At 33.8% G+C, this 276982-nt stretch overlaps 2 protein-coding genes and 2 long non-coding RNA genes across 6 annotated transcripts; 2 read left to right on the forward strand and 2 right to left on the reverse strand.

Moving 5' to 3' along the window:
- Positions 1 to 50228: 50228 nt before the first annotated feature.
- LOC145269079 (uncharacterized) lies at positions 50229 to 67183 on the reverse strand. The gene is made up of 2 exons (XR_013864944.1): positions 66801 to 67183; positions 50229 to 52882 (listed from the first exon to the last, which is right to left on the reverse strand). It is a non-coding gene; the product is annotated as an uncharacterized LOC145269079 (long non-coding RNA).
- Positions 67184 to 86303: 19120 nt separating this feature from the next.
- Positions 86304 to 137539, forward strand: LOC145269399 (uncharacterized). 2 transcript variants are annotated; one of them, XM_080125086.1, is made up of 2 exons: positions 86304 to 86398; positions 132280 to 137539. In XM_080125086.1, the coding sequence occupies exon 2, from the start codon at positions 132732 to 132734 to the stop codon at positions 133587 to 133589; it is 858 nt and encodes a 285-aa protein (XP_079981212.1). In that variant the 5' UTR covers positions 86304 to 86398; positions 132280 to 132731; the 3' UTR covers positions 133590 to 137539. The 2 variants fall into 2 exon arrangements, with proteins under 2 accessions (XP_079981212.1, XP_079981211.1); XM_080125085.1 differs by lacking the exon at positions 86304 to 86398 and adding an exon at positions 123716 to 123931.
- Positions 137540 to 145556: 8017 nt separating this feature from the next.
- LOC145269400 (uncharacterized) lies at positions 145557 to 167634 on the reverse strand. The gene is made up of 3 exons (XR_013865028.1): positions 167524 to 167634; positions 152811 to 153082; positions 145557 to 148777 (listed from the first exon to the last, which is right to left on the reverse strand). It is a non-coding gene; the product is annotated as an uncharacterized LOC145269400 (long non-coding RNA).
- Positions 167635 to 187583: 19949 nt separating this feature from the next.
- Positions 187584 to 210534, forward strand: LOC145269398 (uncharacterized). 2 transcript variants are annotated; one of them, XM_080125083.1, is made up of 3 exons: positions 187584 to 187677; positions 196661 to 196691; positions 204868 to 210534. In XM_080125083.1, the coding sequence occupies exon 3, from the start codon at positions 206169 to 206171 to the stop codon at positions 207450 to 207452; it is 1284 nt and encodes a 427-aa protein (XP_079981209.1). In that variant the 5' UTR covers positions 187584 to 187677; positions 196661 to 196691; positions 204868 to 206168; the 3' UTR covers positions 207453 to 210534. The 2 variants fall into 2 exon arrangements, with proteins under 2 accessions (XP_079981209.1, XP_079981208.1); XM_080125082.1 differs by lacking the exon at positions 187584 to 187677 and adding an exon at positions 190147 to 190309.
- Positions 210535 to 276982: the final 66448 nt, after the last annotated feature.

Genomic DNA, 276982 nt, shown 5'->3' on the forward strand with positions numbered 1-276982 from the left:
TATAATCCATAAAGAAAATAAATAACCCATTTTTAAAAGAGAAATTACGAGTTTTTTTATATTTTATTTGCAGTTTCGTGTTAGGGGTGTCAAAAATTCCTACAAAAAACTTCTGTGTTGTTCAACTTCGTTTAATGTTCTTGTGCCTTCATTTTTGTTTATGCACATTTTTGCCACATGTTTCTTCTTCCAATAAACTAAACATGTGGTGCCTCAGGCTCCGCATTTTTTTTATGTGTGTTTCCACATCGTTTACACTTTGTTCATATTTCCCGACGATCACTTCCTTTAATCTCGGCCATTTGTCTCATGGGATAACCTTTACGGAGATGGACCCAACGTGGCCAACGTCCGCTCCGTTCTGAGTTCGGGGAGAGGCCGTCTGACGTAGGCGGTGTCGAGGCAGAAAATTACCCATTCAATAAAGTGCCCAGTTGTTAACTTAAGAAGAAAAAAAAAACCGTTCCAATAATTAGAATTTTTAATTTTTTTTATTTTAAACAGTTCAAATAATTAGAATTTAAAAAAATAAACAGTCCAAATAATTAGAATTTTACAAAATAAACAGTTCAAATAATTAGAATTTAAAAAAATAAACAGTTCAAATAATTAGAATTTTTATTTTTTTTTATTTTAAACAGTTCAAATAATTAGAATTTAAAAAAATAAACAGTCCAAATAATTAGAATTTTACAAAATAAACAGTTCAAATAATTAGAATTTAAAAAAAATAAACAGTTCAAATAATTAGAATTAAAAAAAAAACCGTTCCAATAATTAGAATTTTTATTTTTTTTATTTTAAACAGTTCAAATAATTAGAATTTAAAAAAATAAACAGTTCAAATAATTAGAATTTTTGATAATTCAACAGTTCAAATAATTAGAATATAAAAAAATAAACAGTTCAAATAATTATAATTTTACAAAATAAACAGTTCAAATAATTAGAATTCTTGATAATTCAACAGTTCAAATAATTAGAATTAAAAAAAATAAACAGTTCAAATAATTAGAATATAAAAAAAAATAAACAGTTCAAATAATTATAATTTTACAAAATAAACAGTCCAAATAATTAGAATTTTACAAAATAAACAGTTCAAATAATTAGAATTCTTGATAATTCAACAGTTCAAATAATTAGAATATAAAAAAAAAAAACAGTTCAAATAATTAGAATATAAAAAAAAAATAAACAGTTGAAATAATTAGAATTCTTGATAATTCACCAGTTCAAATAATTGGAATTTTACAAAATAAACAGTTCAAATAATTAGAATTTAAAAAAAAAAAAAAAAAAAAAAAAAAAACAGTCCACATGATTAGAATAGTTCCACGTGGTTAGTTAACTCTGTAAAATTCTGCGATTTGTTTCACAATATTTGTAAAAGCATTTGTCTGGGACATATCGCATATTTTATGGTTAGGGTAATTTTCTGCCTCGACACCGCCTACGTCAGACGGCCGCTCCCCGAACTCAGAACGAGGCGAACGTCGGGACCATCACCGTAAAGAATAACCGTAAAGACGCTTCGTGCGTTCCCCGACTATTAAGAGCTCCTCAAAGCGTCAGCTGTATACCTTTAGATAGCAGCAGTTTCTGTAATTCCGGGTGTCTTATTCCGGAAATTATTTTCTCTATGACATGTTGTTCGGTTTCCTGATTGTCTCTGAACCAGCATTTTTTTTTTTTTTTTTTTTTTTAATTTTTATTTGCTTCTAACCTGCATTTGCCACGAAATCGTCGATGATTCCGTATCTTCTGTTTGTACTGACAAAGATAGAATCGTGCAATAACGAAAATTAACTTTAGGTTCCAGTCGCTCCTTAAATTTCTGCCAATAATCTCTTGGTCTGTTCGGTCGGCATCGTTTTCGAACATCCGGGCATTGTATCTCCTAAGTCCTTCTTCATCAGATAACAGTAGTAAAATAATGGTCTACCTGTTTTTCGACAGAGATATTTTTTCACAGAGAAATATAGCGAACAGAGCAGCAGCAGCGCTGTTTGAAAAATCTGAACGCATCGACCAGATTTTCCGAGTCCCAATACATGAATGGTTGTTCGCATGCATTTGTATGTTTTATTTCTTTTTTTTCTTTCTTTTTCTTTATATATATAGCAAACGAAATAAAATAAAATGTCGGACAACGATATCAATAAATTAAAATCGATATCAATAAATTAAAATCGATATCAATAAATTAAAATTGATATCAATAAATTAAAATCGATATCAATAAATTAAAATCGATATCAATAAATTAAAATCGATATCAATAAATTAAAATTGATATCAATAAATTTAAAATGATATCAATAAATTAAAATTGATATCAATAAATTTAAAATGATATCAATAAATTAAAATTGATATCAATAAATAAAAAATGATATCAATAAATTAAAATTGATATCAATAAATTAAAATCGATATCAATAAATTAAAATTGATATCAATAAATTAAAAAAAAATAAATTAATAAATTAAAATCGATATCAATAAATTAAAATCGATATCAATAAATTAAAATCGATATCAATAAATTAAAATTGATATCAATAAATTAAAATTGATATCAATAAATTAAAATCGATATCAATAAATTAAAATCGATATCAATAAATTAAAATTGATATCAATGTGCGTTTGTGACGATTTCTTGTGTGCATTTTTTTCTTTATTTTTACATGGCGCTTGCTGTTCCTATTTACAATGTCTCACCACGGGACAGAGTTAGGCACCAGGGTCGTTTTTTTAACGTGGAGAAAAGGAACAAAAATAAAAATCGTCTCTCGTTTCTCCTCCACAAATTGAAATGCAGCATCTGAAGAACAGATACTACACTTTGATCTTTTTTATATATTTTATTGCTTTTAAAAAATTTGAAAATACAATTAAGTAAAAAAAACAAAAGATTTTAACACAACAAAATTAGGCACAAGGCCCTACAAAAATTGGGGAGGGGAAGGGTTCAGGGTCTTTGTGACTAAAGTGATTAAAAGTAATAAATGTAGACTTTGGAGTCTTACTCTTGACTGGCAACATTTACCAAAATACCTCATTCACTCTATAGATCTTAATCTAACTAATAAATCCCCAGCGTTTAAGAATCAAAACCATATTTACAATTTATAAACAGTTGTCTGTGTGTTTGTGTATGCATCTTTTTTTTTTTTTTTCTTTTTTTTTTATAAAATTTTGTAAAGTTCAATTTCATTAGAAAAATAAAAAGTTTTTGAATTAAGAGAAAGATTGCTCGTGGAGAGGGGAAAACTAATTAAAAGTGTTCATATCAAAAACAAAAAATAAATCCTACTGGGTTGTTAGTGAGACCCCCCTGTACAAATCTAGGTGACTAGACCTCCCACTGTTTTCCGGGGAACCGAAAACAAGCAGGGCGATCCCTAATGGGGATTGGGGAGAATATCTTCATGGAAGTGGAAAAAAACAAAGCAACGGGTGGAGGGGGGTTGGAAGGTGATTTCTGCGTAGGGGAGTGACCGGGGATGTTGAAAAAGCAAGGATGTGGCACAAAGGGGATGGGTAGACTCAGAGGTTCTCTAGTACCAAAAAATAAAATCAGGAACAGGATCTCATTTGTACCACCAGTCAAGAGTCTTCTTAAAATGACTTCGCTAGAACCTAAACGGGATGGGTTCCGAAGGACCCAGCACCGCCCGTGCCATGCTTAAGGAGGGAACATGTATTGAAACTTGGCTCCTCGACGGATGCACAAACTAGTGCTGTGCACCCACCTCTTGTCAAATTCCACTCTAGGCAACCTCCTCCAATCGCATCTGATCTTTACTTTAAGCAAACAGATGTCCCTTCGCGGACCAACTTGAGGCGCGTGATCCAAATCACCATGCGCGCTACTGCCAGGATCGCCAGGACAACCATTCTTTCCTCCCTGGGGAACTGCGGCTCCATGTTGTACACAAAATAACCTTCGTCGAGATCGAGCGGACATTCGGCATTGATGCGAGCCTTTACCCCCTCGACGTACTCGAATAAGGGCTGGATCCGGCTGCAACTAAAAAACGCGAGCCCGAAACAATCGGGCACGCGTTTTCGGGCTTGTGTTCGTCACAGCGCGGACAGAAGTCCCTCGTATGTTCTTTATAGCGGCAGAGTTCGTCGAGAAGGGGCAGCGTGTTACGGACCAGTCACCAGGTGAGGGAAAATTCTGAGTTGTTCAGAATCTCCCGTCCTGGCGCCCAACTCCAATGAGAACGGACAACCTCCATCGACCATCCCATCCGCCTACAAAGTGGATCCTTCGCGGTACCCTCCTCTAGCTCCCGAGATAGTTTCTTTCTTGGCTGATTGAGGACACTGGTCCCCGGCAAAGCTCTAAGAGCGGTCCGGCATTCGGAGAAGAACTTAGACTCCCCCCTCGGTCTACGATGACCTTCTACCGAGAGGTTGGGTTTGAGATTGGGAAACGAGTTCTCAACCACAGGGACCCAAGGAGCGTCTTCTTCAAGCGAACGACCCAGGAAAGCAAATCTCTCGGCATTTCTATGACACAAGAGACTGGGCTGACCCAGGCCTCCCTCGCTCGGACTCTGGACACAGACCTCTCTGCAGACATAATGCTTACCATCGTTCCACAATAGTGAATCGAGGCGCCCTTGCAAGCGGGTTAGTCGTTCTGCAGGGAGAGGAAGTACAGACAATCGGTAAAGGATGAGCGGAAAGACATATGTAGCACACGCCTCCGCCCGACCCTTCAAGGACAATTTCCTTCCAATCCAAGTCTTCACCGACGATTTGACCTTGCCATATACTTCCGACCAATTCTTTTCCAGCTGAAGTCCCGGTCCAAACCAGACACCGAGAATACGGACCGGTCCATCGGTCCAGCTGAAAATACCTGGAAGCGAATTTACCCCGGTCCAGGCCCCCAACCGCAGGCCGACAGACTTGCTGCGGTTGAAGATGGCCCCTGTGACTTCTTCGTATCGAGCGAGCGCCTCGACCACCGCTTGAACATTCATGTGGCAAGACACAAACACGGTGACATCATCAGTGAACGCGGAAACCCTGGCTTGTGTGCCTCCAGGGAGGGCTATTGCACGCAGGACTGGTGTAGCCGCCTCGTCCCTTAACTTGCGAAGGAGGGGTTCCAACGCCAGGACGTACAACAGAGGCGACAGCGGACAACCCTGACACACCGACCGAGAGACAGCGAATGACTCCGACAGCTTATTGTTGATCTGCACTGCTACCGTCGGCCTATCATACAGGACAAAGATCCACTTGCGGAAGTCCGGATTAAATCCGGCGGCCTCTGGCACAGCTCCTAGGAACCGATGGTCGACCCTATCGAATGCCTTGGACTGATCTAAACTGATCAGCGCGGCTTCGGCGTCGTCTTCTGTCCCCTCTATGATCGAGCGTATCAAATGCAAATTGTCTTGAATCGATCTCCCCTTCACAGCATAAGTCTGGTCCGGTTCGATCAAGTCAGTGATGACAACCTGCAAACGATTCGTAAGAATCTTTGCCAAAATCTTTAACTCTGTGTTTAGCAGAGTCAAGGGCCTAAAATCGTCGAAATTTTCCACCCCACCATGCCGTTGACCTTTCCTCAGCAATGTGATCACTCCCTTGGTCACCTGTCCAGGGATGGAACCCTGAGCAAACCAATGGTTGAACATATCCTTCAGAATAGGGACAAACATGGGCGACAGCCTCAAGTAGAGCTCGTAGGGTAAACCATCAAGCCCCGGGGATTTGTTGTAGCCGACCTGCTTCAACGCAGTAATGACCTCATGTTCAGTAACTAGACCATCACAGCTAGCCGCCCGAGCCGCCGTGAGGCAGGGCAAGTCAGCCAAATAGCTGCCAAACTCCTCGACCCTGAGTCCGGGTAGTTGGGTGAAGCGCTCCGATAGATGCTCCCGAAACCCCTCGCAGATCTCCCAAGTTGAAACTAGGGCGTGTCCTTCCAGGTTATGTACTTTACGAATGTACCCGTCCGAACCGCGCCTTAAAGCAGCCTTACGCTCAACAGCGTCAACAGTCACAGCCTCGTTGGAAACTTTCATTAATCTAGCCCTAACTACTTGACCTTCATACCGCTCGCTAGCCAAGCGGCTCTAGGGGGTCCCCCCCCTCCATCGCTCGGGTCAGCTTATCCTCTAAGCGCTTCTTTGCCTTAGCCTTATCTAACGCGAGGCATTGGCTGTATTGGACTGAGAAGCGCCTAATTTTGGCCTTAAGACTACCCACCACTTACTCCCTGTAACCGCCCCCACTAAAGCCCGCTGAATTAATTCTGTAACCTTCAACCAGTAGTCCTCCAACTCCAACAAGGTGCTGTTGAACTTCCAGTATCCGGCTAGTTTAGGCCTAGCACTTAAGTTCAAACGGGCCATAACGAGTTTATGGTTCGAGTGTTCTTACAAGTGGAACGTGGGGCACGATAGAAAGTCTACGTCGCCTCTTCTAACTAACATCCGATCCAAGTAAGTACTCGGATGGGAAGGCGTTCCAGGATGCCACGTCCACATCTCCCGCCCCGGATGATCCAGACGGAATCTGTCGATGAGATCGCACGAGGCCATCAGGTCAAACAGAGTGCCGTCACACCGCACCGACCCACTAGTCCCCCCCGACCTTACCTATATTGGGATCAAGGATTGCATTCCAATCACCCATTAGAACTACCCGTTCCAGATCCACTAAGAAGCCCTCCAACCGGCGAAAAAAGGATACCCTCTCTACAGCAGAATTGGGAGCATAAACAGCGACAATCCGAAAAACACTACTATTAACGGCAACATCAACAACAACTAGCCGCCTGTCCTCGCCTGCGTGAACAACATTCACCGACGCTGACAGGGTGCGACTCACTAGCAAGGAGATTCCACGACTAAAAGTGTTGCCATATGCTGAGTAAACATCGTAATCGTTCACCAGCACCTAACAATCCTCGTCACAAATAAAGTGGGTCTCCTGGATAGCGGCAATATCTACCTTAAGGGACACCAAGTCTCTCACAATGCACGAGGCCTTGCTTCGACACCTGATGCTCCTCACATTCAATGTAACCAAGTCCAAAGCCTACTACTACTTACCTTATTCAGTGTCACAGACGGCTCTGAAATCCTGTAGAAAGAGGGGTGGATATACACGGGGACTCTGCCCTCACATTTGTAGAAAAAATTGTTCAATGAAGGATGGTCCTTGTCCACAAGCTGCTGGCCCAGGATCGCATCCTTCGCTGCATCTATCATATCCTAGAGGGCTTGAGTCCTTGCGTCCTTGTTGACTCTAACAAAAGTGGTCAACAAGGGAGTGTCTTTAAATTTCGTGGGGTTTGCGACGCTGTCCGCGCCGACATAGGCGAGACTCCTCAGCTTGTTATACCGGACCTTTTGTTGTCCTTTAAGGTCCGGTATTGTTTGGTGTGGGTCTAGTTTGCAGATCCTACCTCCTGGCAGGAACGGGAGTTTTTTCGTTCGCTCATTGCAATCCGCAGTTGTTGGGGGAGGGGGCTCTTTAGGTTGAGGGAGGGAGGAGGAGGGTGGGGTCGGGGTAGCTTTCACAGTCTCTTGACGGGGTGATTTATCACAGGATGAGGGGCATATAGTGTTTTGGGGGGCCTTGGGGAAGGAGTGGGAGAGTTGTTCGGGCTGCTGGGGTGGTGGGATGACGGCGGGATCAGCCTGTGTTTTGTTGGAAGTGTCTTCCTCAGTAGGGGTAGGGGTGTCAGCTCGCATCTTCTGGCTTTTCCTCCTCCTGGCCCTCCTGATCTCTGACGCACTCAGTGTTGCTGTTGATTCCTCCTCTTCCTCTGATGCAACCTCCTCCTCAGACTCTTGTAACTTCCTCTTGTTTAAGGAGGAGGGTGCCTGCGTGTCCATATTTTCCGTGCCTTCTTGCTTGTTTTCTGACTGGTCTCTGGTCACTGTTGGAGGGGTTGGTTTTTTAGCTGTCTTCCCTTTTTTAGTGACCATCGACCAACCTTCCTGTGCTTCTGGGAGGCTTGTGGCTGGCGCGGGCGTGGAGACTTGTTGTGTATTTTTGACTGGCCCTGCAACTTTGCTTTGTGTTTTTGTTGGGTTCTTGTTCCCACTCTTTTTTGGGCAGTCCTTGGCCATGTGGCCTTGTAGCTGGCAATGCCAGCAATGGGGCTTCCTCCCCTCCACGATTAGGAGAGCGTCAACTCCCCGAATTTCAAAGTGGTTGGAATGCCATAGAATCCCGCTTTGTCCAAGACCATCTGGATGTTATAGTCCCCAGTCATGATGTTTCTTAGACCGCGGACTGGCGTGACTTCCTCCACGTCCCCGTATTGACTGAGGATGGCCCCCAGTTGTTGGGCTTCCATATAGCAGGGGACGTTCAGAGCAGAAACATTAGCCCTCCTCCTGTTCATGTAAATGGGCTGTAGCTTTATGTTTCTGCTCTGGTGACTGGTCCTGGACAGCTTGATCGCATGTTCGGGGGTGGGAAGCAGAACATCCCACTGCGCGTAGCTTCTTCTGCAGATGTAGTTGGCTGGGATGTTCTGCTCCAGCAGCACGTTTACCATCGTGTCTTTGTTGACACCCGTGAGGCTCCTCGTCTTGACATCGGATGTAATCAGTGACAGGACCCTCTTTTGTAAGCCCTCGACCTGTCCTGGAAGGGGTTGTATGTCATTCCCCTTGGTGTACTCCTTGTACGTGGAGTCGAACAGCTTCCGATAGTCCTCGGGTGTCAACTTGCTCTGCTGCTCTTTGGGGCCCCATGCTGATCCACCGTCCTGTTGGGAGTCTGCTGGTCCAGGGACGGGGGGGGGCGTAGCTGGTACCTCTCTGCTAACTGCCGTTGTGGGAGTTGCTGGCTCGGGGGTCTGACCTTTACCAGTCAGAGTTGGCCAATCCGCGTTGGATATTGCGTGCTGGCTTTCTCTGCTTTCTGGGTCATTCCCTTTTCTCTTTTTCTTCCTTAGCTGCTGGGTGGCCGTCTCTTGGGGAGTAGGTGGTGTCTCCCCTCCTGGGGTTATATTCCCAGCTGCTGGTGTTGGCATAGCAGGTGCTGTGGTCCGGGGAGCCGTTCCCACCAGTGTGGTTTGGTTGCTACTGGTTGGCTTCTTGTCCCCTTCCCGGGCTTCCTTTTTCTCGTTCTTGCCCTCTTGGGGAGTACAGGAGGGCAGAACGCTGGTCTCTTCATCAAAAAGTGATTGCAGAGAGGCTAGTGTGGCATTAAATAGCTCCTCGGTTTTGTCGTCGGAGCCTTTTTCCATATCCTCTGCTGCAACTGGGGTGTTGCTCTTTTGGGGGAGCGAGGGATTGATTTCCCGCCTTACTTCCCGTGGGATTGGTGTCCAGGAGTGCAGCTGGTGTAGCTCCTTCTGCATACTCCTCGACTGCAGTTCTTGCGTCTGCATTTTCCGCCGGGTCGCCCTCGTGGGGAGTAGTTGCAGGTGGTATTCTGGGGGTCGCCGCGGGCTGCGGCCCTACCCCTTCATCTGTTTTCAAGGTCGCCGCACGCTGGGGCCCTACCTTGTCTTCTGGCGCCGTCTTGCCGGGAGATGCATTGGCTCCCTCACATGGGGAGTCGTCTGCGGGGGTGATGTTGCGCATTTGGGGTGACGTACCCCTCCTGCCTGGCATCGTGGTGGTAGCACTGGCCGCTGACGCGGACCAAAGTGTAGCGGGGAGAAAAGAAAACCCAGGGGAATGGAGGGGGTGGAGGGGGAGGAGCGGGCTCAGAAGAGATTAGTGTTTTTGACCTCCCCTCAAGGGGATGTCGGGTTAGCAGCTCAAATCCCCCCGCGAGGGGGGAGAGCAGAGAAGAAAGACGCAGTGGGTGAGTGCCGCGTCGCAATTAAGAGAGAGAGGGGATAGACATTTCTGCCCACAGAGGGGAGCAAAAACGAAACACCCGCCCTACCCCACGTCACCCTACTCACTAACTACCCCAACGGAAGCGAGAAAGAGAACCCTGTCTGCTCGATCCACTGGGAGAGCAGCGAAAATAGACAAAGTTTTGGCCTGGCAGGTCAGAGTGCTGCTCAGGCAATTAAGTGTGGAGAAAGTAGACCATCCCAGTCTCGAGAAGTAGAGACCGAAACGAAGAAAAAACGCATGCAAAAACGAAAAAAGAAGGTCTCAACTACCAGCTAGTGGTGTTGGTCCCGAGATTCCAGTCTCCCAAAAGAGGGGATCGGTTTTCGGGTCCAAGCTCCCACAAATGTGGAGTCGCTCCTGTAGGTCCTGACTCCCCAAAGGAGGGGGTCGGTCCTTGCTAACAAAAGTTAGTATGAAAAAGCACCTTAACCTAGCCCGAAAGCCTGGTGGTGGATCAAGTTTCGTAACTGAGAGAACAGATACTACACTTTGATCTTGTTTATATATTTTATTGAGAAAGAAAAAATTGAACATAAAAAACGTACAAAAAATTCAATACAACAAAATTAGGCACAAGGCCCTACAAGAAATTGGGAGGGGGAGGGTACAGGGTCTTTTTGACTATGTAACAGATGAGACTTTGAAGTCTTACTCTTGACTGGCAACATTTACCAAAATACCTCAAACACTCTGTGGATCCTAATCTAACTAATAACCCCAGCGTTCAATGTAAAATTTAACTATGTACAATTTGTATATTCATTTCTGTATGTTGTGTGTGCATTTTTTTTTTTTTTTTTTTTTTTGTGTGTGTGTGTGTATGTGTGAGAAAATAAAGTTCGATTTCATTAGAAAGAGTTCTTGAATTAATTGGCATAAAATGTTCGTGGAGTGGGAAAAAACTAATGAAAATGTTCATTTCAAAAATAAGGAAAAAACTACTAATGTGTTGTTAGTAAGACCCCCCATGTACTATTCTATGTGGCTAGATCCCCCACTGTTTTCCAGGGAACCGAAAACAAGCAGAGCATCCCTAATGGGGTTTGGGGAAGTCGCCTTAATGGAGGTGGGAGAAAATAAAGCAACGGATGGAGGGGGTAGGAAGGTGACCTCTGAGTAGGGGGATGACCGGGGGCATCAGAAAATAAAGATGAGGAGCAGGGGGGTTGGGCAGACTCAGAGGTTCTCTAATACCAAAAAATAAAATCAGGAACAGGATCTCATTTGTACCACCAGTCAAGAGTTACTTTACTGAACTTATAATGCTAACCTAGGCGGGATGGGTTCCGTAGGACCCAGCACCGCCCATGCCATGCCTAAGGAGGGAACACGTATTGAAACTTGGCTCCTCGACGGATGCACAAACTAGTGCTGTGCACCCACCTCTTGTCAAATTCCACTCTAGGCAACCTCTTCCAATCGCATCTGATCTTTACTTTAAGCAAATGTTTAAAGTAAACGATCAGATCCCGATCAGGAACAGATGTCCCTTCGTGGACCAACTTGAGGCGCGCGATCCAAATGGTCATGCGCGCTACTGCTAGGATCGCCAGGAAAACCAAACTTTCCTCCCTGGGGAACGGCGGCTCCATGTTGTACACAAAAGTTCCTACGTCGAGATCGAGCAGACACTCGGCATTGATGCGAGCTGTTACCCCCTCGACGTACTTTAATAGGGGCTGTATCCGGCTGCAACTAAAAAACGCGTGCTCGATTGTTTCGGGCTCGCGTTCGTCACAGCACAGACAGAAGCGACTGGTATGTTCTTTATACCGGAAAAGTACGTCGAAGAGGGGCAGCGCATTTCGGACCAGTCACCAAGTCAGGGAGAATTCCGAGTTATTCAGAACCTCCCGTCCCGGCGCCCAACACCATTGAGAACGGACAACCTCCATCGACCATCCCATCCGCCTACAAAGTGGATCCTTCGCGGTCCCCTCCATTAAATCCTGATACAGTTTCTTCCTTGGCTGATCGAGGACATTGGTCCCCGGCAAAGCTCTAAGAGCGGTTCGGCATTCGGAGAAGAACTTGGACTCCCCCTTCGGTCTACGACGACCTTCTACCGAAGGGTTGGGTTTGAGATTGGGAAACGAGTTCTCAACCACAGGGACCCAAGGAGCGTCTCCTTCAAGCGAACGACCCAGGAAAGCCAATCTCTCGGCGTTTCTATGACACAAGAGACTGGGCTGACCCAGGCCTCCCTCGCTCGGACTTTGAACACAGACCTCTCTGCAGACATAATGCTTACCCTCGTTCCACAAAAGTGAATCGAGGCACCCTTGTAAGTGGGTTAGTCGTTCTGCAGGGAGAGGAAGTACAGACAAACGGTAAAGGATGAGCGGAAAGACGTATGTAGCACACGCCTCCGCCCGACCCTTCAAGGACAATTTCCTTCCAATCCAAGTCTTTACTGACGATTTGACCTTAGACTGTACTTCCGACCAATTCTTTTCCAGCTGAAGTCCCAGTCCAAACCAGACACCGAGAATGCGGACCGGTCCATCGGTCCAGCTGAAAATACCTGGAAGCGAGTTTACCCCGGTCCAGGCCCCCAACCGCAGGCCAACAGACTTGCTACGGTTGAAGATGGCCCCTGTTACTTCTTCGTATCGAGCGAGCGCCTCGACCACCGCTTGAACGTCCGTGAGGCAAGACACGAACACGGTGACGTCATCGGCGAACGCGGAAACCCTGGCTCGTGTGCCTCCAGGGAGAGCTATTCCGCGCAGGACTGGTGTAGCCGCCTCGTCCCTTAACTTGCGAAGGAGGGGTTCCAACGCCAGGACATACAACAGAGGCGACAGCGGACAACCCTGTCGCACCGACCGAGAGACAGCGAATGACTCCGACAGCTTACCGTTGATCTGCACCGCTACCGTCGGCCTGTCATACAGAACAAAGATCCACTTGCGGAAGTCCGGATTAAATCCGGCGGCCTCTAGCACAGATCCTAGGAACCGATGGTCGACCCTATCGAATGCCTTGGACTGATCCAAACTGATCAGCGCGGCTTCGGCGTCGTCTTCTGTCCCCTGTATGATCGAGCGTATCAAGTGCAAATTGTCTTGAATCGATCTCCCCTTCACAGCATAAGTCTGGTCCAGTTCGATCAAGTCAGTGATGACAACCTGCAAGCGATTCGCAAGAATCTTTGCCAAAATCTTTAATTCTGTGTTTAGCAGAGTCAAGGGCCTAAAATCATCAAAGTTTTCCCTCCCACCATGCCGTTGACCTTTCCTCAGCAATGTGATCACACCCTTGGTCACCTGTCCAGGGATGGAACCCTGGGCAAACCAATGGTTGAACATATCCTTCAGAATAGGGACCAACATGGGCGACAGCCTCAAGTAAAACTCGTAGGGTAAACCATCAAGCCCCGGGGATTTGTTATAGCCGACCTGCTTCAACGCAGTAATGACCTCATGTTCAGTAATAAGACCATCACAGCTAGCCGCCCGAGCCGCCGTGAGGCGGGGCGAGTCAGCCAAATAGCTGCCAAACTCATCAACCCTGAGTCCGGGTAGTTGGGTGAAGCGCACCGATAGATGCTCCCGAAACCCCTCGCAGATCTCCCGAGTCGATACTAAGGGGTGTCCTTCCAGGTTATGTACTTTACGAATGTACCCATCTGAACCGCGCCTTAAAGCAGCCTTACGCTCAACAGCGTCAACATTCACAGCCTCGTTAGAAACTTTGTTTAACCTAGCCCTAACTACTTGACCTTCATACCGCTCGCTAGCCAAGCGGTTGAGATCTTGTTTAGCTAGTGCTAACTCTAGGGGGTCCCCCCCTCCACCGCCCGGGTCAGCTTATCCTCTAAACGCTTCTTTGCCTTAGCCTTATCTATCACGAGGCGTTGGCTATACTGGACAGAGAAGCGCCTAATTTTGGCCTTGAGACTAACCCACCACTTACTCCCTGTAACCGCCCCCACTAAAGCCCGCTGAATTAGCTCAGTGACCTTCAACCGGTAGTCCTCCAGCTCCAACAAGGTGCTGTTGAACTTCCAGTATCCGGCCAGTTTAGGCCTAGCACTTAAGCTCAAACGGGCCATAACAAGTTTATGGTCCGAGTGTCCTAGCAAGTGGAACGTGGGGCAAGATAGGAAGTCTACATCGCCTCTTCTAACTAACATCCGATCCAAGTAAGTGCTTGGATGGGAAGGCACTACAGGATGCCACGTCCACATCTCCCGCCCCGGATGATCCAGACGAAATCTGTCGACGAGATCGCACGAGGCCATCAGGTCAGACAGACTGCTGTCACACCACGCCGACCCGCTAGTCCCCCCGACCTTATCTATTTTGGGATCAAGGATTGCATTTCAATCCCCCATTAAAACTAACCGTTCCGGATCCACTAAGAAGCCCTCCAACCGTCGAAAAAAGGTTGCCCTCTCTACAGCAGCATTGGGAGCATAAACAGCAACAATCCGAAAAACACTACAATTAACAGCAACATCAACAACAAGCGCCCGCCCGTCCTCGCCTGCGTGAACAACATTCACCGACGCTGACAGGGTGCGACTCACTAGCAAGGAGATTCCACGACTATAGGTATTGCCATATGCTGAGTAGACATCGTAATCGTTTACCAGCACCTGACAATCCCCGTCACAAACAAAGTGGGTCTCCTGGATAGTGGCAATATCTACCTTGAGGGACACCAAGTCTCTCACAACGCGCGAGGCCTTGCTTCGACACCTGATGCCCCTCACATTCAATGTAGCCAAGTTCAAAGACATGATCACTTACCTCAAGCACTGTCACAGACGGGTCTGAAATCCTGGGCAGTGAGGACATGGCAGGCCTGGCCAAGGCTGCCGGTAAGTAAATCCGATGAAGGTGATCCATCCTTGGCCACGCCCCCCACGTCCAGGGGGAAGGTTAGTTTGAGTGCCCTGTATAGCGATGGGTGTACATACATGGGGATTCTACCCTCACATTTAAAGAAAATGTTGGTCAGCGAAGGATGGTCCCTATCCACCAGCTGCTGGCCTGGGATCGCATTCTTCGCTGCCTTAATCATTGCCTACATTCCTCCAGTCCTAGCGTCCTTGTTGACCCTAACGAAAGTGGTCAACAAGGGAGCGTCCTTGAATTTAGTTGGGTCTGTTACTAGGTCTCCACCGACTGTTTCAAAGTTTTTAAGTTTATTGTACCGGACCTTCTCTTGTCCTTTAAGGTCCGGAGCCGGTTGGAGAGGGTCTGTTTCACAAATCCTGCTTCCTGGCAGGAAGGGAAGCTTTTTGGTCCGTTCAGTGCGGACTTTGGGAGTGGGGGAGGGGACCTCTTTTGGTTGATGGGGAGGCTGAGCGCTTGGGGAGGGGGTAGCCTGCTCGTTTTCTTCTATTTGGCTTCTGTCACGGGATGAGGGGCGGGAAGAGTTTCTTGGGGCCTTTATAGGAGAGGGGGAAGGTTGTTCGGGTTGCTGGGGTGTTGGGATCACAGGGGGCTCATCCTGTGTTGTTGTTGCGAGGGAGTCCTTCTCAGTCTCAGTGGGGGTAGGAGGGTTTGCACGTGTCTTGCGGCTTTTCCTCCTCCTGGCCCTCCTGATCTCTGTTGCGCTCAGGGCCATAGAGACTGTTGTTGTCTCTTCCTCTGCCTCTGACGCGGCCTCCTCCTCAGATTCTGGTAGTTTCCTCTTGTTTGAGGAGGAGGGTGTCTGTGTGTCCATTTTCTCCGTCTCGCTCTTCGGTTGTTCTTGGTCTTGGGTGACTGTCTGCAAGGATGGCTGTTTGTTGATCTTGCCTTTCTTTACGACCGTCACCCAGCCTGTCGGTGCCTCTGGAGGATTTGCGGCCGGCGCGGGAGCAGCGGCTTGATTTGTTGTCACGCTTGTTCCCGCCGCTTTTGTGGGCTTCTTCCCTCCATTCCTCTTTGGACAGTCCTTCGCCATATGCCCTTGTTGTGTGCACAGCCAGCAATGAGGCCTCATCCCTTCCACTATAAGGGAGAGTGTCCACTCTCTGAACTTGAGTGTGGCTGGGATGGCGTAGAATCCAGCCTTGTCCAGGACCATCTGTACTTTGTAGTCCCCGGTCATGATGTTTCTTAATCCGCGGACCGGGGTGACTTCCTCTACGTCCCCATACTGGCTTAGGATAGCCCCCAGTTGTTTGGCCTCCATATAGCAGGGGACGTTTAGAGCAGAAACATTTGCTCTCCTCTTGTTCATATAGATGGGTTGGAGCTTTATGTTCCTGCTCTGATGGCAGGTCCTGAACAGCCTGACTGCGTCTTCGGAGGTGGGGAGCAGAACATCCCACTGTGCGTAACTCCTTCTACAGATGTAGTTGGCGGGAATGTTCTGCTCCAGCAACACGTTCATCATGGTGTCCTTGTTGACGCCCGTCAGACTTCTTGTCTTGGTGTCTGAAGTTATCAGCGAGAGCACTCTTTTCTCCAGAACTTCCACTTGACCCGGGAGGGGTTGGATGTTGTTCCCCTGGGTATACTCCTTGTAAGTGGAGTCGAAGAGTGCTCTGTAGTCTTCGGGCGTCAACTTCCCTTGCTGCTCTTTGGGGCCCCATGCCGGTCCTCCATCCTGGTGGGTGTCAGCTGGACTCGGGTTGGGGGGCGTAGCTGGTGTTGTGGGGCTCTCTCTTGTTATGGGCATTTTTGGTTTCGGAACTGGGCCGTTACCAGGCAAAGTAGGCCATTGTGTCTTTGGCGTTGTTTCGTCCTGGCTTGGTTTGCTCTCCGGGTCGCTCCCCTTTCTTATTTTCTTCCTTTGCTGGGTGGCTGTCCCCTTGGGGGATGGAGGTGTCTGCCCTTCTGGTGCCGTGTTCCCAGCTGGAGCCTTGGTGGGTACTGTCAAGGGTGTCTCTCCTTCCAGCTTGCTTTTGTTACCACTGGCCGGAGAGTCACCCCTTTTCCATATTTGGTCCTCTTGGGGAGTGTTGGGGGGCCAATCACTGTCTTCCTCGCCGAATAGTGAGCAGATGGAGGCTATTACGTCTTCATCCAGCGCCTCGGTTTGGTCCGCGGTGCTGATTTCCTCCTTTTCTGTTGGGGAGTCGCCCTTTGGGGGAGCGGGGGATGGGTTCCCCGGTCTTCCTCCCTTGGTTCTGCCGTCCTGGGGTGCAGCTGGTTGGCTGGGTTCTGCACTATCCCCAGCTAGTGACTTAACGGCAGCTTTTTCCGCTGGGTTGCCCTCGTGGGGAGCGGTTGCAGGTGCTTTTTGGGGGGTCGCCGCGGGCTGCGGCCCTACCCTCCCGCTTTCTTCCAAGGTCGCCGCGCGCCGGGGCCCTACCTTGTTTCCTGGCGCCGTCTCGCTGGGAGATGCATCAGCTCCCTCACATAGGGAGTCGTTCGCAGTTGAGATGCTGCGCATTTGGGGTGATGTACCCCTCCTGCCTGGTATCGTGGCAGTTGCACTGGCCGCTGGCGCGGACCAAAGTGTAGTGGGGGAAAAGAAAACCCAGGGGAATGGAGGGGGAGGAGGGGGAGGAGCGGACTTTGAAGAAATTAGAGTTTTTGACTTCCCCTCACGGGGATGTCGGGTTAGCAGCTCAGATCCCCCCACGAGGGGGGAGAGCAGAGAAGAAAGACGCAGTGGGTGCTAGCGGGTCAGAGTGCCGCGTCGCAATTAAGAGAGAAAGGGGATAGGCATCCCTGCCCACAGAGGGGAGCAGAAACGAAGCACCCGCCCTACCCCACGTCACCCTACCCACTAACTTACCCCAACGGAAGCGATCCACTGGGAGAGCAGCGAAGATAGACAAAGTTTGGGCCTGGCATGTCAGAGTGCTGCTCAGGCAATTAAGTGTTGAGAAATTAGACCATCCCAGTCTCGAGAAGTGAGACCGAAACGAAGAAAAAACAACATGCAAAAACAACAAATGAAAAAAGAAGGTCTCAACTACCAGCGATAGTGGTGTTGGTCCCGAGATTCCAGTCTCCCAAAAGAGGGGATCGGTTTCCGGGTCCAAGCTCCCACAAATGTGGAGTCGGTCCTCTAGGTCCTGACTCCCCAAAGGAGGGGGTCGGTCCTTGCTAACAAAGGTTAGTACGAAAAAACACCTTAACCTAGCCCGAAAGCCCGGTGGTGGGTCAAGTTTAGTAACTGAGAGAACAGATACTACACTTTGATCTTGTCCCGAAAGCCAAGTACGAAGAAACACGAACACTGACCGATATGAATGCGTTTGCTTTTAATATTTTTTAAAATTTTGTCTCTGCATTCATTGTGTTGTAGATTTTGTTTCTTTTTTAAATCTCGTTCGCTGCGACCATGCAATGGTATTAAGTTATCTTTGAATGATAACAGATATACATTAATAATAGAGACATAAGTCGGGATAGGTTTTTAATATAACTTTTGTTCACGGAAGTGGTGGGGGGAACGGAAGTACCTATATATGTACCAACCACTTTAGTCAAGAGGGAGCATCTAAGGGGAATAACTTATACTCTGACACATAGTTAACCTCTCAAGTCGTAGTGTAAGCACAGCCGTGCAATCATATTTCTTATGTGTTAATTCATAGAAAAGTCTACTTTAAAAACTAATTGTAAACATTCATAGGAATTATGAACATCTGAACCAATCAAACATCAGGTTAAAAAGCGCGTAGTAACAAAGTCGTGCTTAATTGATTCCTTATTTATGGCAAAGCAATTAGATCTACTTTTCAATCCTGGTGCATAGAATTTCGACTCGTAAACATCACAAATGCTCTGCAATCTAATTAATACCTCATCATTAGTGAAATATTTTAAGTACAAATTAAACATAAGGACACTTATGAGGGGACATTTCAATTTAATGCAAGCTTCTCACGAATCGTCAAGCAATGGCTGTGAGCGCCTTTAATTACTAAATTACTAATTAAATGCAGATGGAGACCTGGATCAAATAACACTTACAAGTGTCTTACAAGAAGTATTTGTCGTTAAATTAATTAAGCTTTTTGTCAGATGGTTTAAAATCTGTTGCAGGCCCGAATGTCGGTGACAATCGACCCTACAACTAAAAGATGACACAGGCAAGAAAAAGACGAAAAACAACAATGGCAAAGAAGAGATGACAAACACAGTAAGTACCGTTGTGAACAAATATAAATCAGTTCAGGTATATTTTTTGTAAAGAAACGGGATGGTGGTAGATCTCAGACTGAGGGTTTGAATCCAGCTGGTGTTTGAACTGGCACGGCTACGAGATCGTTGCTAGTAGCTACGGGAAACACATGCTAGCTTGAGAAGCTGGAGCGCGTTGATGGCGGATGGTCGCTGCTGCTACTGGGTCAGGCCGTTGTCGAGGAGGTAGTCTGTGTAGACATGACTGCTGCTGCTGCTCAGTTGGGTAGTGCCGCTGGTGGGGGGATCCTTGCTGCATGACGAGCCAGGCTGGTGTGCCTTTGGTTTAAATAACTCACTGTATTTATATTCATCCGGCGGACGTAGTTGTAGACAACATGGTTTGCAGTGCTAGTCATCGTTTTCATTCTTGATTTGTGTTTGTTTTCGTGTCTTTAAAGTTCTGTAGAGAGCTGTCTGTTTGAAGTTTATATCCATGTGTCATATCAATCTGAAGCTGGGAAAGTTGTAAATATTATTCTAGCGGGTATTTTACTATTCGATAATTATTCATGTCGAAGTACTTGTGGAAGTGTCGTCGGCTGTGATTTTTATGTTTTGAATGTGAATCTATTTTTGATGAGCAGTTTTTTTTTTTGGTTAAAACTGCGACAAATCCTTCAGCTGTGGCCGTTTTCGCTTTAACACCTGTTTAGATAAAGAGTATTGAGAGATACACAGGCTTTTGTGTCAATGAATTTGAGACAATTAATGCTTCCTCTTACCCTATCACAATCTTCGCACTTATCGTTGCAAGCAGTAATTATCTGTTAGACGAATTTAGTTTGTAACGCAAGGGTCCCAAACAAGCGTATAAGCCATACTTAAAAGAAAATGGCTGTTGAAAATACGAAATCCATTGTAAAATAATAAGTGTTTTAATATCAGTATAAACAATAATATCAGTATTTCACACACATTACAAACAAGTCAGCAGAAAAGATTTATCTACTCTACCAGGATTAAAGGCAACAAATATGCTTTTCGCTTTATAAACCCTTCACTAGCACCCGCTTTGTCTACCTCAGGATGAGAACGTTAAATTAGTGTCTAATTGCACCATTATAAGACTTGAATATTTTGAAAGGATTCATAATACCAGCCTTCGTAGTAATCTTTAATCAATAATCTATCGTTTCCGTCATTGCTTTTATAAGCGAAAATCAAGATAATACATGTTAGATGGATAGAATTAATATATAACGAACACTTCAAGAACTTAAGCAGAATACTTGCTTATTTAGATTTAATGAATACAGGTAATAAATTATTCTTTCACAATATAATTACCTAAACCGAAAATTGTATATATACATCATCTTTCCTTTAAAACAAACTTTATGTTTTATTTTACATGTGTTAGAAAAGAACGCACGTGTATAAATAACAGAAATACAGTTCCTCATTAATTTGCGCGAGCCTTTTCTAGTCTCACCCAAAAACACGCGTTCACATCTCAAGCCATATTTCTTGTCATATACTTATGCGCACACAAACATACGCACACACGTAGATATATTCGTGTTCACGTACATACACTCACATTCACGTGCATACACACACACGCTAACATACACACATGTACGCACACATACGCGCACATGTACGCACACATGGGCAACGTCACTTCCCCTTTGAAGGAAATCCACACATGCGCAAAAGACCACCGGAAACAACTATAAAAGCAAAAGACCTGACCTGGTTTCTTTATTTTCAAACCAGTTTCCGACCTGAACGGTCGACGGACCAACTGCGCGCGCTGCACGTCACATCGCCTGCTACTGTATGTGGGGCAAGAGCTAACAGACAGTACATACACTTTATACACTTTCTCTCTCCATGAACTGGATTGACTTTCTCACTCTTTCTTCCCTTTTGCTTTGGTCCATCAACCAGACAAAATCGCGTCTACAACTTGTGCCTGAGAACACCTCCGCATAGCTGACTGCTAACATGGCACGCAGCTTTACTGATATCAACCCTCTATCTTTTTCTTTGTCTACACGCTGGACTGTCATTCCCATTTCCACTACATTACTCACTCCTCTTTCCACGCGCGGACATGAACATGTGTTTTACCTAAAACATTCATTTTTCAACAGAAAATAAACGACATGTTTATTTTATCCAGCAATTGAGTTTTGTTTCCTTCATTCCATTCGTTTCATTATTTTCGTTTGTAGCGAGCTAGGATATTTATATCCGGGTTTGCAACAAATTACTGTAGCCTCAATATGAGGTCGTCTGGACATGTTTTTACGAGTCTGTTGTTCATATTGTAAATTCCTCCGTTATTTCCCTCTCAGTGAATGTATTTTCAAACAATGTTACAGGACTTTCCACATATATTTCCTTCTGGATAGCAGCAGAAAGTCTATATTTTTTACGTTGTAGGAATATATTTTGACTTTGGTTGTTGACGCATAAATCTATATTTCCCTTATTTTCTAATACAAGCTAATCGATTTTCTAATGAGCACTTTTAATCATGTCGCCTAAATAACTGGACACATAGCATAGACTAGGTACGGGCAAAAATGGGCGGGCAAAAATAGGGTGACCTAGTTTTAAAGCCGATTTATCATAATTTTCCGACTACTTTTTGATTGTATTTGAAAGATTAAAAACTAAAGTTAATTTCATAAAGGAAAAAAATATTTGTACACATGAAAAAAAAAATGTCATGAAAATGTTTTTACGGCGAGCTAACCAATTCAGCTAAATTTTGGAAGTTAAATAAATTCATTGTAAAAATCATTTAAAAGATAAATATTAGTTTTCTGGATCTATTTCAAAGATAATTAATAAAGTAAATTCCTAAGATATTGGATCAAATTAAAAAAAAAAACACCTTGTTTATACAAAATACCGTTTAATTAGCCCTCCAAAAGCAAGTAATTATGCCGTTCGGCAAAACGCAGCCGATAACAGTTTGTAAACATGATTATACGGAAGCCCACAATTTCAGCCAATCAAAACGCTGTTTCAAAATGAAGTCATGATAGTAAAAGGAGGTAGGGGTGTCAGATTCCCCCCCCCTCCAGATGTGCATCCATACATTCCTATTTTGAACGTTTGTATCAATTTTTATTATTTTTTAATTTAATTATTTTTTATGTTCCTGTTTTTAAATTTTTTTTTTTTTAATTATTGTTCGAGATCATATAAAAATGATGTTACGCCGAAAGTTTCACATTTTTGCGAGCAAGGAAATTATTAAACTCTTGCATATAAAAATTATGCGAAATCTGTAATTTAAAAAGAAAGTAGAAATATTTTTGCTATTATAAATTTTTTGTGTGTGAAAATATTAAATAGACAATGCTTAATTCAATGGTAATATTGGTAGTTCGAGAAATTAATTTTTCTTTCTTGAGTTATATCGAATTCATTAATACAGACTTTAGGGCTTGTTTTCGTAATGTTCCTGTAAAAATTATTTTTTTATTGTTACAAATTACGATGCTTTATTTATATAAAAAAAGCAAAAATAAATTCTTGCGTTTTTTATTTACTACTGAAAACCATAACTTTAGTAAAGGTATTTTTTGTTTAAACAAAATAATACATTTCCACTAAGATTTCAATAAAAATAATTAGTTCATTATATTCTACGATCATTAGTTGATAAAAACTGAAAATTTCATTAAAATTGGTTAATTCCCTGATTTTTGGTGAATTTTTAAGTAAAGGTCAAAATATTTATACATTTTGAGCATCGGTATTCATTTTGCCCGTACCTAGCATACACCGACGAATTTCATTTTTTTTTTTTTCATGTGTCATAACGTGTTATTAAAACATGTGAGACCATTACCATTACCATGGCTGATTGTTTCAAGAGAATCTGTTACATTTCCATGTCGATAATCTCGTTACAAGCACCACCAGGTCGTCTGCTCTAACATGGCGAAATATACTGTAGAATTCATTCTTTAGAAGGCCCAAGTTATCCCGAGACTTTGAGGTAACGGTCTCAACATATAAAGGATAGGTGGGATATATCTGGCGAATTAGTCTTTGATCATTAAAATAGACTTGATATCATATAAAAAGTCTGGTCTTTTTCAAACCCTCATACTCTCTTCCTCTTAAGCTATCCATTTCACCAATTATATCGCTCGCCACAAAACGATGAATCGAACTGAACTATGGACGAACCGATCCCTCCTATGAACGGCTATTGAAAATGCGAACAAAAAACCTTTAATGCATATTGGGATTTAGCCCCGAGACATCCATCCAGCAACCTGACAATTTGGAAGTTGCTCTATATAGCAATCAGCGTTTTAGATTGTACAATAAACTTTTAAAACTAAACTTAATTATACAACAATGATCCTGAGTCTTGATCCGTCTTTACTATTGTTATAGTATTAATACTATCCAACCTTAGTCTCCGATCTAATCCAGTGTCACTATTCAGTTCCCTCTAGGGGGAACTGGTCCACCTCCCCTTCACTCTCTTCGTTAAAAAAACGGCCTTGTGCTTAATTTGCTCAGTGGGGAAGCAAATAAATACAAAACATTAATCCCAAGCTTATCTCATTTAATCGCAACTATCGTCTCAGCAGATTTCGCTTTTATGAAACTGCTGTTCGTCATAAGGCCTGCTAGATAGTCAATATCGGTGGACTCATTCAACTGTCCTTGGTCCATCATCATGAGGTTAAAGATGTGAAATGTCTGAAAAATTTCACAATCATTTCAATATTCTGAACAAAAATGGAAAATTGCTGATGGAACTGCATGAAGCTCTCTTTGGTATTCTCAGTGTACACACATATTCGATTAAACAATATACAAATGACAACCAAGTAACAGAAATAAATGCATCGCTATACTGAAAATTATGTTAAAAAATATTCTATTAATACAAAATTTGCATAAATACTCACAACATTCATGGCGACATAATCGCTACTGAAAAAATACCCAAATCTTCTGGGAGATGAAGACAGTATTCCATCACTTTTGTTTCACAATATTTTTATTACTATAGATTGTCTAATCGCCCTTTAAATAAACTAATTTCATTATCACAGTTAACTTCCCATTCAAAATAAATTTTTCACTCCTCCCATGCTTTACCTTCACCATCTCAGCATAAACGAAGGGTAATGACATTTTCCCGAAAACAATTTTGCAGTTTTATTTTGTTAAAAAGTATTTCACAAGAACGCAATACATATTTTACACATAGAAAAGCAAAGACATTTTAACACCTATATGAAAACGTAAATTAAAACGCAGATGACTATCATATATTTTACAAAATCGAACTCATACAAAAAGAAAGTCAACAGGCTGAAATAACTGCATTTTAGAGAAAATAATTTCACAAAAAATTATAATAAGAAAATAGTTTCAACGATCAGTGATATATTTATAAAGAACTATTAAAATCTGAAACTAATATTCATACATGAATGACGGACAAGCCCTAGATTTTGAACCGCAATTGTACTGGGAGGAACGCGTTATGCATATAAGAGTCTTTTTTAAATCAATTGCGTCTCAGAAAAAAAACAAACATTATGGCACATACATCTCGGTAAAATTCATTGAGTGCGTACGGTGGTTATATGAGAAAATAAAGCTGTGTACGCATTATAAATGTTTCTTTTCTGTGTCTTATGTTATACATTAATATATAAGGGGTCATTTCGAGTTAAAAGTTTATTTACTGCACCCATCTGGTTGCTTAAAATGTGTATGTCTCGTCTAAATAACGATGAATATGTAATATGGCCGACCAGACGAGTGATCAAAAAGTCAGACCGAGCGTATCGGAAACCGAAATGAAATTGACAACTTCTAAACAAAAATGAGTACCTTTTATTTTCTGGAATAAAAAAAAAAATTAATCGACGAGAACACGACTGTTTTTGCTTTAATAATTATTTTTTATTCAAACGTAACAAATAAAAATTTCAATTTGGCTTGAACTTTGCGGTTTTCGGATTATTTTTTTTTATTATTGTTTTTAGTCGGATTTAACTAACAAACAAAACAAAAACAATTTTGGTGCTTATGCACTTATGTTACCGTTATTTTTTATGGTTGTTATGCCTTCGCAAATGTTTGAAGTGTTTCTAGTGTTTTTACCTGTAACTATAATCTCTGGCAAAAAAAAAAATAATAAAACTCCTCTCCACCCCACACCCCACCAAAAAACCGGCCCAAACAATATCTACAAAGAAAATAAAACATAAAATAATCCGAAAAGCGCAAAGTTCAAGCAAAAAACAAAAAAAAAAAAAGGCCAGTTGTCAATTTGGTCTCATTTCGTTTTCCGGTACGCTTGATCTGACTTTTTGATCACCCGTCTTGTCGGCCATATTAGATATTCATCGTTAGTTATTTAGACGAGACATACACATTTAAATAGGCACCGCCAAAACTGGGGGGGGGGGGCAGGTCAGTACTTTTTGACGGACCGTCTTTTTAAAAATCTACCAAAAATCAGGTAATTATCCGATCAATACGAAATTTTCAGCGATTATTAGGAGAAGAATGAACTTTATAACAGTGTACTTATTTTTCATAAACGATATTTATATATATATTTTTTTTTGCTTACAAAACCCCCCCTTGTTTTGAAGTGGGAACAAATATGCTTAAAATAATCATCTGAAACTGAAATCAACATATTGTGTTGTTGTAAGGGACAGAATTATAGATTCAAAAAAAAAAAAAAAAAATTGTTTGCATACCTTATTTTGACGTCTGAATATCAGCACTTCGATTGTGTTTAATTATCCCGCTTTTGAGTTTTGAAGTGTGAAATTCGGTGAATATGTTAAGTAAAATAATTAATTTAAGTTAAGCAAAAAAAAAAAAAAAAATTTTTTAATATTTATACGAAAAAAGCTATTTTAAAATTTTTGATAAATAAATTAACAATTTTTTTTTAGCGAGCCGAATAATGCATGACCATTATTAAACAGGGCATGCTTTGAATAATCGATACAAAAAAAAAATAATTCGATAAATATTGTGCCCTTTGTGTTAAAAATAGCATCATTTTTTTCGATCCCGTTTGAAAACGTTTGCCGCCTTTCGACTACGGTGGACCAAACGCGCTGAAATAATTTTTTTTTATTCTGCTTTAAATTGCCCCCCCCCCATTTTGGGGAGCCTGGCCCCCACACACATACAAATTAAAAACCAAACGCATACAAATGGTCACCCATCTGGTACTGGCCAGCCTCAGCTTAATAATACATTGAAATTTTCGTCACTGAAAAATAAGTTTTTTTTGGCCTGTTTGGTCTTCCATAGTTTAAACGAAAACGTAAACAGAGTCGATCTGAACTCTACGTCAACGCGAAATATCTGGTTACCTATATGAATAAGTGGAATTATTTGAAATTCAGGCACTTATATTATAATATTTTTGCATATTCTCTTAGAAAATCATCCTAAATCTTAGTTAGACAATAAATAAATTAATTAATTATTTCAAAAACCCTTTTTTTTTAAATATTTAAGTACGTTTTTTGTGCAAGACAAAAAATGTCAATTGTTAATTTTTTGGGAAAATTTAACATTTAAAATTGAATTAAAAATAGTAGAAAAAGTTTTACATTATTCTGTTTTCTATATGATAAAATTCAGGGTTTTATCTTTCTGGAAAAAAAAAGTTACTCAGAAATAATGGATTTTAATAAATGTAATTTCGTTTTAAAAAACAACAACAACTTGATTTTGCGGCCATTTTTGGCGGTGCGTACATTTAAATCATGATTTTCTCTAGTCCAGATGGGTGCAGTAAATAAACTTTTAACTCGAAATGACCCCTAACGTACTAATGTATAACATAAGGCCCAGAAAAGAAACATTTATAATGCGTACACAGCTTTATTTTCTCATATAACCACCGTACGCACTCAATGGATTTTACCTACATCTCCTACCAACGATGAATTAGTCTGATCCAGATCTGAGTGAAGCCATGGCATTTTTCAAACCAAAAATGACTTTATATATAGAAAATGAAGACAGTGTTATCGAATTCGGGAATCTTGATGAAATTTCGAACGGAACACTTTATTTGCTTCATAAGAATAACATGCTCTCGTTCCGTCGGTGATGACTGGAAATAAGGTTTTAATTCGTAATTGTAATGTTCGATTGCCCAAACTCAGAATTGAACCTTTAACCTTCAGGAGAATATCATTTTCAAAATTGAGTTTTTTTACCTCAAAATACTCTGCGGACCCATGACACAGTAGTCAAATAAATATTTTCGTCAACTCAAAACAATCAAACGAAATAAAACGGGATAAAAATATTCTTCATCCACAAGCCATAATTGGCTTGAAACAAATAATTTTTCAAGTGTTTTGTGCAAAAAAAAAAAAAAATGTTACTTTAAAATATTGCGTTACATTTTGATAATAGTAAAAACGTATAAAAGAAATTAAAAACATTATTTACAATTACAACAAGAAAAAAACTGCACATGCTTTTTACGTTTCGAGAGATTATTGTATTTTTGTATAAAAGTATAAAAAGTAAAATATAAGAAATATGATATTTGAACTCATCTCTTTCTCTTATTAAAATTCATTTGTAGGGATATATCCAGAAAATTAATAAAAGTCATATAGATACCTCCACGGCAATGTGTAAAATGTCAGTATTACACACATAAATAGTGACGTTATCATTTCGTGTGTTTGTGTCAATTTCTATGGATAAGCGTTCGCGTTATAATTGTTAATGGAAGTAACGTTTTTTTTTTTTTGCTATGGATAAAAATAATATAAAACCTTTTGTAAAACAAATACATTTTTATTAACGAACTACACAGACTAGAGTTAATAAAATAAAATTAATTTTAACGTCTTCTGTTGATACATGTATTTAAAGATAATTTTCCTTACAAACCTCCGTATATTTTTGAAAAAAAAAACGCAAGACATAAGGACCATCCCTATCAATTTAAATAATAAAATCAAAACAAATTTTTTAAAAGCCGATTTTGGATTTACAATTTTTATTATCTCAATAGTGTTATATTGTCTTATATGAATATATTTTTTTATTATTGGAAACCTGTTCTTAAAAAAAATTCACTTAAACTTCATATTGTGTAATATTTGAATTTAATATAATTTAAAGCTTTTTAAAAATAATTATTTTTTAGAATTGTTTTTTATTTTTTGTAATTCGAACAATTACCAAAATAAATTATCAAGAAAAATTGTTGTTTCTTTTTACATAATAATATTGAATTTATGTTCAATTTTTTTAAACTTTGAGGTAAGTGAACAGGACATTATATATATATATATATATACCTATAAAAATTACTATTTTTTAATTATTTTATCTTTTCAGCTTAAAAAAAAATGTTGAAATTTTTATCAACCCACATTTATATTGTTTAGTTTTCGGACCACGAAATATAGGGGGAAGAACACCTAAAAATATATATATATTTCCTCTTATATATTTAACGAAACCTACTTTTATTATGTAAGTTTATTTAATAATGAATAAATATGAAAAAATAATAAAAATATGACTATTATTTGAATTTTACTAGATCTTTAAAACAGGGGTGTGAACGGCTTAAAAAACCTCACTACATAGGAACGTTGTTTTAAAGCGTCGATAATGTTAACACGATATTTGTCTCGCATTTTCATTATTTGTGTATGTTGTACTTTTTTTTTTGATATTAGCAGTTTATTTGAAGCTTTTTCTTTTATATGTTAAAAAAGTTAAAAGACGATAATATTAAATTAAATTACAATTACAATCGTGTTACCTATAGCCAAAATCATGGCTCCATGTAAGAGCGTAAAAAAGGCCGAAATTGGCCTCAAAAGGCCAATATGGCAAACTTAAGAAAGGCCAAATTTTCAAAACAGGATGGCAGCCTCGATTGTCGTATATTTAGTCTAATAAAAAAATGTGGAAAAAATAATAAGAATTAATTTTTTTCGGGTTTTATTTCAGCTTTAGGATCTATTAATGTGTTTTTTATAGAAATAAATAATTTTTATAAATTTTTGTCTGCCAAATAATTTATGCTGCTAAAATACACATTTACCATCAAATCCATGAATTCGGTAATCTATAATTTCTATAATTTATCTCCTTTACGTGTTTGCATGTTTTATGTTTGTTTCGATGTAAAAGATTAGACACTAAATCGACAAATTTTATTGCAAAAAATAACTTCACGATATTTTGTTTTCTATGTTTTATGTTTTTGTATGCCGTTCAATTTCTATGTAAATAATTTTGCAACTGGAATCTTAGTCTCATTCTAATGTAACTCATCCCATTTCTTTGAAACATATTTTACAAGAATATAATCTCTCACATTTGTTTGAATGTGATAAAAATCAGTTATCTATATAAAAAAAACTCATATTTTACAGCAATATAGTTTCAATTAAGTATGTGTATGTATATGTTGCACGACATGTGACTTCTGTTTAAGACTGCAAAATGATATTGTTTAATAAAAGTCATATTATTTACCTGCTATAAAATAAAAAAGAATTTGCTAAAATATTGCCCACATTTTTATTTATCTAAAATATATTTGGAGAGTTGTATCGATTTTAATATTATCAAACCTATGTATTAATATTGTCAAACCTATGCATTGATATTAATATTGTCTAACCTATGCATTGATTTTATATTGTCAAACCTATGCATTTATTCAATATTGTCAAAGCGATGCATTTATTTAATATTGTCAACCCTATGCATTGATTATATACTGTCAAACCTATGCATTCATTTAATATTGTCAAACCTATGCATTGATTTAATATTGTCAAACATATGCATTTATTTAATACTGTCAAACCTATGCATTCATTTAATATTGTCAAACCTATGCATTGATTTAATATTGTAAAACCTACGCATTTATTTAATATTCTCAAACCTATGCATTGATTTAATATTGTTAAACCTATACATTTATTTATTATTGTCAAACCTATGCATTGAATTAATATTGTCAAACCTATGCATTAATATTATATTGTAAAACCTATGCATTGATTAACTATTGTCAAACCTATACATTTATTTAATATTGTCAAACCTATGCATTTATTTAATATTGTCAAATCTATGCATTTATTTAATATTTTCAAACCTATGCATTCATTTAATATTGTCAAACCTATGCATTTATTTAATATTGTAAAACCTATGCATTTATTTAATATTGTCAAACCAATGTAGTTATTTAATATTGTCAAATCTATGCATTGATTTAATATTGTCAACCCTATGCATTTATTTAATATTGTCAAACCTATGCATTTATTTGATATTGTAAAACCTATGCATTTATTTAATATTGTCAAATCTATGCATTATTTAATATTGTAAAACCTATGCATTGATTTAATATTCTCAAACCTATGCATTGATTTAATATTGTCTAACCTATGCATTTAATATTGTAAAACATATGCATTGATTTAATATAGTCAAACCTATGCATTGATTTAATATTGTCAAACCTATGCATTGATTTAATATTGTCAAACCTATGCATTTATTTAATACTGTCAAACCTATGCATTCATTTAATATTGTCAAACCTATGCATTGATTTAATATTGTCAAACCTACGCATTTATTTAATATTCTCAAACCTATGCATTGATTTAATATTGTTAAACCAATACATTTATTTATTATTGTCAAACCTATGCATTGAATTAATATTGTCAAACCTATGCATTAATATTATATTGTCAAACCTATGCATTGATTAACTATTGTAAAACCTATACATTTATTTAATATTGTACAAACCTATGCATTTATTTAATATTGTCAAAGCGATGCATTTATTTAATACTGTCAAATCTATGCATTTATTTAATATTGTCAAGCCTATACACTGATTTAATATTGTCAAATCTATGCATTTATTTAATATTTTCAAACCTATGCATTCATTTAATATTGTCAAACCTATGCATTTATTTAATATTGTAAAACCTATGCATTTATTTAATATTGTCAAACATATGTAGTTATTTAATATTGTCAAATCTATGCATTGATTTAATATTGTCAACCCTATGCATTTATTTAATATTGTCAAACCTATGCATTTATTTGATATTGTAAAACCTATGCATTTATTTAATATTGTCAAATCTATGCATTATTTAATATTGTAAAACCTATGCATTGATTTAATATTCTCAAACCTATGCATTGATTTAATATTGTCTCACCTATGCATTTAATATTGTAAAACATATGCATTGATTTAATATAGTCAAACCTATGCATTGATTTAATATTGTCAAACCTATGCATTGATTTAATATTGTAAAACCTGTGCATTAATTTTATATTGTCAAACCTATGCATTGATTTAATATTGTCAAACCTATGCATTGATTCAATATTGTCAAACCTATGCATTTAATATTGTAAAACATATGCATTGATTTAATATAGTCAAACCTATGCATTCATTTAATATTGTCAAACCTATGCATTAATTTTATATTGTCAAACCCACGCATTGATTTAATATTGTCAAACCTATGCATTGATTTAATATTGTCAAACCTATGCATTTATTTAATATAGTCAAACCTATGTATTTATTTAATATAGTGAAACCTATGCATTTATTTAATATAGTCAAACCTATGCATTTATTTAATATAGTCAAACCTATGCATTTATTTAATATAGTCAAACCTATGCATTGATTTAATATTGTCAAATCTATTCATTGATTTAATATTGTCAAACCTATGCATTGATTTAATATTGTTAAACCTATGCATTGATTTAATATTGTCAAACCTATGCATTGATTTAATATTGTCAAACCTATGCATTGATTTAATATTGTCAAACCTATGCATTCATTTTATATTGTCAAACCTATGCATTCATTTAATATTGTCAAACCTATGCATTGATTTAATATTGTCAAACCTATGCATTAATTTTATATTGTCAAACCTATGCATTAATTTTATATTGTCAAACCTATGCATTGATTTAATATTGTAAAATCAATGCATTGATTTAATATTGTCAAACCTATGCATTGATTTAATATTGTCAAACCTATGCATTAATTTTATATTGTCAAACCTATGCATTAATTTTATATTGTCAAACCTATGCATTGATTTAATATTGTCAAACCTATGCATTAATTTTATATTGTCAAACCTATGCATTAATTTTATATTGTCAAACCTATGCATTGATTTAATATTGTCAAATCTATGCATTTATTTAATATTGTCAAACCTATGCATTGATTTAATATTGTCAAACCTATGCATCTATTTAATATTGTCAAACCTATGCATTGATTTAACATTGTCAAACCTATGCATTTAATATTGTAAAACATATGCATTGATTTAATATAGTCAAACCTATGCATTAATTTTATATTGTCAAACCTATGCATTGATTTAATATTGTCAAACCTATGCATTGATTTAATATTGTCAAACCTATGCATTTATTTAATATAGTCAAACCTATGCATTTATTTAATATAGTCAAACCTATGCATTTATTTAATATAGTAAAACCTATGCATTTATTAAATATAGTCAAACCTATGCATTGATTTAATATTGTCAAACCTATTCATTGATTTAATATAGTCAAACCTATGCATTGATTTAATATTGTTAAACCTATGCATTGATTTAATATTGTCAAACCTATGCATTGATTTAATATTGTCAAACCTATGCATCTATTTAATATTGTCAAACCGATGCATTCATTTAATATTGTCAAACCTATGCATTGATTTAATATTGTCAAACCTATGCATTGATTTAATATTGTCAAACCTATGCATTAATTTTATATTGTCAAACCTATGCATTAATTTTATATTGTCAAACCTATGCATTGATTTAATATTGTCAAATCTATGCATTGATTTAATATTGTCAAACCGATGCATTGATTTAATATTGTCAAACCTATGCATCTATTTAATATTGTAAAATCTATGCATTGATTTAATATTGTCAAATCTATGTTTTGATTTAATATTGTCAAACCTATACATTGATTTATTATTGTCAACCCTATGCATTTATTTAATATTGTCAAACCTATGCATTTATTTAATATTGTAAAACCTATGCATTTATTTAATATTGTCAAATCTATGCATTATTTAATATTGTAAAACCTATGCATTGATTTAATATTCTCAAACCTATGCATTGATTTAATATTGTCTAACCTATGCATTTAATATTGTAAAACATATGCATTGATTTAATATAGTCAAACCTATGCATTGATTTAATATTGTCAAACCTATGCATTGATTTAATATGGTAAAACCTGTGCATTAATTTTATATTGTCAAACCTATGCATTGATTTAATATTGTCAAACCTATGCATTGATTTAATATTGTACCACCTATGCATTAATTTTATATTGTCAAACCTATGCATTAATTTTATATTGTCAAACCTATGAATTTATTTAATATTGTAAATCTATGCATTGATTTAATATTGTCAAACCTATGCATTGATTTTATATTGTCAAAGCGATGTGTTTATTTAATATTGTCAAACCTATGCATCTATTTAATATTGTCAAACCTATGCATCTATTTAATATTGTCAAATCTATGCATTGATTTAATATTGTCGAATCTATGTTTTGATTTAATATTGTCAAACCTATACATTGATTTAATATTGTCTAACCTATGCATTTAATATTGTAAAACATATGCATTGATTTAATATAGTCAAACCTAGTAATTGATTTAATATTGTCAAACCTATGCATTGATTTAATATTGTCAAACCTATGCATTTAATATTGTAAAACATATGCATTGATTTAATATAGTCAAACCTATGCATTAATTTTATATTGTCAAACCTATGCATTGATTTAATATTGTCAAACCTATGCATTGATTTAATATTGTCAAACCTATGCATTTATTTAATATAGTCAAACCTATGCATTTATTTAATATAGTCAAACCTATGCATTTATTTAATATAGTAAAACCTATGCATTTATTAAATATAGTCAAACCTATGCATTGATTTAATATTGTCAAACCTATTCATTGATTTAATATTGTCAAACCTATGCATTGATTTAATATTGTTAAACCTATGCATTGATTTAATATTGTCAAACCTATGCATTAATTTTATATTGTCAAACCTATGCATTAATTTTATATTGTCAAACGTATGCATTGATTTAATATTGTCAAATCTATGCATTTATTTAATATTGTCAAACCTATGCATTGATTTAATATTGTCAAACCTATGCATCTATTTAATATTGTCAAACCTATGCATTGATTTAATATTGTTAAACCTATGCATTGATTTAATATTGTCAAACCTATGCATTGATTTAATATTGTCAAACCTATGCATTTAATATTGTAAAACATATGCATTGATTTAATATAGTCAAACCTATGCATTAATTTTATATTGTCAAACCTATGCATTGATTTAATATTGTCAAACCTATGCATTGATTTAATATTGTCACACCTATGCATTTATTTAATATAGTCAAACCTATGCATTTATTTAATATAGTCAAACCTATGCATTTATTTAATATAGTCAAACCTATGCATTTATTTAATATAGTCAAACCTATGCATTTATTTAATATAGTCAAACCTATGCATTGATTTAATATTGTCAAACCTATTCATTGATTTAATATAGTCAAACCTATGCATTGATTTAATATTGTTAAACCTATGCATTGATTTAATATTGTCAAACCTATGCATTGATTTAATATTGTCAAACCTATGCATCTATTTAATATTGTCAAACCTATGCATTCATTTTATATTGTCAAACCTATGCATTGATTTAATATTGTCAAACCTATGCATTGATTTAATATTGTCAAACCTATGCATTAATTTTATATTGTCAAACCTATGCATTAATTTTATATTGTCAAACCTATGCATTGATTTAATATTGTCAAATCTATGCATTGATTTAATATTGTCAAACCTATGCATTGATTTTATATTGTCAAAGCGATGTGTTTATTTAATATTGTCAAACCTATGCATTGATTTAATATTGTCAAACCTATGCATCTATTTAATATTGTAAAATCTATGCATTGATTTAATATTGTCAAATCTATGTTTTGATTTAATATTGTCAAACCTATACATTGATTTATTATTGTCAACCCTATGCATTTATTTAATATTGTCACACCTATGCATTTATTTAATATTGTAAAACCTATGCATTTTTTTAATATTGTCAAATCTATGCATTATTTAATATTGTCAAACCTATGCATTGATTTAATATTCTCAAACCTATGCATTGATTTAATATTGTCTAACCTATGCATTTAATATTGTAAAACATATGCATTGATTTAATATAGTCAAACCTATGCATTGATTTAATATTGTCAAACCTATGCATTGATATAATATGGTAAAACATGTGCATTAATTTTATATTGTCAAACCTATGCATTGATTTAATATTGTCAAACCTATGCATTGATTTAATATTGTCAAACCTATGCATTTAATATTGTAAAACATATGCATTGATTTAATATAGTCAAACCTATGAATCATTTTATATTGTCAAACCTATGCATTGATTTAATATTGTCAAACCTATGCATTGATTTAATATTGTCACACCTATGCATTGATTTAATATAGTCAAACCTATGCATTTATTTAATATAGTCAAACCTATGCATTTATTTAATATAGTCAAACCTATGAATTTATTTAATATAGTCAAACCTATGCATTGATTTAATATTGTCAAACCTATTCATTGATTTAATATTGTCAAACCTATGCATTGATTTAATATTGTTAAACCTATGCATTGATTTAATATTGTCAAACCTATGCATTGATTTAATATTGTCAAACCTATGCATGTATTTAATATTGTCAAACCTATGCATTCATTTAATATTGTCAAACCTATGCATTGATTTAATATTGTCAAACCTATGCATTGATTTAATATTGTACCACCTATGCATTAATTTTATATTGTCAAACCTATGCATTAATTTTATATTGTCAAACCTATGCATTGATTTAATATTGTCAAATCTATGCATTGATTTAATATTGTCAAACCTATGCATTGATTTTATATTGTCAAAGCGATGTGTTTATTTAATATTGTCAAACCTATGCATCTATTTAATATTGTCAAACCTATGCATCTATTAAATATTGTCAAATCTATGCATTGATTTAATATTGTCAAATCTATGTTTTGATTTAATATTGTCAAACCTATACATTGATTTTATATTGTCTAACCTATGCATTTAATATTGTAAAACATATGCATTGATTTAATATAGTCAAACCTATGAATTGATTTAATATTGTCAAACCTATGCATTGATTTAATATTGTAAAACCTGTGCATTAATTTTATATAGTCAAACCTATGCATTGAATTAATATTGTCAAACCTATGCATTGATTTAATATTGTCAAACCTATGCATTTAATATTGTAAAACATATGCATTGATTTAATATAGTCAAACCTATGCATTAATTTTATATTGTCAAACCTATGCATTGATTTAATATTGTCAAACCTATGCATTGATTAAATATTGTCAAACCTATGCATTTATTTAATATAGTCAAACCTATGCATTTATTTAATATAGTCAAACCTATGCATTTATTTAATATAGTCAAACCTATGCATTTATTTAATATAGTCAAACCTATGCATTTATTTAATATAGTCAAACCTATGCATTGATTTAATATTGTCAAACCTATTCATTGATTTAATATAGTCAAACCTATGCATTGATTTAATATTGTTAAACCTATGCATTGATTTAATATTGTCAAACCTATGCATCTATTTAATAATGTCAAACCTATGCATCTATTTAATATTGTCAAAGCGATGTGTTTATTTAATATTGTCAAACCTATGCATTGATTTAATATTGTCAAACCTATGCATCTATTTAATATTGTCAAACCTATGCATTGATTTAATATTGTAAAATGTATGTTTTTATTTAATATTGTCAAACCTATACATTCATTTATTATTGTCAACCCTATGCATTTATTTAATATTGTCAAACCTATGCATTTATTTAATATTGTAAAACCTATGCATTTATTTAATATTGTCAAATCTATGCATTATTTAATATTGTCACACCTATGCATTGATTTAATATTCTCAAACCTATGCATTGATTTAATATTGTCTAACCTATGCATTTAATATTTAAAACATATGCATTTATTTTATATAGTCAAACCTATGAATTGATTTAATATTGTCAAACCTATGCATTGATTTAATATTGTAAAACCTGTGCATTAATTTTATATTGTCAAACCTATGCATTGATTTAATATTGTCAAACCTATGCATTGATTTAATATTGTCAAACCTATGCATTGATTTAATATAGTCAAACCTATGCATTAATTTTATATTGTCAAACCTATGCATTGATTTAATATTGTCAAACCTATGCATTGATTTAATATTGTCAAACCTATGCATTGATTTAATATAGTCAAACCTATGCATTTATTTAATATAGTCAAACCTATGCATTTATTTAATATAGTCAAACCTATGCATTTATTTAATATAGTCAAACCTATGCATTGATTTAATATTGTCAAACCTATTCATTGATTTAATATTGTCAAACCTATGCATTGATTTAATATTGTCAAACCTATGCATTGATTTAATATTGTCAAACCTATGCCTCTATTTAATATTGTCAAACCTATCCATTCATTTAATATTGTCAAACCTATGCATTGATTTAATATTGTCAAACCTATGCATTGATTTAATATTGTCAAACCTATGCATTAATTTTATATTGTCAAACCTATGCATTAATTTTATATTGTCAAACCTATGCATTGATTTAATATTGTCAAATCTATGCATTGATTTAATATTGTCAAACCTATGCATTGATTTTATATTGTCAAAGCGATGTGTTTATTTAATATTGTCAAACCTATGCATCTATTTAATATTGTCAAACCTATGCATCTATTTAATATTGTCAAATCTATGCATTGATTTAATATTGTCAAATCTATGTTTTGATTTAATATTGTCAAACCTATACATTGATTTAATATTGTCTAACCTATGCATTTAATATTGTAAAACATATGCATTGATTTAATATAGTCAAACCTATGAATTGATTTAATATTGTCAAACCTATGCATTGATTTAATATTGTAAAACCTGTGCATTAATTTTATATTGTCAAACCTATGCATTGAATTAATATTGTCAAACCTATGCATTGATTTAATATTGTCAAACCTATGCATTTAATATTGTAAAACATATGCATTGATTTAATATAGTCAAACCTATGCATTGATTAAATATTGTCAAACCTATGCATTGATTAAATATTGTCAAACCTATGCATTTATTTAATATAGTCAAACCTATGCATTTATTTAATATAGTCAAACCTATGCATTTATTTAATATAGTCAAACCTATGCATTTATTTAATATAGTCAAACCTATGCATTTATTTAATATAGTCAAACCTATGCATTGATTTAATATTGTCAAACCTATTCATTGATTTAATATAGTCAAACCTATGCATTGATTTAATATTGTTAAACCTATGCATTGATTTAATATTGTCAAACCTATGCATCTATTTAATAATGTCAAACCTATGCATCTATTTAATATTGTCAAAGCGATGTGTTTATTTAATATTGTCAAACCTATGCATTGATTTAATATTGTCAAACCTATGCATCTATTTAATATTGTCAAACCTATGCATTGATTTAATATTGTCAAATGTATGTTTTTATTTAATATTGTCAAACCTATACATTCATTTATTATTGTCAACCCTATGCATTTATTTAATATTGTCAAACCTATGCATTTATTTAATATTGTAAAACCTATGCATTTATTTAATATTGTCAAATCTATGCATTATTTAATATTGTCAAACCTATGCATTGATTTAATATTCTCAAACCTATGCATTGATTTAATATTGTCTAACCTATGCATTTAATATTTAAAACATATGCGTTTATTTAATATAGTCAAACCTATGCATTGATTTAATATTGTCAAACCTATGCATTGATTTAATATTGTAAAACCTGTGCATTAATTTTATATTGTCAAACCTATGCATTGATTTAATATTGTCAAACCTATGCATTGATTTAATATTGTCAAACCTATGCATTGATTTAATATAGTCAAACCTATGCATTAATTTTATATTGTCAAACCTATGCATTGATTTAATATTGTCAAACCTATGCATTGATTTAATATTGTCAAACCTATGCATTGATTTAATATAGTCAAACCTATGCATTTATTTAATATAGTCAAACCTATGCATTTATTTAATATAGTCAAACCTATGCATTTATTTAATATAGTCAAACCTATGCATTGATTTAATATTGTCAAACCTATTCATTGATTTAATATTGTCAAACCTATGCATTGATTAATATTGTCAAACCTATGCATTGATTTAATATTGTCAAACCTATGCCTCTATTTAATATTGTCAAACCTATCCATTCATTTAATATTGTCAAACCTATGCATTGATTTAATATTGTCAAACCTATGCATTGATTTAATATTGTCAAACCTATGCATTAATTTTATATTGTCAAACCTATGCATTAATTTTATATTGTCAAATCTATGCATTGATTTAATATTGTCAAATCTATGCATTGATTTAATATTGTCAAACCTATGCATTGATTTTATGTTGTCAAAGCGATGTGTTTATTTAATATTGTCAAACCTATGCATCTATTTAATATTGTCAAACCTATGCATCTATTTAATATTGTCAAATCTATGCATTGATTTAATATTGTCAAATCTATGTTTTGATTTAATATTGTCAAACCTATACATTGATTTAATATTGTCTAACCTATGCATTTAATATTGTAAAACATATGCATTGATTTAATATAGTCAAACCTATGAATTGATTTAATATTGTCAAACCTATGCATTGATTTAATATTGTAAAACCTGTGCTTTAATTTTATATTGTCAAACCTATGCATTGAATTAATATTGTCAAACCTATGCATTGATTTAATATTGTCAAACCTATGCATTTAATATTGTAAAACATATGCATTGATTTAATATAGTCAAACCTATGAATTAATTTTATATTGTCAAACCTATGCATTGATTAAATATTGTCAAACCTATGCATTGATTAAATATTGTCAAATCTATGCATTTATTTAATATAGTCAAACCCATGCATTTATTTAATATAGTCAAACCTATGCATTTATTTAATATAGTCAAACCTATGCATTTATTTAATATAGTCAAACCTATGCATTTATTTAATATAGTCAAACCTATGCATTGATTTAATATTGTCAAACCTATTCATTGATTTAATATAGTCAAACCTATGCATTGATTTAATATTGTTAAACCTATGCATTGATTTAATATTGTCAAACCTATGCATTGATTTAATATTGTCAAACCTATGCATCTATTTAATATTGTCAAACCTATGCATTCATTTAATATTGTCAAACCTATGCGTTTATTTAATATAGTCAAACCTATGCATTGATTTAATATTGTCAAACCTATGCATTGATTTAATATTGTAAAACCTGTGCATTAATTTTATATTGTCAAACCTATGCATTGATTTAATATTGTCAAACCTATGCATTGATTTAATATTGTCAAACCTATGCATTGATTTAATATAGTCAAACCTATGCATTAATTTTATATTGTCAAACCTATGCATTGATTTAATATTGTCAAACCTATGCATTGATTTAATATTGTCAAACCTATGCATTGATTTAATATAGTCAAACCTATGCATTTATTTAATATAGTCAAACCTATGCATTTATTTAATATAGTCAAACCTATGCATTTATTTAATATAGTCAAACCTATGCATTGATTTAATATTGTCAAACCTATTCATTGATTTAATATTGTCAAACCTATGCATTGATTAATATTGTCAAACCTATGCATTGATTTAATATTGTCAAACCTATGCCTCTATTTAATATTGTCAAACCTATCCATTCATTTAATATTGTCAAACCTATGCATTGATTTAATATTGTCAAACCTATGCATTGATTTAATATTGTCAAACCTATGCATTAATTTTATATTGTCAAACCTATGCATTAATTTTATATTGTCAAATCTATGCATTGATTTAATATTGTCAAATCTATGCATTGATTTAATATTGTCAAACCTATGCATTGATTTTATGTTGTCAAAGCGATGTGTTTATTTAATATTGTCAAACCTATGCATCTATTTAATATTGTCAAACCTATGCATCTATTTAATATTGTCAAATCTATGCATTGATTTAATATTGTCAAATCTATGTTTTGATTTAATATTGTCAAACCTATACATTGATTTAATATTGTCTAACCTATGCATTTAATATTGTAAAACATATGCATTGATTTAATATAGTCAAACCTATGAATTGATTTAATATTGTCAAACCTATGCATTGATTTAATATTGTAAAACCTGTGCTTTAATTTTATATTGTCAAACCTATGCATTGAATTAATATTGTCAAACCTATGCATTGATTTAATATTGTCAAACCTATGCATTTAATATTGTAAAACATATGCATTGATTTAATATAGTCAAACCTATGAATTAATTTTATATTGTCAAACCTATGCATTGATTAAATATTGTCAAACCTATGCATTGATTAAATATTGTCAAATCTATGCATTTATTTAATATAGTCAAACCCATGCATTTATTTAATATAGTCAAACCTATGCATTTATTTAATATAGTCAAACCTATGCATTTATTTAATATAGTCAAACCTATGCATTGATTTTATATTGTCAAAGCGATGTGTTTATTTAATATTGTCAAACCTATGCATTGATTTAATATTGTCAAACCTATGCATCTATTTAATATTGTAAAATCTATGCATTGATTTAATATTGTCAAATCTATGTTTTGATTTAATATTGTCAAACCTATACATTGATTTATTATTGTCAACCCTATGCATTTATTTAATATTGTCAAACCTATGCATTTATTTAATATTGTAAAACCTATGCATTTATTTAATATGGTCAAATCTATGCATTATTTAGTATTGTCAAACCTATTCATTGATTAATATTCTCAAACCTATGCATTGATTTAATATTGTCTTACCTATGCATTTAATATTGTAAAAAATATGCATTGATTTAATATAGTCAAACCTATGCATTGATTTAATATTGTCAAACCTATGCATTGATTTAATATGGTAAAACCTGTGCATTAATTTTATATTGTCAAACCTATGCATTGATTTAATATTGTCAAACCTATGCATTGATTTAATATTGTCAAACCTAAGCATTTAATATTGTAAAACATATGCATTGATTTAATATAGTCAAACCTATGAATTAATTTTATATTGTCAAACCTATGCATTTATTTAATATTGTCAAACCTATGCATTGATTTAATATAGTCAAACGTATGCATTTATTTAATATAGTCAAACCTATGCATTTATTTAATATAGTCAAACCTATGCATTTATTTAATATAGTCAAACCTATGCACTGATTTAATATTGTCAAACCTATGCATCTATTTAATATTGTCAAACCTATGCATCTATTTAATATTGTCAAACCTATGCATTCATTTAATATTGTCAAACCTATGCATTGATTTAATATTGTCAAACCTATGCATTGATTTAATATGGTAAAACCTGTGCATTAATTTTATATTGTCAAACCTATGCATTGATTTAATATTGTCAAACCTATGCATTGATTTAATATTCTCAAACCTAAGCATTTAATATTGTAAAACATATGCATTGATTTAATATTGTCAAACCTATGAATTAATTTTATATTGTCAAACCTATGCATTGATTTAATATTGTCAAACCTATGCATTGATTTAATATTGTCAAACCTATGCATTGATTTAATATAGTCAAACCTATGCATTTATTTAATATAGTCAAACCTATGCATTTATTTAATATAGTCAAACCTATGCATTTATTTAATATAGTCAAACCTATGCATTGATTTAATATTGTCAAACCTATGCATCTATTTAATATTGTCAAACCTATGCATTCATTTAATATTGTCAAACCTATGCATTGATTTAATATTGTCAAACCTATGCATTGATTTAATATTGTACCACCTATGCATTAATTTTATATTGTCAAACCTATGCATTAATTTTATATTGTCAAACCTATGCATTGATTTAATATTGTAAAATCTATGCATTGATTTAATATTGTCAAACCTGTGCATTGATTTTATATTGTCAAAGCGATGTGTTTATTTAATATTGTCAAACCTATGCATCTATTTAATATTGTCAAACCTACGCATCTATTTAATATTGTCAAATCTATGCATTGATTTAATATTGTCAAATCTATGTTTTGATTTAATATTGTCAAACCTATACATTGATTTAATATTGTCTAACCTATGCATTTAATATTGTAAAACATATGCATTGATTTAATATAGTCAAACCTATGAATTGATTTAATATTGTCAAACCTATGCATTGATTTAATATTGTAAAACCTGTGCATTAATTTTATATTGTCAAACCTATGCATTGAATTAATATTGTCAAACCTATACATTGATTTATTATTGTCAACCCTATGCATTTATTTAATATTGTCAAACCTATGCATTGATTTAATATTGTAAAACCTATGCATTATTTAATATTGTCAAACCTATGCATTGATTTAATATTCTCAAACCTATGCATTGATTTAATATTGTCTAACCTATGCATTTAATATTGTAAAACATATGCATTGATTTAATATAGTCAAACCTATGAATTGATTTAATATTGTTAAACCTATGCATTGATTTAATATTGTAAAAGCTGTGCATTAATTTTATATTGTCAAACCTATGCATTGAGTAAATATTGTCAAACCTATGCATTGATTTAATATTGTCAAACCTATGCATTAATTTTATATTGTCAAACCTATGCATTAATTTTATATTGTCAAACCTATGCATTGATTTAATATTGTCAAATCTATGCATTTATTTAATATTGTCAAACCTATGCATTGATTTAATATTGTCAAACCTATGCATTGATTTAATATTGTCAAACCTATGCATTGATTTAATATTGTTAAACCTATGCATTGATTTAATATTGTCAAACCTATGCATTGATTTAATATAGTCAAACCTATGCATTAATTTTATATTGTAAAACTTATGCATTGATTTAATATTGTCAAACCTATGCATTGATTTAATATTGTCAAACCTATGCATTTATTTAATATAGTCAAACCTATGCATTTATTTAATATAGTCAAACCTATGCATTTATTTAATATAGTCAAACCTATGCATTTATTTAATATAGTCAAACCTATGCATTGATTTAATATTGTCAAACCTATTCATTGATTTAATATTGTCAACCCTATGCATTGATTTAATATTGTTAAACCTATGCATTGATTTAATATTGTCAAACCTATGCATTGATTTAATATTGTCAAACCTATGCATCTATTTAATATTGTCAAACCTATGCATTGATTTTATATTGTCAAAGCGATGTGTTTATTTAATATTGTCAAACCTATGCATTGATTTAATATTGTCAAACCTATGCATCTATTTAATATTGTCAAACCTATGCATTGATTTAATATTGTCAAATCTATGTTTTGATTTAATATTGTCAAACCTATACATTGATTTATTATTGTCAACCCTATGCATTTATTTAATATTGTCAAACCTATGCATTTATTTAATATTGTAAAACCTATGCATTTATTTAATATTGTCAAATCTATGCATTATTTAATATTGTCAAACCTATGCATTGATTTAATATTCTCAAACCTATGCATTGATTTAATATTGTCTAACCTATGCATTTAATATTTAAAACATATGCATTTATTAAATATAGTCAAACCTATGCATTGATTTAATATTGTCAAACCTATGCATTGATTTAATATTGTAAAACCTGTGCATTAATTTTATATTGTCAAACCTATGCATTGATTTAATATTGTAAAACCTATGCATTGATTTAATATTGTCAAACCTATGCATTTAATATTGTAAAACATATGCATTGATTTAATATAGTCAAACCTATGCATTAATTTTATATTGTCAAACCTATGCATTGATTTAATATTGTCAAACCTATGCATTGATTTAATATTGTCAAACCTATGCATTGATTTAATATAGTCAAACCTATGCATTTATTTAATATAGTCAAACCTATGCATTTATTTAATATAGTCAAACCTATGCATTGATTTAATATTGTCAAACCTATTCATTGATTTAATATTGTCAAACCTATGCATTGATTTAATATTGTTAAACCTATGCATTGATTTAATATTGTCAAACCTATGCATTGATTTAATATTGTAACACCTATGCATCTATTTAATATTGTCAAACCTATGCATTCATTTAATATTGTCAAACCTATGCATTGATTTAATATTGTCAAACCTATGCATTGATTTAATATTGTCAAACCTATGCATTAATTTTATATTGTCAAACCTATGCATTAATTTTATATTGTCAAACCTATGCATTGATTTAATATTGTCAAATCTATGCATTAATTTAATATTGTCAAACCTATGCATTGATTTTATATTGTCAAAGCGATGTGTTTATTTAATATTGTCAAACCTATGCATCTATTTAATATTGTCAAACCTATGCATCTATTTAATATTGTCAAATCTATGCATTCATTTAATATTGTCAAATCTATGTTTTGATTTAATATTGTCAAACCTATACATTGATTTAATATTGTCTAACCTATGCATTTAATATTGTAAAACATATGCATTGATTTAATATATTCAAACCTATGAATTGATTTAATATTGTCAAACCTATGCATTGATTTAATATTGTAAAACCTGTGCATTAATTTTATATTGTCAAACCTATGCATTGAATTAATATTGTCAAACCTATGCATTGATTTAATATTGTCAAACCTATGCATTTAATATTGTAAAACATATGCATTGATTTAATATAGTCAAACCTATGCATTAATTTTATATTGTCAAACCTATGCATTGATTTAATATTGTCAAACCTATGCATTGATTTAATATTGTCAAACCTATGCATTTATTTAATATAGTCAAACCTATGCATTTATTTAATATAGTCAAACCTATGCATTTATTTAATATAGTCAAACCTATGCATTTATTTAATATAGTCAAACCTATGCATTGATTTAATATTGTCAAACTTATTCATTGATTTAATATTGTCAAACCTATGCATTGATTTAATATTGTTAAACCTATGCCTTGATTTAATATTGTCAAACCTATGCATTGATTTAATATTGTCAAACCTATGCATCTATTTAATATTGTCAAACCTATGCATTCATTTAATATTGTCAAACCTATGCATTGATTTAATATTGTCAAACCTATGCATTGATTTAATATTGTCAAACCTATGCATTAATTTTATATTGTCAAACCTATGCATTGATTTAATATTGTCAAATCTATGCATTGATTTAATATTGTCACACCTATGCATTGATTTTATATTGTCAAAGCGATGTGTTTATTTAATATTGTCAAACCTATGCATTGATTTAATATTATCAAACCTATGCATCTATTTAATATTGTCAAATCTATGCATTGATTTATTATTGTCAAACCTATACATTGATTTATTATTGTCAACCCTATGCATTTATTTAATATTGTCAAACCTATGCATTTATTTAATATTGTAAAACCTATGCATTATTTAATATTGTCAAACCTATGCATTGATTTAATATTCTCAAACCTATGCATTGATTTAATATTGTCTAACCTATGCATTTAATATTGTAAAACATATGCATTGATTTAATATAGTCAAACCTATGAATTGATTTAATATTGTTAAACCTATGCATTGATTTAATATTGTAAAACCTGTGCATTAATTTTATATTGTCAAACCTATGCATTGAGTTAATATTGTCAAACCTATGCATTGATTTAATATTGTCAAATCTATGCATTTATTTAATATTGTCAAACCTATGCATTGATTTAATATTGTCAAACCTATGCATCTATTTAATATTGTCAAACCTATGCATTGATGTAATATTGTTAAACCTATGCATTGATTTAATATTGTCAAACCTATGCATTGATTTAATATAGTCAAACCTATGCATTAATTTTATATTGTAAAACCTATGCATTGATTTAATATTGTCAAACCTATGCATTGATTTAATATTGTCAAACCTATGCATTTATTTAATATAGTCAAACCTATGCATTTATTTAATATAGTCAAACCTATGCATTTATTTAATATAGTCAAACCTATGCATTTATTTAATATAGTCAAACCTATGCATTGATTTAATATTGTCAAACCTATTCATTGATTTAATATTGTCAAACCTATGCATTGATTTAATATTGTTAAACCTATGCATTGATTTAATATTGTCAAACCTATGCATTGATTTAATATTGTCAAACCTATGCATCTATTTAATATTGTCAAACCTATGCATTGATTTTATATTGTCAAAGCGATGTGTTTATTTAATATTGTCAAACCTATGCATTGATTTAATATTGTCAAACCTATGCATCTATTTAATATTGTCAAACCTGTGCATTGATTTAATATTGTCAAATCTATGTTTTGATTTAATATTGTCAAACCTATACATTGATTTATTATTGTCAACCCTATGCATTTATTTAATATTGTCAAACCTATGCATTTATTTAATATTGTAAAACCTATGCATTTATTTAATATTGTCAAATCTATGCATTATTTAATATTGTCAAACCTATGCATTGATTTAATATTCTCAAACCTATGCATTGATTTAATATTGTCAAACCTATGCATTGATTTAATATTGTCAAACCTATGCATTAATTTTATATTGTCAAACCTATGCATTGATTTAATATTGTCAAATCTATGCATTGATTTAATATTGTCAAACCTATGCATTGATTTTATATTGTCAAAGCGATGTGTTTATTTAATATTGTCAAACCTATGCATTGATTTAATATTATCAAACCTATGCATCTATTTAATATTGTCAAATCTATGCATTGATTTAATATTGTCAAATCTATGTTTTGATTTAATATTGTCAAACCTATACATTGATTTATTATTGTCAACCCTATGCATTTATTTAATATTGTCAAACCTATGCATTTATTTAATATTGTAAAACCTATGCATTATTTAATATTGTCAAACCTATGCATTGATTTAATATTCTCAAAACTATGCATTGATTTAATATTGTCTAACCTATGCATTTAATATTGTAAAAAATATGCATTGATTTAATATAGTCAAACCTATGAATTGATTTAATATTGTTAAACCTATGCATTGATTTAATATTGTAAAACCTGTGCATTAATTTTGAATTGTCAAACCTATGCATTGAGTTAATATTGTCAAACCTATGCATTGATTTAATATTGTCAAACCTATGCATTAATTTTATATTTTCAAACCTATGCATTAATTTTATATTGTCAAACCTATGCATTGATTTAATATTGTCAAATCTATGCATTTATTTAATATTGTCAAACCTATGCATTGATTTAATATTGTCAAACCTATGCATTAATTTTATATTGTCAAACCTATGCATTGATTTAATATTGTCAAATCTATGCATTGATTTAATATTGTCAAACCTATGCATTGATTTTATATTGTCAAAGCGATGTGTTTATTTAATATTGTCAAACCTATGCATTGATTTAATATTATCAAACCTATGCATCTATTTAATATTGTCAAATCTATGCATTGATTTAATATTGTCAAATCTATGTTTTGATTTAATATTGTCAAACCTATACATTGATTTATTATTGTCAACCCTATGCATTTATTTAATATTGTCAAACCTATGCATTTATTTAATATTGTAAAACCTATGCATGTTTTAATATTGTCAAACCTATGCATTGATTTAATATTCTCAAACCTATGCATTGATTTAATATTGTCTAACATATGCATTTAATATTGTAAAACATATGCATTGATTTAATATAGTCAAACCTATGAATTGATTTAATATTGTAAAACCTGTGCATTAATTTTATATTGTCAAACCTATGCATTAATTTAATATTGTCAAACCTATGCATTGATTTAATATTGTCAAATCTATGCATTTATTTAATATTGTCAAACCTATGCATTGATTTAATATTGTCAAACCTATGCATCTATTTAATATTGTCAAACCTATGCATTGATTTAATATTGTTAAACCTATGCATTGATTTAATATTGTCAAACCTATGCATTGATTTAATATTGTCAAACCTATGCATTGATTTAATATTGTCAAACCTATGCATTGATTTAATATTGTCAAACCTATGCATTGATTTTATATTGTCAAACCGATGTGTTTATTTAATATTGTCAAACCTATGCATTGATTTAATATTGTCAAACCCATGCATTGATTTAATATTGTCAAATCTATGCATTGATTTAATATTGTCAAATCTATGTTTTGATTTAATATTGTCAAACCTATACATTGATTTATTATTGTCAAACCTATGCATTGATTTAATATTGTCAAACCCATGCATTCATTTAATATTGTCAAACCTATGCATTGATTTAATATTGTCAAACCTATGCATTTATTTAATATTGTCAAACCTATGCATTTATTTAATATTGTCAAATCTATGCATTAATTTAATATTGTCAAACCTATGCATTGATTTAATATTGTCAAACCTCTGCATTAATTTTATATTGTCAGACACATGATTGGGCTTTTATAGTGTTTATCATGATTCATGTGTTTTTATATTTATACATCAACATTTTCTATACATAGATACAAATATTAAATCTATATATTAACACGATAGCGTATGTCTAACTTTATGTGTCATACTTATATCTTTTTTCCTTTGAGTGGCTGTCGTTTAATAATTGTTGTGTCCTTCCATTTCTTGTAATAAATAATTTTGCCAAAAATTCTTCATAAGTTTTGGTTTCGTTTTCGAGTATAGATTATGGCACTGAACCCATCTATTTTTTTTTTTTTAAATCACTACTTTATATTGTTTTTTTTAACGATCCAGCTTACATTATTAAGTAGGTAAAAATAAATAACTCACCTCTTTTTCATCGTTCTACACGCTACTGTCTTAATATTTAGACTTGCTTAGATAAATATTTTTACTGTTTAAACAAAAGGGCTAGAATAATATGATGGTGTCTTCATTCATGCTAAACGTCCACAGAATAGCCAGCAGCAATATATTACATATGAAAGATGCCGCTGTGGAATTTCCACAGGTCCCTAGTTCAAATATTAAAACAGGAAAGATGAATTGAGGATTCAAAATGTATAACAGATCATAAAAAACAATGTAGAATGCAGCAGCATATAAAAATAACGGGTCATTTGCTATAAGTCTCTTTTTTTTCATTTTTCTTAAACTTTTTCTTCTAGGGGATGGGACATCCAACCAGATGTCTGACATTTACCCCTATTGTAGTGAGTCCAACCAAGAGATCTTTTCAGGATTCTAGACGTCCCTTTTAGTGCAATCGTTTGTATTTTACTTGCACTTGGTTCAGCAGGTATGCTTGCTATGTACTTTTTAAAGTTCTTTTTCACAAGCCCAGTTGCTCCTATAATGACTGGTATAATTGAAACGTCTTTTAATTTCCAATTTCGTTTCGTATCATATATAAGTCCCTGATACTTTGTTATCTTTTCCCTCTCAGCTCTGTTAAGCCCTATATCATTGGGTACACTGACTTCTATTATGGTCGCTTTTTTGTTTGCTATGTCCCAAATCACTATATCTGGTTTAACAGCTGCATTTTCTAGATATGTAGCAGTAGGGATTATGTATTTATAATGAATGGTGTAGTTGTCATTCCCAACTGTTCGTTCGGCTATATGTTCCCAGGATTTTTTACTACACTGAATGTTGAGTTTCTTACATATCTTCCAGTGAAGGTATTTGCAAACTCCGTTATGGCGATCTGTATAATAACCATCTCCAAGTAGGACTTTGCAACTAGAAATCAGGTGGCCCACACTCTCAACCTCAGTGATACAGAACCTGCATTTATTATTGTTGCTTAGACCACTCATCTTTTTGAAGGTGTTTGTCATGAGGCCCTGGTCTTGTGCAGCCAATATCCACCTCTCTTGGTCGTAATGGAGGGGTCCTCTTTTGAGCTAGTCCAGGGAACCATCCCTATCAATATATTCTTGGGATAGTTCAGTCGGTAGGTATTTTGCCCGTTTATGGTTGGTCCATTCTTCTGTTTTAACACTATGGAACTGGCTAGTGTATTTTTTCCGACTTTTCTGGACTATGTCAGTGGCAGGCTTGTTTGGGTTCTCAGTATCATTTGTAAGGCAATCCTTTCCAAAATGAGTGGCAAGTTGTGTTATAGATGTTGTACTACTTGCTCGGTTCTGATAATGGTCTTTAATTTTCATCAGCTTGGGGTTACAGGAACTTATTATGTACTGACCTATGCTGACGATTGTGGCTCTGTGTTGATGATTGACTTCTGAGAGTCCCATACCTCCTTCTCGCCTGGGTAGGTACAAACGAGGCATGCACTGATTTCGATAAATAACTCAGTACAAGGTTAACATTTATAAGTCTCCAGTATGCGTTCGCATGTGTTGCAATAAAGTATCTTTCCGTGCAAAAGAAGAATCACATACTTTACAAGAATATGGTTTCTCCCCAGTATGCGTCCGCATATGTTGCAACATATGCTGTTTCTTTGTAAATAAAAAGCTACATATTTCACAAGAATACGGTTTCTCTCCAGTATGTGTTCGCATATGTTGCACCATAGTATCTTTCCGTGCAAAAGAAGATCCACATACGTCACAAGAATATGGTTTCTCTCCAGTATGTGTTCGCATATGTTTCAGCATATTTTGTTTCTGTGTAAATGAAAAACCACATATTTCACAATAATATGGTTTATCTCCAGTATGCGTTCGCAAATGTTGCAACATATGTTGTTTCATTGTAAAAGAAGAGCCACATATTTCACAAGAATATGGTTTCTCTCCAGTATGGATTCGAACATGTTTCAACATATTTTGTTTCATTGTGAAAGAAGAGCCACATATTTCACAAGAATATGGTTTCTCTCCAGTATGTGTTCGCATATGAATAACCACATAATGTTTATTTGTAAAGCAAGACCCACACACTTTACAAGAATATGAATTCCTTCCCATATTAGATTTACAGCTCATTTTTGAATGCGGGATTTTGCAGATTTTATAGTACAAATTCTGTCAAGCATGTGAGAAACTGAATTAATTTGGAATCATTCACTTTCTCAATTTTTCATGGATTAGAAATGTATTTATATGTATTTCTGAGTTGATTAGTCATACGGAATACTGTAAATGTAAATGCTCACCTAAATAAAGTAAGAGTAAAAATATGTGACAAAAAAAACGTTTTGTCTAATATCTCATAAGTTTTGGTTCAACGAGATAAAAACATTTGTATTGTTCACAGCGGTAGGCAATTTACATAAACATGTAAAATTGATTTAAAAAAATATTTTTTTGTAAAACATTTTTATCTTTCCAGTGAATGTAGATCACTGCAGTTCCAATGATACTTGTTTTTCTCATCAATCCCTGATTCTCTGCAAAATTAAAAAAACAATTAAAACATTAATTTCAAAGAAAAATTATTAAATTCATATATATTCTTTAAAATTAAAAAAAAAATATAATTAAAATATGAATTTCAAGAAAATATATTAATTTTAGAGATATTCTGTAAAATTAAAACAATTAAAAATATCTTGGAATGCAACGATATATTTTATAGATAAATCTTTGTGTTTTGAATTTTAATATCATAATATTTTTAATTTAATTACCGTATCTATTTAATACTGATTAAATGATTACATGAAAAGAAATATTCAGTAATTTATTGGAGCTTGTTTTCTTTAGTATAAAACAGATCATACATTCATGCTCTATCAGAATTAAGTGAGGAAAATTGAATGTTGTGTCTATATAAAAATTGTTTATTAACAACATTTACATGGTCAATTCGCTGGAATGACAAGCCATTCTTGTACATGTATGCATTTGCTAAGTAAAAAAGTTGGAAGCAAATTTTGGAAAAGTTGAAACAAATTAATTCTGAGTAAGAGAACCTGCTGGACAGTATTATATTCTATGTATTGTGGGCGAGAAATGCGTATGGTTGTATAAACAAGAATACAATAACTGAGTAAGTTGAACATATATTTATTTACCACAAATAAGATGAGGTATTGTTTGAATTCTTTCCCGGCATCTATAATAGCCACAATAAAGTCTTGTTAAGTGGTAAAGGTCGTCTAGAGGCGAGAGCAGGGTTTAGAGACGGCTCGTCTGTTAAGACGTGGTTGTTTCGTGACCCGGGGTAAAGGCATGGCTTGTCTGATCGTGACGTTGTGGAGATGACGCGTGATATGGCAACTATCGAATAAACAAAAAAGCACACAATAAAATACCCTTCACTTGTGAATAGAAGATCCCGTAGCGGCTGCGATTTTCCGGTCGGCCACGTGTTGCCTTTTTTTTTTTTTCCCTTCCCGGAAGTTCCGCCCGGACTACCCCGCATATGTTCAAAATCCTCTTTTCTCTGTGCTCAAGATGACAAAAACTTCCGTTTCTCGCATCAGGGCAAGCTCTCATCTTGTAACAGCCCCCTTAGATCTTATCATGATACGAGACTGTTGCCATGTGGTTGTGACCCGCCTGCATGTGCATATTTTTTACTTTGTCTGGTGGCACATAACAAAGTCTTGGAAGCGTGCTGGGAGTCGTCTGCGTGTTGATCGCTTCGTTAGATTTTGACTTTCCACACAACCTCTGGAACTGCAGTCATTTGTGCTGTGATGCCCCCCCCCTGACGAAAGTGTGGGCAGTCGAGTCAATGGGTGATCGGGAATTGGGCTAGGTGTTGATGGAGGCAGAGGTGGTAGATCCCTATGTTGTAGGTTATTTGGTCGTGGTGAAACCAATCTGTTTCACCGTTTTCATTTTTTACTTGGATCACCAAACCGTTCGTTTTGGTGACTACAAAATCACCTATCCAAGGCAGGTGTGACGAGTGTGCTATTGTGGATTTCAGTCAATGGAGTAGTACTCTGTTGCCAACCCGTATAGGGTCTTTGAAGGTGCCTTGGTTTAGTTTGGCTTCCATTTTTTGGTCAGCCTCATTGTTCGCCAGGGCAACCCGTTGGTGTACCTGTCGAAGTAAAGTGTTTATCTGCATAACATAAGCACCTGGATAGTTATTAACAATGTCTTGGCGGGGGATCTTCATTGGACCAATGTGTGGTTGGCGGCCGGTGATAACGTAGTGCGGGGATGTGCCAGTGGCAGTGTTGGCTGTGGCATTCATCGAGGATACTACGGATTTGAGGACGCCCGTCCGTTCACAATTTCTATCTTCACAGATCATGTAGAGAGCATTCTTTAAAGTCTGGTGTTGCCTCTCGATGTTTCCTGAACTTTGCGGTTGCCATGGGCAGTGAAGATCCCGGTGATTGAGGTTAGTTCGCAGAAATCCTTGTAGACCTCGCCAGTGAAATGGGTTCCTCTGTTGGAGGAGACAATGCGGAGAATCTTGCGGTGATGAAGAAAGAACTGATAGAGCCCACGAGCTGCATTGATTGCATGGCCTCTGGTGCATGGTATGGCGATGAGGTGATGGCTGAAGCTGTCTAGAATAGTTACTATGTACTGTTTACCCTTTGAGAGGGTCATTGAGACAAAGTCTATGTACACAACTTCGAATGGCTTTTCTCCTCTCCTGCAATGGTCCGTGAGCCAGTTTTGGTGCATGCCATAGTTTCCCTTACGTTTAGCACAGGGTTGGCATGACTGGACATATGCCTTGATGTCGCGATCTTTAAATTCCCACCAGTAGCTGGCTAGGTGTTCCTGCATGCAGGTAATCTCAGAGTTGTTGATACAGTCATGGGCCTGGTGGAGATATTTTGCGCGGAGATTGTAGGGTACTACCAATTTTGGTGTGCTTGTAGCGTCCCTGATCATCAGTACCGAGATACCAGGTTCCAAGTAGAATTGGTGCATGTGCTTGTTGTACAGTACAGTGCGATGGTATTTGGGGTCGAGTAGGGTAGCGTCCAGTTTTAAGGTTGCCAACTGAAGGGCTTTGATGATTTTTGAAAGTGTGTCATGAGAGATTTGTTCTGCTGCAATACCCATGTGTTCAGCTATCTCTACAACCGGGATGGTTGATGTCGTATGAAAAGCGAGGAATGTATCAACTTATGATGCTTGATGTTCCTAGGTGTATGTGTCCTAGGGAATAGTTGGGAGCTCTTGCTTTCGCCAAGGCACCAGGATGGGACGTAGATGTTTAGACTGAAGCCTTGGAGCAAGTGTTGGGTCTGCCGGTAATTTATGCTTTTTGTGGCCATATCTCCAACTGAGCATGTCGACCAAGACGTTCGCCTCACCTTTCACATACTCCAAGACGAACTTGTAGCACAAGATTTCCTCCTGTGATCTGTGAGGACAACGAATGGACGACTACGCAGAAAGTAATCGAATTTGGTGATGGCCCACTTTATAGCATAAGCCTCGTGTTTGGTTGTTGACCAGTTGCGTTCTGTCGTGTTAAATGTGTGTGAGGCCACTGCTATGATTTTCTTCCGGCTATGTTCATCCTCTTGCATGAGTATAGCACCGCATGCGATTTCGCTGGCGTCAGTGGTGAGGGTAAAGAGTCGAGAGAAGTTGGGGAATGAGATGATTGGGGGTGAAGCAAGGCATTTCTTAATTTTCTCAAAGGCTTTGTTGGCACTTTCGGTCCAGACAAATGTCCGTCCAGGCTTGTTTAGTTCATTTATGGGGGCCATCTGATTGGAGAACATATCCGTTTGGATGCTCTTATATAAGCATGTTTCGATAAATTGTCGAATCCATACGAGGCATCCAATGAGACTTTGTAACTCCTTTTCTTTTTGTTGGGGGTTTCCTGTCGATGATCGCACATACATATTCGGGGTTAGCATGTTTGATTTTGCTTAACTTCTGTGATCCAGCAGGAATCGGTCTCAACGTTTTTATGCTGTACATGTGCATACATATCCGTATATATATCCTTTATTCTCTTTCGTTGCTAACACAACATTTAATTCAATTTTTTTAAAAAATTTTGGTGGAGTATTTAACAATATTCGAAGATGTTATCGCTGTCCTAAATATACAAAATCTAAGTACAACGCCATGTAATGTTGGAAATTTACCATTATTATATTTGGTTTAGCATCTGTTTTTAATACTGTCATGTCTTAGATTGCTAATAATAAAATATGCATATAAAGAAGATTCGGAGATAAAAAATATGATGTTGACAGGAAATTTGTGTCTAAAATTTTTAAATGCAAAATTTATTAAGCAACAATTTTAATCACAATATGTGTACTAATCATTTTACATTTTACCGCAAAATCTTTATTAGAATCGGATGCAAAAATGGTTACTAACGATGCAGACTTATGTTGTCTGCGTTCATCTGTCTAATTAGAAGATTTTACTACTTTTGCTGTTTTTCTGATGATATTTCAGGATGTTTTCATACAGAATATTGACATTATTCTAGAGCTGAGTGATGATGTCTTTTTTGGAAAAACTCAAGAAGAGCATGACAATCACCTGCGAAAAAAGACTTTGTTTCAATCGTGAAAAAATGTGCAGCTAATGAGAATCACATTCACTTTCTGATCTCTGCAAGATAAAAGAAATAAAAATGTTACCCAGTCTATTGAATACCATCGGCCTACAAGGTGCTGGCCATCATTAGATACATGACATCTTTCATCCCAAATATGGCAGATTTCACAATACTATTGAGAGACCTTATAAAAAAGAAGTGACATATCAGTAAACAGAGATCAATCCAGCAAATGAAAGTTTTGATTTGCAAACAAATGTTGCTGTCATACTTTGACCCTGCAAAATAAGGAGTCATTCATGTCGATACATTAAGTAAATGATTTGCGACTTTTCTTCTCAAAGAAGAAAAACAGTTGTGGCTTTGGAGAAGGTCACTACGAAAAACACGAACACAGAGATGTTTGAAAAAATAAAATATATTGAAACAAAAGTACGGAAAGATTTTGGGCCACGAAAGTACACTAAACCCTCACAGTTAATTTATACGGAAGAGTTCATATCTTTTACATGAGGAAGTCTCAACAACAAAAACATACAGCGATTGCATTGAAATTTTCAACAGAGATTGAACAATATTATCCAACATAAAGCGAGAGTTTCTTGCAGTTTTCTTTTTTCTTTTTGATGTGAACAGTTAAGTATTTAAAAATATTGAAGCGTATTCCAGCTGGGGATTGATTATTGGCCTTCAGCAATGATCAACATAAAAATTTGGTTTCAACTATACCTCACGCCAAACACATTGTTACCAAAGTAAAGGTGATTTTATGTGGTGATTTTATATCGTTCTGGAAAATATATGGCATTAATGTGTGGATTCTCAACTCCATCCAAGAAGAAGGTTAAAAAAGCCATCGACTTGAATCTTGGAATGAATTTTATCTTATTTTATACAAAGCAAAAACTTGTTCAGTAATACCCAGCAAGAAAAGATAATCCTACATTAGAAAAACTGGGTAAACAAAAATAGGATGCCATGTTAGCATTATCGGGACGATTAATCAATTGAAAATTGAATTTTATTGAAATCAAACAAAATAATAATACCCAAATCCATGCAAAATGAGGTATTACAAAAATACATTTTGTACATAAATAGATAGAGAAATGTAAGGACCGAGCAAAAAGTTGTGTCTTTCTGTTCAACATTAATAAATAAATTCTCTATCTATATAAAAGCTAAGTACGTTCAAGGCTAGAGTACTGTTATCACATCTGGGCAAGAGCTGCTAAAAACAGCCTATCCTGCCTTGACAGAGTACAAAATAGACTTTGTGGTTTAGTGGGGATGCCCTTTTCTCTGCCCTGCAGCCTCTCTCCCACAGAAGAGACGTTGCGAGCCTGTCTTTGTTTTATCGTTATTTCCACGGCAAGTGCTCGTCTGAGCTCCAATCTCTCGTCCCCCACCTCGCCAATCTTTCACGAGAAACACCCATCTGGCTGAAACTATTGTCAATAATTTTCTCCACTCTTTATCTGTGCCTAAATCCAAACATAGATTCCATGAGCAGAGCTTCTTTCTCAGAAGTGCACGACTGTGGAACTCTCTTCTGTTTGCCTGTTTCCCACCTGACTGCAACTTGGATGTCTTAAAAACCAACATAAACAAATTCCTGACAAACCACCCCCTTAAGTAAGACACTCTATCAAATCTCCAATACTAATGATTACTACAATACTATCTCATTGATTACTGTACACGCAATAACCCTTATCTCTGAGTGGCCTCCGGGCCTTGATAAGTGGTGACCCCCATGTAAAAAAAAAAGACATAGACAACATGGTACAACAATGAGCCCAATGTAAACAGAACTAAAAAGCGCAGAGTGCAAAACCCCTGCTGATATGTGAGATTCCAGTGAGTTCACATCAGAGTGTCAACTGGCCCATTTTAGAGTGAGGGTCTCAACTTTATGCCATTTGTGGACTACTGATCAAGTTCCTTTTTATGAGATTGGTAAAGAAGTTCTGGGTTTGTATTACTGTACACATAGATTCGAAAAAGTTGTCAAAAAACAAATATATAACAAATAAATGTTAGAAAAAGCAAGATAAGTTACTTTTCTACCAAACTGGATATATTTTTTGTGTTTTTATTCAATGTAACATGTTTATTCAGCTCGAAAAACATACATTGTTTACCAATGTATTGGAAAATTGAAAATGGCGCCCGATTCTCTCTTTAACGCGGTAAGTTCTGGAAAAGGTGTTATAAATAATAAACTAGACAAAATACTATTAAAAAACCACCGAATATATGTCACGGTAATATATATTGAGCGAGTTTCTAACAGAATTTTGTCTAGTTTTATATTTATAGCACCTTTTCCCAAACTTACCGTGTTAAAGAGAGAGTCGGGCGCCATTTTGAATTTTCCAATACATCGGTAAACACAGTATGGTGTTCGAGCTGAATAAACATGTTACATTAAATAAAAACACTGAAAACATATCCAGTTAGGTAGAAAAGTAACTTATCTTGCTTTTGATAACATTTATTTGTTATATATTTGTTTTTTGACAACTTTTTCGAATCTATGTGTACAGTAATACAAACCCGAAGTTCTCCATTCAAAAAGTGATCAAACTGACACGACAGCTATTTAGAGAAGCGATTCCAGTGATAAGTGCCAATGATCCACTCTTCAGTAAATTTCTAGTAATCTGCAAGAATGGGCATTAAACATCACATGCCCCCAGAGATGTTTGATGATAAACTTACAAAAGATCTGCTTAAACTGCATGCTTTTAAATAAAGAGGCAAGCGAGTGGGCTTGTGCATATGTCTTAGCACTAAGGTCGAATATAGTGCAGACTTCTTCCAGAAAACTCTCTGACGGAATCGATGATAAGTACCATATTGGATATTATTTAAGACAAACAGAATTAACTACTGCTATCACAGATGGAGCAAATGTAATATCACAATAATTTTTTTTTTAAATTACGTCTGAAATAAAAAAAAAAATAATAATTGGATCAAACGGCTGATGCTCGAAAACAAAACTCTGAATATTTTTTTCTCATGCACAATAAGATAGATTTATATGAATTATCGAATAGGGGTCAAAATGTTGAACATAAAAATGCATTTTCAAGAAGCACTGTTTAGAGTGCAATCAACCAACTTACATTTGCTTTTATTTTTTAGACTTTATAATGCAGATTCAGCGAATATAACGGATTAAAAAAAAATGTGTTTCTAAGTTGTGTGCAGTTAAACGTAATAATTACTTCAGTTATATATTCTCAGAATAATCCCACATCCGCCTTTTTGTCTTGCTCTTGAGCACGGACTGGATAGAGAAATTCTAATAATGACATATATGGAACAAGAGGGAAAAATAACCCCAAACTGATGTGAGCTGACAAAATAATTCAAAAAAATTTTTAATGGCATCCATTTCACTTTTTGAATAAGTACAAATCCGCTAAAGCAAATTTTTTTAATGGCAGGAATATCATTGTTTTAAAAAAAAGGTAAAACTGTCCGTTCAAATCCACAATGTCCTTTTTGGGGAGAATTAAGGTTCCTAAATTAAGGACAAATGACGGGGAAAAATAGTTTTATTATTTACAGAACATTTTGGGGGGAACACGATTTTCCCTACATTAAAAATTATGTAATATTTGATTATTTAGGATGCTGATTTTTCATGCCAGTTGTCAGTGAACAAGAAATCCTTCTATGATAATATCACATCAGCAATCAACAATTATAAACAAGCAAAATTTGAAAATTACATAATTTTAATTACAAATAATTTATCACTTTTTTTTAGAAGAAATAGTTGCTATTTGCTAGGGAGCAAAACATATTTAAAGAAAATACATTTTAAAATATGGATGTTGTGCAGAGTGTATCACACAATTTGAAAGATGTATTATCTGAATGCCTTTCAAGCCACAGGAGTTCTATCAGATAGGAATATAAGTGAGATTTACAAATACGCATTGATTTAATAAACTGCTTTTGGGAATTCCAATAACTTTCTCTTGGACTTGGTTGTTTGTATTTAAAATATAATGTGAATGGTTTACAACATAATAGAAATGCTTCTTTCATCGCTATAAATAGTTGTTCCCAGTAAAAATGTTTATTTATTATTATTGGTCATAATATTTCATTTTTTCCTTTTTTAACTGTTTCTATATAGTCGTGTACATGTCGTGTAAAAATTTACATACACACCCGTGGCGCTTTCAGAGACGCAGATCATCAATATCAGCTCAAACAATTCACCTCACTCTTTTGTTCAAGTGATTCATCGTAGGGTTGTTTTTAATACAATACTGGGCCTGGTATATCCCAGACTCAAAGCTACTGTGAAGTTGATTTCTGCTCGAGTTTTATGGCCAAATATGACACATAACATCAGTGCATGGACAAGTATCTTGCCAAAAATCAAAGGTGTACAAATATATCCCTGAACATCTTGGTACATGCAACACTCAGTCCAGTCATATTTATATTGATCTGATTCAACTATGGCTAATTCGCAAGGGATGCACTTATCTATTAACATGTATAATAACATGTATATATGACTAATTTGTAACTATCTATTAACATGTATAATATGTATATATAGCTAATTCGTAAGGGATGCACTTATTAACATGTATAAACTCTACTATTATATGTGGCCATAGTGAGCAGTTTGAATCCGAGCTCTTTCAGAAACTTTAAGAGGTCTTAGAGATTAAATATTGTTATACGAATAGCTATAATCTGGCTTCGAATGGAAAGCAATAACGTTTCCCTCACAACTTGAAAACTGTGATGTGTTCTCATCCCAACCAATAGCGATGGAGAAAGTATATGTTCTATTTGTTTTCCATGCCATTATCAAAGAAGATATTGATTACTGTCCAACTGGACTAGCCGTAGGTAAAAATAGATCATTAAATCTGAGATCCAAAAAGACATTTCCTCATGGACTTATGTTCTTCTTAGAAAGAATGTCCTGAAAGTTCCTCTCATTCAACCTTACACTGGTCGTTATTGCAAGCTTTCTACGCAATGACAAATTAATAACTCTAGGCATTGATGGCAAAGGGGAAACTGTATCCATAGACAGGATAAAAAAAGCATTTCTAGACACAAGAGCTCATATTTCTTCTGTATATACATCGCATCTTACACTAATTAAAGTGCATACATTTCCAAAACACAATTGTTCCACCATTACACATATGCAATGGTGAATACTTTGGCCCACAAAATTGTGTAAGACTCTCTTATATATAGGATAAGTATTTTTTGAGTCTTTTAAATCTATTGAACAAGTTCTGCTTTTACACCACCAAAACATTTTCCCTAAAATACTTTTGGCATACATAAACATTTTTTCAGTTGAAAAATATTTTTCACTTAAAAACGAACAAATACATTTCCTCTCTTCTCTTTTTCTTTCTATCTTTTCCCTAAAATACTGTTCGCAGTATTTATACACACAAAATTAACACAAAAAATCTCTAAACTTTTTTTTAATCTTATATTTTTGTTCTTAACAATTGCTATATTTACCAAAAGTCTACCTTTTTTCTTTGTTGGCTTTCCGTATAAGCACCTATGTAATAGATATAATATAAGACGTATATTTTTTTTTTGAGAAATGTTGCTGCTGGAGTATTTGGTTGTATACTGACCAATCAGCTTACAGCTAATATTGAGCTCATTTGTTTCTTGGATAAATGATAGGCCCTGAACTGTCATCTAGGCTTCAGCCTCTGTTCCATCAACAAAATGTTGCATCCCTCTGCCTATTCTAAAAATAATTTAATGCTGGATACTCTGACGAACTACAAGCACTTGTACTTCCTCGACGTAACTACCCCCGACAAACCCGATAAGCAACTAAATCCCATCCCTTTACAGTAGAGATCCCTAGGTGTAAGAAAGCCTTTTACTCCAATAGTTTCTTCCCCAGAACGGCAAATCTTTGGAACTCCCTTCCGGGATTCTGCTTTCCCAACTGTACTGATATGCAGAAGTTCAAGTGTAATGTGAACAAACATTTTGCTACTCAACTCCCTTCATAATGCCCCTGCAAATTATCTCCCTGATAGTAGCCCCTTACTTCAAAGTGGCACTGTGCCTTGTTTGGGGTAAAAATTGATTTAAAAAAAAAAACTACTTCAATCCCTTTGGTAATCACTGTCAGTCAAAAGAGAAATTCCTGAAAGTGTTACACAGGAGTAATATTTTTAGAAGTACCAAATACAGCACCAAATATTCGTATATGTTAGGTGGTGGGTATTTGTTCGTTTTAGGAAAGTCTTAGTGAGATAGAGACAGTCTTAGGATGTTCATGTTTGTCTTAGTAGTGTCTTAGAGGTTCATGTTGTGTGATAGCATATTGGAGGCATAAACAGGTATATATAAAGAGAGAGACAGTTCTGTATGAACGGGAGTGTTTCTATAAATATTGATACATATATTTCTTACCTATTTTTGAGATGATAATTTTCACAAAGTTCTAATAATATAAATGGACAATACCTTTTCTGTTGAATAACAACACGGAGACGCAGATACAAAAACACATGTTGACGTCCTTTATTTCATCTTTGACTGGTCGGACATGATTTTATCTCAGGGATTCAAAGTTGTTGCATGGTTATTTCTAAAACCCTCTCACTTCTAGAGGGTGCCTTGATTCTAACGGAGAATCGGTCTGAACCTCTCTGCTTCTCTCCGACTCTCCTTCCCTTCTCTCCGACTGCATCTAAAAACTCTACCTATATTGAGAACTTGTCACATCATCGCATGATTAAACATGTGCTCATAAAGCACGTTGGATGACATGCGTCACGTTGCCAAACTTGACATGACCCCGAGTTCAGTAACCTATTTTTCAAATAACCTCTTTACAAAATATGTTTACAATTTCAACTGACGTTTAAATTCCTTATTTTAATTTTCACAGAAACAAATTTCATTATTACATTCCTTTTCCATATACAGATATGCAAGCTAAACAATTGCAATTCCTTATTTCAATAACATTCTGTATTTATTTTAACTTATGATTGGAATTTTCAATTCCAAATCTAGCTTCGCAAGTTCGAATCCTTGACTATCCTATTTCATATTTACATTTAACTAATTCCCTATTTTTTTACTTACATGAAAAGGGGACAGCCCTTATCATGTAACAAAATAATGGAGAAATGCTCTCCCTTCTATCATTCCTGTTCTTTCCCACTGGATGATCAATCAGCACAGTGTTTTCCTGAAAATAACTGTTTACAGACTTTCAATAGCCAAAGTACTTTATAACTTTACCTTATTAAAACACTTGCAAACTTTGTTTGCCTTATACCAAACGATATTGTTAACTGAATATACACTTTTACAAAAAAAAAAGGTTTTGTCTTTCCTTTCATGTGTTCCTTGATCATAACACCAACTGATAGGAATCATCATCTTTATACAAGTATGCCGGACGGTATATGCGCTTTTGATGATTAGTAAATACAAGACAATTTTTAGAAATGATTTTAATCAATTTTTTTTTTTCCGTATTAACTTTGTTATTATGAAATTATTAGAGATCAACTAAAAAACAAAAACAAAAAAGTATTCATTGATGGATAATTGGCATTCACTTATTTAAAAATAACATTTACATACAGAAATAATTTTTGATGTTTATTTAAAATTAAAAGGGGAGATAATTACATATTTCACCGTTGTCGCAAGTTGACTGAAAACACTTTATAACTAGAATATTCGGTATTTAATAAAAAATTTTTTTTTTTCTAAATGTGATTTTATTATTATTTAGTACTTATGCAGAGAAGATGGCGTGTTGAAATAAAAACGTTATTATTTATAAACCCATTCTTAACATGAGAGGGGAGGGTGTATTGTAACTATTCTGTGCTTTCATGTAACAAGTTTTTAAAAAAAACTGAATTTAACGCAAAACTTGAATTTTACTGTAAAATACTAGAAAAGATAGCTTCTCGGTGTAAGCACATCATCATCATCATCATTATTATTATTATTAGTAGTAGTAGTTATTATTTATATACTATGCCATAGTATATAAATAACTAAAAGAAAAATAGTATATAAATTACTACTACTACTACTACTAATGATGATGATGATGATGTGCTTACACCGAGAAGGTACTGTGCTATCTTTTATAGTATTTTACAATAAAATTCAAGTTTTATGTTAAATTCAGTTTTATATAGGCACCGCCAAAACTGGGGGGGGGGGCAGGTCAGTACTTTTTGACGGACCGTCTTTTTAAAAATCTACCAAAAATCAGGTAATTATCCGATCAATACGAAATTATTAAGAGAAGAATGAACTTTATAACGGTATACTTATTTTTCATAAACGATATTTATATATATATATTTTTTTGCTTACAAAACCCCCCCTTGTTTTGAAGTGGAAACAAATATGCTAAAAATAATCATCTGAAACTGAACACAACATATTGTGTTGTTGTAAGGGACAGAATTATAGACTAAAAAAAAAAAAACTTGTTTGCATACCTTATTTTGATGTCTGAATATCAGAACTTCGATTGTGTTTAATTATCCCGCTTTTGAGTTTTGAAGTGTGAAATTCGGTGAATATGTTAAGTAAAATAATTAATTTAAGTTAAGCAAAACAAAAAAATTTTTTTTTTAATATTTATACGAAAAAAGCCATTTTAAAATCTTTGATAAATAAATTAACAATTTTTTTTTTAGCGAGCCGAGTAATGCATGACCATTATTAAACAGGGCATGCTTTGAAGAATCGATACCAACAAAAAAATTCGATAAATATTGTGCCCTTTGTGTCAAAAATAGCATCATTTTTTTTATCCCGTTTGAAAACGTTTGCCGCCTTTCGACTACGGTGGACCAAACGCGCTGAAATAATTTTTTTTTATTCTGCTTTAAATTGCCCCCCCCCATTTTGGGGAGTCTGGCCCCCACACACATACACATTAAAAATCAAACTCATACAAATGGTCACCCATCTGGTACTGGCCAGCCTCAGTTTAATACATTGAAATTTTCGTCACTGAAAAATAAGTTTTTTTGGCCTGTTTGATCTTCCATAGTTTGCTTCTTATCAAACACAAACGTAAACAGTGTCGATTTAGACTCTAGATCGACGCGAAATATCTGGTTACATATATGAATAAGTGGAATTATTTGAAATCTAGGTACTTATATTATAATATTTTTGCATATTCTCATAGAAAATCATCCTAAATCTTAGTTAGACAACAAATAAATAAATTAATTATTTCAAAAACCTTTTTTTTTTTAAATATTTAAATACGTTTTTTGCGCAAGACAAAAAATGTCAATTGTTAACTTTTTGGGAAAATTTAACATTTAAAATTTAATTAAAAATAGTAGAAAAAGTTTTACATTATTCTGTTTTCTATATGATAAAATTCAGGGTTTTATCTTTCTGAAAAAAAAAAGTTACTCAGAAATAATGGATTTTAATTAATGTAATTTCGTTTTAAAAAACAACAACAACTTGATTTTGCGGCCATTTTTGGCGGTGCCTAGTTTTATAGTAACTATGGCAAATTGAATTATCTCGACGAAATATGCAATTATCCTTTTTTTTAACGTTGTAGTTTAATTGTAAACAACCACCTATTTTTTCGTTACAATTTACTTAATTCGACTAAAATCTTCAATGAGATTAAATTCAATTTTAATTATATTTTTTAAATAATTAAATTTGATCTAATTCCAATTACCGACATTTTCCTTCAAAAACAGCTTTCGATTTTCACGTGAGATTTTTTAAAATTAATAATGGTAATATATTTACACAAACTGAAATAATTAAAATAATATTATACTTACATTTATTGGATCTTCTCTCGCTTGACTTGTTTGATTGAAACATTCGTTGATGTTTTAAAGGTTACGTGTGTGTGGGGGTGGGGGGTCCTTCTTTTTAAGAGAATCTCGTCAAGGTCAAATAGCGCATTATTGCGTTATCAACAAAACAGGTTTTCTACTGTGTTTCTCTCCCTTCCCTCTTTCTGACAAGTTTGTTTTTATTAATTTGTTGTAAATACAATTGTTACATTTTATTTTTATTCATTATGCTGTTGAATAATATTGTTACCGTTGTTAAATATAGGTAAGTTTAGCTTTATGAGCAACTTACTGAGCGAGACAAAGGCTTTGTTGTCAACAGGAATAGGATTGGAATAGTTGGCGCATGCGCTATCAACCCAGACGAGCTTTTCTTAAACCCCCTCTCCCTGTGTCTCTCTCTCTCATTCTCTCTTCTAAGTTGTTATTGCTGCTGCTGCTGCTATTATTATTATTATTATTATTATTATTATTGTTATTATTATTATTATTATTATTATTATTATTAGATTAATAATAATAATAATAATAATAATAATAATAATAATAATAATAATAATAATGAATAAAATAAAAAATAAAAATAAAAAATATAAAAAGGGGGAAGAAGATTGGGAGTAAAAATCAAGGATCATACTAGGTATGATTTATTTTATAAATATATTTTTAATCCATTTTTAAATTAATTTGTTTGTATTACTATACACATAGATTCAAAAAAGTGGTAAAAAATCAAATATATACCAAATAAATGTTATCAAAGGTAAGATAAGTTACCCTTCTACCTATCTGGAAAGGTTTTTAGTGATTTTACTCACTTTAAAACGTGTAATCGCTTCGAAAATCATACAATGTTAATCGATATATTTCAAAAAGAAAAATGACGGCATGCTTAGGTGTATCAGAATTTTTGTAGGAATTTTTAACACCCCTAATACGAAACTGCGAATAAAATATAAAAAAAACTCGTAATTTCTCTTTTAAAAGTGGGTTGTTTATTTTCTTTATGTATTATACTTCCAAAATAAACTATTAAAGTTGTTTTAAAAGTAATAGAAATATATTTTTTTATTTTAAACAGTAATGAATTTTACGAATTCAATATTTTTCAATTTTTAAACTTTAAAAATCTATCAAAATTTTTATATTGATTCTATTTTTACGATATTTTCAGGGTCAATGTGAAATTTTATGTTCTTTCCAATAAACCGAATATAATATTTTAGACAAACGTTTTTTTTTTTAATTCACGCCCCCCCCCCCATTTTCAAGTGTGTGCCAGTTGGCACAGTTTAATATTCAAATTAAAAATCATTAAATACAATTTAGGCGTGCAGTGCAATTGACTGTTTTCGGCGCGTTAAAAAAATGAAAAATGACACCCACGCAAATTCCGGCGTGACCTTTATATACCAAAGGTGCGTACGTAGTTGAAAGCACCCCATGTGATATCTTTCGTCCAATGGAATTCCTCCTAGGACACATTTTAAAACTGATTTTCTAGAGCTCGTTTGGAGCCGATCAAATCAAATATAAACATGCACAAACACAAAATCTATCTCTTTAGTCTCTTAGCCTTTCGAGCATTCTTTCGTCTCTTTAAACTCTTCCGACTCATTCAACGCTTTCTCATATGGACTTACCACGCGTGCAAACATCAATTATTTCATTTCCACTGCTCCGCGCATTAATACTCTCTTTTAATAGACGAACATTAATATTGTCTATGTTACATATTTGAACATGCAAAGAACACAAAAAAGAGACTCTCCATCTTTCATATGAACTCAAAAAAAGAACTCGGAAATATTGAGAACTATGTTTTAACTTGTTATTGTTTGTTATTTCTATTCCAGAAATAAACCTCCGTTTGTGTTGCACATAAGATTTATTATTTTTATTTTTATTATTTGTGGAGGAAGTCAGTTCCCAAAAAAAGGCCAGGCGACCCCCATAAGTGTCTATTAAAAAGTAAATAATTAATTTACTCACCAAAGTGTTATATATCACAAATTGAAGATAAAAGATCAATAAATAATATATTCAAATTTAAAACAAAAAAGTAGTGTTTTTTAGAAATTTACCTGTAAAGTTCGAAGTTTAAAACCTTTTTTTTTAACCACGTTGTTTGTTTTTTCTTTTGTTTTTTTTTTTTTAATGAAACCTTGGTCTTTGCTCCTTTAATTGAAAGAAAAATTAAGGCTTGAATTGCATTTTTCGAGTAGTTATATGCTTGGAAAGACAGGGGGCCGAATAATTCACGCCTCACATTTTAAAATGTCTATTAAAAAGTAAATAATTAAGTTACACACCAAAGTTTTATATATCACAAATTGAAGAGAAAAGGTCAATAAATAATATATTCAAATTTAAAACAAAAAAGTAGTGCTTTTTTAGAAATTTACCTGTAAAGTCCGAAGTTTAAAACCTTTTAAAAAAAAAAACACGCTGTTTTTTTTTGTTTTTTTTTTTAATGAAACCTTGGTCATTGCTCCTAAATTGAAAATAAATTATGGCTTGAATTACATTTTTCTAAGAGTTATAAGCTTGGAAAGATGGGGTGGAATTATTCACTATTTTTCACGAAATTTCTGACACACCTAGAGATGCTTCTGGTTGGAGATAAAAGAGGGTTGATTTTTTAGAGGGACGTTCATTTTGAAGTTGGATTTCGAAGAAATGAGTTGAATTAGCAGAAGTTCGTTGGGAGTTGAGAGAAGGTGCGTTACATATACAGAGGTTTGGAAGTTGGAAGTTTGGACAAAAGTGTTAACCTTACCCAGAAAATTATTGGTGTGACGGAAGAAATAACGCTCAAGTTATTGAATTATAAGCTATTTCGACTCTCGGTGTGCTGTGACTCGAAAGGCAGAAAATGGACAGATTCGACTTTCGCTTGCTACCTGAGTTTGATGGATCTACCACTGGACCGTCTGTCGTCGAATGGGTGGAAAAGGCTGAGAAGATCTGTACACTGTGCAGAATTAAAGAACCAGCCACATTCATTCCTTTGAGGTTAACCAGAGGGGCCTATGCAGTCTACCAACAACTCGGGGATGAACCAGACTGGGATACAATCAAACACAGCCTGTATACAGCGTTTGGTACAGATCCGTTTGTTGCATGGTAACAGTTCACGAGCCGGCGACTTCCCCCCAAGGAAACACTTGATGTGTACCTAGCCGACCTACGAAAGTTGTCGGTACCATTTGGTGGGGTTAACGATAAGATATTAAGATGTGCCTTTTTAGTAGGCTTACCTGAGGAGGTCAGCAAACTGTTGCGGGCATCGTCACGAAGTGATGAATTGACAACAGACGAGTTATTAGCCTGAGCTCGAAACATCTGTAAGGAACAGGAGCCAATTGCAGTAGCAACTAGTATTCAACATGCAGCAGTCGAACCGCATGGAAGCAATGTAGATTCTCTCCCAGGTAGTAATAAGCATGTAGGCCCAGTGTGCTATAAATGTGGGGCGGCCAATCATTTTGCTAAGGATTGCCAGAGTGATAGGGGGTGTGCATATCCATGAATACAGAGAACAGTACAATGCTATCGCCGCAATAAGTATGGGCACATATCTCGCAACTGTTCGGGAAACGACATTGGAGGCAAGGTATTATCGCCACCCTTGCCCCTTGCCAACCAATAAACACAGGATTACTGGTCATTGGTGTTAAAATTGATGATGTGCAGTGTTCAGCACTCATAGATATGAGGTGCTCCCGCTCTATAGTTAGTGCACATTACTGTCAGATGTGGCGGGAGACACCAGTCGGTATTATGACAATCAATGGTTTATCGCGAGCATGTTGTGGTGAAGGGACAGTCACGATCTGTACTGAGAAGGGTGACACAGCCAAAGTTGATGTTCAGGTGATGCAAGAAAAACCCCTTGGCTATGACATGTTGATTGGAATTGATGCAATACAAGCACTAGGAGGCGTCATAATCACAGCGACTGGAGGTTTAATGCTTGGAGAAGGAAAAGAAGTCTGTGCAGCCATGTCTATTGACAACAATGAAAAGGCGTGGACTGCAAAGTGGAAATGGACTATGAGCCAGGCACCAGATTGGATGTGCAACACCATTCCAGAATATGCAGTTTCCACAAAGAATAGGGCCGCATATGAAGAAGAACTTCAGATGTGGATTGATAACGGATGCTTAATACCCAAAGGAACGTCTGGGACCACCCAAAGGATTAATTCCGCTCATGGCTGTTGAACAATCTACTAAAGACAAAATTCGGCCGGTAATGGATTACCGAGAATTGAATCAACATGTTGATGCTTTCACTGGAAACGCAGACGTGTGCGCTGCTAAACTAAGAGAGTGGCATCAGAAAGGGAGTAATGTAGCGCTGCTGGATTTGAAGAGAGCCTACCTGCAGATACGTGTCCATAAGTCATTATGGCCATTTCAGACAGTGATAATCAAGGGAAAGGATATTGTTTGACACGTTTAGGTTTTGGCCTAAACATAGCACCCTTAATAATGACAACTATTATTAAAACTGTTTTGATGCAGGATGAGACCACGGCAAAAGCTGCTTCAGCTTACATTGAGAACATCTACGTTAATGAGGATATAATGTCTGCAGATGTGGTTCGAGCAAAACTGGAACCGTTTGGGTTAATAAGCAAAGACCCTAAGCACCTAAAGGACGGGGTTCCCATGTTAGGCCTAGAGGTCTATGAGAAGGACAATACTTTACGATGGAAGCGAGGGAGCACAATTCCAGAGTTACCCAGTGTATTGACAAGACGCATTGTGTTTTCTATTTGCGGTAAATTAGTAGGACATCTAACTGTCTGTGGATGGCTCCGATCGGCAACAGGAGTGTTAAAAAGACGAGTAACTGCAGTAACCAAAGTATGGGATGACATGGTGGATGATGATTCTCTCCAGCAAATGATGGCTGAAATGTTGTCCAGAGTATATAGAAACGGCCCTGCCCAGGGTGAGTGGCAAGTATCTGGAAACGAACTGAATGCATGGGTTGACGCAAGTGCACTGGCTACAGGTGTCATGTTGGAACAGTTGGGTGCTGTTGTGCTGGCTTCGTCCGAAAAATGATGCCCAGCATATAAATTTGGCAGAACTTGATGCCACGTTAAAAGGGCTTAATCTTGCATTGCAATGGCAGGGTAAGGTTGTGCATCTCCACACTGACTCGTTGTGTGTTTACCACTGGTTGACCGACACCTTGACTGGAAAGGCTTGAGTTAAGACTAGAGCTGCAAGTGAGATGTTAGTACGAATTTGCACATCTCCAGGAGAAACCATCCTTTACACGCGATCTTTTTTCAAGCAAACATTTGTGTTTACAATCGTTGCACCTCATTTTTGGGGACAGCAATTTTTTTTCTAACATGCATAGATTTATTGCCTTGCTTCTCAAATTCCTGTTTGGCGAGTTTGAAAATATATTTGTTTTCAGCTTTTGGAGAGGATAGTCACTTTCTTCCAATTTAAGTGTCGTCTGCTTCCATTTAGATAGCGCTTTTTCATTGGTTAATCAACTCCCAGAAATTGAATTACAAAAAAAAAAAAAAAAAAATCTAAATAAGCAACTAATCCGAAAATAAAAAGTCACCCCTTAATATCGCTTTAAAAATTACTAAAATCATAACAGAAAAAAAAAATTAAATAAATAAAATAAAAAGTCACCCCTTAATATCACTTTAAAAATTACTAAAATCATAACAGAAAAAAAAATTAAATAAATAAAATAAAAAGTCACCCCTTAATATCGCTTTAAAAATTACTAAAATCATAACAGAAAAAATAAATAAATAAATAAAATAAAAAGTCACCCCTTAATATCGCTTTAAAAATTACTAAAATCATAACAGAAAAAAAAAATTAAATAAAATAAAATAAAAAGTCACCCCTTAATATCGCCTTAAAAATTACTAAAATCATAACAGAAAAAAAAATTAAATAAATAAAATAAAAAGTCACCCCTTAATATCGCCTTAAAAATTACTAAAATCATAACAGAAAAAAAATTAAATAAATAAAATAAAAAGTCACCCCTTAATATCGCTTTAAAAATTACTAAAATCATAACAGAAAAAAAATTTAAATAAATAAAATAAAAAGTCAGCCCTTAATCTCGCCTTAAAAATTACTAAAATCATAACAGAAAAAAAAATTAAGTAAATAAAATAAAAAGTCGCCCCTTAATATCGCTTTAAAAATTACTAAAATCATAACAGAAAAAAAAATTAAATAAATAAAATAAAAAGTCACCCCTTAATATCGCTTTAAAAATTACTAAAATCATAACAGAAAAAAAAAATTAAGTAAATAAAATAAAAAGTCACCCCTTAATATCGCCTTAAAAATTACTAAAATCATAACAGAAAAAAAAATTAAATAAATAAAATAAAAAGTCGCCCCTTAATATCGCTTTAAAAATTACTAAAATCATAACAGAAAAAAAAATTAAATAAATAAAATAAAAAGTCACCCCTTAATATCGCTTTAAAAATTACTAAAATCATAACAGAAAAAAAAATTAAATAAATAAAATAAAAAGTCACCCCTTAATATCGCCTTAAAAATTACTAAAATCATAACAGAAAAAAAATTTAAATAAATAAAATAAAAAGTCGCCCCTTAATATCGCTTTAAAAATTACTAAAATCATAACAGAAAAAAAAATTAAATAAATAAAATAAAAAGTCACCCCTTAATATCGCCTTAAAAATTACTAAAATCATAACAGAAAAAAAATTGAATAAATAAAATAAAAAGTCACCCCTTAATATCGCTTTAAAAATTACTAAAATCATAACAGAAAAAAAAATTAAATAAATAAAATAAAAAGTCACCCCTTAATATCGCTTTAAAAATTACTAAAATCATAACAGAAAAAAATTTAAATAAATAAAATAAAAAGTCACCCCTTAATATCGCCTTAAAAATTACTAAAATCATAACAGAAAAAAAAATTAAATAAATAAAATAAAAAGTCACCCCTTAATATCGCTTTAAAAATTACTAAAATCATAACAGAAAAAAAAATTAAATAAATAAAATAAAAAGTCACCCCTTAATATCGCCTTAAAAATTACTAAAATCATAACAGAAAAAAAAATTAAATAAATAAAATAAAAAGTCGCCCCTTAATATCGCTTTAAAAATTACTAAAATCATAACAGAAAAAAAAATTAAATAAATAAAATAAAAAGTCACCCCTTAATATCGCTTTAAAAATTACTAAAATCATAACAGAAAAAAAAATTAAATAAATAAAATAAAAAGTCACCCCTTAATATCGCCTTAAAAATTACTAAAATCATAACAGAAAAAAAATTTAAATAAATAAAATAAAAAGTCGCCCCTTAATATCGCTTTAAAAATTACTAAAATCATAACAGAAAAAAAAATTAAATAAATAAAATAAAAAGTCACCCCTTAATATCGCCTTAAAAATTACTAAAATCATAACAGAAAAAAAATTTAAATAAATAAAATAAAAAGTCGCCCCTTAATATCGCTTTAAAAATTACTAAAATCATAACAGAAAAAAAAATTTAAATAAATAAAATAAAAAGTCGCCCCTTAATATCGCCTTAAAAATTACTAAAATCATAACAGAAAAAAAATTTAAATAAATAAAATAAAAAGTCGAGTTGGCGTTTCAACATTTGAACAAATGCTCGGCTGGACGCCTGACACCGATGATTGCCGTTCTCGCCTGATCCATGCTTGACGGGAATTCACGAGAATTCGGGTCAAATTATGCAAGAGTAGTAAAAAATATAATTAAAAATAAATTTAATCTCTTTAAAAATTTTATGTGAATTTTGTTGATTATAGCGAAAAATTAGTTGTTTGCTTACAATTAGACTAGGTTAGAACAATAAACAAGGGAGATGATTGTATATTGTGCCGTTATTGGAAGATGCCCAACATAACTGAATTTACCGCAGTAAATAAATATATAAGTAAATAAATAAATAAGTAAATAAATATATAAGTAAATAAATAAATAAGTAAATAAATATATAAGTAAATAAATATATAAGTAAATAAATAAATATGCAAATGAATAAATAATACTAATACTAATATTACTACTAATATTGCTACATAATAATAATAACAACAACAATAATAATAGGTAATATCTTAAATTAGCGTCGCTAAGAATTTTTCAATTTTACGAAGGACAGGCACAGAAAAGGTACCGTGCCATTTTTTTGTAGTATTTTCCGTAAAACTCAAGTTTTACTGTATGTTTTTGGCCTTTTCCAAAGTTTCTTACATTTGTTTATTATTTATTAATTAATTTTACTATTATTGTGGGGAAAAGAAGTAAAGAGAGCAAGACAGAGAGTCGAATTTACGATGTTCTTTCGTAGAAAATATATCAACAAAACAAATACAGTTAACTCTCAATTTATAAAAAAAGATTTATTACTTTTTAGGAAATATTTCAATGAAAATAATAGTTCATTTATGAGTGAACAAAAGGGGGAAATTAGTTGAGATTAAGGAAGTTTGGGTTGATAATTCAAGAGCCGTGATTAGTTCACGGGTCTGTAAATCATAAGGAAAACTTCCTCACTCAACTATATAAAATAATTTTCACTGAAAGTTTTTGAGTAGAGTTATTTAATCACACTGGAAGGTTCATTAAAAAAAATGTTAGAAGTTTTAAAATAATTATTTACATAAAATTAATTTAAAATGAGCATGCTATAATAAAGGGGGGAATACAAAAGTTAGTTACTGTGTCTGTGTGTTCGCCCACATTGTTTTATCAGCCGACTCGCCTGCTACGTTCACAGTGTTGTCGCGTTAGTTTTGAGCTGCAGACAGTAGTGATATATATATCTTCCAACACTATCTCTGAATTTTGTTAACTGCGCTTTTTTTGGAAAATACAGAGGTTTTTAAAGATTTTCACCGGCTCCCAGACACATAATTTCCGACAGCCCGGAAAACTCTCTGATTGGTCAAAAAAAAATCAAAACATTGAACCTCCAGAGCAATTCAGTAAAAAGAAAAAGGGCGCCTCTAGCCGCTTGCGCAGAAAACGTCTCGGGGCACTTGAATTTCCGGCAGCGAAAGAGTGAACATCGTAGCTCACCATATAACTTTCCGCCCAGTAAACGGAGTTTAAAGGTTCATCGTTCATGATAAATAGCTTTGGGGTTTTTTTTGTGAAGGAAAGTTTGGTAGTATATTTACATGTAAATGTAGGTTGGAAAAAAAAAAAAAATTTTTTTTGTTTAGAAAATTTTTACATCATTTTTATTTTTAATAATAAAAATATGTGTTGTCCTTTTTCCACCTGATGGTTCTCCCGGACTTTGATTTAGTTTGTTTCTTTTCAACCTCTGTATCAGAGGAAGATACAAAAGTGTCAGATACTGGAAGGGGTGGAACAAAATCTTTTGACGTTGTTGAAGAATATGCAGGCTTCAATCTATCTATGGAAACGTTACTGTGTACATCATCACACATTTTAATAGTAAAATATTTGCCATGACGATGTACTACTTGGAATGGACCTGTATATGGAGCTTCCATAGATTTTCGAATCCTGTCTGTTCTCAACCAGACGCTGTCACAAATTTGAAGATCCTTAGGAATGTACACAGTAGGTAAAGAATGGAGGTGTCCACTGGATAATCCGTCTGTGTCAAATTTTCGCATCTCCTCAGCTAGAGCTTTTATGTGAGCATCTGTTATATCAATGTTTGCATCCTCGTACGCATCGATTAACAATCTAGGTATCTGTGCATTAGCACCCGTAACTGCAGTAAATGGTGAATAATTGGATTCGTTGGGTGTAATCCTGATACCCAGAAGAACTATAGGAAGAGCAGATAACCAAGATTCTCTTCTGGCAATAATTGCTGTCTTTAATGTTCTGTGTGCTCGCTCGATCATTCCGTTTGCTTGGGGATGGTACGAAGTCGTTCTCAGCCTGTGGAACCCTATAATTTTTGACAGTTCTGAGAACAGCTCAGACTCGAATTGGCTACCTCTGTCTGTAACGACATGGAGGGGCACACCAAATCGCGATATCCACAGATCAACAAAAGCAGTTGATACTGACGCTGCAGTTATTTCGGTCAATGGACAAGCCTCTACCCATCTCGTATTTCTATCGATGCATGTTAATAAATAACGATAGGGAGAGAAATACGGGTCTGTTTTGCTCTTGACTGGTGGTAGAGGGCCAACAATGTCAATGTGTACAGTTTGAAATCTGCTGGATGGCAATTCAAATGGATGCACGTCACTTTTTGTGTGTTTGTTTATCTTTGCTTGTTGGCAATGCTGACATTCCTTGCACCATTCCTTTATTGACTTGGCCATTTTGGGCCAAAAATATCTGGAAGTTATCATTTTAGTTGAAGCAGCAATTCCAGGGTGTGACAAGTTGTGTAAACTGTCAAAAACAGATTTCCGGAGCTTTTGTGTGACAAAAAGTCGTGGAAAAGGTAAAGACACGTCACATAGGATTGTATTATGTTCATTAATCTGAGACGGCTTCAGTTGATCACATAGAGTTTTTGTTTCTTCATCAGTGGTTTGGTGATTGGCCATCTCCTGTAAGTCACAAATATCAATTGTGATTGCATACGCTGGTCGCGATAAGCAATCAGCTACAATGTTCTGTGAACCTTTTATGTGTGAAATATCAGTCACATATTCACTCAAGAAACAAAGGTGACGCTGTTGTCTATCGGATTTTAAAGGTGTTTGGCTTTTAAAGGCGCTGCAGAGCGGTTTATGATCTGTTAATAACAACAAGTTTCTGCCTTCCACCTGATGTTTAAAATACAAGACTGCTAAATAAGCAGCTAGCAATTCTCCGTCAAAGGTAGAATATTTTTGTTGAGTTTGTGATAACTTTTTTGAAAAGAATCCAATAGGAATTGGTTGATTGTCAATCATTTGATGAAGTGCTGCTCCAACAGCGTAACTGGAACTGTCCGTAACAAGCTGATAATTAGTAGCTTTTGAATCGGGATAAGGTAGAGCGGTTACACCTGATAAACTTGTTTTTATCCTTTCAAAGGATTCAACTTCCTCCTTTGTAAAATCTATTTTCTTAGATTTTTGATTCAACCGAATACACTCGGTGAGTGGTAAACTGATTTCACTGAAATTTGGAACTAATTTTCTGTAAAAATTTGCCATGCCAAGGAATCGACGCAGTGATTTTGAATCGTTTGGTTGAGGAAATTCATTTAATTCGCGGATTTTCTTGTCACTTGGCTTAAGACCATCAACAGATATGTGAAATCCCAAAAATTCAAGTTGAAAAACATTGAAAATACATTTAGAAAGGGAAATTTTAAGGTCGTACTCACTGAGTTTCTGTAAAACAGTATCGAGGTGTTTGGAATGCTCTTCTTCACTATTTGAGAAAATAAGAATATCATCGATGTATATAAAAATACAATCGATGTCGCGGAAAATATTGTCCATCATCCTTTGGAAAGTACTAGATGCGTTCCGCAAACCGAAAGGCATGTAATTGTACTCATATAAACCGAAGGGTGTTGTGATGGCTGTTTTGCATACATCATCCGGATGGACTGGTACTTGGTGATAAGCAGAAGATAAATCAATTTTTGAAAAAACTTTCTTACCGTGCAGTTTTGATGACAAGGAATTTATGTTTGGCACTTGGTATCGATCGGGTTTTGTTATAGTGTTTAGTAACCTGTAGTCACCTACAGGTCTATAAGTCCCATCAGATTTATTCACCATGTGCAAGGCCGAACTCCACTCTGATTTAGAGGGGGATATAATTCCGGCATTCTGGAGTTTCCTGAATTCCTCTTTTGCTATGTTGTATTTCTGGGCTGATAACTGCCTCGTTTTAGAGAAAGATGGAGGGTTACTGCCAGTTTCAATTCTATGAAACACTTTAGGTTTTGTTGCATTGGAATCGCGATGTGGAGAAATTAAGTTGGGATATTTTTGCGAAATTGTGTGAACTGTTGTGTCGGCAACGTTATCTGAGCATAAAGCAATGTTCATAAGTATTGGTGATGGCTGTGCGTTTGAATATCTTTTGGTTGTTTGATCAATCAATTTGTTATTTGTGCAATCAACTATTAATCCAAAATGATTCAGAAAATCATAACCTAGGAGAGGTCTGGTAGTTTCTGCAATGAGAAAGGTCCAAGTGAAATCACGCCTCAAGTTATGAAGTGCCAGGTTTAATACTGCTTGACCGGAACATTCAATGTTCTGACCGTTAGCTGACACAATTGAGATGTTTGTTGGGTATATAACTATACCGCTTATATATTTTCTTGGGATTGCAGATATTGCAGCTCCCGTATCCACAACAAAATTCAATTTTATAGCTCCTAACCGTGCGGCTACTTCAAGAAGCGGCGAAGATGTGGAAGCTATCACGCTTCGCCGGGTTAGTTTTCCGATGTTTTACTAAAAGCAGGGGAGGCAGGACGAGAACTGAGTTGCATTTGTACATTCCGTTTGTCTGGCCATTTACACCATGGTTTGCAATATTTTGCACGTTCGGCAAAATATAGATGTGAACGGCAGATTTTGGGTCTCTGATCCTTGTTAAAAGGACGAACTCCATTTGGACAATTATATGATTTTTGTGACGGATTACTTTTTCTTTGAGATCCGTCATCACTCTGGTTACGATGGTTTTGGTTCCATGATATCTGTTGTATTTGCGCGGCTTCCTGTCTATTAAAATATAACAACAGGTCATCGGACATTTTTCAAGTCTTTCCAGATCGAGATCAATTTGTGCTGCTACCACGGGTTTGATCGAATGAGGTAGGGCTTGGATGAACTTATGTCGGACAATGTCTTCTCCAACACCAATTCTACCTGCTAACAACATGAGTTCGTTCAAATAAATCGAAGGACGTCCTGTCATGATTGAAGATGACATTAGTTTGTCCAGCATTTCAGGCTTTGATTTTTCATACTGATTAATCACAGCATCTTTTAATTTATCAAAGTCTTTTGATTCCAGTATGCTGTTTTGTAATTTTCCAACTATATCCGTTGGTAGTGACGCGAGAATATGATAAAATTTTTGTCTTGGTTGCTTAATGTTCATAATACTGAACTGGGCTTCCATTATTGAAAACCAAGCTAGTACATTTGAATCAATAAATGCCGGAGTTTTCATCGCAATTGACTGCACTGGTTTATCTTGTTCTGCTGCCATGTCGACTTCGTTTTCTGCCATTTTAGTTTTCCCTTTTGTTATTCACACTTTTGCTGTATGTTGTCTTTTATAATTTTGTTATGAAGATAGGTTTTTATGTTAAAATTTTTTTTTTTTTTTTTTTTTTTGAAAAGTAGATTTTTATATTCAGAAGGATTTGTTTTATCGTTTTCATACAAATTTTTTTTTATTTTTGTTGAATTTCTATAGTTTTTCGCGACCTTGGTGAAATTGTTTCTTGAGTTTTTTTATTTACTTTTGTTGAAATTTACATCAAAAGTTGGTTATTTGAAGTATTAGAAGGCAGTTTTTTTTTGTTTGTTTGTTGGTCCATGGTGAATTTGTAGTGAAATTATTTCTTGGGTTTTCATTTTGTTTAGTTTCATTGAAATTCACATAAAAAGATTGGTTACTTGAAGCATCAGAAGATAGCCTTTTTTTTTTTATATATAGAAATGTTTGCGTGTTCAAAATAATCACGTCGGTGGGTCGCCAGTTTTGGCCTTTTCCAAAGTTTCTTACATTTGTTTATTATTTATTAATTAATTTTACTATTATTGTGGGGAAAAGAAGTAAAGAGAGCAAGACAGAGAGTCGAATTTACGATGTTCTTTCGTAGAAAATATATCAACAAAACAAATACAGTTAACTCTCAATTTATAAAAAAAGATTTATTACTTTTTAGGAAATATTTCAATGAAAATAATAGTTCATTTATGAGTGAACAAAAGGGGGAAATTAGTTGAGATTAAGGAAGTTTGAGTTGATAATTCAAGAGCCGTGATTAGTTCACGGGTCTGTAAATCATAAGGAAAACTTCCTCACTCAACTATATAAAATAATTTTCACTGAAAGTTTTTGAGTAGAGTTATTTAATCACACTGGAAGGTTCATTAAAAAAAATGTTAGAAGTTTTAAAATAATTATTTACATAAAATTAATTTAAAATGAGCATGCTATAATAAAAGGGGGAATATAAAAGTTAGTTACTGTGTCTGTGTGTTCGCCCACATTGTTTTATCAGCCGACTCGCCTGCTACGTTCACAGTGTTGTCGCGTTAGTTTTGAGCTGCAGACAGTAGTGATATATATATCTTCCAACACTATCTCTGAATTTTGTTAACTGCGCTTTTTTTGGAAAATACAGAGGTTTTTAAAGATTTTCACCGGCTCCCAGACACATAATTTCCGACAGCCCGGAAAACTCTCTGATTGGTCAAAAAAAAATCAAAACATTGAACCTCCAGAGCAATTCAGTAAAAAGAAAAAGGGCGCCTCTAGCCGCTTGCGCAGAAAACGTCTCGGGGCACTTGAATTTCCGGCAGCGAAAGAGTGAACATCGTAGCTCACCATATGTTCCGTTTACTACATTTTTAGGTAAAATTACATGATAATTGCAAAACGCCCTCCCCTCCCCTCCCCATGTTAAGAATGGGTTTCTAAATAATAACATTATTATTTCAACACACTATCTTCTCTGCAAAAGTACTAAAAATAAGGTACTTATATGTTTAATGAAGACATTAAACAAATGAAAATATTGTAACACATACATACATTTGAGTCGATTTGCAACCAGATATTTTAAGTTGATCATTACTAGATTTTTTAAGTTGATCATTACTGTTTTATTTAAAACTTTTATTGAAAAAATCAGGTAACTTTTTTATGTAATAGAGCTGACATCAATTCAATGTAGCTGCCTTCAGCATTAATGACTGCCTTGATATTTTTTCGTCGATCATTGCTAGAGGCCAATAATAAATTTCCATCTAAATACACTTCAATATTTGTAACTCTTTAACCGTTCACATCCGCAAAACAACTGCAAGAAACTTCCACTCTATGTTGGCATAATATTGTTTAGTCGCTAGCGAAGATTTCAATGCAACCGTTGTATATTTTTGTTGTAAGGACTTCCCTGTACAAGATATCAACTCTTCCAAACCGTATAAATTAACTGTGATTTGTCACTCTGTGACGAATCAACATACTTTCGTAGTCCACCATCTTGGTAGTACTTACTTTTGTTTCAATATGCAGTGTCGAAGGATAAGTGTCGCCCTAAAGAAAACAACACTAAAGCTTTATTGTAAAACTTTTATTGAAGAAATCACTTCAGGTAACTTTATTATGTAGTAAAGCTGTCATCTATTCAATGTAGCCGCCTTCAGCTTCAATCACTGCCTCGATATGGGTCCAGAACTGGGGGCATTTCTTTTCCATATGCACCGGTGGGAGCTCAACTAATACTCGGTAATGTTTTGGGAGGTTATGTTGGTGATGTTCTTGACATTTGACTAAAAGAAATAGTCCATCGGGTTTCAGATCTTGGAGGAGGGGAGTCAGTGAGAGAAAGGTACAAAGTCGTAGCAATCAATCTGAAGGCAAGCCTAGGTCTTTTGGGATTTGCAGGGTGGTGCCGAGTCCTGCTACCACACCCAGTGTCTAGCAGCAACCATGTAATTGCACCAGGGGATCACCACAGTTTTCAGTACTTTCAGGTACACTTTGGTGTTGACTTTCAGGTCAACTTTGATGACGTGACGTGGCATGATGTGGCCCTCACCTGAAACCACAAAAAAGACCACAATCGTTGGTCATTTGATGCATTGAGCTGAACCTACTAGCATCATTTTGAGAGTGCTAGAATTGGTCCTATTTCATAACTTGAATCTGTAGAGTGCATGAGTTGTACAGAGGTGCACCCCCGATCTCACTTGTTGAACATTGTGTCACTTTCAAACATGATAGAAGGCTTCTATCACTCTTAGGATTTGTACACAACTGGTCAATTAGTAGATGGTCTGCATTAAAAGAATGATAACCGGTTTTAATCAAATGGAACTGGAATCATGTTGTGTTAAGTTTTGAGACATTATGTTGAACAAAGATGGCGGCGTAGTTCAGATCAGTAACCAAGATGGCGATCAAGAATCAAATGCGATCCGTCGCATAGTTAACCTCTTAAGTTCTGAGATATTATGTTGAACAAAGATGGCAGCATAGTTCAGATCAGTAACCAAGATGACGGCGAAGAATTAAATGTGGTCCGTAACGTAGCAAATGGCAAACTGATTGAATCCAAAATTCGACAGTTTTTATAATAATTTTGCGACGTTTTGATTGGTTGTTTAGCACAGCCGTTGGTTATAAAAATGATTGGCGAATTCATTCGTCTCATACCCCCATCAAAAACATTTTACATGTTGTCTTTTCTATGTGTAGAGATGAACGTGAGACTAACCTTAACTCTGGACATAAGAGGGGTTGTTTGTGCAGGGCAGAACTTGATCTGAAGGAAGAAACACCACCATTACGCTGAGTCAGTCTTATCGGAAACGTGATCTTGTAGCGGCAAGAATTGGCGAGATGTGAGCTTGGCTGTATGCAAATTGTTTGTTGTTCGCTGACATAATACTGATGGCTGGAGACCACTTGTCACATGGTGTGTAGTGCAATACAAGGTGGTGTTATTGCTTGTGAAGATCAGTGGAGTTTGGAGGCGATTGTTTCTGTGATGATTTGTGAGGCGTGGCTCAACCTTGGTATTTGACTATATGGAAAATGTGGGAGTGCATTATCTGCATAAAAAGCATTGAACACGTGATTCCTCTGCATCTGTCCGGCGAGGATTTTGCAGTGTATCCACAGCTCAATGCTCAGGAAAAACAGGACTATAAGAGAATAAAGGCAGTACTATACAAGCATCGCCTTGTTCTCCCTTAATAACTTTGGTAGACCGGGCCAGGACCATGAAAAGAGAACTTGTAGTTGCCACTGCAAAGTCCATACTGAGCGATGATAAACATCTCAGGGATCCAGCCCACGTTGTGGTGTCGTGTGTTACAGGTGCGATGGCCAGGGCCACATTGCAAGGTACTGCTGGCGGTGACTGACAGCTCTTCGCTGCTACAAGTGTAATGAGACTCGTCATATGGCTCAGGATTGTGCGGGAAGTGAGATCAGGGACAAGGTTAAAGTGTCAACCTCTTCCCTAAACAGAAATTAGATGAGGCTCTTCCGATCATTAAGGTCTATATTAAGGAGACATTGTGCTCAGCACTGTTTGATTCTGGGTTCTCGCGCACCATAGTGTGCACAGACCTCTGCCGCACTTGGACGAAGACTATCAGTGGAGAAACGCAAACATGTTGTGGGCTGGGTGCAGTGAACATTCGTTCAATAACTGGAAACTTGGCCAACGTCAAGGCACTGGTAGCACTCGAAAAACCGCTGAGCTTTGATCTGCTTCTGGGTCATGATGCTATCAGAGCCTTAGGTGGTGTTCACATAATGCAGACGGGGGCGGGGCTGTACAGTTTCAGGAGAGGGTCCCAGTGTGCAGCGCTGAGGATCGACCAACCAAACTTTAGTGTCAAATGTGATCAGTAGCAGAAAGCTTGAACCGCCTCATGGAAGTCGTTGGAAATCCAGGAACCAGCCGAACTGCAGAATGGAGTAGCTGACGACCATGTGCCTGACCAAATGAGGCCTGCACATAAATATGAACTCTGTGAATGGATCATGGTTGTCTGGTTGATTCCCTACCCCTATTAGAAATTTGGGCTAATCCTGTATTTGATGAAGACAGTATCACGTAAAGTCAGTTACTCTAGAATGGTTAAAGTCAATATAATGTCGAGGTCAGCTGATGGAGCAAGTAATATTTATTAACAGCCATGTTTGGTAAAAGCTAATCTGTAACAAGCGTCCTGTTGCCAGGCAAGAAATTGGTTTCTGATTAATTATAGTGTAGCAGCCGCTACAAATAGGCAGAAACCACTTCTCACAACTTCGAGAGCTCTCAATCACGGGACCGAGTATATAAAAGGCAAAATCACAAACCTTTCTTTCTCTTTCCGCCTGACTTCAGCTGGCAGCACACATTAGCTTGCGGCTTTCGACCGAGGCCGAAGAGAGTTGAAAACAAGTTTCTCTTCAAACTCCTACTTGATTCCATATGCTGTATCCAAACGAAACTTCTTGTTGTGTGTTTACATTAAATTTAAACTTGATAAGCACAAACAGGCGGGTAGTTGAAAAGAGGAGAAGGAGGGTGGGCAAAACAGACTGGTTTTCTTTTCAAGTCTGTGCATCCATACTTACCGACACGGAACATTTGTATAATTTTTGCCATTTTTTAATTAAATTATTTTTCTATGTTCCTGTTTTTCAATTTATTTATTTTTTACTTTATTTTCCAAGATTATATGAACATTATTTTACGTTGATGATTATACGTTCATACAACGTGCAACGTGCACTGGGTATATTAGAATCTTACATGTAAAGATTACATAAAAAATGTAAGCGTAGAAAAAAAATTAGAAATAATTTTTGCAATTATAATTTTTTGGGTGAAAATAATTCAATGATAATATTTGTAGTTCGAGAAATTAATTTTTCTTCGAGTTTTATCGATTTCGGTAATACGTACTTTAAGGGCTTTTTTCGTAATATTACTGTAAAAAATATTTTTTTTAATACATTATTACAAATTACGATGCTTTATTTATATGAAAAAAAGCAAAAATAAATTCTTGCGTTTTTTTATTTACTACTGAAACCCATAACTTTAGTAAAGGTATTTTTTTTTAAACAAAATAATACATTTTCACTAAGATTTAAATAAAAAATTATTATTAATTATATTCCGCGCTCATTATTTGATAAATACTTAAAAGTTTATTAAAATTAGTTAATTTCCTGATTTTTCGTGAATTTTTAAGTAAAGGGAGGGGTCAAAATATTTATGCATTTTGAGCATCGGCATGCATTTTGCCCGTACCTAATGTTCGCTTTTTCATTAAAGTTTAGATAAATTTTCATGTTTTTACAATTATTACAAAGTTCTTACAAATACAAAATTTAAATATAAATAAAGCAATTAATTGTGTATTTGTAATAACTGAAATAACTGTAAAAACATGAAAATATATAGAACCTTTAATGAAAAAGCGAACACGTTCTTTGACGGTGTAACAGTCTGTAACACTGATTATGAACCGTCAAGAGTTATCGAACCTACCCGGCCATAAGTGCAATAAAGCCCCCCCTCTTTCTCTCTCTCTCTCTCTCTCTCTCTCTCTCTCTCTCTCTCTCTCTCTCTCTATATATATATATATATATATATATATATATATATATATATATATATATATATATATATATATATATTATTTTACAAAACAAAAACTAAACATTATAGGTTCCAATAAATAAATACATAAATGAATAAATAATTATTTTAATTTTCTGCGAACTTGCTTTTCCGGTCACCATCCTAAAATATTGACTTCCACCGTGACCATTCGTCTCGTTTAAATTAACTCATCGTATAATTCTTTGTTAAAAATTGATTGCCAAACAAAATGTAAGTATTATTTAAAGTTTTTAGATGTTCTTTTGAATTGGGGGGGGGGGGGCGTCCAAACCAATAATACTGTGTTTGTTTTTTGTTTTTTTTAAATTAATTTTTTATTTAATTTTTTTACTACAGGGTGCGTATAAGGAATGGTTGTTAGGCTTTGATTGTATGTACATAAAGAATTTTAAAAATCTCCCCAGTCGAATGTTTTTTTTTTAGTTTAATTTTTATTATTATTATTATTATTATTATTATTATTATTATTATTTGCGAGTTCCTTGTACAGTATTTTCATATTGTAAACGTCGCAAGTACATTGTTTGGTAATTACGTACTATAACATAATCTATTAAATAGATAACAAAAAAATAAGTGCTAATGCAGAGAGTGATCCGCGCTATTTTTTAAATCATATATTTTTTTTTTACACAGGCATCACCACATTATCAAGGCCAAGAGGCCACTCAAGGATAAAGGTTAAAGGGTGTACAGTAGAAATTGGAAAATATAGTAATCATTAGTAATGAAAATTTGTTAACTTATATGGAACGGCTCATTAAGAACTTGTTTACGTTAGACTTGAAGACAACCATATTGTAGTCAGCTGGAAAGCAGGAAAACGGAAGACAATTCCACAGGCGTGCAGTTCTAAAGAAAGAAGCTTTGTTTATGGAATCTACGTTTAGGTTTAGGCACAGATAAAGAGTGGGGGGAATTATTGATAGTGTTTTCAGCTAGACGGGTGTTGCTTGTGAAAGTTTGGCGAGGGGAGACCATAGACTGAAGCTCAGTCGAACACTTTCCATGAAAATAACAATACATCAGAAACAAGCTTGCAACATCTCTTCTGTGAGATAGAGGTTGCAGGGAAGAGAAAAGGGCATCTCCTACGAGACTACGAAGTCTATTTTGAACTCTATCAAGGCAGGACAAGTTCTTTCTAGCTGTTCCTGCCCAGATGTGGCAACAGTATTCCATCCTTGGACGTACCTGGCTCTTATATAGATAGAGAATTGCATCAGCAGTGAAATATCTACTGGATCGATAGAAAGATTCCACCATTTTTCCAGCGGCCCTGGCAACAGATTTGATGTACGTATTCCATTTAAGATCAGGAGTAATGGTCAAGCCCAGATGCCTGTCAAAACTTGAGGCCATCTGAAGACGAGAGCCATTCATTTCAATTGATGCCAGATGTGGATCAGAATGTTGATGATGTAAAGAGAGAAGCTTGGTTTTAGATGCATTAAAAGTAACCAGCCACTCCTTTCCCCATTGTACCACGTGCTCAAGATCAGAGGAGAGAGAACTTAGTCATTTACTGTCTTAGATGTATTACCATAAATGGTAGTGTCATCAGCATAAATATCTACAAATGATGTAAGGATGTGATTTGGAAGATCATCAATGTAGATCAGGAAAAGAGTTGGGCCCAGGATGTCCCTCATACACCGGCATTAATACTGTGAGCTTCTGATTTTTGCCCCTCAACTACTACTCTTATGAACCTATCAGAAAGAAATGATTTAATAATTGAGAAAACATTTCCAGCTATACCATAGCTAAAGATCTTGTGAAGTAAACCTTTATACCATACCCTATCAAAGGCCTTAGATATGTCAAGAGCAATTGCCCTAGAAAGGTTGCTTCCGTCGAGAGATTTGCATGTTTAATTAAAGTTTTCTGATATGTATTTTTTATTCAATTGTAAGGTTAAAGTACAGAATAGGTACAAATCCACCTCCCCTCTCCATGTTAAGAATGGCTTTTTAAATAATAAGGTTATTATTTCAGCACAGTTCACTCTCTGCATGAGTACCCTCCCCCCAAAAAAAACGGGAAAAAGTGTAGTTTTTAGCCATAAATTATTTGACAAAAAAAATTATAAAAACTATTTTTATATAAAACATTATTAGACACAAAAGATGAAATAAAACCAGAAAAAATTTTATTTTTATTATTTTTTCATCATTTTTTTAGACTAAATGTACGACATTCAAAAATTTGGCCTTTCTAAGTTTTGACAGATTAGCTTTGTTAAGGCCAAATTTGGCCTTTTTACGCTCTTTCATTACAAAAAAATATGACAGCCAAAAAGATCGTCCCATTAAAGAGCGCAAAAACGGCCAAATTTGACCTTAAAAAGACCAATCTGTTAAATCTTAGAAAGGCCAAAATTTTAAACCAATATGGCGACGTTGAATAGTGGACATTTAGTATTATAAAAATGATGTAAAAATTATAAAAATGCAATTAAATAAAAAATTAAATGATACAAATGATACAAACATTCAGGATAGGAATGTATGAATGCACGTCTAGGAAAAAATAAAGAAACCGGGCAAGCTACCTCCTTTTAATATCATGACCTCATTTTGAAACAGCATTTCGATTGGCTGTAATTTTGGGCTTCTGTATAATCATGTTTACAAAACTTTATTAGCTGCAATTTTGTGAACCGCAGAATTACTTGCTTATTGGAGGTTAATTAAGCAATTTTTTTGTACAAACAAGGTGTTTTTTTTAATTTAATTCAATATCTTATGACTTTATATTACTAATTATCTTTCAAATAGATCCAGAAAACTAATATTAATCTTTTAAAGGATTTTTACAACAAATTTATTTAACTTCCAAATTTTAGCTTAATTGGTTAGCTCACCATGAAAACAGTTTTCATAACTTTTTTTTTTTTTTTCACGTGTACAAATATATTTTCCTTTTGGAAATAAATAGTCTTTCAAATACAACAAAAAAGTAGTCAGAAACCTACAAAAAATTATGACAAATCGGCTTTCAAAACTAGGTCCGCCTATCTTTACTCGTCTTAACAATATGAAAGACGTTGTTCTACAGTTCATTGCTAAAATCCACTTAAAACAAAAACTATATGTTCTGATATGGTTTTCATAAAAATAAAACATAGGCGATGTTAGCAATTAATTTATTTAAAAAAGTATTTCCTATAAATTTCACAAAAGACACTAAAGTCGTGTAAATATGAAGACGTTTTATAATTCATTGATAAGATACACTCCAAACGTTAATGGCTTCTTTTATATGTTCTTATAGTCTTGAGGGGCAGATAACTCAGTGGTACCTCCTGTACGATGGGCAGATAACTCCTGGGCACTTTTTGATGGAAATATTCTTAACAAGACTTTTTAGGGTAATGTGCATAAATGACTTTATGCAAATTAATCACTCTTACTTGAGGAGAGGCTATATATATATATATATATATATATATATATATATATATATATATATATATATATATAATATTCATTTATGTATTTATTTTACAAAACAAAAACTAAAAATAACATTATAGGTTCCAATAAATAAATACATAAATGAATGAATAAATAAATAATTATTTTAATTTTCTGCGAACTTGCTTTTCCGGTCACCATCCTAAAATATTGACTTCCACCGTCTCGTTTAAATTAACTCATCTACTTGAGGAGAAGCTATATATATAAAAACACTAAGAAAGAATGTTGAACGATAAGAGTTCTGAAAGAATGTAATTGCCTTCATTCAAAAATAGGAAGGTTGTTCTTCTACAATAGATTTTTTTTTCTATGAAAAAAATGTTAGAAATAACTAACTCAAGAATATTTCTAACATATTTTCCAAAACCGTTCAACAACGAGAAAAGAGTAAAGGCACAACTTATTTTACAGCAAAAGAATTGAAACAAAACAAACAAAAAATATGGCATTGATAATTTGGTTTCGACTGCTATATAGCGAGAAACTACAAAAAGAAACCAGCCTCCCCCCCCTTCAAAAAAAAATTTAAAAACAGCTTAAAAAATCCAATAATAGACATTTTGATAAAATGAAAAAAAAAAAAAAAAAAAAAAACACAGCAAATCAATTCTCTCCTTTTTCCTGAATTCCAACCAATTTTAGACCAGACCTTTTGGTGATTGCTTCCCAAGTAACTGCAATATGAATGGAAAAAAAACCTGCAGATTGTTTTGAGCTGATTGTTCCTCCTGAATTAAGGAAGACTTTAACTTTGGAATTCTTAAAGAGCTTTTGGGAGAAAAAGAGGCCAAGGAAATGACTACTGGCTAAATACGAAACAAATTACTCTCTTTAAAGTGTAATAGAACATGTAAGAACACTTGAAAATCTTTAACAAGAAACCTTTATTAAAGATTTCAAATTCCTTTCACTTTAGGCTAGCATTACTGCACTTTAAAAGGTTATGGAAAAAAGCTACATTCCAATCATTTAATTCAGAAATTTACATTTTTATAAAATAACACATTTTACACTTTACCATTATTATATTTTTTTTGGTATAAATTCTACAAAATTGTATGAAAAGTGTATGAAAACATTCAACAATCAAACTTAATTATGAGTTCTACCTCCACTGCCTTTGATGACTTAAAAATTTTTTGTGGCATGCAAGAAATAAGCGTTTCGATTAAGGTGCAGAAGATCCTGCTCCAACTTCTGGAGATGGCTTCACAAAGTTCATTTTTTGTTGAATGTGTTTGCTGTTTCGATAAACATCTCTTATCATCCATTACCAAACATTTTCAAATGGGCTCACGTCGACTGAGCATGCAGGATGCTCCAAAGGATGAAACACGTTTTTTGCAGAGAGGTTAAGATCCATAGTGCAGTGTGGATTACAATATTATCCTGTTGGAATAACCATCCATTCCCACACAAACGATGAGCCTTCGTCATAAACAATGCATTTTATAGCATGCTAATCAGCCACTGTCTGACGATCCAGCACCACCTGGATCTCCATCGTCCCTCTGTAAGAAAAGGCACCTCATACCATTAGGGACTTCCAAAATTATGACATGTTCAGAAAATTTCAGAAGGAATGTTTCATACCAATATTGGTGCAAGCCTCAGGACCATCTAAGTTGAATCTTTTCTCATTAGAAAACTGGACTTTCTTCTACTTCTTAATGTTCTATGTTCGGTATTCACGACAAACCTTACAATATTCACTTTGTGATATGGAAACAGGCAAGAAATTTATATGGCTTTTTATTTACCATGCCTTTTTGTCGTGTCATTTTATAGTTAGTGGACTGCAAGCAGCATCTGAAACTTCCTTAAGTTAAAAGAAATTCCCCTGTCTTTCATAACAACCCGTTTTATTCCTCCACTGCATGCAGGAGAAATCTATAGGACCTACAAGTAGATTTTGCTTTTCATAACTCTCACTGTTCCTTAGAAAGTTGCAAATCACAGTTATATTGTGATCGCTCACTGTGACAAACCTTGCTTATGGACATCTAGAATTTGAGCTCAGCTTCAGTAAGTTTGCTTGCTTTATGCATGATCACACATTTACGCAGTGATTGCTAATCTGTAACTGAACAAAAAAAATAATACCGCTGGTCTTATAATTTGGATTGAGTGTAAAATGACTTATTTTATAAAAATGTAAATTTCTTAATTAATTGGTTGGAATGTAACTTTTTTCGGTTTTAGTATTGATAATTTTAAATTGGAAGAGTTTAAAATCTATTTTAAAAAAAGTTTTATTTTTAAAGATTTTTAGTGTTCTTAAATATTTGGTCGGGATTGTAGATTAACATTGTTAGAATTCTAAGTCTATTCTCTTTTCATCCAAGAAATAATTTTAAAAATGCTAAATATATGGAAATAAATTCTCTTTTCATTCAATAATTTTAAAAATGCTAAATATATGGAAATAAATTCTCTTTCAATCGAAGAAATAATTTTTAAAATGCTAAAAATATAGAAATAAATTCTATTTTCATCCAAGAAATAATTTTAAAAATGCTATAAATATGGAAATAAATTCTCTTTTCATCCAAGAAATAATTTTAAAAATGCTAAAAATATAGAAATAAATTCTATTTTCATCCAAGAAATAATTTTAAAAATGCTATAAATATGGAAATAAATTCTCTTTTCATCCAAGAAATAATTTTAAAAATGCTAAAAATATGGAAATAAATTCTCTTTTCATCCAAGAAATAATTTTAAAAATGCTAAATATATGGAAATAAATTCACTTTCCACCCAAGAAATAATTTTAAAAATGCTAAATATATGGAAATAAATTCTCTTTCCATCCAAGAAATAATTTTTAAAATGCTAAAAATATGAAAATAACTTCTCTTTCCATCCAAGAAATAATTTTAAAAATGCTAAAAATATGGAAATAAATTCTCTTTCCATCCAAGAAATAATTTTACAAATGCTAAAAATATGGAAATAAATTCTCTTTCCACCCAAGAAATAATTTTAAAGTGCTAAAAGTATGGAAATAAATTCTCTTTCCATCTAAGAAATATTTTAAAAAATGCTAAAAATATGGAAATAAATTCTCTTTTCATCCAAGAAATAATTTTAAAAATGCTAAATATATGGAAATAAATTCTCTTTTCATTCAATAATTTTAAAAATGCTAAATATATGGAAATAAATTCTATCTTCATCCAAGAAATAATTTTAAAAATGCTATAAATATGGAAATAAATTCTCTTTTCATCCAAGAAATAATTTTAAAAATGCTAAAAATATAGAAATAAATTCTCTTTTCATCCAAGAAATAATTTTAAAAATGCTATAAATATGGAAATAAATTCTCTTTTCATCCAAGAAATAATTTTAAAAATGCTAAAAATATGGAAATAAATTCTCTTTTCATCCAAGAAATAATTTTAAAAATGCTAAATATATGGAAATAAATTCACTTTCCACCCAAGAAATAATTTTAAAAATGCTAAATATATGGAAATAAATTCTCTTTTCATCCAAGAAATAATTTTTAAAATGCTAAAAATATGAAAATAACTTCTCTTTCCATCCAAGAAATAATTTTAAAAATGCTATAAATATGGAAATAAATTCTCTTTCCATCCAAGAAATAATTTTATAAATGCTAAAAATATGGAAATAAATTCTCTTTCCACCCAAGAAATAATTTTAAAAATGCTAAAAGTATGGAAATAAATTCTCTTTCCATCTAAGAAATATTTAAAAAAATGCTAAAAATATTGAAATAAATTCTCTTTTAATCCAGGAAATAATTTTAAAAATGCTAAATATATGGAAATAAATTCTCTTTTCATTCAATAATTTTAAAAATGCTAAATATATGGAAATAAATTCTCTTTCAATCGAAGAAATAATTTTTAAAATGCTAAAAATATAGAAATAAATTCTATTTTCACCCAAGAAATAATTTTAAAAATGCTATAAATATGGAAATAAATTCTCTTTTCATCCAAGAAATAATTTTAAAAATGCTAAAAATATAGAAATAAATTCTCTTTCAATCCAAGAAATAATTTTTAAAATGCTAAAAATATAGAAATAAATTCTATTTTCACCCAAGAAATAATTTTAAAAATGCTATAAATATGGAAATAAATTCTATTTTCATCCAAGAAATAATTTTAAAAATGCTATAAATATGGAAATAAATTCTCTTTTCATCCAAGAAATAATTTAAAAAATGCTAAAAATATAGAAATAAATTCTATTTTCATCCAAGAAATAATTTTACAAATGCTAAAAATATGGAAATAACTTCTCTTTCCACCCAAGAAATAATTTTAAAAATGCTAAATATATGGAAGTAAATTCTCTTTTCATCCAAGAAATAATTTTAAAAATGCTAAATATATGGAAATAAATTCACTTTCCATCCAAGAAATAATTTTAAAAATGCTAAAAATATGAAAATAACTTCTCTTTCCATCCAAGAAATAATTTTAAAAATGCTAAATATATGGAAATAAATTCTCTTTTCATCCAAGAAATAATTTTAAAAATGCTAGTAATATGGAAATAAATTCTCTTTCTAACCAAGAAATAATTTTAAAAATGCTAAAAATATGGAAATAAATTCTCTTTCCACCCAAGAAATAATTTTAAAAGTGCTAAAAGTATGGAAATAAATTCTCTTTCCATCTAAGAAATATTTTTAAAAATGCTAAAAATATGGAAATAAATTCTCTTTTAATCCAAGAAATAATTTTAAAAATGCTAAATATATGGAAATAAATTCTCTTTTCATCCAAGAAATAATTTTAAAAATGCAAAAATATGGAAATAAATTCTCTTTCCATCCAAGAAATAATTTTAAAAATGCTAAATATATGGAAATAAATTCTCTTTTCATTCAAGAAATAATTTTTAAAATGCTAAATATAATGGAAATAATGGGCAATTCAAATAATTTTAATAAGAAATTAAATCAATAAAATAAAAATATTATGACTTAAGTTTCCTAAATATTTTATTAATTACACAAAAAATAATACTCATCAAAATTATTTTAAAATTTTATTTAAATGCTATTCTTGTTTTTAGCTTGGAAATGCTGAAGCAATGTTTTAGCAACGTAGATATTTCCATTTTTCTATGAGAATTTGGTTTCATACTTTTTACTTACATTTCCAATTAACGTTATTTTTGTAATAAGGAAAAAAGTCTTATATCTCCTGACAGTAAACTTTTGAATGTCTTCATTATTCAATCAAAATGTTTTTATTTTTTTTTATTAAGGTAAAAATATTTTTCCAAGAATCCGTCTGTTTGATCAAGTTGAATATATTATGACTTATGTAACGTGAAAATATTTTTCAAAAAATAATTGTATTTAGTAAAGTTCAATATATAAATAATGACATATTTTGAATTGTACAAAGATGATTTTGATTTGATTATGATTTATGGCATATCTACCATTTGTTGGTTGGTTGGTTGTTTCTGTTTTATGGGCTATTTAATGCCAAATCCAAAGATTTTGAAGAAAAATTTTTTTAATTGAATATATTTGTTTTTATGTCGGTTTCTATTTAACCCATATTTGGGACCCTAACAGGTACTACCACTCCGGGTCAGAGTGGACCTGGGAGCAATGGTAATTAAAGGGTGGCTCCACACTCCCCAAAGCCCACAAGCTGGGGCCTCACCACTGGATATAGTTTAAGGTCATATCCAGGCCCCCCCCCATTGAGGGACTTTTACCCTCTGCAGGGGGACAGTCAGCATATTCTAATACCCCACCGACAGGGCCGGTTATATTTTATATATCCCCCAGTCATATAAAATGGGAAAAATGAATTGCATTGTGAAAGGAAAAATGAATTGCTTTGAGGAAGGAACGAACAACGCGCTTATTGAAATAAACGAACTAGAATTTATTTCATGAAGAAACAAGTGAAAGAAAAGGGTGTTTAGTGATTTTTATTTCTTAGAATCTTCAAACATTACATTATTGCACCAAAAGCATTGGAAAAGAAATACATAATTTATTGCATGCATTGAAAAATATTGCAAACAAAACGGAATTATTATGTTCTATAAAGATAATCAATGAAGTATTGATGCTTATTAAAAAATTATTTGGAAACATTTCTTTCTTTTGTAAATTATGATACTGTGTAAATTATAAAAAAATTATATAAACAAAATTGTTATATTTTTGAACTCATTAATGCAGGTTTTGAGAATATTTAATGAAAATAATCTATGAAAATGCATTTTTAATAGATATTAAACAAATATCATCATTATATTTTGAATTTAATCATTAAAATGTCCAAAATAACTACAAGTCTTCCTCTAGCTTGAAATATGGAAGAATATATCTAATTAATTTATTTAAAAAGTAACCATGCCTTAGCTTTAACATAAAAGTATTGTTTTTGCAAAGTACGTTTATATTATAAGCATTATTTCTTGAAATTTTTTTTTAATTTCTTAAGTATCTACAAATTAACATATAGAATTGTTGTTGTGGAAAAAGCGCTTACATTATAATCAGTATTTCTTCAAGTTTATTTTATTTTAATTTTTCAGAATATCCAGGAATTAATGCAATGAAATTCCATAATGTTAAAGCCGAAAAACCCGTGAAATCATATACTTGTGAACTATATGAGTTTTTGCTTTCATTAAATCCAATTTTATGATAATACATTGACAAAAAAAAATTTGCAGACAACTATATATATATATATCATCTACATTTATAATTATTCTAATGCACTCATGGGTCCTTAAAACTAGAAACGAAAGATACTGCTAATGATGAAAATTGAAATGAGACCTTTATTATAGACTGAAAATATAATCCATTTGGTAGAATTATCGATTAAAATACATAGAAAATGGGCGATATTAAACCGAATTATAAGAATCTATATATACATGGCCTTTCATGTAAGAATCAAATATGAACCCATGTGATGTATAAACATTTCCGGAATCTATCATATATGCTCTGTTATCATCAGTCTGTATTTATGTGAAGTCCATGATTCTCATAGCGAGTTGGCATACAGACACGGACACAATTCACAGATATTAATATATATAAACATATAAAACCTCTATAGATTGAAACATGAGGAATATATAAATTATGATCAGCTAAATTTTACATCCATAAAAAACGAACAGAAAATATAAATGTTTCATAATTCTGTCTAACCATTCCACAAAAGTAAGAAGAAAAATGTAGACAAACAAATTGTACTAAAAAATATGAAATATTTCGACTGTTAAAATTAACTCAAAGTCGCATAACAGAGAGAGACCATACTTTTGTTATTACACAGAAAAAAATATGTTAAGACATCTACAAACACATACTGGAGAGAAATCAAATTCTTGTCAAGTATGTGGCTCTTCCTTTACAACGAAACAAGGCTTGGTCATTCATATGCGGACGCATACTGGAGAGAAACCATATTCTTGTGAAGTATGTAGCTCTTCTTTTACGCTAAAACAAAATATGGTGCGACATATGCGAACACATACTGGAGAAAAACCATATACTTGTGAAATATGTTGCACTTCATTTACAGAGAAACATCATATGTTGAATCATATGCGAACACATACTGGCGAGAAACCATATTCTTGTGAAATATGTGGCTTTTCTTTTACACAGAAATCTGATACAGTTAAACATATGCGTATACATACAGGAGAAAAACCATATACTTGTGAAGTATGTGGCTCTTCTTTTACGCAAAAAAACAGTATGTTTAAACATATGCAAATGCATACTGAAAGAAAACCATATTCTTGTGAAGTATGTGGCTCTTCTTTTATACAAAAATACGATATGGTCAGACATATGCGAATACATACTGGAGAGAAACCATATTCTTGTGAAGTATGTGACTCTTCTTTTACAAAAAAATATGATATGGTTAAACATATGGAAATACACACTGGAGGGAAACCATATTCTTGTGAAGTATGTGGCTCGTCGTTTACAATGAAACACCATATGTCCCAACATATGCGAACTCATACTGGAGAAAAGCCATATTCTTGTGAAATATGTGGCTCTTCTTTTACACAGAAATCACAAATGTCACGACATATGAGAACACATACTGGAGAGAAACCATATTCTTGTGACATATGTGGCTCTTCTTTTACACGGAAACAAAACATGATCATGCATATGCGAAAACATATTGGACAGAAACCAGGAAATATTTGTTGATGTGGCAAAATCCAAACCCCAAAATAGTGCACTAACATAACGAGACCAGAGCCTGCAAAACAACCCACATCACAAAACTAGTCAAATATTTGGGACAAGATTGTCTTACAAATGAGACAGAGTCAGAAAACAAGTTTTTTTACAGAATAGCCTTCTAAGATAACGTCTGGATCACAAGTCTTTAGCGAAAATTGGTGGTCTCAGTAATAACTACAATATGACACAAGTCAGTGTGTAAATATCTCCACTGGACGATCTGTAAAAAGTTGAATGCAGCAGCAAGTATTGGAAACATACATAAAGAACAGTTGGAAATAAGTTATACAATGTCCAGTATGACTATGTAATTCCCACAGAAAATCGAACTATAAAACTTGATATATTGATATAGAACCAGGAGAAAACATGTTTTTTAGTATTCCTATAACAAGAACAGAGAGGGAAAAGATAACAAAATACCAAGGTCTTATGTATGACATGAAAAGAAACTGGAATTTTGGGAAGATATATATTATTTCAGTAATTATAAAAGCAACTGGACTCGTTAAAATGAATTTCCAAAAATTACTTTGCAATTATACCTGATAAACCAAATGCAAGAGATTCAAACAATTCTACTTAAAGGAGGTTAGACTCTTAAAAGGTCTCTCAGTTAGAATGTATAAAATATCGAGTGAATGTTTGGCATGTGGTAGGATGCCCCATTCCTGGCTTAAACTAAATAATAAGAAAAATAAAAAAGAGAAACTATATTCTTTAAAAGTCACGTGACTGGAATATATTGAACACTGGTGAGAAAATAAAAAGGAGAGAGACATGATATTCTTGTAAAATATGTGACTCCTTTACAAAGAAACATGATATGTTAAAACATATGCGGATGCAACTTGCATGCCTACTAGATACTGATGTTTCTCTGTACAAGGGTTTCTAAGGACAAAAGTAAATTCTGACTAAATATTCAAAACTACTTTGCAATTATACCTGATAAACCAAATGCAAGAGATGCAAACAATTCAACTTCCATGCCTCCATGAGTGTCTTATGTTTCTAAGGACTAAAAGTAAATTCTGACTAAATATTCAAAACTACTTTGTAATTATACCTGATAAACCAAATGCAAGAGATGCAAACAATTCAACTTCCATGCCTCCATGAGTATCTGATGTTTCTAAGGACAAAAGTAAATTCTGACTAAATATTCAAAACTACTTTGCAATTATACCTGATAAACCAAATGCAAGAGATGCAAACAATTCAACTTCCATGCCTCCATGAGTATCTGATGTTTCTAAGGACTAAAAGTAAATTCTGACTAAATATTCAAAACTACTTTGTAATTATACCTGATAAACCAAATGCAAGAGATGCAAACAATTCAACTTCCATGCCTCCATGAGTGTCTGATGTTTCTAAGGACTAAAAGTAAATTCTGACTAAATATTCAAAACTACTTTGTAATTATACCTGATAAACCAAATGCAAGAGATGCAAACAATTCAACTTCCATGCCTCCATGAGTGTCTGATGTTTCTAAGGACTAAAAGTAAATTCTGACTAAATATTCAAAACTACTTTGCAATTATACCTGATAAACCAAATGCAAGAGATGCAAACAATTCAACTTCCATGCCTCCATGAGTGTCTGATGTTTCTAAGGACTAAAAGTAAATTCTGACTAAATATTCAAAACTACTTTGCAATTATACCTGATAAACCAAATGCAAGAGATGCAAACAATTCAACTTCCATGCCTCCATGAGTGTCTGATGTTTCTAAGGACTAAAAGTAAATTCTGACTAAATATTCAAAACTACTTTGCAATTATACCTGATAAACCAAATGCAAGAGATGCAAACAATTCAACTTCCATGCCTCCATGAGTGTCTGATGTTTCTAAGGACTAAAAGTAAATTCTGACTAAATATTCAAAACTACTTTGTAATTATACCTGATAAACCAAATGCAAGAGATGCAAACAATTCAACTTCCATGCCTCCATGAGTATCTGATGTTTCTAAGGACAAAAGTAAATTCTGACTAAATATTCAAAACTACTTTGCAATTATACCTGATAAACCAAATGCAAGAGATGCAAACAATTCAACTTCCATGCCTCCATGAGTGTCTGATGTTTCTAAGGACAAAAGTAAATTCTGACTAAATATTCAAAACTACTTTGCAATTATACCTGATAAACCAAATGCAAGAGATGCAAACAATTCAACTTCCATGCCTCCATGAGTATCTGATGTTTCTAAGGACAAAAGTAAATTCTGACTAAATATTCAAAACTACTTTGTAATTATACCTGATAAACCAAATGCAAGAGATGCAAACAATTCAACTTCCATGCCTCCATGAGTATCTGATGTTTCTAAGGACAAAAGTAAATTCTGACTAAATATTCAAAACTACTTTGTAATTATACCTGATAAACCAAATGCAAGAGATGCAAACAATTCAACTTCCATGCCTCCATGAGTGTCTGATGTTTCTAAGGACAAAAGTAAATTCTGACTAAATATTCAAAACTACTTTGTAATTATACCTGATAAACCAAATGCAAGAGATGCAAACAATTCAACTTCCATGCCTCCATGAGTGTCTTATGTTTCTAAAGACTAAAAGTAAATTCTGACTAAATATTCAAAACTACTTTGTAATTATACCTGATAAACCAAATGCAAGAGATGCAAACAATTCAACTTCCATGCCTCCATGAGTGTCTGATGTTTCTAAGGACAAAAGTAAATTCTGACTAAATATTCAAAACTACTTTGTAATTATACCTGATAAACCAAATGCAAGAGATGCAAACAATTCAACTTCCATGCCTCCATGAGTGTCTGATGTTTCTAAGGACAAAAGTAAATTCTGACTAAATATTCAAAACTACTTTGTAATTATACCTGATAAACCAAATGCAAGAGATGCAAACAATTCAACTTCCATGCCTCCATGAGTGTCTGATGTTTCTAAGGACAAAAGTAAATTCTGACTAAATATTCAAAACTACTTTGTAATTATACCTGATAAACCAAATGCAAGAGATGCAAACAATTCAACTTCCATGCCTCCATGAGTGTCTGATGTTTCTAAGGACAAAAGTAAATTCTGACTAAATATTCAAAACTACTTTGCAATTATACCTGATAAACCAAATGCAAGAGATGCAAACAATTCAACTTCCATGCCTCCATGAGTGTCTGATGTTTCTAAAGACTAAAAGTAAATTCTGACTAAATATTCAAAACTACTTTGTAATTATACCTGATAAACCAAATGCAAGAGATGCAAACAATTCAACTTCCATGCCTCCATGAGTATCTGATGTTTCTAAGGACAAAAGTAAATTCTGACTAAATATTCAAAACTACTTTGTAATTATACCTGATAAACCAAATGCAAGAGATGCAAACAATTCAACTTCCATGCCTCCATGAGTGTCTGATGTTTCTAAGGACAAAAGTAAATTCTGACTAAATATTCAAAACTACTTTGTAATTATACCTGATAAACCAAATGCAAGAGATGCAAACAATTCAACTTCCATGCCTCCATGAGTGTCTGATGTTTCTAAGGACAAAAGTAAATTCTGACTAAATATTCAAAACTACTTTGTAATTATACCTGATAAACCAAATGCAAGAGATGCAAACAATTCAACTTCCATGCCTCCATGAGTGTCTGATGTTTCTAAGGACAAAAGTAAATTCTGACTAAATATTCAAAACTACTTTGCAATTATACCTGATAAACCAAATGCAAGAGATGCAAACAATTCAACTTCCATGCCTCCATGAGTGTCTGATGTTTCTAAGGACTAAAAGTAAATTCTGACTAAATATTCAAAACTACTTTGTAATTATACCTGATAAACCAAATGCAAGAGATGCAAACAATTCAACTTCCATGCCTCCATGAGTATCTGATGTTTCTAAGGACAAAAGTAAATTCTGACTAAATATTCAAAACTACTTTGCAATTATACCTGATAAACCAAATGCAAGAGATGCAAACAATTCAACTTCCATGCCTCCATGAGTGTCTGATGTTTCTAAGGACTAAAAGTAAATTCTGACTAAATATTCAAAACTACTTTGTAATTATACCTGATAAACCAAATGCAAGAGATGCAAACAATTCAACTTCCATGCCTCCATGAGTGTCTGATGTTTCTAAGGACTAAAAGTAAATTCTGACTAAATATTCAAAACTACTTTGTAATTATACCTGATAAACCAAATGCAAGAGATGCAAACAATTCAACTTCCATGCCTCCATGAGTATCTGATGTTTCTAAGGACAAAAGTAAATTCTGACTAAATATTCAAAACTACTTTGCAATTATACCTGATAAACCAAATGCAAGAGATGCAAACAATTCAACTTCCATGCCTCCATGAGTGTCTGATGTTTCTAAGGACTAAAAGTAAATTCTGACTAAATATTCAAAACTACTTTGCAATTATACCTGATAAACCAAATGCAAGAGATGCAAACAATTCAACTTCCATGCCTCCATGAGTGTCTGATGTTTCTAAGGACTAAAAGTAAATTCTGACTAAATATTCAAAACTACTTTGCAATTATACCTGATAAACCAAATGCAAGAGATGCAAACAATTCAACTTCCATGCCTCCATGAGTATCTGATGTTTCTAAGGACTAAAAGTAAATTCTGACTAAATATTCAAAACTACTTTGCAATTATACCTGATAAACCAAATGCAAGAGATGCAAACAATTCAACTTCCATGCCTCCATGAGTGTCTGATGTTTCTAAGGACTAAAAGTAAATTCTGACTAAATATTCAAAACTACTTTGTAATTATACCTGATAAACCAAATGCAAGAGATGCAAACAATTCAACTTCCATGCCTCCATGAGTGTCTGATGTTTCTAAGGACTAAAAGTAAATTCTGACTAAATATTCAAAACTACTTTGTAATTATACCTGATAAACCAAATGCAAGAGATGCAAACAATTCAACTTCCATGCCTCCATGAGTATCTGATGTTTCTAAGGACAAAAGTAAATTCTGACTAAATATTCAAAACTACTTTGCAATTATACCTGATAAACCAAATGCAAGAGATGCAAACAATTCAACTTCCATGCCTCCATGAGTGTCTGATGTTTCTAAGGACTAAAAGTAAATTCTGACTAAATATTCAAAACTACTTTGCAATTATACCTGATAAACCAAATGCAAGAGATGCAAACAATTCAACTTCCATGCCTCCATGAGTGTCTGATGTTTCTAAGGACTAAAAGTAAATTCTGACTAAATATTCAAAAGCACAAAGTATTTGCATCACAAATAAGATTTCCTTGTAATCACAGATCTACACTTGCTTTTATATAATGGAATGGTGCACGTTCAGCAAATAGCATTGTCTCGTATAACAGCATCGAGATGGATTTTCTACTAAACATGAGGAATCCAGTATGATCAAAAAACAAAAGAAAGCATCTACTACAGCATATATGAATCGTAAATTGAGAAAAAAATTGTTTTAACTTCTTAACAAACTCAGTATTCGAAAGATAAATAAGAACTTTACTGGAATATTTGAATATCGATCTCATATAGAGTGTTAGCATCAACATAACTCGCATGATAACACAAAAGCTAAATGTGTTCCAGAACTACAAAGATTTTGGCAAAGATTACCTACCCAATTCCTTGCTTAAACGAATAACATCATTACATGCTCATTACAACAGTTGCTTCAAACAAACTATTGCTGGTAAAGCGGCCACACCAGCATGCTTTTTCAAAGGTGATACAGCACTCATAAAAAAGGAAAAACGTCCTTGTAAGTGCAGACGCATCTGCTGTTTCACTACGACCTACAAGCTCTTCATTGGTCTGGTTGCAGACAGCATTTATCTACATCTCTCCTCTAGAATATACTTGGAAAAAGAGCAAGCAGAATGCAAGAGGAATTGTCTAAGTACCAAGGACTAGTTATTAATCAATAGGAACATGCTTGAGTACTGAAAAAAGAAACAAATAATTCTAAGTATGACGTGGATTGATTACCAAAAAGCGTATGATAGAGTTTTTCACATGTGTCAAGATTTGCATAAAATCCATCCAGCAATCAAACAGATCGTGGCTGTGAATTTAAAATATGGCAAACTACAATGACATTCATTGCATAAACCAGGGGTTCTCAACCGGGGTCCATGGAATATTTCTGGTGGTCCACAGGCAAAACATAACAAAACTCATTAACATAATTATTATAGTTGTTGTAGAATATTTTATTTGCATTAAATTAGTTTTCATTTAAAAATAAAGCTTAATTATTTCTTTGACTATTAAAATCTCAAAATTTATATGAGTGAAAAATAGACGATTGTCTTATGACCAATAGTTATAAAGGGGTCCACCAAGATAAAAAGAAGGGAAAAGGGGTCCATGAGTAAAAAAGGTTGAGAAACACTGGTTTAAACGAATAATTAAATTTGATTAATATATTACTTTACTAAATATTTATTGATTTTTATTTATCAAAAAAATAGAATAGAATATTTTTAATTGTTTTTTTATTAGAATACAAAGCTTTTCAATGATTTGCATCTGTTTTAATATTATGAACATATTACTAAATAGAATACAATGTTTTTTACTCTCTTATGTTTTTGGGGAAAATAATGTTTTCAATTGGATAAATCTTATGTTTTAGTGCCTTTGGTTTGTTTTTTTAATAGAATACAATGTTTTTCAATGGTTTGCATCTGTTTTAATATTTTGAAAATGTTACTTAGAAAATAGAATACACTGTTTTATTGTTTTTTTCATTTTTATGAAAATAGAATACAGAATGTTACAGTGGTTTAAATCTGTTATGCTTTTTGGTGTTTTGGGGTTTATTTTGAAAATAGAATACAATGTTTTTAAATGGTTTTAATCTGTTTTTTATAATGACAATATATTAGTTTTGAAATATTCTTGTATTTATTTCGGAAATTAAATAAACAAAAGTAGATTCTGAGCAGTTTGAGAAACTAGTGCGGAAAATTTTGGTTAACTGCCATAAAATGGAGGAATGACTTGGAAATGGGTGTAATGACAAGCTAACACAAGTTGTTCATCACATTAACAAAAGATTCATACGGCCGAAATCTATTCACTGCAGGAACATTTAGATTGTGTCTGTGAACACCTTCGCAAATTAGTATCATTAAAGGTAACATTGGTGTAATGCGTGTTTACATTTTTATCCCTTACTGTATGAATACAGTAAACATGTTGAAACGTTTGAGAAAGCTGGTATATAAAGATTAATGCACCAAAATTCAAAAAGTTTAGACAGCGTTTCCCAAGTCAGCAAGTTGACACCCGTGATGTCGATCACTTCTAACTTGGTCCTAAGGACGTTAAACCGAACCAAGTCCAGACGGCTTTTTCTCAAGTCCCAGCAACAATTCCATGATTTACAGACAGTGTTTCACAAACTGAATAACTGGCTCGAAATTATCACAATGCGAACTCAACTGCCAGTACAGAAGTCGGCATGGATTAAAGTGTTGGATAAAAATTGCAAATGAATGAAATATTCTATTTCTCATTAAAGAAACTAACACCAGCAAAAATGAATGAATATTCTATGCTTAGAACCTTTCTTTGTTAAATTACGCTAACTTGATACCTTCCTCATTCCTGAAGAATTTCTTCAGCCATGCATTCACAATCAAGTAAAAGAGTAATAAAGAATGCAAGAGAGTTGTATGCTCACTCCATCAAGTCCAAAATAGCCGGGCAGTGGCTTTGTTCCCATCAATTTTGGCTCTATCCCAACTATCATCAATGGACCTGAGGAAATCTCGTCAGCATCAGATAAAGCCACACTCTTTGCCAAGAACTTTGCAGCTAATTCTGCACTATGTGACCAAGGCCGCCAACCCCCAGTATTTCCTACTGTATCAAAAAACACTCTATGCAACATACAAATATCTGCTCATGATGTTACTTAGCTAATCAAAAACCTTGATTCCAGTAAAACAACTGGCCTTGACGGCATTCCTATTATGGTGCTAAAAAAAGATTCAACCAGAACTAACTCCCAGATTTACAAAGCTGAATGAATATTCTATGCTTACAAACTTTTTCTTCACAATATTTCACGTTTGTAAAGTTTACGTCATTAAATTATGCTAAATTGATACTTTTCTCAATGTTGATGAATGTCTTCACTCACTTAAAAACTATCAGTCATGCATTCACAATCAAGTAAAAGAGTAATAAAGAATGCAAGAGAGTTGTATGCTCACCTCGTCAAGTCCAAAGATGCAGATCAGTGGCTTGATTCCTTTCAGTTTTGGAAAATAGCGAACACGATCCGGAACAAAAGCGTGTGCTCTATCCCAACTATCATCATTGGACCTGAGGTAATCTTGTCATCATCAGATAAAGCTAAACTCTTTGCCAAAACTTTGCAGCTAATTCTATACTATACAACCAAGGCCGCCAGCCCCTAGTATTTCCCCCTGTATCAAAAAACACTGCGACATACAAATATCTGTGCATGATGTTGCGAAGTTAATCACAAACCTTCCACTAAAGCAACTGATCCTACTAATATTATAGTGCTAAAAAAAAGCTTCAACCAGAACTAGCTCCTATACTTACAAAACTGTTTAAGCATTGTCTTAAGGAGAATTGCTTCCCAACACTCTGAAAAACCTCGGCAGTATGCCCAATATTTAAGAATTCAGGTGATCAGTCATCTCCCTCTCAGTATAGACCTATAAGTCTACTGTGCATCATGAGTAAGTCGCTGGAATCTGTTAAATAGAGAGGTAGTAAACCATCTAAGCAAAAATAAACTTCTTAGTGACATGCAATATAGTTTCCGTTCTGCTAGATCTACAGCAGATTTGCTTATCGTTATATCTCATAGGATTAGTGAATCTCTTGACAAAGCCTTCCTTTCTAAGAAGTTGCTATTGACATATCAAAGGCCTTTGATAGAGTATGGCATAAAGATCTACTTCACAAGATCTCCAGTATCGGTATAGTTGGAAATGTTTTGATTATTAAATCATTTCTCTCTGATAGGTTCATAAGAGTAGTGGTTGATGGGCAGAAATCGGTGCTCACAATATTAATGCTAGAGTCCCTCAAGGGTCCATGCTGGGCCCAACTCTCTTCCAAATTTACACCAATGATCTTCCAAATCATATCCTTAGATCATTCGTAGATATTAATGCTGACGACACTACCATCTATGGCAGTACATCAAAGACCGTAAATGACCAAGTTCTCTCTGGTTCTCTCTCTTCCGATCTTAAGCATGTTGTACCCTGGGGAAAGAGGTGGCTGGTTACTTTTAATGCATTTAAAACCAAGCTTTTGTCTTTATATCATCAATGCTCTGATCGTCATTGGGCATCAATTGAAATGAATGGGTCTCGTCTTGGGGAGGCTTCATGTTTTGACAAGCTCCTAGGCTTGACCATTACTCCTGATATGAAATTGAACACCTAGATCAGATCTGTTGCCAAGGTCGCTGGGAAAATGGTGGGATCCTTCTATCGATCCAGTAGATATCTCACTGCTGACGCAATGCTTTACCTATATAAGAGCCAGGTACGTCCAAGGATGGAGTACTGTTTCCACATCTGGGCAGGAGCTTCTAGAATTAGCTTATCCTGACTTGATAGAGTTCAAAATAGATTATTTAGCCTAGTGGAGGATGCCCTTTTCTCTTCCCTGCAACCTCTTTCTCGCTGCTTTATTGTTATTTTCATGGCAAGTGCTCGTCTGAGCTCCAATTTATGCCCCCCTCACCAAACTTTCACGAAAAACACTCGTCTAGCTGAAAACACTATCAACAATTTCCCCCACTCTTTATCCTTGCCGAGACCTAAACTTAGATTCCATGAACAAAGCTTTTTTCTTAGAACTGCACATCTATGGCACTCATTTCCATGTGCCTGCTTTCTAGCTGACTATAATATGGGAGTCTTCAATAAACAAGTTCTTGATAAGTCGTTCCCCTTAAGTACCAAATTTCCACTACTAACAATTACTATGTCACTGTCCCATTGACCACTGTACACTTTTTAACCCTTATCCTCGAGTGGCCTCTGGGACTTGATAAGTGATTACTCCTGTGTAAAAAAAGTAATATTCTTTTCCCACTCAGATGATGTTCCTAAATATTTGCTTTATAAAACATACACATCATTGTCTAAGAAAGCAATTATTATCCTAAAAAAAAGCAATTATTATCCTAAAACAGCAATTATTGTCTAAAAAACGCAATGTCTAAAAGCATTATTATCTATAAAAGTAATTATTATCTAAAAAAGCAATTATTTCCTAATAAAGCAATTATTCTCTACAAAAAATACTTATTGCTTAAAAAACAATTATCTGAAAAAAGCAAAGTTTCTCTAAATGAACAATTATTATCTAAAAAAGCAATTATTTTCTAAAAAATCAATTATTACCTAAAAAAACAATTATTATCTAAAAAAAAAACAATTATTACCTTAAAAAAATATTATCTAAAAAAGGAAATTATTACCTAAAAAACAATTATTATCTAAAAAAAGAAATTATTACCTAAAAAACAATTATTACCTAAAAATCAATTATTATCTAAAAAAAACAATTATCTAAAAAAAAAACAATTATTATCTAATAAAAAACAATTATTATCTAAAAGAAACAATTATTACCTAAAAACAACAATTATTATCTAAAAAAAAGCAATTATTCTCTAAAAGCAAGCAATTATTATCTCAAAAAGAAATTATTATCTAAAAAAAAAAAAAGCAATTATTATCTTATCGGTATGGTCGAAATGAATGCCGATGCTCCAAATGTATAAATATTTTGACCCACTCCCTTTACTTAAAAATCCACAATAAATCAGGAAATTAACCAATTATATTGAAAATTTCAGTATTTTTTCGAATAATGATCATAGAATATAATGAACGTATTATTTTTATTTAAATCTTAATGAAAATGTATTATTTTGTTTTAAAAAAATACCTTGACTAAAATTATGGTTTTCAGTAATAAAAAATTACCGGAATTTATTTTTGCTTTTTTTATGAAAATAAATCATCCTAAATTATAACACATAAAAAAAATTATTTAACTTATACAGGAATATTATGATAAAAGCCCCTAAAGTCTGTATTAATGAATTCGATATAACTCGAATAAAACTTAATTTCTGGAACTACCGATATTATCATTGAATTAAACGTTGTTTAATATTTTCACACAAAAAATTATAATAGCAAAAAATATTTCTATTTGTTTTTAAATTACAGGTGTCGCATAATTTTTATCTATAAGATTTTAATATTTTCATTGCTTGAAAGAATGTGAAACTTTTGGCGCAACATAATTTTTATATAATATTGGCTTATAATTTAAAAATTAATAATTTAAAAATAGGAATATAGATAAAAAATTAAATTAAAAAATGGTAAAGTTTTTACAAACGTTTACAATAGAAATGTATATATACACGTCTGTGGGGGGGGGGAAGAAACCCAGCACACTTTCCTCCTTTTAAATACATGACGTCATTCTCAGGAAACTTTGTCTCAGATTTTGGGCCTTCGTATATTCCGTGTTCACAAAACCCACAGTTTCTTGTGCTTTTGTGAACGGTAAAATCACTCGATTTTGAGGCTAATTCAGCTATTATTTGTGCAAACAAGGTATTTTTTTATTTAATTCAATATCTTAGGATTTTACTTTATTAATTATCTTTGAAATAGATCCAGAAAACTAATATTTATCTTTAAAATAATTTTTACAATGAATTAATTTAACTTCAAAATTTAGCTGAATTGGTTAGCTCACCGTGAAAACATTTTTCATAACTTTTTTTTTCACGTGTACAATTTGGAAATTATTAAGTTTAGTCCTTAATCTTTCAAATATAAACCAAAAGTATTCGGAAACCTATCTATCCTTATTCGTTTATTTTTGCACGTACCTATTATCTAAAAAAAGAAGCAGTGATTAAAAAAAAAGTTTGTGCATAACATTTTTGGTACCATGCTGAACTAATAACTTTATTATTTTGATAGCCATCCTTAACGTGGACAGGGTGGGGGTGTTTTGTAATTATTCTACGCTTTTACCCAACAATTAATTAAGAAGAAAGCATATCGTGAAACTAGAAGGAACTATTTAAAAATAGCGCGGTACCAAAAATGCACAAGCAAAAAATAAATAAAAATAAAAAGTCTCGTTTCATTTCCTTAGAGAAGAATTCCGTGTTTTTGTTAAGAAAAAAAGACAAAAAAAAACGGTTATTGTGACTGAACCCTACTTATTTTTCAAACCGAATAAAAGCATTAAAATACGTTGCTATGTGAGCATGGTGTGCCTTTTTTGAAAAATAATTTGCATTACGGATGTAATTTGCTACCGGAAGTTTTTTGGTTTTTTTTTTTATTTATAAAATATTAATTTTTTTATTAATAATAAAAAAATTGTTTATGATCAAAATAATCTGCATTACGGATGTAATTTGCTACCGGGAGTTTTTTGGGGGTTTTTTTATTCATAAAATATTAATTTTTTTATTAATAATAAAAAAAATTGTTTCTGATCAAAATAATCTGCATTACGGATGTAATTTGCTACCGGAAGATTTTTGTTTTTTCATAAAATATTAATATAAAAATAATAAAAAATTTTTGTTTATGTTCAGTTGTGCAGAATGTTAAGATTTTTTAAATCTATTTTTTCATAAAACTTCTTGTTCAATTGTTACTATGTATTATGTGTAAATATAAGTTTGTTTATATTTAGGTAATTATTGAAAATGTAACCCAGTAATTAATATTCAATTAAAATTAATTACGTTGTTTAACAAATAAAAAAGAGAAATAATGCAAGATGAAGTTTTAAAATGATTAAATGTATTTTATTTTATAATTGGAAAATAAAAACATTAAACAATAAAAATAAAATGTTAGTTTCGTTCTCGAAAAGAAATAATAAAAGATGAAGTTATATATTGAAATATTGTGTGGACGCTTCATCATATGCATCCGAGACCAATATAAAATGTGAAATCAAACCAAAATCCTATTTGTCTTGTTCAATGTTTTTAATTTTAAATTATAAAATAAAACACGATTAATCATTTTAAACCTTCATTTTTTGTTTATTTTTTTATTTGTTAAACAACGTATAATTTGTATTGTTTAAGGTTTTAAATGTTTAATTATAAAATAAAAATTTTTAATTATGCAATAAAACATTTAATCCTTTTTTATTTGTTAAACAATGTGGTTAATCTAAAAGTAATTATACGTAAACAAACTTCTGGATGTATACTGAATGCGTGAAAAATATTAATTCGACCCCCTGTCTTTCCAAGCTTATAACTACTCGAAAAATGTAATTCAAACCTTAATATTTTTTCAATTAAAGGAGCAAGGACCAATTTAAAAAAAACAAACAGGTTTAATAGCAAATTATGCAATGTTTGTTTTTAAATCGGTTTTCTTTAAAGGATTTGAAGCAAATAAACGAAATTTAACTTGGGTCGATTATAAAAAATCAACATAATTCCAAAAAACACTTACCTTTAAAAATTACTAATGAATGTGTAGTTGCATTCTTTATTGTTAATAATTTATCCATATTTATATTTTAAAATCCATTTATGTTTTAAATAAAATAATTTTTTAAACGCCTATTTGAAAACCCCGCCATCATGCAAACATTTTACGTTTTTATTTAAAACCGGAAATAGTTTTTTCTTATTGTTTTGAATTACGGGTGGACAGAAGGAAGTAAAAACCACACGTTTGTGTTAGCCGTCTACCTTTGCACGTAAAGAAATTTGTGCCTCCATACCTGAAAACTAGTCACATTTGATTTATACTTTTTGCCTTAAAAAAAAGAACAGTTCAAGATTTTTTTTTTCTTTTCTCAAAAAATACACGAGTTTTGATTTAATTCCACTTTATGGGGTGAATTTTTTTTTTAATATCTAAAAATAAAACATTGAATGAAATAGAAATAATTTTCGTAATAAAACGAAACTTTCTGTGCAATATAACAAGATTATAAGGTTTCATTAAAAAAAAGCAACGTGGTTAAAAAAAAAAAGGTTTTAAACTTCGGACTTTACAGGCAAATTTATTTAAAAAAAACGCTTCTTTTTTTGTTTTAAATTTGAATATATTATTTATTCATTTTTATCTTCAATTTTTGATATATAAAATTTTGGTACATAAATTAATTATTAAAGTTTTAATAGACATTTCAAAATGGGGGTGGGTGAATTTAAAAAAAGACGTTTGTCTAAAATATTATATTCGGAAAGAACATAAAATTTCACATTGACCCTGAAAATATCGTAAAAATTGAATCAATAGGAAAAATTTTGATAGATTTTTAAAGTTTAAAAATTGAAAAATATTTAACTCGTAAAATTTAATTGATTTCATTACGTAAAAAAATGGCTGCATTGACGCTGGCCGACACTTTTAAAACACTGTTTTTTTTTTAAATAAAAAAATAATATTTCTATTACTTTTTATACATATTTAATAGTTTATTTTGGAAGTATAATCGATAAAGAAAATAAACAACCCACTTTTAAAGGAGAAATTACGAGTTATTTTTTATATTTTATTAACAGTTTCGTGTTAGGGGTGCCAAAAATTCTAATACACCTAGTATACCGGTGACGACACAACGTGTCCCTTTTTTCTTCTTTTTTTCTTTTTTTTTCTTTTTTTTTTTTGATGACAGGGTTAGGGGCTATTTGTACAACTAAACGGCATTAAAAACGAAAGAATAAATTAAAATCAACCAACGTAATTTTCGTTCATTTTCATGTTTAGGGTTAGGGCTTAGGTGGGAACTAGATCCATTTTCTTTTCGATTTTCTTTTACCACAGCTAGCTTGTTGCATGTTGCATTGACTTTTTTACAAATTTAATTTGATTTTGTTCTTTAAAAAATTCCGTTTTTTATTAATGAAAAATTACTTTGGTTAATTTATTAATTTTTTTCAATCATTTTCGATTTTCTTAGTGCGTGCGCATTAAAAATAAAAATGAAATTAAAATTTCCATTCCATTTAACCCAAAAATAAGACCATTGTCGATAAATTTTTACCATTATTTGTAATTGTAAAATTTGATCTCAAATAATTATTAAAAGAAATGTAAAAATAAACAAATAATAATAATTATTATTTAGTTGTAGGAATTATTTTAATTATAATTCTTTTTTATTTACAAATGATATGATCGAAACTTAGTACACAATTTCTGGTCAATAATTAGCTTTTTAAATAAAGATTTCCAATACAGTGTGAGATATTATCCCACCTCGGTTTTGCTTTTGACAGAATGAAAGAAAGCAACCAGAAATCACAAGAGGCTCACCTTTAAACTTCAACGCAAATTTTATTAAAATAAAAAGATAGCAAAAGATGTGGCATCTTTTGCTTTCTGCTGAACAGAGCTGGTAACATCCATAAGGGTAGTAGTTCATGGTTTATCTTTGCGTTTGCAAGATTCAAGCCTACACGCTGCTCAAATAATAGTTGCAATGAATCGGTGAGTAAAATGGTGTCTTCCAAGAATGAATGCTGTGAGTCCAGTAGTCGTCATGGAGTTCACTGTAAATAACCACCCGCATGGTGGACAAAGGGCAGGTCAAGATGTAGACCATAATTTCGTATTGGAGAGACATTATATAAGTAATGATGAAAGTCAATCATATCGTAGAGCACAACACTGTGTGATGAATATAATACCTCGACCGACATAAGGGCATTTGTGTTTGTAAATGTTACTAACATTTTGTTAGGGCATTAATACGTTTCAAAGTGACAAAAAGGTTTGAAGCTCCATGTCTCGGTTAAGGGGATGAGTTTTTATGTCCCTTTGACTTGCTATCTTTTTAAAAACGACCGCGACCTGAAACATAAAAATAATGCCAAAAATACTGCTCATCAGTTAATGACAATAATCAATCTGATAGTTCCAAACAAAATCGTGGGTGGTCAATCGTACTAATGAGGAGCCTGTTTATTTCTCCAGAATTTCTTACAATCTAACTAAAACAATGTAAGGTCAATGTTCACTGTTATGCCAACTGAAGACGCCTCAACAATTTCTTAAAAAATGACGACTTATTTAGGTTTTCAGTTATGCTGAAAACAAATATTGCAGGGAAAATTAGCGCAGAAAAAAAATTCTCGAGATATAAATAACTGTATTTTGTTACGAAATTTCTAGTAGTTTTATTTGGCCGCCATCTTCGTTGTTTCAATGAAATGGTATATTGAGCATGCACACGCACGCAGCTGTGAGCAGATGATTTGTGTAGTTAACTCAACACGATTTTGAAAGCAGTTCTTAACATGGGGAGGTGGAGGGATGTTTATTTCGAAAGAAATGACGTTGAATAAACGTTGGTGTCTCGTAGACTCAACCACACGCATGGAATGCTCACTATTCCATTTCATTGAAACAAGAAAGATGGCGGCCAATTAAAACTGTGGCACAATGGCGTAGTCCCTTTTTAGGGAGCTGGGGGCTTCTACATTAATAAACCTTGTGCCTAACTTGGCCTGCACTTATGTGGAGGCAAACACACACACACACATTTAGTGCGGACACCTTTTTCTTAAAGGTTAAAACTGTCGGCACACGAAGATTGGCAGGTGTTTATGGTTCCAGTGAACCATAAAAGTTAAACTATGTTCACATTATAAATTGAAAAACAAAACATTGCATAAAACTCTCTCTCTCTCTCTCTCTCTCTCTCTTTCTCTCTCTTTCAATGAAAAAAGAGAGAATTAAAATATAATTTCATTGTTTTAAACAGTTGTTGCTTGCATTCTTGGGTCGGTGGACACGACATAAGCATGCGCTTGGTTTACACTGGTCTTTATAAAAATATACTTCTCATTGTTAAATCTTAAATTATATATATATATATAATGCAATTTTTCGCTATTTTTGTACAAGTGTTCGATTTCAGCCTGCAGTTCCTCCAATTAATGCAACGACGGAAAGCTGCCTGTAACAATGCAATGAACACACAAGAAGCGACCCATGCCAGCCAGTTATAGCCGACGACATCTCGACCCGTTTTTGTTGATGTTTCCAACATGTGCCTATCGTTAGATATCGTTGAGTATCGTTTATTCTCCGGGGAGCTGGTTGCGGTCCAAAGACGTTCCTCAACCAAGTAACCCTCCCAGGGAAGCGATAGTACGATAAAACTACTGGAAATTATGATGCATAATACAGGTATTTATATCTCGAAAACTCTTTGTCTGTGCTAATTTCCCCTGTGATACTCGTGTTCACCATAGCCGAAAATCTGTAAAAGTTGTCGATTTATCGAAAAATATAGAGGCGTCTTCAATTGCCGTAACAGTGAAGTTTGGCCCAATGTAAAAAAAAATTAAGATATGCACAAATCTTTACAAAATTTATTGATAAAAAATTGTTGTTGAAAGAAAATTAATTGAACCAACTGAAATGTTAAACATTTCAATATTTTTCGATAAAATTACAAAACCTGAACTCCAATCGCTACCGCTGCTTGAACATAGTTAACAAGCATCTTCCCCCTGGACTACATTAACACTCAATGAAATATCGCTGAAAAATGTTATATCAAATTTTGAAGGGGGAAAACAAAACACATCCTGCTGCAAATTATTTTTTCAAAAGAGAGCAGCATTAGCAATGTCAGAAATCGCCATTAAAAACTTGAATAATTAGACTTACTATCTTTCAAATCTTATAACTACTTGAAAAATGTAATTTAAACCCTAATTTTTTTCAATATAAGGGGTAAGGGGGAAATTTAAAAATAATATCAGGTTTAATAGAAAATATGCAATATTTGTTTTTTAAATCGGGTTTCTTTAGAAAAGATTTAAAGAAAATTAACGAATTTATGCATTTTAACTTATTTCAAATATAATAAATATGTATGAATTCCAAAAAATCACTTACCTATAAAAAATACTAATTGATGGGTACTTCCATTCTTCATTGTTAAGAATTTATCAATATTCATATTTTATATTCCATGTCCTTTTTAAATAAAATAATTTTTTAAGCAAGGGTCAAAAAATACCGCGATATCAGATGGTCACAACTGGAAGAAAGGGGAGACAAATGTCTCCTTTCTTCCAGTTGAGAACTTCGGTGACCCAAAAGCGCCAGAATTCATCTCCCCTTTATTGCTGACATGTGTTTGCTGTAAACAAAAGTTAGTCAACATGGGCCACCGTATCTGAAAAATGATCACATTTCACTTCTCAGTTTTTGCCATTTAAACAAATTCCACTCGACAAATTTTCCAATTATTTTTAGAAATACATGAATTTTTGATTTAATATATTTTATTCTTTCTTTATGGAGTGATTTTTTATTAAATCTAAAAAAAAACAACAATGAATGAAGCAAAAAAAATTTGTAGGTATTCAATCTTTTCAGGACAAAATTTAAAAAATGTGAGGTTTCACTTAAAAAAAAATCAACGTGTTCTTTTTAAAAAAAGGTTTTAAACTTTTGTCTTTACAGGTAAATTTGCACAACTATTCTTTTTGTTTTGTTTTAAAATTTGATTATTTTATTTATTGATCTTTTATCTTCAATTTGTGATATATAAATCTGAGGTGAGAAAATTAATTATTTTCATTTTGATAGACATTTCAAAGGGGGGGGGTGAATTTAAACAAAAAAGCGTTTGTCTAGAATATTATATTCGGTTTATTGGAAAGAGCATAAAATTTCACATTAAACCTGTAAATATTGTAAAAATTGAACGAATAGAAAAATTTTGATAGATTTTTAAATTGAAAAAATTTAACTCGTAAAATTCAATTAATTTCATTACTTAGAACAAATGGCTGCAGAATCGTGCGCAGGCACTTTTAAAACACTGTTTTTTTAATTAAAAATAATATTTCTATTAGTTTTTAAAAACTTTAATAGTTTATTTTGGAAGTATATTCCATAAAGAAATCAAACAAACTTCTTTAAAATAAGAAATTGCGAGTTTTTTTTTATATTTTATTCACAGTTTGGTGTTAAGAGTGTCAAAAATTCCCCCCCAAAATTCTGACACACCTAGAGAAGCATGCTGCAAATAAACAATTCAATTCATTAAACACAAACTTATTCAGGTAGGTAGAAGAGTAACTTATTTGCCTTTGACACTTTTTTGTTTGTTGGCTTCTCTTAACAGAACTCCTCAAAATTGTGAATTGTTATTTTTAATTATTTTGAATGCACCTAATTTTTTTTTATTACAAAATATTTTTCTACTTTATTTTTGTTGTTATTTAAGCAGAAATTATTACCTAAAAAATCGGTGAAAAGTGAAGATACAGAATAAAATAATTAAAACAAAATATTACAGTAAAAAATTATAAGGGAAGAAGTTTCGCTTCATGTTATTAGAATAGGATTTCACGTTTTTCGTTCTTAAATCAACTTCCGCTTCTTAATACAGTTTTAATATGAACTATTTTTAGTCACAGAGGCGGGTAAAGACGCGATCAAGAACACATTGCTTTTACTTTAAATTCAATATTTCAATTTTCGAATTTGCCTCTAATAATGAAGAAGCACATTTTTTAAAATAGAAAACATGATTTAAAAAAACGGGTTTGTATTACTGTGCACATAGTTTCGAAAAAGTTGTCAAAAAACAAATGTATAACAAATAAATTTATAAAAGGCAAGATAAGTTACTTTTCTACCTTACTGGATAATTTTCTAGTGTTTTTATTTACTGGAACATGTTTATTCAGTTCGAAAAACATACAGTGTTTTTATCGATGTATTGGATAATTCAAAATGGCGCCCGACTCTCTCTTTTACACGGTAGGTTTGGGAAAAGGGGTTATGAATAATAAAAAAAATTCTAAAAAAACTAGACAAAATAATGTTAGAAACTCACTCAATATTATGGGTAATCTGGAAGAAAGAGAGAGCCTGTTTCCTCCGTTTAACTATAGGTGGCGTTATTGTCTGTCCACCAAGTTATGGAAGCACAAAATGTATATAACGGTACCCTTGAAATGAAAATAAATGTTTTTGTTATATTTTAATTTTAAACATGTTTTTTTTTTTTGCAAACATATTTAAGTTTATTTTTTCAAACATATTTACGTTTTTTTTTGTGTGTGGGGGGGGAGGCTCTTTCTTTGATCACGCGCACATATATATATATATGGTGCCCGGGAGACTCGTACCCGGAAAACTCGTACCCGGAAAAATCCCCGCCCCTTTGTGTTAGGGAGGAAAACTGGTCCCTTATTGAATAAATATCGATGGAAAACACATTTTATTACCGTTCTTGAAGGAGATATTGTTTCTAAAAGAGACTATCCCCCCCCCCGCCGCCATAATATTTAAAAAAAATATTTTTAACTCTTGCTTAAAAAAGATAAATTTTATCACGGAGACAAGATACGACAAACGAAACCAAATATTTATTTAAAAAAAAAACTCTAGTTTTAACACTTTTTCTGTCATTACGAAACAAAATAAAGAAAGAAAACACGTATTATCAAAGAAAGCAATTATTTTATTTAGAAGAATTAATTCAGTTTAAATAATTCTTGTGTTATTACAAAACAACAAAAAAGAAAACACGGTCTTATGTAATTTTGGTACCGCGCTGAAATAATAACGTCATTATTTCGAAAGCCATTCTTAACATTGGGAGGTGAGGGTATTGTTTAAAAGTCATTTCGGGGGCAATGTGCAGTAGGTGTATCAGAATTTTTGTAGGAATTTTTGACACCCCTAACACGAAACTGCGAATAAAATATAAAAATCTCGTAATTTCTCTGTTAAAAGTGGGTTGTTTATTTTCTGCATAGATTATACTTCCAAAATAAACTATTAAAGTTGTTTTAAAAGTAATAGAAATATTTTTTTTTGGTAAATATCCAGATCCGCTACTACAGAACACCAACCACTCTAATTTGTTTTTTTTTTATAGGAAATTGAGGTCGCTGACAACGAATCGGATAGTCAAACTTGGGGCAAATTTATTGTTTGCATGGTAATAACCCCCGAACCCACGAATAACTTTCCATCATTTTGCAGCTTCCGTTTACGCTACGCGCGCGCTGCAGCATGAACGACGGCTTGCTTCACCTAGCAAACTGCCTTCTCACATGGCGTACCAATCCAAAAATTACGGACTGACATTTTTTTAATGACTTACAGTTAAAGAAAAGTACAACAATTTGGGGGACTTTTTTTTTTGTCTCACGTAGTTTTTAATGTGGTTTACAAAAAACATAAGCACCAAACATCTTTACGTTTTTCATTCTTTTTTTGCGGGAGGGGGATTCAATTATAGAACTTATGTGGCTTATTAGGTGCTTTTGGAGTGTAGCGGACCAAGGTATAATACCCTCGCTCGCCACAAGAAAATAATGAAACGAATGGAACTGAAGGAAACAAAGACTCAATTGATGGATAAGATAAACGTCGTTTATTTGCTGTTGAAAGAATGAACGTTTTAGTTATAACATGTGTTCATGTCCGCGCATGTGTAACCAATGTTTGTTGCGGGACTGGTGTTGTAGCAAGAATAGGAAATGTGTGTTCATCTCAAGTTCGGGTCACTACTGTTTGTTTGCGCGTGGGAAGAGAAATGAGTGTTGTAGTGAAAAATGGGAATGATAGTCCAGCGTGTAGACAAAGAAGAGGATATGAGAGTTGACATTAGTTAGTAGTCAACTATGTGAAGGTGTTCTCAGGGACCAGTAGTAGACAGAGAGAGAAAGAGTGGGAATGTGTACATGCAGTCTGTTAGCTCGTGCCCCATACATAGTAGTAAGTGGGCGTGAGGTATGTGTGTGCCGAAACGGTGGCGGCTAGCGCGCCGACCAGCCACCTAGGAGGCTAGTCTCGAAAAGGGAGAAGCCGGTTGTTGCTGTTTGTTTTATACTTGTTTCCGATGGTCATTTGCGCATGTGTATATTTCCTTAGAAAGCGGAAGTGACGTCGTCCATGTGTGCGTTCGTGTGCGCATGTGTGAGTACATATGTGTGCATTAGCGCATGTGTATATACACATGAATGTGAGTGTATGTATGCGAACGTGAATATGTGTACATGTGTGACGTGGGCGCCTATGTTTGTGTGCGCGTATGTATATGACAGCTTGAAATGTGAATGTGTGTTTTTGTGTGAGGCTTGAAAAAGGCTCGTACAGCAGTTTAGTTAAACGTTTTTCCGTAAGTAAAGCACCGGCATTTACCAATTAGAACACCATTTAACAAAATGGTGTTCTAATTGGTAAATGTCGGTGTATTACTTTTTGAAAATTTGAAAATTCTATGTTCAAGGTAAAAAAAAAACCCAGATAAATTAACCCCCCCCCTACTCGAACTTGGAGTGCTTTCCTTTTCTTGTTTTATTTCTTTTTCAGCTAATTTTAAATTTTCCACCCAAAAAGTGCTATAATGTATTTTTGAAAATTAGAAAATTCTATGTCCTGGAAAAAAAAAATCCCCTCCCCCAACCTAGTTTGCTTGGTGAAGCCATCGTTTATGCTACAGCATGCATGTGTGTAGCGTAAACGGAAGCTGTAAAATGGTGGAAAGTAGTTCGTGGGTTCAGGGGTAAATACCATGCAAACGGTAAATTTGCCCCAAGTTTGACTATCAGATTCGTTGTCAGCGACCTCAATTATCTTTAAAAAAACAAATTAGAGTGGTCGGTGTTCTGTAGTAGCGGATCTGGATATTTACCCTTTTAAAAAAAAAAAAAAAAAAAACAGTAATGAATTTTCCGAACTCAATATTTTTCAATTTTTAAACTTTAAAAATCTATCAAAATTTTTCTATTGATTCTATTTTTACGATATTTTCAGGTCAATGTGAAATTTTATGCTCTTTCCAATAAACCTAATATAATATTTTAGACAAACGTCTTTTTTTAAATTCTCGCCCCTCTCCCATTTTCAAGTGTCTATTAAAAAGTAAATAATTAATTTACTCACCGAAAAGTAAATAATTAATTTACTTACCGAAAAGTACATAATTAATTTACTTACCGAAAAGTAAATAATTAATTTACTTACCGAAAAGTAAATAATTAATTTACTTACCGAAAAGTAAATAATTAATTTACTTACCGAAAAGTAAATAATTAATTTACTTACCGAAAAGTAAATAATTAATTTACTCACCGAAAAGTAAATAATTAATTTACTCACCGAAAAGTAAATAATTAATTTACTTACCGAAAAGTAAATAATAATTTACTCACCGAAAAGTAAATAATAATTTTACTCACAAATTGAAGAGAAAGGATCAATAAATAATATATTCAAATTTAAAACAAAAAAAAAACGTGTTTTTTAGAATTTTACCTGTAAAGTTTGAAGTTTAAAACCTTTTTTTTTAAACCACGTTATTTGTTTTTTCTTTTTTTTTAATGGAACCTTGGTCCTTGCTCCTTTAATTGAAAAAAAAATTAGAACTTGAATTACATTTTTCGAGGAGTTATAAGCTTGGAAAGACAGGGGGTAAAATAATTCACGCCTGCCATTTTGAAATGTCTATTAAAAAGTAAATAATTAATTTATGTACCAAAGTCTTATATATCACAAATTGAAGAGAAAAGGTCAATAAATAATATATTCAAATTTAAAACAAAAAAGTACTGTTTTTTAGAAATTTACCTGTAAAGTCCGAAGTTTAAAACCTTTTTTTTTTAAAAACACGTTGTTTTTTTTGTGTTTTTTTAATGAAACCTTGGTCCTTGCTCCTTAATTGAAAAAAAAAAAAATAGGGCTTGAATTACATTTTTCGAGGAGTTATAAGCTTGGAAAAAGATGGGGTGGAATTATTCACTATTTTCACGAAATTTCTGACACGCCTACTTGTGCACTGTGCAGTACTTAAAAATATACAAATTTACTTTATTTTGAAGGTGGGGTGGCTCGTTATAAAACTATATCTACCTCAGTATTTTCTTTAATTTTCGGACATTTTTTTTTTTTGTTTAAAATTATTTACTAATGTCGAGTGCGACATTACTTGTTATTTCTTTTTAACTAAATAAACTCTTTAAAATAAGTTTAAACACTAAAAACTTATAAAGCTAGGTAGAAAACGAAACCTTAGAAAAATCAATTTAATTTTTTTTTAAACGATAAACATGTAAAAATATATATTTTTTAATATTATGAGATGTGCATTATTACCTAAAAATATACAAATTTATTTTCTTTTGGAGGTGGGGCTAGTTTTAAAACTATATCTACCTTAATATTTTCTATTTTTAAGCAATTATCCTCCTAAAACATGATCCTCTTTTGTCGGACATTTTTTGTTTATCAGTAATACTCGACATTACTTCTTTTTTTTTTTTTTAACTAAATAAACTCTTTAAAATAATTTGAAAGACCCAAAACTTTCAAAGATAGGTAGAAAACGAAAAATTAATTAACTTTTTTTTTTTAAAACAAGTAAAAATATTTTTTAAAAATATTATCAGATGTGTATTCTCTTTTAAAGACAATATCTTCTTCAATAACGGCCATAAAATGTTTTCAATCGATATTTATTCAATAAGGGACCAGTTTTCCTACCTATCAAAAGAGGACGAGTTTTCCGGGGTCGAGTTTTCCGGGGACGAGTTTTCCTAAATTCATATATATATTTTCGGAAAAGCTAAAATAAGTGCAGAAAAATTTAAAAAAAAAGAGGGGGGGGGGTCCCATAAAAAAAATGAGGGGGGGGGGCTCCCATAAAAAAAGATAAAAGAAAAAAACTTGATTTTTTTTTTTTTTATTATAAGACCGTAAAACTACTCGCGGAAAAACGGCTGTACCCATAAATATGTTTAAAAGAAAAATATAGCAAAAACATTTAGTTTATGCTTGCAAAAAAAACAAAAAAAAAACGTAAAAACAAAAAAAAAAACGTAAATGTTTGAAAATAAACAAGCAACAAAACGTAAATGTTTGGAAAAATAAAACTTAAATATGTTTGCAAAAACAAAACAAAAAACGTAAATATGTCTGGAAAAAAAAACATAAATATGTTTGCAAAAAAAAACAAAAAAAACATGTTTAAAATTAAAGTATTACAAAAACATTTATTTTTATTTCAAGGGTGCCATTATATATATTTTGTGCTTCCGTAACTGGGTGGACAGAGACAGTAACGCCACCTATAGTCAAACGGAGGAAACAGGCTCTCTCTCTTTCTTCCAGATTACCCAATACATATTACCGTTACATAGGCTGACATATATTCGGTATGTTTAACAGTATTTTGCAGATTTTTTTATTTTTAACTCTTTTTCCCAAACTTACCGTGTCAAAGAGAGAGTCGGGCGTCATCTTGAATTACATCGGTAAACATTGTATGTTTTTCGAGCTGAATTAGCATGTTTGTTACAGTAAATAAAAACACTAGAAAATTATCCAGTAAGGTAGAAAAGTAACTTATCTTACCTTTGATAACAGTTATTTGTTATATATTTGCTTTTGACAACTTTTTCGAATCTATGTGTACAGTAATACAAACCACCCCAAAAAATAAAACCATGCATAATAATAAATAAAAACAATACTTAAAAAATAATTAATGAAAATTCATAAATTTAAAAATGGGTTAAAATATTTATAAAATTAATTGTATCCAGCGTGATACTGGATTTTTTTTTTTTTTAAACTCAATCTTTTTTCCCTTTTTATAATAATAATAATAATAATAGCAAAAACAACTTATACGAGAGAGAGAGAGAGAGAGAGAGAGAGAGAGAGAGAGAGAGAGAGAGAGAGAGAGGGAGAGACGTAGAAGACTCGTTTGTGTTGATAGCGCATGCGCCGACTTCTTTGTCCTGCTCTTCAAAAGCACAATGCTAGGCATATACATTTAACAACGATAACAATTTAAGATTCGCTTAATTCTGATCTTTAAAGCAAAAAAATACACGCAACCTTTAAAATATCAACAATGTTTCATCTAACAAGCCAAAGGAAAGAAGATTCAATAAATGTACGTATAATATTACTTGAATTATTTCACCTTTTTTGTAAATATGTCTTTATTAATTTTCAAAAAATATAACATCGAAGGAAGGAGAAAGCAATTTTAGAAGGAAAATGTCGGTAATTGGGATTAGATAGATTCAACTCTTTAAAGAATATAATTGAAAATAAATTTAATCTATTTAAAAATTTCATACGAATTCGGTTGATTATAGCGAAAAATTAGTTGCTTGATTACAATTCCACGTTAAAAAACGACCCTGGTGTCTAACTCTGTCTCGTGGGGAGGCATTGTAAATAGGTACAATTAGATTACGTCACATCAATAAACAAGGGAGATAATTGCATATTTCGCCGTTATTGGAAGATGGCGGAAATAATTCAATTTGTGAAAGTAAACAAATATATAAGTAAATAAATGAATAAATAATAATAACAATTTTAAATAAATAGAAAAGGGTTTTTATATTAATATCAATACACACTAGGTACGGGCAAAATGAATGCCGATGCTCAAACTGTATAAACATTTTGACCCCTCCCTTTACTTAAAAATTCACCAAAAATCAGGAAATTAACCAATTTTAATGACATTTACAATATTTATCAAATAATGATCGCGGAATATAATGAACGAATTATTTTTTATTTTAAATCTTAGTGAAAATGTATTATTTTGTTTAAACAAAAAATACCTTTACTAAAGTTATGGTTGTCAGTAAATAAAAAAACGCAAGGATTTATTTTTGCTTTTTTATATTTTATTTACATAAAAAAAGCAAAAATAAATCCTTGCGTTTTAATTTGCATCGTAATTTGTAACAATAAAATAAAATAATTTTACAGGAACAACACGAAAAAAGCCTTGAAGTCAGTATTAATGAATTCTATATAACTCAAATAAAAATTAATTTCTCGAACTACGAATACCTCCTACCCGTTTGGCGCTAATACCATTGTTTATTTAATATTTTCACTCAAAAAAATTATAATTGCAAAAATTACTTCTACTTTTTTATGCTTATATTTTTAACGTAATCTTTGCATGTAAGATTCTAATATTTCCGTTGCACACAAGAACGTATAATTATCAACGTAAAATAATGTTCATATAATCTTGGAAAATAAAGTAAAAAAAATCAAATTGACAAACAGGAACATAGAAAAATAATTTAATTAAAAAATGGCAAAAATTCTACGAACGTTCCATCTCGGTAAGTACGGATGCGCAGAGTTGAAAAGAAAACCAGTCTGTTCTGGCCACCCTCCTCCTCTTTTCAACTACATGCATCTTTGTGTTTATCAACTTTAAATTTCATGTAAACATTATGATAAATTTTGACCTAAGTCTGTATTTTTTTAGTGTGTAATTTTTTTCAATGATTATAAATTGTTTTCTTAACCAATTTTAATTCTGTATTTAATATTAATAAATAATGGTGTTAACTTTTATATTTTTCAAAGAATAAAATGTCATGAATTTAATTAACTTTTATGCATTTTTAAATGAAGGAAGGGGAGGTCTTCGACTAAAAAAAAACCGCGCTGTATGCCGGAATAAAGACATAAATTATGTCTAATTTGTCCTTCCATGCATATTTCAATTTTGCCGCCAGTGTTTAGTTTGATACGATAAACGAGTCTTGTGGCTACCAGTGATATATTTTTGGATAATTATTACTTTTTTTTGCAAAAGTTACGTACATTTATTTTATTAATTCATTATCTTAAGACTTTAACTTAATACTTAACTTGGAAATAATTCCAGAAAACTTATTTTTCTTGCGAGAAAAATGTAAACGCGATTTTTGTCATAATGAATTTTTACGTGAAATCTAGGGGTTTTCATATTTGACATATAAATATTCCATGTATATTTTTTTTATTTCGCACACTTTTTTCTTTTGAGAAATTAACTTTAAACTATAATCCTTCAAATACAATAAAAAAGTACTTGAAAATTATAAAAAAATATTATGATTAATCGGCGTTAAAAACCATACCCCCTACCGAAGCAGTCATTAATTGCCCATACCTAATACACATACACAAAAACATATAGGAGTATAGATAAACAACAAACTTCTCTCGTCGGCTAACATAAGTTGGGGTCATAATTCCCTTCTTGATCTGCATATTTAATTATTGGAATTTCTCCATGAAATCCATGTCGATGAGTAAGAGAAAATGTAGAATGTTCGATTATTTTGATATATAATTTAAGAATTTAGTATGTTAAATTGCGCATAACTTTAGCAAACACACTTTTTAAAAATCCGTTGAATTGTCCAAGTCTTTATTATGAAGAAGTTTGTAATGTATAAAATACAAAACAAATATTAATTCGTTTTCATGGTTTCAGGTTATTGATTGCACTCTAAAGAGTAGATTGTTTTGACATTGGTTTGTGAAAATGCCTTTTTATTTTAAACATTTCGATAATTCATAGAAATCTTTTTGTTCTGTCGAGGAAAAAAAAATGGGCCGAAGGGCGACACTCTAAGGTGAGCAGGCAAATGTCAGGGTTGCAAAAAAGAAATACTTCTTTAGCGATCCCCACCCAACCGGGTCTAGTACCTATTTACAATGCCTCCCCATGGGACAGAGTTAGACACCAGGGTTGTTAAGAAAAATATTTTCCAGGGTAAGTCAAATGTCTGGTCTACTCGCCATGATAACTAAAATTCGACAGACTAGAAAACGCAAAAAGAACACATGCTTTTAGGTTTTCATTACCTCCTACCATCCTCCTACCCCTTTGACGTGAATACCATTGCCATGCTTTGCTCATGTTGATTCCTTTATCCCCGACGGATGGACTCGTCCAATGTAAACAACAGCCCTTATATATATATATATATATATATATATATATATATATATATATATATATATATATATATATATAAATTAAATATGTCTTTAACTCTTTTTCAAGATGTCTTTTAACATGCTTTATTAATCATTTGTCCATATATATATATATATATATATATATATATATATATATATATATAAATTAAATATGTCTTTTAACATGTTTTATTAATCATTTGTCCATATATATATATATATATATATATATATATATAAAAATTAAATGTCTTTAACTCTTTTTCAAGATGTCTTTTAACATGCTTTATTAATCATTTGTCCATATATATATATATATATATATATATATATATATATATATATATATAAAAATTAAATATGTCTTTTAACATGTTTTATTAATCATTTGTCCATATATATATATATATATATATATATATATATATATATATATATATATATATATATATATATATATATATATATATATATATAAATATATATATATATATATATATATATTAGAGTTCTTACTGTGTATAAGAAACAATTATTCAGATTTTTTGTGCGCCGGCATCAGCCGTTTGATCCAATTATTATTTTATTTATTATTTCAGACATATTTTTTCAAATTCTTTTTCTTTTTTTACTCATGTTCACCCCTCACAAAGCAGATCGCCACTTGGACGTAAAAGGCTACTATTTGGGGCCATGTCTAGGACAGATTAACAAGATATTTGTTTATGTTACATTTAAACTTCTGCATATCAGTATAGTCAGGGAAGCAGGTAGGAGGCAGGGAATTCCAAATAGCTGTTCAAGGGAAGAAACTATTAGAATAGAAAGCTTTCTGGCATTTAGAGACTTCAACAGTGAAGATGTGGGATCCTATTGCTAAGCAAGTTTGTCGGGGATATGTACGTCAAGGGAGTACAAGTGAAACGAGTTCATCAGAACACATTCCATTAAAACATTTGTAAAACAGGCACAGTGATGCAACATTGCGGTGATGTGGCAGGGGCTGGAGCTTAGTTGATAAAGTGGGACCGATTAGATTGACAACTCTTTTTTGGAATTTATCTAAGAAGGAGAGACTAGTGGTAGATGCACCAGCCCGGATGTGGCAACAATACTCCATGCATGGGCAAATCGTGGCCTTGCATTGTGATATTATATTTGCCGCATTTGCAATCACAGTGGTTGATTCTGTTGGTGTTTAATAATATCCAGTATGGTACTTTAGAATCCCTTTATTTTTTGTCTGTAATATAAAATCTTATATCGCATGTATATCTAAATATGTACGAAAAATCTAGTCATCAAATTTTAGGTTAAAAACCTTTTTGTGTGTATTTAAGACAGTTGTAACGTTTCCACCTTGAGGATAAATGTGTAATTCTTTAGTAAATTAAGAAAATAATTAAGCTATGTGAAATATTATCTATTGTTTAGGAAAGAAGGACACAGGACACGTGATAGAGTGAAAACAGTGGGCTCACTTTATTTTTTATATTGCTGTAGCAGAATTAGCAGTAACCAAAATGAGAAATAGAGAGCTTACCTTCGGATACATCTGTTTTGGGCTGAGCGGAAGAGAGAGTTCCAAGATGGCGTCCATGGGCTTTTATTAGCGTTTACCTAATGTAATTATCGTTGAATCACGTCTGCTCTCGCGCGATTATACGATACGGCGTTCCCGGCCGCTATAAAGGCAGGACACTGGAAAGGAGAGCGAGCGTTCGGCAGATTGTGTGTAGGTGATTCTGGCGAGTAGATTGTGCTTGTTACGACCCACGTGTCTGCAAGAAGCGAGTTTTTGTTCCGTCTGTTTTTAGTTGTATTTTCTTTTTGTTTGTTTTGCCTACTATATTTTTGTTTCAATTGCTAAAGACAAGAGGTTCTTGCCGGAACTCCTTTTTTGAAGAGTTATCTAAGGGGAGATAATGGTTACATACTTTCACATCCTCCTGTGATTCAGATCTGGGTTTTTTTTCATTTGTTGTATTGTTGTATGTGTTTTTGTCTGAGAGGTGTTTGTTTAGGAGGTGACTGGTGCTTTTGTTTGATATTTGTTACAATATTGGGTGTACAGTTTTAGGTGGGTTCCTGGGGATTTTTAGTTGGGAATACCTCAGGACTTTATATCGTTCAGGATGGGTCCACCTCAAGGTGCTATCGATTTCTAGAGAGAATTTTTCTAGAAGGGGTCTGCATTATATACGATCTTGGTTTTCAGACCAGTTCACGAGACGCTTCCGTCTTTATTTAAAACATGCAAAGGTAATCTTTGTTTGGAAAGATCCTTTGTATGCTGATTATCATACATCTCTTGATTTGTTTGCTTCTAATACAATCGCACCATTATCATCTTGTTGATGTTTGGGTTGAGGCATTTGACTGGAATGTTTCTTGCTAGCTTCAATTTGTAACAAACTTCACCTGGTGATTGAATGGTATGATCTAGAGGTGTTATTCACAGACATAACAATATTATATCCAGGTTACTACCATGTGTGACAGCTTTCTTGAATGCAGAAATTGCTACTTTGGCACAATGTTCCACAAAGCTATTGTTTGTGGAAATTTGACTGATGGCATGCGATGTTTGAAGTATATATATATATATATATACTTCAAACATCGCATGTTTGAAGTATATATATATATATACTTCAAACATCACATGTTTGAAGTATATATATATATATATATATATATATATATATATACTTCAAACATCGCATGTCATCAGTCAAAATATATATATATATATATATATATATAACTACTTAATTTACTCACATAAAATGAATATACGAAAATATAGATTTATGCGTAAAGTTTAAGTATTTACTTCAAAAGTGCTCAATACGTAGGTAGAGCTAGTTAGTAATTCATAAAATATATATGGTGATTAAGCTACACTGAATATTCCGCGTTTCATCCACTCTAGGACTCTTCAGGCACATAAGAATCCATACACTAATGCCATCTATTTTTCAGGACGATATAAATCATCATATAAAACCCTTGCAATTGTAACAATTTGTAGCAATTTGAGTCAAGGTGGAATTGCAACCAGATTTTTTTAAGTCGATCATTGCTAGAGGTTTATAATCAATTCCCAGCTAGAATATGATTCAATATTTGTAAATCGTTTGAAATAGGTTAGTCGACACTATTTGATATGATCTCAATGGAATTTCATATATCAATAAGCATTTTGCGCTTTTTGGTTCTGCTGACATAAAGCTCATTGTTGTGCCATGTTATCTATGTCTTTAATAACTTTTTGCTCAGTTGTTACATTTCACCATCTCTTGGTGTCCAAAATATAATTTTGTACTGTCTCCTGTTGCATTGATTTTGGAGATTCAAGTCAATGGCTTTTTAGCTTTCTTATTTGATGGGCTTAAGAATCCATGCACTAATGTCATCTATTTTTCAGGACGATATAAAATCATCATATAAAACGCTTGCAATTGTAACAACGTGTATTTGAGTCGAGTTGCAACCAAATTTTTTTAAGTTGATTATTGTTAGAGGCGAATAATCATTTTCCAGCTAGAATGCGCTTCAATATTTGTAATTCCTTAACAGTTTACACCCAAAAACAACTGCAAGAAGCTCCCACTCTATGTTAGCATAGTATTGTGCAGTCTCTATTCCAAATTTCAATGCAATCGTTGTATGTTTTTGTTGTCAGGACTTCTCTGTGAAAAACATATCAACTTTTCCGAACTGTATAAATTAACTGTGATTTATGACTCTGTCCACCATTTTAGTAGTAGTTACTCTTGTTTCAACATGCAGCATGGAAGGATAAATAAACTGCAAGAAGCTCCCTCTTTATGTAGACATAATATTGTTTAGTCTCTGTTGAAGATTTCAATGCAATCACTGTATGTTTTTGTTGTTGAGACTTCTGCATGCACAAGATATGAAATCTTCCAAACTGTATGAATTTACTCTGATTTTCGACTTTCGTAGTCCATAATCTTGGTGCTAATTACTGTTGATTCAATATATATGGCGGAAAAATAAAAGTGTTGCTCTAACGAAAACACTACAGTTTTATTTTTAAACATTTATTGAACAAATCCATTCAGGTAACTTTATTATGTAATAGAGCTGACATTAATTCAAAGTAGCTGCTTTTAGTCTCAATGACTGCCATGATATGGGTAAAGAACTGGAAGCATGTCTTTTCCACAAATGGCAGTGGGAGCTTGGTGCATACGTGGCAAATATTTGGCGAATACCTGATGAATACTTAGCGATGTAGTTATGTTCTCGGTGTATAATTAAAGGGATCCAGCACGTTCAGGTCGGTGAAGGAAAGAGGTCACTGAGAGAAGGGTATGATGTCGTAAGACTCCTTCTGAAGTCAAAAATGGGTCTCTTACCGAGTCCTGATGCTACACCTACGATCTGCCAGCGGCCACCTGATGGCACCAGGGGATCACCACACCCTTCACACATCCAGGTACACTTTGGTGTTGACTTTCAAACCGACTTCGAAGATATGAGATGGTATGATGTTGCCCTCACTTGAATCCACACAAACGACAGTAACGATGAGTCGTCTGATGCGTTGAGCTGGGCCCTCAAGCATTGAATCGTTTAGATTTACATTTTGAGAATGCTGGCAATGGTTCTATTGTCATAACTTGAATCAGTAGAGAGTATGAGTTGTACAGAGGGGCACCTCTGATCTTTCTTATTGAACATTTTGTCACTTTCAGACATGTTGAAGGCTCCTTTCGCTTTTGGCATTTGTACAGAACTGGTCACTTAGTAGATGGTCTGCAATAATAAAAGAAAACAGATTTTCATCAAACGGAAATGGAATTATGTGGTCTTTTCTATGGTGACAATTTTACGATTCTACGCTGTGTTTTGTCTTTTCTAACTCATCTCTGTGTTTTCCTTAGTGACCCTTTCCTGGGCCACAATAGTTTTCCTTTTTGGAGTTGAACAGCCACAGGTCATTTACTTGATGCATCGATTTAAATGACCTTTCTTTTGTAAGATCAAAGTATGAGACCTTTGTCATTGAGGATGTCAATGGATTATAAAGGACTGGTCGAGCATTCAGCGGAAAAGAGACATATGAAAAAATTGAAGTGATGTAGCTAGGTCGCTCTCTGAGTTAAAGGGCGACAATTGTGTTAGCCTGTGAGTTTTCACCCCCCACAAGTTACATTACATGTCCTGATAACTATAATTGTTTACAACTCTTCCTTCAACCATAATTGCTTTTATGCCTTCTTTCAAACATAAATAAGGAAATCGGTTTCAATAAATCACTGAATTTTTCTTTACATGTAAAGTGATTTAATAAACAGAGTAAATAAATTAAAAATATTATGTCTAATAATTTTAAACCTCTACATACAATTTTATTTTTAAAATATGACGGTGAATTTAAAGATATTTTTAATTGTCTTAATTTTGCAGAATATACATAAATTAACATGTTCTTTTGAAATTTATATTTTGTTTTTTTTAATTTTACAGAGAATCCTGCATTCATGAGAAAAACAAGTATCATTGGATTTGAATCGGTGTACATTTCCTTGATTACTTAAAAAATAAAAATGGCGAACAAAAAAATATTTTTATGTAAAAAAATGTTGATATGAATTGCTTTCTACTTTGAACAATACAAAAGTTCATCTTTTGCCGAACCAAAAAATATGATTATATATTAGACACATTTTCTTGTCAATTCTATATGCATTTCTCTCATTAGTTTATTTATTTGAACGATTGTTACCAATGCATCTGTATAATGTACATAGTTTTGCATGCAACTAAAGAACTCAAAAATTCATACATATTAAATTTCTCATTCAGAAAACGCTGCAAAAATGTGAGTGATTCCAAATTCATTTTCTCACATAACTGAGAATCAGTTTATACGAAAAATTTGAAAAATTTCACCTTCAAATCTGAGATACCAATGTAATATGGAAAGGAAGTCTTATTCTTGTCAAGTGTGTGGTTCTTGCTTTACAAATAAACATCATGTAGAAATTCATATGCGAACACATACTGGAGAGAAACCATACTATTGTGAAATATGTGGATCTTCTTTTATACAGAAACAAAATATGTTGAGACATATGCGAACACATACTGGAGAGAAACCATATTCTTGTGAAATATGTGGGTCTACTTTTACAATGAAACAAAGTATGTTGAAACATGTACAAACACACACTGGTGAGAAACCATATTCTTGTGAAGTGTGTGAATCTTCTTTCATACAGAAACACCATATGTTGAATCACATGCGAACACATACTAAAGAGAAACCATATTCGTGTAAAGTATGTGGATCTTCTTTTACACAGAAAGATACTATGTTGCAACATATGCGAACACATACTGGAGAGAAACCCTATTCTTGTGAAATATGTGGCTCTTCTTTTTCACAGAAACGAAATATGGTGAAACATATGCGAACACATACTGGAGAGAAACCATACTCTTGTGAAGTATGTGGCTCTTCTTTTGCACAGAAAAATAATATCTTGACACATATGCGAACACATACTGGAGAGAAACCATATTCTTGTGAAGTATGTGGCTCTTCTTTTACACAGAAACAAAGTATGTTGGAACATATGCGAACACATACTGGTGAGAAACCATATTCTTGTGAAGTATGTGGCACTTCTTTTACACGGAGACAAAGTATGTTAAAACATATGCGAACACATACTGGTGAGAAACCATATTCTTGTGAAGTATGTGGGTCCTGTTTTACATGGAAAAAAAGTATGTTTCAACATATGCAGATACATACTAGAGAGAAACCATAAGCTTGTGAAGAATGTGGCTCCTCTTTTGCATGGAAAAAATATGTTGCAACATAAAACCATATTCTTGTGAGTCTGTGGCTCTTCTTTTACATTGAAATCAAGTATGTTGCAACATATGCAGAGGCATACTGGAGAGAAACCATATTCTTGCGAAGTATGTGGCACCTCTTTTACATGGAGAAAAAGTATGTTGCGACATATGCAAACATGATAAGAAAAATATATAAAAAATGAGACAAACTGTATTCTCGTGAAATATATATATATTTTTTTACATTTTCACCCCAAACAAGGCACATTGCCACTCAGGTGTAGGGGGCTAGTATCAGGGTCAGCAACTAGGGGGGCACTATGTGGGGATTTGGGCAGCAAGACGTCGGTTCATGTTGCACTTGAACTTCTGCATGTCAGTACAGTTAGGGAAGCATGATCCTGAAATGGAATTCCAGAGTCTAGCGGTTCTGGGGAAGAAACTACTGGAGTAGGATCTTTTGCATCTAGGGATCTCTACTGTGTAGGGGTTGGATTTAGCTGCCTGTCGGGTTTGTCGAGGGTGTCTGCGACGTGGGGGCACAAGTGTCTGCAGTTCGTCAGAGCACTCACCATTAAAATACTTGTAGAACAAGCAGAGGGATGCAACGTTTCGTCGATGGGACAGAGGCTGAAGCTTAGATGCCAGTTCAGGGCCTATCAGATTGGCGACTCTTTTTTGAACCTTGTCTAGGAGCGAGAGACTAGTAGTAGACGCACCAGCCCAGATGTGACAACAATACTCCATACATGGGCGAATGGTGGCCTTATAGAGATACAGGATACTTTCAGGTGTCAGCAGTTTTCTAGCACGGTAGAGAGCCTACCTGTTTTTTCAGCGGCCCTGGCAATGTTTTCAATATAATTTTTCCAACTCATGTTTCCTGTGAACGTTAGGCCAAGCAGTTTGAAAGATGTACTCTCAGACAGGGAGTCACTGGCCATTGCTATTGTTGGCAGAGAAGGTTTCTTGTAGTTATTGAAGGAAACCAGTTTGGTTTTGGCAGCATTGAATGTGACCATCCATTTATGTCCCCATTCCACTACAGATTGGAGGTCATCCTCTAGTGTTTTTGCCATTTCTTTAGATATTTGTTCATTTGTTTTCCTGTCATGCCTTTTATAGAGTGTAGTGTCATCAGCATATATACCCATCTCAGAGGCAGTTTTGTCGGGGAGGTCATTAATAAATATCAGGAACAATAGAGGTCCAAGAATAGACCCCTGAGGCACTCCCGCATTTATATCACACTGTTTAGATGTTCGACCGTCGAGGACAACCTGGATTTTTCTCTTCTCTATGTGATTCTTTATATGGAAAAATATGTTGCTACATACTTTTTTCTCGGGTTACAAATGCAGCAGAACACTCTACTTATAGCTTCTCTATAGCCTATTCCCTCACACACACAGTCATAGACCTTTTTTTACCACAGTAAATGAGGATGATGTAACTAATGCCCATATTCCACTCAGAAATGACAAACCCCATAGTGGTATCAAAAGACATTGCACTCACATCCCAACCTCAATGGGAGGAGTCACTTCCCAAAACGACATGGTACTACGAAAAGGCTGACTGAAAAGCCACCAGAGAACATATCAGCAATACCTCATTGACGAATATCTTCTCTCTCCCTGCTGAACGGTGTGCAAATGAGACAAGTGAATGGTGGAAATTGAAGCACATGTCTCTGCATGGAAGTATTATAGCAAGTCACACTCACACTATTGTTCACTATAGATTGTACAGCTGCCATTGAACAAAGAAAGAATGCACTCCGCCAGATCGTACATCATAAGTCAAAAGCAAATAGGCAAAAATTTATAGATGCTAGTAATCATTGAAAGAGAGTAGTGCCCACAGCGAAAAGAAAACATGCTGAAATCACCAGGGAACACAGAGTATCGCAGAATATAGGAACTAACAATTTTTGAGAAATTTATAAGAGTTAATTTATAAGAGTGAATAAAGACCAATTAGTTCATTTCCCAACTATCTAACACCCAGAAAGTTGCATGCAGACTAACTGAAAAGGCCTGCAACTCCTCTCTAGCCAACAAATCCTTCACAAATTTCTCTATGTGGACGGAAGTAACAATTGATCTGAAAATAACCCCGTCATATGTCCACGATGTCATAAAAAAACTTTGACTCCTCCAAGGCGTGGTGGCCTGATCTCATTCCTGCTATACTAATCAAGAAATGCTCAGCTAACTGAGCCCCAGTACTTTTCAAAGTCTATGACAAATGCCTTGCTGAATCCTGCTTCCCTAATAGCTGGAAGAAGGCCTCTATAATACCAGTGTACAAGAATTCTGGCGAAAGGACTAATCCTCTCAATTATCGCCCTATAAGTATCCTCCCCCTCTTTGCTAAAATATTTGAGATGCTAATCAATCAAGCACTAGTTCACCACCTTGCAAAAGCTAATCTTTCTGACAAACAGTTCAGATTAAGGAAGTATCGTTCTACTGCAGATATTTTAAGTTATTGCTGAATGCATATATCATGCATTGTATAAGGCGAGTAAAGCCAGAGCTGTAGCCCCTAATATGTCAAAGGCCTTTCACAAGGTCTGGCATTAAGGACTGCTAATGAAAATCAAATGATATGGCGTAACTGGACGATTGCTAAGTATAATTAGATCCTTCTTAGGTTGTCATTTATGGGCGTACATCTTACAGAATAACATTAATGCAGGAGTGCCTCAGGGGTTGATCCTTGAACCAATATTATTCCTGATATCCATCAATGACCTCACAAGTATTTACAAGATTACTAGTTTACATTATCCAAAACCCTAAAAACATATGTAGAATGTTGAAGTGAGAAAATGTCCACAATGACTCGAATGTTGAATGTATCATGAATTTTGCAAAGAGCCAATTGGTATTATATAAGAAAATTTAGACAGATGCATCAAAGGATTAGAGTTCGAAGAAGAAAAGGAAGTTTATGGATCCTCTAGGTGTCAATCCTTTTATATCACATATCCTTCAGATTTACATAAACAAAACACAAACTCAGCAGGAGCAGTGATAGGGATGACAATGGCGGCGCTAATACGAACCCTGGTCGTCGACACGAATGAAATGCACACAAGTGCATCTAAGGCTTTTTTCTGTCTACATCAACGGCATAATTCGCAAGTCATCCCAGCAAAAAAAAAAAAAAAAAAAAAACACCAGAGGGAACCATTCATAAAAAAAAGAATCAAATTTAAAATATGAACACCACAGCCGACGACCTTCCTGCGCATATGTCGACACAAATAATTAAACAATGGAACACTATAAGAGCATAATTCTCACTTAAATACCTCCATGACTTTATTAGCATCAATCTGATCCGCACAAGTAAACATATGTGCCAAACAGATGATTTCCTGATGCACGTTAAGACATGGAAAATAACACAAATTTAAAACAAAATTGACGCATCAACACTGGAGCCATCATGTTTTCAACTACATATGCAGGCCAAATATATATGCCTGATTTTTGACAACCAGGCAGATCAGGCTACATTGCCGAGAAGTGAGGTTAGACCCAACTGAAGCTCTAGCCACCACAGCACCAGCCACCCATTGCAACATCACCTAAGACAACACCAGCAGCAGCCAGCCATCGCTGACAATATCAACAGCAGCCCTAACTACAGCACCAGTAGCAGGAAGCCATCGCACACCTCACCTAACACCAACAGCATTTCCACCAACCGCATCAGCAGCACCAAACTCCTTGCTCAGACGATGCTCGCAGCAGTTACTAAGATTACACCTCCATCCCCACCGACTCTCAGAGCCTATCGGCTGACCACCACCCATGTCATTGCCACTGCCATCACCGACGCATCCTAACAAAATCAACAGCACTTACAGCGATCGCTGTGACCTTCAATAAAAGCTTGAACTAAACTTTGTTTGTCCTTGTTTCCATACGCTCATTTTTGTAATATAATAATTCGAAAAGGGGAAAACATTACTAAAAATTGATTTTTCTTGATAAATAAATATTAAGTTGGAATTTTATAGGATCATTACATGCCCATAGGTGAGCTCTTCATAATACTATATTAATTGAGAGCTATGGTGCTTGTTTTTTAATGGTTTGTATTTTAACTATAATTATTTTAATTATTTGACTCCATGAATTAATAAGACATTCAATTTTAAAAGTGAGAAAAACAGCTATATTTATTGATTTACTTCTTTATCGATTGGAAATATCCAATTTAAAACAGTATCTTGCAGTTGTTGCAACTTTTGCACTTTTGCGTCTGTAGAACTTTTGGTTTTTAATTTGGATACATTGAGAGTGCATAGCAGGGGCAGACAAATGCAATTTCAGGAGAAAATCTAAAATCGGAAAAAGATTTTGTAACAACGAGAATTCTGAAATTGTTGAATGCATTTTTGTAGTTTTTTTTTAAATATAAGGAACTGATAATAATGCGAAATATAGCTTTTTAAACAGAATAGAGATTTAAAATTTTAAATAAATCATTAACGAAACGTTTTCGTTACATATTTGTGAATTAAAATATAAGAAACTTAGAACAACAGAATAAAATAGTTAATAAAATAATACCTTAGCTACATATATTTATTTTAATTCCAAAAATTTACTCAGAACTTTGTAGACATTGGCAATGAAATAATGTTCCCCTAAGATTTCCAGCACTCACTACATTCTTCGATAAACATTGCACTTTGTATATTATTGCAAATGCTGTTTACCATTGATTTCTTTCTAAGAGCTAGCGTTCTTTTTTGTGTAGTTTGTAGCTAAATATGTAGGGATTATAGTTGTATCAGAAATCTTTGTCTAACGCAAAGCAACTAAACTTTTTGGCTAAAATGTCAAGCAGAGGTTTGCGAGTCCCGAGTTGAGTCGAGTAGAGTTCGTTGTTCACAACACGATGTACATGTCGATGTTCTCTATTTGCATGTCTTTAATGCTTCTCCCACCGACTCGCTTTTATAATGTTTCGGGTATGCCCAACTTGCATATACCACACAAGACTGCTCAAGATCTACGCGTGACTGGAGGCTTTAAAAGACAACAGCCGCCATCTTAGGCCTCTTTTTTTTTCTTTTTGTCTTTCAGCCTGCTGCCGAGGCAGATTCTCGCCCATGACTGAGGTACGTCTTCTCTATGTCTATCACAATAGTATACATGATTCAGGCAGTTTCACATCGTTTAGAGTCATGTGACGTTCTTTGCATGTTTTCTGTTCTATTTTTTCCAACTTTATTAGATTAATCTGCCATTCGTTGAATATTTCCTATTCTACTTCTTTCCAAAAAATATCTAGGTGATCAGTGTTTGTTACATATGTATGGAACTTTCCAAAGATTCATGTGAAGTTCTTTCTATATTTTGTGTTTTATTTTAATGAAAAAAATGTTCTTGTTGGTTGGTGTTATTTATATATGTAAGTGTGCTGCAGTGCTGCACACATGGCTTGTTTGTGTCTGTTCGCACCACATACGCACCTGCCATAATAGTTGCTATAAAGTCAATATTGATAAACCCTGATTTGTCATGTTTTTCTTTATCATCAATAAAAATAAGCAAATTGTCTTTCTGTTTTTAGTGCAGAACTAATCTTTAATAAGACTATACGTAGTTTCCTTTCTCCTTAGGTTTTTGTGTTTTAAATCTATTACTCATCTGATTTACTTATTTGAATCGACAATTCTCCTTGTCATCAATCGAAATTATCAGATAACTTTTTCCTTTTTGCACGAAAATAAAACTTTCAACAAAAAAATTGTCATAATCGCGTGGTTATTGCATCATATATTATTTATTTATTTTTTTTAGTTACATTTTCACCCCAAACAAGGCACATCGCCACTTTGGTGTAGGCGGCTAGTATCAGTGGCAACAGCTTCTGGGGTACTATGTAGGGAGTTGGACAGCAAGATGCTGGTTCATGCTACACTTGAATTTCTGCATGTCAGTACAGTTGGGGAAGCAGGGACCTGGAAGGGAATTCCACAGTCTAGCGGTTCTGGAGAAGAAACTACTGGAGTAGAAAGCTCTTTTACATCTAGGGATCTCTACTGTGTGGGAATGGGATTTAGCTGCCTGTCGGGTTTGTCGAGGGTGTTTACGTCGTGGGGGCACAAGTATTTGCAATTCGTCAGAGCATTCACCATTAAAGTACTGGTAGAACAGGCAGAGGGATGTAACATTTCATCGATGGGACAGAGGCTGAAGCTTAGATGACAGTTCAGGACCTCTCAGGTTGGTGACTCTCTTTTGAACCTTAGCTAGGAGCAAGAGACTAGTAGCAGATGCACCAGCCGAAATATGACAACAATACTCCATATATGGGCGAATGGTGGCCTTGTAGAGGTACAGGGTACTGTCAGGCATTAGTAGTTTTCTTGCACGGTAGAGAGAGCCGACCTTCTTTGCAGCAGTCCTGGCAATGCTTTCAATGTAATTGTTCCAACTCATGTTTCCTGTGAACGTTAGGCCAAGGAGTTTAATAGATGTACTTTCAAACACACAAATGTCATCCCTGATATTTATTTGTGGATGTAGAGCGCGTGAGTATTATAATTAGTTAGCCTGAAGCTTGAGGCTGAATCCCTTGAGACTAGCTACATTGAAGCACCAGGGTTCCGTCCAAGCAGCAGCGTTACAATAGCACATTTGACTGAATTATTCTATTGTATGAAAACTACTATTTAATCTGCTTCTTGCAGCTGCCTTTTATTTACAGACACACACAAATATTTATTACTCATATTCAAACAAAACATGACTGTATTAGCAGCAATAATACACAGACAGAAATTTCACATGACATTTAATTTTGTGTTCCAGTGTTACAAATCTTAAATATAATGTTAAAAATTATAGTTTCAAGCATTGCTTAACTATTCTCTTTTAATATGAACTAGCATGGGTGCCCGGCGTTGCCCGAGTATTTGGAGGTGCATGTTGAGCAAAAACAATAAAAAAGCGGTCAATTTTTTAACTTTGACCCCTATTATGACCCCTAAACATTTATTATTTTGGACCCTAATTAAGTTAGATCCATGTCCAATGAACTTATATCTAAAATTTCAAGTGTTTAGACCCAAAATTGTCGGAGGAGTTTGGTAGAGTTCTCAAAGGTCAAATCGTTGAACTTTGACCCTTTAATCACAAAATTTGTGGCCGAAAACCGATCACATAGATTTTCCCAAATCTCAGTACCCTGTATATCAAAATTTGAGTCTGTAGACATAAAATTGACAGAGTTATTGCGTAGGGAAATGTACACACAGACAGATACACGGACACGTTCACTTTTATGGATATACAAGAGAATTTCAAAATCAAGATGAATATTTTTTAAATCTGTAAATAATGTAAGCAGTCAGTAATAGAAAGTTGTAAGTAGAAAATATTTTAACATAAAAATTAACAAAAGTATGGTCAGTAATTTTTTTAAAACTGGTAATACCTTGCTTAATTTGCAAGATCGTGTTGAGTCTGTAAAATGAAAGAAAAAAAGGCAAAATTAATTTTATTTCGGGGGTTTAGGTACAATTCATGTGAACTCTAAATAATATTTGTCTGTTTTATTATTGCGACAATTGTTAAGGTTTGATAAATTTTTAGTTACAACGTCATACCAAATCGATCCCCCGTTTTGTAACCAATAAACATATTGTGGTTTTTATACAATGTTGTTTTTCTAAAAGGTGAGGTTTTTTTTGTTACTTATTAGATATAACTTTTTTTGGCGAACATATACAAAAGAGGCCCCTGCATGCCACCTGCCGGCTATCAGGTAGAATGCGCCCTGCTTATAGGGCCACATGTTGGCTAGAACTGATTTTTTTTTGTGTTTTTTTTTGTGGATAAATAATATGACAACAAAACCCAAATTAAATTTCGAATTGTTTTTAAATGTTTGGAACTTGTGGGTATTAACCCCCCCCCCGCCGCAGCTGCTTAAATTTCGGTATTAGTTTACTGTAACGCCCGTATAGAAGCGTATATATATATATATATATATATATATATATATATATATATATATATATATATATATATATATATATAGTGTTGGTGGTAGATTTACAGTTTCCGTCACGAAGAAATTGTATTCATGATATGAAGAAATCACTTTTTGAAAATTTAATTTGGTTTTGTTGTTATGTTATTTATCCAAAGGAAAAAATATATAATAACATCTAAAGCAGTCAACCGAGCAGAACAACGCAAAAAAAAAAAAAAAAAAAAAAGCACTTGCATTTGGTGTTGTCATATTGGTGATCCAGAAAAGAAATATATATATATATATAACAACGAAAGCAGCCAACCAAACAGAACAACGCAAAAAAAAAAAAAAAACATGAAAAAAGAACACCAGTTGTAGCCAAAATTTGCAGGGCGCGTTCTACATGAAATAGTTAATTAGTACCCAATCAGTGGTTATCCAGGGAATTAATAGAAATAAGAAACCGTGAAAAAAAAGTAAAGGGGAGGGGAATGATGGTTTGGCAGGATTGGCAAATCATTTTGTACTGTACAAAAATAGTGGTAATGTTTTTGTTGTAAATAGCAAGCAGTCGAAAAGTATTAAAAATTGAAAAAAAGAAGGAGTTTTCTTAGGAAAGATGATGTTATTGTTTGAAATTTAAAGATAATGTGCTAAGTGAAAAAGTAAGTTTTAAAAAAGTATAATAAAAAAAAGGTGTATATGATTGTAAAAGAACGTGTTGTTTAGTAGTGGTGTTGGATGGACAGTCGGCAATCATATGGGTGTAATTTAAGCTGGTCAAGGTTTATTATTGTGGTTTCCAGTAGGGTTTGTCTAATAGTAAGTTGTGTTATAATGTATGTATTCAGGTGTAAGATAAGAAAAATAAAATAGGTTGTTATTGACTAAACGGTAATTGTAAAGTGTTTGATTAAACGCAGGTTAAACAAAAATAATGAATGAAAGTGTTAACGGAAATAAAAATATTATCAATATGTTATAATAAAAAAAATGTGCAGACTATAAGATGTAAGTAAGTGATAGTTAAAAAATTTTTGATAGAAAGGCAGACTATAAAATGTAAGTAAGTGATAGTTAAAAAATTTTTGATGGAAAGAAAATATTGTGTAGATAATGGTAAAATAAAGTAAATGTGCAGACAATACGTTGTAAGTATGTGATATGTAAAAATAAATTGGCAGAAAGGAAATATTGTAGAAATAAAGGTGAAAATAAATTTTTATAAAGTAGGCAATAATTGATATTTTTTGTAGATTAAAATTGAATGAAATAAGTTGTATGTAGATTAGAACGAAAAACAATGAATAGGAATGACAGAAGGAAAAATGAAGAAAAATTTTGCAGACAATAATGGGTAGATGAATGATATATAAACACAAGAAAAATTAATTTATCGGAATACCGGTAGGTTTTATAACAGTCGAAAACTATACTTCACAAAGGTATTTGGGAGTCTTGTCATAAAATGTAGTACAAGAAAGTATAAGCAAATGAATGGATAAACGGGAACATACCAAAGTAATAAAATTAGAAAATGAAGAAAATCAGATTTACTGTGTGTTTATGGTGTGAAAGTCAGCGGGCTTGGTTGCCATAACAATGTGACGTACACAAGGGCGGTAGTGAACGTGTGCGTGTGTGCGCTGGGAATAGTAGCAGTACTAATAGTCTGTCCTTTGGAGGACAGCGTTTGTTTTTGTGTTGTGTGTATGTGTGTGCGGCTAGCGCCAGACGGCACTTTAGTAATGTGTGATTGTGTTTGTGGGTGTGCTGTGTGTAGTAGTAGTAGTAGTAGTAGTTATAGAGAGTCGTTTGCAGAGTCAGCGTTGGTTTGGCGTCGTTGCTAAGGAACGGTCAGGAAAAATGGCAGTTCAGTTCATGTGCATAAGTAGTAATGTGAATATTGTTTCGTATCTTAAGGAATAAGAAGGCAGGCAGTATTTAATAAAGTGTGAAATAATTAATAATAATGAGAATCTGACTAATATAAATAAGGGAAGTAAGTAATGTGAAAAACAAAGGAAGCATGTTAGTATATGGAAGTGTGTGTCATAATGTTAGACGATAACGGTAGTGAGGATGGTCTAGGTGCAATGGCGGACGTGGTGTCGGAGGTTTGATTGTGATGGCTAGTGTAAGTTTCGTAATTTTGTAATTTGTAAATGGCAAGTTAGGGGGAAAAAGACCCTCCCAAGATGGACAATAAATAAGGGCATAATATTTTATGGTAAAGTTAAGAACGTAGGAACCATAGTTTTTTTAGGAGATGTGATTATTGGATTAACCAATCAGAAACCGTCTGTGGCACACACATCTGTTTTTATAGATATATAGATATAGATATATGCATTTAATTTTTGTCCTTTAATAAAGAATTAAACAAAGTATTGTAGCGTACCAGTAGCATATTTGTATGACTTAGTGAAATGCGAATGCAGAAAATCAAGTTTAATTCCATGGCACAATGAGTTGATACTGCCCCATTTCAAATTTGTGGGGGACCCAGTGTGTAGTGTATATACCGGTTGTATAGCTGGATCCCCTCTTTCTAGGCTGCATGTATGTGAACCAGTTACATGAATAGGCTGCGTGTTTGATAAATTGGGACATTGGAGGTCATCATTCCTAGGACAGCGTAATAAAGAAAATGATCAACATAAATTTACTCATAACACATGCACGTAAGACATTAAAACAGGACCGTATATTTACATATGTACAAGGAATATTTATTTACACAGAATGTTTTTTTTTACACGATGGTCACCACTTATCAAGGCCCAGAAGCCACTCAGGGATAAGGGTTATTGCAAGTACAGTACGTTAGTGTGGAGATTTAATGAAGTGTTTACTTAAAAGGGCGGTTCATTAGGAATTTGTTGATGTTGGACTTGAAGACATTCAAGTTGTAGTCAGGTTGGAAGCAGGCAGACGGAACAGAGTTCCACAGGCGTGCAGTTCTAAGAAAGAAGCTTTGTTCATGGAATCTACATTTTGATTTAGGCACAGATAAAGAGTGGGGGAAATTTTTCACAGTGGATTCAGCTAGATGGGTGTTTTTCGTGAAGGATTGGCGAGGGAGACCAGAGATTGGAGTTCAGACAAGCACTTGCCATGGAAATAGCGATAAAACAAGGATAGGCTCGCAACGTCTCTTCTGTGGGAGAGAGGTTGCAGAGTAGAGAAAAGGGCATCCCCCACTAAGCCACAAAGTCTATTTTGTACTCTGTCAAGGCAGGATAGGCTGTTTTTAGCAGTTCCTGCCCAGATATGGCAGCAGTATTCCATCCTGGGACATACTTGGCTTTTATATAGATAGAGAATTGCATCAGTAGTGAGATATCTTCTGGAGCGGTAGAAGGATCCCACCATCTTTCCAGCGACTATGGCAACAGACTTGATGTACGTGTTCCATTTCAGATCAGGAGTAAAGGACAAACCCAGAAGCTGGTCAAAACATGGGGCTTCTCCTAGACGAGGTTACAAACGTTACAGAGTGTTTGTGTGTTTATTACTAGCATGCATGTAGATAAACGTTCATTGTGTATGTGTGCGAGTGTGAATGAGAGCAAGAGTTTGTCGAAGCATATGTTGGAAGTTCATTGTGTGTGTAAGAGTTTGTTTATACAAATTTCATACCTGTGTTGAGAAAAGATAAATGCCCTGTCAAGGCGTGGACGTAATTTGCGTGCCACTCATATTTGAGGTTTGAATTGAAGGCAAACATATGTTCTAAGAGAAAGAAGAGAGAACAGAAGAGGAAATGGAGGGCCCCACCTGCTGGGCAAAACGGAGGTTACCATAGGAGCGATAACTGATGCATTGGTTAAAAGGTGTGTGCAGTTTTCTTAAATACATGTTACATTAAAAAGGCATGCTCCTATAAATTTAAAGAAAATTAAAGAATCGAAAATACAAAGTAAATTTTTTATATAATTTTATTTGCTAACGAATGCTTTCATTTTTTTCACAGAAGCAAGAAAAACCAAAATATCAATACAATCATTGAAAATCAGATTAAGATTGATTTATGATTATCACATGATCAAAATCAAAGAATATTCTTTATTCAAAACGAATTCTTAGTGTGTTGATGTGGTTTGTGCCATATGAGTTCCAGTCACCACAAATTCCATAGAGTATGCAAAAAATGTATATTTCGTTAACATGGATTTGTAGGTAACACCTAGTATTTGTAGTTTTTGTTCCATTATTAATAATGTATTTATACTTTCTGTTTATTGGTCCTTTTCATGTGAGCTAACAGATTAGAGAACAAAAGATTCGAATTTTATTACAAACTAGCACTAAATCTTCAGTGTCATTTAAGAATTAAAAGAAAATATAATAAAGGATTTCAAAAACTCTATGATAAAATTTCTAATACAAGAAAAGTCAAGCCGAAATAAAAGGGAAAAGTTACAAAAACAATAATTTTAGAAGCCGTCAATATGTATGGCTCAATAAATTTCTTTTCTGACGAAAACAAGCATAATAATCTCTACAGAAACGGGTCTGAGTAAAAGACGAATAATAATCTGTACACAACAATGATTGTAAACCAGTGTATTTGTTTTTTTGATTAAAAGGCAAATCACAATCTGTACTCAAACATTGGTTTAAACCAGTGTGTTAGTCTCAATATTTTTTTTTCTGATTAAAAGACGACTCACAACCTGTGTGCATATATATATATATATATATATATATATATATATATATATATATATATATATATTCCCGCTGAGATCATTTCAAGATTCTGACTGTAAGTGCAATTGATTGAATCACTTTTGCAGTTGGTTCACTGGATATATTTGCAAGTTTCTGAAACTCTTTTTGAGGAGTCCAGTTGGTTCTTTAATTCTAGCATTCAAGTTTCTGTTCATGTCAAACATATGACTTTAGTATTTTCCAATTTTTTCACTCCCAACTTCATGTAACACAGCATTATTGAGGACACATACTTCTACTAAAGCTGCTTCTTTGTTCTTGTCCCATATCACTAGCTTTTGCATTTGATAGAATAGATTTTACAAACCGCCCAGAAAAAATATTTATATACTCCATTGTGTCACACCCGAGCAGAACTTTATCTTAGGCAGCATTTATAATACTCTCCTGATTATAATGAAGTGTATCATTTTAGTCAATCTATAGAACCTTCTTTATTTTTATTGTCTTGGATGAATTCGTGCAGAAAATACTTGGTATATTGATAATTGGACACACATTCTCATTTTTCAATCATGAATGTTTTCCTAAGATTCCAGTTTCTGCTCATGGCATACCTATGATATTGATTGGACAAACATTCTAATTTTTCAATGGAAGTTTCTATGCAGTGTGCATTTGCATATGGGTACTTAAGTTTCCTTTCTGACTAAAAGAAGCATCACACACTGTACAAGAAAATGGCTTTTCCCCAGTGTGTGTTCGCATATGTGCTAACAAATTTGAATTTTGATTAAAAGATGCAGTGCACACTGTACATGAATATGGTTTCACCCCAGTGTGTATTCGTATATGTTTAACTAAATTTCCTTTCTCACTAAAGGAAGCAGCACAAACATTGCACGAATATGGCTTTTCTCCACTATGTGTTCGCATATGCCTTAACAATTTTGAATTTTGAATAAAAGAAGATCCACAAACTTTACAAGAATATGGTTTTTCTCCAGTATGTATTTGTATATGTTTAACTAAATGTGATGACGTTCTAAAAGTCGAGCTACACACATGACAAGAATATGGCTTTTCATCAGTGTGTGTTCGTATATGTGTAACTAAGTTCTCTTTAAGACTAAAAGAAGAGCCACAAACTTCACAAGAATATGGTTTCTCTCCAGTGTGTATTCGCATATGCTTAACTAAACCAATTTTCTGCCTAAAAGAAGAATCACAAATTGTACAAGAATATGGCTTTTCTCCAGTGTGTATTTGCATATGTAAACCTAACGTTGATTTATGCTTAAAAGAAGAGCCACAAACTCCACAAGAATATGGTTTCTCTTCTGTGTGTATTCGCATATGATTAACTAAAACAATTTTCTGTCTGAACGAAGCAGTACAGATTGTACAAGAATATGGCTTTTCTCCAGTGTGTATTCGGATATGGGCAACTAATGTTGATTTCCGCGTAAAAGCAGATCCACAAACTTCACAAGGAAATGGCCTGTCTTTAGTGTGTTTTGGCATATTTGACTTTTTTCCCAATGTGTGTTTGCATATGTTTAACTAAATGTTATGCCAACCAAAAAGTCGAATCATACAGAGTACAAGAAAGTGGTTTGTCTTCAGCGACTAATGTATCTTTAGGTGTAATTAATAAGGGACGTTTTATATATGGACTTTTTACATATGGATGTATTTTTTAACTAAAAGACGAATCACAGACTCTCTCTGAACATGGTTTTATTTATTTACGTGTTGTCTATGTATTTACATATGCCAAAATAAAGTTGCTTTGTGACTAAATGAAAAACCACACACACCAGAAAAATATTCATGGGTGTAGTCACATATTTAAACGATGGAATCAGTTGAATCAGAAATGTCAATAATATGGATTTTCTCACCCTTTTTTCTAAGCCTACTGCAAATCTGGACTATAATTATGCCATTTTATGCCAAATCAACCCTTCTCAGATTATTTACTGACAAATGCCGTAATTCTGGAAAAATAATTATGCTTCCAGTTTGTTATATCTTGAAATGTGTGTGTGAAGTTTCAATCAATTTTCTTTCGGATTTAAGGACGAATCACAAACTCTGAACATGGTTTTATCTATGAAGTTTGATTTAGTTCATTTCTAGAGGAAAATATTTTTGTTTTTTGACTGTGCAGAACATGATTGACTTTTGTAAGAGGGAAAGAAAAAGCAGCAATATATATGCATATATAGGATTATTGTGTTTTAACTCAGCAAGCTAGAATCTTTAGATTGCCTGATTGCATCATCTGATCTTGTGAGTATAATAGTTATTAATTCATTGTTTTTAATCTTTTGTGGCGATCTTATGTTGTTGATTGCAATTATATTCAAAATATTTCCTTCATTGTAACTTTTCAGCATTTTTACCAGAAAAATGATGATCCATAAAAATTCCCTATGAACAAATATTTGTCAGGCAGGAACATCTGTAAAACAAATACAATTGCACATATAAATATTTGACTGACAAGTCTTTATGAAATTAAACAGTGTCAAAATCATTCGAAAAACGTCAGCATTGCATGTGGGTAGCTGAATTGGAAAACAACAAAACATTTGTATTTAAATTTATGTTTCGCTCTCTCTCTTGCTCTTTTTCTATTTCACTTCCTTTCTCTCTTTCAATGAAAAAAGGGAGAATTGAATATATAATTGTATCATTTTTAACCAGTTGAGCTTGGATCCTGGGCATGACAGACACAGATATAGCAGTTTTGCTGCATGCATGGTGCAACGACTGAATATGTTCCTCAATTGTTAAACATAAAATAAATGTTATATTTTTATAAAAATGATTTTGTTTGCTAATTTCGTACAAGAATTTAATTTCAGCATGCAGTCCCTGCCATTTAATGCTGACGATATAAATGCTGCCTGTAACGATGGAATGACGAATCTTTGTCTTTTTTGTTTTGTTTTTTTTACAAAGGAGTCACCACTTACTATAGCCGTGAGGCCACTCGAGGATAAGGGTTAATGAGTGTACAGTAGTCAATGGAACAATATCGTAGTAATCCTTAGTAGTGGAAATTTGGTAAATTGGATTACTTAAGGGGATGGCTCATAAGAACTTGTTTACATTGGATTTTTTTTATATGGAGGTCGCCACTTATCAAGGCCTAGAAGCCACTCGGAGATAAGGGTTATTGTGTGTCCAGTAATTAATGGGGTAATGTTGTAGCATTTGTTAGTACTGGAGATTTGATAAAGTGTCATTACTTAGGGGGGGGCGGTTCATCAGGAATTTGTTTATGTTGGACTTGAAGACATCCAAGTTGAAGTCAGAAGGGAAACAGGCAAGCAGTAAAGAGTTCCACAGGCATGCAGTTCTAAGAAAGAGGCTTTGTTCATGGAATCTATGTTTTGATTTAGGCACAGATAAAAAGTGCGGAAAATTAATGACAGTGGTTTCAGCTAGACAAGTGTTTATTGTAAAAGATTGGCAAGGGGGACCAGAGATTGGAGCTCAGACGAGCACTTGCCATGGAAATAGTGATAAAACAAAGATAGGCCCGCAACGTCTCTTCTGTGGGAGAGAAGTTGCAGGGAAGATAAAAGGGAATCACCCATTAAGCCCCAAAGTCTATTTTGTACTCTGTCAAGGCAGGATAGGCTGTTTTTAGCAGCTCCTGCCCAGATGTGGCAACAGTACTTCATCCTTGGATGTACTTGGCTTTTATATAGATAGAGAATTCCATCAGTAGTGAGATATGTTCTGGAGCGGTAGAACGATCCCACCATTTTCCCAGCGACCTTGGCAACAGACTTGATGTACATGTTCCATTTCAGATCAAGAGTAAAGGTCAAACCCAGAAACTTATCAAAACATGGGGCCTCCCCTAAGTGAGAGCCATCCATTTCCGTTGATGCCAGATGGGGATCAGAGCATTGATGATGTAAAGATACTCGAGAAGTAGCCCATGCCGGCCAGTTATAGTAATTATGGTTTAAAATATTTATGTTAGCATAGGATGATACATGTAATTAATGTTTCCATGTGCCTATCATTTGATATTGTGTCTAACAAAGGAGCTGGTCTCCTCAACCAAATAACACCCCTCGGCAAACGATAGTGTCATATATATGTTTGCAACTATTTGTACTCGTATGTATGTGTATATGTTTGTTTTTATTTGTGTGTATGATTTGTTTGAGGTAGAATTTTCAATAACAAGTTCAAACATACTCTTAATAAATTCATTCATTTATCTTTGACGTATTTTTACATTCCTTGAGGAAAACTAATTTTTGTTAGATGCTTTTAAATTCTAGACATCTTTTTTATTTTAAATTTCTATCTGTTTCTTTCATTATGGTTTTACATATTTATGAAACCAGAGGATGACACATGTAATTATGGTTTAAAACATTTATGTTAGCAGAGGACAACACATGTTATCATGGTTTAAAATATTTATGGTAGCAAAGGATGACACATGTAATCATCGTTTAAAATATTTATGTAAGCAGAGGACGACACATGTAATTACGGTTTTAAATGTTTATGTTAGCAAAGGACAACGCATGTAATTATGGTTTTAAATATTTCTTAGCAAAGGAGAACACATGTAATTATAGGTTTTAAATATTTATGGTAGCAAAGGACAACACATGTAATTATGGTTTTAAAAATTTATGGTAGTAAAGGACGACACATGTAATTATGGTTTTAAATATTTATGGTAGCAAAGGAGAACACATGTAATTATGATTTTAAATATTTATGGTAGCAAAGGACAACACATGTAATTACGATTTTAAATATTAATGGTAGCAAAGGACAACACATGCAATTATGATTTTAAATATTTCTTAGCAAAGGAGAACACATGTAATTATAGGTTTTAAATATTTATGGTAGCAAAGAACAACACATGTAATTATGATTTTAAATATTTATGTTAGCAAAGGAGAACACATGTAATTATGGTTTTAAATATTTATGTTAGCAAAGGACAACACATGTAATTATGATTTTAAATATTTATGTTAGCAAAGGACAACACATGTAATTATGATTTTAAATATTTATGTTAGCAAAGGACAACACATGTAATTATGATTTTAAATATTTATGTTAGCAAAGGACAACACATGTAATTATGATTTTAAATATATATGGTAGCAAAGGACAACACATGTAATTATGATTTTAAATATTTATGTTAGCAAAGGACAACACATGTAATTATGATTTTAAATATTTATGGTAGCAAAGGACAACACATGTAATTATGATTTTAAATATTTATGTTAGCAAAGGACAACACATGTAATTATGGTTTTAAATATTTATGGTAGCAAAGGACAACACATGTAATTATGATTTTAAATATTTATGGTAGCAAAGGACAACACATGTAATTATGATTTTAAATATTTATGGTAGCAAAGGACAACACATGTAATTATTATTTTAAATATTTATGTTAGCAAAGGAGAACACATGTAATTATGGTTTTAAATATTTATGGTAGCAAAGGAGAACACATGTAATTATGGTTTTAAATATTTATGTTAGCAAAAGACAACACATGTAATTATGGTATTAAATATTTGTTAGCAAAGGACAACACATGTAATTATAGGTGTTAAATATTTATGGTAGCAAAGGACGACACATGTAATTATGGTTATTAATATTCATGGTAGCAAAGAAGAACACATGTAATTATGGTTTTAAATATTTATGGTAGCAAAGGAGAACACATGTAATTATTGTTTTAAATATTTATGGTAGCAAGGGACAACACATGTAATTATGGTTTTTAATATTTATGGTAGCAAAGGACAACACATGTAATTATGGTTTTAAATATTTATGGTAGCAAAGGACGACACATGTAATTATGGTTTTAAATATTTATGGTAGCAAAGGACAACACATGTAATTATGGTTTTAAATATTTATGGTAGCAAAGAAGAACACATGTAATTATGGTTTTAAATATTTATGGTAGCAAGGGACAACACATGTAATTATGGTTTTTAATATTTATGTTAGCAAAGGACAACACATGTAATTATGATTTTAAATATTTGTGTTAGCAAAGGACAACACATGTAATTATGGTTTTAAATATTTATGGTAGCAAAGGACAACACATGTAATTATGGTTTTAAATATGTATGTTAGCAAAGGACAACACATGTAATTATGCTTTTAAATATTTCTTAGCAAAGGACAACACATGTAATCCTGGTTTTAAATATTAATGTTATCAAAGGACGCCGCGTGTAATTATGGTTTAAATATTTATGTTATCAAAGCACGACACCTGTAATTATGGTTATTAATATTATATATAAATATAATATACAGAATTTCACTTAATGTTTTCTTACTGGCATTCGTCATCACGTAATCAAGCATGAAGAGTCAATAGAGTATCTGAAGCCAACAAGTGGGTTTATTGTCATCATTAATAACGTATCTAAAGAAATATATGGCATACTCACGTTGGCACACTGGTTCCTGCTGGACTTCCAAAGTTAAGCAGTGTATAACCTGGTCAGTACTACAATGGGTGACCATTTTGGTCTTTCAGGTTCTGTTTCTGCTCTCTGCTTATCTCAGCATTGTTTTCCATCGTCCTTGGGTTCTACTTGCCACTGAACTCAAACAGTGCTGATTCAGGAGAGGTGTGGGTAGAGATTGTGCAACCCTGTCCTCACAAGTACACGCACTACTACTCCTACAGAGGACAGAGGGTATCCTTTCTCTTTCAAAACTGAACGGAAGCATGGAATGGAAAGAAATAAAAGGCTATTAGGAAAAAAACAACAGCTGAAATTTTCAGATTTTCAAGGGCTAAATTCTTAGTTTAAAACAGAGTAATTGAAACTTTGAAATATTGAATCTGACAAAACCATGTTGTGATCTGCTGGATTTACTAATAGAATTAAAAGTTATGTGAAACAGCAGAAGTTTGCTGATCTTCCAATTTTTTGGGTTGGTTATTTGGTTGTTTTTGTTTTACGGCATATCAACCTTTTCAGGTTATTTAATGCCGAATCTAGTTATTTTGAGGACGGATTTTTAATGGGGTATATTTTTTTAAGTCAGATTCTATTTAAGCCATAGTTGGGACCCTAACAGGTACTACCACTCCGGGTCAGAGTGGACCTGGGAGCAATGGCAATTAAAGGGTGGCTCCACACTCCCCAAGGCCCGCGAGGTGGGGCCTCACCATCGGATATAGTTTTAGGTCATATCCAGGACCGTTGTATAAAGGGTTCTTTTTAAATTTTTTGAAGATATGAGAGTATGGTGTGGGGATTGTTTTTATCAAATAATTCTTTAATACTGTTTTCTTTGTAGAATCGATTTCTTATTGTTACAAAACCAGTACATTCAATTAATATGTTTGATTGTGATTGGTGTTTTACAAGGTATACAGATGGGTTGGCTTTCTTTTTTTAGGAGTCCAAATTTTTTACTTTTAACAAAATAATTGAAGATTTAAAATGCTGTTTCGTTTTGTGATCTGTAAAGGACATGTTTAACGATGATGGTGATGATGATATTGATAATGTTGATAGTGATGACAGTGATGATGTTGATGACGATGTTGATAATATTGATGATGATGATGATGTTCATGTTGATGATGTTGATGACATTGATATGAATGATATTGTGAATGAGATTAAAAATGAAATAAATACTCTTTAAGGGTGGCAGTGTGCTTGTCATGGGAATAAAGTTATGTTAGCATTCATAGAAACAGGATAAAATTAATTTCCAAATGAATGAATTTTTCATAGCTGGTGTAGACATGTTCTTGTCAAGGGAATCAAGTTACACTAGTAGGAACAGTTGAGAAAGGATTTTAAGTAAACAAATAGTCCTTTTTTTTTACACAGGCATCACCACATTATCAAGGCCAAGAGGCCACTCAAGGATAAGGGTTAAAGAGTGTACAGTAGAAATTGGACAATATAGTAATCATTAGTAATCAAAATTCGGAAAATTTGTTAACTTAAATGGAACGGCTCATCAAGAACTTATTTACATTAGACTTGAAGACAACCATATTGTAGTCAGCCAGAAAGCAGAAAAACAGAAGACAATTCCACAGGCGTGCAGTTCTAATAAAAAAGCTTTGTTCATGGAATTTACGTTTAAGTTTAGGCACAGATAAAGAGTGGGGGAATTATTGATAGTGTTTTCAACTAGACGAGTGTTTCCTGTATAAGTTTGGCGAGGGGGGACCATAGACTGAAGCTCAGTCGAACACTTTCCATGAAAATAACAATACATCGGACAAACTCGCAACATCTCTTCTGTGAGATAGAGGTTGCAGGGAAGATAAAAGGATATCTCCTATGGGGCTACAAAGTCTATTTTGAACTCTATCAAGGCAGGACAAGTTCTTTCTAGCAGCTCGTGCCCAGATGTGGCAACAGTATTCCATCCTTGGACGTACCTGGCTCTTATATAGATAAAGAATTGCATCAGCAGTGAGATATCTACTGGATCGATAGAAAGATCCCACCATTTTGCCAGCGGCCTTGACAACAGATTTGATGTACGTGTTCCATTTAAGATCAGGAGTAATGGTCAAGCCAAGAAGCTTGTCAAGACTTGAGGCCTCCTGACGATGAGACCCATTCATTTCAATTGATGCCAGATGTGGATCAGAATGTTGATGATGTAAAGAGAGAAGCTTGGTTTTAGATGCATTAAAAGTAACCAGCCACTCTTTTCCCCATTGTACTACATGCTCAAGATCAGAGGAGAGAGAATCGGTGAGAACGTTTACTGTCTTAGATGTGCTACCATAAACGGTAGTGTCATCAGCATAAATGTCTACAAATGATGTAAGGATGTGATTTGGAATATCATTGATGATGTAGATCAGGAAAAGAGTTGGGCCAAGGATGGACTCCTGAGGGACACCAGCATTAATACTATGAGCTTCTGATTTTTGTCCCTCAACTACTACTCTTATGAACCTATCAGAAAGAAATGATTTAATAATTGAGAAAACATTTCCAGCTATACCATAGCTAGAGATCTTGTGAAGTAAACCTTTATGCCATACCCTATCAAAGGCCTTAGATATGTCAAGAGCAATTGCCCTAGAAAGGTTGACTCCGTCGAGAGATTTGCTAATCCTATGAGATATAACTGTAAGCACATCTGCTGTAGATCTAGCAGAATGGAAACCATATTGAGTGTCACTAAGAAGGTTATTTTTGTTGAGATGGTTGATTACTTCTGTATTTAACACAGATTCCAGCAACTTACTCATGACGTATAGGAGAATTATTGGCCTGTACTAAGAGCGGGATGAGCAATCACCTGAATTCTTTTATACAGGCCATACTGATGAGATTTCCAGGGTGATGGGAAGCTATTCTCCTTAAGACAACATTTAAACAGTTTTGTAAGTGTGGGCGCTAGTTCTGGTTGAAGTTTTTTGAGTACTATAATTGGAATACCGTCAGGGCCAGTTGCTTTACTGGAATCAAGGTTTTTGATTAGCTTGGCAACATCATGTACAGATATTTGTATGTCACATAGCGTGTTTTCTGATACAGGAGGAAATATTGGGGGTTGGCGGCCTTGGTCGCAAAGGGTAGAATTAGCTGCAAAGTTCTTGGCAAAGAGTTTGGCTTTGTCTGATGCTGACGAGATTACCTCAGGTCCATTGATGATAGTTGGGATAGAGCACACGCTTCTGTTCAGGATTGTGTTTGCTATTTGCCAAAACTGGTGGGAACCAAGCCGCTGTTCAGCTACTTTGGACTTGATGGATTGAGCATACAACTCTCTTGCGTTCTTTATTACTTTCTTACAATGGTTGCTGGCAGTCCTGAAAGCGCCTTTAGTTTCCATACATCTATTACGTTGGAAGCAGTGGAAAAAGTGATTTCTGTGCGCGATGGCAGCAGCACATTCTGCGGAGAACCATGGCTAGCTGTTAGGTTTTTGCTGGAACTTTTTTGAGGGTATGAAACTGTATATCCCTACAATTAACCATTCTGTCAGGTCTGATACTATAGAGGACACATACTTTTTAAACATGGAACGTAGAGGTAGATCCTATATAAATGTACGGAAGCTATCCCAGTCAGCCTTAGTGTATCGATATACTGTACGATGGAGAGGTATGTTTGGGGACTTATTACATTTCATTTTTATCTTAATTGATACAACAGAGTGGTCAGAAGATCCAAGAGGAGACAGAACAGAAACTGAACATAGTTCAGGGCAAGTTGTGAGAAAAAGGTCTAGTAGACTCGCATACTAGCCGCCATTGTCAGGCACACGGGTGAGTTCGTGAACAATCTGAGTGAGGTCATAAGCAATGGAGAAATCATGACAGAACCTATCCTCATCATCAGTCTTGTTCGAGTGGGTCAACCATTCGACATTGTGAACATTGAAGTCTTCACATACGTGAATGTTAGCTGAAGGATAAGCAGATAGGACTTGGTCAATTTTCTCAGATATGCTTTTAAAGATAGTAACTCCGCTATTGTGGGGGCGATAGAGAGTAAATATAAATGCAGTAGTGTGAGCTAATGCAACCCGGAAGCACATATAGGGTAAGTTAGGATTTCTCTGGAGATGTCCCTACCACATGGAAAGCCATCTTTAATATAGGCACATATTCCATGCCCATGGCGATCTTGGGGGTCAAATTTAGATGTTAAGTTAGAGTATCCTTTAATTGCAAACTCTTCTAGGGAAATAGCCTGCCCAATGCCAGTTTCGCTTAAAAATAAAAGGTCTGGTTTAGTCTCCTGTAATTGGGTTTCAACCTCTGGAAGGTTAAAACGTAGACCCCTGATGTTGGAGAAGGAGACATGGTATTAGGGGTCTACGTTGGAAGTTGGAGAACTGGGTGTAATCATGTATTTTTTCTTGTCATGATTGAATTTTGGAATTTGTGGACTAGGTATCAGATTTACTTAGAGCAGGACAGAGAGGGGAAACTAAGAGAGAAAAAGAAACAAAGAATTTTTTTTGTAGGACATGATAAGGTAAAGCTGTAACAATAACCCACTAATATGGCATCGAGAGGCCCCACCAGAAGCTACTGCATGGTCCAGAATCCTTTCACTAAATGGCAATACAGCAGCCCCAGTACTTTGCACCTGCTGATAGGACAGCCTCCTTAGTGGTTAATCTAAGGTTCGGGTCCCTGACTATCAGGCAGATAACGTCAGCCCAGATAAAACGTTTACCTCCAGCACCCTTACTAGTGACATGGCTACAAGGATAGACATAGAAACAGAAAATTTCCGCCATCTCTGCCAACTGTTCGTGCAAAATACTGCCAACCTAGAAAACAGCTTTTCCTTCTCCCTTTGTTAGAAAAATCACTCATTAAAAAATGAGGACTGAGGGACAAATAAGGTGAAGCGAGAGTAACGGAAACTGCCGATAACGCATCCACAATGCGTTTTTTACTCTCCATTTAAAAAAAAATATATATTAAGCATTATACTTAATAAAAGTCCAACGGACGTGTTTAAGGGAAAGCATGGTGATAGATTCCGTTCTCACAAACTAAAAATGAATACAATTACCTAATCTATTTTTGCAATCAACATAAGCTAGCATTTAATAAAACAGAAATACATAAATTAAATACTGAAATAAAATGAGTTATTAATATTTGAATCTAAAAATAAAAAGTATGATTAATATAGAAGTCACTTATCTCAAAAAAACACTTCCGTCTCCAAAATGCAAACTGTAGAAAAGAATTTAAGTTTTAATAACAACAGTGTTCAAAAGACTTTTGTTTTTTTAAATTAACCGTTAAAAGAAAAGCGTGATTTTATTCTGGACTTTTGCTAGTCACGTTTTAAGAAACTTGCGATATAAAAGAAAACAGATGAGGGGGAGGGTTCTTACGAAAGTTAGTTGGTGACGTTATAAGTAATTGCAAGATAAAATGGAAGCAGGATTAAGGGGTGGGGACTGAAAGGATAATATAATGGATTGAGTATATGCAATATTTAAGATCAACTTGGTAGATAAATAAACATTTATGGACGAGAAAAAAGCTAGCATTAAATAAAACAGAAATATATAAATTAAATACTGAAATAAAATGTAGTTATTAATATTTGAATCTAAAAATGAAAAGTACGATTAATATAGAAGTCACTTATCTAAAAAAACACTTCCGTCTCCAAAATGCAAACTAAGTTGTTGTGTACTTATTTGATAGAATTCACTTCCAATATTTGTTTTACAATTATATTATTTTTTCAATAAACAACTCAATTATTTCGAGAAATTAATTTTTCTTCTACTTATATTGATTTTATTTATACAGACTTTAGTTATTTTTCGTAATATATGAGTAAAATTTTACAAAATCAATTAATGCTTTATTTATCATTAAAAATTCATTTTTGGATTTAAAAATAAAGTATAACATGTTCAATATATTTAGTGATCGTTATTTAATAAATACAGAAAATTTGGGGAATTTTGTTGAGAAACCAACAAAAGACTAACAGAAAAAATCCCATATACAATAAATAAATGTAATCGAAGCCAACAAAGTTACTGTTGTACATACTTGGCACATTTTTGTGCATTATAAGATTTAAATGTTCTTCATTCATCTCTTAAATTCAATTTTTACAAAGTTTTGGAACAAAATGGTGGTGCAAGTATATTCTTCATAGGAATGAAGACCCATTTTAAAATTTGCAGTTTTCATGTTCCTTTAAGTTACTTATTTTTTGCACAGATTTCAGCAATTTATGTGTTTTAAAATTCCAAAACAAATCCTGTATTTACATTTTAAAGAGTTCCATCCATGTAAGGAAAGGCTTAAAATGTTTGTAACCAATATATTTTAATTTTTTTGTTGTTTCTCGGGCAGATATTTAATTTTGCCATGTGTATATTTTAACATTCAAAATAAATTCTGTTTACATTTCAAGAGAGTTCTGTCCCTGTAAAGAATATTTGTGCAAATGCGCAAGTGCAAAAATTTCTCATCAAATAATATGAACTGAACTGATTTTTTTGTTAGGGAGGCCCTAACATTTGATGTTACAAATATGGAACAAATAATACAGCAAGGAAACTGGTTGGAACTGCTGTATCGAGTATATGCCATACATTAAAGCTTTCAATATACCATAATTGATTGGTACAAATTTTGTAGGATGTATGTGTCAATTACTTCTGAGCAAAACAAGGGTAAAAAATGCTAAAGATTTAAATTATTATTAAATAAATATTACCAAAAACACAAGTTGTTTGTTAACTTACTCGGATTAGGTTTGTGTGTTTTAATTGAATTTTAAATGATTATTCAGTTTGAAATAAAAAAGTATGTTTAACCAGCAGCGTCAACAAAAAATCCCAAAACCAAAATACTCCTAATAAGTGACACTTCATTCATCTTCACGGTACTCACAAAATAGAAACTTGAAAAAAAAAAACAAAAAAAAAACGTAATTTGAGAGAATTCGGGTTTGTATTACTATACACACAGATTTGAAAACGTCAAATAACAAATATATAACAAATGTTATCAAAGGCAAGATATAGATATGGGCAAAAATATACAAAGATAGAGGGACGTAGTTTTGAAAGCCGATTCATCATAATTTATTTGTAGGTTTCTGAGTACTTTTTATTTAAAAATTTTTTTTTTTTGATTGCATTTAAAAGATTACAGACTAAAGTAAATTTCCTAAAGGAAAAAATATTTGTACATGTGAAAAAAAAAAAGTTATGAAAAATGTTTTCACGGCGAGCTAACCAATTCAGCTAAATTTTGAAGTTAAATAAATTCATTGTAAAAATCCTTTAAAAGATAAATATTAGTTTTCTAGGTCTATTTTAAATATTTCATAAAGTCCTGAGATATTGAATTTAAAAAAAAGTCACCCTTGAAAATAAGAATTTTCCAAATTTAAACTGAACTATTATCTAAACTCAGAAAAATGCGGCTTTTTTCTCTGCAGTATGCATTATTTTTCACTAGTCTAAACTTAATACGTAACCCAAACAGTATTACTCTTAATCAGATTTTTAAACAAGTTCTTCAAATCTAAATTAATACAAAATAACCCGCCTTCCCAAATTGATAGAAGTTCCATTATCATATTTTAATTATGGGGTGGAGCTGGAATGCTCGAACATGATGGCTCGAGTTAGATTAAGCCAAAAATAAAAGCATTGTTGAATTAAAAGAAATAAATAAAAATACAGAACCCACTAAGATCCCCCCCCATTCCCCAACAAATCCTTTAAGTACTGGCATAAAATCATTTAGGTCGGTTAGTCTTTCCTTCTTCTATGTTATGAACTCAGAAAGGCAAGGTCAAGCTCCTCGGACCAAAAGCTAAGTTCAGCAATTTTTCGAAATCTACTTATTCTAAAATTGCATACATTTGTGTATTGCGAACATTTTTTTAAATTTTGTTTTGTTTTCTTATTTCAGCTTTGACTTTAACTCTGAACATTTTAACTGTACTTATCTTGTAGTTTTTTTAAAATCTTTTTTGTCAAATATACTATTATTAACCAATACTGTTTTATTATATTTAAAACGAAAAAAAAAAGTCATCCATGAAAATGAAAATTTTCCAAATTAAAACTGAACTATTATCTAAACTCAGAAAAATGCGGCTTTTTTTTCTTTGCAGTATACATTACTTTTAACTAGTCTAAACTTAATACGTAACCCAAATGGTATCACTCTTAATCAGTTTTTTAAACAAGTTCTTCAAATCTAAATTAATACAAAATAACCCGACTTCCCAAATTGATTGAAGTTCTATTATCGTATTTTAATTATAAGGTAAAGCTAGAATGCTTGAACATTCTAACTCGAACATGCATCCATGCATTAATATTCTGTGTCTATGTCTACACTTTTGGCAAGGTCACTAGTAATGGTGTTGGAGGTAAACGTTTCATCTGGGCTGACGTTATCCGCCTGATAGTCAGGGACCTGAACCTTGGATTAACCACTAAGGAGGCTGTCCTATCAGCAGGTGGAAAGTACTGGGGCTGCTGTATTGCCATTTGGTGAATGGATTCTGGACCATGTAGTAGTTTCTGCTGGGGCCTCTCCATGCCATACTCGTGGGTAATTGTTACGGCTTTACCTTATCATGTGCTACAAAAAAAACAAAAATTCCTGTCTTTTCTCTCTTCCTTTCCCTCTCTGTCCTGCTCTAACCAAGTCTTTCGACCTGTTCCACAAATCCCAAAACGTCAACATGAAATATCTCCAGAAAAAAAACATGAATAAACCTAGAACCCCATCCTCCAACGTAGACCCCTAGTACCAGGTTTCCTTCTCCAACATCAGGAGTCTACATTTCAACCTTCCAGAGGTTGAAACACAATTACAAGAGATGAAACCAGACATATTCTTTCTAAGCGAAACTGGCATTGGGCCGACCACTTCCCTAGATGAGTTCATAATTAAAGGATACTCTAACTTAACATCTAAATCTGGCCCCCAAGATCGCCATGGGCATGGAATATGTGCCTACATTAAAGATAGCTTTCCGTGTGGCAGGGATATCTCCAGAGAAGACTCTAATTTACCTTATATGTACTTCCGGGTTGCACTTGCTTACACCACCACATTTATATTTGCCTTCTATCGCCCACACAACAGTGGGGTTACTATCTTTATGAGTATATCTGAGAAAACTGACCACATCCTGTCTGCTCATCCTTCGGTCAATAATCACATTTGCGGTGACTTCAATGTCCATAATATGGAATGGCTGACCCACTCAAATAAGACAGATGAGGAGGGGAGATTCTTGTCATGATTTTGCCATTGCTTATGACCTCATTCAAATTGTTTATGAACCCATCCATGTGCCCGATACTACCGGTCAGTATGCAAGCCTTCTAGACCTTATTCTCACAACTTCCCCTGAGCTATGTTCATGTTCTGTTCTATCTCCTCTGGGATCCTCTTACCACTCCGTTGTATCAGTTAAGATAAAAATGAAATGCCATAAGTTTTCAGATGAACCTCTCTACCATACTGTATATCGTTACTCTATGGCTGACTGGGATAGCTTCTGTACATTCATATCTGATATACCTCTGCATTCCATGTTTTAAAAGGATAAGTCCTCTATAGTATCAAACCTGAGCGAATGGTTAACTGTAGGCATACACCGATTCATACCATCCAAAAAATTCCAACAGAAACCTAACAGCCAGCCATGGTTCTCCTCCGAATGTGCTGCTGCCATCGCACACAGAAATCACTTTTTTCATAGCTACCAACGTAATAGATGTACTGAGACTAAAACTGCTTTCAGAACTGCCAGCAACCACGGTAAAAGTAATAAAAAATGCACAAGAGCTATTTGCTCAGTCCGTTAAATCCAAAGTAGCTGAGCAGCGGCTTGGTTCCCACAAGCTTGGCAAATAGCGAACAGGATCATGAACAGAAGTGTGTGTTCTATCCCAACCATCATCAAAGGACCTGAGATCATTCCGTCAGCATCAGACAAGCCAAACTATTTGCTAAGAACTTTGCAGCTAATTCTACTGCGACTAAGGCCATCAACTTCCTGTATTTCCTCCTATAACAGACAACACACTATGCCACATACAAATATCTGTGTGTGAGGTCGCCAAGCTAATCAAGGACCTTGATTCCAGTAAAGCGACTGGCCCTGACAACATTCCAATTATAGTGTTGAAAAAGCTTCAAACAGAACTTGCCCCCATATTTACAAAACTTTTTAAGCGTTGCCTTAAGGAGAAGTGCTTTTCAACACCCTGGAAAACCTCGTTAGTATGACTTGTATTTACGAATTCAGGGGATAAGTCATCTCCTTTTCAGTACAGACCAATAAGTCTCCTGTGTGTCATGAGTAAGTTGCTGGAATCTGTGTTAAATAATCCATATTAAATAAAGAAGCAGTCAACCACCTCAGCAGAAATAACCTTCTTAGTGACATGCAATATGGTTTCCATTCTGCTAGATCTACAGTAGATGTGCTAACAGTAATATCTCATAGGATTAGTGAATCTCTCAACAAAGGCTTCCTTTCTAGGGCAATTGCTCTTGATATATCAAAGGCCTTCGATAAGGTATGGCATAAGGGCCTACTTCACAAGATTTCCAGCTACGGTATAACTGGAAATGCTTTCTCAATTATTAAATCTCTCTGATAGGCTCATAAGAGTAGTGGTTGATAGGCAGAAATCAGAGGCCCACAGTATTAATGCTGGAGTCCCTCAGGGGGCCATCTTGGGTGCAACTCTCTTCCTCATCTACATCAATGATCTCCCAAAACATATTCTTAAATCATTCGATGCTGATGACACAGCCCTCTATGGCAACACATCAAAGGCTGTAAATGACAAAGTTCTCTCTGACTCTTTCTCCTCTGATCTTGAGCATGTGGTACAGTGTGGGAAGATGTGGCTTGTTACTTTTAATGCATCTAAAACCAAGCTCCTATCTTTACATCATTAATGCTCTGATCCCCATCTCGCATCAATTGAAATGGATGGCTCTCGTCTTGAGGAGGCTCCATGTTTTGACACGCTTCTGAGTTTGACCATTACACCTGATCTGATATGGAAATCGTATATCAAGTCTGTTGCCAAGGTCGCTGGGAAGATGGTGGGATCCTTCTACTGCTCCAGAAGATATCTCATTACAGATACAATTCTCTATCTGTATAAAAGCCAAGTACGCCCAAGGATTGAGTACTGCTGCTACATCAAGGCAGGAGTTGCTAAAAACAGCCTATCCTGCCTTGACAGAGTACAAAATAGACTTCGTGGCTTAGTGGGGAATGCTCTTTTCTCTTCCCTCCAACCTCTCTCCCACAGAAGGGACGTTATGAGCCTGTCTTTGTTTTATCATTATTTCCATGACAAGTGCTCGTCTGAGCTCCAATCTCTGGTCCCCCCTCGCCAAACTTTCACGATAAATACCCGTCTAGCTGCAACCACTGTCATGTCAATCGAAACACTGTTTCAAAATGAAGTCATGATAGTAAAGGAGGTACGGGTGTCAGATTTCTTTTTTTTTCCTCAGACATGCATCCATACATTCCTATTCTGAACGTTTCTATCAATTTTTATCATTTTTTAATTTAATTATTTTTTATGTTCCTGTTTTTAAATGAATTTTTTAAAAAATTATTGTTTGAGATTATATAAAAATTATGTTACGCCGAAAGTTTCACAATCTTGTGAGCAAGGAAATTATTAAAATCTTGCATATAAAAATTATGCGAAATTTGTAATGTTAAAAAAGAAGTAGAAATATTTTTGCTATTATAATTTTTTGTGAAAATATTAAATAAACAATGCTTAATTTAATGGTAATATTGGTAGTTTGAGAAATTCATTTTTCTTCAAGTTATATCGAATTCATTAATACAGACTTTAGGGCTTTTATCGTAATGTTCCTTTAAAAATGAATTTTTTTTTTAATTTTAATAATTTACGATGCTTTATTTTCATAAAAAGCAAAAATAAATTATTTAATTTTGTTTTTTTTACTACTGAAAAACATAACTTAAGATTTAAATAAAAATAATATGTTCCTTATATTCCATCATCATTATTTTATAAATACTGAAAATTTAATTAAAATTGGTTAATTTCCTGATTTTTGGTGAATTTTTAAGTAAAGGGAGGGGTCAAAATGTTTGTACATTTTGAGCATCGGCATTTATTTTGACTGTACCTACCAAGATAAGTTACTTTTCGACCTAACTAGATATTTTTTTAGTGTTATATTTAATGTAAAATGTTTATTAAGCTCGACAAAAATAGTGTTTACCAATGAATTTGAAAATTACAAATGGCGCCAGACTCTCTGTTGAACACGGTAAGTTTGGGAAAAGGAGTTAAAAATAATAAAAAAACTATACAAAATACTGTTAAAACCCCCACCGAATATATGTTGAGGTAACATACATTGAGAGAGTTTCTAACAGTATTTTGTATAGTTTTTTTTAATTTAGTTTTAACTCCTTTTCCCAAACTTACTGTGTTCAGCAGAGTCTGGCGCCATTTGTAATTTTCAAATACATCGATAAACACTAGACACCGTAAAAAATGGCCGAAAAATCAAGTTGTTGTTTTTTAAAACGAAATTACATTTATTAAAATCCATTATTTCTAAGGAACTTTTTTTTTCCAGAAAGATAAAACCCTGAATTTTATCATATAGAAAACAGAATAATCTAAAACTTTTTCTGCTATTTTTAATTAAATTTTAAATGTTAAATTTTCCCCAAAAGTTAACAATTGACATTTTTTTGTCTTGCACAAAAAAACGTATATAAATAGTTAAAAAAAAAAGATTTTTGAAATAATTAATTTATTTATTTGTTGTCTAACTAAGATTTAGGGTGATTTTCTATGAGAATATGCAAAAATATTATAAATACCTGGATTTCAAATAATTCCACTTATTCATATAGGCAACCAATTACTTCGCATCGATTTAGACAAAGTTTATGCTTGTACTTGATAAAAAGCAAACTATGGAAGACCAAACAGGTTAAAAAAAAAAATTATTTTTCAGTGACGAAAATTTCAATATATTATTAACGCTGAGGCTGGCCAGTACTAGATGGGTGACCATTTGTATGAGTTTGGTTTTTAATGTGTATGTGTGTGGGGGCCAGGCTCCCCAAAATGGGGGCGGGGGTTTTAAAGCAGAATAAAAAAAATTATTTTAGCGCGTTTGGTCAACCGTAGTCGAAAGGCGGCAAATGTTTTCAAACGGGATCGAAAAAATAATATTTTTAACACAAAGGGCACAATATTCATCGAATTTTTTTTTGCATCGATTCTTCAAAGCATGCCCTGTTTAATAATGGTCATGCATTATTCGGCTTGCTAAAAAAAAATTGTTAATTTATTTATCAAAAATTATAAAATGGCATTTTTCGTATAAATATTTAAAAAAAAATTTTTTGTTTTGCTTGACTTAAATTAATTATTTTACTTAACATATTCACCGAATTTCACACTTCAAAACTCAAAAGCAGGATAATTAAACACAATCGAAGTAAAAAAAAATATATATATAAATATCGTTAATGAAAAATAAGTACACTGTTATAAAGTTCATTCTTCTCTTAATAATCGCTGAAAATTTCGTATTGATTGGATAATTACCTGATTTTTGGTAGATTTTTAAAAAGACGGTCCGTCAAAAAGTACTTACCTGCCCCCCCCCCAGTTTTGGCGGTTCCTAGTAAACACTGTATGTTTTTCCAGCTGAATAAACATTTTACATTAAATAAAGACACTAAAAAATGGGTTTGTATTACTGTACACATAAGTTCGAAAAAGGTGTCAAACAACAAATATATAACAAATAAATATTATCAAAGGCAAGATAAGTTATTTTTCTACCTAACTGGATATAATTTTCGTGTTTTTATTTAATGTAACAGCTCGAAAAAACATACTGTGTTTACCGATGTATTGGAAGATTCAAAATGGCGCCCGACTTTCTCTTTAACACGGTAAGTTTGGGAAAAGAAATAATAAACTAGACAAAATACTATTAAAAAAAAACACCGAATATATGTCAACCTATGTCACGGTAAGATATATTGAGCAAGTTTCTAACAGTATTTTGTCTAGTTTTATATTTATAGCACCTTTTCCCAAACTTACAGCGTTAAAGAGAGAATCGGGTGCCATCTTGAATTTTACATCGGTAAACACTGTATGGTTTTCGAGCTTAATAAACATGTTACATTTAATAATAAGACCGAAAACATACCCAGTTAGGTAGAAAAGTAACTTATCTTGCCTTTGATAACATTTATTTGTTATATATTTGTTTTTTGACACCTTTTTCGAATCTATGTGTACAAACCCTAAAAAAATTTCCAGTAAGGTAGAAAAGTAACTAATCTTGCCTTTGATAAGATTTATTTGTTATATATATATATATATATATATATATATATATATATATATATGTATATTTATATATATATATATTTTTTTTTTTTTTTTTTTTGACAACTTTTTCGAATCTATGTGTATAGTAATACAAACCCGAAAATTACCGTTCTTCGTTTATAGGCAAACATAGAATGTCGATTCGTATCTCTATAAAAACTAAAGTGAAACAAATGGTTTGGACGCTCCCCAGTAGTAAAAAAGAACATTTAAAATCAATTAAATCCAAGTAATACTTACTTTTTGTTTGGCAATCTGTTTTTATCAAAGAAGCAATTATGAGTTAATTTAAACGAGTTTGGCGGGTGGAAGTCAACATTTTAAGATGGCGACCGGAAAAGCAAGTTCGCATAAAATCAAAATAATTATTTTCATTTATTGTAATTTCTAATTTTGTTTTTTGTTGTTGTTGTTTTTTTTTATTACATAATAAAAAAAATATTTTTTAATCGTTAAAAAATTATCAATGAATTTTAACAGCAACAAAGAAACTAATATTTTTTTAGTGTTAAAAAAAAAACACATCTAATATGAGTGAGAATAAAAAGTAAAAAAAAAAATGATGTGTGTTTAAGTGAGAAGACGATTTATCCGGAAATCAAATAAACAGGAAGAACAGGCATCGGTAAATATTGGGCAGTCTTGTAGTTAAGTCCCGGCAAATTCGACAACTCTAGAACGGTCACATAAGTTTTTTTACACCGTCAAATCACGAATATTACGAATTATTAATTAAAAAAAATTTTTTTTTAAATATGTAATTAATATAAAAAATATTTTAATATTGGATGTAAGCACTTGATTAAATAAGGTAAACGAACAAAATGTACATTTTTATATATTTATAACTATTTATTTAACAAAAAAAAAAAATGAAACAATCTTTAGAAAGTGTGTTATTGTCTTAACAGAAAAACGAACAAAATAAAATCTGAAGTAATGAACCACGTAACAAAATATAAATTTATACAAAATAAAACAACTTTGAAAATTAAACATTTTTTTAAAAAGTGCATTGTTGTCTTATGCTTTTAATAATTCGCGGAAATGTCTGTCCTTTCTTACGCCGTCTCCACAACTCTTCCATTAGATGAGAATAGAACAAATTTTCATTAGTCGCTAGCATCCTCATCTTCCTTTTCACATGTGACTAGAGTCCCTCCACAGTTTATTAAATATTAATTACATATTTTTTTCTATTTTAAAACTTTAATAATTTTTATTTTTATTTTAAAACTATTAATTCGTAATATTCGGGATTTGACGGTGTAAAATACTGATGAGTGGTGCTGACCCTTCTAGAGTTGTCGAACTTTGCCGGGACTTAACTGCAAGACTGCTTAATATTGTATCAGTTCATGTTAAATATTGTTTTTCATGTAAGAAAATAAAATCCAAAAATGCGGAAAACGACGACCAAGAAAAATAATTATTTAGGAAAAAAGGGTCAATAATGTCTAGAATCTTTCCGACTGAGAAAATAAAAAAGAAAAACCTTTACAATAACGACATATATGGGGTTTCGGGGATGCTGAAAACGAATATATACTTCAGAATTGGCACAGATAAATAGTTTACACGATATGAAGGGATTACTTTTTCAAAATGTGGGGATCACTTTTCTATATAAAATTAACGTAAAATCATCACCCACCTTCTGGCCACCTAGTGATTTTTTTTTTTAACTTTTTTTTTTTTTTTGGTTACCTGAAAGTCGTTTGCTGCTTACTTTCTACCGTAACAACTAACATTAACGTGGCAACGTTTATAGGTTTTCGGGTATGCTGAAAACGAATATCGTATTTAACCGGATATAAAGCAATGTAATTTTTTATGTTATTAGTGATGACCATTTCTGTATGCACAAGCATGCGCATATTTTTGATGCACACGCCAAATTATCCGCGTCCTTGATGTCTAAAAATGGCACCCACTGATATGATAAGGAATTACACAGAACTGTATACAGATTTTTCTTTATTTTTCTTCTTTAATGTCCTTGTGTCTTGATTAGAAAGCAGAAAAAACAAAAACAAAAAATTAGCCAAAAACAAATAAAAAAATGTGGGAGCTCATTTTATATTAAATGTCTATAGAAAAGTAATTTTTTTATATTTCTCTGCGCCACTTTAAAAGTATATATATATATATATATATATTGTCTGTATTTTTGAGATGAGGTGTTTTCATTGATTGAGATTGTCGGACTGACTTCCTCATCTTGGTTGTTATTGTCACAACGTTTCGGCCGTTTTGCCCTCCGGCCTTCGTCAGGTGTTTTGTATCGAACTGGGGAACCGTTTGTTAGGAGTCTCGAACCCAACCCTTTATTATTATTATTATAGGGGTACCGTGTTCGGACTCCAACTAGGCTTTGGGACATAGTTGCTGATTCTCTGTTTTGAATGTTACTTTTTCACTGCCTTCGTTCAGGATTGAACTCAGCACCTTTGGGTAACTGTAAACTTTGATACAATGTCTAGGACCACTCGGCCATATGTCACTGGGGCAATTCTTAGTTGGTTTTTGTTAATGTTAAACCTATGTTGTTATTCAAGGTTTCCTCTCTCTATAAGAGGTGTCTAAATTGCATTCAGCTCTATGCTTCGTTTGCTCAGTAGGTTGTTTTCCAGTGGGTCTCTCTGTTTATTATTTTTACTTCATCCCATAGGGGGCGATGGTCCCCCCTCTCCATCCAGACATGGTTGGCTATACCCAATTTTTCCGTCTCCCCTTTAGTTACCGCTTTCCGGTGTTCTTCCACCCTTACTTTAAGGGGGCGGCATGTTTCACCCTTGTAAACCTTTCTGCAACTGCATGGGATGGAGTATATGCAGTTTTTGGTCATGTTCTCCTCCATGCGGGGCTTCACTCGTACCAGGTGTCGTCTGAGTGTTGATTCGCTCTTGAATACCGTCCTGATGTTGTAGGGGGCACATATTCTCTGGATCTTTTCGGAGATGCCTCGTATGTATGGTAGGCAGACCGTTGGAGGTTTTTGGGTTTCATTCTCCTCTCTTATACTATTAACACGTCTGGTGGATAGTATGCTATCGGGGTAGTTGTTATGATGGAGGGTATTCTTCAACCTGAATAATAAAGGGTTGGGTTCGAGACTCCTAACAAACGGTTCTCCAGTTCGATACATAACACCTGACGAAGGCCGGAGGGCAAAACAGCCGAAATGTTGTAACAATAACAACCAAGATGAGGAAGTCAGTCTAACAATCTCAATATATATATATATATATATATATATATATATATATATATATATATATATATATATATATATAACACGGAAATTACATAATTGTTGATGCAATAATTTATTTCAACCTTGTGGTATTTTCAAGCATCTAAACTAGACAATTACATTTTTGATACTGAAATAAAAAAAGAAAAAGAATTGGGTCTCGACCGTCAAAAAACCAGAGAGGGTGGTAGTAGCAATCCACTTAATACATTTTATAGAGAGGATGGGAGGGATTTAAAAAACAAAACATTATGACACTTATAATTGCTGTCCGATAACTGACGTAACAACCGGCACACACAAACACACACGCAACACACACACACGCCCCTAAATATGCACGTTCTTACACGTAAATGCCTTGACACGCGTTTACTAACCTAGGAAGAAGAGGGAGAAATATACGGATATAGAGAGAAGGAAAAAAAAAAGAAAAAACAAAACAAACCGCGCGCAAGGGAAAGAGAAGAAGAAAGAAGAGAAGAGACCATCCGCTGCCTGTCGTATGGTTTCATCAGTTTAGAATCCCCTAGAAAGAGAAGGGAAAGAAAATGGAGATCATACGCGTGTCATAGAGTCAATTGAGTCGTGGAAAGCAAGTCTATTTAAAAAAAAAAAAAAAGGGTTTATATACAAAGTTTTAAAACTATCTGTATGTTATCATGTTAAAATTAGTTAGACATAAATATTATCTTATACTACATTTAAATATTGTAATATAGTACTATGAATTAAAAAAATTGGGTCTTATTTAGTTAGTATTTTATATTTTTTTATGTAATTAATTTTATTGGTGATTATAGCGGTCATTGTAATTTTTCTCACTAATATTTCACTTCCTAATTGATTAAGATGCAGAAAATTGCATTAGTCGCCCCCAATTCCATAGGACGTATATGGTTTCAGTTAATATATACTTTTATTCATTCCGTACACAAAATTACTTTCATGTACGCATAAAGAAATAAATAAAATAGTTATTATTTTAAAGTTTTGTGTTAATTTATATTAAATCTAATAATGTCTAGTGGTAGTATTTGATCTGTTTGACTTAAATCAGTTTAATAACTAATGTATTATCTGCAGAGAAAATTTATTTTCTTAAAGCTATCTCATTAATTAATAAGTAATTTGGATAAACAGGTACTTTGGAATAAGTACACCCAACTTAGATTTCGGACAACAAATATCATCAAGTCGTTATTACCGAGTATATACCGGACAGCACTATAATTGGCAGTGGGGTGGGGTGGGAGGGTTTATCGTAAATAATCTAGTGGTATTAAATTCGGTCTCTTTACCGTTATGGGATTATCTGTTCGTCGGATCTGGAGTTATTGGTTATTTAAAAAAACAAAAAGGTAAAAAAAATCCATTAGGGTAAAAAGTCCATCTCCACAAGGAGAATTAATTATCAGGCGTATGTGCGTGCGTTTAATGTCCCTGGGACTGAGATCAGCGTCGATGTCTACAGTGTTCAAACATGTTTTCCCTTACATATACACACCCACATTCATGCACACACACACACACACACACACACACACACACACACACACACACACACACACACACACACACACACAGGAGCTGTGACGTCACTTCCTTTAAAGTGAAAAGCAGACATGCACACCCAGAACACTAACTCCAATATAAAAGTCAACAAAATCTGTTAACTTCCCTTTTTCGTCCGGACCAGCGTTTGAGCTGCTTCGTCGACGAACTGACCGCGTGCTCTAACGTCACTCTATCTCCCCTTCGCCTTTGGTATATCAAAACAGTCATGTGCGCGATGCTCTACTGAGCTTAACCCTCTCTTTCTACTGGCCGGCTTGCCACTTCGCGTTTCTCGATTGCATTCCCCCTTTCCTTCCACGCGCGTAGTCGTCAATGGCTGAATGAACACGTGTACACCGAAGACTTTCACGACATGTTTATTTTATTCCAGCATTTGAGTTCTTTGTTTCCTTCATTCGATTCGTTTCATTATTTTTTCTTGTAGCGAGTTAGGGTATTTTATATCCTGGTCTGCAACATGAAATGGTGACCCCTTTATTTAAAATGAAATGAATGAGAGTGAACGAAACACGCGATGTAAGCTAAACCCTTCCACACAAAAAATAATTTTTCTCTAGCAAACAAACTTGTCGACCATGAGGAGGAACATTTTCAAACAGCGCACAAGAAATTGAAATATAAAAATTTCAACACAAAAAAAAAAAAATGGAACTTCAACAGACGGATTCCTACAATGAAACCATGGCATTAAACATTCCACCCTTCAACCCGACAAATACAAAAATATGGTTCGTCCAATTACAGGCCATATTTGACGCTAAGTGGATAACATCGCGAGCACATTAGTTATCTAGTGGAAAAACTGCCGTTGGAGGTGGTAGAGGAAGTCACTGATTTCCTCGAAAATGTACCGGAGGAAAGACCGTACGACACGCTGAAGCAAGCAATTCTGCAGCGAACCGGTGAGAAAATAGAATGCCACGGCCAAGCTAACCTCGAAATTGGGATACCAAGTTTGAGAAGATCATTTTCCTGGACATTTGTTATCACAAACGTCACCAATCCCCTCCTCGGACTTGATTTTTTAAATAAATTTGGCCTTACAGTGGACTGCAAAAATAGAACAATTTACGACCCAGTTACTACCACCAAAAAAAAGTTACTGTTAAATTCTGCAGCACCAGTAAATGTGGTCATAAATGAAATAGAACTGCCGGTATTCATAAGAAAAAGCCTGGATAAACACCCAGAAATTATTTCTCCGCACACCAACAAAAACAGTGAGTACTGTGGTGTTTATCACAGAATCGACACAGGCAGCCACTCCCCAGTCTTCGCTAAATCCAGACAACTGTCCGCTGAAAAGCTGACGGCGACGAAAGAGGAATTCAAACGTTTGACAAACGAAGGTGTAATAACCTCTTCAGACAGCGAGTGGTCAAGCCCACTACATCTGGTACCCAAACAAAGTGGAGGCTATCGTTGTTGTGGAGACTACCGCGCCTTAAACAGCATCACTAAAAGTGATAGATACCCCATCCCCAATATAAACTCCTTTACGGCTAAACTCGCTGATAAACAGCGATTTTCGAAAATTGATTTGATTTCGGCATATCATCAAATTAAGATGCACCCCGATGATATTCCAAAAACTGCCATAATCTCGCTGATGGGACTCTATCAATATGAACACATGCCGTTTGGACTAAAAAACGCAGCGGCTACATTTCAAAGATTTATGGACAAAATTTTCCGAGATATCAACTGTGTTTTCATTTATATAGACGACATATTGATCTTCAGTGAAAACGAACAATCCCACAAACAAGATATCGACACAGTTTTTCAAATCTTAGAAAACAACAGCCTAAAAATATCTCTTTCCAAATCCATCTTCAATGTGACATCTCTTGACTTCCTAGGATTTAGAATCAATTCAAAAGGAATTACACCAACTGCATATAAAATTAAAGAAATAGAATCTTTTCCGTGCCCTAAAGATGCAAAAAAGCCTACGCAGTACAGTCCTATCCAGACTTAAAGAAATTCACATTATATGGAAAAGATCAATTTGTGTTATGTGATACATCAACGTCATACCCTAGACCTTTTGTACCATATACACTACGGAAATCTATCTTCGACAGCTTACATTCAGTATCACATCCTGGAATAAAATCATCTATCAAAATGATTAAGGCTAGATTTTACTGGCCACATATGGATAAAACAATTAAAGAATTATGTGCATCATGCACATCTTGTCAACAAGCAAAAATATACAGACATACTAAATCACCAATTCAAACGTTGGAAATACCATCATCAAGATTCCAGACCGTACACATTGATATAGTTGGACAATTACCCCCAGCAAAACGTGCCAACAATCCTTATACAAGCCCATGTCGGTATGTTTTAACATGTATAGATCGAACCAGTCGATGGATAGAAGCACAACCTATAGCAGATATTACAGCACAAACTGTAGCAGAAGCTTTTGTTGACACATGGATTACTCGCTTTGGTGTTCCACTGCATGTCATAACTGACAGAGGCACACAATTTGAAAGCGAACTATTCCTTGAATTGTCAAAAATTATTGGATTCTATAGATTACGAACGACTTCTTATCATCCGCAATGCAACGGACTTATAGAAAGAGCATATAGAACTATTAAAGCAGCTATAATGGCCCGAAAAGAATCTTGGATTTCAGCTCTACCAATAGTCCTCTTAGGAATTCGAAGTATGTCCAATGACTCTAATTTTTCCCCATTTTATGCAGTCACAGGTACACAAATGTTATTACCACAACTAATGATTGGTACAGAAAATACAGAAATAATTACATAAAATTTTACAAGAGAACTACACAAAACTATGGAAAAATTTGATCTGACAGACTTTTCAAACAGAGATAAATCAACAAAGAAAACGTACGTACCAAATCAACTTCAAACCTGTGATAAAGTTTGGATTAGGATAGACCGCGTTCGAAAACCATTAGAAGCACCCTATTCAGGTCCTTACATTGTACTCGAACGAACACCGAAATATTTCCTAATAGAAACGAACCCAAACACGCATACACAAGTTTCAATAGACCGTTTGAAACCTTACATTGAAAACAAGCAAAAATGTACGCAAAATACAACTATCAACAAAAATAAAAACAACGACATTTTACTCCCCGAAAAAGTGCAGGAACATGAGATAAAAACAAGAACTTCAAGTAGGAGAGTTACATGGAAAAAAGATACTGAATACATTTATTAAAAATTTCTTTTTAAAATAAATAAATGATATATATATATATATATATATATATATATATATATATATATATATATATATATATATATGAGCACTCCGTCTACTGGCAGGGTACCTCTCTGTACTGACCAAAGATTTAGACCACAAAAGCAAAATTAATACTACCATTCCCTTTTGCATTATATTAAACCTTCCTTTCCCTACAGTGAAAAAGAGACAATTCTGATTCTTTGGCCTTCCTCTCGCCGGGTGGTCCTGCTTGCTGACTCGTCCCCCACCGCCTGCTATCGTCCAGAGAGACGAGGGTAGGTGTGGGTGTCCTTTTTAACTACTACAGTCAGAGAGTTCATGCGACTAAGTCCAGTACGCACGCGTTTATAAAAACTGCTACATAATGTATCTTACCAATGCTTCGCAGTGTTTAACTTAAAAATAAAATAATCATTCAAGTTAGTATTTGTGTTGTGTCTTATTCATATGAGATAACAGCAACTATTTACAGATTCGAAAAAGTTGTCAAAAAACAAATATATAACAAATAAATGTTATCAAAGGCAAGATAAGTTACTTTTCTACCAAATTGGGTATATTTTTCGTGTTTTTATTCAATGTAACATGTTTATTCAGCTCGAAAAGCATACAGTGTTTATCGATCTATTGGAAAATTCAAAATGGCGCCCGACTCTCTTAACAGGGTAAGTTCGGGCGTGTTAAAGAGAGAGTCGGGCGCCATTTTGAATTTTCCAATACAATAGTAAACACTGCATGTTTTTCGAGCTGAATAAACATGTTACATTGAATAAAGACACGGAAAATATATCCAGTTTGGTAATAAAGTAACTTATCTTGCCTTTGATAACATTTATTTGTTATATATTTGTTTTTTGACAACTTTTTCGAATCTATGTGTACAATAATACAAACCAACATTTTTTTTTAAGAAAATGTTACGTTAGAAAAAATCTCGTTATAAAAATCTCATTTCGGTAAACTTTGTATTTTTTTATTGTAAATTTGTTTATCATTTTATTGTTGAATAAAATTTCAAAGTGATAAATGGAGAAAAAAAAAAAACACCTCGTCTTATTTTTTATTTTTTTAAAATAACACTAATTTTAAAATTTCGATGTCCATAATATATATTTCATTATAAAAGTTCTATTTTTGTTTGATAAAAAGAATAAAACAGTGAATAAATATTAAAAAAAAAAACAGTCCATTAAGTTAAAATAAAGACTTTGAATAAAACTTCTAAAAAAAAAACAAAAAAAAAAACAAGGCTCATTCTGTTATATACTGTTGTATGAGTTTTCACCGTCTCGAGTTGCGTCCCTTACCGGTGTACGTTTTGGCAGCGGTGTGATGTAAAGCGTCCAAGTGAGATGTAGAAAAGAATAACAAGCGGAAAGTTATTCGCAGAAACAGATAAGAAACTTTATTGTTTTTGTTTCGAATAGTAATTTATACGTACGTCACGTGGACGAGGAAAAAACCAACAGACCAGTGGCTGGCATAAGGCCCCCGGCGCCCCATATGTATTGGCAGACAATTTAGCGGCGAATTGAAAGTTGTTTAAACTGAAATGGTATAACTACGCCATTATTACGTGTTTGAGAAACAGTCATTACAATATCAGAGGGCACTTTTGCTTCATTTCGTGAAAAATATTGAATAATTCCACCCCGTCTTTCTAAGCTTATAACTCCTCGAAAAATGTAATTCAAGCCCTATTTTTTTTTTCAATTAAAGGAGCAAGGGACCAAGGTTTCATTAAACAAATTAAACAACAAACAAAAAAAAAACGTGTTTAAAAAAAAAAGGGTTTTAAACTTCGGAATTACAGATAAATTTCTAAAAAACACTACTTTTTTTTTGTTCTAAATTTGAATATATTATTTATTGATCCTTTATCTTCAATTTGTGATATATAACACTTTGGTGAGTAAATTAATTATTTCAAAATGGGAGGAGTGAATTATTCGACCCCCTGTCTTTCCAAGCTTATAACTACTCGAAAAATGTAATTCAAGCCCTAATTGTTTTTTTTTTTCAATTAAAGGAGGAAGGACCAAGGTTTCATTAAAAAAACAAGAACAAAAGAAAAAACAAACAACGTGGTTTAAAAAAAAAAAGGTTTTAAACTTCGAACTTTACAGTTTCTAAAAAAACACTACTTTTTTGTTTTAAATTTGAATATATTATTTATTGACCTTTTCTCTTCAATTTGTGATATATAAAACTTTGGTTTAATTATTTACTTTTTAATAGACACTTGAAAATGGGAGGGGCGTGAATTAAAAAAAAAACGTTTGTCTAAAATATTATATTCGGTTTATTTGAAGAACATTGACCCTGGAAATATCGTAAAAATAGAATCGATAGAAAAATTTTGATAGATTTTTAAAGTTTAAAAATTGAAAAATATTGAGTTCGTAAAATTCATTACTGTTTTTTAAAAAATAAAACATATATTTCTATTACTTTTAAAACAACTTTAATAGTTTATTTTGGAAGTATAATCCATAAAGAAAATAAACAACCCACTTTTAAAAGAGAAATTACGAGTTTTTTATATTTTATTCGCAGTTTCGTGTTAGGGGGTGTCAAAAATTCCTACAAAAATTCTGATACACCTACGTTGGGAGACGATGCATTGCATTACTACAGGTTTCAATTTTCAACACCTGAAGACGAAAAATCACCCACCGAAATTATTCAGGCATTTGATAAATATGCTATAAGGGGAACGAATGAAACCTACGAGCATTACATATTTCATTCTAGAAAGCAAGGAGAATCAGAGACTGTGGAATCCTTTATTACGAACGTTGATAAAACGTTGATAAAAACGTGCAATTTTTTCGACAATTGTGTTTCATCAGTAGTCAGAGATCAGGTAATATTGAGAATGCACAACCCCCAAACACAAGCTGAGTTATTGAAAATAAGACAGACTTACAAAAATGTATCTGTAAACTGTCTGAAAATGCTACAGTCCAGTCCAGAATCCTAAGGCGTGAAGGAGTTAACATGGTTGATTTTAAACCCAGAAGAAAGATATCGGCACAATCTGACAGAGAGTGCTTGGCATGTGCATTGCGTCATGGAGTGAGCAAAGAGTTATGTCCTGCATTTGGTAAAACCTGTTATAAATGTAAAGGAAAAAAAAACACTTTGCCATGAAATGCAAAGTATCAAGGAAAAAGAAGGTGCAGACTGTCAAAACCCAACAATATGACCAGGAAAACGATAGTAGTAGTTGTTCAGACTATGGACATGTAGACAGCGTAACAATTAAGAAAAGGGTGCATGTTGTAACTGAAGAGGTGATAAAAGCGGAAATGATGGTGAAAGGAAAACAAATTGCCTTTCAGCTCGATAGTGGAGCATCCATGAACATATTGAATGAGAAACACATGATTGGAAAAACACTGGAACATTCAAATAAGACTCTTGTCATGTGGAATGGAGCAGAAGTGAAGCCATTAAGAGAGTGTCGAGTAAAAATGATAAACCCAAAAACTGGACAAAAATATGCAGTCAAGTTTGTCATTAGGAAAGAGAATTTCCACCCCTTACTTGGAGCAAATGTAATCCAGAAAATAGAACTTGTCACAATCAATAGCGACAAATTAAAAATGGTTGCCAAAGTTTCCCAAATGAATTAATCCAGCAACCAGTACCCAGACAACATTATTAATTACTTCAGAGATGTATTCAAGGAAGAATTGGGTCAATTACCAGGAGAGATACATTTGCAGGTGGATCCAGGAGTAACACAAAATGCTGCAGCAACACAGAGAATACTAGTGGCACTTAAGGACAAGCTAAAAGTCGAGTTAGAAAAACTGGTTAAGAAGAATGTTATTGAACCAATGAGTGACCCAACACTATGGGTAAGTACTTTAGCACTGATAGTTAAGAAAAATGGAAGCCTACGGATATGCATAGACCCAAGACCACTGAATAAAGCTTTGAAGAGGGACCATTTTCAGTTACCTACACTGGACGATTTACTACCAGAATTGGCTGACAGCAAGGTATTTTCTACTCTGGATGTACGAGATGGATTTTGGCATGTAAAATTAGATGAAGCCAGCAGTCGCTTAACAACATTTTCTACATCATGAGGTAGGTTCCAGTGGAAAGTTTTACCTTTCGGGATTGCTTCAGCACTGGAAATATTTCCAAAGACCTTTTTTGACAATGTGTCCGATTTAAAGGGAGTGATTAACAAAGCGGATGTTCTGGTGATTAAGAAGGGTAAAATGATGGAAGAAGCAACAATTGATCATGACTAAAAACTCAGGAAACTGTTGCAGAGATGTCATGATAGTGGGATGCGATTGAATGCTGAAAAATTGAACCTATGACAAATGTCTATATCTTTCTTGGGACACAGTGATGGTTTACGTCCTGATCCAGGAAATGTAAGAGCCATAAAAGAGATGCCGTGTCCAAGAGATGTAAAAGGAGTGCAACGATTGGTTGATTCATAAATTACCTGGCAAAATTTCTACCACACATATCTGATGTGATGGCCCCAATTAGAAATTTAGTGAAGGCAGATGTGCCATGGACATGGTCCCAAATTCATGAAGAGGCTTTTGGGAAAATTAGAGTTAGTGAGTAAGGCACCAGTATTAAGGTATTATGACCTCAACAAATCTTTGGTCATTCAATGTGATGCAAGTGTGAAGTGCATGGGGACTGCACTCCTGCAAGAGGGTCAACCCCTAGCCTATACTGTGGCGAATTCCCAGGATACGGTCCCTGAAAGATTGTTGACGACGTTGCAACAGATTCGTCTGTTGCGACCACAAGGTCACTTAATTGACAATTCATATTAGATGATCGTTACTCACAAAAAAACAGGTGCTTGTCTCTGTCACAAGTCGCCTTAAATAGAACAATGCTTTTGCACACGAAAGGAAAAATCACGTGCACGTGATATTATGCGCCCAAGCCCTCATAAAAGCGAACACAAGGAAGCAAGCAACTTTCTGCTGCCGGAGCTCCCCAGAGGTGAGTAATTATTTCCTTTAATATCAGCCGTGTACTGACCGACACAGAAACTCGGTATGCACAGATTGAGAAGGAACTACTAGCAGTAGTCTACACATGTGAACGGTTTCACCAATATACGTTTGGTCGACAGATAACAATACTAACTGATCATAGGCCACTGGAAGCGATTATGAAAAAAGAATTGATGAAATGCCCAAAACGACTGCAAAACATGCTGATGCGACTACAGGCTTATGATGCTACAGTTCTGTAGCATCCAGGTAAGAAAATGTTCCTTGCAGACATACTAACAAGAGCATACATCTATGGATTGGGCGGTGAATATATGGACGATGAAGATGATGTCAAGGAAGCAGAATATATTCCTGTAACAGAGAGAAGACTGCTTGAACTGTTCTCAGTCACGAAGAAAGACAGAAGCATGCAGCAGTTGCAGCAAGTAGTTTTGGAAGGATGGCCAGGAGACAAAATACATCTTGACCCAGAGGTGAGACCATATTTTTATATGCGGAGTGAAATGACGGTGCAAGATGGGTTAATTTTCAGAGGAAACCGGGTAGTGGTCCCACTGACACAGAGAGGAGTGTTGAAAGAAAAGCTGCATTCCACACACCTGGGACTACATTTCAAAATGCCCCACGTGTAGAAAATATGAAGTAGCTAATCCAGCAGAACTATTAAGGGTCCATGAAGTTCCTGACAGACCCTGGGCGAAAGTGGGAATAGATCTCTTAAAGTTTGCAGATAGAAACTATCTGTGCACAGTTAATTACATGAGCAGTAGCTATAAATTTTCTACCTTTGCAAAAAAGTGGTGTTTTGCACATACACCGGTCAGTCAATACAATAGCAAGGCAAATGGTAAGGTGGAATCTGCAGTAAAGAGTGCAAAAAAACTTTTTTGGAAAACAATGGAAGATAAGGTTGACCCATACCTAGCAATGTTGGATCACAGGAATACGCCATGCAGGGGTCTCTTATCACCAGCTCAGAAGCTGATGTGAAGGAGAACAAAAACACTTCTCCCAACCAGAGAGGATTTACTCAAGCCAGAATTGCCTCAAAATATAAGAAAAATGGTGAAGCAAGACCGCAGGAAGCAAAAACATTCTTTCAACCACAAAGTAAAACCACTGAAACCATTGTATCCTGGAGATGTAGTACGGATGAAACCAAACATAAATGGTCAAAAAGAGTGTAGGAAAGCAGTGGTATGGCAGAGGCTGGATGAGTGATCATACCATATAAAAGTAGATGGGTATTTATATCGACGGAATAGAGTAGATTTGAAGAAAACTGCAGAGACACCCCCACTCACACCAGTAATACACCAACCATATGAAGTGCAGAGCGAGTTACCCAAGAATGCAGGGCAGGGTACAGAAGAGATATGTACCACGGAACCACCTCACTATGAAGGAAGAATAGTAAGAGATCCTGTGAAATTCAGGGATTTCACAACATAAGTGAAAGGGCAGAATAATCCCAGTTAGGTATGAGGGTAGTCAGCCTAGTGAATGCCTAGATCACTATATTTTATAGACTCTGTTTTAATTCTTAGACTTTTTTGTTGTTGTTCTGTTTTGTCGTTGTGAAAGGGGAAGATGTTGAATGAGGGACTAACAAGAGTTTTCACCGTCTCGAGTTGCGTCCCTTATGTTTTGCTTTGTTTACAATGATAATAAAGATGCAATTACGTAAAAGCCGATCGATCGTTCTGTCATTTCTAATCCATTGACATCCTCAATAAGATAATGACACATATACATCAAGTAACACGAGTTATCTCCCCCTTGAATGGTATTACTCCCTCCATCACCATTGCCTGCAACCTCCCACCACACAATCACATGGTATACCGTAGTAGCAAAAACTGCTACTCTTTCTTAGTGTTAATAAAGTTTCTATTCTGTTCACACGTGCGACTCTCTCTCTCTTCTTTCAATGTTCTTTCTAACCCTTTACTAATAAACACCACATTATACAATAGATTCTATAAAGTTTTGGTCATCCGTAGCTAAAAATATGTCGGAAGTCACTTCCGTCAAATGGCTTTGTAAACAAAGGGAGACGAATCTTCAAGATTACCGAAAATTTCACTAAATTAACATATTTATTTGAAAATGTCATTATTTCTGTGAAAAATATTCAATATATTTTACATTTAATATTTATTATTTCTGTGAAAATGTGTTCTTTTTCTTTTATTGCAATATAGTTTTTGAATAAATAAATAACAATATTCGTAAATTGATTTATTTCATTTGAATGTTTATTTATTTTTATTATTTATTTCATATGAATGTATTTATTACAACTAATTACCTTTCACTAGGTGCGGGAAATTAATGGCTGCTTCGGTAGGGAGTATGGTTTTTAACGCCGGTTAATCATTAAATTTAAAAAAAAATTTTTAGTACTTTTTTATTGTATTTGAAAGATTATAGTTTAAAGTTAATTTCTCAAAGAAAAAAAGTGTGTGAAATAAAAATACATGGAATAATTTTATCTCAAATCTGAAAACTCCTAGATTTCACGTAAAAATTCATTATGAAAAAATCGCGTTTACATTTTTCTGGCAAGAAAAATATAAGTTTTCTGGAATTATTTCCAAGTTAAGTATTAAGTTAAAGTCTTAAGATAATGAATTAATACAATAAATGTACTTAACTTTTGCAAAATAAAAGTAATAATTATCCAAAAATGTATCACTGGTAAGAACGAGCATTTTTTATCATATCCATAAAACCTCTGGCGGCAAAATTGAAATATGTATGGAAGGACAAATTAGACATAATTTATGTCTTTATTTAACATTATTTCGGCATACAGAGCGACTTTTTTTTAGTCGCAGACCCTCTTTCCTTCATTTAAAAATGCATAAAAGTTAATTAAATTCATTAATTATACTACGGACAATTTATTCATTGAAAAAAGCACCATCATTTATTAATATTAATACAGAATTAAAATTGGTTAAGAAAACAATTTATAATCATTGAAAAAAATTACACACTGAAAAAATACAGACTTACATTAAAATTTATCATAATGTTTACGTGACATTTAAAGTTGATAAACACAAACAGGCATGTAGTTGAAAAGAGGAGGAGGGTGGTCAGAACAGACTGGTTTTCTTTTCAACTCTGCGCATCCGTACTTACCGAGATGGAACGTTCGTATAATTTTTGCCATTTTTTAATTAAATTATTTTTCCATGTTCCTGTTTTTCAATTTATTTAATTTTTTTATTTTATTTTCCAAGATTATATGCACATTATTTTACGTTGATAATTATACGTTCTTGCGTGCAATGGAAATATTAAAATCTTACATGTAAAGATTACGTTAAAAATGTAAGCGCAAAAAAAAAGTAGAAATAATTTTTGCAATTATAATTTGTTTTGTCTGAAAATATTAAATAATCAATGCTTAATTCAATGATAATATTGCTAGTTCGAGAAATAAATTTTTCTTCGAGTTATATCGAATTCATTAATACGGACTTCAGGAGATTTTTTTCGTAATGTTTCTGTAAAAAATTATTTTATTGATTCAAATTGCGATGCATTATTCATATAAAAAAGCAAAAATAAATTCTCGCGTTTTTTATTTACTACTGAAAACATTAACTTTAGTAAAGATATTTTTTTGTTTAAACAAAATAATGCATTTCTACTAAGATTTAAATAAAAATTATTAGTTCATTATATTCTGCGATTATTATTTGATAAATACGGAAAATTTCATTAAAATTATTTAATTTCCTGATTTTTGGTGAATTTTTAAGTAAAGGGCGGGGTCAAAATGTTTATACATTTTGAGCATCGGCATTCATTTTGACCGTACCTATTTTTCACAATTTCTTGTTTTGTTTCATTTAATTACGTAAAATATTTTATAAAAAATATTGCATTAAATGTAATATTTTTTGTAATAAAAAAGTGTGCGTGATTAAATGAAATAATAAAAATAAATATTCGTAAACTTTTTTTCAAATGCATATGCTTATTTACGTACTTTTAAAAATATTTTTTTATAACATATATATTAAAAATGTTTTTTTTTTTAAATATATCTGTAAAACATGCATTTGAACAAAAAAGATAGATATGTGAAAAATTCACTAAATAAACATATCTATTTGAAAATGGCATTATTTATGTGAAAAACATTCAAGATATTTTACATTTAATATTCATTATTTCTGTTAAATTTGTCTGTAAATAAACATTTAAATAATATAGGCACCGCCAAAACTGGGGGGGGGGGCAGGTCAGTACTTTTTGACGGACCGTCTTTTTAAAAATCTACCAAAAATCAGGTAATTATCCGATTAATACGAAATTTTCAGCGATTATTAGGAGAAGAATGAACTTTATAACAGTGTACTAATTTTCATAAACGATATTTATATATATATATTTTTTTTGCTTATAACCCCCCCCTTGTTTTGAAGTGGGAACAAATATGCTTAAAATAATAATCTGAAACTGAACAAAACATATTGTGTTGTTGTAAGGGACAGAATTATAGATTAAAAAAAAAAATTGTTTGCATACCTTATTTTGACGTCTGAATATCAAAACTTCGATTGTGTTTAATTATCCCGCTTTTGAGTTTTGAAGTGTGAAATTCGGTGAACATGTTGAGTAAAATAATTAATTTAAGTTAAGCAAAACAAAAAAATTTTTTTTAATATTTATACGAAAAAAGCCATTTTAAAATTTTTGATAAATAAATTAACAATTTTTTTTAGCGAGCCGAATAATGCATGACCATTATTAAACAGGGCATGCTTTGAATAATCGATACAAAAAAAAATCGATAAATGTTGTGCCCTTTGTGTTAAAAATAGCATCATTTTTTTCGATCCCGTTTGAAAACGTTTGCGGCCTTTCTACTACGGTAGACCAAACGCGCTGAAATAATTTTTTTTATTCTGCTTTAAATTGCCCCCCCCCCCATTTTGGGGAGCCTGGCCCGCACACATATACACATTAAAAACCAAACTCATACAAATGGTCACCCATCTGGTACTAGCCAGCCTCAGCTTAATAATACATTGAAATTTTCGTCACTGAAAAATAGTTTTTTTTTGGCCTGTTTGGTCTTCCATAGTTTTCTTCTTATAAAAAGCAAACGTAAACAGAGTCGATCTCGACTCTGCATCGACGCGAAATATCTGGTTACCTATATGAATAAGTGGAATTATTTGAAATTCAGGTACTTATATTATAATATGTTTGCATATTCTCTTAGAAAATCATCCTAAATCTTAGTTAGACAATAAATAAATAAATGAATTATTTCAAAAACCTTTTTTTTTTTTAATATTTAAATACGTTTTTTGTGCAAGACAAAAAATGTCAATTGTTAACTTTTTGGGAAAATTTAACATTTAAAATTTAATTAAAAATAGTAGAAAAAGTTTTACATTAACCCCTTTTTGGGTTTGTATTACTGTACACATAGATTCGAAAAAGTTGTCAAAAAACAAATATAGAACAAATAAATGTTATCAAAGGCAAGATAAGTTACTTTTCTACCTAACTGGATATATTTTTTGTGTTTTTATTCAGTGTAACATGTTTATTCAGTTCGAAAAACATGCAGTGTTTACCGATGTATTGGAAAATTCAAAATGGCAGCCGACTCTCTCTCGGAGAGGGTATGTTTGGGAAAAGGTATTATAAATAATAAACTAGACAAAATACTGTTAGAAAACAACCGAATACATGTCAACTTATGTCACGGTAACATATATTGAGCGAATTTCTAACAGTATGTTGTCTAGTTTATTATTTATAATACCTTTTCCCAAACGTACCCTCTCCGAGAGAGAGTCGGCTGCCATTTTGAATTTTGCAATACATCGGTAAACACTGCATGTTTTTCGAGCTGAATAAACATGTTACAGTACACTGAATAAAAACACAAACAATATATCCAGTTAGGTAGAAAAGTAACTTATCTTGCCTTTTATAACATTTATTTGTTCTATATTTGTTTTTTGACAACTTTTTCGAATCTATGTGTACAGTTAATATAAAAAAAGCATCGTAATTTGTAACAATAAAAGAAAAATAATTTTTACAGAAACGTTACGAAAAAAGCTCTAAAGTCTGTATTAATGAATTCGATATAATTCGAAGAAAAATGAATTTCTCGATTTACCAAGCATTGTTTTTTTTAATATTTTCAAACCAAAAAAATTATAATGACAAAAATATTTCTGGGTTTGTATTGTACACATAGATTCGAAAAAGTTGTCGAAAAACAAATATATAACAAATAAATGTTATCAAAGGCAAGATAAGTTACTTTTCTACCTAACTGGATATATTTTTTGTGTTTTTATTCAATGTAACATATTTATTCAGCTCGAAAACCATACAGTGTTTACCGATGTATTGGAAAATCCAAGATGGCGCCTGACTCTCTCTTTAACACGGTAAGTTTCGGAAAAGGTGTTATAAACAAAAAACACGACAAAATAGAGTTAAACAAACTGCCGAATATATGTCAACCTATGTCACGGTAACATTTATTGAGTGAGTTTTAACAGTATTTTATCCAATTTTTTTTTTTTTATTTATAACACCATTTCCGAAACTTACCGTGTTAAAGAGAGAGTCGGACGCCATCTTGAATTTTCCAATACATCGGTAAACTGTATGGTTTTCGAGCTGAATAAACATGTTACATTGAATAAAAACACGAAAAATATATCCAGTTTGGTAGAAAAGTAACTTATCTTGCCTTTGATTACATTTAGTTGTTATATATTTGTTTTTTGACAACTTTTTCGAATCTATGTGTACAGTAATACAAACCCCAAAATAATACATTTCAACTAAGAATTAAATAAAAATAATTAGTTAATTATATTCTACGATCATTATTTGATAAATACTGAAAATTTCATTTAAATTGGTTAATTTCCTGATTTTGGGTGAATTTTTAAGTAAAGGGAGGGGTCAAAATGTTTATACATTTTGAGCATCGCCATTCATTTTGACCGTACCTATCTATCATCGTCTATTTCATATGACGTGGCAATTGCTCGAGTAAGTTAATAAGCGTGATTGCTAATTATTTTTTAACAATGAGATAATATTTTATAATTTAACAAAACGCAATAAAAATGGGATCACAATAAAATGAAAAAAAAAAAAAAATTATTTTAATTTTCTGCGAACTAGCTTTTCCGGTCGCCATCTTAAAATATTGACTTCCACCCGTCAAACTCGTCTCGTTTAAATTAACTCATCTTATAATCGTTTCTTTGTTAAAAACAGATTGCCAAACAAAAAGTAAGTATTTATTCATTTAATTGATTTTGAAGCTCATTTTTTATTACATTATGATTGCATATTTGTTTTATTAGAGAAATGAATCAACATTCCATGATGGCATGTGAACGAAGATGTAATACTGGCTAGTCCACTTTGCAATTACTACTCGCCTTGTTATATTTTATTTTCAATATATATGTAAATAAACATTTGTATTTTTCGTTTGACTTAAAACATTACCGGTGACGACTTTTTTCGCATACACGCCATTTAGGTATGTGAAAATGCCAAGGCTTTTGCGAGGGTTAAGTGGCATTGATAACTTGAGTAAGCCGTAATTCTGTGCACTGAGGTATGTGTCATAAATTTGCCCCTACCACCTATATCTGGGGGGTTAACTACACCGCAGGGATACTGATGAGGTAGCACACATGTTTCGCTACATGCTGGTATTTGAACTATTTCCATACGTTCAGTAGAAGTGTACAAAATTTTGAAGTGAAGTTTTGTGTCATTTAAATCATCATTATTAGACCTGAAGGTAAGTTGTAATAGTTTTGAAACTATATATATTCGTTAATATAGATATTAAACCTTATTTGTGCGAAATATGAAGCCTATATGACTTTACCTTCATTGTTTTTGAGTTTACCTAAAATGTGAAGCCGTTACGAAAATTTTCAAAATTTCACTAACGCCATATCGTTAACCTACGCACTTTGTTTACAAATATTTTCCAACAACGGCAATGACGCTAAACTACGGCTGGCTAAAAAAATTCTTTTAAATTATTAAAATTTATTTCAGCATAATGAACTTTTAGGATTTAAATTATTTTACTTTCTTTAAACCAAAACATTTCTCCCCGGCAAAATATTTTATCATTTTATCGAGCTGCTTTTTTTTTCTTCCATTTTGTTACTTTGCTTTTTTTTCTATAATAAACTAATAAACAAATTTACAATTAAAAAAATACAAGAGTTATTTTTAAAATTAAAAAATAAAACTTTCATGAATATATTTTTTATTATGCACATTTTGCAAACTTTAAATTCTAAAAGTTTTAATAATTTAAAAGAAATTTTGGGTTTGTATTACTGTACACATTCGAAAAAGTTGTCAAAAAACAAATATATAACAAATAAATATTATCAAAGGCAAGATAAGTTACTTTTCTACCAAACTGGATACATTTTTTGTTTTTATTCAATGTAACATGTTTATTCAGCTCGAAAAACATGCAGTGCTTACCGTTGTATTGGAAAATTCAAAATGGCGGCCACTCTCTCTTAAACACGGTAAGTTTGGAAAAAGGTGTTATAAATAATAAACTAGACAAAATACTATAAAAAAAACACCGAATATATGCCAACTTATGTCACGGTAACATATAATGAGCGAATTTCTAACAGTATTTTGTCTAGTTTATTATTTATAACATCTTTTCTTGAACTTACCGTGTTAAAGAGAGTGTCGGGCGCCATTTTGAATTTTCCAATACATCGATAAACACTGTATTCGAGCTGAATAAAAACACGAAAAATATATCGTTAGGTAGAAAAGTAACTTATCTTGCCTTTGATAACATTTATTTGTTATATATTTGTTTTTTGGACAACTTTTTCGAATCTGTGTACAGTAGTAATACAAACCCGAAATTTTAATTTATATGAGAAATGTAAAAAAAAAAAAATATATTTATTGGTGTTTGTATGATGAGAAATAAAAAAAAAACGGTGCTTCTGCAGTTTATTTTGACATAAAAAAAATTAGAATTAGCAGCAGACTTCATATGCGGGGATGTAATATTGCCTTAGTAATTGACTGCATCTTCCGCCCCAGCATCCCCTTTCACCTCTTAATCTTGTAAATAATTCATTAATAAACTTTTAAAATATATTTTTCTTGTTCTGCATTCAATAAGCTCTCCAGTGATATTTGTCTTTTTGAAATCGGACAAGAAATAAGAAAGTTATGACAAAATAACTGTGAAAAATCTTGATATCGGTCACAACTTTGTTAAGGAAATCCATTGATTCTATTGTCAAAAATTAGCCTCAAATTTCAGCTTTAGAATTGTTGTAACTTTCTTATTATTTGTCCTACAGAGGTGGTTCAAGTATCATTAGAATGCTCTCTGCATACTCTTTCTGCTGAGCTGTTTCATTTTGAGATATGTTAACTTTGAATTTTTCTTTCACGTACCTACGCCATTTTCACAGTCTTGCAGAAACAACGGGGATGCCAAAGTAAAACAAACCCCAAAACATGGAATATATCTTATATTTCATTGTTTCTATGTCTCTGTCTGCAGATTAACATTTAAATAATATGTAATTGCTAATTGACTATCATCGTCAATTTCCTATGACGTGGAAATGCCTTGAGTAAGTTAATATGTGCCAATAATTTTTAACAATGAAAGAATGTTTGGTAATTTAACATAACGCAATCAATCTATTAAAAAAAAAAAAAAAATGAAGTCACAGCCACAAATAAAAAAAAATGAAAATAATTATTTTTATTTTCTGCGAACTTGCTTTTCCGGTCGCCATCTTAAAATATTGACTTCCACCCGTCAAACTCGTCTTGTTTAAATTAACTCATCTTATAATCGTTTCTTTGTTAAAAACAGATTGCCAAACAAAAAGTAAGTATTTATTAATTTAATTGATTTTGAAGCTCATTTTTACTACTTTATGATTCCCTTTGTTTTAATAGAGAAATGAGTCGACATTCTGTGATTCCGTATAAACGAAGAATAGTACTATAGAAATCTCGGCAAGACTGTAGTTTAGGTGGAAAAATAATTTCGAACCCTTTATCACATAAAAGGAACTAATTTCCCTAATCACCGCCGATGTCAATAATATAGGTATTTCAGAAGTTGTTTTGGAAAACAACTTAAAGAAGCCCAACTTTTTACTTGTTTATTTTAAAACGTTTCACGATCTTTTTTTCACGATATCTTTTTTCTCTCATTTTTTACTTTTTTATTTTAAACAACATTTTTTAATTTTAAACAGAACGTTCCACAATATCTTAAGCACCTTTTTTAGCACGGTAACAAAAATACATAAGTACCGAACGTTTTATGATTAATAAATTTAAATTTGAAATAGAGAAATAATAAATTGCAAGAGATTATGCATGTTTAATATTAATTTGTATCGTTTATAACTACTCACGTAATTTAATAATAATCACGCGATTCAATTTTTAATTAAAAAAAAAATTGTTTAAACTGTGGAAAAAAAAACTATTTAGAGGGTAAAGTAGATTACCCGGTGATAGCGTAACCTCCGAGGGGTTGCAAAGGATGCCCTATGCGACCCCCCCCCTACTGGGTCGAGTAACAAGTATTGTAGTACGGTGAGCAGCGAGTAACTAAGTTGTGCCAACCGTTCACCAGTAAGTCATTAACAGAACTGGTACTAGTCAGAGACACAATTCTTTTATAACAGAAGAATTGTGCCTCCCTCTACTCCTCCAAGTCTATAAGAGACTCGTCCTCTCAACCACTCAGATTAGAATTCCGCCCTCGAGGCCGGCGCCACCAAGTAAGCAATCTTCTTTTTTTATTTTTATTTTTATTTTTATTTTCTCACACACTCCCGACAAAAACGAGAAAAAAAAACAAAAGGTAGAAGAGAGAAAAGAAAAAAGTTACATAAAAATGACAGACCACCAAAATACTTAATCAAAAAACAGCTGTTAGTGCAATATAGCAGTAGTCGATCAGTCCAGATATCAATCAAGCAGGCAGCAGGCTAGGTCTACCCTGTTGTTTTTTAAGGGGCGCGCATTCTGGGCAATACCACTTTTGCCTGTTGGGAGGTTCTGAGTCGATACCTACACATCGGAAATGGTACCAATCGTCGCACGAGTCACACCCGATCATATTTTGAACACATGCTGCTCTAATGACACCATCATGGCCTGGAATCAGTTCAGTAATAGTTCCTAAGATCCAAAATGGTCTGGGTTTCAAAGGACTCTTAATCAGCACAACATCATCCTTCTGGAGGCGGGTTCTTGTACTGAGTCGGGATCGACCAGGAATCTTCCTTCCCAGCTCTAGCAGGTACTCCTCATACCATAGTTTGTGGAAATCTGTCAGACATTGGTCCCCAAGTTCCAAGGTTTGAATTAGCCTCTCCCTGCTGGGAGGCAACAAGGTTGTTCTATCCTCTCTATCCAGTCGTATCAATAGCCCGGGGCTCTGATTGGGCTTAAGGAACATATTAGGGGTAATTGGAGTAGCATTTTTGTTGGCTGTTACCTGGTAAGTAAGAGGCCGGTTATTAACAGACCTCTGAATATCCGATAACACTGTCAGAAGGGTAAAGTAATCCAATCTACCCCTGCCAAGAATCTTAAATAGGCAATTCTTCATGGTCTTGATACATCGCTCCCATGTTCCTCCATACCAAGGAGGGAATAAGGGAATGGTTTTAAGTTTTAACTTACAAGGACCGTATTTTCTTTGATAGTCCGTAAAAAGAGAGAGACGGTCGAAAATCTTTCCACTTCCTATAAACGTTTTCGCATTGTCACTATAAAGGGTTTCGGGGACGCCATATCGGTTAGTAAATCGAACCAGTGCCTGGATGTCGGGAACTACTTCAATGTGTATTGCTCTGATATTCAAGCAAGTGAACAGGAGCAAGTACATTTTCGTATCTCGTTTCCCGTCACTGACCCAAAGATGGCCAGTAAAATCAATCCCAGTGTGTTGATAGGGGACTCTGAAATCGGTACGGTGCGACGGAAGGGCAGCAGCAGCATTCGGCATCACTGGCGTTGAATTATAACGTTTACATCTGGCACAAACAGCCAGTACCTTATTCACAGCTTGTCGACCCTGCGGGACCCAATAACTGCTTCGCCTCAACTCCGCTAGAGTTGACCCAGTTCCAAGGTGGCAACACCTTTCATGACAATCTAAAATGATGAGTCTGGTAACAGGATGATGTTTCCCTATCAGAATGGGGTTTTTAACTTCATAACCAAAGTGGGAAGATTGGTTGATTCTTCCCCGAGATCGAATCAAACCGTCAGGGTCCAGAAAAAGATCCAGAGCACGAACCCTAACTGGCATGGGTTTACCACTCGGCTCCTTTAGGTACTCCACTTCCATGGGAAATTCTTGCCGTTGCACTGTATTCATAAGGTAGATCGCTGCCTTAGAGTTGTAGTCCCATTGTCGATTAAATCGGATGGCTAGGAACTTAAACACCAAGGCAGTAACAGTCAGTAAACCAGAGAATGAGGAAAACCTCTGAAAAGGTATGGCCGAAGTGTACTCTTGATCATGGATCAAAGAACAATTTGCTGAACTGCGGGTCATTCGCTGGCATATCTCACTCAAAGGCCTACTCCACAAAATCTCCAGCTATGGTGCAGATGAAAATGTCTTTTCAATTATTAAATCATTTTTTTCTGATGGGTTCATAAGAGTAGTGGTTGATGGGCATTAATCAGAAGCTCACAGTTGGAGTCCCTCAGGGATCCATCCTAGGCCCAACTCTCTTCCTGATCTACATCAATGAGCTTCCAAATCATATCCTAAGAGCCAAGTACATTCAAACAATGGGTATTGTTGCCACATCTGAGTTCAAAATAGACTTCGTAACCTAGTTTGAGATGTTCTTCTTCCCTGCAGCCTCTTTCCTACAGAAAAAAACATTGCGAGCCTATCTCTACTTTATCATTTTTTTCATGGCAAGTGCTTGTCTATGTTTCCCTCTTGCCTGACTTTCATAAAACACTTGTCAAGCTTAAACAGTCATCAATAATTTCTCCCATTCTATATCTGTGCCTAAACCTACGCATAGATTCAATGAACAAAGCTTCTGACTAAGAACAGCACACCTGTAGAACTCTGTTCCATTTTCCTGCTTTCCAACTGACTACAATATGGCCATCTTCAAGTTTATGAACAAGTTCTTGATGAACCGTCTCCTTAATTCAACGATCTTTTAATAACTTGTAAGTAATATGTTCCATAGCTGCTTCTACCTCTTTTCCTCTTTCTTAGATTCGGCTTTTTCTTTTCTGTACTCTAATAGATCACTGAAAACAACTGATTCTCTTACAAATGTCTCACTGTCTTGCTCATTTTTACAGAATGAAACGTTGCAAAAGTATTTCTCAAATTGATAGCAAAAACGTGTCACATCTTATCAAGTTCTAGTTTCCCCATCATCCAAAATACAAAGTTCATTGACGTTGATTTTGTGCCAGATGTAATTTGTCAATAGCAAATCACCATCTTCTGAATGGATCCAAGGAAATGAAGAATATCCTGGCATTGATTGGTTCCTTTGTGTAAACCTGCTGTTTTACTTCCATATGTTTAATTCTTTGAAGATGTCACCAACACAATGATGATAGCAACAAACCATCTTGCTGTAAGACAAAAATCTGAAACAGATCATCTCCTATTGTATTGCTGACGTTTTGAGATAAGGTTCATTTTATTTGTCTACTGAAGCCTATCCCAAGTCTTACATATGACATTAAACATCTTCACCTTCTTTTCTTTTATTTATTTGCACTCGGTTTGAAGCCTGTGAAAAAAAAAAAAAAATGATAATATTGACATCATTGTTAATTAGTTGTGCTATTGTGACTTTATGCTTTTGTCAAGAACACAGCTATACTCCTTAAAGAATATTCATACATTTAGAAAACTACTGCTAGCCTGTTTCTACAAGTATGTTATTCTCATCCGGAGTACACGGCTACACCTAAGGATTATTAATTCCCTTTAAAACCACTGTCACCACTCCCCTTTATGTTACAGTTTTATTAGAGTTGCACACTTAAAGTATTTTGACAATAAAACCACCGCCAAGTATTTACTTCCACAAATTTTCCCATAGGATTTACTATCACAAATTTTCCGTTAGTTGCAAATTTCCCTTTCTAAAAGTCAAAAGATTTTTTTGACATTCATTAGTAAACTTCACTTTTTTTTACTATTCATACTGCAACACAATTTACTTTCAGAGAAAAAAAAAATCAGGTAATACCCATTAATTTTGCTTAAAAATCTGCAAATTATTTGGCATAAAAATAGTTAGATATTAAAAGTTGCCCTAAACATAAATGATGACTAGAAAGAAATAGGTAAACTGGAAAAAGGGGCAATAACTCTGATTATCTTTTTAATTTCAATTTAGTTTTTAGGACTTTTTTCTTTAAATCTCTTTAATATTAACTTCTTAATCCAATCACAAAAATACATGAAACTGTAAGAATAATCTTCAACTAATACATTCCATTTCTTGTTAATTTTTTGTTTTGTTTTAAAAACATTCGTTAGTGTTATCTTCAGCTTCAAAGTTATTTACTCTTAACTTCATGATTTTTCATGTTTTAGTTTTTAGTGTTAAAAATCTATATAATTATAAAACTCAAATGACCTTATAACGGGTGTTGTAACCCAACATCCGGTTTAAGGCTTCCGGTTGTGCATGCATACATAAACATAAACCCATAACAGCATAAACAAATAAACACAAATTGCTGGACCAATTTCGTTCGAACAAATTGACATCCTTAAAAAAGTTAATCTCTTAAATTTATTGAATAAAAACCTTCAAGATATGGGAAGCAAATGCAAAACTTGATTACAAATAATACGTATAATCATCGACCTGTTTCATATATATGATATATATTATACTAAATAATCAATGTGACGATAAAACGTATTGTTTTACTGTGTATGTTTTCAGCGTTACAATTTTTTTTGTCACGTTTAAATTATCCAAATAAACAATTGTTAATACTTTTTTTTTACATTGGTCATTTCCGTATTATGTTTAAGTTATTTTAACACAATTTTCTTACAAATAAATCTAATTTAACCCGTTGACAATCATATGAGCATTTTATAATGACGATTTACCTACCACTTTCCTTTTGTTTAATTTATTCTCCATTTTTTAATACACCCTTCTTAAAAACATTCATACATTTTTTCTACACTACCAACATAAATAAATAACCTCGTTATGTCACAAAAACTATTTTCTTTATGTCACACGTGTTATGGTCATACATTAATTTCATAGCTAATATAACATACTGACCCAAGGGGTCACGGATAGTCTAGTATATTATAAAATTAGAATTCTATGAATATATATTAAGATAGTTCCTTACACATCGTATTTAATTAAAATGATTAATTTATTATTATTACAAACTTATACTAGTAAATCTGAACTGCATATACATATAGCCAAAATTCTTAAGCATATGTTTGTTACTTTTAAACAAAACAGATTGCTTAATGTTCAAATAGTTAATGGTAATTATTTTTATTTGTAAAGATACTCCATATTTCTAAAGGACTAGCATTCCAGCCCGACGTTGACCGGGTGTTTGGAGGTGTATGCTGAGCAAAACAAAAAACAAAAAAAACGGTCAATTTTTATTAATTATAACCCATTAACATTTATTGTTTTGGGCTCAAATTAAGTTATTAAGTTAGATCCATGTCCAAGAAACCTATATCTAAAATTTAAAATGTTTAGACCCAAAATTGTCGGAGGAGTTTGGTAGAGTTCTCAAAGGCCAAATCGTTGAACTTTGACCCCTTAACAGCCAAATTTCTGTCCAAAAACTGATAACATCGATTTTTCCAAATCTCAGTACCCTGTATATCAAATTTCGAGTCTGTAGACTAAAAATTGACAGAGTTATTGCGTAGGGAAATGTACACAGACACACAGATACACAGACACGTTCACTTTTATAGATATATAGATTATTTGAATTATGTGTTTATTTTATTTTTTGGGTTTGTAGATTTTTGTAAGGTCAATTACTTTGAACTCTAGAATCTTTATGAATGTTCTCATCAGTTGCAGCATCATAAATGTAAGATTTAATGTTTAAAATACATTAAAAAATAAAAATTTTATGAATAGTTTTTTAACATCTTTTATTGTATTAAACCAAAATTATTTCTTTATTGTTGTTGCAGACTTCTCCCCCAAAATCATCAAGCATAACAGGTAATTATTTCCATTTGTAAGATGTTTATTTTGTGTGAGTTTTTATTCTTTAAATGATATGCTTTTTTCAACGTCAGTTAATTTGAACACCACCCTTTATGAATATTCTTATCAGAAATTAATACTGTCTGTAATATTTTTGAAAATAAAACGATAAAAGCATGAACGTTTTAACAAGATAAAGTAAAAAAAAAATCCTGAATGAAATACATTTGTATTACAAATAGTGTTATATTTCTGAATATTTGACATAATTTCTATTTTTAGGAATACTGCTCTCATTGAGTATTATTTTCACAACGTTTGAAATATTTTATCTTCTTGTTTAATTCAGGAAACTTACTGTCAAACTCGGAAATCTGTACTGGATTTTGAATAGAAACGCTATTTAATCTCTGAAGTAGCATGCTCTAATTCTGTTAACCATTAACAGGAAAGTCTTAAATAATTTGCAATTGTATTTTTAGTATTGTCTACACCGGTGGTTCCCAACCTATTTTGGGCCATGCCCCACCTAGGCATTTCTAAAATCGTGATGCCTCCTCTTTGTGATACTACTACTACTACTTGCACACATATATATATATATATATATATATATATATATATATATATATATATATATACACACACACATGCATACAGAAGCAGCAGGAGTAGTAGTAGTAGTAATAGTAGTAGCAGAACTACTACTACTACTACTTGCATATATATATATATATATATATATATATATATCGCACACACATACACGCCCAGATGCTCCCCTTAATACAAAGATTCACTATGAAACAATTCACTGTTAATATAATAATAATAATAATAGTAGTAGTAGTAATAATAATAATAATAATAATAATAATAATGAAAAAAATAACTCATTCCCAAATTGCCCTATAGTCTTTGGTATAGTTAGCCCAAGGGTGCACGTCCTGCCCATGCCCCACCAAAATATTGCCATACCCCACCGGTGGGGCATAGAATTTTACTAAGTATCTATTATGCCATAATTCCTATAAAAACATGTTAATGTAAATAATTTGTAAAGAACATTAGTAAATAGAAAATATTGCTAAATGTTTATTGGTTTTAAAAAAACAATAGAAACTTGAAATGCAAGCAATTAATGACAAAATAATATTTCAGATGGTAATTAAAGACAAAGATAAGCTTACTTTTCTCTTGAAAGTAAAATACAAAACTAAACTATTAAAGATACAATGATTTTGTGTACTTGTAAGAAAATAAAGACATACATTGTGACATATTATTGAAATGATGCAGAAACGTTTTTAATTCAAAAATCTGTTTGACACTTAATGAGTTAAATGTTACATAGTTAATGTGTTTTAAATATATTCCTTAAAAATATAAATGCATTAAGTTTAATATGAGGGGAGTGGCTGCATTAAGAATGACAAATTGGCAAGGGCAGCAAGTCAAGTTTTTGGCAACTAAGAGAAAACGTCAAAGTACATAGTTGCTTCAAATTATGGCATCAGTGAAAATGAGGGCTGTAAACTTTTATTTAGATTACAAACTATCTTAGTGGAAAGTAAAGTTGATTCAACTAGTTGGAACAATGTTGACTGTTCAACAAAAGAAAAAGAGAATTTCACATTATTGTTAAATATGATTTCAGAGGCAGAATTAGAAAGTTGAAGCTTTCAGGTTTTAGAGATATAGTAATTATGATTTGAGAGTCAGATATTTGGATTTTATATTGTGTGCTTTAAAATCAACAAGGATAGGAAAAGGTAGTTATATTGGGCCATACATGCTTGGCTAGTTTAACTATAGCCGTGTATGAAAGACTAGTTATGTCTTGCTGTAAATGGAGGGCTTGTTATGTGTAACCATGTATGGAGTGCTGATCTGTTCAAGGGATTGTGATAGGAAGTGATTTTTAGTGATCATGCTTACATATGATGGATGTTTGTATCAATTTGGAAGAACAACAGAGTGATGCATCGTAGTATAAGGATAAAAGTTAATGCAAATTATGACAGCAGTGAAAATGAGTGCTGTAAAATTTTATTTAGATTACATAATACTAATTATATCTACGTTAACACTTGTTTCTATTTGCATTTATGTAATTCTTAGCTAGTGCAAATATTTACTGTTGCAAATCTATTAGATCTTGTATGCTATTTTAATGGCTTTGTACATATACAGGTTATTGGCAAATGTAAGAATGTTTCTAGCACAGTAAAAGAAGCCTAAGTCTCCTTTATGGCATCCTTGGAATTCTATTTCATGTTTAATTGATTCTATTTCATGTCAAATAGATTGCATTTCATGTCAAATTAATTATGTGTAATTGATACTATTTCATGTTAAATGAGATTTTAAGTAGTTTGGACTATGGACATTCAGGTATGCTTCTATTAGCAATGGTAATAGCTTCTGGAGAAATTTATAACTTTTGAAGTAGCTTTATCTTTATAGTCATAAATCTTATCCATTTATCATCTCATTCCACTAAAAACTAGAGGTTATCCCCTAAGTATTCGGTCATTATTTTGGATATGTATGCATTTATTTTTCCAATATGTGGAGAATAGAACAGGGACTTACCAGTAAATATTTATCACAAACTATATTGCACCGAGGAGTTTATTTATAAACATCTAGAAAAATAAATATCCAAAGATCAACACTTGGGGCTCACTTGCAATAATATGATGTTGTTTATATATGGTCAGCAACAACACTCTGGATTATTCTTTTGTCTAAGAATAATTTGATTATATGAAATATTTTTTGTAATACTGTAGTAATTGATTAATATAAGATCTTTATTTTATAGATTTTATGAATACATTTTTAATGTACTCGCATCTAGTATAAAAAAGTGTTAATTATTTTTACAGCTTTATTTACTAATAATATAACCCAAACCTTCATGGATGTTCTGACCAGTTGATACATCACTAGTATATGATTTATTTTTTTTGTATTAAAAGTATTTGATCTATTATTTTTACAGACTTACTAGTAAATCTTAACTGGATATATATATAACCGCCCCCCCCAAATGTTCAGGCATATTTTTGTAACTTTTAAAGAAAACAGGCTGCGTAATGTTCAAATAGTTTTTGAATAAGAGTTAATTATGTTTAGTGTTTTTTTAATTTTTTAATACTTATTTAAATTGTGTTTGTTTTATTTTTTCATCTGTAGATTTTTGTAAGATCAATTAATTTGAACACTACAATGTTTTATGAATATTCTGATCATTAATGTAAGATTTTCTTGGCATTAAAAATACAAACATTTTGTCTAACAATGGTTTGATTATATGAAATATTTTTAATAATACTGTAGTTATTAATTTGTATAATATCTTTATATTTTGTTAATACATTTTAAATACTATTCCTCACATCTTGTATTATAAGTATTTGGTTTATTATTTTTAAAGACTTATTTACTAGTAAATCTAAACTGCATATACCTATAGTCCAAATATTCAATCATATTTTTGTAAATTTTAAAGAAATAGCTTAATGTTCAAATAATTTCGGAATAAGAGTTCATTATTTCTATTTTCAAACTATTTAGTGTTTGTTTTGGTAAATTCAATTAATTTGATCAGCACAACCTTTATGAATGTTCACTTCAGTTGCAACATCACTAATGTAAGATTCATGTTTTAATGTTAAAAATACATTAAAAAATTAAAATTTTCTTAATACATTTTTATCAGTGAAAAATTGGAATGCTTAACGTCTTTTTATTGTATTAAACCAAAATAATTTGCTTTATTATTATCGATTTGGTCATTGTGTTGGATATGTATACATTTATGTTCCCCACGCATATAGAATAGATTTCATTTATAAAAATCTAGAAAAATAAATATCCAAAGATCACTGCTTGGGGCTCGCTTGTATTAATGTCATGTTGTTTATATATATGGTCAGCAACAACATCTTTGATCATTCTTTTGTTTAAGAATGATTTGATTATATTGAATATTTTATTGTATATCTTTATACAAGACATTTTATGAATACATTTTTAACATAATTACTCACATCTTCTTGTAATTAAATTACTTGATTTATTATTTTTACAGATTTATTTGCTTGTTAATCTAAACTGTGTATAAACTTCAAGCATATTTTTGTATCTTTTAAAGAAAAAAGAAGCGCTTAATGTTCAGATAATTTTGGAATAAGAATCCATTATTTCTATTTGCAAACTATTTAGTGTTTTTTTAAAAAAAATTTAATGCTTATTTTAATTGTGTGTGTTTATTTTTTTCATTTGCAGATTCTTGTAAGGTCAATTTAAACATAATAATTTTTTATAAATGTCCTGATCAGTCGCAATATAACTAATATAAGATTTATGTTGTTGCTGTTTAAAATATAATTAAAAAATTTTAAAATGCATTTTCAACAATGAGAAATTAGAATACTTTGCATCTTTTTATTGTATTAAACCAAAATTATTTGATTTATTATTCTTTGCAGACTTATGCAAAAACATCTGAACTGCCTTATCTATTATCGAAATCCCCAAGCATAGCTTTGTGACCTTTAAAGAAAACATACTGATAAATATTCCAATATTTTAATAAATAAACATTGATAAAGATTACAATATTATTTCTATTTTATTTTCATTATGGTAATTTTAATTGTGTGAGTTTCAATTTTTTGAATTGCAAATTTTTGTAAGGTGAATTAATTTGTAGATTACAAACTTTATTAATATTCTGCTCAGAAATTTATACTGTCCTTAATAATTTTGACAATAAAAAGATGGAACAATGACAGTTTTATAAAATAAAGTAAAAAATTATATTGTCATATTTCTGAATTAGTTTTTCTCTAATGTCCATAAAAAATATGGTGTTATTAGCAAATATATCAATCTCGGACACAATTTCATCAAGTTACTTATGAATATCAGGAATAATAAGTCTAAGGGTCGCACTCTGAAGCACATCTGTGTTTATATCATGTTGAGGTACTTTATATGGATTTCTATTTTTAAAAATACTGTTCTTATTTTGAGTATTTTACAATGTTTGAAAGATCTTATCTTTAATCTTTTTTAGGTGTATCTTGAACTGTGGAATCTTACTATTGAATTTGGAAATCTGTACTGAATTACATTAGATCTCATTCATCAATCTATAGAAAGAAAATCAAAGAAACCACTACTATTGTTAATAAGTGGCTTTATTGGGATAGTTTTAACTTCTACTAGGATAGCCAGTGTATTATAATATCACATCAACATGCCTTAAAATCTGTAAATTTGCAGTATTTGTTATAAACAAATAATTAAATCGTAAATATTTATTCCATAATCATGAAATCTGTAGTGTTTTCTCATGAAACGAAAACTGAAATGAACTACCTTTACCTTATATTTTTTCTCCATCATGATATTAAAAAAAATCAGTTAATGTGTTTTAAACTTTGTATTTTTTTAATTACTAAATATTTTATTCTTCTATAATTTTTGAAAGAAATATTTGTTTATCAACAAATAATGTAAGTAATAAAAATGTATTTACTAATGTACATGACAGTAAACTGACCATGTGACAATATACAACCTTTCATACAGTGCCTTACTTGTTAATAACAATTAGTTATTGATTCATTTGTGAATAATTAAACAATGCCTTCCCTGACATTTTGTATGCACACTAAAAATGCAGTCAGACGCACAAGCTCTCAGTAATATTTTTGAAGCTCCTGTTCTTTAATATTATTAATGATGTTAGAATTCTTCAGATTTATAATTGTCGTTTGTGAAGTATGCCACTAGATCCTTGGAGAATAGTGGATTATATACATTGAGTGTTCAAGAGAAAATACTCCTTCCTTCTCTGATTGTCTGGGACGTTCTATTTAAAAATGGAAAACCATCCAATCTCAAAACCTATTATTGAAGCAATAACAAGTGTTCTGAAATATTGGTTTCATATGTGACACTTATATATTGTAAACATATTATGATATTGCTTTCTTGATTTATCTTGTTTTAATCTATGCCCATAATAGTGCTCCTAATTTGCAGCATCACATTCACAGCAAATCCCACCCTAGATAAGTAATATCTAGTCATGCTAAACTATGATATGATTGGTCCAAATTTATCTTTAGCAGGCAAAGATTTTGGAGCATAATATTTGATCAACATTGGCTGCTTTTTGTTATTTTTTGGTGCTAAAATAAGTATAAGTTTAGGCATTAACAGTAAGGCTAAGTTTCTATTAATAACACAGCCAACTTTTGCTTTGTGCTGCTTGTCAACAGCCATCAAGCCATCAGCATGAGTAGATATGTATTTGCATTGTTGAACCAAAAGCATTGAAAAATTGATGGATTTATTTCATACATCGAGAAACATTAGTCAAAATCTGATTCAAATAAAGATCATAAATATTTCTCATCAATAATGACTTTTTATTACATTTTTAACCTTACATTGTTTTAAAATCGGGCGCCATTTTTAATGTCCAGCACTCAGCATTACTACCCCCTCCAAATGGTCAAACAAAGAAAATTAAAGGATGAAAATAGAAAAAGCAAAATCATGGTTGCGTTTTTTAGGTCATCAGAAATGATTTGCATTTTTTTAATTCACAATAGTTTTCTTTTAACCTATTTAAATAATTAGAAGAAAGACTTCCATGAGCAAATAATAAGTCACACAACCAATTCTGAAGTAAAGAACCTACTGCATCGTGTGGCCAGTGTTAGGAAAGAAAAAAAAAGAAAAGAAAAATGGCCGCCCCCCTGGTATTTATGGACTGATGATCACATGATGTAAGGAGAGGGGGAGGGGTATGCAAATGAGATGTGGTTGGGTCTCTATAAAAGAGCCGTCTTCTTTATTTTGGGTGTCAGGGTGGAAAGTGCAGAGAGAAGAGAACAGTTGGATTTTGGAGTTGAGTTCAAATTTAACGTCATTTTTTTTTCTAATTTTACACTAGTGCCATAAAGAATGAGTTTCATGGAAACTAGAAGGTGTTGCAAATGAAATTTCTAAAAGAATCTGAACTTATTGAAACTTAATTTAATGTTATTTTTCATACAAAAAAAATTAAATAAATTTGAGACGTTTTCCACTTAATGTTACTTTTTATGACAATAAAACTTACATAACTTTGAGACGTTTTGATTCTTGCTTCAAAAACATTCTTAGTCATTTCTGATTAAAGTGGTATTCTCAAAATGGCGGAAAATATGGTCATCTTTGAAATCCTTGAACTTTTCATAAACTGTTAATTAATCACTCTAAAAACGTTCCAGAATAGGTATGGGTATCACTAAATGTGCTCAATTTATATAATACAATTCTGGAACCTTGTATGTTTGTAGATCGATGTTTTTGATGAGGACGGAGTATCAATGGCGTAAATAAGAGGCATGTGATAAATAATTAAGTGACAGTTTGTTACATTTTTAGTCTTCCATTTATTGTTATTTTTCACCCCAAAAAATAAATAAAATTGAAACGTCTTCAGTCAAAAACATTTGCATTTATTTCTGATTAAAAGTGAATATGTTTTACCAAGAAATTTACTACAGGTAAATATATTAACTAATGACATATATGATTAAATACATGAAAAACTGGAAAAGAAAGCATGGGAAAAGTATTGCCAGATTTATTACATGCAAATTCCACTTTTTTCCCCCGAGATAAAGATTAATTATTTTTATTTTATGTGTTATGGGATTTCGACCATTTGTGAGAAATTAAAGTTAGTATATTCTTCAATTTATGTATTCAAACGTTTATTTGCATTGTTGAACCTAAAGCATTGGACAAATCTTCATTTTTTTATGAACCAAGAAACATTAGTCAAAATGTCTTGCAAAATAAAGATCATAAATAAAATATTGTTACTTCTCCATAAAGAATCATTTATTTTTTATAAACTATGTTTTAAATTAAAAAAAAACTAAATTGTCAAATTTGAAAATTTTGTTGATATTTAGATTAATATCTATAAATGATTATATTTTTACTTTAATCAAAAATAAATTGGGGGATTTTTAAAAAAATTATGCATAATTACTCACAATGCATCCGTTTAAAAATGAACCGTGTATACACTTGAACATCTTAATATTTTGCAAAGTAGATGTATGAAATTATATTATTTTGTAAAATTTGTCTTTATTTTATTTTGCAGAATATCCAGCAAATTGCACAAAGTTAAAAGCCGGAAAACAGTAGAAATCTTATCCTTCTGAACTATCTGAGTTTGTCTTTTATAAAATAGAATTATATGAAAATATATGGAAAAAAATCCCGTCAAATGTGTATGCATTTCTTCTATTCTTTGGCTTATTTAATAGAGTCCTAGTAAAAATGATTATTGCAATTGCATAGCACTAATGGATTCTTTGAACCTTTCATAAAATCTGGGAATATTAGAATAATAAAAATTATATAAGACTTTAACAATGAGCTTCATAAATGGTGGATTTATATGATCTATCCATGAAAATACAAAGAAAATCATTTATATATAACCGAATTGTGAGAATCTATATATATTATGTTAATACGTAAGGTTTATCTTATAAAACGTATAAACATTCAGCGGATCTATCATATATGTTCGGTGTTCATCAATTAATCCACATCAAATATTTATTTGATATGGATTCTTTTGATTTTATAAGGAACCGACACACAGAAGCATACATTTTGTACATTATCAGTTGCATTGAAAAACACGTTTTTATTGAAACATAATAAAATGTAGAAAGCTTTACTGAATCTATAAAATATATATTCACTATGAATAAATCTGTATCGATTTGAAGTTTTAGATATTGTTAAATGTTTTCATGTGAAATCTTTTTATGATCATATAAAAACAAACATTTTACGACAACTATTTATGTATTTCTCCTACGCTAAGGCTTAATAAGTTGAACAGTAGTTGGAATAATTGTCTCAAATGCATACGACTAATATACTTTTGGGTGCATATGACTAATACATGCATGACCGTTAACATAAATGCAGTATTAGGCATCTAAATTATTGAAAAGAAACATACTCCTGATAGAAAAAATTATGAGACCCTCATAATGGGTTACAAAAACGGTCGGTTTTGTATACTTATTAAAATACACAGAAAAATATATTTAACTGAAGTTTTAGATATCTTGACACATTGCATTAGTTATGTAAATTATAAATATCATCTTATGAGATGGATAAACAGTCACTGATTTATGATATTTCCAATGTGATAGATCTTTAGATGTGTAGTTCATAGACCTAATCATCTGTGCATATTATTCTCATTTATAAATTGTGTATTGTATTTAAAAACATATATATTTTCATTGAAACATGAAAAGATATAAATATTAAATAACTTTAATTTTAAACAGAATTATTTTTAATAGATTATTTAATAAAAAAAATTAAAGAAAATAATTCAATGAAAAAATCGTAAATATTACAGTTTTGAAAATGAAGACAAAATCAGATACCAGAGAAAAACTTCATTCTTGTGAAGCATGTGGCTCTTCTTTTAGAAGTAAGTACTATTTGTCCATACATATGCGAACACATACTAAAGAGAAACCATATACTTGTGAAGTATGTGACTCTTCTTTTACAAGTAAACAAGGTTTGGTCAGTCATATGCAAACACATAGCGAAGAAAAACCTTATTCCTGTGAAGTATGTGGTAGTTCTTTTAAAAAGAAACAAAGCTTGATCGTTCACATGCGAACACACACTGGAGAGAAACCATATTCTTGTGAAGTATGTGGCTCTGCTTTTACACGGAAAATGAACATGTTGCGACATATGCGAACACATACTGGAGAGAAACCATATTCTTGTGAAGTATGTGGCATTTCTTACACAAAGAAAGAATACTTGCCCATCCATATGCGAACACATACTGGAGAGAAGCCATATTCTTGTGAGATATGTGATTCTTCTTTTACAAGTAAACAATATTTGACCAGTCATATGCAAACACATACTGAAGAAAAGCCATATTCATGTGAAGTATGTGGTTCTTCTTTTAAAAGTAAACAATACATGATAATTCATATCCGAACACATACTGGAGAGAAACCATATTCTTGTAAAGTATGTGGCTCTTCCTTTTCAACTAAAACTGGTTTGTCTAGTCATATGCGGACACATACTAAAGCAAAACCTTACTCCTGTGAAGTATGTGGTCTTTCTCTTGCAAAGAAACTAAGTTTGATCATTCATATGCGAACACATACTGGTGAGAAACCATATGCTTGTGAAGTATGTGGCTCTACTTTTGCCCAGAAACAAGGCATGTTACGACATATGCGAACACATACTGGAGAGAAACCATATTCTTGTGAAGTATGTGGTGTTTCACTTACACAAAAAGAACATTTACCCATCCATATGCGAACACATACTGGAGAGAAACCATATTCTTGTGAAGTATGTGGCTCTTCTTTTACAAAGAAAGACACTATGTTGCTACATATGCGAACACATACTGGGGATAAACCATACTCTTGTCAACTATGTGGCTCTTCTTTTACAAGGAAAGATACCAGGTTGAGACATATGCGAACACATACTGGAGAGAAACCCTATTCTTGTGAAGTATGTGGGTCTTCATTTGCTCAGAGACACTCTATGTTGCGGCATATGCGAATACATACTGGAGAGAAACCCTATTCTTGTGAAGTATGTGGCTATTGTTTTAGCAGGAAACGAAGCTTGCATATTCATATGCGAACACATATTTGAGAGAAACCATATTCTTGTGAAGTATGTGGTACTTCTTTTACACAGAAACAACACATATTGCAACATATGCAAACACATACTGGAGAGAAACCATAATGTATGTTGCTCCTCTTTTAAACAGAAAAAGACTATGTAACATATGAGAGCAAATACTATAATAAGATAAAAATATTTTAATGGAACATTTGAATATCTATGTATCTCTCGTTGGTTTCAATTGTCAGCCCCAGGTAGTGGCACCCTTGGTTTTTGAGAACTTTGACTGAAGTAAAATAAACCAAAAGAGTGAAACTATTTTTGTGAAGTATGTGACTCTTATTTTTTTTTTACAAATAAACAATATTTGATTATTCATATGTGAACACGTACTGGAACCTGAGCCACCTGACATCCATTTGTAAAGTCCTGTTGGGGGACAGCTGTTATACAATGTGACACAATGGAGCATGTAGATATTTTCACTGGAAAATCTAAAAAAAACTTGAATATCTAATGTTGTAGCAAATCTTGGGAACATGTTTACCAGAAAGAACAATTGGAAATAAGTCATACACCATCAACTATGACTACAAAATTCCTACAGCCACATACCTAGAAAATAGGCTATTAAGCCTGACATAGTGATATGGGACAAGAGGGAAAAAATAGCAACCCTAGTTGAAGTAAGTGTCCCTAATGATGCTGGCCTTAACAGAGCAGAGAGACAGAAAATAACAAAATAGCAAGGATTATGTACGACATGAAAAGAAACTGGAATCTTAAGAAAGTATCAATCATACCAGTCATTGTAGGAGCAACCAGGCTTATGAGTTCAAGTATTAGCCCCATGTAGTGGGGCCCTTAATTTTAAAAACTCCGACTGAAGTAAACTAAAACAAAAGAAATGGAACAAGCCTTAAAGAACTGCACTAATTATTCATTTCGCCATACCTAGAATATAGATTTCAAGTGTTATCTCCATGTTGTGGGCCCATACATTTTTAAGAACTTCGACTGAAGAAAAAAAATTGGAGAAACCATCTTCTGATTAAGTATTTGGCTTTTCTATTATTATTAAACAATATTTGATCATTGATATGAAATTATACTGGAAACAGACAATATTCTTACAAATATGTAGCTATTTCTAAGAAAAGAACTTGTGTCACGACATATGCAAGTTAATAATTTTTGTCGGCTGTTTTAAGAAATCCAATATGCTGCATGCGAATACTTATTGTAAACAAAATCATATTCTTTTATAAACTTTTACCTTTTACAGACATACATTCATTATGTTGTTATTTCTATTAAATAGATATAGCATGCGACTAATGTTCACATTATTGATATTGCATAAAAACTTGGAGTTTTTTTCATTTTATTTATTAAAATATTTGATTTATTCTATTTTTAAACAAAAATGTTTTCAAAGAAAAAATCTATTGAAAAATGATGTAAATATTTGGAACAATTTGCTTAAAGATATTTTGTATGAAAAAATCAATAATAAAACAGAATAATAATTTAGAATGAAATAAAAATATGGGAGTTTTTGCAAAAAAATCGTTTGTTTAATAAAAGAAAAATACTGTAATTTTAACATTTTATGAAATTCATGGCTGATCTTTCAGATGTATCAGAAATCAATATTTGTTTAATGTTGCATAGAAAACTTGTAGTTTTAATTAGTTTTATTTTTTAATGTTAGAATTTAATCGTTGGTCTGTTGGTAAAAGAAAATGTTTTGAGACAAAGTCGATTTGAAAATAATTGATGAATATTTTACAACACATTTTTAGAAATTAAATCAACACAAATTAAATCAAAACAAATGAAAGCAATAAAAATTAAATCAATACAAATGAAATCAATACAAATGATATCAACACAAACTAAATCAACAAAAAATTAAATCAACACAAATTAAATCAATACAAATGAAAGCAACACAAATAAAATCAATACAAATTAAATGAACACAAATTAAAGCAACACAAATTAAATCAAAACAAATTAAATAAAAAAAAATTAAATCAATATAAATTAAATCAACACAAATGAAAGCAATGCAAATTAAATTAACACAAATTAAAGCAACACAAATTAAATCAATACAAATTAAATCAACACAAACTAAATCAACACAAATTAAATCAACACAAATTAAATCAACACAAATTAAATCAACACAAGTTAAATCAACACAAATTAAATGAACACAAATGAAAGCAATGCAAATTAAATGAACACAAATTAAATCAAAACAAATTAAATTAAATCAAAACAAATTAAATCAAAACAAATTAAATGAACACAAATTAAATCAATACAAATTAAATCAACACAAATTAAATCAACACAAATTAAATCAATACAAATTAAATCAACACAAATTAAATCAATACAAATTAAATCAACACAAATTAAATCAATACAAATTAAATCAACGCAAATTAAATCAACACAAATTAAATCAACGCAAATTAAATCAACACAAATAAAATCAACGCAAATTAAATCAACGCAAATTAAATCAACACAAAGCTGAATAACTTTAAATGCAATGAAAATATGGACATTTTTGCAAAACAGTTGTTTGTTTTGCAACAGAAAAATACATATAAAATTCATGACTGATCTTTCGGATTTATCAGAAATCAATTTTTATTTCATGCTATAAAATGCTTTTTAAAATGTTTCTTGTACTTTTATACTTTAACAGAAAAATAAAATATCATCCAAATTGCATAGAAAATGTCTTTATTTGTATATGACTTTGTCTATTTTCTTTCAAATATAATCTTATCAAAATGGAACGCTTGTTTAATAAAAATTCATGATTTCGAGAATATACTGTGAAATTGGATCATTAGTTGGAAGAAAATATATTCTAACACAAAAACCGATTTGAAACATTGCTGTGGTAAAACGTTCTTATAATAATTCTTGTATGAAATATTGTTTAGATTTTGCTAAGATTATGACAATGATAATCAAAACCATTTTTCTCTTATAACGGATTTTGTAAAATTAACTTTCATTTGAAACCAAACATTTTTAACACACTGACTTCCTTTTTGTATGAGGTTTTGTTAAATATAGAAAATAAATTTCATGTGTTTTTCAAAATATTATTTGACTATATAAAATCTATTTAAAATATTTGTACTTTTTGTATAAAAATTCTCTTCTATATTTTCGTGTTATTTTCTCAAATTAAATAAAACTAAAATCGTTTTAGGAAAAAATAATTACTCCAAGTTTAGTTTTCAATGATGGAAAAGTTAATGTTTGGGAAAAGAAAGTAATTTCTTTGGTGAAATGCGGTGTTTTGAATTTGTTATTGCAAAAATAAAATTTTGCAATGTCTGAGAACAAACAAGTATCATTGCAGTCAAACTGAAGATTGAAAAATAAATTGAAAGAGAAAATGATTTAACGGATCAACTGGAGTAGAAAGAGTAGAAAAAGCAAGGAACAGAAGTTATTTTTAAAACCAGGGAAATTGTTTTCGGTTTTTACATGTCAAAGGCAAAATTGTATTTGTAATATGGACAAGTTAAGCATTTACAGTTTGAAATAGACTGAGATGTTATGCACGAATGGTTGCTCGTTGTTGTTGCTGGAGTAAACTATTAAATTTAACATTATATTGCATAAATGACTATGTTTTCATTAGTTTTCTAAGTTTGAGTGGATTTTCTACGTCATTAGTTGCTTGTTCTTCCTCACTTTTTTGTATCAGTTTATGTCATTACTTACTACTTACGATATGGGCCAAAATATAATCACAGACACATGAAATCATGTGAGGTTATAAATGTGAATGAAACAACATGTAACATTTATAACATTACTTATATGGAGCGATATATGTGATTTTAATTTTTTCACTATGAGTAAAACATATAACATTAACAATAGATATTGGCTAAAGAGAAATTTCTTGATAGGATAGTTTTTTTTTAAGGAAATCTGCATATTGCAGTTTATAAATTTTCTGGATTTCCTCTAAGCTTCCAGAATGAGATGTACTGTTCGCTGTCGTTGCTGGACTGAACAATTGAATTTAACATATTGCATGAGGTACTGCGCGTTTTCATTAGTTTTCCAAGTTTGATAGAGTGGGTTTTGGCCCATATAGTAAGAAGCAAATTATGACGTTTATTGATACAAAAAGTGATGAGAAACAAGCAACTAATGACATCGGAAACAAGTTATGACGTTTATTGACTTGCTTCTTACTATATGGGTCAAAATAGTTTATTTCGTCTTCACAATAAAGAAACATAACATTAACAATAAGCTTATATAATCACGAAACCAGGAAATCATGTGAGGAAATAAATGTGAATAATGAAAAATTTATAACATCACTTACATGGGGCGATATATGTTATTTTAATTTTTTCACTATGAGTAAAACATATAACATTAACAATAAGTTTTTATAATCACAAACACCTGAAAGCATCTGAGGAAATGTGACTTTTCGTGGATACTTTTCACGACCAAAAAGATACAAAACGTCATTCGATAATGCAAAACTATAATTGAGATAATAACAGAAACTTTAAATCTTGACCCATGGCGATTTTCTGAACATCGATACCATTTATGGCAGCAATCATTTAGCTTTAACTGTTCACTTGAGCAACATAAAAAAATTAATAGAATAATTTTTTAATTGTAAAGCCATTTGTTATCATTGAAGATGATCTAGTGACCATTAGGACAAGATAATAAAAACAGGTTGAATCTAAAAACATCTCAGAAATACTATACAATATGAATAAAGCCAAGCCTGAAAATCTGAAGAAGCTTATATACTGAATTACTTTATGAAATACAAGATCAAGGATTATATAGTCGTTAACTCAGAAAATATGAAAGGCATCAACTTATTGGCAGGAGCAGAAATCTTGATAACTCATAGTAGATTTCCTAGAAAATCCTTTTGTAAAGACGCTTATCAGAACAGGTTGTTCTGAAATTTATATTTAAACAGAATATTATATCACTTTATATTGAATTAGAAAATATGCACGAATGGGTGCAGCTTATTTTTGTTTAGTAATCCCCTGCTGAAAATTAAGTCAAAAGCGTATTTTAGAGTGCTATTACGGAGTTTTCAGTTATATGTCTTAATTTATAAGTCCTTGCATTACGTTTAATTTAAAATTAAGGACTGTAATCAAACTTTCGACAAAGTTTTGACATCATGTTTTATTCGCGAGGATTGATTTCCTTAAAGTATAAAGTAAGAATATTTGCTGAATTGAAGTTTTGTGAGTTGGGTAGAATTGTTTGTAATCTCCATTTTGGATCCCTTTTTAAAGAAAGATAACTCTGCACGTTTTTTTTCTTTTTTACTTACTTTTTATCTCGCTCTTGACTTTCTCGGGTATTCTGGGGAATTCTGTTTTCAAAGTTAACGCACCGTTCCCCATATTTTTAATAATCTCAATAAGGTTAAAGTTTTTCTTTTGAATTCTGTCCTGTAGACTTCATATCGTTTAAGTCTATCAATCATCGTGCATCTGATTACAGTGATGTGTCTTTTATAGTTGTTAATGCAGAAAATACGAAAGCCATCAACATTTTGCCAGAAGCAGATATCATGATATCTTATAGTAGATTTCCTAACAAAAATCCTTTTGTAAAAGACACTTATAAAACAGGTTGTTGTGAAATTCATATTTAAACAGAATACTATATCACTTTATATCTAATTCGAAAATATGCACGAATGGTTGCAGCTTATTTTTGTTTAATAAGCCCCTGCTGAAGATTGAGTCAAAAACGTATTTTAGAGTGCTATTAGACCACTTAAGGAGTTTTCAGTTATATGCCTTAATTTACAAATCCTTGCATACCTTTAAAATGAAGGACTATAATCAAACTTTCGACAAAGTTTGGACACCATGTTATTTTATTTGGGAGGATTGATTTCTTTAAAGTATAAAGTAAGAATATTTGCTAAATTAAAGTTTTGACAGTTGGATAGAATTGTTTGTAATCTTCATTTCGGGCCATTTTTAATGAAGATTGCTTTGCGTGTTTGTCTGTTTTACTTATTTTTATCTTACTGTCAAATTTCTCAGGTAAACTCGGGAATTCTGTTTTCAAAGTTAATGTGCTGTTTCCCATACTTTTTAATAATCTCAATTAGGTTAAAGTTTTGCGTTAACACGTCGTATCATTTTAGTCTATCAATTGTAATGCATCCGCTTAGAGTGATGTTTACGTCATGTTGAGTTTTGGTTTGTCATTAAACATAGGCAAAAATAGCTAGCATAATTGTGTAATCATTTTTGTGTGATTTGCAATTCTCATAATTCATTAGATAGAAGAGGCTAGGTGAGATGGTAGCAGTGTCAGAAATCATCATTAAAAATTTGTGATAAACACTGAAATATTTAGACTTACTGTCGTTCGAAGCTTATAACTTCTTGAAAAATGTAATTCAACCCCTATTTTTTTAATTAAAGGAGCAAAGATCACAATTTAAAAAATAACAGGTTTAATAGCAAATTATGCAATATTTGTTTTTTTAAATCGGCTTTCTTTAAAAAAAGATTTAAAGAAATCAACGAAATTTTACTTCCTTCGATTTTAAAAAATATATACAAATCCCAAAAAATCACTTACCTATAAAAACTACTATTCGATGAGTAGTTCAATTGTTCATTGTTAAGAATTTATCCATATTTATACTTATATTCCATGTCCTTTGTAATTTGTGTAATTTGTAATTCTCACTCATACAAAAATAATTCATTAGATAGATTTTCTCAAAACACGCATTATTATTTTCTTGTCCTTTGCTAAAAGAGCCAGGTGAGATGGTACTTAAAGCTACCACATTGGCTTTTCACCAAATCTCTTCCCAATAAATAACTCTGTTTATATTCAAGCGTTCCCTTTGAATAAAGTTGATTTTTACTTCAGCAGTAATCTCTAGTTTTATTAATGGAAAACATTAACATAAGATGCTTAAAATAAAAATTGATGATCACAACATAAGCAAAAACATGTTTCTTGTCAACATAAAAAAACATTAATAAAAACGCCAAGACTTTTTTATCAAAACTTCTATTCCTTTATGTGCGAACTAAACCCACACACATGGCTTTTTAAAAACTGCAGCGCAATGTTAAATAGACGCTCATCATCGCTCTATTTTACACTTTAAGGAGGATAAAAGTATTAAAAAAGACTTTAAAAAAGCATTTGTGCACAACCAAATTTTGAATTTTATTGTAAAAGTGTATTCTATTGAAAGCGTAATTTATTTTGCAAAGTCAGATACTTCCATAATATTTATATAAAATATCCTTTTACTTAGAATAACGAAAAGAAGGCAATTGTGATAAGCAATTGTAGAGACATAAAGAGGCATCATAAGAAATAAAAAATAATTAAAATTATATAAATATTAAATCTAAATTATAACCTCGAAAATTAAGTACAAATACATTTTTCAGACGTTTTTAGTTTTTACTGTTCCAAATGTTATTTTAATTTTTGTTCATAATATTTTATGAGAAAATAAATAAAATTGTTAATTAAAATTAAAATGATAAGTAGAGAGAAAAGAAGAGTAAACAGGAATGCCTTTTGTAAAGGTTTTATCAACTTAAAAGTATACACATGCTTTGGAGAAACCAATATGGGGAATCCTTAATTCCGGCCAAGGGGAATAACTACGATCCTTTACTTCGGGAAGAGTCAAAGCAATTAATTCTAACAAAATGCAAAGTTTTTTGCATTTTTTTTTACTATTTATTATTTTCTTTAAAATCAATGTCACACGTAATCAGTATTAATATTGATGTTATTGGTACGTAAGAATGCTTGTGTAAAAATGATAATAATGATGATTATAATAATGATGATGATGATAATAATAATAATGGTAATAATAATGATGATAGGTAAAATCCATTGAAAGCGGTCGGTGGTTCTATGATAAAAAAAAGCTGCGTACGCATTATAAATGTTTCTTTTCTGTGTCTTACGTTATACATTAGTACATTAGGGGTCATTTCGAGTTAAAAGTTTATTTACTGCACTCATCTGGACTAAAGAAAATCATGATTTAAATGTGTGTGTCTCGTCTAAATAACTAACGATAATTCTCTGATATGGCCGACAAGACGGGTGATCAAAAAGTCAGATCGAGCGTACCGGAAAACGAAATGAGATCAAATGAGGTTTCATTTCGTTAGTCTCATTTCGTTTTTCGGTACGCGGTACGCTCGATCTGATTTTTTGATCACCCGTCTTGTCGGCCATATTAGATATTCATCGTTAGTTATTTAGACGAGACATACACATTTAAATCATGATTTTCTTTAGTCCAGATGAGTGCAGTAAATAAACTTTTAACTCGAAATGACCCCTAATGTACTAATGTATAACATAAGACACAGAAAAGAAACATTTATAATGCGTACAAAGCTTTATTTTCTCATAGAACCACCGACCGCTTTCAATGGATTTTACCTGATGATGATAATAATAATAATAATAATAATGGTAATTATAATGATAATAATAATAATAATGATGATGATAATGACCAAAGGTCGTTGCCAGCAATTATAAGTGACTGTTAGCAAAGTTTATCAGAAGTCGTAGTTTTTTTGTTTTTTTTACATGGGGATCACCACTTATCAAGGCCTGGAAGCCACTCGGGGATAAGGTTGTTTGCACGTACAGTGATCAATGGGATAGTATTGTAGTAATAATAAGTATTGGAGATTTGATAAAGTGTCTTACTTAACGGGGCGATTAATCAGGAATTTGTTTATGTTAGACTTCAAGACATCCAAGTTGTAGTCAGGTGGGAAACAGGCAAACGGAAGAGAATTCTGCAGACGTGAACTTCTAAGAAAGAAGCTTTGTTCATGGAATATACGTTTTGATTTAGGCACAGATAAAAGTGGGAAATTACTGACAGTGGTTTTAGCTAAACTGGTGTTTATCATGAAAGATTGGTGAGAGGGGACCAGAGATTGGAGCTCGGATGAGCACTTGCCATGGAAATAACGATAAAACAAAGACAGGCTTGCAACATCTCTTCTGTGGGAGAAAGGTTGCAGGGAATAGAAAAGAGCATCCCCCACTAAGCTACGAAGTCTTTTTTGAACTCTGTCAAGGCAGAATAGGCTGTCTTTAGCAGCTCCTGACCAGATGTGGCAGCAGTGCTCCATCGTTGGATGTACTTGGCTTTGGATAGAGAATTTCATCAGTAGTGAGATATCTTCTGGAACGGTAGAAAGATCCTACCATTTTCCCAGCGCCCCGGGCAACAGACTTGATTTACGTGTTCTATTTCAGATCAGTTGTGGATTTCTGGAGAGACTTGTTGTCACCTGTTTTACGTTTTTAGTATATTTGTTGGCAGCAATAGGTTATAATAAGTAGAAGAATTAATGAGACGTCATTGGACTACAAATAGATTTATTATTCTGGTTCAAAGGGACGCAACTCGGGCAGCAAAATAGCGAAACAAACAGGAAAAGATAATCAATATCATGATACACCCTTTCATTAGGGGTTTCCTTTATATTTAGGTCAATGACTTCTTTATTCCTTTCTGTAGGCAGACTATTCCCAAAGGTTCGTCATCAATGTCAACTTGAAATGAACAACCATAAATATATATTCGAAAACTTTCTCAACAAAATACAACAGTCAAAAGCTCCCACTCGATATTGGCATAGCGCTGCTCAATTTCGGTGAAGGATTTCGAAGCGAAAGCTATAAGTTTGCTTTCTTGAGTAAAGGCTGCTTCCAATGCTCCGAATGATGCTTCAACTTTTATAACGAACTTTTTGAAGGGTCACAATAGTGGAATATCCTTTTGCATATTAAGTTCTTTCTGGTTATTGCTCCATTTTTCGTCAGCATCCTTTCCAAGAGTTCTCTAAGATTTATCGTGAGATCTGAAAGCCTAGAAATAAATGGTTCCTAGAACATTTTGCAACTCGGTGATATTGCTTGGGCTTCCGAGCGATTTTATTTCCTCCAATTCTTTGGGATCTGGATGTATCCCATTCTCATCAAAGATAACGCCCCCCAAAAAACTGAATTGCATCTGTTTGATTACAAATTTGCTGTTGTTGAATGTGAGGCCACCAGTCCACGCAATCTCCATCAATTTCTGTAAATTGTGATCGTGCTTCTCTTTGTTTGTTCCATGGATTATGACGTCATCGAGTAATGGCAAAGCTTCAGGGCACGTCTCAATAATCATGTCCATTTTCTTTAAGGAACCATCCTGCGACATAACTAAGCCAAAAGGCATTCTTTGGAAACAAAGGTTGAATTCAAAAAAATGGTTAGTAACTGTGACTCTCTGTCAAGCTAAACTGACCAATAGCTACGTTTTGCAGCTTAGATTAGAGAAGAATTTTGCAGCAGACAAAGTGATTGTACCTGTTACGGTCCCAACTATGGGTTAAATAGAAACTTTTTGGAAAAAAAAAATATTCTATTAAAAACTTTTTCTTCAAAATCACTAGATTCGGCATTAAATGACCTAAACAGGGTTGATATGCCGTAACACAAAAAAAAAAAAAAAACAACCAACCAACCAACCAACCATCCTAATATTTATTACAGATACAATAGCCACAAACGAGCTTATCTCAATAGGATTTGTCTCTTACAATTATTTGCAACGAGCACTATGCCCCCATCATCAAAAGCTTGTAGCATTAAATTTATACGTTAATAATTGAAAAATCATTGTTAATGGCATTCGTTTGATTTTAAAAGCATTGACTTCATCAGTTACTAAATGATATAAGAATAACAAAAATTAAATCTGAATATTTTGTTGCACAAAATCTTATTTTCAGAAAAAAAAAGAATTTTCTCAACCAAAGTGATATTTAATATATGATAGTCAAACTTATACATGTATAAATAAAACTAATAAAGAAATTGTCATTGAAATGCATATATTATAAATTGTGTCTTTAATTAAAGTACCTCAAAATATTTCTTATCATTTATTTATATTTTTCAGTTTTTATATATTCTTCTATTTCTTAGAATATATAAACATTTCTATTTTACATTGTTGAACCAAAATCATTTGAAAAATTGCGGAAACATTAGTCAAAAAGTGCTGCAAAAAACAGGAATTGTAAGAGTTGATGCTTTTGATTTTTAGTGTGCTGGCACACAGAGGAGCGTACATTATATATATATATATATATATATATATATATATATATATATATATATATATATATATATATATATATATAAAATAAGAATTATAGTTAAGTTTACCAAAATGATCCAAGATGACAAAGCTAAACTATTTTATAAATATTAAAGAATTAATATCTATAAAATAATCTCTACCAGATGTAAAAGCTCGATAAAACCAAATAGGAAATAGAGCTTATAATACTTGTTCTACTTATTCTTATAGCTCCCTTCAGTTTTTACAGACTATGGATACCCACTGAAGGGTGTTTGCACATGAAATTGTCCTAGTAAGAGTTGCGCAATCTTCAACCAAAATTCTCCTGAGTGAACAGTCTTACATACCAGTGGCAAGTGGATGTTCAAGACGATTGGAAGCAATGCCAAAATAAGTGGAAAGCACATACCGCGCCTAGAATTTTCTAAATGGTCACCCATCTGCTACTAGCCATGCTCAATGTTGCTTAACTTTGGTAATCTGACGAGAACCAGTGTTTAAATGTGATTATGCCATATATGCAACTATATACACATTATCTCTTGCATTAGACATGTTTTCATTATTACTGAATCATATTCAATATTCATCAATCTCTATTGGTTTGAAGTCCAACATTGTAAAACGTTTTCATGTGAAATGCATTTATGAATATATAAAAACAAACATTTTACTGACAACTGTTTATTTCTCCTACACTTAGGCTTAATAAATAAAACACTCATTAAAATACTTATCACAAATGCATACGACTAATGTACTTCTGGATGCATATGACTAATACACTCATGGGCCTTTTAATAAATGCTGTATTTCAGGCATTCAAATTATTGAAAAAGAACATACTGCCAATAGTAGAATATTAATATTAGATCGTCATAATAAATGAAGTATTTCAGGCATTCAGATTCAAAGTATGTGGCTCTTCTTTTACAAAGAAACACAATTTAGTCATTCATATGCGAAAACATGTCAGAACAACCTGGCATGAGGATACTTTTTCCATAGAAGTAAACCCTGACCAAATATTCAAAATCACATGGTATTCGCAGCCCAAATATGATCTCCACACCACGGCTACCCCACAGCTTTTCCGAGGAATGGTGCACCTTCTCCAAGTGATATTACCTCAAGTTATAGCACGAAGCTGGATACTCCACCAGAATAGATAAATTCTTGTCTTGGAATCCAGTAAGACCATGAGACCAACATGAAAGATATACTACAACATATAAAAATGGTTAATTGGTGAGAGTAAAATTGTTCTCAATTTCTTTACTAACTCAGTGTTTGAGAGATAAAGTCTTAAATGGAACATTGGAATATCTATGTATCTCATATAGAGTTCAAGTGTTAGCCACAGGTCTTGGGCCCCTTGATTTCTGAGAACTTCGACTGAAGTAAAATAAAACCAAAAAATAGAGAAACCATATTCTTGCGAAGTATGTGGCTTTTCATTTACAGGTAAAAATTTAGTCTTCATATGCGAACACATACTGGAGAATGGACCAACCATAAACGGGCAAAATACATACCGACTGAACTATCCCAAGAATATATTGATATAGATGGTTCCCTGGACTGGCTCAAAAGAGGATCCCTCCATTACGACCAAGAGAGGTTGATATTGGCTGCACAAGACCAGGGCCTCATGACAAACGCCTTCAAAAAGATGTGTGGTCTAAGCAACAATAATAAATGCAGGTTCTGTAGCACTGAGGTTGAGAGTGTGGGCCACCTGATTTCTAGTTGCAAAGTCCTACTTGGAGACGGTTATTATACAGATCGCCATAACGGAGTTTGCAAATACCTTCACTGGAAGATATGTAAGAAACTCAACATTCAGTGTAGTAAAAACTCCTGGGAACATATACCCGAACGAACAGTTGGGAATGACAACTACACTATTCACTATGACTACATAATCCCTACTGCTACATATCTTGAAAACGCAGCTGTTAAACCAGATATAGTGATTTGGGACAGAGCAAACAAAAAAGCGACCGTAATCGAGGTCAGTGTACCCAATGATACAGGGCTTAACAGAGTTGAGAGGGAAAAAGATAACAAAGTATCAAGGACTTATGTATGATATGAAACGAAATTGGAAATTAAAAGACGTTTCAATTATACCAGTCATCATAGGAGCAACTGGGCTTATGAAAAAGAACTTTAAAAAGTATATAGCAAGCATACCCGGTGAACCAAGTGCAAGTGAAATACAAACGATTGCACTGAAAGGGACGGCTAGAATCCTGAAAAGATCTCTTGGTTGGACTCACTAAAATAGGGGTAAATGTCAGACATCTGGTTGGATGTCCCATCCCCTTGAAGAAAAAGTTTAAGAAAAATGAAAAAAAAAGACAGAACTTGAATGCCTACTAGACACTGTCCTCGAGTGTCTAATGTCTCTCTGTACAAGAGTTTGTCAGAACAACCAGGCATGAGGATACTTTTTCCATAGAAGTAAACCCTGACCAAATACTCAAAGTCACATAGTATTCGCTGCTCAAATAAGATCTCCACACTACAGCTAACCCACATTAGCTTTGACGAGGAATGGTGCACCTTCTCCAAGTGATATTACCTCAAGTAATAGCACGAAGCTAGGGAGAGGAAAATTATGTTCTCAACTCCTTTACTAACTCAATTTTTATTTTGAGAGATAAAGAACTTAAATGGAACATTCGAATATCTATGTATCTCATATAGACTTCAAGTGTTAGCCCCAGGTTGTGGGCCCCTTGATTTCTGAGAACTTCGACTGCAGTAAAATGAAACAGAAGAGAGAAACCATATTCTTGTGAAATATGAGGCTCTTCTTTTACACATAAACAGCATATTTGCGACATATGGGAATGCATACTGGAGAGTGGGGAGAATGTGAATGCCTACTAGACACTGTCCTCGAGTGTCTAAGGTCTCTCTGTACAGGGGTTTGTCAGAACAATCTGGCATGAGGATAATTTTTCCATAGAAGTAAACCCTGACCAAATATTCCAAATCACATAGTATTCGTAGCCCAAATAAGATCTCCCTGCTATGGCTAACCCATATTAGCTTTTACGAGGATTGGTGCACCTTCTCCAAGTAATGTTACCTCAAGAAACAGCACGAAACTGGATACTCCACCAGACTAGATAAATTCTTGTCCTGGAATCCAGTAAGACCAAGAGCCCAAAATAAAAGATATAATACAACGTATGAAAATGGTTAATTGGGGAGAGGAAAATTATGTTCTCAACTTCTTTACTAACTCAGTGTTTGAGAAATAAAGAACTTAAATGGAACATTCGAATATCTATGTATCTCGTATAGAGTTCAAGTGTTAGCCCCAGGTTGTGGGTCCCTTGGTTTCTGAAAACTTCGACTGAAGTAAAATGAAAAAAAATAGAGAAATCATATTCTTGTGAACCATTTGACTCTTTTTTTACAATGAAACAAAATATGTTGAAACGTATAACAACACATACTTGAAAGAAACCTTGCAAAGTATGTTGCTCTTCTTTTACAAGGAAAAAAAACTTTTGTTATGACGTATGCGAGTGAATACTTTTATAAAACTTTACCTTTTAAAGACACACATTATGTGGTTATTTCTATCAAATAAATTTAATATTCTCATGCTACAAAGCAATCATGTATTATTTTAGTAACTTTATGTTGCAACACAGTCGAACACATAGTTTGTGGTGTGTGAACATATTCCTATGAAATGTTTGCATTTTTCACAGGAACAAACTTGCATCATTCATGGGAAATGAACTATAGTGTTCTACATTTTTTAAAAAAACAATTCAAAATGTCAGAAATTATAACGAAACTTGCGGAAAAAACTTAAGTTTATTCATTCATTTACACGGAGATTTAATATGAAAGCATATTTGGGCGATAAAAAATATTTTGACCATGTTCTGTTTTTGCAATAAAACCTCCTTATGTAAATACCATATTGAATTAAATTCAATTATCGGCTCCCCAAATTTCTAAAATAAAGTACTATACGAGGGGCGTGCAATAAGTAATGCCCCTGACCCACTTCCCATAGCAGTAGAGCAACGAAACTTGGCACAGTTATTAGTCTTTCTCTACATAGGAACCATCCAGAGTTATGCATTTCTCTCATTGTTTGATGCAGCTCAGGAAACCACTTTTCTAGAACCCCCCAGGTTGGTCCTCCAACCACGAAGTGACTTCAGAAATCAAAGCTGCATCATCTGGGAAACGTTTTCCTTTCAAAAACAACTTCATGGCTGGGAAGAGGTGAAAGTCAGAGGGTGCAAGGTCAGGAGAGTAGGGAGGATGGGGTAGGATTTCATAACCATACGCCCGTGCTTCTGATCTGGCGACATCCGAGTTGTGTACCTTTGCTGATCTTGTCCCGCCTTTTGATTTTGATAGCTTCCTTAATTTCCTCAAAAGTGAAGCATAATAGGCTCCTGTAATTGTGGTATCCTTTGCCAGGAAATCTGCCATCACTACTTCGTCCTGGTCCCAGAAGACTGTGAGCATGACCTTGCCAGTGGAGGCTGCACCCTTGTCTTCTTTGGAAGTGGTGAGTCCAAGTGCTTCCACTGCATTGACTGGGCTTTAGTCTCTGGATCATAGTGATGGATCCAGGTTTCATCCTGTGTAATTAGTCTTTTGAAAAACTTCGACTCATCTTCTAGGCACATCTTCACATTCATCCTCGAGCACTTCTGGAATGGTATGAGCAACCTGGGAATCCATCTGGTAGACATCTTATGCATATGCAAATGGTCATGAATGATAGTTTCCACAGACTTTGTACTGTATTTGGTGAATAGTAATGCGCCGATCTTCCAAAATGGCAGCCTCAACTTGACGGATAGATGCCTCATCAATGGCAGAAGGGGGGGGGGTGACCAGGTCTGGGAGTTGTTTCTACAGACTTCCGGCCATGTTTGAATTCACGATGCCAGCGTTTTACAAGGTCATATGATGGGGCATTATCACCATAAGTTTCTTTCATTTCATCAAAAGTCTCCTGTGGTGTGCGTCCTTTCAAATACAAAAAACTGGATCACTGCTCGACATTCAACAGGCTCCATTTCACACCTGACTCAGTTTAAACAACTGTAAAATAGAAACCACAATTAGTTTAGAGCTGTAATTTGCCACATAACCCGTAGAGATATAAATCATTGCACATGCAAAATTTCAGCTAGATCAGATAGCCGGAAGTGGGCCAGGGGCATTACTTATTGCACGCCCCTCGTATACTGTCACAGCTGGTAGAATCCACATAACTTTTCTATTTTGATTTATAAAAGAAAAAGATTGTAACTTTGACTTTCATAAAGTCTGGTCTTTCGGTTATATAAGCAATCAATTTTTACTTAATTAGAAGAAAAGATAAGTTCTGAAATCATATTTTTAATTGTACTCTCATATCTTGATACAAAAATAAAAACCAAAATGCATAGAAAACGTATGAAGTTTTTCTATTTGTATTTGGAGCTGCTGTTCTCTCACCAGATATGATAGTGTTATAATGTTACCAAAATTAAATGCAATATTATTTAAAGAAATTAATTAATTGTACACTATATAACGAAAGTAGATTATTAGTAACTAATGTCGACACTATTGATATTGCTTGGAAAACGTGTATTTTGATTCAGTTTTATTTTGTTGGAAATAAATAGTTTGTTTATTCGATTTAATACAAGAAAATGGTTTCTAAGACAAAATCGATTGAAAAAAATAATGTCAATGTAAACATTTTGAACAATTTGTTGGTGATATGTTTAAATGAATTAAATCAATATAAAGTTGAATAACTTTTAGAATGAAATAAAAATATGGACATTTTTATTTTTAAAACAACCTTTATTTACAACAGAAAAATATCAGAACTCAGTTTTTATCTAAGGCAAGGAAATTATGATTTTTATGATCATATTTATTATACTTTTCTATTCTAACAGAAAAATAAAATAATATCACACACATTTCATAGAAAATTTGTGCAGTTTTTCTGTATGTGTATATGAATTTGTCTATATTTTTCCAGATATTTAAAATGTTATCAAAATTTGTGCAGTTTTTTTTTTACACAGGCATCACCCCATTATCAAGGCCAAGAGGCCACTCAAGGATAAGGGTTAAAGAGTGTACAGTAGAAATTGGAAAATATATTAATCATTAGTAATGAAAATTCGGTAAATTTGTTAACTTATATGGAACGGCTCATCAAGAACTTGTTTACATTAGACTTGAAGACAACCATATTGTAGTCAGCCGGAAAGCAGGAAAACGGAAGACAATTCCACAGGCGTGCAGTTCTAAGAAAGAAGCTTTGTTTATGGAATTTACGTTTAGGTTTATGCACAGATAAAGAGTGGGGGGAATTATTGATAGTGTTTACAGCTAGACGAGTGTTTCTTGTGAAAGTTTGGCGAGGGGGGGACCATAGACTGAAGCTCAGTAGAACACTTTCCATGAAAATAACAATACATCAGAGACAAGCTCACAACATCTCTTCTGTGAGATAGAGGTTGCAGGGAAGAGAAAAGGACATCTACGAGGCTACGAAGTCTATTTTGAACTCTGTCAAGGCAGGCCAAGTTCTTTCTAGCTGCTCCTGCCCAGATGTGGCAACAGTATTCCATCCTTGGACGTACCTGGCTCTTATATAGATAGAGAATTGCATCAGCAGTGAGATATCTACTGGATCGATAGAAAGATCCCACCATTTTTCCAGCGGCCCTGGCAACAGATTTGATGTACGTGTTCCGTTTAAGATCAGGAGTAATTGTCAAGCCCAGAAGCTTGTCAAAACTTGAGGCCTCCTGACGACGAGACCCATTCATTTCAATTGATGCCAGATGTGGATCAGAATGTTGATGATGTAAAGAGAGAAGCTTGGTTTTAGATGCATTAAAGATAACCAGCCACTCCTTTCCCCATTGTACCAAGTGCTCAAGATCAGAGGAGAGAGAATCAGAGAGAACTTGGTCGTTTACTGTCTTAGATGTGCTACCATAAATGGTAGTGTCATCAGCATAAATGTCTACAAATGATGTAAGGATATGATTTGGAAGATCATTAATGTAGATCAGGAAAAGAGTTGGGCCCAGGATGGACCCCTGAGGGACACCAGCATTAATACTGTGAGCTCCTGATTTTTGTCCCTCAACTACTACTCTTATGAACCTATCAGAAAGAAATGATTTAATAATTGAGAAGACATTCCCAGCTATACCATAGCTAGAGATGTTGTGAAGTAAACCTTTATGCCACACCCTATCAAAGGCCTTAGATATGTCAAGAGCAATTGCCTTAGAAAGGCTGCCTCCGTCGAGAGATTTGCTAATCCTATGAGATATAACTGTAAGCACATCTGCTGTAGATCTAGCAGAACAGAAACTATATTGAGTGTCACTAAGAAGGATATTTTTGTTGAGATGATTGATTACTTCTGTATTTAACACAGATTCCAGCAACTTACCCATGACGCACAGGAGACTTATTGGCCTGTACTGAGAGGGGGATGAGCGATCACCTGAATTCTTAAATACAGGGCATACTGATGAGATTTTCCAGGGTGATGGGAAGCTATTCTCCTTAAGACAACGTTTAAACAGTTTTGTAAGTATGGGGGCTAGTTCTGATTTAAGTTTTTTGAGCACTATAATTGGAATACCGTCAGGGCCAGTTGCTTTACTGGAATCAAGGTTTTTGATTAGCTTGTCAACATCAAGTACGATATATTTATATCACATAGCGTGTTTTTTGATACAGGAGGAAATATTGGAGGTTGGCGGCCTTGGTCGCAAAGGGTAGAATTAGCTGCAAAGTTCTTGGCAAAGAGTTTGGCTTTGTCTGATGCTGACGAGATTACCTCAGGTCCATTGATGATAGTTGGGATAGAGCACACGCTTCTGTTCAGGATTCTGTTTGCTATTTGCCAAAACTGGTGGGAACCAAGCCGCTGCTCAGCTACTTTGGACTTGATAGATTGAGCATACAACTCTCTTGCGTTCTTTATTACTTTCTTACAATGGTTCCCTGCAGTCCTGAAAGCGCCTTTAGTTTCCATACATCTATTACGTTGGAAGCAGTGGAAAAAGTGATTTCTGTGTGCAATGGCAGAAACACATTCTGGGGAGAACCATGGCTGGCTGTTAGGTTTTTGCGGGAACTTTTTCGAAGGTATGAAACGGTCTATACCTACAATTAACCATTCCGTCAGGTCTGATACTATAGAGGACACATCCTTTTTAAACATGGAATGCAGAGGTAGATCCGATATAAATGTACGGAAGCTATCCCAGTCAGCCTTAGTGTATCGATATACTGTACGATGGAGAGGTACGTCTGGGGACTTATTACATTTCATTTTTATCTTAATTGATACAACAGAGTGGTCGGAAGATCCAAGAGGAGACAGAACAGAAACTGAACATAGTTCAGGGCAAGTTGTGAGAAAAAGGTCTAGTAGACTCGCATACTGGCCGTCATTGTCGGGCACACGGGTGGGTTCCTGAACAATCTAAGTGAGGTCATAAGCAATGAAGAAATCATGACAGAACCTCCACTCATAATCGGTCTTGTTTGAGTGGGTCAACCATTCGACGTTGACGTGAATGTTAGCTGAAGGATAAGCAGATAGGACTTGGTCAATTTTCTCAGATATGCTTTTTAAGATAGTAACTCCGCTGTTGTGGGGGCGATAGAGAGTAAATATAAATGTAGTAGTGTGAGCTAATGCTACCCGGAAGCACATATAGGGTAAGTTAGGATCTTCTCTGGAGATGTCCCTAATACATGGAAAGCCATCTTTAATATAGGCACATATTCCATGCCCATGGCGATCTTGGGAGTCAGATTTAGAAGTTAAGTTAGATTAACCTGTGTTTAAAAGCAAGAAAGACAAGTCTTACCATGGGTGCTCAGCGAGTGAGTTCACGCGAAGAAAAGGAAGAACAAACATGGCGGCCAGCATTTTTATTTCGTCCGTTCTCACGTAATCTCGTGTGTGCGTGAAGATGGAAACTATAAAAAGATGTTCATTTCTCGGTGCTGGGAGATTATTCCCGATCAGGCAGGAGAGAAGGCAACGAGAGTAGAGACAGAGGACTGTAGCGATAATCTTTCTTGAACATTCCGTTTGTGTATTTGAGGTGAAACCCCCCCCCCATTATACTTCATAACCTTTAATTGCGAACTCTTCTAGGGAAATAGTTTGTCCAATGCCAGTTTTGCTTAAAAATAAAAAGTCTGGTTTAGTCTCCTGTAATTGTGTTTCAACCTCTGGAAGGTTAGAACGTAGACCCCTGATGTTGGAGAAGGAGACATGGTAGTAGAGTTCTATGTTGGAAGTTGGACAACCGGGTTTAATTGTGTATTTTTTCTTGAAACTTGTCATGATGGAATTTTGGAATTTGTGGACTAGGTCGTCAGATTTACTTAGAGTAGGACACAGAGGGGAAACTAAGAGAGAAAAAGAAACGAAGAATTTTTTTTGTAGAACATCATAAGGTAAAGCCGTAACAATTTTCTGTATATGAATTTACCCATTTTCTTTCAGATATTTAAAATGTTACCCTAATAGATTGTCTTTTTGTTTTAGACGGAATGAATTCAAATACAATTATCGAACTTCTAAACTAAGTTTGATTTGAAAAAGTTTCGTCTGGAATTAATGACCTTCATTTATTCATTTCCCGAGAGCGACATCACTAGTAAGACCCTTTTGCGATAAACAAAGCGCCTCTCGGCCCAAAAGATTTCAATACACTGCCGAAGGATCTCATGCAGCAGCAGTCAGCACGAACACCAGAACGCAGCAGCAGCAGTGATTCAAAGAACTCTTACTCTGCTAGCCTTCCTGATCGCAGCGCAGCCGCAACAGTAATCCAAAGAGCCCCTTTCAAGGCTAGGTTCCTACGAAATACCTTCCCCTTTGTTTTACTGTTTGTCGCCTCCTGCAACTTCCAGCAAGCCTGCAGCTTCAACTTGCTGCACCTCCTGCCTGCAGCCTCAGCTTCCTGCATCTCCTGCTTGCAGCTTCAGCTTTCTGCACCTCCCGCCTGCAGCACTAAGCCTCCTGCATCTTCTGCCAGTAGCACTCAGCCTTACTCCGGTGCAGCTCGGTTCTGCCTTGCAGTCTATTGCCTCCCTGTTCCACTCCCGGATGCCATTCCTAGACCACTCCAGTGCCTAGGCCTCCCTAGTTCCTGACGTCCAGTCGATCAATCCAGACCAGGATGAGAACTCTAGACCCCCCCCCTAACGTCTAGGTTCTCGTTCCTGATTTCTGATCCGGACGACCCGTATGGTCAGCTGACTACTCCAGCCCGGAATCAACGTCTCCAGATCAAGATTTACGTGAAGTGAATAGTATCAGTAAGTAAAGAATTGCCTTTTAGAAAGGTTTTATTAACTGTAAAATACACGTACGCTCTTGAAAGGATCGAGCGGGAAAATGAAACAGAGGGCGCTTTTATTATGAATGTCAATCCCAAGGGGGATAACTCTTAACAACAAATTAAATCATAACATTTTCCCCGTCCTAAAGTATTCAAGTAAGGGGTAATTAATTATAGACAAATTTTTTTTTTTTTTTTTTTTTTTTTTTTTTACAATCACATAAGAATCATTTTATTTACAAATAACATATGAACCCAAACTGCAGTTTTTTCAGTATTTAGTCACAAAATCCTTATATTTACTAGGGAATTGTCGAACTCGGGACGACCTCCGCACAGATTGGCAGGAATGCTGATTTTCAGTATTATTTTTTAGTGAAATCTGATTTTCTTCAAGATCAGACGATTGATTTTTGTCTTCCTCATGACCAATGTTTTCATTAGTAGAAGGTTCAAATAAAGTCTCTGAAGTAGTAGGATTATTATTAGAGTTTTCTTCATTTGATGAGTTTGGAGCTAAGTCTCGAACGTTGACAGTGGTTTCAGTACCAGAAGGTAGTTGAACATAAGCGTAGTGGGGGTTGACATCTATTAGGGTGGCAGGCGTTACAGGAGGGTCATGTTTACTTGTTTTAGTGTGGTTTCTAATATATATTGGGCCTGGTTTAACCCAAGAAGGAATTGAAATTCCGGAAGCAGATTTACGACTATATTTAAATAGTCTATCATGGGGAGTCATATTAGTGGCAGTACAAAGTAATGATCTAATTGAATGAAGTGCGTCCGGTAGTATGTCTTCCCAATAAGGTAGTTTCATTTGATTAGAATGTAATGTTGTTTGAATGGCCTTCCATAAGGTACCGTTGAGTTTTTCAATCTGTCCATTACCTTCAGGATGATATCTACTTGTTTTAGAAGTAGCAATTCCTTTTTTGTGTAAAAAATCCTTTATTTCTCTTGCTAAGAAATCAGAAGCACGGTCAGTATGTATCATGTCAGGCAAACCAAAAATTGAAAAGAGTTTGTTTAGACAGTGGATAATGGTTTTGCTTGTCATATCTCTGCAAGGAAAAGCGAAAGTAAAACGGGAATACTCATCAATTAGAGTAAGTAGATATTTGTTGCCATGTATAGAAGTAGGTAGAGGGCCTTTAAAATCAAGATTTAATCGTTGAAAAGGTAATATGGCTTGAATGAGAGTCCCTCCATTGGTATTGGCGAATTTGGGTTTCAGTAATTGACAGGATGAGCAAGAGTTAGTAATATTCTTAATTTGATCCAAAGTAAAAGGGAGGTTCCTCGTTCTTATAAAATAGCTTAGTCTTGAAACACCAGGAGGACATAATTGTTTATGTAAATCACGAAGATCTTGTAGATTGTAAGTAAGAGCAGAGATGCGAGAGAATGTGTCAGCAGCAATATTTTCAGGTCCAGGTCGATAAACTATAGTGAAATTGTATTGGGATAATTCTATACGCCAACGACATATTTTGTCATTCTTAATTTTTGATTTTCTTTTATTGTTGAATATGAAGCTGATACTCTTCTGATCTGTGATGACTTTAAAGTGCCTGCCGAGTAGAAAATGTCGCCACTTACGGAGAGCTTCTACAATAGCGGCTGCCTCTTTTTCTACTGCATGGTGCTTAATTTCGTTAGTATTGAGAGTTCTTGAAAAAAATGCAATAGGACGACCTTCTTGATTTAGTGTTGCAGCAATGCAATAGTTACTAGCGTCCGTTTCTACTTCAAATTCTTTATTTGGATCTACCGTTATTAAAGTGGCGTCTTTTAGATCATTTTTCAATGTTTGAAAAGATTTTAATACAGATGGAGGTAGTGGAAATTCTTTGTTTTGATTTAGTAATAAAATTTTATCAGAATTTTTTTTATGAATTTGCAGTAATAGGAAAACATTCCAACTATTCTTTTTTGAGATTTAAGATTCAGCGGAGGTGGCATTTCGAGTAATGGTTTTAGTCTTTGATAATCGGGAGCTATTTGATTATTTTCTATGGTGTAGCCGAGTAGAGTAATAGAACTAGAAGAAATTATGCTTTTATTTTCATTTAAAGTGATGTTATATTGTTTAGCAATTTTGTAGAATTTGTGAAGATTGTAATCGTGTTCTTCTTGATTTTTTCCACATATAGTTACGTTATCAACATACACAAAGGTATCGGTTAGATTTTCTTTTTCTATAATATAGTCTATGCTCCTCTGGAAAGCACTTACTCCATTGGTGACGCCAAAAGGAAGACGAGTAAATTGAAAAAGTTTGCCACTTACTTCAAACGCAGTGAATTTACGATCAGCATGATTTATAGGTATTTGGTGATAAGCAGATTTTAGGTCGAGAGTAGAGAAGATGTTATATTGAGCGATGTCGTCTACCATCTTATTGATATTAGGCATTGGGTAAGCGTCTAGTTCCGTGAATCTATTAATGGTATCGCTGTAGTCGACTACCATTCTTTTCTTATGATTCTCATTCGAAGTTACAAGAACTTGCGCTCGCCACGGAGATATCGAAGGTTCAATTATGCCTTCTTTCAACATTCTAGCAGTCTCTTCTTTTATGAATTTGTTGGCGGCAAAAGTGTAACGTCGGGATTTTGTCGCAATAGGAGTAGTATGAGGAGAAAGATTAGAAAAGAGAGGAGGGGGTGGAACGTTTATGGTAGGAAAAACATTATTCGTGTTTATAGCTCCAATTATAAGTTTGTCTCTAGGACCGTCGAATTTAAGTGTTACTTTTTTATATTTTTTTAAAATATCTTTTCCGATTATTAAATCAATGAAAAGGTTTTCAATGATTTCAATTGTTATTCCAGAATGGGTTTTATCTTTCAGTATTGAATCCACGACAGCTTCGCCAGTTATTTTAGCATGTTGATCGGAAGCAGCCAGAGCTATAGTTTTGTTTTTAGGTATTGTGAAGAGTTTAAGTTTTTTAGCAGTATTTTCATTAATGAATGTTTTTACACTGCCGGAGTCCACCATAGCGTTCACGAAGTGCCCGTTAATTTGGCATTGAGTGAATGTGACATCTTTGGAGTTAGTTCCTAGTCAGGATAGGGAAGGTGAGGGGTAGTCAGAGTCGTCATAAAGAACAGCAGTATGAGTGTTAGAAATAGAAGATTTACACACTTTAGCCCAATGACCATTTTTTTTGCATTTTTTACATTCGGCGTTTCGTGCAGGACATAAATATCGAGGATGACGTGATTTTCCACAGAAAAAACAACCCCCTTTTGGATGCATATTTTCTTTAGTCACAGCTATACGATTGTAGCCCGAAGGATTATTTGTAGCTGCTACAGTAAAGTTATTTGCGTAGCTTATCGAATGCTTTTCTGCTTGTTCAAGAGATCTGGCCGTGGCATATGTGTCTTGTAAAGTCAGGATGGGTTTTTCTAACAGTCGTTGTCGGATGGACGAAGAAGAAATTCCGCCGATGAAAGCTTCCCGAATGTATTGATTTTTGTTTTCTTCAGCAGAAACCGCTTCGAAGTTACATGTTTTGGCAAGCATTTCCAATTGTAGTATGAAGGCATCTATATTTTGTGTTGTTTGTTGCTTCGTCGTCATCAATCGATATCTATTATAAACAATATTTTCAGGTTTTAAATAAGCGGCGTCCAATGTTCTTAATGCACTATCGTAGTCGGTTTTATCGCTTATTAAATCGAAAACAGAGGCTGAAATACAATTGATCAAGGCAAAGAAATTATCTGAAGTGTTTTCGATTAATCCGTTATTATGTGAGCGGATATAATTCTGGAGGGTTAATTTCCAATGCCTATAGGATTTTTCGGAATTAGGGCATGTAGGTTCCACCTCGAATCTGTCGGGACGTAAGATTCGATCCATTATTTTTTTTTACAGTTAATAAAATTGAAGTGAATAGTATCAGTAAGTAAAGAATTGCCTTTTAGAAAGGTTTTATTAACTGTAAAATACACGTACGCTCTTGAAAGGATCGAGCGGGAAAATGAAACAGAGGGCGCTTTTATTATGAATGTCAATCCCAAGGGGGATAACTCTTAACAACAAATTAAATCATAACACTGACGTCACGTCGATCAATCCAGACCAGGATGAGAACTCTAGACCCCCCTAACGTCTAGGTTCTCGTTCCTGATTTCTGATCCGGACGACCCGTATGGTCAGCTGACTACTCCAGCCCGGAATCAACGTCTCCAGATCACTCCAATGTCCAGCAAGACTAGTTCCTGAGAACAACTATATTTATTTATTTGGCGAATAAAAAGGCGATCTTTCGTCCTTTAAATGAACATCATGTGTCCGTCATTCTTCTTTGTCTATTTACCGTTTTTCTGCCTGTGTCTACCTTTTTGTTGAGTTGATTGCCTCTGGACGAATGGCCCCGCAACAATAATCAAAATTTTTTTCTGATTTTCTAAAATCAACTTTAATTTAAAAAGCACATCATTTGTAACCTTTCTGCAATGTAAGAGTGCAAACAAGTAGCATTGCAGTCAAAATAAAGATGGAAAGTAGCAACAGACGTAAGTCTCGTTTATCGAGACAATTGGCTCTTTATTCAGTTTTTACAGTCGAAATCACATCCCTGTATCTCTGTGTAATCCTTAGCAGGAAGGTGTAAATTTTGCTATTGGTTGAGCTGTCATCCATCCCCATATCGTCGCCCTCACGGCAAGTTTTTCCTCTTCTTGGAATTAGAGACTTGCTCTCGAAATAGACTCGTTAGGAATCTCTTTTGCTGGCTTTGATTTCCTAACTAACTCACTAAAAATACATGTCTGTTGTCTATTTATTCATTTATTAAAAATACTGTTAACTGGTTCAAACTCAAAATCCACTGACCTGCCTCGTGACCCCTGTTAGCATGCAGGTATAATATGTTGTCAATTGAAGTCAATGTGTTTGAAGCTTGTCAGTCTAAACTTTCGACTTCGAGTGTTAGTATTTTGTCTCTCTTCCACTGGGCTGCGTATCGCTCAAACTTGCTTGAAAGTCGCCTGCTTTTTCTCTTCTATGCATAGCGCTCTCGCTATCGTCAGATCATTACCTTCTTTGATTAAGGATTTCTGCACTGACTTTAGATAAATTCCAAATATGAACAGATCGACTACAAGGGTATGCTCCACTATGTGGTCGTATTCACAATGTTTGGCTAATGTTTGGCTCTAACGTATTTAATGTAGTTTTATCAAAATGGACCTTTTTAGTCGCTGGTAAATGTATGGCACGCAGGTGGGTGACGTTGTGGCAGTCTTGTGCCATTTGGCGTTTCCACTATGCAGTTCCTAGCTCCATCAGGATTTCCGATGGCGTTTCCACTATGCAGTTCCTAGCTCCATCATGATTTCCGATGGCGTTTCCACTATGCAGTTCCTAGCTCCATCATGATTTCTGATGGCGTTTCCACTATGCAGTTCCTAGCTCCATCATGATTTCCGATGGCGTTTCCAGGATGCCATGTTCTGTTTCGCTTGTTTAGTACCCATACGCACTGACCTGGGTATAATGTCGGTAGCTGTCTGGTTCCACTGTGGCGGTACTGTTAGGTCTTCATGCTCGATAATCTCACATATAATTGGTCATGGTGGTCTTCCTTGCCTGGTTCTGCCCGGCTGGGTAGGGTGGTTGGTATCGGTCTGCCAAATAGTATTTCTGCTGGTGATAGAAGTTTGCTGTCTACTGGTGTTGCCCTGACCTGTAGCAGAGCAAGATAGATCTCAGTTCTCTCCTGTTTTCACTTTTTTATAATTGACTTAATGTGTCCCACATACCTCTCAAAGAAACCATTGCTTCTAGCATAGTGAGGGGAGCTTGTCGCATGTCTGGTGCCCCAGTATTTTATGAAACTTTGGAAAGCATGACCAGGGTACTGGGGGCCATCGGCAGTCATGATTTCATCTGGACACTAATAATTTAATTTTGTCTGCCACTTCCCTGAGGGTTACTGGCATTGGCATTTCGTCGATGGTGGGATACTTGGAGTATCTGTCGATTGTAAGCAGAAACTGTTGTCTATCGATCTCGAATAGTTCGGATGTGATGAACTTCCAAGGCTGAGAGGGAATGTTGTGTGGCAGCAATGGTTCGTGCATCCTGATATTCTTGACAAAGCGTGCATGACCTGTACATCCTTTCGATATCCTTTATATTGACCCAGTACTCACTTCCTCTGGCGAGCCTGCATGTTTTCTCTATGCCTCGATGGGCTTCGTGGAGCTGGTAAAGGATATCCTCTTTCATGGTAGCTGGGATGAGTATTTGTTAGCCCTTGAACAAGATTCCAGATTTGACGGCAAGTTCATTGCGGAAGGATCAGTATGTGCAGATCTCTGTGGGTATCTCATGGATATTGTCAGGCAATCCTTGGTGTACAATCCCCTTGAGATTCATGCTTGGGTCTTTTACCATCTCAATACGTAGAATCTTCTGCGTTCCAAATGAAAAGTTGATGGTTGAAATGGTTTGATCCTCATTGGCCTCAGTATTTATGCTGTCCACTCTCTCACCTAGCTCAATTGGTATATTGTTTTCGATGTTAGATAGTCGATGTAGGGTGTCAGCAAGGATCATTTCGCTGTTAGGTCTGTAACTGATTCGGTACAAGTAGCCCTGGATCTTTAGCAACATACACTGCAGCCAGTGTGATGCTGAATGCAGTGCTTTAGCGTAAATTGTGACCAATGACTTATGGTTCTTGATGATGGTGAAGGCTTTTTCGTATGAATACCATGCACTACAGCTAATATCTCCCGTTCGATATTGCTGTACATGGTTTAGGCATCGGTTAGTGTTTTGGATCCAAATGCAGTTAGTTTGTCATCTTGGATCAGGGACACTCCCAGGGCCTTCTGCAAAGCATCCACTTCGAATGTTATAGGCTTGGTCTGGTCATAGTATGACAGCCATGTGTCAAGGGAAATAATTTCCTTGAGCTGGTCATAGCACTTTTGCAGGTCGGGGTCCCAAGCCCATGATGCTCGGGATTTAAAAAGACCACACAGTGGGTGAGCCTTTTCAGCTAAGTTAGGAATATATGAGGACAAGTAATTCAACATAAATAGACAACGTTGTAGTTTAACCTTGTTTTGTTGATTTGACATTTTCTTTACGTCGCACACCATATCCAGATCTGGCTTGATTCTGTTAGGGGTGTAAACGTTTCCAAAAAAAAAAAAAAGATGGGCTGAATTGTTTTATGAAGCATTTTTTGCTGTTAAGAACGAGCCCCATTTTGGCTGCTCGATCCATGAGATTACGAAAGTTTTTGTCATGCTCCTCGTCGTTCTGACCAAATGCTGCTACATCATCAGCAATGCTGGCCACACCATCTAAGCCTTCTAGGATTTGGTCCATTTTTTTCTTAGAAGATATCTTGTGAGATATTAAGGCCAAATGGTAGACGTTTCCAGCATACTCGTCCAAATGGTGCCTGCAAGTTGGAAACAGCTCCGATTCTTCATCCAGGTGAATCGACCAGTATTCACACCTTGGCGTCAAGTTTGCTGGACACCTTGGCTTTTGCAAAGGTCAGGTTCAGTTAAGCCATTGTTGGTATTTTATGTAGGCATTTTTTTAGGCTGGCGTTGAGTTTTTATTGGTCTGTGCATATTCAGAGGGACCCATCTTTCTTTGTATTGTATGCCAGGCTAGAGAACCAGTTTGTGTGTTCCTCAACCTTCCGGGGCACATTTGCGATGAGCCTCTTAATTTTCTCTTTTATTTTGTCCTTAAGGTGGATGCTGCATTTGCATAGAGGGTCAATGAAGGTTTCTGCATTTTCCTTTAGTAGAATTTTGACAGTCTTGCTAAAAGCTAAAATTCTCAATTTTGTCAAACTGATTGAGGTATTCTGACATCAATTGGGTGATGGAGGAGATAGGCGGAGTTGAACATCTTCTAAGGGTGTCCACATGGATTGTGATTGTTTAGCCTTTCGCATATTGGGAGCCCTACAACTGCAAGTTCTGGAACTTCTAACACATAGGATGTTGTGTTAGCCGATTCTCCTTGGAGTTTGGTGCCGGGGATTGTGAGACTTGCTTCTTTGTTTACATTTTTTTGTGTATTCCTTTTTTTATACTTTCTGCAGCATCTTGCCCAGTATCCTTTGTTCCTACATGCCGAACATTCATCATTGTATGCTGCACATTGTTTTGGCTTGTAACTGGTGTCAGATTTTCTGCCGTTCCTGCTCCGGTTGATGCTGTGCTGTATATAGCCGTTCTGATTTCTGCATTCCCAGCTTGTTAAGTTGATTGTTTCTGGTTTTCGAAGAAATTCCAGAGGTGTTCTGGTGAGTTTTTTTGTTTGTTAGTGAGACCAATGGCATTTAGACGTCTTAGGCATTGGTCACCTATAGCCAGGAAGTTTTTCTGGCTTGTTTGGTTGCTTCAGTTATTTTTTCATCTTCTACATATAGGTTCATTTTCTTAGGTCGAGGTCTGACCAGTTCATTGTTGGTAGAAGATGTGCCATAATTAATTATTCATGTATTATTATTATAATTATGATAATAATCATAATAATAATAATAATAATAATAATAATAATAATTATCATTATTATTATTATTATTATTATTATAGAGGACCTTATTATTTCTGTATGTTGTGTGAAGTTTTATTTTTCTTCTATTCGTCTGTTATTTTGGGGTACATTTTCCTTGTGCCGTTCATATATGCTTTTATGATATCTAATCCTACCACTGCCACCATGAAGTAGTACTTGTTAGTATGAAGAACAGAGCCGAACTGTGGAGCGAATATTAGTAGTTTTATTAAGAACAAGAGCTAGGCCGGTAATGTTTACACTTAGGCTTAAATGAGAAGAGAAGAGGTGAATATTTTTGTGCAGTACTATAACAGACACCAGCCCATTACAAAAGATATCTAACCATGATATTGTTTTTAACATTGTGCATCGGACCTTCAAAACGAAGCCTCACTTGCTGAATAAATCTGTCCATCGATTTTTCAAGGTTTCTGTTTGGCCAATCTGTTGTTGCTGGTGAAACTTGAGATGAAACTGCCATGCTAAATAATATCGATTTTGTATAAGATAATTATTTTATCTTTCGAAGATGGTCGTATTTTTTTAAACTCGTGTGGAAACACAAATGCTTATTCATTATTTCCAATTAGATTCGTTTTGATAAAAAATGTGTCCTTGTAATTCCACTTCTGTAGGGTCTGCCAAACAATTGTGAAAAATGGACCGCATGTTTCCATGAGGTCAGATTTGTGTTAACTATACGAACTACGGAAAAGCAGAAGCATGATGTTTTAAAACCTTTGTTTATCTTCTTCAAACTGCAATTAATAATTAATCTTTGTTATAATTTTGTTAGGTTGTAAGATTTACACAGTTTAATGATTAATAACATTATAAACATTTGTATATTAAATATGAAATACGGTTTTACTGAATGTTCTTTTGGTTACCTACGGGCTTCCATATTTTGTTCGGTAAAAAGAGACAAACAAAATATGAGGGGGGATCTACAAAATGCTTAATATTTGTGCAATAATATTTTCAAATTTGTTTTAATCTGGCGATAAAATAGGTGACAAGAGCCATGTTTATATTAAAACTTCATATTAAAAAAAATTAAACACAATTAATTAAAAATCTATGTTATAACGGAACATTTTGAAACAATGAAATTTTAATCGTTTTAATCTTTTAAAAATTAATTTATGTTTACGAAGTTTCTTTTTCTTGTCAATTAAACTTTTATAGTATATATTAATTCGAAAAAAACGCTATTAAAAAACATAATAATATTAAGTTTATATCAATTTTTTAATTGCAACTTCAAGGTAAATTTTTGTTGAATATGTGTATTTAAATTTGAAAAAATAAATATTTTTTTACTTATTTGAACTCTTATGTTTCATAATAAATAGAAATTTTGATAGATTTAAATATATTTTGTTCAAATTTCGAAAACATAAATACGGGGGGGGGGCACACACTAAAAAATATTTCTCCTCGTATATTTTATGAAAACTGAACTTTATATGTAATTTAATTCTAAAATGGATGTATCGAAAATATCACGAAAATTTGACCATTAGTTGATTTTTCCTAGATCTATTAAATACGGGTATGTTTTCATGTTCGGAATGTCTACTACATGGGAACGTTATTTTAAAGCGCCAATTATGTAAACACGATTTTCGTCTCGCAATTTCATTATTTTCGTTCGATGAAAAATTTTTTTTAATTATTACTAGTTTATTTTGTCCTTCTTTTAAATGGTACAAAAGTTATATTGATAATATTAATTTATAATAAAGTTACATCGTATTACATATAGTGTGGGGTAATTCTGTGGTGAATTTTGGCAGTCCCTACATTTCGGTAGGTGTGTCAGAAACTTCGTGAAAAATATTGAATAATTCCACCCCTTGTCTTTCCAAGCTTATAACTACTCGAAAAATGTAATTCAACCCCTAATTTTTTTTCAATTAAAGGAGCAAGAATCAAGGTTTCATTAAAAAAACAAAACAAAAAAAACAACAACAAGCGTGTTTAAAAAAAAAAGTTTTTTGTACATTTCTAAAAAAAACTTCTTTTTTTTTTTAATTTGAATATATTATTTATTGATCTTTTATCTTCCATTTGTGATATATAACACTTTGGTGAGTAAATTAATTATTTACTTTTTAATAGACTAGGCACCGCCAAAACGGGAGGGGGGGCAGATAAGTACTTTTCGATGGACCGTCTTTTTAAAAATCTACCAGAAATCAGGTAATTATCCAATCAATACGAAATTTTCAGCGATTATTAAGAGAAGAATGAAGTTTATAACAGTCTACTTATTTTTCATAAACAATATTTATATATTTTTTTCTTACAACCCCCCCCCTTGTTTTGAGGGGGTTCCAAATATGCTTAAAATAATCATCTGAAACTGAACAAAACATATTGTGTTGTTGTAAGGGAAAGGATTATAGATTAAAAAAGAAAATGTTTGCATACCTTATTTTGACGTCTGAATATCAGAACTTCGATTGTGTTTAATTATCCCGCTTTTGAGTTTTGAAGTGTGAAATTCGGTGAATATGTTAAGTAAAATAATAAATTTAAGTTAAGCAAAACAAAACAAATTTTTTTTTTTTTTAATATTTATACGAAAAAAGCCATTTTAAAATTTTTGATAAATAAATTAACAATTTTTTTTTAGCGGGCCGAATAATGCATGACCATTATTAAACAGAGCATGCTTTGAAGAATCGAGACAAAAAAAAAAAAATTCGATAAATATTGTGCCCTTTGTGTTAAAAATATCGTTATTTTTTCGATCCCGTTTGAAAACGTTTGCCGCCTTTCGACTACGGTGGACCAAACGCGCTGAAATATTTTTTTTTTATTCTGCTTTAACCTCCCCCCCCCCATTTTGGGGAGCCTGGCCCATGTACACATTAAAAACCAAACTCATACAAATGGTCACCCATCTGGTACTGGCCAGCCTCAGCGTTAATAATATATTGAAATTTTCGTCACTGAAAAATAAGTTTTTTTTAGCCTGTTTGCTCTTCCATAGTTTGCTTTTTATCAAGTACAAACGTAAACATTGTCTAAATCGACGCGAAGTAACTGGTTGCCTATATGAATAAGTGGAATTATTTGAAATCCAGGTACTTATATTATAATATTTTTGCATATTCTCATAGAAAATCACCCTAAATCTTAATTAGACGACAAATAAATTAATTAATTATTTCAAAAACCTTTTCTAAACTATTTATATACGTTTTTTGTGCAAGACAAAAAATGTCTGTTGTTAACTTTTGGGGGAAATTTAACATTTCAAATTTGATTAAAAATAGTAGAAAAAGTTTTACACTATCCTGCTTTCTATATGATAAAATTCAGGGTTTTATCTTTCTGGAAAAAAAAAGTTACTCAGAAATAATGGATTTTAATAAATGTAATTTCGTTTTAAGAAACAACAACAACTTGCTTTTTCGGCCATTTTTGGCGGTGTCTATAATAGACAATTCAAAATGGGGGGGGGCGTGAATTAATTCGACCCCCTGTCTTTCCAAGCTTATAACTACTCGAAAAATGTAATTCAAACCCTAATTTTTTTTTTTTTCAATTAAAGGAGCAAGGACCAAGGTTTCATAAAAAAAAACAAAAAAAAAAACAAACAAGGTGGTTTAAAAAAAGGTTTTAAACTTCGGACTTTACAGGTAAATTTCTAAAAAAAAAAAAACACTACTTTTTTGTTTTAAATTTGAATATATTATTTATTGATCTTTTCCCTTCAATTTGTGATATATAAAACTTTGGTGAGTAAATTAATTATTTACGTTTTAATAGACACTTGAAAATGGGGGGGGGCGTAAACTTAAAAAAAAAACGTTTGTCTAAAATATTATATTCGGTTTATTGGAAAGAGCATAAAATTTCACATTGACCCTGAAAATATCGTAAAAATAGAATCAATAGAAAAATTTTGATAGATTTTTAAAGTTTAAAAATTGAAAAATACTGAACTCATAAAATTCAATTAATTTTATTACTGTTTGAAAGAAAAATCCTATTTCTATTATTTTTTAAACAACTTTAATAGTTTATTTTGGAAGTATAATCCATAAAGAAAATAAACAACCCACTTTTAAAAGAGAAATTACGATTTTTTTTTTATATTTTATTCGCAGTTTCGTGTTAGGGTGTCAAAAATTCCTCTGATAGAATGGTTGTGATAAAGAATAGTTAAGAAAGAAAGGTTTTATTTACAACAGACGCTATGACAGCAAGTGTACAAGGGAAGTAACTCTTCCTAACTTCCGATTTGTCCAAGGGACTTAACTAACACAACACCTGTCATTAACCGACTTATGCCTTATTTCGCTATTCCACAGAAAATGTTCCTGGCTTGTTTTCTTTCGTTTTTTCATCTTTGTATAAATTTATTTTTTGTTTAAAAAAGGATTATGACTTTGCTCAGATCTAGCCGAGACCAATTCAACATAACAGGACAAACGACAGGAAGTAATTCAAAATAGTTTGCATATCTTGTCTCGAATAAAACCTTATTAGGTTTAAGTAAGAAAATTTACAAAAAATCACTCGCAAGAGAAAATATTAATTAAAATAAAGAAAAACACCTTTACTAAAATTATGGTTTTTAGTAGTAAAACTATTAATGAATTTATTTTTGCTTTTTTTTTCTTAATGAAAAAAAAAATCATTGTAAGCATAACAAAAAAGCATCGTAAATTATAACAATTACAAAAATAAATAAATAAATAAAGCACCCGCAAACTCCACGTGGTGTGGTGAGATTACCTTAAATTCGTAAACTGATTATTATTTTCATATAAATATATTTATTTAACAAAATTACGTTCTACAATTTCTTGTTTGTTTTATTTAATTACGTACATTTTTAGAAAAAAAATATCGTTTTTAAATTTAATAAACATGAATATTCGTGATTTTTTTCTATTAATACATTGTTTAGGTATTGTTGTTAAAATATTTTCGTTTAAATATATATGTAAATAAACATATATTTAAACACACCAAAAGATATATATGTGGAAAATTCACTACACCTATTTAAAATGTCATTGTTTATGTGAACAACGTTCGATATATTTTACATTTAATATTCATTATTTCTTTAAAAACATTTAATATATCGGTGCTAGTGCAGAGAGTGACCCGCGCTATTTTTTAAATCGTATTCCCTAGTTTAATTAAAGTATTATTATGTTTTTTTTTATTCAATTGTAAGATTAAAGTATACAATAGGCACAACACACCTTTCCCTCCCCATGTTAAGAATGGCTTTTTAAATAATAACGTTATTATTTACGTCCGGATCACTCTCTGCACTAGTACCAATATATCTTACATTTAATGTGTGAAAATGTGTCTGTAAGTATACATTTAAATTATATGTAACTGACTATCTGTAAGAAATTCTCTTACTCGTTTTTGCCTATGGCAGAATGAAAGAGACTCAGAAAAAACAACAAAGGCTCACCTTAAATCCAAGAATAATTTTATTTACAAAAGGGTAAAAGAGGAGTCCATATTGCAAAAGAGTGCCCTCTTTAGCTTCTGCCAAATGGCGGGTAGTTCTTGCCTAGAAAGGCGATGGTAGTTGAAGTTCTTGCCTTGAAAGGCGATGGTAGTTTTCTTCTTGTGAAGATGCTGGTAGACTCGGCCGCTCGTCGAATTGGTTGAGGGTTCGCGAAATCCTTCCAGACTGTCGATATGAACAACGCACTTTGCGACCAATGTTCATAAATAATATGCCCTTTTGCGGGCAATGAAAATGGAGTAATTAGAACCATGTCTTAGTTCATTAGGCTTAGAGCGAGATCCCGCGTGTCGGCTTTGCTCGACATCATATTGAAATCTTGTTTTAGAACCGTGCCTTAGTTCAATAGGCATGGAGCGAGATACATGCGTCAGTCTTCTCCGATGTGCTGATGAAATCTTGGTTTAGAACCGTGCCTTAGTTCATAGGCACGGAGCGAGATAACATGCGTCTGTTTTCTTCGGCGCTGACTTGAAATCCAATTTTTGAAACACAAAATTCCCGCCACTTCTGCATCCTTCGCAGCAACTGAATCACGCAATACCATTGGCTGAAATAATCGCGTGATTGCAAATCACGCGGTTATCGCCCTTGCATTCTGAAATTTCTAGCACACTGCCAAAGGAAGAAGAGAAAGAAATGGATACTCATTTCTTTCTTTTTTATCGGGAAAATTAAGGATTGTCGCCTATTTGGACAAGTTATTACAATGAAATTCTGTCCCAAAGGACTTAATATTAACACAATAATAGCAATTAAATTCAATGTGTGTCTGTTGTCAATCTGAACTTATAACGATCTCTCTATGGCAAACAGAGAATTTATTAGTAATAAAAAGTATGACTCTACTGATGAGTCTATAAAAGGAATATACAATTATTAACTTGGTGTTTGATCCGCACAATCCGGACACACCCAATCTTCCACGGTAACTTGTTGGTCGATCCCGACACAACTAAAATGGTACCACTCATTGCACGAGTCGCAACACACCATAGGTGTTGTTCCGTCGTTGGCGACTGAACATGTGGGGCAAAAGAAGGCGCCTCCTTCTTCCGCAAATTCTGCTAATGCAGGTTCAGGATTATGTTTTATCTCTAAAGGATAAATATTTTTTAAAGAATGAATTTGGACACACCCGTCTTTCAACACTGAGGCCGAACGAACCTTGTTGTCCTTTCCGACCAATAATTTTACTACCTTACCCAACCCCCAGAAGGGCCGGGACTTATTAGGAGCTTTGATAAGAACAATTTCACCCTCTGATATTTTAGAGGTTTCATTTTCTGTAATGTGGGCGTCTACTTCTCTAATTGAGAGCAAGTAGTCATTATGCCAAATACGTTTGAATTTACTGACAAATTCATCCCTCATTTCAAGGGAATGTAAGAGCGAATTTCTATTTGGAGGTTCTGGACAAGGGTCCTCTGAACCGCTAAGATTGATAAGCAGGCGGGGATGATATCCTGTCTGCAAAAAATGGTTGGGAGTTAACCCATCAAGGCCTCTATCAGAAGCTGAAATAAATGTTAGTGGCCTATCATTTATGGCCTTTTGAACATCTGAAAGGGCGGTTAGGAACTCGAAATAACCGACCCTCCACCTACCCAACAACTTGGAAAGACACTGTTTCACAGTTTTAATTAATCTCTCCCATACTCCACCTTGAGAAGCTTGTCATGCTCCCAAGGCAGCTCGACGTAATATTTTCCTTCCTTGAGAACTATAGCCTCTTCGAAGGCATTTTTTTTTCTTTATCAATTGAAGACAACTGGTTGGCATCCTCGATATCTATGGAGTCCAGAGAAAAAACTTTTCTATTCCACGTTCAACAGGACCGTCAAAAAAAGGTTGCAGCACATCCTCGTAAGATGTTACTGGCTTTAATGCACTATCAATTAAATATGACTGCCACATAGGAAGTGTTTTAATAACTTGATCGAAGGCTGGAAATTTTTCCACAGCCCTATCATTTTTGTTTAAAAAATTTGACCCCTCACCGAAGGGAATGATATAATTGGGGAGTTTCCAAGCATAACCTCCCAAACACTTAATTAAACTGAGATTATGGATTCTAGGAATAAGATCCAGGCCAATGATACCAAGAATGTTAGAACCGTTTAGTTCAGAATAACCAGGGCAAAACTTATACCCTTTTTTAGTTAAATTCGACGTAATCTCATCGAATCTGTTTACGTTAAATTTCAATTTCAAATTTTCAGCAAACAATGCAGAATGATAAAAAGGACGCTGATGTCCCAATTTAATAGACACTTCCAGCTCTGAAAGACATAAGGACTTATTCCCCACGAGGGTATTGACGGACATTTGTACCGTTTCAGGATTTAGGTTACGGTTTTGAATCAACCGGTCCAGAATTGTTTTAGAGAAAAAGGATTTTTGGCTACCCGTATCTATCAGACAGAAAAAATAAACCGGGTGCCCTTTAACCTTCATAGATATCTTGATTACAGGACTAATACTCTTGTCCTGATCCGCCACGAAAGTACGTCCCACAAAGGACTTAGATTATTTTGGACACATTAAGGAATAATGTTTTTTTAGACCACAATTACTGCAAGGGAAGGGGAACCCCTTAACCCCCCTGCAACTGGACTCTGAGTGCTCACCGAGGCACCGGAGACATAATCTTAATTCTTTCGCTCGAATAATTTTAGATTCCGAATTTGGAAATTTAGAACAAACTTTTGTCAGGTGACCATCAACCTGACACAATTTACAAAATTTATTTTCGCCATTTTTGACGAAAGACATAGAGTTATTATTACTCTGAAAGGACTTGATTTGTTTTAGCTCCGAATTCTTCGCCACGAGGGTTCCAGCATTCAACGAACCCGACATGTTTGGCGGGAATTTTTCCCGCCTTGACGCATTCAAAGGCGACGCCATTATTATGTCTAAAACGTCAAACGTATATGTTAAAATAGACTTTAAGGAAGGAAACCGTTCACAGGATTTATTCATTATTTCTCTGCGAACACTGTTCGGAAATTTAGCGAACAGAATATGAGCTATTAATTTTCCTGAGGTGGATTTATCTGTAAGAAAATCCGTGCCAAAGGAATTATCCATTTCCGTCAGTTCAAGTTTGACTCGCTGCACGAGGATTCTGATATCTCTCAAAGACGCAAAATGGTCTGGTTGTGGAATAATGTCATCGAATATTTTGTTCAAAATTGCTGAAGGATTTAAATATTTTTCCTTCAGACACTCCAAAGCGGCTTCGTAATTCTCGGGAATCACATCAAACCCAGAAATAATATTAAACGCCTCTCCTGATAATTTGGATTTTAGCAATAATAATTTATCTGCACTTTTCATGTTCGCAGTACAGAATTCAAATTTCCTTAGGAACCCACGGAACTCAAACTTATTAGGAGTTGGATCCCCACTAAAGGGGGGACACTCCAACTCCATTTACATGGGAACAATATCCCTTGATTTCTCAATCTCTGGCTGGAGCTCAGCCAATCTGTCGTGGACTCCCGCTTTAAACACTTCGAAATCTCGACAGATATTTAGTCTTTCCTCATCTGGGGACTTTAAAATTAACTGATCTAATAAATCATCTATTTCAGACAATCGTTTCTCGATGTCGGAAGAAAAATAATTTATACAACGCCCACCTCCTCTCTCGTTCATCCAATCCAAAGAAGCCGTTATACGAAACTTTTTAGCTTCAATTCGACCAACAAGATTTGAATTCGCCATGTTCGAAGGACACGACACGAGAAAACAAAATGGCCGTTCTCACGTGGGGAAATAAAATCAAAGGGCGCGAAAAAGATTCTCCGACGAGAACTACTATCTGAAGGGGGTTACGTCAACAAAATTCGAAACTCTCAATGAACAAGGAATTTAAACCCATAAGAACAGTTCAGACTGACATTCGACAACACATGTCAACAATGAATCAATTATAAATTCAAGAATCTATATATAATTTTTTTTTTAAACGATTACAATTATCGTAAAATATTTGAAAGGTATATTTTTTTTTTACGAATTAAAACTTCAGTTTACAATTTACATGAATTAATATTTATTTTTCAATGAATTTCAGTTACAATTTACTGAAGGAATAATTATTTTCAATGAATAAGTTCCTTTATGGATCATTACAATTTAATATAAGAATGAATATTCAATATATTATTTTTTTCAAAGCACATGGTCTTTTAAGGACCATTACAAATTAATATAAAAATGAATATTAAATATATTATTTTTTTTAAAGGCGACACAATGAAAGGAAAAAAATCCACAATAATGTGGGGGGGGGATCGAAATCTTATGCAATAAAACGTTATTACTCATAAGAAAAAAAATTTGAGGGGGGGGAAGGAATTTCTTTTGCAATAAAAACGGTGTAAGAAATTCTCTTACTCGTTTTTGCCTATGGCAGAATGAAAGAGACTCAGAAAAAACAACAAAGGCTCACCTTAAATCCAAGAATAATTTTATTCACAAAAGGGTAAAAGAGGAGTCCATATTGCAAAAGAGTGCCCTCTTTAGCTTCTGCCAAATGGCGGGTAGTTCTTGCCTAGAAAGGCGATGGTAGTTGAAGTTCTTGCCTTGAAAGGCGATGGTAGTTTTCTTCTTGTGAAGATGCTGGTAGACTCGGCCGCTCGTCGAATTGGTTGAGGGTTCGCGAAATCCTTCCAGACTGTCGATATGAACAACGCACTTTGCGACCAATGTTCATAAATAATATGCCCTTTTGCGGGCAATGGAAATGGAGTAATTAGAACCATGTCTTAGTTCATTAGGCTTAGAGCGAGATCCCGCGTGTCGGCTTTGCTCGACATCATATTGAAATCTTGTTTTAGAACCGTGCCTTAGTTCAATAGGCACGGAGCGAGATACATGCGTCAGTCTTCTCCGACGTGCTGATGAAATCTTGGTTTAGAACCGTGCCTTAGTTCATAGGCACGGAGCGAGATAACATGCGTCTGTCTTCTTCGGCGCTGACTTGAAATCCGATTTTTGAAACACAAAATTCCCGCCACTCTGCATCCTTCGCAGCAACTGAATCACGCAATACCATTGGCTGAAATAATCGCGTGATTGCAAATCACGCGGTTATCGCCCTTGCATTCTGAAATTTCTAACACTATCATCGTCTATTTCTCATCATGTGGCACTGTCTTGAGTAAGTTAATATGCGTGAATGCCAATAATTTTTAGCAATGAAAGAATGTTTTTAAGGTAACACAACCCAATAAATAAAAAAAATAAATAAAAAATGAAATCACAAAAAAATGAAGAAAAAGAAAATCATTTTTTCGAACTTGCTTTTCCGGTCGCCATCTTAAAATGTTGACTTCCAGCCGTCAAACTCGTCTCATTTAAATTAACTCATGATCGTTTCTCTGTTAAAAGCTGATTGCCAAACAAAAAGTAAGTATTTATAATTGCTTTTGAAGCCCCCCCCCCTATTTTTACTGCATTATGATTCTCTTTGTTTTAATAGTAGGGTTAATAGAGAAATAAGTCAACATTCTATGATTCCTTCCATATAAACGGAGAATTGTGCTATAGAAATCTCTCTAATCTGGTTTCTATGGTTTCGTTTTGTTTTCAAAGGTTTTTTTTTTCCGAATGCCTTGAACATTATTTTTATATTGAGAACATTGCAATTACCTAACATATTATTACGCACGCCAACATAATCTCTAATGGCCCAAAATACATGAACGAAAAAGAAAACGGTTTTCGGTATGATTCAGTTAAAACCAAACCTTTGAACACCGCTACTAAAAACAACAAAAAGTTATTTAACATGTTAAGGAAAATTTCAGTGTTTATGGGATTTTTTTTCTGAATGAAAATGTTGTGCAAAAAGGTGGGGGTGGGGGAACTGATAATGACGAGGAAAAAATCAAGGATTATTTGTAGGTACGTGCAAAATAAATGACAGATGTCCTAAGTATGAAAATAATTTTAAAAAACCCATCAAAATTCAGGAACCCAACAAATTTTACTGAAATTTTCTGCATTTATTTATTTATGATCACAGAATAAAATAAACATTTCTATCTTACTGAAAATGTAGTATTCTATGTAAAAAAAAAATGAATTTTACTAAAGTTATATTTTAAGTACTAGAAACATATTAATTTATTTTAGTCTTTGATGAAAATAAGTCCAACATGAACAAGTTCCTGATTAGCCGTTCCCTTGATAAACAAATTTACCAAATGTCCACTACTAACGATTACTACGATATTGTCTCATTGACTACTGTACACTCATTAACCCTTATTCTCGAGAGGCCTCTGGGCCTTGATAAGTGGTGACTCCTTTGAAAAAAATATTTGTATTTTGCCTTTTTATAAATTTGGCTTTATGTAAAATTTATGTACACATCTCTTCCCCCAATCTAAATTCTAAAATAATTGTTTTTGTTTTCCAACATGTAATCGCCTAAAAAATAAGCATCTCATGTCTAGGGTAGTGGAATTTAGTCAAGGGTACACGTCTACAAATTTATTAACACGTATTTCAATATAACACACACACACAAAAAAAGTAAATACAAATTTAGTTATCACAAAACCGATCCTTAACAGCTACCCAGCCAGCCTGAATGATCGGCCCATCATCGGCCCATTACATAACCGACGATCAGCTGACAAACACTGTAATGGGCCGATGATGGGCCGATCATTCAGGCTGGCTGGGTAGCCTTTCACTATGTGACTGAGGACTGAGTGCATATGGAAAGTAAATAAAAAATTATCATAACCTTAAAACTGAGCCTTAACAGCCAGCTTTCCACTACATTCAGTGACCTACAAATACACGTAACAGAATGCGTACACACATATGAATGTATTATGTGGCGTCCACTGCTTGTATACCCGTTATAATCAGGTTATTGGGGCTGGTGTCAAATATGGCAGCTGTATGCAAATGACTGAGCCATGTACGAGATGATATCATGGCAACAAAGAAGAAAAAAAGATTATAAAAAAGAATGTGTGCAGAGAATGATGATCATGTTAGAGACAGCTGAGATGAGAACTAATATGTGGCTGCAAAAGACCAAATTCAAGTTAGTTTTATTGGTCTCATCTTTTTGTGCTGAATGCAATTTGTCAGCAGCAAATCGCCCTGTTGTAAAAAGATCTTGGCATTCACTCGTTCCTTTGTGTAAACCTGCTGCTTAACTTTCACACTTTTTAGTTCTTTTGAAGATGTCACCAACACAATCAATGATCATAAAAACAAACCCTGTTGCTGTAAACTGTCCTAATCTTCTATCTAAAACAGTTCATCTCCTCCAGTTTTGTCAATATTTTTAGACAAGAAATCCGGAGAGAACGTGAACCATTCATTTTTGTTGTCTACTGAAGCCTATCTCAAGTCTGACATACGACATTAAACAACATCATACTTCACATTTTTTTATTTTATGTTTTCCATTCGTTTTGAAGTTTGTGGAAAGAAGTTGATAATTCTGACACTTAAGCAAAATATTCATTGTTTATTAGTTCTGCTATTGTGACTTTATGCTTTTTTCAAGAACACAGCTATACCCCTAGAGGATATTCATTCACTTAGAAAACTACTGTTAACCTGTTTCTACACTTGTAAATTTTATTCCTCTGCTCAGTACACGGCCAACCCCTAAGGATTATTCATTCCCTTTGGAAACACTGTTACCATTCCTATTTATTTCACTCCTAACAGTTTTATTAGAGTTGCAACCTCTAAGAATATACAATACAACCACCTCCAAGTATTTACTCTCATAAATTTTCTCTTACTATTACACATTTCCCTTAGTTGAACATATTCCAAGTATTTATAAGATAAATCACAAAAATACGTAAAAATTTAAGTATAATATCCATTTAATATTTTCCATTATCTGCTCATTTTTTGTCTTGAAGGCATTTAGTAGTTTTATTTTCAACTTAAAAGTAATTTAATCTTAATTTCAAATTATTTGATTTTTAATTATTATTTTGCCATTCAGATTTGTAGTTACATTATTGCAAACAGATTTATGATTTAACTTTTTGATGTAAAAATATATTATATATTATAATTCTGTGAATATATATTTTTCACATAATTGTCACATCAAACTTATAATAGTAAATCTGAACTGCATATTCAAAACTCAAGCATCTCTTAGTAACTTAAAAAAAAGCACTGCTTAATGTTCAAATAGTTAATGGTAATTATTTTTGTTTGTAAAAATGTTTAGTGCTTTATATTTTTTAATGATTTAATTTTGTGTTTATTTTTATTTTTTGATTTTTGTAAGGTCAATTTATTTGAGCACCACAACCTTTATGAATGTTCTGATCAGTTGCAAAACACTAATGTTAGATTTATCATTTCAGAAAATCTTAACTCTTTTGACAAAATGCTCATACATAGCTTCATGATCTTTAAAGAAAACATACTGTTTAAGGTTCAAATATTTTTTTTGAATAAAAGGTAATTATTTCTATTTGTAAAATGTTTATTTTTTTATTACTTTATTGATTATTTAAATTGTGTGAATTTTTTTTATCCGGTAGATTTTTGTAAGGTCAATTAATTTGAACACTACAAGTTTTATAAAAACATGACAGTTTTAACAAGATAAAGTAAAAAGTAATCTTAAATGAAATATATTTGTACTACAAATAGCGTTATATTTCTGAATTTTGGAGATAAGGATTGGTAATTTATATTATTTCTATTTCCATTTTTAGGAATATTACTCTCATTTTGAGTATTATTTTCACAAGGTTTCCAAGAGGTTACCTTTAAGCTTCTTTAGGTGTATCTTATTGAATTTGGGCACCTTACTGTTGAACTCGGAAATCTGAACTGAATTTCGAATGGAACCTGCTATTTTATTACTGGAATAGCATGCGTTAACTTTGTCAACTATGATCAGGAAAGTCTTAAGTACCTATTTACTATGCCTCCCCACGGGACAGAGTTAGACACCAGGGTCGTTTTTTTTAACGTGGAGAAAAGGTACAAAAATAAAAATTGTCTCAGTCGTGAAGGATTTCTCCTCCACCGAAAGAGAACAAGAAATGGAAGTGAGGCATCTGAAGAACAGATACTACACTTTGAGATATTAAATCTTTTATTCATGTTAAAAAATACATTCAAAATTAACGTTGAACAAAAAACTTAGGTACATGGCCAACTCAAAAGGGGGGAATTTTGGGGGTCGTTGGTCATCCTTGTCACTCCAGAACTAAACAAAGTCAAAAGTTTCTCCCAGCTAGTATCTTCTTTCACCATAATACCGCATTCACCCTTTCATATTGGGGGACGTCCTAGTAACTCCCAATTTTTAAAACATTTTTTATTGACGTGTAAAAACAAAAAAGATAACAATAAAATGGTAACAATAATTCATTTGTGTCGAGGGCGGGGGAAGAAAAAACAAAAGGTGATTAGTAGGACCCTCCCAACCCCGTCTAGTTGATAGACTGCCCGTTCCACTAGGTTTGTAAAAGGAACCTCGCTTCTGCGGGTCAGTCTCTAGGTGGGGATGCCCTCTAGATGGGGGTGAATGAAAATTTTTGTGGGTAAGGGATGGAGGTTAGTTTGTATTTCCTTTTCTCCAAGATGGGTAAAATTTAGAGGAAGGGGTGAAAACAAAACTTGCAGGTAAGAGGGGATGGGGATCTTGGAGGCTTCCTAATCGGGGAGGGATGGAACACACACTCAGCTAGCTGAGAGACTACCTGTTTAATTTTACTATACTTTGATCTTGACCAAAAGTCTTAAGTAATCCACATTTGTAATCTTTGTATTGTATACTCTGAGACTCGAATCTTCAACTATCAGAACTGTGTCATTTTGCACTGAATTTTACTTAGTACATTATCTTTTATGCCATGGGTCCCTTCTAAACATGATAAATAAACAATAAAAAAGGGATAAATGGTACTAATAAATGTTGTAAATACGACTTTTTTTAAAGGTAAAACGCCATTATTCCTCACTTTACTACATGCAGACCATGAACATATGTATGGAGACCAACAATCAATTTTTTTCATCAACATAACTAACATATGTGCTTAGCTATTCTAACATTACCAAACTCTGTTATAAGTTTTAAATTACAATTGTTTTTATAGAGGCGAAACATCCTATATTAGATACACTAGCCGTTATACAGGACACAAACGACCTTATGCCAATAGGTTTTGTCTCTTACAATTAATTGCAGTGAGCACTGTATAAATTTGTAGCATGGAATCTATATGTTCATAATTAAATATCCGAGTCACCAGTATTGCAAATGATTTATTTTCAATGTCAATTTCACGAAAATTTATTCTAAAACAAAATTAATTTCCTCAACTAAATTAATAAATAATATTAAATGATAATCAGCTTGTATATGTGTATGAACTGAACTAATTTTAATTAAGTAATCAAGTCATAAAAATACAAATATTATAACTTATGGTTCTTTAATATTTTATTAAAGTATGCAAAAATATTTCTCATCAATAATAACGGTTTTTTACATTTTAAACATTCCAATTAATGTTATTTTTATATTTTAATAAAACTGTTACATAAATTTGAGACGTCTTCCTTGTTTTGTCAATAACATTTTTATTCATTTTTGATTAAAGTGAAAATCACTTTTTAAGAAAAATAACCATATTTAGTACAGGTAAATATATTAAGTAATGACATATACTAAACGAAAACGTTGAAAAACGCGTGGGAAAAGAATTGCCAGGTTTATTACATGCATAATTATTTTATCCTGTGAAAAAGTTTTTTTATTTGGTTATATCTTATGGCATTCATTCATTTGTGCGTAATACATTCTTCAATTTCTTAGAATTTTCAAACATTATTCAAACATTTATTTGCATTGTTGAACAAAAGGCATTGGAAAATTTGCTGGATTTATTGCATATATCAAGAGACATTAGTGAAAAAGTTGTAAAATAAAGATAATAAAAACAATAAAAAATCATTCGTTTTTATAAACAATAAAATTTTGTAAATTAAAAATAAATTGTTACATTTTTAAAATAAATAAGGAAGCTTCTGTTGATATTTAGTTTATCTATATATATAAAAGCGAAAATGTATGTATGTATGTGTGTTCGCTTTTTCTGTATGTCAACAAAAGGCTTTTTTCAGAGAAGCGCCGAGAAGCGGTCGCTCGCTCGCTTCACAACTTTTTAAAACTTTTTATATCACTTATAAATCGTAATATTTCATAGTTAACAACGAAGCTCGCCTGTCTATTTAATTTGCTCGATTTCGGGAAGATAAATATTCAATATTTGTCGCTCACCTCATGGGGGTTAGTCTTTTTCCTACAATATCTTGGGGGGGGGGAGCGTTCAGCAGTAAATGAATACTATCCCGCAGTCAAACTTGACCTCACTAACTCATTAAAACGGGCACCTGCTAAATTCAAGTAATTAAATAAATTTAAACGTGTTTCTGTTAGCATCTCGCGGTGGGGCAATGGTTAACATCGCACGTTTTATTTTTCACACCTTAATTTACAACTTCGCCTCAACGGTTCGGGTTCGATCCTCATACTTACTTTTTTTTACCCCCCCCCCCACACACACCTCCAAACACCCGGGCAACGCCGGGTACCCCTCGCTAGTTATATATAAAAATAATTTACTTTCTGCCTGAATAAGTACTGCAACAAATATTCTGATTATATTTTTATTTTAGTAAAAAATTAATTTGAAGACTTCTAAAACAATTATGCATGATTTTTTAATTGTGTTTTTAGCTCACAATAGAGACATCTACTTCTAATTAATCCGTCTAAAAATTAACCGTGTATACATCTAAACATCTTAATATTTTACTTCGTGAAATTTGTCTTTTTTAAAATTTTGTCTTTTTTTTAATTTTGCAGAATATCCAGCAAGCAATACAATGTAAATTGTATAAACTTAAAAGCCGGAAAACAAGAGAAATTATCATTCTTTCTGGACTATACGCATTTTTTTTTCATAAAATATAATTTTATGAAAATATATGGAAAAAATCCTGACAACTTACTATGTATTACTTTAATTCTTAGAGTGCATATAACTAATGCACTCATTCACTCTTTCATAAATGTAGTGAATAGTAGAATGACAACTACACCATTCACTATGACTACATAATCCCTACTGGTACATAACTAGAAAACACAGCTGTTAAACCAGATATAGTGATTTGAGACAGAGCAAAGAAAAAAGCGACCATAATAGAGGTCAGTGTACCCAACAATACAGGATTTATCAGAGCTGAGAGGGAAAAGATAACAAAGTATCAGGGACTTATGTATGATATGAAACGAAATTGGAAATTAAAAGACGTTTCAATTATACCAGTCATCATAGGAGCAACTGGGCTTATAAAAAAGAACTTTAAAAAAGTACATAGCAAGCATACCCATGAACCAAGTGCAAGTGAAATACAAACGATTGCATTGAAAGGGACGGCTAGAATCCTGAAAAGATCTCTTGGATGGAATCACTAAAATAGGGGTAAATGTCAGACATCTGGTTGGATGTCCCACCCCCTAGAAGAAAAAGGTTAAGAAAAATGAAAAAGAAGAGAGAAACCATATTCTTGTGAAGTGTGTGGCTCTTGTTTTACACATAAATCCACTATGTTGCAACATGTGCGGACACATACTTGAGAGAAACTATATTCTTGTGAAGTATTTTTTGTCATTCATGTGCGAATACATACTGAAGAGAAACCATATTTTTATGATGCGTGTTGCTCTTTTACAAATAAACAATACAAAATCATATTCCATTATAAAAAATATTACCTTTTAAAGAACATTTATTCTGTGGTTCTTTCTATCCCATAAATCTAATATTCTGATGCTACAAACCATATTATTTTAGTAACTTTATATTGGAATACAGTCGACATATATTTCAGTGTGTGACTACCTCATACATATAAAAATACATACGCAAATACATTACTATTATTATTGGAATGAAAACAATGTTCATAATATTGATGTTGTATGGAAAACATAGTTTTAATCCATTTATTTATTTTATGTTGAAAATACTTGGTTTTATCTATTTAATGAAAGAAAATGGTTTCTAAGACAAAATCGATTCGAACATAATTTGTTGGTGCATATGTTAAAAAAGATCCAAAGTCTCTACGGTTCCAGATGTGCATTGTCTGAAGATAGCGGTTTCAATCCTACCCAAAGCCGGCCAAATACAGAAAAATTGGGCAAATATAGGTAGCATGATAAATATGTGAAAATTTTCAATTTAGAAAATTTGTGCAGTTTTTAGAAAAATATGTCTATTTTCTTTGAGATATTTATAATATTATAAAGAATGTTATTATAAATATTTGTATATGAATTTGTCTATTTCAAATATTTCTAATATTATAAAAAAAAATTCCTGCCGTTTTTCTTTGTTTATTTGTATATGAATTTGTCTATTTTCTTTCAAATATTTATAATGTAACCTAAATTTGTTTCAGTTTTTTCTGTATTTGTATATGGATTTGTCTATTTTCTTCCAATAGATGTATAATGCTACCAAAATTTTTACATTTTTTCTGTATTTGTATATGAATGTTTTTATTTTCACATATTTATCATGCTATCTATATGTGCCCAGTTTTTCTGTATTTGTATATGAATTGGTCTTTTTTAAATATTTATAATTTTACCAAAATTTGTGCTGTTTTACTGTATTTGTCTATGAATTTAATTATTCTTATATCAGTACATAAAGGCACCAATATCATGTTGTCTGACATAACCGTCAGTCAAAATCCACAACTGGTCCGCAAGATGGAGTACATGAATGGTTTTTGCTGAAGTCAGGTGTTTCTGAGCAGTTAAGAAAATCTCCCGTTAGTTGTCATACCAGTTTACAGCATCCAGTGGCTTTATTTAAACGGCAACGAAAGTGGGAACAGTCAGAAATGACACAGTTTAAGACCTTGTAGGCTCTTATAATGGATCGTAGCCCTTCACAATCTCTTTACGTTGACAGGAGCTAAATGTAGTGATACGGTGGGGCCCAGCTAACAAGGATCTTTCTGACCATATACATCAAAAGATAGTTGTTTGCTTAAGAGATATATGGTGCTGGCGGATAGTTTTAAATTTGCCAGAGATAGAGTTCCGAGAACTCTGCCCAGCTGATGATAGGTGCTCAACGCTGTTCCCTCCATAGTAAAGATTTCAGTAAGTTTTGTCACATATTTCTCCACCAGCAAATCGCCTAGTACTCTACACACTAGTTCCTCTAGAGCATATCCATTGCACATCTTGTGTGAGCACACGCACCTCTAAAAGAGGTCACAACAATATTTCATGGATTCTTTGCAAAAGGGATCTGATAGAAGGCATTAGTAAGGTATGTTTTGATAATACATCGCCACTGACCTATTTTCATTGGAGTGGAGCCAATGTTCGACATGGCAGGTTTCTGAAGCTTTGCATATAGACCGATGCTGGAAAATGCAGTAATCGAGCGAAGTCCCCCATTAAGCTTTTTGAAAAGGAAGGGCCGACTCACATACTCTACACTACGGTAGTATATTTTCCCGCCCAGAAAATATCAATGTGTTCTCACTGACAGGTCATTACTATGCATGAGTGAAACACTGACAGGTCATTACTATGCATGAATGAAACACTGACAAATATCTCAGTATCAAGATCCTCAATAACAAGATTTCCAAAGAAACACATTGTGTCTTCCCTCTCCAGATTAAGTCTGATGTCTCCAGAATCGGAAGGATCCGTTTGCTTGTTTGGCAGACTGGGAGATTTCGTGATTTTAGTGCCCAAGTGCTTGGCTGTTGAGTGTTGAATCATATTTCCCATGACCCCACTCTCGACACCGATCCGAACTGGCTGATGATTTAAGAACATGTCGATGGAAGAGGGATTGTTCAGTTTTCACTCGCCATGAGGTTGTCATATTTTCATTCTCTATATGCAAATTGTTTAAGGTCTCGGGACAAGTGGGCTCCTCAGCATTGAAGACGTGAAGGATCTGGCGAGCCTTGGTAATATATATACGGTCTGATTCAGCAAGATAGATGTATTCCTTTAAGAAATGGTTGTGTTGGGTCTCTTAGCCTGACAACACAGTGGACAAGTCTTCTTCGGTTGTTATGAGAGTTATGACCCCTTAGTAGCACGTCGGGTTCTTCATGATCAGTCATTCTCATGACATAACCAAACAATGCATACGGAGTGCAAAAAAAATTACAAAAGCTCATTCAAAATCATTGATTAGATATGTAAGAACATTTTGTCATCACTATGTAAGGTTTGATCTCTCAAAAAGAATCTTTATACAATACTGAACAGGCCGAGAGGGGAAGAACGCAAGAAAAGAAAATCTATTTTTTTTCTTTTTGCTAATATTACGAAAAAGAATTTCTCAAGTCCCCAAAATAAGAAGAACATTAAGATATTGTCATATAAACTTAATTTGATTGTCCATCAGGAATGTGACAGGATTGGATGAGAGAGTAATAGAAAAACACAAAGTTAATACCTGCTGCATCCAGATAAAATAAAATGCCCAAATGATGTAACATTTCCAATTCCGGAGTTTTCCAATCTCTGGCTTGATTGATGTCAATGTGTTAGATCTCAACTCTACCCCATAACGTTGCTTGACTAATTTAGGGAGCGCTGAATGAAGTAGGTGCAACCGAATAAAGGGCTATTAGATTCTCTAATGTAGGAGTGATTTAATCGTCTGATGGCGTATATTGGTGTCAATGTTTAGGAGGGAGTCGTCATTAAAGGCTGCAAGTCTCTGAAATAACCCTCCTTAGCGTTCGTCCGGTTCAAGCCTTATGAAATCAAAGTTCTGGATGTGAGAGCCACTAGTTTAAAAGCCAAAATGTTGTCTCATGGTTTCACAAACATTTGTTGATGATGTTGAGTTCTCAACAATGGCATTCCATGATATGTTGTGGCAGTACTTTGCCGCCTGTCCCAACATCATCTCCACAATATTATTTTTGAATAGCAGTGAGTCTGTTAATATTAGGTACTTCCATAACATCATGAGACATAGTTGCTATCAGGAGACAGACAATATACAAGCTTATTTCTTCACACGTCTAAGGAAGAGATAGTCCCATTATTTTCCAGGCTGTTTGGGGGCGCGTGCAGACATACTGAAGTATACTTGAACAACTGGTATATATGGATAAAAAACGCTTCAAATAAATCACAACAATCGTCACAACAATCTCTTCAGGCGGTCCCCCAATTAGTAAATAAATATATGCTGAGTTATCTCCCTTGACTGGGATGCGGTCATAATTACAAGAGGTACAAATCTGCGACACTAAACAACTTTCTTTCACACCAGTAAGTAAAGGTATATCACACGAAACCGTTTGAAGAAACGAAGCGACTTCATTCTCAAATGTACAGAACGAAACACCAAACAAATCTAAAAACCTAAGCACAAAATGGAAGAGGCAGACGACAACTCTAAATACAATTGTCACGCTGAGTTATCTCCCTTGACCGAATCGCGGTCATAATGGCGATAGGTAAATATCTGCAATGGTAAACCACTTTCTCTCCAAGAAATTACATTCCGACCTTAAACCGATAATAATCGTGAGTTCGGGTCACAACAGACCTACTCCTCCCCATAAATTATTGCGTTCCAACTTTGACTGCACTACTACTGTAAATAGACCACACGCACACACACACACACACACACTAGATACATAGCCCCTGCCCCCAAAAAATGTATAAAAAATTACATTTTTATACAAAACAAAATACTAAAAATGTGGATTTGGTGTTTCAACATTTGAACAACCCTCGGCTTAAGCCGGTGTTTGCTGGTCGAGCCCAAGCCATAAATGGCTAAAATCCTGAGGATCAGAATCAAATTCTGCAAGAGTACCTATGTTTACCTTTGTCATGCTGTGTTGTGCATGGATGTGTAATAATGAGACCTGAAACACGTATGTGTGGTTCATAACAAAGGAACTGAAATAATGGCGTCCTGCTTTATTAATAGATTGCTATGTGCATTCATGAGTGCATACAAAGGTTAGATCAAAAAGCCAGGACGAAAGAGTTACTGAAACGAAAGGGCAGCGATATCATTACATCTCCCTTTCTCTGAAAACAAAGATGACTTAGGTATGTAAAGCAAAATAAAGAAAGTGGAAAAGCTGGTTCAGGGTAGAATGTCTGAACAGCTGCAGCGAAGCAGGGGATTCTCCTGCTCCATGAGATGCTTGCTGGGAGGTTATGAGTGTGTAGCAGACACAAATAGACCCCTTTTCTTCTCGCGCATTCGCTTCCTCTGAGTGAGTGATGAGGCGTTAAACTGTCCAATCTGAGGACTTGCACACGAATACAAATTAACCCCTAGGGACCAGACAGCTTCCGGTTCCAGAAGAAAACTCTCTCTTACGCTACCAGCCTTCGTCGGTGCTAGACGCCTGTTCTCTTCGCTGCTCCTACTAAAGGTATTGACGACAGCCGCGGGCTGTAACTACCTCATAAGGCAGTGGAGACCCGACTCTACTTTCTTCCTTCAGTACGCTTTGCAAATAAACCTTTCCCTTGTTAAGTTGAAGAAGTTGTTTGTCATTGTTCACAGAATTGTGTTATTTTATTTTATTAGGGAAATTCCCTAAAATGGTGACTCCGTCGTGATAACACATTTCCGAACAGACACTTCTTTCGCTTTTTAACAGGGTAAGGCGCGCATTTTAAAAACCAGCACATGGTTTCCAACCACACACATAAACAGACAACGGATTCGGGAGAGCACATTTAAAACTTTAAAAAAACAAAAAAAAAAACAACAACAAAAAAAGACGTTATTTCCCTGTCTTCCTTATCGTTTTTTTCCCGTTATATATATATATATATATATATATATATATATATATATATATATATATTATAAACTAAGGAGCATACAAAAAAAACAAAAAAAAACAAACAAAACAAAGAAAAAACACCCTTTTCTTTCACAACGGCGGGCTACACATAAAAAAAACGCCAACCTACAAAAAGAGGTGACACTTTCTTGGTGTTCGAAAATTCTTATACCAAGCTTGAACTTCTAATGCTATCTTTTTTCTACCTTGAACATTTCTGCCGTGTTAACGCGCACCGCGCATAAGAAAAAACTCAAAAAAAAAAAAAAAAAAAAAAAAAAAAAAAAAAAAAAAAGAACTTTCACAAAGTTTTTCCGCATTAGCACTCTTCGGCCAAAATGTAAGTACTTAAAGAGTTCATTTATCTTCAGGTTCACACACATTTACAAAAAAAAAAAAAAAAAAAACCCATATTGTCCACATTTTATTTTGCTTCACGGCTCTTCCTGATATAATTTGGTTTTAGCTTTATTTCATGGTAATTTTGTTTCTTTCTTCTCCTTCCCCATTAGCCTGTTAAAAATTTTTTTTTGTATTGTCTCTGTTTAAAGATTTTCTCCATATTTCTCCTTTCTTCTCCACGTGGTCCATATTCGGCGTCCTTTCAGATTTCGGATACATTATATATATATATATATTTTTTTTTAAATATTTGGTATCTACTTTCGGTAGTGACGATGACAACGTTGCCTGCCTTCGCTGGTGACGTCCGGGTTTGGTTTGCTCAACTCGAGTCTTATTTTGCGGCGAACAACGTGTCAGAGCAAACGAAGCTGCACATTTTATTCAGTGCCTTCCCCGCGTCATTGACTCCTGCGGTCAAGGACTTAATAACGGACACCCCGTTAAACTCCACTTATGATAGCATAAAACGGGAGGTGCTACTACGGACGTCCGTGTCGGCGGAAAAGCGTTTTCAAACGCTGGTCCATGACGAGCACTTAGGTGACCGCAGGCCGACGGAACTACTCCGTAGAATGAGGGAACTGGCAGAGGACGTCCCTCCTGACAGTGCCTTAATTAAGCAGCTCTTTTTCTCAAGGCTGCCGGCGCAGGTAAAGGCCATACTTGCGCCAATGTTTGAAAAACACACCGTCGATGTAGTAGCAGCATCGGCGGACAAGGTCATGGATTTTGTGAGGGGGCCTACCACCGCGGCGATTCCACAAAAGCCTGCTGAGGTACCCGCAGGCACCGCAAATGTAAGACAGGATGCTACATCGGTGGCTATACTAACGGCCATCGAACGCCTCACTAGAGAGGTGAGCAAGCTCAATATGGGCAGGTCGCACTCACCCAGACGCCGCTACAAAAGCCGCTCATCTTCCCCGCACCACCGTCGTCGTGCAAACATGCCGGGACTATGTTTTTATCATAGTCGCTATGGCGCTGAAGCACGGAACTGTAAAATGCCCTGCACTTTTAACAACCAGGGAAACTAAATTGTGGAAAGACGAGCACGGCAAACTTTCCACAAAATGCAAATAACCGTGCCTATTTCGTCACTGATGTAAAATCTCAAGCACGTTGCTTGGTAGACACTGGCGCTGCTTGTAGTATATGGCCACTTAGGCTACTTAAAGAAAGGCCACCAGTGTCATTGATAACACTGCAAGCGGTGAACCATTCACCTATCCTTAGACTTTACGTGGGTTTTCACTGTAGCAGATCTACCGTACCCCATACTAGGCGCGGATTTCTTGCATAATTTTAATTTAATGGTCGACATGCGCAGACGCCGGCTGATAGACGCTAGCACGGAACTTTCCGTCCCTGGCTCGTTATCTAATACCCCATCTATCAGCCCGGTATTTTTCATTGCCGCTGCAAATGACCCATACCATGAGGTGCTACACTCCTACCCGGAGTTAACCAATTTAAATTTTGTGGTGAGCAAACCCACGCACACCACAAAACATCACATTGAGACCACAGGTGCTCCTGTGTTCTCACGCCCTCGTCGCCTTCCTGTGGATAAACTTAAAGCAGCGAAGGCAGAATTTAATCATATGCTACAGTTGGGAATTATACGCCCCTCGTCCAGTCCTTGGGCTTCCCCTCTGCATATGGTTCCAAAACGAGACGGAGATTGGCGTCCAACTGGGGACTATAGACGACTCAATGCCATGACGGTACCTGATCGTTACCCAATCCCGCATATTCAGGACTTTGCTTCCTCTCTGCATGGTTGTAAGACTTTCTCTAAGCTAGATCTGGTTAAGGCTTACCATCAGATCCCGGTGAATCCGGCCGACATACCCAAGACTGCGGTTACAACTCCATTTGGAGCGTTTGAATTTCTTACTATGCCTTTCGGCCTACGTAACGCTGCCAGTACTTTTCAGCGCTTTATGGATGAAGTAGTGCGTGATTTAGATTTCATCTATAACTATATAGATGACATTCTCGTGGCTAGTGCCTCACCTGAGGAACACGTCACTCACCTCCGCCTACTTTTTGAACGGTTTCAGCAATACCAAGTGAGGATTAACCCTGGTAAATGCGTTTTCGGTGTTACGTCACTAGTTTTCCTGGGCCACATTATCAGCCCAGACGGTATATCTCCGTTGCCGGAAAAGGTGAAGGCTCTACAAGACCTTCAACCGCCCACTTCACTTCGCCAACTTAGGCACTTCCTTGGTCTGTTGAATTACTACAGACGCTTTATCCCACACTGTGCGGATCTCTTAGCTCCTCTTTCCGACCTGTTACGTAACAGGAAGAAGAAAAACGAGCAGATCTCACTTAATGAGATCCAACTTAGAGCATTTGCTGAAGTGAAAAATAAACTAGCGACGACATCTTTGCTGGCACATCCTGTACCCGATGCCCAGTTTTCACTGGTCGTTGATGCATCGGGCACAGCTGTAGGTGCAGTGCTGCAACAGCAGCACCAACAACAGTTACAACCTCTTGCATACTTTTCGCGACAGCTGAAACCGGCTGAACAACGTTACAGCATGTTTGGCCGCGAACTACTGGCAATGTACCTCGCAGTGAAACACTTCCAACATTCACTCGAGGGCCGACAATTTGTGATCTACACCGATCACCGTCCGCTTACATACGCACTGCGTGCTAAGCCGGACAAATATTCTCCCCGCGAAACACGTCATTTGGGCTTTGTTTCGCAGTTTACTAGTGATATCCGACATATCGCGGGTGAGCAGAACGCAGCAGCAGACGCATTGTCTCGCCTGCCCATCAATTCTCTGTCCTCACCATCGGATATCGATTTGCAACAGATGGCCTTAGACCAGCCAAGTCTGGACACGTTGGATCCATCGTCACCTGAATTCGGGACTTGCAAATTCGCATATCTGCCCGTGCCTACTTCTGACACGCAGATCATCTGTGACACCTCAACGGATTCACCTCGACCATTCGTTCCAACGACCAACCGTAGAGTTGTTTTCGACACTCTACACAACCTGGCACACCCCGGACGCAAAGCCACAGTAAAGCTGATTACAGCTAGATTTTTCTGGCCTAACATGAGGCGTGACATCATTGCTTGGTCACGTTCCTGTGTATCCTGCCAAAAATCAAAGGTGCACGAGCATATCCGCGCACCCCTTGGAACATTTAGCACCCCAGACGCTCGGTTTAGCCATGTTCACATTGACTTGGTTGGACCATGGCCGGTCAGTCAGGGATTCACTTATCTCCTGACCTGCATAGACCGTTTCACACGGTGGCCAGAAGCCATCCCACTTAGTGACATTTCGGCTGAATCTGTAGCGCGAGCCCTTATATCAGGCTGGATATCGCGCTACGGAGTTCCCACTACAATCACCACTGATCGTGGTGCACAATTCGAATCCCACCTATTCCGGGAACTGTCCAAGATCCTCGGGATCACTCGCATTCGGACAACAAGCTATCACCCTGCTTCAAATGGGATGATAGAACGCTTCCATCGCCAATTGAAAGCTGCATTACGCGCTTACCCTGATCAACAGCGATGGAGCGAGTACATACCGGTCATCCTTCTTGGCTGTCGGGCATCAATCAAGGAGGACCTGGGATATTCCGCAGCCGAACTGGTCTATGGAGCACCTCTATCGTTGCCAGGTCAGATGCTAACCCCGATAGAGGATATATCAACTGACACAGCTCTATATGTCAACAGACTACGAGCTTATCTCAGTAAGCTACCGCCGATGCACCCTAGGGAACAGACCATTAAATCTTTGGTTCCAAAGGACATAGCGACATGGACTCACGTGTTCCTTAGAAAGGACGCAGTAAAAGCCCCCCTAACTCCACCTTACACTGGCCCTTATCGCGTGCTTTCACACACTGATAAAACTTTTATCCTAGACATTAGTGGTAAAAAGGAGACAGTATCGGTAGATAGGGTAAAAAGAGCCTCTGGACACATTAACACCTGAGCCACACATTCCTCCAACATACACACAGCATAATCATACACCTGAGGTAAATGTTCCACGTGAGAACAATTATGTGACCACTACACGTAGTGGTCGACGGGTACATTGGCCGAAGAGACTTTGCAAAACAGTGTATTTCTGTTGAAAAAGAACATTTTTTCTTCTCTCCTTTTTAGAACAGAACGTTTTCTGCAAATATTCCAACTTTTCACAGAAAAGTAAGAACATTTTTTTTGGGAAATTCCCTAAAAGTGTTTGCTCATCATAAGTTCATTTTTGATGGTGGTCGTACCACCCTACCACTACGGATATTTTTTTGAGTGTCATTTGGTATGGATCCACAGACGTCTCACATTTTTGTGGAGCTGTGTTGGGGAGGTCTTGCGACATTTGTGGGGTAGGCATCACTGGAATACTTCTTATGTGTTGTCGCTTTCTTCACAGCACATGTCCATTGACATTCTCCAGGAGATAAGAGCGGTAACCATATGCCTGGGATACAACTTCCAGACACAGGATTCTGTACCCTTACCCGTTGGCCACGGTATGGGAGAGGTAAAGCTTCCTTGAGTGCATGTCGGTCAAAATACCTCTTTTTGGTTTTGCTGACGTTGTTGGAATGCGTCATATATCTGATCCTGATCATGGTTGTCGTTTCTGATTTTGGTGATCAGTGGAGATTGGATTCGTCTACCCATGAGTAGTTGTGCAAGGCTTGGTATGACATTGAAATTGGAATGCAGCGGCAGTTCAGCAGTGCGATCTCAGGAGTTGTTGACTGTTTGGCTCTCTTGAGAATGGTCTTGATAGTCCTTATTTAACGTTCTATGACGCCATTTTCTTGTGGTCTTCGGGGTGATATGGTCTCATGATGGAAACCCAATTATTTGGCGAATTCGCGGTAGAGAGGACTTGAAAAGTATGGTCCGTTATCGCTGACTATCTTTGATGGTATTCCAAACTCTGAGAAGATTTGGCATGTGATGTTCACGATGACACTGCTTGATGAGTGATCGGATAGGCCTTTGACTATAGGATACTTTGAGTAATAGTCAGCTATGATCAACCATTGACTTCCATGGAGATCAAACAGGTCTGTGCCAACTACGTCACATGGTTTTGTTGGGATGTCATGTTGCATAAGTGGCTCTTGCATTTGGGACAGATACTGCATGACTTTGTGAACTGTTCAATGTCTTTGTTTATGTTTACCCAATAAACAGTTTTCTTGGCAAGGAGTTTTGTTTTCTCCTGTCCTAAATGAGCAGCATGAAGTTGTTCTAATGTCTTTTTGAAGTGTCTGGGGGATGACGATTTGTTGTCCTTTGACAATAAGACCATTATCAATTGAGAGCTGATCTCTTAGACTCGAGAACACTCTGATGTCAGTGGGCAGCTGCTTGATTGTCTCTAGCCATCCCGTGATGATGGTATCTCTCAGCTGGTTAAGCAGAGGATCCGCTGTTGTACACTGTTTCAGCTGTTCGATGCAATCAGTGAAAAAACGCGGTTTGTCGATGCTCATAGTGAGGGGTTTGTGGTCAGTGATGACTTAGAAATGGTGGCCATAGAGATATGTGTGAAACTTCTGTGTGCCAAATACGATGGCCAGTAGCTCACGTTCGATACATGCGTATATCTGTGCTGTCTTTGTGAGGCTCTTGCTAGCATATGTGATAGGCAATAGATTGCCATCCTCATCTGGTTGTAGCAGAGCTACATGGATTCCATGTAAACTCGCATCACAGTGCATGTATATCTTTTTTAGAGTCGACATAGTGAAGTAGGGACGTTTCAGATACTTCACTTTTTATCTTTTAAAAGCTTGCTGATGGTGTAGTTCCCACTGGAAAGCAGAGTCCTTGCATAATAGGTTACGCAAAATTGCAGTCTTGAAGCTAAACTCCTTGACAAAACGAGATAGGTATGTCATCATACTCAAGAATTGTTGTAGTTCCGTCTTGTTATGCAGTTCAGGCATCTTCTGTAAGTCACCTACCTTCGCCGGGTCTGGTTTTAATCTTGTGTGTGTGTGTCGAATTTGTCAGGGTAGAGATGCATTAGGTCAGCTACACTATTGATGGGTTGGTGCTGCGCTGAGATGGCACAGTTCATTGTCACTACCCTAAGAGCTACTGATGTTGGCATGCCCAATATGGCTGCTCCTGGTACATCGACCACAAAGAATTGGGTATCCAGCCATGGGGAGTTTTTATACTTGCACCTAATAGTTGTGGTGCCATAACAGTTTATCCTGGTATTGTTTTAGGCTGTTAGTAGACATTGTGTTGAGGTGAGTGATCCGGGCGTTAGGTTTCCAGCTTTGTCTATACTGCTAGGGTACATGTTGCGGAATATGCGGATAGGCAATGTATTTGCTTGTGCCCCTGTATCTACCTTCAGGTTGAAGGTATGAGTGCCTGGGCGGTCCTTCAGCTTGATGCTTAGATCAACAAATGCCTCATTTCGAGGATCTTTCATGTTTGCTGACTTTCCGCTGCTAGTTGTGATGGAGCTAAAAGTGAGGTTCTCCATTGCCGTACCTATGTCAGTCATGGCTTGGTCATCGTGTTTGGCGACGCTGTTTATTTTCTTGACAAACTCCCGTTGTTGATTATGACTGTTATACGAGGGACTTCCTTGTTGTCTCTTAGTTTTCTGCTTCCCTGAGATGCAAACTGTAGCCCAAAGGCCTGTTTTGCCGCAGGTGTGGCATATATCATTTTTGGCAGTGCAGTGTTCTTTGCCAAAACGGTGACTGCATCCGCAACTTTTGCAAGTTTGTCCATGTTTTCGGTCAATCCCTTGCCATTGGTGCTATCTGTGGTGATCCCTGTAACTGATGGAGCTGGTTAACATAAACTGCCAATGTCTCATGTGAACGGGCTAATCTAACAGCTTCCTCGATTCTGTAACTCTTCGGTTTGTTTAACAGTTTATTTTGCTGTTCGGGTATGTGTGTGCTGGCAATTAGTAATTCGACGAGGCGTTCGTTTAATTCAATGGCACTGAAATCACATTTATTTGCCAACAATCGACATCTATTGGTGAAGATGTCTGTTGTTTCATTTGGTCTCTGCTGGTATTTTCCGAGTTCCAGTCTACAAACGCGGTGATTTGTTGCCGGTTCTAGTTGCTCCAAAAATGTAGCAAATATTATTTGTGGATCCTTGCGATCATCATCCGACATCGACCAACTGTTATACTGGCATAAACTTTCTTCGCCGGTCGCGAGAAGAGTTAGAGGGACTTTATCCTCATGTTTTGTTGCTTTGACGGTGAAATAAAGTTCTATTCGTTGTCGAAATTGTTTTAATGACTCGGAAGTACATGTCGAGCCCCAATCAAAACTAGGGACTTGCCACGAATCTGTGGCCATTACGATATGAAGTTGTGAAAAAAGTACAGACAATGCATGTGGCGTGGGAGGTTAGGGAAATAAAGAAATAAAAGAAAATTCAAACGGGTGGTAATTCGTTCAGCATGCAAGGGAAGAGAAAAAAATGCTTTCTTTTTTTTTACTCACTGTTTTATCCTTTCATTTTCCTTTATTTTGTCCGTGACGTTATAAGATTATGTGTTGTATGATAATGCGGCTTGCCACCATGTCATGCTGTGTTGTGCATGGATGTGTAATAATGAGACTTGGAATACGTGTGTATAGTTGGTAAGAAAGGAACTGAATAATTGCGTCCTGTTTTATTAATAGATTGCTATGCGCATGCGTTGTTACGTTCACGGGTTAGTATCAGAGTGAAGACGACACAGAATTTAAAATATAATAGCAGCTTTATTGAGCGGCCATGTTACAAGACATAGTCATTCTTCTTTTTAGGGGAGTTCTGTAGCAAGGGGAGAGGGCAAGTGAGGGCAGTGGTGGGGGTTTAGCTATACGCAACATCTCCCCCCGGCCGGGAGGGTGCTTGTTCATTTTGTTTTCTTCTAAGGGGGAAGGGGGAAGGATATGGTTTTGAACGGCAATATGGGGGAGGGTGAATTGTTCATTCGTTGTAGCGTGCAGGTTTTCAAATAATGCGTCCTGAGCATGTGGTCAGCTGTGTGCTGTTACTCTCTTCACAAATGCTTTCTTCAGTCGAATCATTTTCATGTGTAATCCTTTCTTTTTGTAATATGGGATTGTCAGGCTGTATTTGGGACTGAGGGTGATCATCAGCTGTGTGTATTGCGTGATGGTGTCCTGGGAAGAAATGTTTTGACTCAGGCGTTTTGCGCAGGAATCGCGTGTTTCTCTTGCTTCCACTTCATAGGGCCTACCCGTCATTCGTTTTCGGACCGTTGCTTCCCTTCACCCTCTTGTTGAAGGACTGTGTGGCTGGACTCGAACATTATCACTAACGTTGAGGCCTTTTAGCTCTTTCCCGTCTTATGGTGCCTAATCCTCCTCTCATGCTTCATCAGTTAAATGTGGGTAAAGTGGCTTGAGCTTTAATTCGACAGCTGGTGCCATTGATCTTCTTCTTCTACCAAAGAGTCATTGTGCTGGTCTGGTGCTTAGTCCTTCAGTGGGTGCGTAGGTTAAACAGTCCCAAGAATGGATCTTCTCCTGACGCTTTGCATTTCCGGAAGAGGTGTTTATCGATTTTTACTGCTACTTCAGCAGCACCATTTGCTTGGCTGTTGCCTAGCGATATCGTCTCGTGTATGAATAGCCATTTCCTTGCAAATTTTCTGAATGCGTAAGACGAAAATTGAGGACCATTGTCAGATGTCAGTACCTCTGGAATTCCATGGAGTGCGAAATGCGCTTTCATGCATTCAATCATGGCTTCTGGTGTGGGCATATCCAGTTTGTCAATTTCAAAGAAATTGCTATGTCTGTCTACTGTGATCAGATAGTTGTTCCCTCCCCATGATAGGAGGTCTGCTGCTACTTGTTGCCAAGGTCTTTCCGGCACTGGTGCTATGATCTGTGCTTCTGCTGGCTGGCGGTCTGCATAGGTTGCACAGGTGCCACAGGCTTCGATGTATTGTCTAATTTCTTTAGACACTCCTGACCAAAATATGAGGTCCCTCGCTCTTCACAGACATGTATTTATGCCGAGGTAGCCGACATGTGCTTTTTGTTTCATCTCACTCTGCATAGCATGCGGTATGACTATTCTCTGTCCTCGCAGTATTAGCCCATCTTGTACCGTGAGTTCATCTCTGTAATCAAAGAACAGTTTGATAGAGTTATGTAAGATTTCCTTATTATGCGGCCACTCCTTAGCGATTATTTCTGCCAGTGCTCCCATGGTGGAATCCTCAACTGTCTTTTGGCGAATCTCTGTGAGCCTGTGGTCTTGTATCGGCTGCATTGTCAGATTATTCACTGACATTATTTCTTCCAACTCTGGCTTGCTCGTTGGTGCTCGTGACAGCGTATCTGCTAATGGGATATCTTTCCCTGGCTTATATCGTAGTGTGTAGTTGTATTGCTGTGCTCGTAGCAGGAAGTTCTGTAGCCGTTTTAGTGCCTTTGATAGGGGCTTTTTGCTGATTGAGACGAGCGGCTTGTGGTCAGTCAAAACTACTACTTCTCTTCCGTATGTATAATGGTGAAATTTCTCTAGGCCGTTTACAACTGCCAGCATCTCCTTCTCAATTTCTGCATATCTTTGTTCGCCATCTGCAATGCAATTGGTTTGTCAACCAGTATTAGCGCTGCTTCTAGCACGTACTCACATGCATCATTCTTGAGAATCATCTCCTTGTGGGGGCCATAGTATGTAAGGACGGGTGAGTTCACGATCGCTTCTTTGATAGTGTCGAAAGTTGCTTGTTGGGAATCTGATCATGACTACGGGACATCTTTTTTAGTGAGGTTCTAGAGGGGTTTTGTCACTGTTGCAAGATTGGAATAAATTTCCCCATGTAGTTCGCCATACCTAGGAATCTGCGGAGAGCCCCAATGTTTCCTGGTGCTGGTATGTAAGTGATAGCCCTTACTTTTTCTGGGTCGACTCCAATGCCGTCTTTAGTGATGCGCTGCCCCATGAAAGTGATCGTGTCTAGTCCGGTCTCCAGTTTTTCTGGGTTGAGTTTAACTCCTATTGTTTGGCATTTCTGGAGTAGCTTGTGGAGCCGTCTGTCATGTTCTTCTTGGTCTTTCCCATAGATTACCAAGTCATCTACAATGATAACAACTCCAGGCATGTCTTGGAACTGTTCATTCAGCTTTCCTTGAAATATCTCTGCTGAGGAGTTCAGCAATATCGGCCAAAGCATTCTGAAAGGGGGTCAAGTCATTGGATGCATCATCAAGCTCAACATGCCAATATCCTGATGAGATGCCCACTTTTGTAAATACTTTTTCATTTCTTATGTCATGAAGGACGTCCGCGAGAATTTTTATGGTGTAGTGCTCTCACACGAGTGCTTTGTTGAGCTCATGAGGATCCAAGCATATCCTCATTGTCCCATTTTTTTATTGTTATGACAAGTTGGCTAACCCACGGAGTAAGTTTATCTACTGGTCTGATCACTATTAATGTGGTTAGCCCCTTAACTCTTTCTTCAGTTCAGAGCTTATAGCTATAAGTACTCTCTGATTGGGCATTATAGTTGGTATTGAATCTGGCTTGAGCTGGAGAGTGGCAACACCCGACAGCTTGCCCAGTTGAGCATCGAATACTTCCTTGTAGCTTTCCTCTATGTTGACTGCTACGACATGGTGGAAGTTCTTCTGCTTTATCTCCACAAGGCCCATTTATACGCTCGCCCGCAGGCTAAACAGTGGCTGGCAATCATCTCCATCCCTAAACGCTACACATTCCACTGAGTAAGTTTGCTGCGTTTTGGAGTTTCTTATCTTTCTTCGGCGTACACCAAATGGCTTCATCAAAGACCCATTCCACATTGATAAGACCCCTTTGTATGGTTGCATCCTCTTTGCAAACCTTTCAGGGAGAGTATTAATGGATGCCCCTGTGTCAATCTGGAAAACAACTTCTTTTTTGTTCAGAAGCATAAGGTACTTGACTTCTTTTGCCTGTTTTGTTTTTTTGCGTTTTATCGCATTCACCCAGGGAGTGTAATCTTCATCCTCCCCTGTTGAGGAAGTATCAAGTTGGTGTACTCGTGGTAGGGGTGCAATACGTTTCTTGCTTTCATACCTTCATGTGCTCTGTCTCTGTTTTTGCGTCATTCTGTCTTTGTTGGGACACTTGGATTCGAAATGTCCTTTCTCATTGTATGCATGGCACACTTTGCCATAAGCTTGGCATTTGCTGCGCTTTGGCATGTGTGCATAGCCACAGAATAGGCATTGTCTTTTAGAGCCGGGTTCCTTCATTTGACTGGTTTCACGTACCCTCATCACCTGGGCTGTATTCAGTCCCATTCCTTAACTGTGGGTTGGGGCCATTGCAGCCGCTTTGCATATGTCAACACTCTTCTGTAAGGTAAGGTGCTGTATCTTCAGTAGCTCCTGTTTGGTTAATTGGTCACAGACACCTTCTACAATCTGGTCCCGCAGAAGTGAATCACTGCATCGGGTACAAAAATTACATGTCTTCAACAGTACTCTTAAATCGTTGTAGAACGTGTCGAAAGCCTTTCCCTCACCCTGTTTCCTTTGACGGAATGCAAATCTCTCATAGGTTTCGTTGAGAATTCTGACGGAATACTCCTTCAGTGCTTGTAGTATATCCTCTACAGTGCGCTCCGTCTCCGGGGTGTCAAACTGCATGCCCTGGTATATTTTCATGGCGTCATTGCCCAAGCAGTTCTCCAGAAGGGCAACCTGAATTTCTCGTGCTTTTTATGGTCCAGACCAGTCAATAACGAGTAGTTGGACCATCGTTTATGAAATATTTTCCAGGAGCCTGCCTTATTCCTACTAAATATGAGTCGTTCTGGTGACCTTATGTGTAAGCCAGACATATCGTTAGTCAATGAAACGGTATCAGACGCAGCAGTCTTATTCTCTTCGGCGGACATCGTCGTGAGGCAGAAGTGTTTTGTTTTGAAAGTTAATCAATGCAAAGAGGCAGAAAAAAAAGAAAGTTTTAGCAAGAGTCACTTGCGACAGCAACTCGACGTCAATAATAACGATCATAATAATAACAGACTCCAGAGACCACGAAACGAAGGGAAGCCATTAATTGGAGCAACCGACCGATAAAAAGAAAACATAGCAGAAGTTAAAACCAAAAGTAATACTGCTTACACGTTCTTTGATGATTTGTCGGTCTCCTTGGGGGTTATTAATTCCATAAACACCACAACCACCATGTTACGCTCAGAATGAAGATAACACAGAAGTTAAAATATAATAGCAGGTTTATTGAGCAGCCATGTAACAAGACCAACTCCTCCTTTCTTAGGAGAGTTCTATAGAAAGGGGAGAGGGCAAGTGAGGGCAGTGGTGGGGGTTTAGCTATACGCAACATGTGTGAGTGCATACAAAAGTTAGATCAAGAAACTGGGGTGAAAGAGTCTATATAAAAGTTACTGAAATGAAAGAGCATCGTCAGCGCTATCATTACAACCGTAATCCTGTAATTATCATGAGTCTGCATCGGCGCAAACGCCACGGACCCCTCGTGACGAGGACCCCTCGTCCCAATGAATCATTACATTCCGACTTTGACCGTACCACAAAGTACACCGACTATAAATAGACCACTAACACATACAGACACACACACTCACACTCACACACACACGCTCTCTCTCTCTCTCTCTCTCTCTCTCACACACACACACACACACACACACACACACACACACACACAATAAAGACATAAAATAAAATAAATAATAATTCCCCAAGATTTCACTAAATTCAATTGGCTAAATTTCTCAGATTGGTAAATTTTACGTTTAGTTTATATGCTAAACTTGTCCCCATATAAACTTCTAAAATATTTGCATATTTTTACAGCTTAGTATTTCAGTTTGTTTACACGCACTCGCCTCCAAAAACAGTATAGTCTCATTTTTTTTCCGTATGGCTTACTTTTGTACTGTACTGATATGATTCTTTTCAGTAATTTACTTTAATAAAAAAAAATTAAAAAGAGCAATTTTAATATGAGTGTAGGTAAAAAGATATGCAGTTAAGTTTGAATGAAAAGACGTTTTGTTTTTCGAGGTCAAGCTGAACCAAAAATATATAATCACGTCTCTTTTTATTTTCGCAAGCATTTTTATAAAAATTATTTCTTTTAAATTTAATGAATCATGGTCCGGTTTTTACTGCTTACCATTGATGTGTAGTTCGGGATTTCTTTGTTTTTTATAATCACTGTTTACATCGTTCAGAAAATCTTAGCTAGTAATAAGAGGTTCTTGCATGACTGGCAAATCTGTTTTAAATTAGGGCACTTGTACAGTTTAGTCAAGACATTACAAAATGAAAATATCGAAAAAAGGTTATACTTCCGTATTCGTTATGGAACGAAGTTCTCCGAAAAAAAAAAAAAAAAAAAAAAAAAAAAACACTTAATTTCATCAAGTAGTTTTTTGTTTGTTTGTTTGTTTGTTTTTTTTTTTTTCAGCGAAAAGAACAATTTGTTATGATACCGAGCAAAAGGTTCGATTTTTAGGAAGAAAAGCTAGAATTAAAGATGAGAAGGGAGTGTCGGCACTTTACATTGAGTTATCTCATGTTGTTCAACTTCAGCAAATTTCACAATGGCTGATTTCAACGCGCTCTCATAAAAACGTGTTATTCCGCTGTAAAAAAAAAAAAAAAAAAAAAAAAAAACTACTTGATCAAATTAAATTAATTTTTTTTCCAGAGATCTTCAGTACAAAACGGATACGTACAATATAAACTTTTTTCGATATTTTCATTTTTTTAATGTCTTGGCTAAACTGTACAAGATACAAGCGCTCAAATTAGATCTTTTAAGGTCCTGTATTCTTCATCTGTGGCTGTCGCAGTAACTATCTTTTTTATGTTATAAAAATACGTTGCCTCACTTTTATACATCATCATGGATGTGATTTTGACCGCAGATTATTTTGTAAGGATATTTCCGATGGGGTACTTATGGGGATGCACAATCAAGGTCTATGATTTATTTTTATTGCATTTTCGCCCCAAACAAGGCACAGTGCCACTTTGAGGTAGAGGGCTAGGACATAATTTGCAGGGGTACTTTGTAGTGAGTTGAGCTGCAAGATGTCTATCTACATTATGTTACGTGTATAAACAATACCCCCCTTTAGGTGTAACTCTCCTAGTAGAGGTACACTTCCCCTACTTAGCTCCCTTGGCCGGCATAACTCACCTTGGTGTGGGGTGTCGGTAATATAGCCATTATGGAGAATAAACTACGATATGAATCTTGTCCCTAGCATCCGTGTTTGTTGTCCATATTATATGCATGTCTACACACATAACACATTACACTGGAACTTCTGCATGTCAGTCGGCATGGAAGCAGGAATCCGAAAGGGAATTCCAAGTTCTAGCAGAAAAAATTATTTCTTACATCTAGGTATTTCTACTAGCTGTGGTATTTTGTTGCTTGACGGGGTTGTTAGTGGTATTTATGCCGAGTGGGTCCACAGACTTGTAGTTCGTCAGAAGCCTAGCTGATAGTGATAGACCTATAAGGTTGGTGACTCTCTTTTGAAACCTATCTAAGAGGGAGAGACTAGTAGCAGACAGATACACTAGGTGTGTCAGAAACCGACCTCACGAATGCATGAAAAAATATTGAATAATTTGACCTCCTATCTTTCCAAGCTTGTAACTACTTGAAAAATGTAATTCAAAGCCTTTTTTTTTCAATTAAAGGAGCAACGACCAGATTTTAAAAAAATAATAACAGGTTTAATAGCAAAATATGCAATATTTGTTTTTAAAAATCGGTTTTCTTTAAAAAGATTTGAAGAAAATAAACGAAATTTAACTTACGTCGATTATAAAAAATCGATAGTGATTCCAAAAAATCACTTACCTAAAAAAAATTACTAATCAATGTGTAGTTCCATTCTTCATTGTTAAGAATTTATCCATATTTATATTTTATATTCCATTTATTTTTTAAATAAAAGAATTTTTTAAAATTTGAAAAGCGCGCCATGACGAAAGTATTTTACGTTTTTATCCAAAACCGGAAGTAGTTTTTTTTATTGTTTTGAACTACGGATGGATATGAGGGAAGTAAAAACCACACTTCGCGTTAGTTGTCTAGTCTTTTCTGTGAAGAATATGTGTTCCCATAATTTAAAAATAGTCAAATTTTACTTATAAGATTTTGCCTGTAAAAAAAAAAAGACACTCATGGAATTTTTTTTCTTTTCTCAAAGAAATACATAAGGTTTTAATTTATTATATTTCCATTCTTTTTTGTCGAGTGAAAAATTTTTTTAATATCTAAAAAAAGAAAACATTGAATGAAATAGAAAAAATTTGTCGTCATCGTCCATAACTTACTGAACAATATAAGCCGAACATAGACTTCCAATTAAAAAAAAAAATCAACGTATTTAAAAAAAAAAAAAGCTTTTACACTTCGGACTTTACAGGTAAATTTCCAAAAAACACTTTTTTGTTGTTTTAA

The sequence above is a fragment of the Euprymna scolopes genome, chromosome 45, assembly GCF_053919585.1.
Source record: "Euprymna scolopes isolate OS-2025 chromosome 45, ASM5391958v1, whole genome shotgun sequence".
In the NCBI taxonomy this organism is placed as follows: Eukaryota; Metazoa; Mollusca; class Cephalopoda; order Sepiida; family Sepiolidae; genus Euprymna; species Euprymna scolopes.

Bases quoted from the DNA above. Each gene is read 5' to 3' on its own strand.
- LOC145269399 (XM_080125086.1), top strand. From the start codon at position 132,732: ATGGAAAGGAAGTCTTATTCTTGTCAAGTGTGTGGTTCTTGCTTTACA.
- LOC145269398 (XM_080125083.1), top strand. From the start codon at position 206,169: ATGAAGACAAAATCAGATACCAGAGAAAAACTTCATTCTTGTGAAGCA.